Source organism: Epinephelus lanceolatus, chromosome 12 (genome assembly GCF_041903045.1).
Source record: "Epinephelus lanceolatus isolate andai-2023 chromosome 12, ASM4190304v1, whole genome shotgun sequence".
In the NCBI taxonomy this organism is placed as follows: domain Eukaryota; kingdom Metazoa; phylum Chordata; class Actinopteri; order Perciformes; family Serranidae; genus Epinephelus; species Epinephelus lanceolatus.
Window position 1 is genome coordinate 37196594 of NC_135745.1, and position 288358 is coordinate 37484951.

At 41.3% G+C, this 288358-nt stretch overlaps 11 protein-coding genes across 16 annotated transcripts; 7 read left to right on the forward strand and 4 right to left on the reverse strand.

Moving 5' to 3' along the window:
• Window positions 1-10197: 10197 nt before the first annotated feature.
• LOC117272340 (NAD-dependent protein deacylase sirtuin-5, mitochondrial-like) lies at window positions 10198-24274 on the reverse strand. Its single transcript, XM_033651210.2, has 9 exons — window positions 24129-24274; window positions 21775-21879; window positions 21260-21393; window positions 20589-20814; window positions 19231-19318; window positions 19036-19089; window positions 14926-15049; window positions 14639-14754; window positions 10198-11248 (listed from the first exon to the last, which is right to left on the reverse strand). Exons 2-9 carry the CDS (start codon window positions 21872-21874, stop codon window positions 11176-11178), a joined length of 915 nt encoding a protein of 304 aa, XP_033507101.1. The 5' UTR covers window positions 21875-21879; window positions 24129-24274; the 3' UTR covers window positions 10198-11175.
• A 2786-nt stretch (window positions 24275-27060) lies between these two features.
• Window positions 27061-99017, forward strand: LOC117271850 (phosphatase and actin regulator 1-like). 4 transcript variants are annotated; one of them, XM_078173385.1, is made up of 12 exons: window positions 27061-27241; window positions 69179-69343; window positions 78114-78194; window positions 80094-80297; window positions 81392-81734; window positions 84002-84195; window positions 86000-86156; window positions 91015-91070; window positions 92206-92267; window positions 94941-95085; window positions 97661-97733; window positions 97906-99017. In XM_078173385.1, the coding sequence occupies exons 1-12, from the start codon at window positions 27130-27132 to the stop codon at window positions 97919-97921; spliced, it is 1608 nt and encodes a 535-aa protein (XP_078029511.1). In that variant the 5' UTR covers window positions 27061-27129; the 3' UTR covers window positions 97922-99017. The 4 variants fall into 4 exon arrangements, with proteins under 4 accessions (XP_078029511.1, XP_078029509.1, XP_078029510.1 ...); XM_078173383.1 differs by lacking the exon at window positions 27061-27241 and adding an exon at window positions 64897-65033; XM_078173384.1 differs by lacking the exon at window positions 27061-27241 and adding an exon at window positions 65005-65105.
• On the reverse strand, window positions 41301-51407 carry LOC117271849 (uncharacterized). Its single transcript, XM_033650331.2, has 7 exons — window positions 50903-51407; window positions 46651-46850; window positions 46260-46361; window positions 46081-46176; window positions 45792-45902; window positions 43667-43790; window positions 41301-43563 (listed from the first exon to the last, which is right to left on the reverse strand). The coding sequence occupies exons 1-7, from the start codon at window positions 51333-51335 to the stop codon at window positions 41447-41449; spliced, it is 3183 nt and encodes a 1060-aa protein (XP_033506222.2). The 5' UTR covers window positions 51336-51407; the 3' UTR covers window positions 41301-41446.
• A 4497-nt stretch (window positions 99018-103514) lies between the features above and the next one.
• On the forward strand, window positions 103515-159411 carry phlpp1 (PH domain and leucine rich repeat protein phosphatase 1). Its single transcript, XM_033650342.2, has 17 exons — window positions 103515-105489; window positions 138867-139063; window positions 140116-140241; window positions 141088-141236; window positions 145891-146037; window positions 147284-147511; window positions 148501-148703; window positions 149283-149343; window positions 151035-151130; window positions 151737-151892; window positions 152248-152448; window positions 154951-155113; window positions 155229-155359; window positions 155489-155602; window positions 156086-156280; window positions 156398-156626; window positions 156717-159411. The coding sequence occupies exons 1-17, from the start codon at window positions 103851-103853 to the stop codon at window positions 158025-158027; spliced, it is 5346 nt and encodes a 1781-aa protein (XP_033506233.2). The 5' UTR covers window positions 103515-103850; the 3' UTR covers window positions 158028-159411.
• mep1bb (meprin A subunit beta b) lies at window positions 156715-169685 on the reverse strand. The gene is made up of 14 exons (XM_033650343.2): window positions 169495-169685; window positions 169366-169384; window positions 169209-169259; window positions 169078-169121; window positions 168894-168972; window positions 166633-166750; window positions 166305-166483; window positions 165429-165647; window positions 165025-165177; window positions 162753-162962; window positions 162185-162652; window positions 161914-162093; window positions 161344-161548; window positions 156715-160403 (listed from the first exon to the last, which is right to left on the reverse strand). Exons 1-14 carry the CDS (start codon window positions 169567-169569, stop codon window positions 160175-160177), a joined length of 2229 nt encoding a protein of 742 aa, XP_033506234.2. The 5' UTR covers window positions 169570-169685; the 3' UTR covers window positions 156715-160174.
• Window positions 169686-184497: 14812 nt separating this feature from the next.
• Window positions 184498-196892, forward strand: opn7a (opsin 7, group member a). The gene is made up of 5 exons (XM_033651439.2): window positions 184498-184585; window positions 187643-187805; window positions 188120-188247; window positions 192558-192892; window positions 195992-196892. Exons 1-5 carry the CDS (start codon window positions 184498-184500, stop codon window positions 196628-196630), a joined length of 1353 nt encoding a protein of 450 aa, XP_033507330.1. The 3' UTR covers window positions 196631-196892.
• A 3850-nt stretch (window positions 196893-200742) lies between these two features.
• ripk1l (receptor (TNFRSF)-interacting serine-threonine kinase 1, like) lies at window positions 200743-209181 on the reverse strand. 3 transcript variants are annotated; one of them, XM_033651282.2, is made up of 11 exons: window positions 209064-209181; window positions 208566-208731; window positions 207162-207318; window positions 206861-206998; window positions 206543-206774; window positions 206261-206410; window positions 205932-206008; window positions 205713-205785; window positions 205008-205625; window positions 204748-204891; window positions 200743-204197 (listed from the first exon to the last, which is right to left on the reverse strand). In XM_033651282.2, exons 2-11 carry the CDS (start codon window positions 208724-208726, stop codon window positions 203908-203910), a joined length of 2040 nt encoding a protein of 679 aa, XP_033507173.1. In that variant the 5' UTR covers window positions 208727-208731; window positions 209064-209181; the 3' UTR covers window positions 200743-203907. The 3 variants fall into 3 exon arrangements, with proteins under 3 accessions (XP_033507173.1, XP_033507171.1, XP_033507172.1); XM_033651280.2 differs by having other exon boundaries at window positions 206861-207001; XM_033651281.2 differs by having other exon boundaries at window positions 206861-207001; window positions 208566-208728; window positions 209064-209133.
• A 5414-nt stretch (window positions 209182-214595) lies between these two features.
• dusp22b (dual specificity phosphatase 22b) lies at window positions 214596-220219 on the forward strand. The gene is made up of 7 exons (XM_033650156.2): window positions 214596-214798; window positions 215197-215230; window positions 215322-215404; window positions 216133-216182; window positions 217171-217245; window positions 219427-219598; window positions 219764-220219. Exons 1-7 carry the CDS (start codon window positions 214778-214780, stop codon window positions 219899-219901), a joined length of 573 nt encoding a protein of 190 aa, XP_033506047.1. The 5' UTR covers window positions 214596-214777; the 3' UTR covers window positions 219902-220219.
• Window positions 220220-220847: 628 nt separating this feature from the next.
• On the forward strand, window positions 220848-232149 carry irf4a (interferon regulatory factor 4a). The gene is made up of 9 exons (XM_033649788.2): window positions 220848-220986; window positions 221708-221907; window positions 222176-222362; window positions 223117-223199; window positions 223334-223508; window positions 224861-224932; window positions 225316-225714; window positions 227522-227634; window positions 229363-232149. The coding sequence occupies exons 1-9, from the start codon at window positions 220977-220979 to the stop codon at window positions 229510-229512; spliced, it is 1389 nt and encodes a 462-aa protein (XP_033505679.1). The 5' UTR covers window positions 220848-220976; the 3' UTR covers window positions 229513-232149.
• Window positions 232150-277069: 44920 nt separating this feature from the next.
• foxq1a (forkhead box Q1a) lies at window positions 277070-278368 on the forward strand. The gene has a single exon (XM_033650146.2). The coding sequence runs from the start codon at window positions 277237-277239 to the stop codon at window positions 278068-278070; it is 834 nt and encodes a 277-aa protein (XP_033506037.1). The 5' UTR covers window positions 277070-277236; the 3' UTR covers window positions 278071-278368.
• Window positions 278369-280203: 1835 nt separating this feature from the next.
• foxf2a (forkhead box F2a) lies at window positions 280204-283371 on the forward strand. Its single transcript, XM_033650142.2, has 2 exons — window positions 280204-281314; window positions 282791-283371. The coding sequence occupies exons 1-2, from the start codon at window positions 280345-280347 to the stop codon at window positions 282961-282963; spliced, it is 1143 nt and encodes a 380-aa protein (XP_033506033.1). The 5' UTR covers window positions 280204-280344; the 3' UTR covers window positions 282964-283371.
• The last annotated feature ends 4987 nt before the right edge of the window (window positions 283372-288358 follow it).

Here is a 288358-nt window from a genome sequence, read left to right on the forward strand (position 1 = left end):
TGTCTTCAACAGGTACTTCCTTGGTCAAATTTGTTGCCATATCAAACTACAAACATTGTTAAAGGAGCTATATGTAAGAAATCTAAAGCAAATAGTCATAAAATCATCCTAATATGTCACAGAGGAATAATGTTCATATAACATACTGATCTTCTCCGACAACAATAGTACAGCCAGAATATTCGCATTTAAAAACCATTTTTACAATCTGCAAATCATGTTTATGTTTTGAATTTGTGCTTTGGCCTGTTGCACCACCCACCGCCATCTGCCAGTCACGGCAGTCAGTAGAGTCTCAGCATCAGTTACACTTATGGCTGAGCTACAGCAGCACGGCAAGCAGCATTAGCAGTGTCCCGGTACATAGCATTAGCAGCCAGCTCTTCCTCAGCTGTATCCCGGCAGCAGCGTTAGCAGCAGAGAAGCTGGACTTGCTCGAACGGTCCGCTGGAAAACCGAAGATCAAGGATGTGGCGACGCAGCCCTGCCACGGCAGCCGCCCGTGGGCAAACAAATCAGTCTCCAGCGTGCCGCTGTCCAGCAACCTCGAATCTGTAGGGGAGGGGGGGCGGACACGACTCGCGGCAGTACTTTGAATTTGAGTGCAGTAACCGTTTTGGCCACATTCTTACATACGGCGCCTTTAATAATAAATGAACAAGTTTCAACCATAAAATGTGATCAGGTTTTAGACCTAGTCCGCTTTTGTGCCGGGATCGGCTGCAGACCAACACCTTTAACATGACACTAGATAGTCAAGTTTGATCATCTTCTTGGTGCTCCACCAGACCCACTAGATGGGACAAAAAAGTGTCCATGAATGAGGACAACAGGCCTAAGTTGAACAGATTGAAGTATAAGGTCAAGTAAACCCAGAATGTGATGTCCTCATATAAGGACGCAGGGTCTCAGGAGGATATAGGTATATGAGAAGGCAAATCAGTATTTAAAGTAACCTGTGTAAAAGTTAATACAGGAAGAAGGTGTCAAAGATCATCATCTGTCTTAAAGTAAAGTGACACTGACCAATTTGTATACATCGACTGAGAGGAAAATGTAAATTAAACCTGGTTTGTTAGAATTAATACATCAAGTATTACCATTAAATGTTATCCTGATGCATCACCCTCCTTCCCTGAGCAGTATACATGACATGATCCTGTTTTCTCACATGACAGCTTGCTGATTGCAACCTTTTGCTTATCAGCCTACACATCTGAGGGACTCGTTCAGCGTCTCCTCCATTACAGACAACACCACCCTTCTAATCTTCCACTCACATCAGCATTGCTAATAAGCCCAACAGCTACAGTATACAATTTGTGGACACATTTATTTCATCGGATCACATTTCAACCGCACAGTATAATGGAAATGGGATTGTTTAAAGAAAGCGATTCAAGATTTTCCTTTTCTTAGTGTATTTATTCTTCTTTTATTAGGTGTGGATTACTGTTTGGATGCTTTTTGTCCAACAAGTCAGTCTGTGCTATACAGACAGACCAGGGGCCATGCTACTCTTAAAGTAAACCTAAATTCAAAGGAGCAGGCCACAGCAGAGTAAAACCTCCGACAACACTAAACACTGAAAAATGAAGAAGCAAGGTCAGAGGCTTGTTTATAATAACAAGAAAGTAACAACTGTGTCTGTTTCAATGTGTCTGTGTGCAAGCTTAGGATGGATCAATAGCCATCAGGTGCATGAGATTCAAGTGCAGCACCCTCCCCATTGTGAAATCCTCTTAAAGCTTCTGATAGTTCGAGTAATCTGGGAGAGGCAATGTGTGAGTGTGTAGCTGTGTGTGTTTGTGTATTTGCGTTCGGTCCATGTGCCTTGTCCCCTCCCACAAAGGCTGTCTTCCAAAGTATCACGTGCCTCAGTGAATTTGAGTGCTTGAAGTGTTGGCTGTGCAGTAAGAGAGACGGACACAGACAGACAGCAGGAGAGGGAGAGAAACAAACACACAAGAGACAGCTCTCCTAAAAAAATCTATCTGCTCACTTACAGACCTGATCATGCAGGACACTGCACTAATTACAACTACATATAGGCACCTATATTAGCTCTACTACGACATTAAACCTGATTATAAAGGAAAAAAGACGAGTTAATTATGATTTATTACCACTTAAGTCTAACTTACATCATTTTGATAAAACTGTACTCACCAAATTAATCACTGACATCATGGGTGTAGGTTTTACTTCAACATTGGGTGGACATTTTGTTTGTCAAATGTTTATTTTCCTGCATTTTGGTGAATGTTTATGCACCAATTTGTGCATTTTCCTGCATCAATTTATGGTGCAATGTCTTTAATTTTAAGATAAAAGTCCTCTGCTACATTTATGTTTAATGGGAAGGACACATGCACATATTCAAGCTGTGCTTTCCAATACCCATACTACCATACTATATAGTATGCCAGAAAAAGATTTAGTATGTCCCAATACACAGTAGGTGAAATGCAGTATGCCAAATATACCACGATGTTCTATTACATCCGGTCTTATTTTGCAGTATGCAAGCCAGCATGCTTTTCTGGCTATTCTGACCCACAATCCTCTGCGTAGATGACGACTTGACAGCTGATTGACAGCTCTCAGAGGTCGCAATGATGGATGACAGCGCATTCAAGTTACTGATGACAAGTCAAACAGTATTAATCGGAATTTTAACTGTTTAAGTCAACAAAATAGCCCTAAATATTACAAGCAACTATAAAATTAACAATTACAGAGAACTGCAGATGTAATCTAACTGTTGCAATTATACTATGTTCGAATCTACAATCTGTGCAGCTCTATCTTTAATGTTGAACTACATACACTGCAAAGAAACAACAGCAGAGCTCTCTGGGTTGATCTCAGTCTTTAAAAGCAAGAGGATCAAAGTTCAGGGCATAATGAAATGAGACAGGAGTATGTCCTGATTGTGTGCATACTGCATGCAATAGTACGTACTAAGGGCAGCTGCATTACCTACAAAAAGTAAAAAGAAAAAGCATACGATTCGGAATGCACCCAAAATATTTACAGAATTGCGTCCCCTGCATCCCCCCCTGAAATCGACACTTTTGGCTGATATCTGGAAACATGGCAGCCTAGCTACAAAAAGTCCACACGCAGTCAGGCGATCACACAAGTGAGCCCTCCCTAAATATCAGTAAAGATCCCTCCAAATTTATAATGTACATTACATATGTTTGGGTAATCATTTTTACCATTCATCTTTGCTTTGTCTTCCAAAACATTTTGTGTGGACTGTTTAAAACCTCTGATTGCTCATGTTCCTGACTCCACAGTGACGACTCCCAAATATCTCAGCAATTTACTTGGTGAGTGGAAATAGCTTTGGAAATATAGCAAAGCCTATCTCAAGCTAAAGTGAAGTGAAATGAGAAAGTAAGAGTGAGGTGGAGGCAGAAATAAGAGACAGAAAAAGCTGAGGCGGCTGGAGATGCCCATCCTGCTGGTTAACAAACAGACACCTACCATGAATACTGAGTGGGTCAGATGAGGTCAGTTAAAGAGCACTGATCTAGGAAGCAAGCACAAACAGAGCAAGCTGATTGGAGACAAAACGGATGAGACTCAACAACACTTGGAAAGGCCTAATGTTGAATAGGAGCTGGATATTGAATTTCAAAGACACAAACAAGATTCGGCAGGCAGGGAGGGAAGAGCTTCCTCTCATGTGCGCCCTGTGCTGCTGTCCTCATAGGAGCCAAATACTTCTCCGGTGATCAATAACCAGGAGAAAGTGGCCGCTGGCCTTGATCCTAATTAGTGCAGGGTTAGAGCAGATTAGCTTGCACCTGAGCCCCTATCTGAGCCTTTCTCAAACAACAGCTCCCTCCCTATCAGGCAACCTAGAAGCACCAGCATCAGCATAACTCAGGGAGATGTTGTGGGTGGAGGAAAGACACCTCAGCCAGTGTATGAAACATTTTCTCAAATTATGCCTATTGTTCATCTCATCGTGGGAAAATGACGCTTTCATCGTCCAGAAGATGAAAAATAAAGCGTCAAAAAATACACAGCAGGGTGGGGACAGGTGGGTCTTTCACAGAGGGGCAGGGGGAGGTTTATTAGTGCCATCGCTACTTTTAAATAACCATGGTTCTCATGACAACAGAACGATTAGCTGTAAGCCTTTGGTATCACAGCCAAGTCTGCCGAACATAAAGAGTTCAGGGAAAGGTTAGGAAGAGGAGACCATGAGGAGATTAATAGGCTATGTGTTGCTAGCAGTGTGCGTGTGTGTGTGTGTGTGTGTGTGTGTGTGTGTGTGTGTGTGTGTGTGTGTGTGTGCACGCCCATGAGTTTGCATTCACGTGAGACAAGTGCCTGTCTCCACTCCAGTGTTGTGAATTGACAAGTGCTATAAATAGAACATACCTAAGCCTCTGTTGTTCTGTTTTCCTCCAAACAATACAGCCAAATTAAAACCATAAATATATTAAATTTATGGTTTGGTTATGATCTATTTTATAAACTTTTCAAAATACTCACAAAACAAAAATACGAAGACGAAAACCAAAGCAAAAGACACAAATTCAAACCAACGTGCAATCTGGACATGAAAAGACAAAAATTTATAGTATAAGAAATATTCATTATACTGTACAAATAGCACATTTCTTACTTCATTTCACTATCTTCTTTCCATTTCCTTTATTAAAATGTTTTACGTCTGCTATTAAAATATTTAATAGACTCCAGTTTTTCATGACATCTGATATATTCTGGTCTAGTATTCAACCTATTAGTAGGCTATAGTATGCTCAAACACTTGCTAATAGTGCCTGGCTATTTAAACATTAATACACATGACTTCCTACTAAATATTGAAGCCATTTTGCAATGTTTAATAAGTTAAATGATAATAAAACGGTTCTTTTACTGTAACCAACATGTATTTTTTCAGTCTGTAAGTGGGCCTGTTGTCGCTTAAAAAGATCGTTGTAACAGAATTTACATGTATAGTCAGTTCTTGATTGTATCATTCTGCCCTACAAAGGCTAACCACAGTAACTACAGTCTTAGTCAAAACAGTTATATTTTCTGACAAAATTTCCAGGTTCAGTCTTGTTCTGTTCTGGACAAGAGGGCAAAAACTATAGTATCTATCGGGCCAAGGAAAATTGCAGTAAATGTATTATGGTGAATTGTGTATGTGAGAATGAGGATGATGTCAGTGACAAAATGACTGATAACATGACCGTTACCATGGCAATATCAGTGATGGGGATGTCAAGTAATCTTGATTTAGGTCAAAGCTGATGAAGTAAAAATTATAACAAAATACGTGAGAGCTGCTTAAGATTTCTGTTTTTTTAAAACAAAAATCTATAAATGTAACAAATACAAAAAAAGAAAGAAAAAAGATAAGACTCAAATTATAGTTACTGCACTTTGCCTTTGCATATAGCTGTTTAAGGTAATACAAAGGCAGTAACTAAAATTTGAGTACATTTTCAGGGTCATAGTTCAAATCATGGATCATTTTTTTCAGGCATAAAAATTACTCTGTGAATAACTTTTTAATAAGTGCATGGCCCCTTTCCTACTCATTTAGCTGGACAGTCACAAACAATGTAAAGCCATTCTCCTCAGTTTAAGTGTTAGCGTAGCTACTGTGGTTAGCCTTTGTAGGACAGCATAGCTATACGTAACCTTTTTTGCTCTTCTTAAACTTGTGGACATTTTTTAAATAGATCATTTTGATTAAGTAACCCATCTAATAGGTTACTGAGCCTTTTACTGTGACTCTGTTACAGGTGACATTAGGAAATCTGGTCTGAGAAAATTTCCTGTTTGAGGAAGATAAACTGTCACTAATTTGGGTCCAAGTCTTACTCAAATGTAGTGAAAGCCATTTGTCCATTAGCCCTGTACTCCATGACATGAGGCAATGACATGTTGATGTGTGTTTGTTCCCACTAAAGAAAAAAAATGATCAGCATACAGAAAAACTAACAATTTAATACCATTTATATATTAGGAAGAACAAGGGTCCTATGATTGACACCTGTGGAACGCTACATGTTACTAATACTGTATTTATGTACTGAGTATGATTACTCAGGTATGATTTAAACTAAGTAACTATAGGTTACCACAGCCTCCAAGTGATTGTATAACTTTAACTTTTGTATTGTATTTAATTAAAATAAAATAAAAAATAAATAGATAGAGCATTAGGTAGATCTTACAAATGTCGGACTGTGATGTCATCGCTGCCTGTGGCTTGTGTTATATATCCTTTAAAATATAGCCATTTCTTTTAGACTTACTCCAGTCATTAGTTTCACACATTTTCAAATAGTCAATATCTAATCAGGGTGTCTATAGATATCAGACACTTACATTCAGTGCTGACTAAACCACAGACAGATTTCTGGACAAATTATCTTTATCTTATCGAAGGTAAGGTAAGGTAAGTGCAAGTATAAAGTAAAAAGACAGTATTAGATTCAATAATATGTTTAAAGATTTTTAAAATCAGAAGAGCTTGACTCATTTTGACAAAATATTAAAAGATGGATAAACGAAATTACATAACATTTTTGTGGCAATTAAGAACTCACCTGTTCAAATTTGAGATTATTTTACTACTTTTAAGGCCTAATATTTATAAAGTTGAATTTAAGATCTTTTAAGGCTTTTTAAGGACATGCAGACACAGCCTCCTCCATTTCAAATACAGATACTGTACTCCTCAAACAGTAGAATGAGCCATGCCTTGCCTAATGGACATCGACAAGCTCTGTGTAACAGTAAAACTACAGTATGCGTATCTGTGCAATGTTCACAGCTCCTCATCAAGCCTGACCTGGTTTAGTCTGACACTTCTGCCGGTCTGCATACAGAAAGAAAAACATACCAGTACAGATACAGCAAACACACACACACACACACACACACAATCCAGCTGGCCATCAAATACCTCTCTCAGCTTTTTGCAAACACAAAGACTCCAACAAAATAAGTCACAGTCAATCACACATACAGACACTCACATTAAAACAATATATGCCTACGCACACAGAGATGCCATCTCCCGGTCAATCTACCACCTCATTCAAAGAGACAGAGGGATATTTGTAGACCTCCCACCAATGATGATGAGTCTATTAACCCCAAGGCTTTTGGGTCAGACGAGAACCTTTCCACTCCTCCCCACTGCATTCATGAATGAGCTGCAGGACTCGGGAGCAGAGTTGTCAGCTCTCTGGCAGCCTTGTTCACATCAGCCCCAGAAATGACTGTATCAGACGGCTGAGATTTCTCTTAAGTGCCCCTCCATGTACTTTTTCCTCTGATGACAAATAGGACTTGGCCTTACCTTTCCTTGAAGGGGGAGCAGCGGTAATAGAAGAGGAAATGAGGAAATCTAATCATGGCAATGATGATGATGATGATGATGATAATATACATTAACAGGTGGTGATACTTTATGGACAGACAGAAGGATTTGATTTGGATGCTAATTGTTGAGCAAAGAAAGCAAGTGGTTAGATCGCCACAGTGGAGACAAAATAAAATTTGAGAGGAAGTAGTATGTGGCTGTTTTACCAATTTAAACCAACTGTAGTGTGTTGGTGCTGTGTGGACTAAAAATGTTGTAATGAGAGTGCTGAAACTACAGTGGGCATGAAATGAGCTAACCCTGAGTGACTCCCCTGAGATACTGGAGATGGATTATGAACCTGTGTGTGTGTGTGTGTGCTGCTCTCCTCTCGCACGCACTCTCCCTAGCTCTCTTGAGATAATTCCTTTACGACTGTCATTACATTATCATAACACTGTCTAATGAACATAACCTTCCATGGCTAATTTGAATGACTCCTAACCCTCTGTCTCTCTCATTTCCACTGAATGACTTAACCACGTTAGTCCAGTCAGTCAATGACAACGAACACGTTAAGGAGATGGATTTCTGCCTCTGAGATGTGCGAGGTAACGATTGTTTCCAAATCTGGGGGCTGGGACCTCCACATGGAACCGCAGGAAAAATCTGAGATTATTGGACAAGCACAAAAAAAAGACATTTCTGCAACTTGCCCATTCCCTTATGAATCATTGATAGTTTCTTTAGAATTCTAACAACTATGCTAATACATAAAAAAGGGTCACTCTTTGGTTACACCTGGCACAGCTGGTAGACATGTAACCAGTGACCAATAATGTTCCAACGCACAAAGAAATACTTTCTACTCTAAATGCACTTATAAATAATTAGCTTTTATTTTATTAGGACACAGTTAGCATTCAGTTGAACCAGGAACCCTGTTGTTGTTGTTGTGAGGCGACAGTGCTAACCACTACACCACCGTGCCACCCCACAATAAACATGAGATTATTTATTTTTCATTAACAGTTAACTCATATCAATGAATAAAGTGATACTTAAAAACACATTGCATTTTTATTTTGCATTGTAATCATCATCACAACTTAAAATATCCTTAATTTCTTAAGTATCTCCAAAAAAAAAGTATGTTGAAAACCTCCAGAGATGAATATTCTGTGGATTTAATTATTCGCATGTATTATAAACTGATTGTGTTATTACTAAATCAAATCCAAACAGTATTCCCCTATTTAAACAGTATTTCTTCTCTCACTGGTGCACGGTATTATGACGAGTCCAGGTACACGCTACCATGCACATATTACCTCGTCACATCATCAGAGACTTAACATTGGATAACATCATCATACATCTGTATACAACAAAAAATACCAAAGAAAACAATAAATTAAAAAATTAATTTAAAATTTTTAGTAGTTGATTTAAAGGTATAGAATATTTGATTTATAGTTATAAAATAAGAATGCAATTTTGTTAAAGATGCTATTGACTATTTTACAAAAATACAAAAAATAAACATGATAGTGATGAGTTTAGCTTTTTCAAGGGCATATATTTTTTTTAGGGCTTTTTTGCATTTAATTGATAGGACACTTAGCATGAAAGGGGGAAAGAGGAGGGTGATGACATGTGCACAAGACCGTAGGTTAGAATTGAGCTTGAGGCCGCTGCAGCAAGGACAAGGCCTTTTTGCCTGGAGCATCTGCTCTACCCGGAGAGCTAATGGGCGCCGCTGCACTGTCTTTTAATTTATTGAGAATTCTTCTTTGAACGCAGGCATATTGACAAGGTGGCAATCACTCATAAGGGCCCATTCTGCACCCAACATATTGTTGGAGGGCCCACTCTCTCTATGGGCCCTCCACTTCCAGGTCCCAGTGCAACCACACTGCCTGCACTGTCTATGTTTACACCCCTGTCTCCTCTTCATTTTCTGGTGACATTCAGATCCACTGTCCATTCCATGGGATGGATATTTTTGAAAAAATCCTGAGTAAACACAATAAATCTTTCACATGATTATCAACATGTATAAGTAATATAACATTCATGTTTACCTTTAACACGGTTTAAACACAATTAATGTACCTTAACAATAGATTTAGAGACTGAAACATGCCTTGAGCTTCCTCCTTGCTTCATGATCGGCCACGCTCGTTAACAAAGGGAGTGCAGCTCTATTGTAGTCTACTTTAGATGATGAGTAACACTTTGATTGGTTTATAGACATCCCAACATAGGATTCAGGCACACATCCTAGAAAAGTTATGTCCATTGGAAAGGACAGAGGATTTGAAGGGGATTATTTAAAGAGTAACAAGGCAAAAAGGCAGCAGTAGGACACGATTAAAAAAAATAAATAAATAATTAAGTTAGAAATTCCAGTATTGTGACAACACTACTATAAGAACATTAAACGTGTTGAGATCTCTGTGAGAGTTCAGCAGGGAGGAAAGATGCCACCTTGTGTCGTAGACTGCTTTTTCCATTTTCAGCAGCATCATGATTGAGGCAGACGCTGTTTCCTCGGCTCAGCCGTAAAGAATCTGAGTACACTGATGGCCTTAGTGTGCGTTAGTGAGAGGAAATGCTGACTTAAGCGCCCTAAGAGAAGAATCTCAGCAGATACAAAGATGTTTTCTGTGCCTTCCGAAGCAGAGTTATGTGTTACTGTAAAATCTGCGCTTGGGATGGAAAGCTACATGCTGTCATCTACTGTTCATTTTGGGCAAACACAGCACAGCACGCTCCACTCTGCCTTCAGAAAGCCACAGATGCTTTTTCAATGCAGACAATAAGACACAAAACAGCAAATGTAGATTTAGTGTTTTAATTATTACGTCCTGTTTAATTGCATTGGCAGTTTGTTTTTTTTATCATAATGAATTGTGCCCGATATTTAAGGGCAAAACAGTGGTTAAAAAATATAATCATGTTATCAAATATAAGACTGCTCTCATTATTACACATATTCCATATACAGTTATTGAACACATATAGTTTTTGAATACAGACTCTAACATGTAAAAATATATCATGACTAACTCATGACATGTGACTACAGGATACTGATATGATGATAAACACATTCAAAGAGCATGAGAAGGGAATAATGCTGATTCAGACCAGGACTGGAGAGACAACATTTTCCCTCTCTACCCTCTCTGTCCTTGGTCCAAAGCAAACTCTGTACACTTGACTACATCTCTGTAACATTGGTTGATTTGCACTTGAGGTTTCAAGCGAGCGTTTGGTCAAGGTTGTGTAAACAGTTTTGAAAGGCACAAGATTATGCTCCGCTCTGTACATCTGTTCATTCTGTGGAAAGAGAAAAGAGGAATGTTCTCCATTGGCACCAGGAGGAGTATGTTCTAATCCACAGCAATGTGACAGTCCCTCACCAGCATCTGCAAGATACCTGCTGATATCTGAGATATTATCCTATGCAAATAATTACATACATAGTGCATTCCCTTTCTTATACCAAGCCGCACCGCTCCTGCCTAACTCAAAGCGACAAATTTCCAATATCCCATTTCCAGTTTATTAAGCTATACAGTATATTCAAGTATTAAGAGACCCATTGCAAAGTCTTAAAAAGCTAATTCTAAGCTTAACTCTCCCGCTACCAAGCAATGAGAGCTAAACTGCTTTTAAGGCAAACATTTGGAATAAAATATGATATGAACCCCCCCTCCCCACCCCCCGGACTCCGCCCAGCATTGGATTGCATTAGTATGTAGAAAAAGCCACTGGTTGGTGTTTGTAAAGTTGTTCTCTTTACAAACAAGCTTTTAAACAACCTCTGACTCATGCCGCGCCAAAGCTGGAGGCAGCGTGGTTCCACATGGGCCCTGGAAATGGAACCTGAGCCACAGCACACACACAGAAAAGACAACAAAAGGTGAGGATTATAGGTTAACAGGTGAAAGCTCACTCATTCTGTGCATCCCATGTCTCTTTAATCGCCTCCATGTTTGCTGAACTTGCGTCTTTTCCTTGAGTCTAGTCCCCACCATTGTGGATGCACGGAGAAACACAAGGAAACCATGCGAGAAGAGGTGACGCAAGGAATTATGTTTTTGGAGACATTTTGTAGGGGTGTGCTATTTCATCTCATTCTGTTACTGGTATCATTTTTAATATCATATGAAAAATTCGGTAACACTTTACTTGAAGGTATCTACATAAAGGTGACATGACACTGTCATAACTATGACAGAACCTGTCATGAACATTATGTACATGTCATAAATGTTTATGACTGCTGTCATTAAGTGTCATTCGGTTTTTGTAATGACAAGTTGACATTAAGACAACAGCAGATTAAGTGCTCATGTGGGTTGCAGTATCATGGTATCCAGGAAGGTGCTCTTTGGTCAGGAAGTGTAGAACATCTTGAAAAAAACAAAATCCAAGGCAACTCTTCTCTGGTGCAAAAGTTAAAAGGCCTTTATTAAATGGCTAGTTCATGATAAACATTAAAATCACCAACATGTTTCGGCCATGCTCACTGGCCTTCATCAGGGCATATAGCTGCAGGGTTCACAGGTGGCCTAAATGAGGCCCTACTCAGACATAGGTGGAGCCAATCAGCACTCCATTTGCCAGACTGCAGGCATATAAGCAAAACTCCCTTTACACAATGCACTCATTTCGGCCAGTGAGCATGGCCGAAACATGTTGGTGATTTTAATGTTCATCATGAACTAGCCATTTAATAAAGGCCTTTTAACTTTTGCACCAGAGAAGAGTTGCCCTGGATTTTGTTTTTTTCAAGACAAGTTGACATTGTTTGGCTTGTCTTGATTATGACAACTTGACATTAATCAAAGTGACATTACCAGAAGTTGTCTTTGTCATAACAAGTTGACATTAAATATGTTTGGAAAGTCCTTACTTTGATAACTTGACATTAACCAGGATGACATATTGTCATGACAACTTCACATTAACAAGAAATGCACCTTTTTTGTGTTTATGACAAGTTGACATAATAATTATTATTGTTATGACAAAGACATCTTCTGGTAATGTCATCCTGATTAATGACAACTTGTCATCATAAGGACATCCCAAACAAATCTAATGTCAACTTGTCATGACAAAGACAACTTCTGGTAATGTCACTTTGATTAATGTCAAGTTGACATAATCAAGACAACCCAAACAATGTCAACTTGTCATTACAAAAACCGAATGACACTTAATGACAGCAGTCATAAACATTTATGACATGTACATAATGTTTATGACAAGTTCATGACAGTGTTATGTCATAGTTATGACAGTGTCATGTCACTCTTATGTAGATGGAATTAAAAAATTCTTACTGTGGTACTCATGACATATCATTATAAGTCATACTGTTACCCACGGCAATAACAAGCATGGCTGAAAACGAAATTATTACAGACTGCATTGGTTCCACAAAGAGGAGCAGCTTCAGTAGTGTGGAATAAACTGTGGCGTCCTGAATGTTTTATGAACAGCCCCGGACTTCTCAGACTCTTTTAGCTATTTTGATTCAGAGGGAACTCATTCAGCGGCTCCTCTGGCAGCAGCACAGCGTCTCTCCCTCTCCTCTCTCAAGTCGGTGTCGTCAAGTGATTTTGTCATAAACCTCTGGTAATGTGAACCTAAGTGACGCTCACAGCTCGACAGTAAACTCCATATATGTGAATGTGTGATAGTTGTGGTATCATAACAGCCTGTCACAGGTTACAGTGTGATGATTAGAGGAGAAATGGCAGAGCATAAAGGTCCAGACTGTGGGAAAAAAACTCAATCATTTAGGATTTTAATAAAAGAAGGAAATCACCTGTTGATTTATATAAATAGATCCCAGGGGACATTTTTTGTATTTGAGAGCTGTTTAAATGTGGAATTAGTGGTAGATTTTATATTGTACACAAAATCTGAATCTCACTCTGAGTTACTGTTGTTGTTTACAAACTAAAGAAATGAGAGATCATTTTAGTGTAGTTGTTACTGAATATTTGAAGGCAAACTGTAAAACTACATCACTTGTTTTATTGCAATTCCATTTTCCTAAATTAATAATATAGATATGTGTTGTTGGGTTTTTTTTTACCAATTTGTCATATTGTTAAGAACATCATTAGCACAAATATACCCTGAAATATTGTGACATTATTTTAAGGCCATATCACCCACCCCTAGAAATTAGACCTCCTTGCCTCTAAAGCATCATATGAAGCAACATCCGTTTCCTGTGACACCGCAGCTGATCACAGATGGATCAGATATCAGTCGGCGTCAACAGCAGTAGAGAGCTGGTGGTGTTTGCATGTGTAGTAATACAGGCACAAAGCGGTAGTGTCTTCTCTCTGTTTGACAAACACCTGCACATAAATAACCTACTTTCTTTATTTATACTGTGAACTGTGTCCTGCTCAATGCGTTTACATTATTTATTCATTTTTTGCCTCTGTATTTATTCATAAATGGTGGTGAATTCATAATTTTATAACCTATAATATGATTATGGTGATCACTGAACACTGGAAATGATTTATTATGCTAAATGTTTTAGGGAAAATATTATGTAACTTATCAAACCTGACACTCCAAATTATTGGCCTCACGTGTGACTGAATGGATATGACAATGAATGATGTCAAAAGCGTTTCTAGCAGACAGAAAGACTCTGACTTCAACTGCATCTATAATGAAAGTTAATGGGGGAAATAACAGCTAATAAAAAGAAAAAATCTGTCTAATAAATGCAGAAATTTAAACAGCTGATTTATTTTTATTAGATGGTAAGTTAAACTTGCGAGTGACACACTTGAGTTTAATCTGTCTTCAGTCCGGCATGAAACTCCTGTGATGTTGTGATCAGATCAGTCCGATGGGTAACTGAGATCCAAAAAGGGTTGCTGGCCGATAAAAGACATGCAAGCTGCTCTATCTCCTCGCTCATCGCTCATCAGAGCACAAATAAGAGCTCTGACACAGCCTTCAAGATGCTGCACCAGAGCGACTTCTGGTTAAAGCGAGGGGCGAGAAAATGTTAAATAAGAGACATGGGATGCACCCATTGATTCAACCTAACAAATACTGGGAATGGGCCTGAATGTTGCTCATGCTGCCAGTGGATGGCACTACATACCAACATTTGCATGCATCATTATCCACCGGTCTAGTTTGCCTTTTAATTCATGTATTTTCATGCTAACTTCATTCATTATAGAACCAGACAGGCAGCATCTTTTTCAACACTCAGTTACTTACGTGAAGTACTCCGATTTTGGAGTAGGATTTGTGTTAAATTCCGCCACCGGGATGCCCCTCGATGCAATCTGGGGGCCAAACATGGCTGCTGGGTAAACGATTGAAGACGTGCCCACCTAGAGGTTAACATCAGGGAGCGATGACACCGGTGTCAGCTTAAGATCTACAGTATGTACAGTATTGTATTTCAGCTCTAGTCCTTGATTCTGAACAAACACTGTTTTATGTAATATTACACAAGAGGAGAATATATGACATGTATGCATGTCAACATGAGGATGACTCACCACCAGACAGAGATCACATGTTTCCATCTCTTTCTCCACTTTGGTCAGGATGTGAGAGTCCAGGGTTTCTCCAAAAAACACCAAGTTGGGCCTCAGAAGACCGTGGCAGTCAGGTTCGCCGCACCTTGATACAGCAGCGATAAACAGTCGGAAGATTAATTGTGTTACTCTGCATTTATCAAAGAATAATTAGCCACGACACAAAGGTGTAAATTCACACATATGTATTTGCACTTGTTGTGTGGCCAGAGGTGCAACATGCTTGACTTTTAAAATCCATAAAGAACAAAGAATGATGATGATGATGTAGAAATTAAAAATAACTTCTTGTTATATTTGCTGAATTTTCACAGCAGGACAGATAGTCTGTGAAAAAAATCATGTTCCTCCTCCTCCTCGTACTGCTTCGAATGACACTTCCTAGAGTCCACCACAGCTTAACTAAAACAGCCAATCAGAGCTGAGATGTGTCTAACACAGCTGTCAATAATGTCAATCACGGCTCATGAACTGCGGTCAAACTGTCAAACTAGACAGCGCTAATAGAATGCTTTCAGAAACATATTTTAGTGTACTGTTTAGCTGTGAAATGAGACGTTTTGTGACCCACCTGCTACATTGGAATCAGTCAGGCCAATAACTAAGCACCGCCCACCAGCTGGAGCAAACTCTCTAATTTTCTAGCTAAACAGTACACTAAAATATCTTTCTATAAACATCTGACATTTTTTTTTCACTTAAATCTTTATTAAAATATTTTTTGTGACACTGACATGTCGGTTACAACAGGATAACAAAATTATTTAAAAATAATAAAAGCTAACAAAACAAAAACTTCTTGGGTAAACACACATTTTTACATATATTGACTATCATTCCAATCCTGTGTTGTCTTTTTGAGCCTTGTATAGAATCCATTTATCCGATTTTCTTTCTAGTTGTGCTTCTTGTAGTCTCAGTATGTGTTTACATTTCTCTATTAAAAAGATTTCTTCCACAAGTGTTAGCCATTGGCCCTTTGTTGGTGGTGTTTCTTTACCTCAGTTCCAAGTTAGCTTTCTTGCTTGCTACTAGCAATATTGTGATCAAATATCAATCATTAGCAATAATATTTTCTTCAGGGAATGTACACAGATAAAGCACCAAACAACTGTTAGGAACATCATATCCTAGTATGTGCTGGAGCTCTCTAAGACATCTGACATTTAACAGAATCCTGATACATATTTACCTGCGCCAAGGAGGTTATGTTTTCGCCAGTGTTGGTCTGTTTGTTTGTCTGCAAAATAACTCAAAAAGTTATGAACGGATTTTGATGAAATTTTCAGGAAAGGTGGATAATGGGACAAGGAATAAACGATAAAATTTTGGTGGTGATTGGTTGAAGCAAAGTGGATAAAATAATAAATAAAGTCTATCGTCTGACAGCCTCAGCAGCAATTCCAATTTCTAAAGACGGTAAAAATAGCACCGTCTGGTGGCCGGAAAGCATGTCTTGTTCTACTTGCTAAATATTGTTGTAATTCTAAAGTTGAAATTAATGTTCTGTGTTGGGAAAAAAGAAAGTGAAAAATACAAAAAAACATTATATTCTGTGTTGGTACAAAATAAAAACAAAATAAATACACCACAGTGTCTCCATGGTGAAGGCATATATACCCTAATAATCATAGTGATGCAAATAACCTAATTGTGATGCAGGCTGCAAAATCTGATGCAGAGGGGGAGGGAATATCACCTACTTGGCGGAGGTCTGCACTCTCTGAGTGCTTTTCTAGTTGATAGTGCTGCCTAGTTTGACAGTTTAACTGAAATTCACGAGCAGTGATTGACATGACTGACAACTGAATGAAAGCATCACTTTCTTGCTGTTCTTTATTGTTCAACAGTATAACCCATGTTCCTTTTTTGTATGTGCATTTGAGCTAAAACTCTGTGAGTGTGCAACACTTTGGCCATATTTAGCAACAGTTGCTAGCCTAAGGTCCCTGGGGAAAGTCAGAATTTTCATAGCAAACCACTACCCTCACATGGAAGCCCTGACTCCACCATCACTTATATGGGGATTGAGTGTAAATCCCAGGTTACCTCAGTCCATTATAAAACCAAGTCCTGTGGGGCAGAGCTCCATAGAAATATTTTCTTCATTGAATTTGCACTCACAGTGATTTACTCGAGCAGCAGCTTGTTGCTACACCAGCACAACATAAATTCTATCAGTGAAAGAGAGGGAGGGTGCAAGTTTAAAAAATGATGACACTGTTAGCCCAGAAAACCAAAGATCTATTGCTTGTATTTATCTCATTAATGGAATACTCATTAAATCAAATTCTAAGGGAATAAAAAAGAATAGGGGGAACTTAATTAGATGCACAAGGAACTGCAACAGGTGGTGAGGGAGAGCTGGGACACAGAGGGCGCTGAGCAGGAAGGAGAAGCAGGTCCAGCAGCAGCTCAAAGCAGAGCAGGTGGAGGGTGGAGATGCTGGTTAATAGAACTCATGTCTCACAAGCATACCAAATTAATTCCACTTAATCTCTCTTATCTGAAGAGCACAACTGGTATTACACTGAGATTCCACCATTAATTGAACGTTAAGTTAATGTTTAATGACCACAAACTGTCATCTCTTTGCTTTTGGTGTTATGGGATGTTCAGATATTTTGTTCCTTTGTTATATGACTTGTTTGCTGCCATAGATTTCTGTGCAACGCAGGTTCGTTAATGCTTTTCTTTCCCGACACAACCTTCCCTTTTAACATCCTTGCACCTGCTCTTTAACAGCAGGGAATTTTTCATGTAAATTAGCTCACAATTCTTCCTGATATTTGCACAATCCTCCCTCAGATGCATGTATAAATAGAGGAGAGAGACACCTCAGTGCTGCCATGAATGCACCAAAGATGACAGGTAAATTGTGTTTTCAGGCTGGTGCACCTCTTTAAAGGCAGAATGAGTAGGTTTGGATGCAGTTTGTAAACACAACATTTAAAGTTGGCCCCTCCTCCCCGGCTCAACAGCTCCTCCTTGCTTATGATCTGGCACATGGTCGCTATGTTTTTATAGAGTCCCGCCCTCACACCCTGCGAATTAGGCACCGCTGCATAAAGGTTGACGCATCAAGCACACAGCAGATTAAAAAAATGCATCCCCTCTGTTAACCTGCCATCCTATTCCATCCCCTGAGTCCAGACCCTGACATCATCCTATCCCATAACCAATAAATCATTGAGAATTATTACATTTTAATTGAATTTCTGCAGAGTTTTATGGGTTATGGGTTTATGGGTGCGTACTCCCACAGCGCTCAGGTGAGGCCTTTGCTTTATAAAAAGGTAGCGACCAGGTGCCAGACCATAAGCAGCAGGCATCCAAGAGACACAGCATCCAAAACATGCAAATACGAAAATACATGCAAATTTTACTTTCACTGGCGAGCGTTTTTACAAACAGTAACTGACAATCCTGCTCATCTATTTAAATCTGTGCATTCCCATAAGCATTGCCACAGAAGGGAGACGAGACCAAAGACAACAGTCAGAGAAGTAAGTGAATCAGAGAGAAGTAATTTCACATGACGTGTTCTAAGGAGATACGAAGAAAACAAAAAATAGAGCTTTTGATCAGGAATGAACAGACTCTGATGCTGATTCTTCCCTTGGGCAGATCAAAACCAGTAGGTCACATCATATGATCAGAGATACTGGCAATTATAAGTGGCAATGTGAGCAGCACTGTGAGACAAAGCACGGGGAATCTTTTGAGCAAACGCACCCACTATAAACCAGCTGAGGGCACAGAAAATAAAATATTGTTCAATTATTTAGTTTGTTACATGAAACCATACAAGGTACAACTCCAGTAAAGTGGCACAGAATCATTGAATCATGACGCAAGTTAGACATTAGACATGGTGGGGGTGTCCCCCCCTGTTAAAAATTAACAAAGTGCCAACTGTGCTCGACTCTATACATCACATTTAAGGAAAATCTGACCCATTCTGCCTTTAATAAGGGAAAACGCAAGGTGTGTTGTGCGTCAGAAAAGCAGTGCCAAAGGCTTAGTAAATCTGACCTCGAAGTTATTAATATGAAGTGACAGTAATCCCACCTTGGCAGTTTATCCACAGGAATCTGGGCATCAGCAACATCTGGGTGAGGTGAGCTGCACGTTAAGAGAACAAACACAGCGAGTTAAATGACACTGTACCCACGCTGGGGTCAACCTGACGAGATCAGCCTACAAATCTTGCATGTTTATCAGTGTGTGTGTGTGTGTGTATACTCCAGAGGTGCTGCCTTTTACCCTTTGTCCTTTAAGGCAGCGCATATGGGGCTTCGCTTGTTCACGGTCACATGTCCACAACTCACACAGCGCGTCTCCATCAGATTGCCTGCGGTTACACATGCAAAACACAGCTGTTTTTCATTCAGGCCTGCCGGAGTCACAGAAAACATCTCCCTCACCACAGACTTTGTTGACAGTGATAGTTTTGTTTTTCTGACTCATACACAGTTAATTAAAGCAAGATTTTAGCAAATAAAACAAGCACTTTTGCCACAATCCGCCCCAAAACGGTGTGAAAACAGAAAAGTCAGACAAAGCTGTCTTGTTAAGATTGAAATGCGAGAATCAACTCTTCAAATTATGTCATCAAACTTCTTGGAGTTGGTGTACTGACATTAAATAAGTGACTAAACTCTGTGGGCTCATGGGATGTTTGTTTGAAAGACCAACAACTACAGTATGAATCACAAAATGATTCCATATTCCAGTAAAACCAGTGGATACACAATGGTGCAATCATAGCTTCCAGTAATCACTGACTACAGAGAGGCTTCAGAATTTCAGTTAGAGTCTGCTTCATTATTTTTTTTATTAATCCTGATAGATAAATTAAAGGAACGGTGTGTAAGACTTGGGGGGATTTAGCGGCATCTTGTGGCGGGGACTGCAGATTGCAACCAGCTGAAACTTCTCCTGCTTAGCATTCCTTCAGTGTTAGGTTGTAACTGGGAGCCGAATTATCAGCAGAGGCCTCTTCCTCTCCATAACAAACGGACCAGGTGATTAAAACCAGTAAAAACACTGAATAAAATCGGTGTTTTGACGATGACATTTGGCATGTCTAAGACGGGCCGCTAGCCTAGCAACTGCTCATGTGTGCTCACCTTTTTCTCCAATAACTTAAGATCCAGACGCTCAGAAGGTTTTCACGAGGAGTAAGATTATCCGCAGAGGTCTCAAGGGACCGTAAACTATGATGGCCCTATCGAGAGCCATTGTTTGGTTTGTGCGCTCTGAGCTACTGTAGAAACATGGCGGTGCAACATGGCAATCGCCATGGTCGAGGACCTATGTAGACATAAACAACTCATTTTAAAGTAACGAAAACACAATGATTTTTGTTTTCACACACTAAAGAAAACATACTAATTATATAATATTCCATTTCTGCCAATATATACACATAAATCCTCCACACTGGACCTTAACGTCTTTTTATTTTACCCTCCCTCAGCATTTTTGTCTGCAGATGGCAACTTGTTCAATCGTAAACTTCAAAAGAAAAACACATCAGTTTATTTTTATTATTTTTCCTATACAATTAGTACTCAGTGCAACAGAAAACTTCCTGTGAAATTTCACTATTTCAGTCTCACCGTGAACCTTGAGCACATGTTTGGACCCAGCCTGTCGGTGCAGGTCGTCGATGCACTGGGTGATGACGACCACTGAGCGTCCCTGCTTCTTCAGCCGGGCCTCACACTCTGCTATAGCCAGATGGGCAGTGTTGGGTTTCTTGCCCAAAGTCATCTCCCTTCTGTAGTGGTAGAACTCCCAGACCCGTGACGGAGTGCGGGAGAAAGCCTCTGGGGTCGCCAGGTCCTGAGGATGCATCAACAGAGGCATGTTTTAGGTAGAGGGTAGCAATCATAAGGGTAAGATTTAGAGGCAGGAATTGCACAGATGCTAAAAGCAGCATAGATTAAGTTTAAACACCTAAATTAGGGAGCAGATTATGATTTTTTTTGTATGAAAGACTATTTTCAATTCGTTCCTGGAGGTAAGTCTTGCTGCAGCCCACGACAAGCATCCAGATTATGCAACATACACCACTTCTCTCTTTACTGGCTGTTGCTGCTGAGATAAATCCACTGAGCTGTGAAGATGTATTATGTAAACATTAAGTACACCCACTTCACAGCAACAACTCTGAACCACAGCTGGAAATTAAACCAAACACTAAACTTTGACCTAAATAAAATAAAGGACAATAAATAAATAATACAGCCGCGCAGAAGTGTGTGTGTTTTGCTTTTTCAGAAATTACCTGAGATTGCCACTTTCTCCACTTCTCATTTTCTCCCCTGAAGGTTGGTACTCCACTCTCTGCACTCACACCGGCCCCTGTGATGATTGCTATGTGCTTGGCTTTGGAAAAGACCTCGCGGAATTCAGACATGTCTGTCAGAAAAGCAACAGAAAATTAAGTGCTTTTTAATTGTCTTGATATGTTTTGTTACTACTGATCATTCTTAACTTCTTGTCGTGATATTTAGTAAGAGGTTTAAGTTTTTTTGAGACTACATGTAGAAATATTAAAGTGTTTTTCGGTCTCAGTCACAGACTTTGCATTAGTGGAATCAGGAACAACTGATTTGAGAAAGAGGTCTATTTATGTGTCTGTACCTTTTTGTGAGGCGTCACAAAAACATGCAATTTGAACATTTCACTGAATAATTATGTTATGCACAGTGCCTGCCAAGAAGGATGCACCAATATTAACTTGACACAGCAGCAAATCAGCATTATATGAATCTAAGAGTCTTTTTTTGCTTTTCTTACCTGAGTTGGGTCTCGCTGTATCCACCAAATGTCCTCTCGACACATGAGTGGAGCACATGCGAAGACCAAGAGCAAACACAGCTCGATTTTGGAGCAGCATTGTCACTATTGTTACAGAAGAAAGAGAACACAAAATGACAAGAAATTATCATGAAGTCCCTCTTTTAACTCATACCTTTAGTCGTCAACCTGGTGGTCTGCACGACATGCATTATGACTATTCTGTACTTAACTCTTCCTCACAAACTCATGATGTGCATCCAAACAAACCCACACAAAGGTCCCAAGGACAGCAAATACGTCACACTACATTTGAGACATATGTGGGTCTGCATGTTATGCAAAATGAAAATCATATTGCGATTATTTTGACAGATACTGTGATGGCAAAATGAGTCACAATTTTAGCGGGAATGGTCATTTTTGCATTTCATTTTCACTGAACAAAAGAAATATAAAAATGCTAATATGATTTTTTGCTGGTGTACCAAACACGCATGTTCCCTTACATTTGGAATATGATTAGAAGGCCAGACCATCTCTGCAGCACCACAATGCTTCAGTCACATTTTACCTTTATCAACAAATTCCAACTCCTGCAATTTGGATATTGCACTTGGCCATATTGCAATTTCAATCATATGCCTATATGCACATGGTGTAATAGTGTGGCCATAAAGAACATGCCGTCTTGTTTTGTTTACTCATCAGTAGTTGCAGTGATAGGTGGGAAAAGCACATACTCAACAGTGCTCTGAGATATGACACTTTGGAGTTATTTTAAATGGGGAATTCAATAGAGCTAAGCCTGTGTATGTGCAGCTGCCTCACTATAACATCACTTCAACATATGAAACTGCCCATAGCGCACCAAAGGGAATGCCAAAATCTCATGGCACACCTGTATTTATAACCATGCACAACAGCCTCTGTAATGTGTTTTATCACTCTTATCATGACATATGTTTGTATTTTTTACTCATATCAAATAACAATTGCCAACCAACTATAACTCATGAAGAATTCATTTTAAACCTTTTAAAATTACATCAAAGCACCAATAACACATCAATTTAAATGGGAAATAATGATTCCCATGTGTGAACGGTGAAAAAAAATAGGTTCCCTGTGAAGGTTTTCATTTCAATTTCTTGTTTAAAATGTCATTGTAAATAATTACAACAAAATTCAATGCACGGAATAAAACGGCAATCATTATAAAAGTAATAAATAAATAATAAAGGAGGGGATCAGATATCATTCACACACACGCATGCTCACATACACACACAAGTAGTGCCAACATATGCTGTGAACATAAAATAAGTTCAAATTATTGCACATAAAATATATAAATGTATAGAGTTATTGCACTGAATGTAAGTATAAATATTAGATATTACTGGCTGTGTGAGTTCAGCAGCATTCAGTGTTGTTTGGCTACTTTCTAGATTAAATTAAATCAAATTTAACTTAACTTAATTTCATTTTCTGGGCAGAGTTTGCTTCTTTATTAAGAAATGGGTGTACACAACATACTGCTACAGTCAATTACATATTCATTCATACATTTTTGTTTAGTCCCAGTTGAATATTGCAATAACACTGTGTGGTTATCTTAAAACCCCCCAAAGCACACCATTTGAGAGCCACTGAAAATGGATATCTGCAGGAAAGCACGTATTGAGGCTGAGCAATCAGAGCAGTGACACTCTTATCTCCTACCCTGCCATTGCAACAGAGCCGAGGAAGCCTGGTTATTGGCACTAATACTTTTATCAATGCGTTTAGAAATATGGGTTGAAAGTAAAAATGAGAGGCAGGTTTAAAACGGCCTACAAAGACAAACTAGCAAGGACAATAAGATAACTGGGTGCGCCCAGCATGCAAGCCTGAACACACAGGACTTGCCTACTGTGTCTAAACAGGTTTTGCAGGCTGCCATGTTAATGCATAAAGACTGAAATCCATCTGAGTCAAATACTTATGCACATATTCTGCATATTTCCGCGTGTTAACAGCTAAGTTGCATCACGGTTGCCGCTGTTTGCCCTTTAAACGCCTACACACCGTTTTCCTGTGAGGCAACCTGCAACTTCATGTCTTTATCTTGACAGTAAAGGTATTTAACTTTAGCTGACACGTTCACAGTCCTTTACACACTCTTAAAATGTACGTTAGCATAATGTCGCCTTTAGCATCGTGAAGCGAGTTAGCTAACATAGGGATTAAATCTTGCCCTGCTCTGTCACATTAGCATCCAAACATGTTTATTTACAGGTGATATCAGCTGAAAACAACACCCACACATGCGCATTTAAATCACCTTACCTTTGTAACTCAAATGTCCTTACCTCTCTTTATGGTATTCCCACTTTTAGGAGCGGAAAGTCACGCCGAGTTTGCTTGTTTACCTCTATCACTGCAATTATCAAGAGAGGCCGTAAACACGCCGCACTGTCGTAAATCCGCGCGCTGAAAAATGCACATTAAGCTGGAAAAAAAGTGCAGTTCAGCAGCGCCATCTGGTGGTGGAGAGGTGTAACTGTGGTTCATTCAGGATGATTCATTCATTCCCCAAGATAGAGAGAGACACAGAGAGAGAGAGAGAGAGAGAGAGAGAGAGAGAGAGAGAGCACTTCATACTCCACCATTAAAGTCATACTGTGCTTTTACTGCGTTTCTATTTGTGTGTTATGCTGCCCTGCTGCAAAATGGTGTTGCTTTTTCGGGGATAGAAAAAATCTGAAGTGATCACACATCACATAGAGCTGCAATGGTCCCCACTGAATGTCTGCCATGTTAAGCATGGGCGGACTATGAGACAATAGGGCATGATACACAGGCTTTGTGGTGGCTTTGTCTCTTTTTACATTGTTTTTTTTACACCTCTTTGCAGTCTTGATGCATCTTTTAGTCATTTTGTGCCTCTTTAAGGTATTTTTTGTCATCTTTTGGTCGCTTTGTGCCTCGGGAAGTGTTAATCTGAGCTCCTTTTTGCGAGTAAAGTCCACAGGGAGGCCGGACACCTGGAGTCCCCTGGGCCTGGTCCTCCAGCAGGCCTGTTCAGTTATTCATCCATAATATTATTGTAGCCCATATCTTCTTCTGTGGTTCTCACATTAACCATTACATTTAAGTGTTAAATTTTGTAATCTTATCATCATTATCATTATTGCTTTCCCATCTTTAATAGTTTTTTTCTTACAAATTAGGCTGTAAATTATATATAATCAGACTTAATCATATTTTTGAAGTGTGTTATCAGTCTATAACTTTGCACAACAATACTGCCAATACTTAATTTTAGTCAGGCCAGGATAAAATAAATACTTCTGTAGGCAGGGGCAGATTATTAGACAATGGGCCCCTGGGCACAGATATGCAGAAGCCACCCCATGTTTCCTAAGGGAGCAAGAGGCATACCTTATAGTTGTATAGTAGTATAGTGTAACCCTACTTTCTTGTTCTGTTGCGTTCTCCAGTCCCTCTGGCTTGTAGGTAATAAGCAAGCGACAGATTCTCTTGTTTTGTTTCTTTAATTCACACCAACATATGTCAAGACAGCATATATCAAACTTCACTCTCAACTGCAGCACATGTTAACCCAGGTCTGTTACGTCAACGGCTGTCCCCTGCAAAACAATGTTACACAGGAACTATAGCTAGTTACTCGTACTCTCACTTGAGGCAAAGGGGACTAACTAAAAATAGCAATTTAAAGGTACACATGAACATACCATAATATTTAAATTAGTAGCCTGGGCTATTATTTGCCTAAACTAGATTTGGGGCAGGCGTTTATATGAGACAGGCTTTTAATTCCTCTCACACAAAGCTGCTGCACTGCAGAGACGGGAAATACAATCAAAGTATTTATTTAAACCAGTGTGAATATTACTTGTTTATATAATGTTGGTTTTGAATGAAGTAGTAGTAGTTTTTTTGCCTCTCTCTTGTTTACCAGCCCAGTAAATCTGAATGAATTACCGTCTTCTTTGGTGCTCATGGTTTCAGTAAAATGAGCTGAATGATTGACTTGTGGAGAATCTTTGCATGCACGATCTAAGCAGCTAATTAACCTTAGCTTCAGCAGGCAGCAAACAGCCCGGTTTTATACATCCAAAAAAAAAAGTATAAAAATGAATGACATGGTAACCAGACCGGGTGTCTAATTGAGACTAGTGTTTATTTAAAGTAAAATTATAGTTGAAGTGCTTTGAATGATAAAGGAATAGTTGCTGCAAGTAATAATACAAATTAAATCTGTAAGTCCAAAATAATAATGTGGAATTATGCCTGCCAAAATATGCCACAGTATTCAGTAACACATAAATTAGTATGGTGACTTAAGTAACTATAATAACCCACAAATATAATATGCACAGTAACTATGGTTACGGTTGTTTAGCCTCATTTTGTGTTGTTGGTTTGCATCTTTTTGTAGTTGTAATGCATGCTTTGCGATTTTGTGTCTCTTTCCCAGCCAGCATTAGAATGTGGGGCCCATGTGGGTGGTAAATGAGCTGAAAAATGGGCCCTATATGGGACTGTCCACAGGCTCCATATTGGCCCCCTGACATTTACCCACATGGGTGGCTTTACTCTGGATAAGATGCCCATTTCAAACCCATACCCACTTTGTATTCTGGTAGCCCCAGCATGATCCATGTGGTGTCCACTCGGGTAAACGCACACATATGGGCAGTTGGCATGGGGCCAATATGGAACACATGGACATTCCCAAATAAGGCCCATTTTTCAGCCCATTTACTACCCACAGGGGCCCCACATACATACGTTGGATGGGTTGTGGTTGTTTTGCTTGTTTTTGTAGGTATTTTGTGTGTCTTTGCAGCTCCTTTGGATATCTTTGTGGTCATTTAGAAACTCTTCCTGGTCAGTACAAGTTAATATGAGTGACAGTTTGCAGATTAGACTCAGGAGGCCCCCTTGCACTTTGGGCCCCTGGGCCTGTCCCCCAGTAGGCACGTTTAGGAATCCTTCCATGACTGTGGGCTGTGTCTAAATCAGTAGGTAAAGCCTGTGACTGCAGTTTGTGAATGAATGTTGACCACATACAAATCAATACATTTGATCTAAATGTGAGGAGTGAGCATAACATTGCCCATATATGTCCATCCTTATATTTTTTTTCCTCACGTTGTATCCATGCCACCAACGCCTCCCTATCTCCCTCCCTCTCCCTCTCTCAGTGTGTGTGTGTGTGTGTGTGTGTGTGTGTGTGTGAACTCCCTCCTCCCCATCAATAGCTACCTCTCAGTGTGTGAGTGGCTGTGGTTCTGCGTCTGCCCAAGTCGGCCGGCAGTCATCCCTGGACACTGGTTCAAATTGATGGCGACCACTCCAGACAGCAGCACAGACCGCAGACCCATACGGAGACTCCGCTCCAAGAGCGATACCCCATATCTTGTTGAAGCCAGACTCTCCTTCAACCTGCGGACAGGTAGGCGCATATCCATCCGTCCTGTGCCCCCCAAATCTTTTTTAGATGTTTTGCCTGGTGTCTTCATGTGGGTGGACCAGGAGGGGGATCATAGCTTCAGATACGCGCCTAGTTTACGCGGATGAAAAATTACAACAGTATCCCCACAGGCTTGTATTCCCGTGGACTGGTGTTATAGTTTCCTGTGAAATGCAGCCCTCTATAATTTATTAATGGATAGCTCTGAATATTCTTGTAAGGCAGGGGGAAATGTGACTGAAATGTTATGCAACTTTGTAGACTAACGCTGGTGGTTATTCTGACGTGTCTGACGCAAAGACACCAAGGGAGTCCACATATTAAGCAGCATTTTTTTTTGTACAGCCTTTAAACGCCGCTCATGTGTGAATTTTGGTTTCGTCAGCGCTGGGTAATTTGTACCACTGTAATTCAACGCAGTTATATAATATGAAGAAGCTTCAACGTGACCTGTAGTAGCCAAAGCTTTGACTGTGGTGTACAAAATGTGATGGGATATCCGGTTTGCCCAGCGTTTTGATGTAGATTTTAATCGCCGCATTTTTAAACAGTTGAAATAGATCCCGCGATGATGCTCGTGGTGAATAGCCCTCTGTCTCCATCACCCTTTACAAAGCGTGTTGCATCCCCTGTTACCATGGTGACTTGGCATTTTATGCTGACTGAGTCAACAGGATTCAGATCTTTTGCACTACAGTGTTATTAAGACACACGCTGCATCCAGCTGCCTGGGCTACAGATCTCATGGTAGTCATGATAAGGTTTATTAAAAGGATTGGGGTGATGGTTGAAGCAGCCACAATCAGCATTTGCTTTTCTCTTATTAGTCTCATCCATCTTGACACACCAGTACTTACAGTTACATCTATGAATAGCTTGTTTTGTCTGACTCTCTCTAAAATTACAAAGACATCAGCAGAGAAATGCAGCAAATCTTCATCACACTTGAAAGACTTGATTGCAAATCAATCAGTTAGCTAATCATTTCAGCACATATGTGTTTAAATGTAGATTGACTTGTGTTATCTCAAGTGAGGACAGTAGCAATCTAGACCAGTGGTTCTCAACCTGGGGTCAGCAGAGCATCAGGGATCCTTGTGGGAGCTCCAAAGGGTCCCCAGAAAAAAACAGAAATAATAACAATGCATTTTATGTATAGGCACCTTTCAAAGCACTCAAGGACACCTTACAGCACACAGTTAAAAAAACAAGCAGCATTGTATCCATAGATTATAAAATCATACCATACCAAACCATAATTTTAATATTAGGTATAAAAGCACAAGTATCAATATGTCTGTCACCATTAAACCAGAATGAATATGCCAGCTTGAAAAGGTGTGTTTTCAGACCGGATTTAAAGGTGGAAAGGGAGTCGATATTGCGAATGTCGTGGGGGAAAGAGCTCCAGAGGCAGGTGGCAGAGCGGCTGAAGGCTCTAGAACCCATGGTGGTGGTGGTGATGTGAGTTGGATTGCAGAAGAGGATCTAAGAGTATGGTAGGGTGTGTAGATATGAAGGAGCTCAGAGAGGTAGGAAGGGGCGATTATGAAGGACTTTGGAATCGATGCAACAAATACATTATTTTCACTATTTAATTTGCTATAGATGTGGGGACAGTGTGAGTGCCCAAGGCAGAGTCATAAGCAGGGGGGCACATGCATTTGTACCCCAATACAAACATCGAAATAGTAGCAATACTTTTATTTTAACAAATTGCCAGAATGTGACTGATGCAAAAAGATGCAAAAAGTGGGTGGTGGCAGTGCGTAACCTCAAAAGCAATGGTTGCAATCTGCCATAAAATGCAAAATAAAAGATTGAAGCAAATATGCACAGTTGAAGCAGAAGGTACTGTAACATTTGAACCAGAGATGCACCGATCCCAATGCTGTGGCTTTGAGTATCAGCCGATACCCAATACCGATCCGAAACCATGGTTGACCCAAAAAGCTATATACCTTTACATGTAGAACAGAAAAGACTAGAGGCATCAGACACTGATGACGACACAGTTCTTTCCTAAGATAAAATGAAACAATGACGTAGCTGGCGTCGCAATAGATTTATAGGGAAAGGATCGCCTCAGGTATAGGTTGCATTTTCCAATACGCGATCCATCTATTTTGATGATATCAGCGCCGATATTCGATATTCCATATCAGATCAGTGCATCCCTAATTTGAACCATAAATGAATGCATGAAAAAGACCAAGTTGTTGCATAAAAATGAACCAGGATGCAGTAAAATTTCTTGATGGGACGACCCCTAGACCCTGCACTTAACATGTGTCCTTCCAAATGTTGGAAGAAAATCTACGCCCTTGGTTATAAGAGTGACTTATCACTTGCTCCACAGTTATCTCCTCAGCTATAGTCGACATCTGTAGAATTCTGCTTTTAATCATATCTGACAACCAAAATCTTTTCAGATGGAAGTCCCTGAAGTGATCAAACCTATCGTCCTATCAAACAGGGTTACATGGCCTAATGTGTTTCAATTAAAGGCTCCTTGACATGAAAAAGGTTGGAACCACTGGTTAAGACGCTCAGGGCTGAGGAGATTATGATCAAAGGGTCATCACTTTAGTCATAAAGTGGCCGCACCGTTCTCCAGTGCAGCTGCTCCGTGGTTAAAAAATGTAGCTGCCGAGCTCCCAGCTGTGCAACACTAACCAAGGCGCTGCTGGAAAAGAGCAGTTGTGTTTCCCTGGATGAATGAATGTTGAATAAAAAAAGCCCCCCAGTATGTTTATCTCAGATAAGCCTCTGTAGTTCTCGGCTACTCATGCCAATGAGCTGTTTGGCCTGTGGAGACAAGCTTGTTGTCAATGGCAGGACACTGTCATTTGTCTCTGTGCTCCTTTTTTTCCCTTTCCCTACTCTACATCGAGCTCATACAAAGCATGAGGATGGCACGGGGGCGATTTGTACAACAGCGCTGTTGACTCACTTCCACCTGAAGAAGTGGAGCAGGCTTTCGCTTGCTTATTGCCAAGGAAACCGAAAGCCTTGTGGTTGCGAGCCCAGGTGCTTAATAATGATAAATGACCAGGGCTGCCAAGGATGTGAAACAAGAACTAAGCAATTATCTCTGTGTAGTTCTGGACAAGGCGATGGCTTTGGTTTCTCTCTGAGCTTTTTTCAGGGTCATTGTAATGGTTAAGCCTTATGTTCTATTTATGACTGTGTCCATGTTTTCATCAATGAACTGCTGCTGAACAGAGAGCAGAAAACGCACTTTGGTATCTAACACAGTCCCGCTGTAATCAAGACACCGCCAGCGTCTGCCAGCTTCAACGAGACCGCGTTGTGTAATTTGTTTTTGATTCGTGGCGAGTTTGTGTGCGATTTGGAGATGAGTCGAAGGTTCGCAGCCAACTCGACTGTTCAGTGTTTAAACAGCTGATACTTTGCTTTATTCTGTGATGCTGAACCCGAGCTTAGTTAGCCCATGCGTGGCTCAGTGGTGTCTATTGGGATTCAGTCAGACTTTTTTTGCAGAGACAAGGCTGTAGCATACAAATGACATACTCTATGGGCCTCTAATGGAATCACGGTGCATGTATGAAACATTGCTTTATTGCGTTGACCTGCTTAGCGTCTGCACTAATCTAATTTGCCTCACAGTTAAATGGCCCTGCACACAGTCACAAAGACATAACAACATAATGGCATCAGTTACTGCGCAGCTATCAACGATTGTGTCACCGGTCATGAAACATACAGGGTGTAGGTGTAGAGGGCTGGTTGACCTACTTCACAGGTTTTATTTCAATCATTACAGCCTGTTAAGAAGCATCTGGACCAACAGCTGAGAGATTACAGTGTTTGTTGAACTACAATCATTATTGTTTACGTCAGGATCTCGTCTTTGAATTTATACCCAAAAGGCAAAACATGTGTATTTGCGTGTCAGTGTGCGTGCATATTGGCCCCTTGTTAGTGCGACGTGCGCGCGTTGCTTGCTGACACAGCATCCGTCTCACTAGAAGAGGTTGTCTGCTTGTTTTTATTTGCTCATCATTCAGCAGCTCAACTACAGCCCCATCTGCTTTCTGTCTGCACACTCACGATAACACACAAGAAACTCTCCCAATTACAGAAGCTAGCTCTTTTGATTTTCCACGAACATCTTTCTACCAAAGAGACCAGACATCTCGGGGTTTTCTAACATCTTTGCTCAAACAATCAACACAACCTTTTAACTTTGTGTCTCAATCCCGTCTGTCTCTGTATCTTACTCCTTTTTTTTGTAATGCTCCATGAAATTAATAGATGTCTGCACTGTTTTTGACAGAAGACGGACTCACTGACTGCCTGGTGAAGATACAGTTGTGCTGCGAGTACTTCACATTCATGCTTTTATATTGTGATTTCACTAGCGAGAACCACGCCAAAACAATATGTGTTTAAATGTTTAATTGTAATTCAGCAGGAGTTAGTTGCTGAGGACTGGTGAATGGATGTAAGTGGAGGGTGCAGGTGGAAGAGGGATGTCTTGGAGATCGGGCAGAGGGAGACTCAGTGTGGGGATTCCATCTCAGGTGTTTTTCCATCCGAGCTGATTACAGGCCCCCCAGATGGTACCTAGAACGAGGCATGGGAGAGGTATGCACCTGATTAAATAAGAAGAGATGGGGGGGAGAAAGGGAAAGAGGATGAAGGAATGTTGGTAGGGATGAGGTAGGGAGGATGATGGAGAGGAAATGGAGGGTGGGTGGAGCAATCACAAAAGTAGGTTTGGCATAGCCTCGCATCACCAGGCTCTTCACGTATGGCGAAGAGCCTGGTTTCCATTCACTCTGAATTTTGTCTGGGTTCTGGTTCCGGTCTCGAGAGCGGATCCGGAATTCACCAAATTCACCAAAGTAAAAGTGTTCACCAAAGTAAAACTTTAAATTCTGGCACACCATTGATTTACAATAAAAGAAAAAGGTTAACTTAATGGCTTGGGGCTTTTCTTGTAAATTATATTCTTTAAATTAAAAAGTTTCACTGCATTTTTATTAGCTTGGTGCTTTTATTTTGATGGAAAGGCGCATCCATCGAATTCCGGATCCTGTCTTTCTCGCCCTAGCTCCGGTTCCTTACCAAAACGGCCACTAAACGGCCCCAGACTAGGTTTGGCAGGTAGTTAGACGTGACGCTGAGGCGTGGCCCTGCGCCCGAACCTAAGTTAACAAATTAATTTTATCTAAACAGGAATAGCTGCATGGAGGAATTTTCTTCTCTTTTTTTGCTTTTTTAATTGTGCTAAAAATGAGCCAAAAAAAGGCGTAATCTTTATTTACTTTTGATAAAATCAAAGTTCTGCACATAGATCTTACTTCTAGCTATGACTATGGATGAAACGGTAAACGGTTTTGCGATTAAACGCAATAAGATTCCCAACGTTTACTATTAGCCTTCAAAAACTCACAGTAAATTTTGTCCAGCATAAACCAATGTTAGCAACAGTCTCTGGGAAGCAGGCGCGGCACGCAACATGGGTTTGTTTTGGTGTTCTTTTGTTCACAGAGAGAGCATACAGCAGGCAAACCCAGTGATGCTACTGGTCCCTTTTCCTCAGTGACACTGACACTTGAGCAAAGACAAGCTATCTTTAATGTTAATGCACATTTTATATGGTGTCATATGTTGACACAGGCATTGGCAATGTTATTAGATTAATGTTCATGCAGACAAAAAGAGCATGGTGCTGTGTTTCCAATATAAAACTTGGTGATAATTTTTCAGTGTGTGTATCAGGACTTTTAGGACAATACTATGATGATACCGTGATCACTTTGGTCGCTATACTAATGCTAATAACTTTATTTCTATAGGACAGTTCATAAAGTAAGTGCAACTCAAAGTGCTTTGCATAATAAAATGAGAAAACACACATAAAAGACAATACAAGATAGAGTGAGTAAGATTTGATCACACACTCACATACACACGCATAAAAAAATACAAATTAGGTTTGATATCAATTAATCAAATACACGCTGCAAAAATGCAAGTCTAAAAAGGTTTTAGGATTTCGTTTGAAGCTGTCGACTTAATCAGAGAGTCTGACATCCTCTGGAAGGCTGTTCCACAGACGAGGGTCTGCAACACAGAACGCAGCATCACCGTACTTTTTAGTTCTACTCTTGGGGACATTTGGTGGACCAGAGGTGGAGGATCTTCAGGAGGAAATGTATTTAAGCAACATATCAGATAAAGAGTCAGGAGCCAGTCAATTAAGAGATTTAAAAACTGAAAGCAAAATTTTAAAATGGATTCTAAAATGAACGGGAAGCCAGTGAAGAGCCTTTAAAACCGTAGTAATGTGTTACGTCTCTGGTCATGACAAAATTTAGGCACAGCTCATGAATACTAGGCTATCTTTCAGAATCATGCAGCATATTGCAATCTAGAATGGCACTTTAACTTTTGATATTGTTGCGTCTTTCAATGCACCTTGCAGCCCTGACATGGGTCGGCTTGTCCATACAGGCTCAGGGTCTTTCCAGATCCTCTCTGGCAAATGGGACATTAATCACAGGACACTTACTGTACAGATGTTAATTGTGCTGAACAGCTGGGTGCTGTGTGCACTGTGGAGGTGTGGGGACACCAATGGCTGGAGCTCCCACAATTACACCTGGCCTGAATGCAAATAGACAAAGCTGGAGCCCAAACTCGGCTGCATTGCAGGGTTCTTCCCTCGCAAGTGTGTATACTGCATTCGCACACATATGAGACATGCATACTCTGTATTAGGAATCAAACATGGGTGCAAATTTAGATGTAAGTACACACGTAAATATGCACAGACATGCACGTTTGCACACGCAGTATTTGGAGATGTACATGTACTCTTTGTCTCACAGTTCAGTGTTCAAGCCTGGCTCTGTGTTGCAGCCACGTAAAGCTAAAAAAAAAAGAGCTAAACTCAACTCATTCACCACCCACCACTCCCTGCTTCTCTCTCTGCTGCTGCTGCTGCTGCTGCTCTGTGTTGCAATCCCTGTATACTGTAAGCACTGCTGTCCAAAAGAGTACAATCAATACATACCAGATGCATGGTGGGACGGGACAAATTTCTGCTGCAGAGTTGTGTGTGTGCCTGCAGAGTTTACTCAAGGATTTACAGTATATCAGAGGCTTCATAGGCGCTGGGAGAGATTTAACTGATGCCTCTCTAACAGGACATGCGTGCAGATATATTATGTTCTGTTTCACTACTCTGATAATCATTCAGAGATGATTTGCATACATACACTCGCACGGACGAAGGTCTAGTCAGATGATCCACTTTTTGTTGGAATTCAAAAGGCAGCTAAAGGTGACTGCAAGGTCAGGAACACGTGGAATTTGCAATCACCAGTGTGAGCTGTCAGTCCTTTTTTTTTCGAAGGAGAAAGTGAATTTCAGATTAACTAGATGGGCTGGAGCCAGTGCAGACGCTGTTGAATTTGTAATGTTTTTATCTGTTTGCAGCAACACTCGAGGCTATTAGCAAAAGTGTTTAACAAAGTGGTGATAATTAGTGGCAAGAGATTTGTATCAGTTCTCTGTTTCTGTCGCTTCCAATCTATCTCTCTTCTTTCTTTTACACCCCCCTCCCCACACCCATTGCACGAATGCATGCACACACAGCACATTGCTGACATTTCAGACCATCATATGATAGACTAACAGCTCTGCATCACAAAAAAAAAACAGCCCAGCATCCATTTTCCCTACTTGGTCGCACATAGGCCTGCTTGTGCTGAAGCATCCCAGGTCTGAATAAAACATGAGTAGGAAAATCAGAGCAAAAATAGCAGTGCTATATCCAGGGCCCTTGCTGGATGCTCCTGCTGCATAAAAGTTCAATCAACCATCAGTGTCACCTGGCCAGAAAGCCTGCCAACCTCTGTAGCAAGATGCTTTAAAGAAAACGACAGGCAGGTGTCTTCTATGAAAGCCTGCAGGAAGCTTCATCCTCCCAGAACCATTCTCTCTCCCTCTCTCTCTGCTTTCTTTTCATCTCTCCCTCTCTCTTTGCCACACTTAGAAGTGTGGGAAAGGCTCCTGGCTGTGATGCGCTTTCCACACGCCAGCTGAGAAATAACGCCTATTTCAAAAGCCTCCCAAGCTGAAGAAAGCGGCATGACGACGTGCTTATGGGTCATATTTATAGTAAGTGTGGCGGCACATTGGGCAGAGAGGGGTAAAGATACCACTGCAATCTGAAAAGCAGCATTGCCAAGGACCAATTATGCTGGAGGAGAGAGCTCCGCCTGAATCAGTTACTCTCTAATGCTGGTTTTCAGTGAATTTAAAGCAACATGCCATGAATTCTGTTGAGTACGAAGAAATAAAACAAAGGAGGCAGCACACTGTATCCGGTCTGTTGCTCAGAGGATGGGTGGGTCATATCACTAATATCTACACTGACAACAAAATGTTTATTCTCAGTGAGATAATATAACGCAGGTGGGGGACAAACGATGGGCATCCATTATGTGGATATGATGAATGTCTACAGGATGGCATTTGTTGCTGGCGTCACCAATGCAGCTCCCATAGTGCACCAGCTCTTGAGGACATTTCTGCTGAGTAAGAGACTTTACAGACTCAGAATCCCTTCGACGCTGCTGCAAACCTGGGACTCAATTCAATCAAAGCTGCATTGCACCACTCAGCAGTCCTTCAAAATTGTATCCTATTTCTAATGATAAACATCAGGATGCATTTTGGCTCTTGCACTCCCAAAGCTGGTCAGTGTCTCTGTATTTTAAATGAAAAAATACCCTTAGCTGATTTGTGTTGTTCTACTATAGTCTGTCAGTATAAACCACAAATTAATTCAGTGTTGCTACAGTTAATACAGACTGAATGTGACCTTTTATGTTATAATATAAACCTTATTTTGGAGTGAAGCCCTTCAAATGACACAGAGAGGTACGGTGCCCGCTCTACACAGAACATTATGGTAAATTATGCCCGCAGTTTTCAGACAGTTATGTAAGTCTGTGTAAAAACAGGCTAATAGCCTACAGGATAAATGACTGGGATCTGAAGAGGCAGGATAATTATATGAAATTGAAACAAGGGGACATTTTGCTCCAATCCGTTATCCAGCAAATCTTACAGATCCAAAGCTGAATTGATCTTGTAGTCATATCACATCATGACCGCAGGGATAAAAATGTTTTTGAATACTTACTTAATACTTATTAAAAGGCCCTGTGTGTAGGTTTGAAAGTGTGTGGCTTTGAAGATCACTCTGATACGCAATGTTGAAAAATAGATATATGCTATTAGACTAATGAATATTCTGTACATATGCACTTTAAAACTAATTGGAACATCAAAAGGCAAAACTTGGGTTTATAGTTTTATTTTAATATATTTTTATTTATTTTAATATATTTTTATTAGAATATTGTGGTAGAGAGATGACAGGAAATGAGTGGAGAGACAAATGTGGAATGACATGCAGGTAAGGTACCTGGCTGCATGAAAACATGAGACACTGCCCGAGTTTACATGCACAAAATATTCTGGTGTCTGCCCATATTCCAGAAGACAATGTTCCTATAAGCTGTTTACATGGCTGATGAAAATTAATATTCTACTAATAATCCTGTTTACACGCAGCTATGCGGCTATGCATTATGTGGCATGGCGGTGCAGTGGTTAGTATTGTCGCCTTACAGCAAGAGGGTTCCTGGTTCAAATCCAGGGTGGGGGAGCCCTTCTGTGTGAAGTCTGCACGTTCTCCCTGTGTCAGCGTGGGTTTCCTCCAGGTGCTCCAGCTTCCTCCCACAGTCCAAAGACATGCAGGTTAACTGGTGACTCTAAATTGCCCATAGGTGTGAATGTGAGCCTGAATTGTTGTCTGTCTCTATGTGTCAGCCCTGTGATAACCAGGGTGTACCCCGCCTCCTCTCGCCCAATGTCAGCTAGGATAGACTCCAGCTCCCCAGACCCCCAGCAGGATAAGTGGTTACGGAAAATGAATGACTGATATGCATACTCAGATTAATGTGCCCTAACATGTCGTTTATGAAGTCAAAATATGGAAGAGCGGAACGACCATTGGTTGTGCCGGGATTTTTAAAAAGTTCTCCAAAGGTGGCAGATTTTTTAGACCGTGCAAACACAGCCTCCCTCTTTCATTCCTCCAACCACTTTCTTGAAAAGGTCAGCGTCACAGTATTTTCACATCTCCTAAAGCCTGTTGTTATCCAAAAGTGTTTCAGGCTTTTTCTCTCGGGCATATCTCTACTTCAGCCTTGCAAACATTTCAGTCAGGAGGGACTCACTGATGGGTGATGAATCCATAGTCGTATAGGGAACCCACGTGGGGTCTAGAAGCTGGTGGCGGTAGAGGTGGTGAGAATGAGATGAGACGAAGATGTGGAGAAGATGGCGAAGTGCTGACGATCTGGATGAGTAGAGGGATGAGCCTTCGTTGAGCTTGACCTCAACTCTGGATACGATGGAGAGTGAACACCCATAGTCAGCTGAATAGAGGAAGGATGAGCATAAAGAAAGTCTTCCTGATTGAACGACAACAATGCATTTGGGTAAAAACCCATATTCTGAATGCACCGTCTACAGTACATGTCCAAATAATGATGTTAAACCCAGTAAATATCGGCATATCCCACGTCTTCATGAGAAAATACTACATTTCGGAATAAGGCCTAATTCAGAACATCCAAACAGACTATACAGTTTACATGACACGTATCAAATTCAGAATATTGTCATATTCTGGATAATAGTGTAATATTAGTGTGCATGTAAGTGTGCCCATTGTGGTTTGTGATTATATTGTGGCTAACCCTAGATTTGCAAAAGTCTCACAAGCCACTTCTAAGTATTCTTGTCTCAAGGTTTTATGGTGTGACAGTGCTGTGGTAAAGGTCTGGGTAGGTTTAGGCACAGAAAGCACTTGGTAAGGGTTAAGAAAAGATAAAGGTTTGGGTTAAAATGATCTCTTGAAACAAGGAACAAGTGTTGCAGGAGTTTTTATGAATCTAAGGTTACCATAGACGAGACAATTATCTAGACGATAGAGATGTTTCTGTTAGTAAGGGAATGTTTTTGGTTTGGATTCATGGGGATTCATGAGGAGCCATTGCTGTATCAATGGCATAAGATTTAAAATGACTCGTATACTATATGGATAATTGTCTGCATTAGATGATTCAGAAATTACGACAGCAGTCACGGCCCATTAGTATCTGCGAAAAGTCTTTGATGTGACGTCATATAACGCTGAGCTACCTGAGCCTGAGACCCCAATTTAGTCTTAACTTCAGCACAGGCGTAAGAGGCCATAGGGGACCTAAGCTCTTCAGCTGATAGTCCACATCATACCGTGGTGTTCATCAAGAGCGAGCAGGACAGATGGAGGTTTTAGTCAGAGAAAAATCTCTGAGTGTCTCTGCAGACCAAGACAGCCAGAATGTCCCAGAGGAGTGGTGCAGTCTGGCTACCAGTAAGTGTTGCAGAGCCCACTGGAGATAGCTTTCATTTTGTGGGATTTCTTCTGTTTCAATTTTTCACTCGCTTGCTGTCAAGTAGTGTGATTCTGCGAGCATATAACCAAACCTTGTTACCTCAAAATCTGCTCTCGCACGGCACATCCTGACCACAGCACTTTCAAAAGACTGGAAATGGAAAAGTAGACAGTGTTCCCTTTTCCTTTATTGCATTTTATTTCATTAAACAGGACTAACACAATCGTCCTTGGATCCCTATCGTGCCGTTATTACAGAGATGTTCACCCCCTTCCGTCCCTCCCCCCCAAAAAATCTGCTGTCTGTCACCCTGTATCACCTTGCCTGCAACACTGTTTCTTAATTAGCAGACAAAGTGGAGAAACAGACAAAGTGGAACATCCCAAACTGAGGGTTTCTCTGTGCTCTGCAGGGACAAGCCTCAGCACAGAACAAATGAAAGGGACAAAAAAAAAAGATCTGTTTGCGACAACAGATCTAATGAAAGGTTTAGCATTAGTTGCATCTTTATCCTCTCAAACTTAAAAGAAGATTACAGTCCTACGTAACAACTTCCAAAAATCAAAATGTCCTGCAGTGCAAGAGTCACTCTTATTTTGACCGCTGGACGTGCTTTCATAAGAAGTCTGTGGCATGTCATTGGATATAGCCTGTGAAAGAACTGGTAAGAATTAACAACCTATAAACACTGTGCATAAAATCCAGTTTGACTCTGGCTGATGAAACAGAGGTGGTCCCTGGAGCACCACTGCTCTCTGGTGGAGCAATGCTTTTTCTGCATCAGCAGGCTACTGCACAAGGTGAAATGTGCATGTGTATACACAAATATAAGATATATAAGATACTGAGATACAAAAAAAAATAAATAAAAAATAATAAAATAACTAAGAATTACAATAATTGATTAATCACTGAAGTCATTTACAAAGCAAAAATCCCATTTCTGTCATTATAAATTGTAGAGGTGTGGACTCCAGTCAGACCTGAGTCACACATCTGATGACTTCGACTCATTCTGACAGAATCATAAAAGACTCGCAGCTCGACCCGGCCTTCAACACCAGTGACTCATGACTTCACTTGAAGTTGAGCTTTTTGATTTGAAAATACTTGATACCTTCCCCTGAGCCCAGAGACTAAAAAGGATGTTATTTAAAACGTCTGCCAGGAATCAATTCATTTCCCTTCATTTCCTGTATTAACCAACGTTAACGCTATTCATTGCCAGCAAGTCGACACTTCATTTCCCAGATCCATTTTGTTTGAACCGATGGGACAGCATCCAGTCAAGTTACAGGAGAGAACCATGAACTTACGTTGCGTTACTGAGCACCACTTCGAAGGGGTGAAGGTGGAAGAGGGATGTCTTCTGTTGGGTTGATCTGGACGATGTTGTGCGGATCAGGCAGAAGGAGACTCAGTGTGGCATTTTTCCACCTGACATGGGAGAGGTATGAACCAGATCGAATAAGAACAGATAAGGGGGGAGAAGGGAAGAGAGGATGAAGGAATGTTGGGAGGGATGAGGTAGAAAGGATGATGGAGGGAAGGGAAGGGGAGACAAACAGGGCAGGATGGGTTGACCAGGCATCAGTAGGCTTGGCAGGTAATCAGAGGTGTGGTTGAGGCGTGGCCCTGCACCCGAACCTAATTAAACAAATTATCTTCATCTCAGTCAACAAAAACCAAATTGCAGTTTGCAAAATGTGCAGGTCAAAAATTACAGAAACCTAAAAGCATACAAACTTGTTTAAATGCAAACTTTAAAAAGCACATTATGACCTTTTAAAGACTTGAAACTCAAGGTTAAAGACTTCGAACTTGACTTAGGACTCACCTGTCTCAATTTGGGACTTGACTTTCTTGCAAAACCATGACTTGGTCCCACTTCTGTTAAACTGACAATACAAGCAACGTAAAAACAGCTCTGGGAAATTTTGACGGTCAATTTTAGGGATTTTATATGATCAAAAATGTGAAGTAAGTAATTCTGTTTTTTTTTTTAAATCAATTTTAATTGTATATGGGGAGGGGAAATTGACAATACAATACATTCCCATAACTTCCATGTAGGCCTGCAGACTAATTATTATTTCCATTATTATTATAATAATCTGACATTTCTCACTTAATCAGTGGCCAGAGCCTGAGATGACGTCTTCTGGATACTTGTTTTGTCAAACCTAACAGCTCAAAGCCAAATATATTTAATTTATAAAACAATAAAGAGCAGCAAATTCTCTTATTCAAGAAGCTGGTCCAACAATTTTACTTTAAAAAAATGACTGAAAATAATTAATCAATTACCAAAATAGTTGCCAAACAGCTCCACTCCCATCTATGCAAAGACCTGTGCTATTTTCTTTGGATTAGCTTCCTCTCCAAACCACCCAAACTGAGAGTCTGCCTCCTCCTACAGCCTTGAGCTTCTTGTAGCCCGAGGAGAAACCGTGTAGATATCAGCATATTTTACAAAAGACTTTGATTTGACATACTCTGTGCGCAGCAAGGTCATTTTTCTCAATGAAGGTAAATCATTCACAGTATCAGACAAAATGTAGTTTATTGACACATCTGTAGCTGGTTTATAAGTCATCACACATACACACATAGCTGATGACACAACTGCATGTAGTGTCCAGTATAGTATGGCAGGTGGTGTTGTATAAACAGTTTAATACAAGTCTACAAACTAACACATACATGCCTTCTCTCTGTGCTCTCTAAGGCGAGATTTTCTCGTGAAGGATTTGTCACACCTCGGACACGTGAACGGCCGCTCCCCTGTGTGAACCATCATGTGCTTCCTCAGCTCGTTGTTTAGTCTAAACGCTTTGCTGCAAACCTCGCACACGAATGGCCGCAGCCTGATGTGTTTGGCTCTGCGGTGAGCTATCAAATGGGATTCCCTCTTGTAGCTCACGCCGCAGTCCTCGCACTTGAACGGCCTCTCCGACGTGTGTTGGATCATGTGAAGCTTGAGCTGGGCCGCGCTCGGCCAGCCTTTCCCGCATGTGTCGCAGAGGTACGGTGCTTGCCCCGTGTGTTTATACAGATGCCATTTGAGGTATGTTTTTTGATTGAATTTCTTCCCGCAGACCGGGCACGGGTAACCACCTGTGTGTCTCACCATGTGCGCTTTCAGGCAGTCTTTTGAGCTGAACTGTTTCCTGCAGTAGGAGCACACGCTGGGTTGCTGATCTCGATGCTTTCGCTGGTGCAGGATCAGATGAGCGAGATATTTGAAGCTTCGCCCGCACGTTTCGCAGACCCGGGGTGTCTCACGTGCAGTGTGGATTTTTTCATGATCGTGTAGCTGTCCCGGCTTTGGGAAACATTTCTTGCAGGTGGCGCACTGGTACAAGCTTCTGTTTCGCAGGTGCTGAACCAGCTCGCACAACCTCACGAAAGTTCTCTTACATAAAGGACATGGGTATGGGCCTCTGACTTTATGAGACTGGGAATAATGTCTGTTCATGATGGCTATTTTTGAAAAGGTCTTCTCACACATGGTGCACTTGATGCTACGAGATTTAGTCTGGGATACAGCTACATCGTCAGCAGAGACTGGAGTTTTTGGGGTTTCAGAACTGGTATTTTCAGCTGATCTGAAATTACACGCATTGATAATAAAATAGTCTGTGTTTGTCCGCCTTCTCCTTCGAGGAGCCCTTTTGGAACATTTGCTTTTGTGCTTCTCAAAACTCTTGTAGTAACTAAAATCCTGGCCACATTCCTGACACGTCATAGGTGATCTAGTGCGCACGTTTCCAGGTGTATCCATGATCCTTGGGGGCCAAGTTATACCACTTGGAACATTATTATTCTCCCAATTCCTTTTATTTGTGTTGCTGGAGGAACTGTCCTGCGAATTCTGGTTTGAAACCTTGCATTTACCTTCCTGGTGCATCTCGGAGTCTTCGTCAAAGCTGTCGAAGTCTTTCCCACAGTGAGAACAGTGGTTGGGACTCTGCTCAGTGTGGCATTTCATGTGCCTCATCAAATCAACAGAACAAGTAAATATTTTCCCACATTTGGAGCACTGTTTGGCACGACTGCTTCTTTTACCTGGTTGCTCCTGTTGCGAGTCAGACGATGCCGATTCCTGGGGTGCAACATTTGAAGGTCCACTTCCAGTTTCGCTGACGAAAGACTCTTGGGTCTCATCAGCAGGGTTTGTTTTGAAGCGATGAGGTAAGCTTGTGGAACACTGTGGGCCTGTCTCTGCTTGTAGACTGTTCAGATTTGATGGGCTATGTGTTGCGGCACTTGCCAATGATGAAAGCTCGTCCTCACTTCTAGAAGCATTATTCTCAGGCAAAGTCAGTGGTTTGGGATTTAAATTTATCTCCTCGAAAAGGCAACTCTGGCTCACAGAATTTGAGTGACTCGTCGTGTTTGTAAAGCAATCGCCGTGTGTCATCTTGTGCTTCTTTAGTTTCCTACGGGAACCAAAATCTTGGCCACAAACAAGACACTTGAAGGTTTTTGATGATGTCCGCCTGCCAGTTTTCAAATGGTGGAACCATGTTTTGTCCATGTCGTCGTCATCATCATCAGTAGACCAGCTGTCATCGAAAGGCTGGAGTATTACTTCAACAAAGGCTCCTTCGTCTTCATGTAGATCATCGACGTGCTGCTGCCCATTTCTGTCAGAATTCCTCATCAATTCTGAATTTATTTCCTCCAAGTTTTCTTCTTTTAACTTTATTGCCTCAAGGCAAAGTGCGTCTCCTTCGTCATTGTCCACATTTGGTAGGTTATAAGACAGGCTGGTAAGAATGCAGTCATCACCAGAGGAGGACAATGCTGGAATAAAATGACAAACGAAACACAAATTATTCTCAGCAACTAAAACAGAAGAAAAATGAGTAGTGCGAAAAGACAATTAGGAACGGTGTGAAAACGCTACCTTGTGAAACTTTATGGCCATGATGTTTGCGATGCTGGATGAGTGTATTCAAGGGCTCAGGTTGATTCATGAAGTCTACACACTCTTTCAAGATCGTAGGGGAGAGACTGAGCTGACGGGAGGTCTTTAAACAGAAGAGAACAGATCAGCAGCAATCAGTGTCAGATATTATAGAGGAAGTGTCCTGTTATGCTGTCCAGTGATAGCGATACACTGTGATAATAGATTTGATTCTCTAGGCACTAGAATCCCATGAGTAAAGGTATGTCCTGGGTGTTACCGTCTCACCCTTTTTCCCCTTTAAGGGCAGTGGGTCACCTGTGTGTACTTTAAAGTGTGTGTGGAGGGAAGCAGCTCTGTTGCGGTGTGTTCTCAGCTACAGTTCGGCGCTGGTATGCTGTCACCGAGAGAGGTAATGCGTGTGTGTAATTTCAGTCTCCGGGTTACGCTACATGAACATTATTGAGGAAAAAAAAAATCATGAATTTTTTTCCTTTTTTTTTTTTTTTTTTAATATATTCTGATATATACTGTTAATTTCCTCATCACTGTAACAACTAGGGCTGGGGATCACCACTGATTTCCTGAACTGATTCGATTTCGATTCCAGTATTTGCCAGTATGTGAAAGAGAGAGACCTAATACTGAAATTTTTTTTCCAAGGAATTATTTTTAAAAAAGAATAAATTCAGAACAGGATTAAAACTGAATATTTTATATCTAAATGTTTCTAATGCAGCGTCAGGAAAATTAAAACTGCTAAATCACAATATAAACTTAATACTCAATACTGAGTGAAGTTTAGAAAGAATGGAGAACACACACATCAGTCAGTATCAGTCCTCATGTCCTCTCTGCTCCTCCCTCTGCTGCCGACAGTCACTGCCTGCAGGTCACATGACCACCAGTAAGCTGACAAAGCAGATTGAAATATCACTGTTCTACATGTTTGCATGTTGCTACAAAGGTGTATTGATAAAATACTGACTTCTTCCTTGTGGAGGTTTTATTGCTCTTATAATAACATCCATCTCTACACTGTGGCATCCTACTTTGTGTGTGAAACTGCCACTACATGATAATAAATGGCACCAAAACATAAAAACAATAAGCTAACAGTTACAGAAAAAAAGAGCCAGTAACGTCGGAGCTTCAATACCCCAGGACATTTTCAGTTGTTTATTAGCAAAGATCGATGTCTGCATTCATAAATATGTCATCATTGGTGTATTATTACCTCCCCCAATAAGCTGACTTATTCTCATAAAAGGAGAATTTCGGATTTGTTTGTACATTGGGCGGGTAAGTCGTTTGGGGGGGTTCCATAACGTTCTGACATCTTGAAAATACATCCGCCAGCAAGGGTCATATAGCACTCCCCGCCTTCAGCGTTTTCGTTGAGAGCCAGGCCAGTGCTGCGTGACTGAGAAGCCGATGGAGAGGAGCAAGAGGCGCTTTGCTACTACCCCGGCAAATTTGAAAGCCTGCACTACTGCAGCATAAGTCCCACTCTTTGTTAATGGTGCAGTGATAATACTCCCTGAAGTATCGGATGACATGGTTTATCAGTGTTATCATAGCTTTTTGGTACACAGCAGCTACCGTTGTTGCAATTTGGTTTGAAACAGTGAGGCGCTAGAGTGCGCTATCCGTTTGAATGCAATATATGATTTCAACGTTAGATGGGAGAAATTCTTACACACTGTGGCTTTAATAATTTAGCGCCATGGCTTGTTTACTACCAGTGACGGTAAAAGCTTCACACATCTGTGGGAAAAGGATTTTATGGATTGATATGAAGTCACACAAATTTAGATCAATTTCAATTGGATGAATCGCTTATTAAAACCCAGCCCTAGTAACAACGTCCCTCAAATTGCCTCAGAACAGATATTGCTTTTGCACGTTCCCCAGATTAACTCTCCTAGCATCTCACAGAGAAGGGAAACTAGTGACTGTAAATTCTTCTTAAGGTGAGCACAAATATATGCACTGATGTAGATTACAAATGTCATTTTCTTGCAACTCCAGTGTGCTACTGCATTACTGAATTTTATGAATATTGGATATCTGTAGTTTTTTTTGGCTTTATTTGTCCCAGGATTACTGTTTGTCAGGTACCTACCTGTTCAAGGTTTGGAACAGGCAGCAGTTTCTGCAGATTGAAGAGGAATTTTCTCATCAGAGCCTGTAGAGCTGAGTCATATTTAGGGCCAAACACTGTTGAGAATGTTTTCTAAAGAATAAGGAGAAACATATTCATTACATCTCACAAAATACCTCAACAGATTTTGAGGGTTGCATGAAGTCATTTAACCTATCTGAATAAAATCAAGAGCTGAGAAATTGACTTTTTAAATTAGTTTTCTTTCCATAGGACATCATCTTGATCATTAAAAGATACAGTAACTCACCTGATAAAAGATATCCCTCTGACACCGATCATCCACCAGAGTGTGAACAAGCTTCAGGAAGTTTGTCATTGAAGCTTTTATCTCAGAGCTGGAAGGCTTAAAAAAACAAAATTTAAAAAAAGCCCATAAGTAAATGCGAACAACACAGCGAGTGGTGGAGATTTAACAACACCACCCACCTCTTTATCCTGGTTTGTGATGTAGGTGTTTATTCTGCTCAGATGAGGCTGGATGGCCTGTGGGCTGGCGAAATCATCGTTGCGGCACAAGTCTAGCACCACCTGTTGGCACATGAGGAGACAGAACAATTCAGTGAGGGCTTTATTTTGCAACTGAGTCACATAGGGAGGTGTGGCCCTGACTGGCATGGCCCATCATCTGAGAACTATCAGCAATGGTACTATATAAAATAACAATTGTAAGTAACAAGTACAATATTTCCCTCTAAAATGTAGTGGGGTGGAAATATAAAGTAGCATATAATGGAAATACTAAATGGCATCTACAAGTATCTCAAAATTGCAGCACTTTAGAAACTCTATTTTCATTTCCATCGCTGCTCCTTCTTACCTTTGCACGCAGGCCCATAAGTAGCTGGACTCTCTCCGTGTAAGTGAGCAGTTCAGGGACCGTTTCCAACACCGTGGTGACAAAGTCCTCCAGCAGGCCGTAGTACATCACAGCTCCCTGCTTGATGATCTCCCACAGAGCTGCAGACACAAGCTGCAGAGGGGGGACGATGAGACGGAAAGAGGACAGAGGGAGGAAACCTGGGGGAACAAAGGTTTAAAATTGTAAGGAGCCAGTGTCGAGACAACTGCTTGCATCACTGGTATAAAAAAAAAAAACACATTTATTGCAGGTTTAATATGCCGCACTGTTCAGAATCAGAAATACTTTATTGATCCCCGAGAGAAAGTTATGATTCGATACAGTCTCTCCGTTGTAAAGAATAGAGAATTATAAAAAGTAAAAATAAAGAGAGCGATAAACAAAATAAAGTCGACATGAAATGTGCATTAAAATTAAAATAAAATGTGCATTATGCTTCGTGTTTAACACTAGTACTTAAGATATAAAAAATTAAATATTAGAATGAATTATATATCGTCACTGTGCTGAGGCTGTAAGTGAGTGCAACAAAACAGACTCATAAAACATCCTCAGCACTGTTCACATCAACATTAGCCATTAAGAAGTGTTGGGAGTGGTAAACTACATATAATTAAACGGGTAGTTAAACCACATTTTGCAGAAGCTTGCTGGTGGTTCAAGTAAGTTCATATCTACATAGTGATTCAAATAGTTAAATGACTGTTTACCATCTTTTGTGTAGTTACCCACTGAATCTACAAACAATTTGGGGCCATATAAGGAAATATTGTAGCATTGAATTATTGCTATTTATTAACAAATGTTCAGAGAAGCTGGTGCATGGTATTTTAGAAGTTACCTGGCAAACTGAGTCAACCTCCCACCTGGACTCTGGTTTCTGGCAGCAGGTGTACACAAAACTAAAGCTGATATTCCTGCACTTCCCCATGAATAGTGGGGATTTAATTTTTTGGTTTATATTTGACTTATATTATATAATGTTATAATTCATATCACATTTACATTATCATTTTGATAATTTTTCCAAAGTAGTATGAACTATTTTTTCCTCATTAGCTGTAGATAAGCTACGTTTCTCTGTGGGTAGCTTTGCTGTTTTTCCACCTTATTCCCGTGTAAAGAAGCCAACATAGACTATGTAAAGATATACTAAGAACATAAAGTTCTCATAATGATATTACTGGCATTTAGAGAGTGTAAAAGTCATTGCTGATAACACACACTGGGTTTTGTGATGAAAGAGGCACATCAGAAGCGGGCAAGTTTGAATTTACTCTCCATGTTTTGTTTGGTGTGGAAGTACATTACCAAATTTCCACACTAGATGGTGCCAGTGTATCACAAGAGAAGCTCGGCAGCTATGAAACTGAAAAGCACTGCAACAATCCTTGAATTTTGTGTTTGTGTTTGGGGACTTTTAAAGCAACTAATAACATGAACACCAAGCAAAATAACTGAACAGTCAGCTAAAATGTCAGCTTTTTAACCAAAGTTATTACATACGTTATTACATACTGGGGATTTCATTATGGTTTTATTGAAACTTTGTATTTTATTAACTAAAACTAAATACTGTATGCACATTTTTTTTCCCAATGTAGCTCTGCCAATTGTCTCTTTTTTACATGCAAAAACATTAGGACTGTGCCCCACAGTTCTGCATGTTTCAAGATTTTCAGAGACAATATGAGACATAATCTATTTGACCAAAATGCTGCTGGAAAGAAAAAGTTCATAACTGAAAATATGAAACCACACTGGTAGTCAAAAGACACAAATATATGGTAGCACTTGATATGTTGTGTTATCGCCTCTACATTCAAAACTTGTCAATTTATCCAGCTGTAAGAAAACATCATGAGACAGGGCGAGACAGGAAGAGAAGAGGAAAAAACAGACAGGAGTGAATTACAACAGAAATGAGAAGTGAGCAGTCACCTGTTTACACTCCTCTGAAACTGTAGTCGTGAGCATCTCACCCCAATCGCTGACAGCCTATGACAGTACTGTATGAACATTTTTGTCAGCCTCAGTGGCTGAGCAGGATTATATTCACAGTGACTGTTAACGTCAAGAGGGAAAGTTGGCGATGTGCACAACTGTTTCTAAAAACAAGTGCATACATTTCTATCTCAGTTTGACATTTCTCTCTCCCTCCCTCCCTGTACGTGTTAGAATTTTTTTTAAATGAATACTAATTGTTTATGCTCACTATATCCTTAGACCCAAACTTTTGATTGGTATGCATTTTTAATTTCTCCTAGCTATTTGGTATCAGCAGGACCTGATAAGTATAAAACCTAAACCTTGTCAAAGATAATAAAGTCCCAATGTCCTCAAATGAGAACTTCTTAATTAACAGCACCTTAGCTTGTTACTGTTGCTTTACTTGGTGAAATTTGTCGTCATATCAAACTACACTACAGTGTATTGTGGTCTTACTACCCCTACATGGCACAAAAAAGTGTCCACAAACGAGGACAACAGGTCAAAGTCAAGCAGAATGAAGTATAAAGTGCAGGAAACCAAAAATATGATGTCCTCATATGAAGACGCAGGCTCTCAGGAGTTTGAATCATGTATATTTATATTAACAATTTGCACAACTGTACATACTGTATAGTTTTCATACTGTACTACAATTTATAGACATAGTCTGTTCATAGCATGTACATACCTGTAGAAATAAACATACTTATATATCATTCTTACCCTCCACCCTGTATATTAACCTGTACATATGTTATTTAATTACTGCTTATGCACTTCTGGTTAGATGCAATCTGCATTTCGTTCCTATTAAAAATTATGAAGTTCATCACTCTGTTTTTTTTTCAAAAACTGTAAAACTTCTTAAACCTATCTCCTCCCACAATTTTTGCTCAATTGACACCAAACTTGCTACAGAGCATCTTCAGACTGTCCTACACAAACTATGTTTCTCAGATTTTTGATTGATCAAAAATTGAGCCTACAGTGCATCAAAATGTTTGACTGTAAACAGTACTGTAAACATATACATGCAAATTCTTGCAAATAAATCTTCAATGTTCATGAAAAAAACGACAAAATTCTAGAGTCATGGTAGATGATGTGTGGCAAATTTCAGAATTTTATCTCAAAAACTGAATTTTTGACAGCATTTTGAATTTTGCTCTAATACGAACAATTGGAGTCAATGTAAAAATGGCAATTTTAAACATCAGTTTTTCACATATGGAGCAAATCAATCATTGTTTCAAACAAATTACCAACATCTCCATGCTGTCAAGATGCAATATGTGTATTTTCAGATTTCTGTCTTAATAACTGAATTTTTTACAGTGGTTTCAAATCTGCCTTTCCATGCACGGATGGCTGAGTTCCTACACAACAGTGAATGGCTTACTCAGTTTGTGAAGCCACTGTTGAGTTGCTACTTGCCAATTAGCTCAGAGAGGTAGATGACCATCTTAGGTTCCAGAGGTTGCTCAGAATTGCCTGCACAGCAGCTATAATATTCATATATTTTCCTCACCCAAAACTTAGTCAAGTCTACAGTATAATTCACTATATTAAATTTCCAGTCTTATTTCAGTGTATGCAGACACTGTTTATATTCTAAATGTACTAATATTAATATGTTTTTTATTATTTTAAGCAGGATTAATGTGTGGGAATGCACTGACCGGGTTTGGCCACCAGGTGGTGCCTGTGAGTCAGCAACAAGTTTTTTTCAAAGTAAAAGTTGTAGAAGAAGAATCATTCTTCTTTTCTTATTGTTGTTGTTGTTGCCATGGTTGTTTGTAGCAAGAAGATAAAGTTTGCCGGCGGCACAGAAAGCGTACAGGTAAACTTTAAAGTGGGATAAAAGCTGGTTTTGTTTTTGTTAAATATATAAAATAAAACCGCTTCAAGTAAAAGTCCCTCCCTGCGTCCACCTGTGTCTCTGACTGCAACATAATACATGAGAAGCAGCTGTCAATGGGTGGAAACAGAGTGCAGGACAGAGCTAAGTTTATAAACTTAATAACGTTACTTAAATAAATTTCGTAAGGGAGACATAAATTATATACATGCGTAGTTATATTTTATACGCTACTACTATATAAAATGGTACTGCACATAGCACAGGTGGTGAAGGCAACATTGGCTGCTAGCGTAAATGCTAGCTTGACAGCCACCACTGTATAACGCATTTTAATTTTAATATAATTAAATCACACACCGTCACTATCGCCGTCTTCGTCCTTGGTTTCAACAGGCGTAGTGTTGCTCAACGTGGCTGCATCTGCAATGGCGGTCATCGTAGAGTTGAAAAGCGACCCCTCGGGCTTCGAGTCCAGCACATCATCCTCGGTGCAGGATGGCGGTCGGTGTCCCAGCACCCTCTCCAGCTCGTCGTAAAAGGGACAGCTTGTCCTGTCCACCTCGGACCTCTTTAAGTCCTTTGCTTTCCTGAAAAGATGCTTGAGGTGTTTGATTTTACGCTGGCACTGCAGCCATGTTCGACTGTACCCATTCTCCTTCAGTTTCCTCGAGATGTCCTCGTAAATCAGCCGGTTGTGATATGAGTCGCCCAGTTTCTGCTGCACTGACTCCTCGGCCCAGCTGGAGATCAGACAGCGGGTTTCGCTTTTACTCCATCCACGAGAGTCCATTTTGCTGCTTGTTGTGGCTGCTGCTGCTTCGTCTTCATTTATTTATTTATTTATTTACTCCTTCTTCTTCTTCGTTTAGATTTTAAAGGCAGACTGGGCGCACTGCTGCCTCACTGTGTTTACACTGTTCATTACACCTGCTGGCCTAAATCCTGGGATACAGGCCTGATGTGTGGAGGAAGTCAATGATTTTCCTGGCTATTTCCAGCTCAGCCACTTCTTTAAACAAGATCTTCCTTTCCTCTGCGTACAGTTGGCACCGAAGCATCACAGGTTGCCCAGTCTCCATCACTCCACACATCTCTCATCCAGGTGTTTCCCTAACAACAGCAGCCCACTCTGCAGTCCAGAGCGCCCCAGCCTTAATCTAGTCACCTTGCTTTCATCTTCTATGTTTAGACTATGTTTACTGAGTCCATTAACCCTTGGCTGAATTTGAAAAAAGACACCTGCCCTTTTGCTCCCTCTCCCACACTCCCTGCCATTGCTTAATGAGTCCTTCTCTGATAAAATTACCACACTCACCCGTGCCAATAGGAACCCTGATATCTACACATTCCTGCCGTAGTGCAGCCTTGGCCATCCTATGTGCTGCTTCATTCTAACCCTACATAAGCTGGGACCCATGAGAACCCCACCCTACATCCCTGCATTTCCAGCCTGTAAATGTGAGTCTCCCCCATCAGGTCTAGTCTGGCTCTTGACCTCCACCTGCTGAGTCCTACCAAACACCAAAACGCCCATACAGGTACTATAAGCTCAGATGAAAAGACTGCAACACCATCTGACAGTCATCTGCTTTGATATAACTCAAACCAGGTATGCTCATTCCAAATCCTGCCCTGCCACTCTCAGGATCTTTAACCCATCTGAAGCCGCGCCCCATTTTTGTTTCAGGTGCTCATTAACTAACCTGGCTAAGTCTCAAGCTTCGTCAGACCTCGATCTATTTATGATACACATGTCTACTTCCATTTCTGACATTAACCAAATAGGAGCTGGTAGCAGGCAAACTGATGGAGCAATCTGTGGCCCCTCTATTCCTATCTTCCTTGCCCACTCAGTCACATAGTTAACCCAACGGACCCATTTTGAACTCCTCTTCTTACTGGGAACTCACAGTGCTCAAAAAGGTGATCACTTGCAGATAGAGCCAGAACCTTTCAACTTTACCCAGTATTTTAGACCTAACTTCTTCTTTAGTTTTACTCACAGACTACAAACCAATTTTAAAGGTACATGCTGCCACCTGCTGGGGTGTGTAACACCATGACTACTCAACAAAAACTATCAAATGAAAAATAAAACAAAATCTTTCTAAAGAACTTATTATGTCCTCGATATTTAACCCGTTTCATCTATTCATTTTTATATAGTCTTTTTCAACTGAACTTTTTTGTCCCCAATCTTTAACAGGCCCTCAATGCTCCACCCTTTCCCATATCTACCACCCTGTCCTTCCATCTCTCTCATTCTACACTGAACTTCCTGCTATCTATTATCACACCTTCAGCAGATTCCTTGTAGCCATGGGTGGATTACTGAACGGGCCTGCCAGGCAGAGGCCCACAGGACCAAAGTCACCTGCAAAATGTCTCTCAAATTAACACATATTGACCAGGAAAACACCCAAAATGACCACAGAGAGACACAAAAATATAGCTCAAAGAGACAAAATTGACCTTTAAAGATACACAAATGATGACAAATACACACAAGGGAAGTACAAAGAGACACAAAACGACTACAGAGACAAAAAATAACAAAATAAGACACATACATACCTCAAAAATACAAAATAGACCTTTTAAAGAGACATCAAATGACTAAAAAAGACACAAATATACCTCAAAGAGACAAAATTTACCTTTAAGAAACACAAGAGGACAAGAGATACATGCAAGGACATTACAAAGAGGCACAAAAGAACTACAAAGAGACACAATATGACAAAAAAGGCACATGTCACAGAGTCCGAACTGACCCATAAAGAGACACAAAAGGACAACAAATACATGCAAATGAGGTACAAAGAGACACAGAACAACTACAAAATGATCACAAAGAGATGCAAAGGAACTAAAAAGAGACACAAAATGACTAAAAAAAGATACAAATACACCTCACAGAGACAAAATTGACCTTTACAGAGGCACAAATGACAATTAATGCATGCAAAGAAAGTAGAGGCACAAAACAATTGCATAGAGACACAAAATGACCACAAGGAGGTGCAAAGGACCTACAAAGAGACAAAAAATGTCTGCAAGAGACACAAAATGACAAAAAGACACATATATACCTCAAAGAGAGACAATGCTGATCTTTAAAGAGACACAAAATGACAAAATGACACATATATACTTTAAAGAGACAATGCTGACCTTTAAAGAGACACAAAACGACAACAAATATGTGCAAAGCACTTCTCACTCGTCACAATCTCTACCCTTATTGTCATTATTCCAAAATTCCTGCCAATATGTCATAATTCTATGATGAATTATTGATTTTGTTTCTGACCTAACAAAACAAATTCCATCATCATTTGTTGTTTAATGCACTTTTGGCATGCTTATCTGCAATCTAATTACCCTCTATTTCAACATGCACCAGCCTCCAACAGAAATAAATGTCTATTCGTAGATGCTGTAGATTCAATAAGGACATGCTTTTACCTCCTCTACCCACTGAAGACTGATGATTATTGCTGTCAGTTCTGCTGTTAATCTGCTTGAATTTTCTTATTAATTCCTTTGTCAGATGCTGGAACAAATGGCCACTCCTACGTGCTCATTATTTTAATGTTTTAGTCCATCTGTAGAAATATTTAGATAATTATAGCAACTCTTCTCTGAATAATTATGAATCAAGCATCCTATATTAAATTCATTTCTGTCCACTCTCTCCTATTTTTCAGTATTTTCTTAAGTTATGGAAATGTGCTGCTACTAATAACTGTTGGACTGTGTATAATAATATGAATTTTGTACTGTTTGACTTTCTTATGAAATGTTGTTTGTTCCCAACACTACTGCAGAATAGCTGATGCTAAATTTCCATTTCCTCCTCCCTGAATTCTCAGCCAGTATGTTAGTGACAACTTAGTTCTCCTCAGATGCAACGGCAAATAACTGGATTCAGTTAACAGTGCATTAATGGGCACGGCTCTGACTGCTCCAAAACTATGTCTTAAGACTCTGTACTGTATCCTGTCAGATTCTTCTAGATGACCTGTTGTTGCTGCCTCATACTTTGCAACCGTAATCCAAAATAGCTCTCATCAAAGCCCTTATGTAATACTTCTTTATCAGCACGCACCTCATTAAATTTAACACCATTTTACATTTTGTCGCAATATTTTCAATGAATATTTTTCACCAATCCATAAACCAAGATATTAAAATACCCACCCTATCCATGTGCTTGCTGTAAAATGTTGGCCCCTGCCAATTGTCTATTTTGATTTTTAGTAAACAGCATATAGCCTGATTTGCCACTGAAACTCTGAATCACCAATCATAAAACCATCTCTCCACACTGACTATTGCTTTCTGTATACATTTCAACGTGTTGTTATTTTTGTCCCTTTTTCCAGATTGTGTCATCATCAACGTATGATGCTTCCTCTTCTTTTGATGTTTTATGGCGGTTGGCAAACAGCTTTCTGGTGCATTACTGCCACCTTCTGAATTGGAGTGTGGATCAGAACGGTTTTATGTCTATATTATATTCCTTTGTCGAGTCCTGTCATTTCCAAAAATGTAAATATTACCCTATACCCCACATGCCCTGAGGTCAATAGAAGAAACTCCTTTAGTTAAAGTTTGATGTGATCGTTTTACAGTCTGATTTGGAGAATCTGTCTTTCCTGCTTGTACCCAGGAACATAATGGAAATAAATGGCACTTGGCTTTGGGTGCTTAAAGCGCCAACACCTGTAGAAAAAGTCAACAGCAATGTCTCTCCCCAGAAATCATGACCCAGCTAGTCAAGATAATCCACAGACCTTGTTGTGAGCAGTTTCATGTAGGAACTATTTTTTGTCCTCCTTGGCTGAGCTGTAACATTTGCTTGCTCAGTGCTGCCAGGTGAGCTCGCAGATGCACGCTTCCTTCTGCACACTGATATGGTTGATGGATGTAACTTGGAAAGGAAATAGTTCCCTTTGAAACTGCTCACAACAAGGTCTGTGGATTATCTCGTGTAATCGGGTCATGATTTCTAGAAAAAGACGTTTTTCAAATTATTTTTTTTTTTTTTTTTTTGCATTTTGAGCACCACAGGCCACGTGACATTTGGTCCATTATATTTTAGAGAAGGCAGACATCTCTACAGGTGATATCTCCAGCAATCTGCAACTCACATCAAAACCATGTACATTGATAAATAGATCAGAAGGTAAAAATGAAATATGTATTTCTGAGTTTGAGAGTGATTCGGGGCTGAACTGTCCCTTTAAAACCAGATGTAAACAGTGTTGTCGTTTTTTCACTCCTGAAGCGTTGCCGTCTGTGGACTTTACATAATCATGTCACATTACTGAGAGAAGACTGAGCTTAGTGCCGAAGACGGAGCCAAAAGCTACATTAAAAAAATTGCGAGGAGTCATTCTCCTTTCAGATTATAATTGCATAACTATCATTCAAATTTCCCCACATCAAGTAAGAAATGTGGAAAAGCATGGCACTGCACTTTTACCATCTTATTAATTCTCTTTCAGATTGTGACGATGAAATGTGGTAGTGTGTGTGTGTGTGTGTGTGTGTGCAACTATGAGGGAGTACAACAGATAATAATGCAGAGAGAGAATGACAGATGGGAAGAGACAGAGAGATGCAGGGAGAACAGGAACAGCAGATTTGTAGTGACAGGCGGCTCAGTCGGAAGTTGTACGATTGTTTTGCCTAAAAACCTGCACCACATCCATGGAAACCGGTGCAAACCAGAATCCAAAATAACAACGAAACAGCACTGTTACCTCTCTTTCACATAAAACATCCCGCTTTTCACATTTCATTTTAATAAGCGTCGCAGAAGCCGTGCTCTCCCTGCCTCTTAGTGGTACTAACATTTACTGAGGCTTCATGGCAACAACACTATGAGCCAACATACCCATCAGATGTGAGTCAGAGAGGATTGGCAAACACTTCTTAGCAGCTTTGGGTGAGCTTACTGTGTCAGTTTAAGTTTGTTGTGACAGTCCGTGACACGTGACAGGTATGTTGTCAACCACAGGGAAGTATTCTTAGTTTTTTTGAAGACCAGCACTGATCCCAGGATTTTACACGGAATTAGTCAAAGTTTCACGAAATAAATTGGATGGAGGCACCTCGGGAACAAACTTAGAATCACCACACAACACAAAAATGCTCCGATGAGTCTAATTAAAGGACTTTATTTTATAGTGAGGCAGGTGATGATTTCCGTGGTTATGACCCTGGGCCTTTAATGGGAAATATCTGGCCCCCTGGGCACAGATAGGCAGAAAGCCTCACCACCTCTCATACATAGGAGCAAGACACACAGATTTTGTGGTGGTTTTGCCTCTTTTTTGTTGTCACTTTACATCTTTTTGTAGTCTTTATACTTTCTTTGTGGTTGTTTTGTGCCTCTTTGGGGTAATTTTTGTCTTTTTCTGGTCGCTGTGTGTCTCTTCGTAGTTGTTTCTTGGTCTGTGGCTGGTGAGTCTCTTCCTGGATGGTACGTGTCAATTTGTTGTTTTGTGTCTCTTAAGCCGTTAAGCATCTTTTGGTTGTTTTTTGTCTCTTTTCGTGGTCATTTTTTGTCTCCTTGTGGCTGTTCAGTGTTTCTTTGTGTTATATTGTGTGTCTTTGTGGTTCCTTTGCATCTCATTGTGGTCTTTTTGTGCCTCTTTGTGGTCATTTTCAGTCTCTTCCTGGTCAGTAAGTGTTCATTTGAGTGACATTTTGAAGGTGAAGGCCGGAAGGGGGGCCATGTACCTGGGCCCCTGTGCCTGTAGGCTGGTTCAGTAATCCGTCCACAGTTAGGATAGGGGTGAAAGCTATTTGCAAATTGTATCAGACCTGACTTTAGGTAATACTATCAGTAACAATAATAATAATAAAAAACTTTATTTAAGTAGCAGCTGTCATACAAGAAATGCAGAGTGCTTTGCAATAAGGACAGTATAAGTTCAAAGTTCAGTTCAGTTCAGACCTTTTATTGTCCCTCGAGGGGAAATTTGATTTGCAGTAGAGGGCAAAAACAGATACAACATGACATACAAGAGGACATGAGACAGTCACAACAATCACTGCTACAATGAAAACAACCAAGAGTAAGAATAAAGTGAATAAAAATAGTAACAACAAGTACTGGCCCCTAATAAAGTGCTGCAAAGCTGTGCAGTCAAATCAAGAATTACTGCAAGTTAAGCACCTTTATTGCACTAGGGACAAAGGATAATTTGAACCTGTTGCTTTTACTATAACTCTGGGACACCAAAATCTCTGCCCAGAAGGAAGAAGAACAAATTCTTCCAAGAGTGGATGGTCAGGGCTGGCTAAGATTGACCGTGCCTTCCGCAGAACTTGCCTGTTATAGAGATCTGCCAGACAGAGCTGCTGTGTGCCAATTATTCTGCTGGCTACTTTAACTATGTTAGACAGACAGTTTTTATTCTGTACTGAAAGGTTCCCATACCAAGAAATAATACAAAAAGTTAAAATGGATTTGATAAAAGATTTATAAAATAAAACCATCAGTGTCTTGTCCACATTAAAAGTATTCAGTCTGCACATAAAGTAAAGTCTCTGCAGGCCCTTTTTACAGATTGCAGATGTATTGAGGTCGTGGTTCAGATTCTCATCAATCACTGTACCTAGATACCTGTAATTCTCCACCAGCTCAACTGGTGAGCCCCTGATAACTGTTGGGGAGGTTGAGTGGGAAGTTTTTCTGAAGTCAATGGCCATATCTTTAGTTTTGTTTATATTTAGTTTCAGAAAGTGGTCGTCACACCATTCTACGAAGTCATTCACGACTTGCCCATGATCGACCTCTCCATCCTGGAATAGACTGATTAAAACCGTATCATCTGCAAATTTTAAGAAATGCCTGTCATCGCAGTAACTGCTACAGTCATTTGTGTAGAGAATATACAATAAAGGAGACAGGACACACCCTTGTGGTGAGCCTGCGGATAACAGCCGCTTCTTAGATACAATGCTATTAATCCTGACTGCCTGTGGCCTACATGTTAAAAAATCTAAGATCCATTTCACTATTCCAGCATCAAGATTAAAAGTGGACAATAATTTCCTTACAAAAATATGTGGCTGTATAGTATTAAAAGCTGAGGAGAAATCTACAAATAAAAGCCTTGCATGAGTTTTTGTACCTTCAAGATGCTTGTATAAATAATTAAATAGGGTAACAGTAGCATCATCTAAGCACTGAGTGCTTTACATGAAAATAGACGGAATGGACATAAAACAGAACTGAGTAATATTTTGAAAGAGTTGCAGCAGCGTGACACGTAAATGGAAAAATAAATCATAAAAAGAAAGTTTCAGACCTGTATCAGGAAGTCAGAGCTAGTTAAAGGCTAAAGTGAACAGATACGTTTTTTTTTAACTTTCTCTTAAAAGTATTAAGCAAGCTGGCTTCCCTCATATCTGTAAGTAGTGTGTTCCATAGCTTTGGGGCGTAATTGACAAAGGCCACATCCCTGATCTTCCCACTGTTGCAAAGTAAAGTGATTTTTGAACTTCAAAATACTCAACTATTATGTTTAAGCTAATAAACAAAGCTGAAACTTTCAGTATAAACCCAAATAATTAACAGCAACAATATCAGGACATCATTTCTGAAGGTAGTTCAAAGGAAGTTATTTTTATATTCCATAATGTCACATACTCAATTGTAAATATACAACATACATATTGAAAACCCTCCCCTCCCAACCCCACATATAAACACAAACACACACACACACACACACACACACAGAGTCAGTAGTCAATAACATGGCTGGGCACTGAGGATCAAGTGAGGAAAGAACCACCTATGGGGAGCTATCCACACTGAGAGGTGTCACAGCCTACGGCCACAGGGAATGCCGCCACAGAGACCACCCTGACCCAGACAGACTGGGGTAGACTCCACACATGGTGCAGAGCCCCCCAGTCCCCTGGGCCTGAGGGATCTCCAGGGCGACGTCCCCATGGGCAGACTGGACACGCCTCTCAGTGTGGAGGCCCCCCATGAGGAAACACTGGAGCTAAAAACTAAAAGGCTAAAAGACTAAAAGGCAATATGATAAGATAAAACAAGTATGAGATAAAATAATGATAAAATGCATAAAAATGTAAGGATTTAGAAAGAATTAAAGATTTAAAGAATAAAATAACATTAATGATAATAGATAAATAAATAAATGAAGATTTAGAAACTTAATAATAATAAAATGCATAAAGATTTAAAAATAAATCATTTAAAAGCATTCGAAAATAAAAATAACATATAATAGAAGAATTAAAAGAGTAAAAAAAAAAAAAAAAACAGTTAAAAGCCAAATTAAAAAGGTGAGTCTTGAGCCTCCTTTTAAAAACATCAACAGTCTCTGCAGTCCTGATGTTCTCTGGCAGGCTGTTCCATCAGTGTGGGCCATAATGGCTGAATCTAGCCTCCCCGTGGGTTTTTGTTCTGACTTTTGGAACAATTAAAAGGCCTGTGCTGGAAGACCTCAGGATCCACAAGGGTTGATATGATAAAAGCAGGTCAGATAAATAAGATGGCCCAAGACCGTTAAGACATTTAAAAACTAATAAAAGAACCTCATAATCAATCCTGAAGCGCACGGGGAGCCAATGCAGCGGTTTTAAAACTGGTGTAATGTGCGCCCGCCCTCTGGTCCTCGTCTAAGAACCACATTTACGGAATAGAATGCATTTTGTATAGTATGTGATCCCATTGATTAGTATATCTTAAAATAATAAAATACAAGTCATAAAAAAGAACCACATTTACAGCTCAACAAAAATACCAACACAAAAGGAAAAAGCGATCTCCCCTCTGTGGACAGCAGGGGTCACAATAGCAGCCATCCATGGGAAATAACCTCAATAAAAAGTTAAAGAATAAAACCAAAGTAATTTAATAGCTATAATTACACAGTACAGCAATAGGGGATTCTGCAAAGTGCAATATAAAGAGCTTAATTTCATAATTCTGACACCAGTTCTTCACATTAATATGAAAATGTATTGTGAGAGGGATAATGACAACCAGTGGGAACTTACAATAAATATATTTCAGAGTAAAATAATTCTATATCAAATAACCACTTTTAAGGTTATGTGTGTTCACCCTTTCTTCCCTTGTGAGTTAAGAGAACTGTTGTGCCGCAGCACTGATCAACACTGCCTGACACAGAAGTTACATAACCACATTGCCGAGTGCGACCATTCCTCCTCGCAGCCGACAAATGACCTGCCTTGTAGCTTTAATTATCTGATTCTTGTAAGAGTGATCTAATAGGAAATTGAGGCGGAAGTTGCCTGGAGCTTAACAAGATATAGGCCCGTATAAGTCAACACACTTTTGAGGCCAATACCAGCTTTAAGGCTTGAACCTTAAGTACATTTTAAGATAAGGTCCACGGGCAGAATAATGTGCACTGATGGGAGTAAATGGAGAGAGAAAGGTTATCACTGTTCTTGTTTATGAAACTAGGGGTGCAGTAAGAAAGGAACATGCATTTCTTGAGTGTTTAAAGCCTCTTAAACTCTTTCACTCACAAACACACACACACACCTGATGCCAGGCAAACACTTCCTTTATCCGTTAACCTCTTACCCTTTGTCACAAAATGTTTCTCAGACACAAAAGTAGCTCTTTCTCGCCAGTTTCCTAAAGTTTAACGCACATAAGTGTAAGAGAGCGAAACTTTGCACTGAAAAAGAGGCAACTGAGGGCAGCGGCTGCATTGCACCATGGTGGGAGTAAATCAAGTGCCTCTGTCCCTCATTTCAGAGAGGGCTTTGATGTCACTGGAATAAGCTGCAGCTCATTGAAGGAACATCAAAGATACCCCCCCTCACCCATCCACCCATCCCAAACCCACGACCATTCACTGCTCTGTAGGAAACATTACTGGAAATGCCACGGGGTCCGTTATCTTTTCCATGATTAACGCCTCATTAACTGCCCATTAATGTTATCAATTACCCCAGCATGTGCCCAGTAACTTCAGGGATCAACCGAGTTGCTGTTTGGAATATGTGATGTAAAGACAGAATATTTAATGCCATGCTGTTACTTTTAGCTGAGCGCTCTCATTTGAAGTATTGAGCTTTGTGATCACTGATTACGGTCCCTTTGCTGCATTTCTTTTCTTTGATTTTAATTCTCTCAGCTCTTGTCTGTTATTGTCTGTCATTATAAATTGGATAGCGATTCATTTTGCATTCACCTCAGTTGCCCCCTTGCACTCAAAACTGACTCTCAAAACAGCACTTAATCTTTTAGCCTTTGTAGCCAGTTTTGCGTCAGTGACAGGTGGATAAATGTGGAGGACATACACTGATGTCATCTGTGGGTGATGTTGAATCAGTTGATAGGCAACGTGTACGTGCCATGCATCTGCAACTGTTTCATATGCTCAGATAATTAGTGTGTGATTTAAAGGTCTAGTGTTTAGGATTCAGTGGCATCTAGCGGTGAGGATGCAGAACTGAAACTTCTCCCATGTGTCATGTGTGGTGGAAAACTACGGTGGCTGATGTAAAAACACAAATGTCCCTGTCTGGGGCCAGTGTCAGGTGTGTCTGTTCTGGGCTGCTGTAGAACAACATGGTGGATCCCTTGGAAGAGCACCCAGTCTGTATGTAGATAAAAACGGCTTTTCTTTTTCTTTTTCTTTTTTTAAGGAAACGGAAATACAACTATTCTTATTTTCAGGTGATTATACACTAATGAAAATCTGGTTGTGAATATTATATACTATTTTAGCCAATAGATGCCCCTTAATCTTGGGATGGGTTACTGAACAGGCCTACTGGGCACAGGCCCAAGAGCCCAAAGCAGGAGAGTAAATATAGACAGTGCAGGCAGTGCGATTGGATTGGGGCCCCTGAGGTGGAGGGACCCATAGAGAGAGCGGCCCCTTACAAGTGATTCAGATTGCCACCTTAGAAATCTACCTGTGTTCAAAGAAAAAAAAAAAGTTATAAAATAAATGTCCTCAAAAAGGCAAACCCATCTGCGTCATGGTTTTCTTTTTTCTTTTTTGAAATATTCAGTAGCTGTCTAAAACAAAATTATATGTCTTTTCTTCATAACCTATAAAATCTATAAATACAGCCTACTATAAAAAATATTGAATTAAATGATTAATTTCTTACTTTTCTTGATATTTTTGTCAAATATGCAATGATGATTGCTGGGTGATATGTATGTTGATGTTGTCCAATGTCAAGTCTCTATTTGTGTCAACTGTCAAACCATGCACGATAATGTGCACTAGGGCCTGTCACAATGGTGAGCACTGGGGCCCATCGTAACTTTCGCCACTGTCCCACAGTGTCAATGCCAAAGTGTCGCTCAAATTAACATGTAGCAACCATGAAGAGACTCAAAATGACCACAAAGAGACACAGACTAACCTGAAAGAGACACATAACGACTACAAAGAAACACAAAAGCACAAAAATACGTATAACAACTCTAAAGGCCTGCAAAACAAAAAAAAAAAAGAGGCAAAACCACCACTCAGAGAGGTGGTGGGGCCTTTGGCATATCTGTGGCCCATGGTCCGTCGCTTCATAATTCCCCCCTGCTAAATCCCACACATTGGAGATGCAGATACAACGGTTAACTGCTAAATTCTAACAGTAGTCGATGTCAGTGTGGCTTTTATGACAGTAGACCATATCATTTTAATCAGGTGTGTTGAGCACCTGGCTGGTATCACTGACATGATAACTTGGTAACAAGGTCTCAGACAGAATGTCCACTGTTATTGTCAGCAACTCAAAATCAACATAAAAGCTTTGAGCTACCACAGCGCTTCTTTTTTGGTCCAGTCCCCTTCATTGTATAGTACTTGATGACAATGACTTGCCAAAGGAAATCACTTCACCTAAATTACTTCTCATCTTTTGCTGGATTTGCCAAATTGTCTAATGTGTGGCGTTAATCCCTTTTGGAGTTTATGTCTTTTGTTAAGATAGACTCAGTTCACAAGTACAGTCTTTCAGACAAGAGCATCAGGTTAGTTTTAACATATAAAACTGAAGGGACAGAGGGTCCTCTGCCAGAAAATGTGAGCATCAAACACTTCAATTCACTGCATTCTGGTGAATTTGTATGCACCAATTTGTGCCTATCCTGCATTCATTTATGCTGTAATAAAACCATTTCATATACCAAGTAGCATGTATTTTGGATCATGTCTTAAAATAATTTCCTGTCCTATAACATCCCAAAAACTTCTGCATCTTCCAGCAAGACCAGACAGGGTGAGACTACCTGTCTATTTTGCACTTAAAGCATAGAGGGGAGAAGTCTGCAATCAATTTATGGCGTTGGAAAGGGGATATATGCGCTCTGTGTAAAATCTTCAGTTGAATAGCTTTTATTCTATTACAAATAACTTGAGGGTTTTGCACTTTCCTAGGCATCATCCCATTTATCATCTGTAACATTTATATTGAGCTCCTTTTCCCACATTTCCTTCAAGTGACAGGTGTCTGTGTAGGTGCTTGTAGTAAAAAAAAAAGCTGCTCTGTGCATGAAGGACTTGAGATTTAAGGGTAGTGTAGTGTCCTTCCTAACAAAATCCCTTATCTGCAAGTAATGGAAAAAGTCCTGTTTTTGACTATTGTATATTTGTGGATCCATCAAAAAAATCACCAAGGTTAGAGATGCCTTCAGTTGCCCAAATCTGGCAGCCAGGGTGTGTTGTATAAGTCCGGTTTGTGCATGTGTGTGTTCGGACCTGTGTGTAATTGACAACAGAGTGAAAAATTGAATTTCCCCTCGGGGATTAATAAAGTATATAAAATTAAAAATTAAAATTAAATTAAATTACACCTGGTAAGAAATCAGGATTATCACATATTGGCGTGAAGACAGACGTGATTTGACATTAATTTATGCTGCAAATTTCTTTAAATTTGTCAAAACAGAAGTCATCTGCTACTTTTATGTTTATCAGGGAGATAAATGCACATGGTGTAAGCACTGTGGCCTCTGAAATCCACACCTATGCTTTCAGATTACACTGGATCAATCAAAATAAATATGTTGGACAGACCAGAAACACATCATAACTCATTCACTCACTCTTTTTGCTTTTACCTCTGTTATAAAGTGCATTAAGGGGGTGGCATATATTTTAACTTGCTGAAAAACAATAGTTATTGCAATCCTGTTATCAGACAGCAACTTTTCCTCTGTCCACACTGGCCTATTAGAGGAGCGCACCGTGCAGCCAATCACAGGCGCTCACTGCTCAGCTCCACTAATCGTGGATTAGCTACAACCCGACTGCAGTCTACAGCTCTGGCAGGGAGAGGTAGTCACTGCCATTCACTACTCACCCTCTATTTTATTATTAGCTCACTTGGATCTGGCAGCAGGGCTTTTTTTCTCAGCAGCAGCAGCAGCGGGAGCAGCGGGAGCGACTTTTGCGTTGCGCAACCAAGTAGCTGCACATTATTGGGATCTCAGGTAAAGGTGTGGGGATACAGCAGAGAGAAGCGAGCGGCTGATTTTTTTGTTGGGCTCGATGGAAGCTGCTAGGTAGGACTCAATTGACGGCCCTTTAATTTTAACCCCCTCCCCCCCCCCCCCACACACACACACACCGTCGTTAACACAGCGCACCGCTCCGTTTTCTCGTCTCCAAATGTTCAAGACGGCCAATTACCCGACGGTGGATCCAGCGCCCACCATCATGCACGGCACTTGGCTTTCCACGGGGTGCCGAGAAACGCCCGTAGCGGTGGAGAAACCTAAGAAAAAGGCGTTCAGCCTGGTCAAAATAATGTCTCTCAGCAACAAGAAAGGGCACGGCCAGCATCCGCACCACAACAACAACATGCCCTTTACGATCCACTGTCACATCGGGAAAGAGATAAAGCACATTTGCAGCAATTGCAGCCGCGGGAACGACACGCAGGACGGTGAGTATGTAGGCTCGAGGCTTGTGCTTGTGTGGTTTTCGCCCATAGTAGCCCCTGCGGTACTGCCATCCAGGATCTGCTCCCATTATCAGGCGATGGCCATGCCTCTTGGCTCCTTTACGCGCTCCATCATCATCATCCAGTGTGCTTTGCGTCTCCTTGATGTGTCTGCCTGTGTGATGATGCTCTGTGAAAGTGGGTCAGTGTATACCTTTAAACACAAAGAGGCTGTTGCTGTTGTGGAGATTGCCTCTGACTGGATCAGAACTTCTGCTAGGGTTGGGCTCTCACTTGAAATGCTACTTGTTGGTTTGCATCATGAAAAAAATATGTCTCATTATATGGGAAGCTCTTCAGTGTGCCTATTGATCCTATAGGTGTCATTGAAATGGCATGAAACTATCCAGGCTGTGTACACAAAGCCATTTCCAGTTCAGTGTCATTACATCATCACTCAGCCATCTTGGTATGCAAACAAGTGTTTTTAATTAAAAGCAGCAGCAGCCACATCAGTGTGTTGTGCTACAGTAGTTGGGAATGTAGGTTACATGCAACATGGTGAAGATGGAGTAGTGTGCTGCCTGATAAAATGGTCACCTGCCTTTTTTGTAAAAACACCACCACATTTTTAATCAGCCTGGATACTTGGGAGAGGATTTTCTCCTTTTTCCCCCTTATTTAATTTGCAGATTGTGCTTGTCTCTCCTCTGCCAGGATTTTGTCAAGACTGTGATTAATTGCATCGGCATGCACTTCATTTGTAGACATTCTGGTTGTGTGTTTTCTGCCTGTAAAAGACAGACTGGGTAGTATTAAACACAGCACAGACAGATGCAGATGGTTCATCTTCACAGAATGCACCAAAACTCAAAAGCTTGCCTCTTTTGTCAATATGATATGTATTTCAGCAACGTCTAGACTGGAAGGTTTGAAGCCTACAAAGAAGTGTTTGATGTTGTGATGTGTTCTTCAGTTTGTCTGTGTTTTATTGAAGTTAAAGAATAAAATATGTCATCATTCTGTCCATCATACATAGAAGTAGTTGCTACTTGGCTGTTAGATGTTACTTAGGTTAGATTTAGTTCTTTGCCATCCTGTCTTTATCGAGCTCTCGGACTTCTAATGAAGTCATTTGAATCTCTACTGGATTCAATTAGTATCGACTGTGGAGCTATTTATAGAGTAGTATGGTGGCAGGATTGCTAAGATGGTTGGCTGTGAGGCGCCACAGCATTTAATTGATGGTCCGTGGGACTGATTTCCGCCGCATTACTGTCACATTATTTATCCTGCTGTCCCATTGCCCTGGGGAGGTGACTGGCCCCGGCAAAGTGATACGTCCATGTTGGCAAACATCATGAATGTGAATGTGCTGTAATCATCCAAAAGGGAGCCGGCAGCACATTCGCTGACAGCATGTCATGGGTGATGATCTGACGCAATGTGGTGACACTGACAACTGATAGGACACGCTGTGCTAGAGGTCACCTCTTACATCCAGACTCCAGTCTGTTCTCCAGACCCAGTCGTGATAACTTGGCCTTTTGTGTGTTTGGGTTTCTGAATATTTTTCCTACCTTTTCAGCCATTGGTGCTCATTCACTCTGTGCAGACTTGAAGCTGTCTGAGTGAAGTGATATGTCTGTGTTTATTGTTGTTCCGGTCGGATTATTGTTTCTCCCACAAGGCCAAAAATCTTAACATCTCATGCATATCGTTGCACATGGTGATGTAAGTTATACAAAGCTCATCTCAAGCAAGTATTAAAGCTACAGTCGATGAATTTTATAAAAAAAAACATTGTAATATTTGCTGATACTGTAGCTACATCCTGACAGTAGTACATGAGATAAATCATATGAAAAAAAAACAGTCTCCTCCTAGTGCTCCTAATGGCATTTGCAGGGATCCACTGCACCTGAGTGAAAACAACCAATCAGAGCCAGGAGGAGTCTCTAACGCAGTGTCAATCTCGGCTCGCTGTGCTGCCGACAACAGTGAACACTGCAAAGTCAAGTAAACAGAAGACCTGTTAAAGTGAAAGCAAGTTTTTCGTCGATGATCTCCTACTGTTTATTTGTCTGTGCTGTAAATGCTGTTGTTGGCACCACAGCGGGCAGTGCGTCTGCTCCATTTCAGTGCACAGGTGCACAGCTTAACATGTAACGGCGAGGGCTTGGAAGGTTGTTTTAATGGAATGTCACGTGCCAGCTAGCTGTAGCAACCACGTGATTTTCAGCTGACAAAACAAACGACAATGACAGGGTAAAAGCCACGTTAGCTTTCGTGGTTGACAAATAATTTCCTGCATGCACAGTGACGTTCACAATTTGATTTCAGTAAGCTGGAATGACATTAATCAGTTCTCTGTCTTATCAGTCTCCCTCGATTTGTTTGTGTTTGTGTGAGCCATGTGGTCATGGTGACATAAACGCCGCTCTCGCCACTCAAATGTAGCGGATCCCGCTGTTCTGCTAGCTACGATACCCATCAAATGGTGTGCAGACTCCACCTACTGTGTACACCAGCGTGGTGGTGCATGTGTGATTGTCACTGCGTTAGAGACTCCTCCTGGCTCTGATTGGTTGTTTCATTCAGGTGCTGTGGATTCTTGCTAGAAAGAGCCAGGGGAGCCAGATTCTTTCACTGATCATCTGCCTCATGCGCTACTGTGACAGAGTGAGAAAATGTGACAAAAGATATTTCTTTATAAAAGCTACCTACTGAACCATAAAGTCCCTTTAAGTTGATTTTTATACTGTAAGGAACTTAATGGCTACCCAGAAGACACAGATGGTAAATTACTGTCAGAAATATGAAACATTTGTATGATCTGTGAGCGCTGTTACAATTACATTCAGCTGGTGGGTTGTCAGAGTAAAGGCATGTTCCTACCTTTAATACTGCTGTTGAAAGAGTACTTAAATGTCTGTTTCCTCAGTTTGTACGGAGACAGAAGAGCACAGTAGAAAAACAGCTCCATATCCAAAGGCACATTATAGTTTATTTGTTGCTAGCATTTTTCATTTTTTAGATCTGTTCACAAGCTGTTTGTGTCAGAGATTTGAGTGTGAACACCTCTTATGATCTTCCTTCTGCAGCTGCAAACCTTAGATTTTGTTTTCTAAGCACATGGCAACTTTTGCCACAGTTTGTGTGCCCTGGTGTCTGGTGGTTTGTAAGTGGGGTTGTTTGTAGTCCTGGATCGCAGCGTCTTTCAAACATAACACGGATCCACTTTTTCATTTAATAGTTCGTGTTAGAGAGAAATGTTTAACATTCTCGGCTCTTGATATCCAACGGTATGTGAAAGTCTAATGGGCCGGGTCTTGTGAATATTTGATGAGGAGTAGAAAGATTTCCCTTTAATGAGGTGCTTATCAGTCTGTTTAGTGTGTTTTGGCAAGCTAACGCCAACCTCTCAGCGTGATGCAGCCTCAAACTGTTTAGACTCGGAGCGTATCCTGCGTAATGCTATCTGATATGCAGGTTTGTTTATCCTCTCCCAACCTCATCCAGTTACTAGGGAATTCGGAAGGCCACTTGGCACAGATTCTTACCGCTTGGATCTTTGTAAGCAAAAGTGTCTGCTGCATTCACTGTGAGCTCTCCTGCATGATTACCAGAATATCACCTCCTCTGCATCCTAACCTAAACCAGACCCTGTTTTTCTTTTTTATTCCCTTACAGCTGAGGAAGTAGAGAGGCTGGCCGCCATGCGTTCTGAGTCCTTGGTCTCCGGCACCCACACTCCACCCATCCGTCGTCGGAGCAAGTTTGCCACTCTGGGGCGCCTCCTCAAGCCCTGGAAGTGGAGGAAGAAAAAGAGTGAGAAGTTCAAGCAGACCTCTGCTGGTAAATGACCTGTTTTCTTAATTCTACAGCAGCAGAACAAAACACGCAAGTGTCACATGTATATAAACAACCATGTTAGTTTATACCCTGTCTGGTTGCGGGAGGAAATTCAGCGTGTATCCTTTGGCCAAAAGAAAATGGTATTAAGTTTCAGTCTCCAGGGTCATTGAAAATGCAGCAAATTGATTCAGCAAAAGTGCAGCGTTGGATTTTGGTGTTTTGAGGTCTCTCTAGAGTTCCTTTGATCTCGCAGGCCAGTGTTGTCAGGGACGAGTGAAGGACATGCTCTCCTCAGATGTGGCTGTATTTATTTTCCTCGGCTGACACATCCTGGATTCTAGCGTCAGCCCGGTGAACAGGAGGAGACACTTTGTCAGACTGCATCTTGCGGTGTGGAAGCAGAAGTCTTGCTTGCCGTGTATAGGATGAGCAATTGCACTGAGGCCTGTATCCGGTCTGAACACGACAGGATGTTCTAATTTAGTTCTGTTAAATTAGCATCTTTCAGGTGTGAATGTCCTGAATGAATCAGTCCTCGGTGCTGTGGCTGCCTCATTGCACTCTTACCTGTCATCTCCATCACTTTCAACAGGCATAAACATGTGTTTGACTTTTAGTTGATATTACCTTTCAGCAAGGATTTGACTGTTGCTGTTCCCAAAGTGCTGTTTGGCTGTAGTTTGTGTTTCTGCCCTAACACGGTCCCCCCGGCTCTTCAGCAGTCTCTCTGGACTACGAGGTCTTTTTAGCAAGACACAAAAGTGCTGATGAAATCTTTTTTTTTTTTTTAGCTTTCAACGCTTGACTTTTTGATGTTTTACTGTATTTTAATAGCGAGTGTGCACTTGATGAAACAATCATGTCGATGTTTTCTGTTTATTGGTGCAATCGTGTATGCTCTATGATAACAGCATCTCCCCTGTTGTGGTGAAGAACAACAATGAAGAGCTGGGCAACAAAAGGGTTTTTTCTGCTACAATAGTGTTAATGCACAGTGGGGTTGAGTGATAAAGCTCTCTTCATCGCTTTTGTTATCCACTTGTTTTGTATGCATAACGCCACTGTCTCCAAATAATTCTTTTGCTACTATTGTTCTATTCAATCCTTTTTGATGGCAGCATGATGGTGGATTATAACCCACCAGCATATCTCACTGGAGCGGCCTCTAAGTGGAATTTCGGCATCGTTTGGAGCTGTAGGCTTGTGTGCAGCCTTCCAAGTAGCTCCAATGCACGGGCAGGTTCCTCAGCCGCAGTGACGCCGCTACACTGTCACATCAATTTCAGCGAGGAGCGTGAACCTGACTTTTAAAGCCCCAAACAAGAGAAATGTGGCCTGCACTTGTGCAGCCGGCAGTGGAAGAGTACAAGTCGCACAAGCGTTAGCCAGCGCAGTAAATTCAAATGACAGGAAGTGGCTCAGGGATTTTTAACCGGAGCGGTCAACTCATGGACTGTTGCACTTAAAGGGGGATTTAGAGCTGCACAAATAAATACTTTTATATAAACAATGGCTCAAATGGCCACAAATGTGTAACGTGAAAGGGGTCATGAGTGGGGATGAATCAACAGAGCTGCTTTAAAGGTGCTGTATGGGACATTCGGAGCATTAATATAGCAGCAAGCAACTATGTAAAGATAAAGTGGAATGTTGGCGTCCTGAGCAGAGAATGAAGTCATGCTCCCTCTGTGTGTGTACTCCAAGCTTCTCTGTCCAATGTTGTGGCTAGTCTGGCTACGCGTGCTTGTCAGTGCATGTGAGAGGGTTCCACTGGCTAGCGAGCTGGCCCCACTCTGCACTGCAAATAGCAGTTATCGCTGATAATGCCATTGAATATTTTCATTTTTGCACTATTCACAAAAAGAGAGTAACGTGTGTTGGTCCACGTGCCCGAATGTCCAATGCACCCTGTTGTTATCTGGGTGAGTATCACATAATATATTCCATTCAGTGGTTTCAGCAGCATTGAATCCAGTGGTTTGCATGAATAGCCAACAACAGAGTGAAGCATGGAGTGGATTTTAAGCAGGCATGTTATCTAACAACACCTTCAATTGGAGCAGAAATGAACAAAAAAAAAAATCATCTGGAGAAAGCAGTTTCATAATGCTTTGCTTATTATCAGACCTGTTCCAAGAAAGATGTCTCTGTGTAATTATTTACACACTTTTAGTCCTCTTGTAACGAGCACTTTGTTGTGATGACAGCTGTGTTTAGGGACACAGGATTTAGCTTACTTCATCTCGGAAACAGTATCGACTTGTGTTGACTCGTAACCCCAGCTATTGATCTGTGTTTCTAAAACTGGAACATTGGACATACTGCTGTGTATTTGCCCTCATTTAATTTGTCACCGCTAAGATGGCAGCCTATTTATCCACTAGCCTTAAAGCCTTGGATGGGATGACCTCGTTTTAACAGATCTAAGAAAACTGCTGCCACATGATTATGATGAAAATCTGACTTCATTTATCATGCGAATACTTTCAACCTGTTGCTCTAACAAACTTGGGAAATGTGCTGTACGGTAGCACATGACGTTCACTCATTAGAGACAAAGTGGCGCGCTTCCTGCTGCACTGCTCCGATACACGACCCTGCGTACTGTCTTCTCGTCTCTGCAGTTGGCTGTGAAGCCTTACTGTTGATTATGCTTCCTGTGTCAGCGGGGAGCAGACCAGCCACTGGGCATGCAGATGTTGTCGTAGATAATTGGACACTGAGCACAGTAGAGGATTATAAATATGTTGTGATATTAAGCAGATGAAGGCCAGCTCTGGGGGACTGTACTCTTCACCTCAGGAAGGGAAGGAGGGAGGGCCTGACAGTTGGTTGTCTTATCACGCTGTCTTATCGTGCACAGTACATTCTCACAGCGAGCTCGTATCACAAGGCGGAGATTCATCAAAAGAACACGCATGTGCTAGTCTGATGTTATCTTCATTTTTTGTTTCTAATCCAATTAGTTACCATCTTCTTATGAACAGCAGTCGTCTATCTAAAGGCACTATTTGTAACCTTTAATAGCATAATCTGTTCATTGATTATATCCTGTATGAAGAGGAAAAACCACCGTGACATTACAAACGTGCTGCATCCTTTTTAAGTATCAAGGTCACGTTTAGCCGCATCGGAGCTTCTGACGTGTGAGCCTTAACGCTTGAGCTTCTCATTGATAAAAGACTCCATGAAAGTTTTAATACAGTTTTTGTCAGGCTCCGGCTGAGAGAATTGCCTCAGTAAAAGCCTCCACTTTGAGCTACTGTGCCTCAGGGTGGGTAGGATGTGTTCTGACTATCTGGGTCACTTCGCAGTGGAATATATTTTCTCTTAAAAAAAACTAAGTGTAGTGTTCTCAGATCAATACTGGCTGCACTCAGATATGCCAGTTTCATTTAATATGCTCTCAGCTGAGTCTCCCCGATGAGCGTCTAATCTTCTCATCTTGGTGCAGATTGAGTGGCTGCAGTGTTGGACACCACTTGGGTCATGGTGGACTGTTCAAAATAGAACTTGGTTGATATTCAAGGTGATTTAAAGGATGTTTTTTTTTGCTTTTCTGGCTCTGATATGAAAGATTGCATTGTTTTCCTGGTATAGATTTATAATACAGTTTTGTGCATGTTCCAGATAGTGTTCCCAGTGATGTAGTGGAGGGTATATGCAGGTATATGGGGTTACAGCCATTGGAATATACAGGAGAATGTACCTACTTCCTCCTCAGTAACCTTCCCATGTACCTAGTAGTACACCCACCTCATCGACGACCACTACACCTGTCGGATGAACACTGTATGTTTACAAGTAACTGACCTTATTGCATATCCACAGCTGATGATTTGCCATTCTGGTGAGTCAATCACATTCAGGATCAAAGTTTTTATCCACAGTCAATGTGCTTTTTTAGTACAGCCCTCACAGGACCTTCCTGATGAAATGAACATGAAATTCCAGTTCTTGCACACTGTTAATGTGTTCATTAAATATTAAACAAAATGTTGTTGCAAGACCAGCCAGTGTTTTAACTCCCGACTCGATGCTCTGCTGGTTCGGCAACAGCTGCGTCCATTTTATTTTCTTCTTTTTTTTTTTTTCTTGTTTTGTTTTTATGAGGAAACAATATCTGTTAATCTGAAGACGTATCCTCGCACGAGCGTTTTGAGTTAATGGTGTTACGTAACCGTGCACAGCTCGTGGCATTGCAGTTATGTCATAAAGCTTTGAGTAATTACTTTTCATTTTGGATGAAACAGCGGTATAATCCCTGAACATACTACAGCACCGCCAGCCAAGTGTCGACCTTTTAGCCCTGGGTTTCCCCACTCTGGCAAAGAGTCGGTGCTGGTGTTTTTAAAGAGATTTGTCATTTTGATTAACATTGTGTCTGTCACCTAAAAGACTGGCTGTTCCCCTCGAAATAACCCGTAACAGGGATGTGAAAGCCTCAAATAGAAGCTGAATTCATGCAGGATTTGTTGCCGGATTGAAGGACTTGTATTTCATGAAAAGAGATGGTATAGAGGCTGAATATTTAAACCTGATTGTCACATGTTGTGTTTTTGTGGTGTGCATCCCAAAAAAGCTATTGACATTAGTAGCAAAGGCAAAGTCGTTGCTTCTCATTTAAAGAGGGTTGTGGGAGTTTCATGAAAATCGACTGCCAAGGTGCAGAGATCCCTGGTTTTGATTAAATTTTCAGAGTACTACAAGGTTTACTTTCCTCATTATCCAGGCACTGCTCAACTGGCAGACATTATTAATAGAAACCTCTCAGTTTTTTTTTTTAACTGTTGTAAATTTTAATGAAGTTTGAGAATGCACAGGTACAAAGAAGTGAAATATGTGGTGCCTGTGGTGCTTTGTGGAAAACAATCCCATCTGCATTCGCTTTGTTAGAAAAATCCCTCTATGTTGATTCTGGGTCAACTGTTTGATAACTCTATTATCCCCTTGACTTGACCTAATGTTAAATTTGCTGCATCTTGGTGAAAAAAAAAATCACTTTTTGATGGAACTGCCAGCATTAGCATCCCAAGTAGCATCTACAAATGGCGCAATTTCCTTTCATTTCACACCCTTCAATTTGCCACTTCCTAGGGCTCCGGTGGAGACGATTCTTTGTGTGACATATTGGTGATATTTTGGTCACGTATTTTTTTTCTCCCCAAAAATGTTTCGCTGCTTAACTAATTCCTGGCTTGGAGCTGATGTCAAACAGGCTTCTCTTGGAAAACTTTTGAAGTATTGAGTGATATTGAACATCTGGTATCCTGGAGGAGCTCATAATGGAGCGTACTGTTTGGTGATACTTGCTCTGCTGCGGTATTTTTGAACACTGGAGGACAGAGGATCCAATTTTCTGCCCTGGAGGCCTGTCTGTCTGACATTTGTATGGCTCTCATTGGTGTTTTTTTAATTTTGGACTCTGAGCAGTTGGTTTTAAGTCCACTGTGTTCTGACTAAGGGCAAGGAAAAGAGAGGTCAAGCTGGCAGTGTTTTCATGAATCCACACTGAGGATGTATTAGCATTGAACGTGGCGCCCGCTGACTGAGCTGGGACTGGACTCCTGGGTCATATGTAAAGCACACATGGCACAATCTGTGATCTCCCTCTTAAGCAGGAGCTGCAAAGGCCTGCAGGGACATTCCTGCGCCGTGTGCTCAAGTGTTGTTGCTGATCCTCATTTCACATCCTTAATTGGCTTCTATGCAGGGGCAGATTTCAAAATTACCAACGTGATTTTTTTTAACTGCTTTTGCTCAGTGTACCAATAGAAGATGTTAAGTGCCTCGACTTCTAAAGCCTAAAAATAGAGGCAGTAGCTATGGGACATGCTATCTTGTGCATAATGCATTACAATGAGAAGTGTTGTTGGAATAACTCTGCCGTGTTTTATCTCCTTTGTTAATCAAGGTTATGATTTTTTTAGCGTAAGGTGCTCGGATTAGAAGTTACACTTTCATCGATTATCTTTACAACAAAGGATTTTAATGGGGCTGCTTGGAATTCTTAATTTTATCTAATCCGAAGATCAGAAAAGTAAAATTACACAAACATATAACAGCAAGACCAATAACATACTGCAGATACAGTCATATTCGGATAAATCAGTAGAAAATTAAGTATGAAAAATTTGAATTTACTTAAATGACAAGTTTGCTGATAGTCTTTATTTTGTCATTTTCTTATTGTTGAATTCCATAAAAAGACAAAACTATGAGTTGATCCTACTAACAAGTATCACCTGTGCAGCCAGAGCCTTTTATATCTTATTAGTGCCATATCTCCATTGTCAACACATTCTCACTCCCAGTTTGTCAAATACATCAGCTTAGTCAAACTATGATGCTCTAGGTGCCCCTGTAGCCTCATTTTTAGACATATAGGGATGGCTTTTCAGTTTCCACCCGTGTTCACAAGAAATGTAAATTTTGCCACAAACTATTTTAGGTTTGGGCAACAACACTACTTGATGAGGTTTAGAAAACAAATATGGTTAAAATAAGAACATTTGCTATGTTAATAGTAAGTTAAAAAGTATGACATGAGATGTATGTGCCGTAATTGACAGGTATGTCACGTGAGGCAACAAGAACAAGTTGTGCTGTACGATCACTGGTGTTACTTTTAATAACCTACAGCATCTGTATGATGAGAGGGTCACCTCTAAAGCTCGGCCTATTGTCTCAGACTCTCAACATGCCCTTCATGTTGAGTTTCAGATGCTTACATCAGAGCGGACATTTTGCCTCGTTAAATGTAGCACTAAGGGTTACAGATCGTCCTTTGTCCCGTCTGCTATTGCTTATCTTAACCAGCAGTGACCACTCAAGCCCAGTTCGCATTACATGATTTTCACCTCGATTTTGCATTGTGGAGACTATTGTAATCTTTTGAGTGTTCATACCTGGCGATGTGTGTTTCTGTCATCGGGAGTCTCGCCAACTGCGTTACAACCTGTGTGTGCACACCACAAGATTTCTCCACCGAGCCCTCGCCAACAGAGCCCCAGATAACGCGGTGACGTCACCAAACTACGTTTTTTGACTTGGAGACGACACATTGTAAAGGCTGGATATTCTTCCCACTGTTGAATCAGGCCTGGGTCCAAACACAACATGCTCCCTGTGATCATGTGGATGCCGCCATTGTTGTTGTTACTTGCCAGCTCGCTTATCAGTGTTGCCAGATCTTGGGAGAGAAACAAGCAACCAGGGCTATGGAAACAAGCCCAAAAGAAGCGACTGGACCTGGCAACCCTGCGGTTTGTCCTCCTCACATTTCTTCCGTCCTCCTGCGTGCTGACGTGGGACGTATCCCGCCTCTCATTGGCTGATGCTCTTTGTCAGTCATGTCACACTTCTCCAGTTTTCTAGCATGCCAGATATCCAGTCCCAGTTACAGATGAGGGGGCGACTTGCTCGTAGGCTTGTTCACATGAGGACTCGTCATGGCAGACTATCTGCCGACTCACCTCCGACCCAAGGTGGCTCTCCAGATCCTCTGCGACGCCAAAATCGCGGTAAAAATCGTGTAATGTGAGCTAGGCTTAACTGTCTATGATTTACCTCTGTCACTGTGTGATACTGGATTCTGTGTTTTATGTATTGTCCTGTCTGTTTTGTTGTACCAATGACTACTGTCTGTATCCCAAATTGCCCCTCTGGGACATTAAAGTTTTACCTTACCTTATCTTATCTTACCTTAGGGTAAATATTTTATGTAGTTTAAAAAACTCAATTCTGACTTTCGGTTTCACACAGGACACGAGTTCCAGTCTCCTGAGTGAAAGTCCTGTGCCCATTTGACCCATTCGCCTATGCAGACTTTCTTTGTTTTCACCCTAGGTTGTTAGCACCGGTACCGGTTGTTAGGATTTCCGGTTGATTGCCAGTTGTTAGGATTGCCGATTTACATGGGAGTTAGTTAAAAACCTGGTCAATCTCATACAGACACTAAAGGGTGGCTTTTGTGTTGGAATCAGACGCCAATGGCCACACCAAACTGTCATACCTGACACCGTGGGAATGACAAAGGGCTGCCATTGCTCTTCAAAAACTATTTAAAACTCAAAGCGCCACATTGTTACAATCGGTGACATGTTCATTCATTAAGATAAACATGGCCACTGTAGTTTAATTTGTGTCTGTTCCTCATACACCATCCTGCTGGTATAATTCCTCAGTAGCCCATCAAACGTATTGACCCGCAGCCGAAAATAGTACCCAACAAACAACTACTTACTTATGGTTGAATAATTTATGTTAGAAGCCACAGTGCCCAGTTGTTTTAAGAAGGTATCAGGCCCTTGAAAATAAAGACTATGTATTTTGGACCTGTTTTCGGTCTTCAGTTGGAACAAATGGGTTTGGGGCTGAATGCCACAGACAGAAGACTAATGAATGCATGGTTAGTTTGGGTCTTTTCATGGGGTTTGTTCAGAGTAAGAAAAATATAAAATAATGCCTGTGTTATCTTTTCATCAGCTCTTGTGTTCTCAACAATACTCTCTTAAAGGTCCTACAAAAGTAACCAGAAAAAGTAGGAAAAAAATCTTGCAGTGGATATGGAGATTTTGTCAACAGTCACGCTCTGCTATCTTTAAACCCCTCACAGATTTCTAGGTATTGCCTGTATCACTTATAAAAATCTACTAAAAACCATGGCTTGTGATAGCAAACTGTGTTTCCTGGGGATCTGGAGATCTTCTTTTAGGTCTGTTATTGAAAGGTTTGACTAATGTAAAATCTTTTTCCTTTACCCCTTCAGCTTTGGAGAGGAAGATGTCAATGCGACAGAGCAGAGATGAGCTGATCAAGAGAGGAGTGCTGAAAGAGATCTTTGAAAAAGGTAAGCTGATGTTATACAGTTACAGTCTAATTTAACACACTTAGAAACTGTCTTGGTTTTAAGTAGAAGCTGCAAAAAGGGTGGACGTGGTGCGCTTAAATTGGAAGGTCTTCAGTTATTCATCTCCTCATTAATCAGTAGTCTCTGAAGTGCACTCTTCAAGATTTGGCACGGGGCATCTAGAGATATAATCTTTCATTATAGAAATTTTGTGGGGTTTTATAAACTCTTTGATCTCGATTTGATGTGCCTTAGACGCCCCGTATTCAAAGCCAGTGAATATACGAGTCTGACAGCGAGTGGTCTGTGCCTCAGGACATCAAAAACAAAGTTGGTGAAGCTGAGAAAGTCTATTGACTCTTGCCAAGATGTGAGCAGAGCAAATGAGGAAATGTGTGGCCTTCCTCTCGTTTTTTTTTTCTTTGTCAAATTGAGCTTTTTGGACAATGTCCAAAAATAAGAAGAAAGCCAAAACAAATGTCTTACAAACAGACCCAAAATAGTAGAAAGATAAAAAGATAAGTGTGTTCATTCAAAGCTCACCACCTCTCCTTGGAAGTTTTGTATCACTGTCTGTACGTGCAGTGTCTTTTATACATGATGTTGTGTTTTTATATTACACTGTGGGTCTAAAAAAGCACTTCACAAATAAAATGTATTGCTTTTATTATTATTAAAGTACAATCTGCACCACGCAGTCCAGCTCACCACATTGGTCAAAACTGATTAACTGTAATAGCTACCTTCCTCTATTTTTGCACAGTAGCTGCTGCACTCCTTAGAATGCATTTTAATCAGGCCAGGTGTGCTCATTTCTCCTGCCCAGTGACAGCCTAGTTTCCATAATGAAAATAAAGCTTGTGCGCATAGTCTGATAGATCAGCAGTGGTTATTTTTATGCATGCAAATCAAACAGTTAATATATCTATGAAAGCTGTATTGTCACATTAGCATTGACATCTCTTTTATGTATAGATGCACCACACAATTCATTTTGTTGTCAACATTCTGTTCTGGTGTGCTCAAAATAGAAATAGATCCATAGGAGCAAAAATAGAACTATATTAAAAGGAGAAGAAATCCTATGTTGGCAAAAATGTGTCAACGTTTCATCTGATCGGCTGCTGGTTTGTAATCGGCTTTAACTGGTCGTCGTCTTTGACTGGCGCTCTGTGCTCCTGGATTTATGCGGCACACGCCAGCCAAACCATATCGCTCGTCTAATTTAGAGTTAAATGTTACAGAGTCCTCCATCTCAATGCTGAATTTAAAGATTCAGTCAGATTTTTCCTCATGAGGATGCTTCAAAATGAGTTTCTTTCAAAGTCTGTCTCTATGACAGCCAGTTACAATAACAACTTATGACTTAAATATGAGATAATGGTAGAAGAGAATAGCAAAAACTCCCTTTGAAGACTTTCTGAATTTAAAAAAGTCTAGAGGCTAACCTTTCTCCCCACATCATACAGGGGTAAGCATTCCTGTGGTGTTCTGTTTTAAAAGGCTGTTCAGTCAAATGTGGGAATGGGGGAGAACTCCCAATAGAAATGCATTGTTTGTCAGAATTTGTGAGCAGCATTGTGAATTGCACTGTCAGCCTTAAAATGTGATCATGCAAAAACCATCAAATGTCTGAGCGCAGTAAAAGAATTAAAAAGCAAAAGTTCTGTCAAACTGCTCGGCTGACACTGTTCCTTGGTCTGCTTTGTGCTGATAAAAGGCTCTCGGGTCTTTAAACAGTCTTAGCTTTTTGAATCCACTCCCCATTGTCTCAAAACTCAGCACCCCGGGTTCATTTTCAACTTTGTTTGAGCAGTCTTCTCGGCAAGTGTCATTCTTGTGCAGCCAAACACATTTTCGATGCTTGTCAGGCTCATTCTTTTTTCTTTTTGTGTTTAGCAACCGTTGAGTTCCGATCTTCGATGGACGGCGGGGGCTGCACTCAGGAGCAGTCTATTAAGTCATCTATGGTCCTGCCCACCAAGAAATCTGTCACCTACTCTAGTGACCTTCAGGATACCCCCGCCAAGCCACCGCTGTATCACAAACAGCCTCCTGCTCTCCCTCCAAAGCCTTTCTCTAGGATCCCAAACCATAGCACAGGTCAGTGGTTCTAGCTCCTGCTCAGTTTCCCTCTTTCCAAACCAACATACAGTATTTGTTCCACCCTACTCATTATGCATGCTTTTTTCTCTGTCTGACATAAGCCAGGAGGGGATCATGTGTTGGGTCGTGTGAGTGTGCAGCTAATCTCCCAAACTACTGGACCGATTAGCCTAATTGTTTATGTGCACATTGCAGGGCACATCTTGGCCTCTGTCATCTGCAGATTCATTCCATACCCGACATGTTATGATCCATTTATGTTAGGCAATTTCTGAGATAAATTAGTCCCTGTTTTTGTTATCTTCATCCCCATCTTGACTGTAAGGGAGCCTGAAGGGACAATTCCACTGGGTGCACCTCAAGCCTGGTTTTGTTTTGTCCTCCGCATGCTGACATACCACACCGGTTTTGCGGCGTGTTTTGCCTGCCCTATTTTGTAGACTTTCATTTTCAACTTTGCAGTGCTGTAGCAAAGTTAGTACTGTTCAAATTCCGGTTCAAAATGACTTAGATCAAAGGTTTGTGGCTGTGTTTTTGATTATTAAAAATAAATTCATCCTCACACAGTGCCTGTTAGCAGGAAAACTCGATCTGTTCTGTGCAACGTGCCGCGGCCCCGTCAAATAAACGGGTAGCTTCTGTGACACTTCTGCGACACGTGCTGGAATTACGAGAATTGCTCAGATTGGCTGCAATGAATTCGAGCTGCTGCTTGGCAGAAATCTATTGAGTTTTCTAGTTGGTTTTGAATTCACTACCCCACTGTAAAAAAATGAGCCATGACTGCTGTTGCTTTAAACCCTACCTGCGTTGCCACACATGTGCACAGGATTATAGTAGTCTCATTAAAGTCCCCTGTGGTTAGGTCAGCCAAGCTCTCTCTGTCATTGTCAATCTGTCAGTCAGAGGAAAGTGGCGTTACCCTGGCCTAATTCCCACCGCTCTGTGCTGACGTCTGAGCCGTGTCTGATCGTCCATGAGCTCTGTTTATCTGTCTGCACCAACAAATTATTGTGGATGAGATGCATAACACCAGTTAACCCAGTTAAAATGTTCAGCAATCCTTCTTTCTGTCCTGATGTACTTTCTAGATTCTTGCCAGCCAATGAAGTTGCCCTGTATGCCCGGGGGAAAGCACTCTCCACCTCTGCCTCCCAAGAAAGTGATGATATGTGTGCCTCCAGGGGGTCTGGACTCAAACTCCCCGTCTCCGTCCCCCAATCCCCTCTGCAGTCTCCCCCAAAAGTGTGCCCCTCCCCAGGGCATGCCCGTCCACCACGGCACTCTGCTGCCCTCTCAGCTCGCCGCTCTATCCAGTCTTCACCAGAGCCACGGTCACCCGCTCCAGCTTCAGTATGGCAGCTTGCATGCGCCCAGCCGCATCATCGAGGAGCTCAATAAAACCCTGGCGCTCTCCATGCAGAGGTTTGAAAGGTTAGTAGCCATTAGTGCTCAAGTCGTTAAATCTGATTGTCCTCTAGTGAAGGCAGGGAGGGACTATGGATTGGCCTCTGTTTGTGGATCTGTCTGTACATCACGTAATACCTTGGTTGGATTTTCGGGACTGAGTCATTGCAAGTCTCAAGTCAAGCCCCGTCCAAAAGTCCTGAACAAGTCATAATGCCCTTCTCAACAAATGTAATGCAGATCTTTAATTTACAAAAGCCATGAATGCTTTTAAAATTTATATTTATTTGTTAAAACAAGTTTGTTAAAAATGTTCTTAGCTAACGTAAGCTCAGCATTAGCTTGCTTAATGTTTGACTTGCAACTTTTTTGTTGATCACTGCATAGTTTATTATCTTTGGGCGGCAGTAGCTCAGTCCATAGGGACCTGAGTTGGGAACTGGAGCGTCGCCTGTTCAAGTACCCGTCTGGACCAAAATATGGAGCGTGGACTGGTAGCTGGAGAGGTGCCAGCTCACCTCCTGGGCACTGCCGAGGTGCCCTTGAGCAAGGCACCGAATCCCCCAACCGCTCGGAGCGCCTGTCATGGGCAGCCCACTCTGACATCTCTCCACTTAGTGCATGTATAGGTCCAGTTTGTGCATGTGTGTGTTCGGACCTGTGTGTAATTGACAACAGAGTGAAAAAATTGAATTTCCCCTCAGGGAATAATAAAGTATATAAAATCAAAATTAAAAATTTAAATTTAAATATCTATTATTTTTGGTACCATTTTTCCAACTGGGGCATCGTAATGTAAAGGAAGTTCTTCATGATTCTCCCCTGCAGCTTTACTGGATGCTGTGAGTTTGGTGGATCGGGGGAATTAAGTATGGACTTGCTGGGAATAAATAACATTAATCTTAGTTAATTAAGGAAATAAACAATTTTTAAATAACATACTTTTATGTCTTTGGGGTTTGGGAAAGATATCAAGTATATTCAAGTCAAAAGGCTCAAGTCCAAGTGAAGTAATGAGTCATTGGTGTTGTAGAACAAGCCGAGTTGCAATTCTTTTGTCAAATTGAGTCAAAAGTCGAATTTATAACTCAAGTGCAAGTCACGTGACTTGCGACCACACCTCAGGAATTTAAAATATTTCACTGATGGAAGTTATAACTTGGTACTGATTGGTCCAGAGGGATGCTGGTGACAACATGTTTCATTTTTATGAGATTATTTTCTTTCATTTTCATCTCTTGTTGGTACAAGTGTTGCCAAAAAAGCATTATAATTAGCATAGTGCGTCCTGTTTATTCGGTTTTATTTTTGCGGTGACTTGTCCGCCCCTCTCAAATATATCCCGGTGTTATTGAGGTCACGTCCTGCCATGTAGTGCTGGTGTACAGGTCTAAATCAGCACACTGCCTCACAGGGCAGCATGGCCTAATTTTGAAGTAAATGTGTGTATGTGTGGGCACAGGCTCGTGGAGTAGGCGTCCCTCCAGCAGTTGGCCTGACATAACATGACCAGCTGCTCTTTACAAGAGCTGCGTTTCCTTCGTGTTTGGAGAAAAGGGACAGGGTAGCGGATTGGACATTATGTAACCTTGTACATTAGGATCTCTTTTTCACCAAAGCCATTTGGGCAGGGATAAGGAAGTAATGGTCCTGACATTGCTCACAATTAGTCTGAGAGCTGGAAAATGGTTATGCAACAGTGGCTCATCGCAAGAAGCTCCAACGAGACTGTGATTAATCAATCTGTCAGATATGTGGCTGGGTTGCACTCGCATGTAAATGATGCATCCTTAAAGTTTATTTCTGTTACCTTGTTTTGAATTATACAAGTTGTATAATCAGTTAGTCTGCTCCTCTGTGTAGTTCAGGGGATTGCATGGCATTGCGTAGGACTGCACAGAATTGTATTTGGTCTGTATTCAGACTCTTTGTAGTCCAGTTTCATTCAGCTGCAGTTATACATCTCCTCTCCCTCTATACTTGGATTAAAAACCCACTAAGCTATCATTAGACTATGCACCTCTTTTATTGTTTTAAATCACTTCCTTTTCTGGATTGAGAAGGCTTGTGAGGGTTATTGTTTCACTAATGCTCCATGTCATAAACAATATTTGCTGACTGCAAAAAGACGATACAGAGCTAAGCTTGAAATATGTGGTTTCCCGTGTAAACTGGATTTCAGTTTTCAGTTTCTGTGGGGTGGACATCTGCTTAGCAAGGCCAAATGCTAGGGCCATAAGCATGACCCATTATATTAATTGCACCGGAAACGCATCTCCCTTTCTCTCCTCTAGCTCCGCATTGCACAGCGCCAGTCAGTGTGCTCCCCTGGACAGGAGAGAAGTGCCGTCTGTGATCATCGACTATGAGGACGACAAGGAGAACATGCCCAATGAGTCCGATTACGAAGATCTCCCCAGCATGTATAAGGACGAGGACGACGATGTGGATGATGACGATGACGACGACGATGATGACATATTTACAAGTGAGTTGCAGAAGTTACGGTGACCTTGAGGAGTCTTTAATACTGTATTTGTTTTGTATCAACAGAGCTCCATAATCTATTTAGGATTTTTCTTGTCTTTGTTTTCAAAGGCAAAAGCATGAAATAACATTAAAACAAACCATATTGTGCCTTGGCAGGAGAACAGTCTTTGTCTGTTTTGTGGAAAAAGACAGCTCATGTTTACAGACGCGATGACACATTTGCTTGACTCATCCTAATCGACAGTGCTGCAAGCTTCACCTGAAGGCTCCGAGAACGCAGATGTAGTTTGACCTTCAAAGCAGGGCCAAACTGAGCTTCGCAGGAGTGTATCCAGAATCATGTGCTCACGCATGGAAACACTTATAACTCACAACCTCTGTGCGAAACTGTCCGTGTCTTTGACACTGTGTCCTTACTCTCTCTTGGGAGCATGTTGGAGTTTTTAAAGGTTTTGATCGGCCATGTGTGATGGAATCGTTCAGTAGGCCACATCATGACTTTAAAGAGACAGTTTACCCCCAAATCAAGAATATATATTTTTACTCTCTTACTTGTAGTGCTACTTATCAGTCTGGATTGTTTGCTGTAAGTTGTTGAGTGTTGGAGATACTGACCGTAGAGATGTCTGCCCTCTCTTGAATATAATTGATCTAGATGGCACTTGGCTTGTGGTGCTCAGTGCCAAAAAGTTGAGTTTTTCAAATGTATTTTTTGCCATCTAGTTGTGTTATATTAAAGAGAAGGCAGACATCTGTATGGCCGATACCTCCAACACTCAGCAACTCATACCAAAACAATCTAGACTGATAAGTAGTAGACTCACAAGTCAGTCTTTAGATGCTTTGCTTAACTAAAGACTGATGTCTTTCTCCCTGATTTTGTGTTTAGATGAGCGGATACAATTTCAGAGTTTAAAAAAACTCACTACGGTGCAGAACCAATAGTAAATCCGCAGGGCGGTCCTTCAGTGGCTCGCTGAACTCTTGTGCTCGTAAACATAGTCCGACTGCGTTAAAAGTTTTAAACGAAGTCGCTGTAAGTCCTTCATTTCCACAATCTTGTGGACTGAGCACACGTTTGATAAAACGGAGTTCAATCTCTCAGCGTCCATTTTCAAGCTCTCTGTGTGTTTATTTCCTTGTCGACGAGAAAAGTGGGAGCGCACATTTCCGGGAGGGCGTGTCCTTTTTAAAAATGCAAGAGGCGTTGCTTTGTTCCCGGCCGTTTTCTCCGGTGTGTTAAACACACTTTAGAAAGGAGTGTCCCCAGACTATCAGAAGGCGGAGATCTCTGATTGTCTGGTGGCGAGACTAGATAAGTAGCACTACAGCTAAGTGGAAGAATATGTATTTTTGACTGTGGGGTGAACTGACCCTTAAAAGGGCATTGGAATTATGAACTATATTTTAAGGTACAGGAAACTTTCAAGTCTATGTTTAAGTAAGCATTTCCTTTATTGTACAAGGCATTAAAACTTCAAATGATAGTCAAAGGTTTAGACTATAGTCAGGCTAGAGCAGTATTCCATATCTGGACCTTCTGCAAACACTGTGCAACTATTTAGATCCTGGTATCAGTACAAACATGGCAGGCAAATGGCAGCGTTTTACACCTATTTATTTACAAGTTAAGTATACAGTCGCCTGTCTTTAATTTTTGCCCAAATCCAAAGTATAATCTGTTTGAAACAATTGAGAAATGCAGTAGAATGAAGATGAAGAGTGTTTGGGTAAATGAGGCCTCAGATCTGCGCTTCACGCCTGCAGCTTCTCATATGTTTGACCCTGGTCTTTGTGTTTAGGTACCCTGGCTCAGAAGGTGCTGAGGAAAGACTCTCTGGCCATCAAGCTGAGTAACCGTCCATCCAAAAGAGAGCTGGAGGAGAAAAACATCCTGCCCATGCAGACAGATGAGGAGAGACTGGAGTCTAGGCAGCAGATAGGCACCAAACTCACAAGGCGAGTATGAGGTGTACACACATGCATTTTTTAAACTTGAATACATTTACACACATGCACAATTTATGGGCCAAATATTCTCAGTAAACCTGGCTGATGTTGCTGCAGCCAACTCAACATTTGTTGCTTGAAAACAGCATCGACCCTTCTCAGCCAAACCGAGCATTATGTCTTACTTTGGGCTGACGATGGCCCAATATCCTGGCTGATAGAACCGTGACTCAGTCCAAAGCCGTTGCAAATGTGAGCCTTTTTTCTGTTGAAACACTTTTATATCCTTTCATTTTTTTCCTTTTCAACATCCGATAAGGATAAAAGCTTTATCTTGTTAAAATGAAGCTCTGAAAATGGAGCTGACCTAATTTCAGCAATGCATCACTCCCCCCCCCCCCCCCCCCCCCCTTTTTCTTCTCTTGTCTTCTCTCTAGCGCGCTCTCCCTCTCTCTCCTCTTTCTTCCTCCTGCCTGACTTCCTCCCTCGCTGACTGAATCACCACGGTGATGCATGTGCCAAACTATCTCCACCCGACTCCTCCACACAGCAGCACCACGCAAGCCACTTTATACCAGCAGTTTACACACACATCTCCACACTGGTGCAGTGCGTACAAATCACAGGAATTTGTATACATATGTTGAGATCATAAATGTGAATTCTAGTAATTGAAGAGATCAAACAACATAATGTTTTTCCCCAACGGATCACACGCCTCATTTGATTTCACTCCTCTCTTTGAACATGACTTGCCTTTCTGAATGTAGGGATGTAGTGATGCGTTCAGGGAGGAAAAGGCCGCCAAGTGTTTGGGTAAAAATGAAAGCCTGGATAGTATAATAAAATATGAGATGCGGGAAATATGGTTGCAAGGGATGGAGTATCATCTAGAGACACTGGCATGAAACTCACTATTCCCCACTGTGATTGGAACACAGCGCCTGTTCCCAGAAGGCCTGCCTGCTTAGTTGTCATGTTCCCAAAACGCTCGGTCACAGTGTCCTTTGCACGGTGTCATCCGATATACAGTTCCTAATTTCATGCTTTTTGCCAACAGCATTGTGTCCGGTAATGTTGTAATGTTGTCGCTTGTGCCAGGCCAATCAGAATTGATTATGATAATGCTGCTCTAGGACTCGTTGACCTCAACTTCTATTGACCTGATTCACTGGGAACACCCTGGAGACCCTTTATCTCGAGGGAGAAAACTGAACGGAAAAGTTTCTGGTTTTATCCTTGAGAAAGTTGAGAAACACTGCTGTGTCTTTGGCTAACTGTTTGTGATTCTTGCTGGCTTTCATATGTCTTTATGTTTTTTATAAATGATACAGTGCATGTCTTGTAAATAGATAGTCAGTTTTGGAAATAGGCTTGTTTGCATTCTTGCTGAGGGTTACATGAGAAGATCAATACCACTGTCATGTCTGTCAGGTCAATGTAAAGCTATAGCCAGGAGGGGGTTAGCTCAGCTTAAACTTAAAGAAGGGGAAGGTGGCTAGTAGAAACATTCATCTCCCAGCACCTGTAAATCTTACAAATAAATGTTATATTTTGTTCGTTTTAAAAGAACAGATGACAAGCTGTGGTTTTACTGGGGCGTTATGTGCAAGGCTACTTTTTGACCAGTCGTATTGAGCTTATATATACCTGGTATCATCACATGACAGCATTAAATACAAGTGTAAACGACCAAGAAGATGCATTGTGAACCGATCACTCAAACCGCTTGTCGATGTGGTCTGGGATGCTTTTGAATATATATCTTTTGTAGTGTAAGTGCAATTGCATCTGATTCATCCCTGACAAGGACTACATCATCATGACGTGGCTGTTCTTTTATTGAATTTTGTGTACAAAATAAACACAGAAAATTGTGAAGTGCATGACAAATATGTCAGTTTAGCAGAACACATCCATAGTACAGGAACACAGGAAGTAATACAGGAAATTTCTGGAAGTTGGATTTTATATTTTAGAAAAGAAAGCAGAGGAAAATAAATGAATATATAAATAAATAAGAGAAGAGGGTTTAGAAATTGATAACCTTATACGGATTGTATTATTGCCATGGATTCACAGTAAGGATTCACACCTTCTTTGGCCTTCTTCCCTGCACTGGCTTCCAGTCTCTTGTAGAATCCATTTTAAAGGCTCTCAATGATCTGGCACCGGAGTATATAACCAAGCTTTTTACTTCGTACTGTCCAAACACGCCTCTCAGGTCTGCTGGTCTGGGTCTTCTAACTGTTCCAGAGTCCAGGTTAAAAACAAAGCGTTATCAAGTCTTTCCATTCTTGCTCCTCGGCTTTGAAACAGCCTCCCACTGAGCATGAGCTCAACTAACTCTATTCACATCTTAAAATCTTGCATGAAAACATACTTTTACAGAATGGCCTTTCCTTATTGTGAGAAAATGTGTATATGTACGCATGCACACATGTATATATGTGTTTAAATGTACATGTTGGTGTAGGCACATGTATATGCTTATGTTTATTAGTATCACTTTTGTTTTGTATTTTCTTCACCTTGGAAAGCAGTTTGTGCTTTCAGCTCGAAAAGTGCTCTACAAATAAAGTTATTATTATTGTAATTATTAAGGTGGACAAAGCTGCATTGACACAACCACTAACATGACTAGCTAGCATGCTAGCAAACAGTAGCGCAAGAGTGTGGGCGTAGTAATCATGTGCAGGGTCCTTTGACCCTACAGTGTAAGTGACATAAGCAGTAACGAATTCCAAACACAGATGCTCAGCTGGAGACACACAGAAGATGAAGGTGTGAGCGACGATGTGTCTCAGCTGTCTACTTGTGTTCGGATCACTGAAACATGTTAATATCATGTATAAACAGACTCAGTGACTTTCTGGAATCTTATCTCCCAGGAAACCAGCAGAAATTCAAATAAAGCGATTATTTTCAAAAGTGTTGAACTATTCCTTTAAAGAGGTGGCACGGTGGTGCAGTGGTTAGCATTGTCGCCTCACCGCAAGAGGGTGGGGGGTTCGAACCCAGAGTTGGGGAGCCCTTTTGTGCGGATTTGCATGTTCCCCCGTGTCAGCGTGGGTTTTATCCAGGTACTCCGGCTTCCTCCCACCATCCAGAGACGTGCAGGCTAGGTTAATAGGTGACTCTAAATTGCACATAGGTGAGAATATGAGCATGAATGGCTGTCTGTCTCTAAGTATTAGCCCAGCAATGGTCTTACCCTGCCTTGTACCCTGCCTGCATAAGCAGTTATGGAAAATGAGCTTTTGGGAGCTGCAGAGTTTGATGCTAATCCTTTGTGAATTTGTCATTATGAGTTACACCTTTCACATTACACATAGTCATTTCATGCATTATTAATATAAAATATTTATTAGTGCAGCTTTAAATAAATTGTTCTCCCTATTAGCCACTTGATAGAACCTTGTGTAACTCCTTATATAATCTCATTATGCTCATGTCTCTGCTCTCCATATTGCACAGAACCGGCAGACAGGCCGCCTAAAAATAAACCTGGTTGTGATAGAAATTATTTGGGAAGGAGCATCCATATGGATGTTTGTTGGCCAGTCTGTGCATGTTTATTTACAGTACCTGCATCTTCGCTGGCGGGAGGCTGATATAATGCTCAGATCGGACTGAGAGGCGGAGAGCTCTAGTCTGAGATTCAGTGTTTTGATTTTTTTTTTTCCTGAACAATAACCTCCAAGTGGGAGAAGAGATGACACGAGATGAGATGAGACAAGCCGGTCTGAGCACAGACCTAACCCTGCGTACAGTAGCTTACGGGGCCGAGCTGTTCCAGATGGCTGTCAGATCTGAACGAGATGGAGACAATCATTGATCCAGTGCCTACGGTTCGGTCTCCTCCCGCAGGGTCCTGACACAGTGCTATAATAAGAGTCCCCGGTTGAAAGCACTTAGAGTGACCTTTCAGAGATTGCCTTTGGGTATCTTAGTCATTTCAGACACTCACAAATTGAGGAAATTAGAGATAATCTGTGCAAAATGTATCTCTTCAGATATAGCTGAAAACAAGAAAATGTGATGGCAACAGTGTCCGACTGTCTTGTTCCATGTGTCTTTTGTCTGTGTGACTCTGTGTGTGTGTGTGTGTGTGTGTGTGTGTGTGTGTGTGTGTGTGTGTGTGTTAGGTATATCTAAGCTGTCTTGAGTGTTGAAACCTTCCAGTTGGCATGTGACTGTGTCATAATGCCTTATTCAGCATCAGATGAGAGCTGAGTCTTCAGGAATATCTTGCTTTTACTAGCCTTCTTCCCTGCATTGCACCAACGTATAATCATGCAGTCCTTGCATTGGAAGAGAAGGATTGGTGATCATGGCAGACTAAATTTGTAGGAAGTGCACCTGTCAAGCTGTTGTGAGGGAGAAGCTTAAAAAAGATGCAAATCTTTCAACTACGAGAAAACAGCATTGAACTCAGATGCTTATAAATAAGTTGTACTGGGAGTGAGGAAATGTTGAGTTTAATGTTTATTTAATACAGTTTGGGACCAACGCATTGCATTTTACTCTAAAGCCCAGGGTTGTCAGTTGTAAAAGCACTCACGCTGCAAAGCAAAAATGTGAATAACCTTACTGGAACTTGCTGTCAAAGCAGGGAAGTAAAACTGGGCAAAATGGAAGGAAGAAAAAACTGAACTGAGCAGCTGCCTCTGAACTATTTATATCACAGAAGACGAACCAATGAAATGTTTGCACAGAGTTTCTTTTCAACGATGACAGCTGATGATTATGTGATATTACATGCAAATTATGTTGATTTGCATCAGGAACTTTTGCTGTTTTTGGCTGACTTGCTGACCTCTTGCCTGTGATTATGTGCTGACTGTGGATGTATGTTTCTAACCAGGCGCTTGAGTCAGAGACCCACTGCGGAGGAGCTGGAACAGAGGAACATCCTCAAACGTGAGTGTCTCAATGTATTTAACATTATCGCTAAGCTGCTAAAGTCAGCTCACAAATAAGAACAATTTAACAGAAACGTCAAAGTAACAAAATTGCCAAAATTGCCCTCTCTAACTGTGCGACGCTTTGTTAAAGGAATCGCAGCAAAGCATGAGTCTTGTTTGTCGCAGACTGTGCATGCAGGCTTCATATGGTGCAGCCTGGTTATTTTAGAGGCCTAGTTGTATGCAAGCTAGTGGCATACTTCTTCCCCTTTATTCCTCCTTGGTCTGCCGTTTCATCTGAGGCAGGCAGGCAGGCAGCAAGGCTCCCCGAGGAGGCATGTCCAGAGAGGCTGTTTTCTTTGCTCAGACACATGCAGTATCAGAGAGAAACAGTTCTGTTGCCTGGGACTCTGCGTCTCTCACTTCAAAGGCTGATTTACCAGCAGTTCCTGCTTTCCTAGAGGCTCCTGCGTGATTGGCAGAGAGCGGGAGGAAAATACAAAGTCTCAGAATTCATGAGTGACAAGTCGTGTCCTCAGCATTACTCACACGCATACAATACCAAGGTTAAACAAACAGGGGGGTTCATTTTCAGGAGTACTACAGATACAGTGTGTGTTCAGCACAAGCACAAATGCAGTTTGACTGTTGAAGCTTTCGCAAACAGGAGCTGCGTCCCAGAATGCCTCTTGTTTACTCCCGTCTCTCCTTTTTACTTGAGCCTCTGAGTTGGAGGTTTTTGTCTCCGTAATTGACTCTGAATATAAATGCAACACACGGGTGAATTTTCGTGAGATGTAAGAACTTAATGTGATCAGAATTTTTTTCCCTCGCAAAAGAAAGAAATGTTTATTTCTAAATAGGTTAATCACTTGATCGAGAAACATGGACCAAAAAGCCCTGGGACAACTTGAAAGGAACAAAGCAATCATTCTCCCCTGGTGCCCATTCCTAATAGCATTAAACAGCCAGTGATGGAAACTATTTCAGGATTTAAGAAACTTACCCAGTTTAGTGTGAATCTAATTAGCCACATTATGCAAACAGTGTGTTTGTCCCCACCCCCCACCCCCCCAGTGGTTTCTAAACATTTCATAGACAGTCCACTGTTGGCACTCGCAGCGTAACTCTCATCCTCTTATTCTCTGCAGCTCGCAATGAGCAAGAGGAAATGGAGGAGAAGAGGGAGATCAAGCGAAGGCTAACACGAAAGGTGAGTCCAAAATAGCTCCAAAGGTGCAAACCCACACTTGATCTCAAAGCATTCGGAGGGGGTAAATTGTTGGCCAGGAAAAACAAACACTGTGACAGTGACTCATCTGTGGCGAGAAGTGAGGCTGCAGTCTGTTACAGGCGTGATATTGTAGTTCTCAGGTCTCCCCCAGGAGACGCTGGCTGATGTCCTTGTTGTCCTTGGCCCTTCAGCACACTGGCTGCCAAATCCTTCGACCCCATAGGGAGGTGTTGAGCATGTTCCCATCACTTTCAATTAGATTATAGCACTTTCTGCTCACCTGCAGACATGCTGCTCAAAACAACAATCTCACAGCTGTTGGAGGAGTTTATTGCATGCATCACACGCCTTTAGTCCCTTGTGCTTTATTAGACAAAATGTTTTAAATGTCCCATATTATGCTCATTTTTAGGTTCATACTTGTACTTTGGGTTTTTACTAGAAAATGTTTACATGATTTAATGTTCACAAAAGCACATTATTGTTCTCATACTGCCTCTGAATATACCTGTATTCACCCTCTGCCTGAAATGCTCCGTTTTAAAATCTCTTTTAAGCCACAGTTGTTATCTTTGAGAAAATAACTGTGTCATACTTGCTGAAACTGTCACTATTTTCCTAGAGAAATACATGAAACAGACCCTCCCTCCCTCCCTCCTACTGCCTCTCATGGTATTTGCTAGAATCAGACGCTAGCGCAGTCAGCAACAACCAATCAGACCCGAGGAGCCTCTAACACAGCTGTCAGTGATTTCAATCGCTGTGTGAACTGCTGTCAAACTGTCAAACAAAGCAGCGCTAATCAAATATGAATCAAGATCCTGTAACTGCTCTGACTATTTCTCCCCTCAGATGTTTCCAGAAACATATTTTAGTGTACTGTTTGGCTGTTATATGAGAACGTTGGTCTGGCTGGTGTGTGCGGTGCTTTCTACTCCTATTTAACTGTGTCCAACATGGCGGCCGGGTCACAAACACTCTCATTTTACAGCTAAACTGTACACTAAAATATGTTCCTGAAAACATTTGTATCATATTTGATTAGTGCTCCCTAGTTTAACAATCTGACCGCAGTTCACTAGCAGTGATTGACAGCTGCCTTAGAGACTCCTCTGCTCCGACTAGTTGTGTTCGTTCATATGCAACAAGCCATTAGAAGCAGTGGAAGCAGGCCCGCCGTCGAGGGGTCAAAGGGTACAGATGACCCCAGCCCAAGGCCAAGGCGGGGCCCATGAAAAGGTCTATGGTTGATTCTTAAATGGGATCAAGTACAACAATTTACTTACCGGCTTAAATCACTGACAATACAAGCTATATATATATATATATATATATATATATATATATATATATATATATATATATATATATATATATATATTTTTACATGATAGATAAATAAATGTAATTTTACATTTAAAACACATTTCAGCATGCCATCTGATATGCCCACCCCCTACAGGTGTTGTGAAATGGTGCAGTCCATCTGACATGGGTCAGGTTTGTGATGCGCAAAACTCACAAGAGCCCCTAATGTAAACATGTGAGGCGGACTGGAGCCTGATTAGCTAAGTCAGAGCGCCTCACTGAACACCAGGGACTCCATGAGGAAAAGCCAGGGTACAGAGAGAACATGAAAATGAAAGGGGCAAAGACATGATGGACAAACGTCTGGGGGAAAAAAAAATGCGAAGAAGCAGCATGTATGACAGGCAGAGCTGAAGGTGAGGGGGTGAGGCAGAGTCATTTCTAGCAAATAAAACCTGCTACAGCGGGCTCAGTTTTAAAGCTACAGTGAAGACACTGATACATTAAAGGCATCCATTGGTACCATGTTATGCTATCTTGTCGGAAAGGGGGCCAAATAATGCTCCAAAATTATGCTAAATTTTGCATAAATTGAGTTTACCATATACAACCATACACTATTTCAATTCTGCACATGTTTTTAGCAATATTTAATTAAAGTAGCCCTCATGTTTGAATGAATATACGAGGAAAAAACTGTGTTCACTGCTGTTTTGATGTTATGATTTAATACTATGCTGTAATTTCCTCAAGTAGTGTTTGATTTTACTTTTCTCTAATCATTCACTGGAGGTCCAGTACACACACGTGACTGCTTGTGCTTTTCAAAATAAGAAAACAAGGACACTTAAGTACAAGTAGATACAAAATACATGTATAAATATGATTAATTTGATTATATTCACAGGAAATATTAAAATATATAGGAATGTTGTCATGCTGCAGTGTTACTTAATTACCTCTTGCATTTATGTACTGCACTGTTATTTATCGACCGTCATTAAAGGTGTTACAGATAACTGTGAAAAGCTAATATTGGTCGGCATAGCGACCTGGCTGATTTGGACACTGATCAACTGATGCATTGCTGTTTGTGATGCAGATTCTTTTAGGGTAGATTCATTAGTCCACTGATTCAATAAATGTCCAGAATGTCAGAGCAGTGTGGTGTTGAACTCCTCTCTGAGGCACCTGCACAAGAAATACTGGATGTGCTAGTCTTTTTTTTTCTATAAGGAATGGAAAATATGCAAATTCTAAGAAGCTTCTAACCATGACAGCGACGAGGAATTCTCCACCTAGTTTCCTGTACTCTAAGTCCCTTTTCTCCTGCTTTATTTGCAGCTGAGCCAGAGGCCCACTGTAGAGGAGCTGAGACAGGCCAAAATCCTCATCCGATTCAGTGACTACGTGGAGGTGTCAGATGCCCAGGACTACGACAGGCGGGCAGATAAGCCCTGGACCCGGCTCACAGCAGCTGACAAGGCCAGTATCACTTACACTTAGATTTTAGATTGTTTTGATAATCTTAAGATGCCTCCTCGCCTGCTTTCAGATTCATTCAAACACCATCGTGCTTCTCTCCCCCCACCCCCCATCTGTTCCTCATGTGACGCAACCCGTAACGCAGGAGAGTAATGGTAGTAGGATGCGTTCCTCCTCTCTTGTTACAGCTAGTTCCACCTCAGCTGTTTGGTTCCCCTTCGTGAGTAAACACCCCGGAGCAGTCCTGCTGCTCGCTGCCCAAGCGACTTTTAATGAGTTCTCACAGTGATGCTGCTTCTGTTGTTTTGATTCCTTTGCTTTGATGATGTGCAGTTTTTGAGCACGGCAGGTCACACCTGAGGAGCACTCGTGAAAATCACGGGGATCCAGCGTTTTGATTATGCAACAGCTCCCCTTACATAATCGGACGAGCAGTGCCTCAGGACCCCTCAGCCGCAGCTCTGCTCTGCTGACGTCTTTTTTTTCTTTCCTCCCTCTTTCTACCATGTAGTACAGATTTGAATATTGTTTGTTCTCCTGTCACAGAAGCATCCTCTCCAAGGCTGGAGACATTCTTTTGAGTCATGCTGAATGGCAAACACAATGACATCACCCTGCTGGGTTGCTGTCACAGAGAACATTGTAGAGGGGATGTAAGGTTATTAGAAAAGGTACAGCACACCATTTTATTTCCTGAAACTTTGACTCATGGGCACTTTAACAATCTGTTTTAGTCGTCCTGCCCCCGGCAAGGCACTCAGCCCTCGACTACTCCTGTGGTGCTACTTTGAGGCTATGATTCACACGTTATTGTCCCAGACATGAATGTCTATAACTACATGAATGGATAACAGCTTCGATTTGTGCTCATAAACAAACCCAGAAAAGGGATGTTTTGTTTATTTGCTTGTTGCTGTTGTTTTTTTTTAAGTGTTATTAACCCTTAAATGCAAGCCTCAGGTCTTTTGCAACCCTGGATTATATTTGAACTTTTGAACCACCTAGAAACACTGTTCACATGGGCGGATTATGAGACAATGGGCCCCTGGGCACAAACGTGTAAAGGCCCCACCACCTCTCCTACATAGGACTAGAAACACAGCTACAGACTTTGAGGAGATTTTGCCGGTTTTCTTTGTTGTTCTAATTTTGTGACTTTTTGTGGTCATTTTCTATGTCCTTGTAGTCATTTTGTGTGTGTTTTGTTATTTTACCCCTTTTTTGTAATTATTTTGTCTCTCTACAAGTTATTGTTTTAGGTAATTTCATGTATTTTAATCATTTTGTGTCTTTTTTTGTCATTTTGGTCATTCCTTCTGGTTATTTTGCCCTTTTTATAGTTATTTTGTGTCTCTTTGTAGTCATTTTGAATCTTTTTGGTAAATGGTTGGTAATGGTAATTGGTCATTTTACCCGCTTTTTGTAATTATTTAGTGTCTTTTCTGGTTAATTTAGGTAACTTTGTGTTTTTGTTAGTCATTTTGTCTCTTGATAGTCATTTTGTGTCTTTTTTGGTTACTTTGTGTCTGTGGAAATTTTTCCCTGCTTTTGTAGTTTTGTATCTCTATAGTGGTTTTGTGTCTCTCGAGGTAATTTTATGACTTTTTTAAGGTAATTTTGGTCGTTTTGTGTCTCTAGAGGTTTTCTTTAGGTGATTTTTGTCTTTTTCAGTTGTTTTATGTCTCTTTATAGTCATTTTGTGTCTTTTTATTGTTAGTTTGCCCCTTTTTGTAGTGATTTTGTGTCGCTTTTTGATGATTTTGTGTCGATAATTGGTTATTTTACCCCTTTTTGTAATTATTTTATGTCCCTTCAAGTTCAATTTTTGTCTCTCAAGGTAATTTTTTGACTGTTTTTAAGGGAATTTTGTGTATTTTTAGGTGTTTGTGTCTCTTTATAGTCATTTTTGTGACTCTAGAGGTAATTTTGTGGGATTTGTGTGTGAGCGTGTGTGAGCGTGTATGTTCGGAGGCGAATTTTTTTTCTTTTTTGGACCCTTTATCTCTCTTTGTAGTTATTTTGTGCCTCTGCAGTTCCTTTGCATCTCTTTATGGTGCTTATGCGTCTCCTCCTTGTTAGTGTTAATTTGAATGGCATTTTGTAGGTGGGGGCCAAGTCAGGTCAGGATGGGGGTGACTCTGGCACTTAAGGCCCCTGGGCCTGTGCCCGATAGCCCCATTCAGTAATACATCCACGACCATACATCTTGACAAATAAACCTGTATTGGTCGGAACTAAAAATGGTATTTCAACGTTTTTCTCTGTGTGCTTTCATTTATGTGAATCCCTGCTATCACCACTTCATTGGAGTCTAAAAACACAAGCTGACAACCCAAGTAGACCAGCAACAGATTGTATATTATTGTTCATGCTCTTGGATGTCTCGAGAGGAGGAAATTGAGGGCTCTTGTGATGTGAGAAGAGAATTCAGCAGAATCATTCATGGCCTCAAGATAAGCGTAAATGATGCATGAAGCATTCTAAAAGGAGGTAGAGTCAGGGCTTAGAGGCTGCAGTATATGTACTAAGCCTCTGCAGCTTTTCTCAAATGTTCCTTCTTGTTTGTCCTCTGCAGGCAGCTATACGGAAGGAACTCAACGATTTCAAGAGCAACGAGATGGAAGTGCATGAGTCAAGTCGCCATTTAACCAGGTAACATGCAGAATCCATTAATCTGCATGCGACTACACGCGCCTTGTTATCAGTTGATATACAGCTGGAGTTAGTCTCAGCTGGCTGTGCAGCGCAGTGAGATCTAGCTGAGGTGATGAAATGTGCTGAAATGTTTGAAACAACACTTTCTTTTATTCTGTTCTTCCTTTAGGTTTCACAGACCATAGTAGACCACCACTGTCTCGAGCAGTGCCGGACCGGCGCTCTCCTCCACTGAGAACCTTAAGTGCTGGACAGTAAAATGGTGCCCGTTTCTACAATAAGGCCATGTCTTCTGAAATGCCTTTTCAAGACCCACACAACTGAGTCGGTACTACGCTCCAAGATGTAGACACTCACTACTCCATCCACTGTAGTAGCACATAATGACTCCAGTTGATTCACATCGCCCCTCTATGGAATTTGCTCGACTGTCTCTTTAACCTCTCCGCTGAGCTCTCAGGCAGGCGCTCAGTTCTGTGGCGATTGGACAGCGGGAGAGTTTTTGTTTGCAATTGAACAACACTTTCGACAACTACCGAGGGCGACCGTACCTTGGTTCATCAATAACACCAGTGGACTTGTCTCAGTGGACATGTTTTTATCCCTCTTCTTTATTCTGTTCTCACTCTGGACTCCTCTAGTTGCGGACAGCTCTGTGCGAGGACGCAGGGTTGTTAGTTCTGAGCTCTCGACATCAGCAGGAGATCCATCTTTACTGCACCTGCTGGGACTTTGGAAACGGCTTAGAAAGACACAGACGGGGAGGGAGGGGTCCAGCATTAGAATTATGTGCAATATTTCTTTTCTTCTGCTTTTCCAAGGCTATAGCACCCCCTAGAGTCCCCTCTGTGTCATTACTATGTAGTCCTGACTTCTGTTCTTCCCTCATATGTGCAATTCTCACTGTACCGACAATGTTGACATCTAATTGCTAACTGTGAATTTGAGAGTTTGGGAAATGCCCGCGCTCTCTCCAAATGTACATTTTGTTTATACTGAAGAAGGAAAGTTACATTTAAAGAAGACTCTTGCTTGACCAAGTTTCATTCATGTCACAATCTTATAAATTTAATGTAAAAATTGCAGCTGGCAGATATACTCTGGTTCCAGTGTGTGCAACAATTATCTGTTTTCTATTATTTTTGTTAGATTTTAATTGTTTTAATTGTTTTTCATAGAGGCACTTGGATCATAAATGATTAATTCACATGTTCTTACGTGTCCAAGCTCTTTGGATTCGACACAGAACGCCAAGAGCCGGCCCACCACGTCGTTATCCCTTACATTTTTTTCTTTTTGCAGCAGTGTGTTTAATGATCTTTGCTCATAATGTGCATTGTATTATACACTTTACTTTTCTACTCGTGACATTATAAGCTTTTGACCAAGCAATATCTGTTGTTTGTAGACAAAAGGTTAAACTACAGGTGTAATCCCCACCATTTTTTTACTGTGCTTATACACTACGCCTCACTTCAGGGTTTTATTTTTTCTTTTATACTTTTACTTTAGAAAGGCTTTATTCAGGAGGACTTTGTTCCTGTTTTTTTTTCCTCAACTGAGCCACCAAAAACATCTGCCTCTTCAACAGCTCACAACACATTCGGACAAGATTTGAATCAGTCTCAAATCTACAATTGAAGTGCAGGTATTAGTGAATTCATTAGAGTAAGGATTTTTAAATTTTTATTGCAGAAATTCTTTGCACTGTTAAGAGTTTGGCTTTACAACGGTCACTGTTTTAAGGTCAGGGCCCAAGTGTGTAAAATATTGTTGGATATCTGATCTGTGACCATTTTTGTCTCTTCACTTTAACGGTCTTGTTACCTGATCACTGATCCTACACCAGTATTCCGATGCTCATAAGCTTTATGTACACAGAATATTTTTATTCTTTTTTACTGTATTACTTTTAAAGTTGCAATATGAAATTCTTGTCAAATGAAGAGACGTAGTGGAGGTGACAGGCTGTTGGCCGCCTACTATAATGCATCTGTCTGCAAAGGAAAAGTGTGTTCTCACCTTATTTTGCAAGGCCTCCATCGGTGAGGGATAGATGACCCAATAAAACCTGGGAACTGGGAACATAGAGAATTGTTTTGCACTTTATGGTTTTTTGTTAAATATCAACAGGGGTTTGGTTAGAGTTTGGAGCAGTTTCTCCTCAGAATCAGGACACCGGTCACAATGCTCCTTTTTTAAAATCCAAATTTCACTGGGTCATCTAATCTCCGAGGCTTTGAAAGATGAGATACTTTCTGTGTTAGAACCAGCTTCTGTATGATTCCAGCATCATGCCATTATTTGAAATTTCCCATCCATAGGTTCAGTACAGTAGAGCATAAGTAGGAATGAATCACTCAAATTACGCTCCAGTTCTCATTTCAGCTCTAAGAAACAAACCTGAGCCACCGGGCTGAGCATGAGGTTTTCCATTTTGCTGTAATCAAGGAACATGAATTCAGCAATAATCTGTTTCCTTTCACATGTCGGTGGAGCAACTGAACGAATTTGAAAGTGTTCCTTTTTTTTCATTTTTGAAATACAGAATACCATGTAAAGGATACATCATGCCAATTAAAATCCATTTCTGAATGCATTTGCTTTGTTTGAGTTTATTGTTTTTCAGATCTGCCTATGTTAAGTTTTCATAGAGGTACTCATGCAGTATTTATGGCACTTTAACACATCGCTGCATCCAAGCTTATTGCCAAAATGAGGTATTTGCAGTCAGGCTTGCTTCACAAATTTCTTGCCTTGTAGATTCAGTACTTGACTCTGCTGTTAGGCCTGTATTACTCTTATATTATACTGTACTTCACAACAGATTTGACAGGTGTTCAGGTGAAACACATTCAGGCTAAGGCCGTGACAAAACTCATCATGAATGCAATGGTACTGTGGCACCAAATGTCCTATTTTCGACCGAGGGAGGAGATCTGACACTACCTGCAAATAAGTGATACATTAAAAATCTGCTCAGTCATTTACATATTAAAAATACATGACTCAAAAGTGTAACACTAAGAAATAGACCTAGCGTGGTTAAATGTAACCAGCTGGGCAGGACGTCAGCTCTAAATAGAGGTCAATGCTTGACAAACAGTGCCCACAATTTGTCAAGTCTGCTGTAATGCAACAGTCGGTAGTTCATATGTACAGTGAAACTATTTCTGAGTTCTTTAATTGGAAGTGCATCAGAAAATATTTATTTTGATGAACAGTAGGAATGACTGCATCAGTGTTCATACAGGCATGCGAGTATTGCAATAAGGCAGGCTTGAATAACCGTGAATCTATCCTTTATCTAGAATCACTATAGGTTATCTAAATTTGAAACCTTATCACTCTTGAAGAAGCACTTTCCATAATGTGAGCTATGAAGTAGAGTTATGACATAATAGTTCCACTTATTTTCAGCAGACCTTTTTATGAAGTAAAATGTCCCCTTGTCATTTTAAATGTATGCTGAATTCACTCACAAAAATTGGAACATAAAACTAATTTAGTTGGAGAACAAGTGCAGACTGAGAATGATAGCCTACTCAACGGTCTGTATGCTTCAAAAGAGTTGACAAGCATGGGCAGATTATGTGACAATGAGCCCTTGAGCACTGATGAGCAAAAGGCCCCACCATTTCTGTTACATAGAAGCGAAGATGCACAAACTTTGTGTTGGTTTTGGCTCGTTTTTTTGTTGTTGTTTAGCATCTCTTTGTAGTCGTTTGATGTTTAATTGAGGTAATTTTGCCATTTTTTTGATCATTTTGTGCCTCCTTGTGGTTGTTTTGCCTCTTTTTGTAGTTATTTTGTGTCTCTTTGCAGTTCCTCTGCATCTCTTCGTGGTCTTTTTGTGTCTCTTTGCAGTTCCTTAGCATATCTTTGTGATCTTTTTGTGTCTCTTTGCAGTTCCTTTGCATATCTTTGTGGTCTTTTTGTGTGTTTATGGTCTTTTTGTGTCTCTTTGCAGGTCCTTTGCATCTCTTGGTGGTCTTTTTGTCTCTCTTTGCAGTTCATCTGCATCTCTTGGTGGTCTTTTTGTGACTCTTTGCATTTCCTCTGCATCTCTTCGTGGTCTTTTTGTAACTCTTTGCAGTTCCTTTGCATCTCTTCGTGGTCTTTTTGTTTGTGTTTGTGGTCTTTTTGTGTCTCTTTGCAGTTCCTTTGCATCTCTTCGTGGTCTTTTTGTTTGTGTTTGTGGTCTTTTTGTGTCTCTTTGCAGTTCATCTGCATCTCTTCATGGTCCTTTTGTGTCTCTTTGCAGTTCCTCTGCATCTCTTTGTGGTCTTTTTGTGTCTCTCTGCAGTTCTTCTGCATCTCTTTGTGGTCTTTTTGTGTCTCTTTGCAGTTCCTCTGCATCTCTTTATGGTCTTTTTGTTTGTGTTTGTGGTCTTTTTCTGTCTCTTTGCAGTTCGTCTGCATCTCTTCGTGGTCCTTTTGTGTCTCTTTGCAGTTCCTTTTCATCTCTTTGTGGTCTTTTTGTGTGTTTGTGGTTGTTTGGTGTCTCTATGTGTTCTTTTCGAGTGTCTTTCTGATTGGTGTGTGTTTATTTGAGTGATGATTTGCAGGTAAAGTCCAAAGGCACCCCCTGACACTTTGGGCCCCTGGGACTGTTCACTAGTAGGCCCATGTAATAATTAATTCATGATGGTGAGGGATCCTCAGACCTTTTTTAAAATATAGACGTGATTGTATTTGATATCCGGTTAAGTTTTATGCTATAAAAGTAGCCTATAATCTCCATAATTTGTGTTTCTCAACCAGCTGGAGATTCAAGACTGTTTTATTGATGTTTAAAAGCAATAGAAGTGGGAAATATTTTGAAATCAGTTTGGAATCAGTTTGATAGACAGAGCTTTTCTCATTCTCATTCTTACATCTTATAACTTTAAAAACAATGTCAGATATCTGCATAAGTTGCACCATTTTCACAAAAGTCATAGTGCAAATGCTCTGGAGTATAACATTGCATGCAAACCTTTTATGCATGTGACAGTAAATTGTGTCTATATTTGGATCTGGACGTGTAAAAATAGTACAACCCCTTTGGTTAAAAACAAAATTAGACAAAGGTGACCTAAAAAACTGAACCTATGGGCCTTCCTCCTGCTCAGGGTCGCTGCGTCCTCAACAGGAAAGAAAAAAGATTAGGTCAAGCTTTGCGGTTGGCTCCACTAGATGGCGAGAAACACAATAGAATAACAGCATGTACACTCTGTATGGCCTTGTGAAATGGCGTCCTGATGAGATGGTGCTGAAGTTATTTGCCTCGTCACCACTAGTCCAAAATAAATAGAGCTACGGCGAAGCTTCACACTGGCATGCAACGGAATTTTAATAAAGGGGAGTGTGCACATTGCGCAACAGAACCCTAATAAATGACAGTTCAAAGTTTACTCTCCTATTCAACAGTTGACAGCTGATAGGCTTTGGCTGCGTCTGCAGGAACTCAACCACACTGAGTGATATATGTTGGTTTTCTGCGCAGTTTGCATGCACATCTAACACCGCAGCAGATAAGAGGACGCACTTCAGTAGCCGCACACCAAACATTTTATACGAGCTATGTTTACGCCTCTCATCTGTTCACCGCCTCACTTTACTGGAGCGGAAGAAAAGCTTCATGGGAAATGTATTCATGACATCATTGCTTTCCCCGCAGCGGCGAACAGCGGGGGCGCGCTCTGGCACAATACACTTCCCACAATCCACTGCGTTGTTGTTAGCGACCCCATCTTGTGTCCTCCTCATGAATATATATCAGGCAGTATTTGCGTAGGAGGTCGGCCGACGTTCATTTCATATTCTAGCACTGTATTTTGGTCCAAATGGGACGCACAGTCACGTCTCCGCCCTGATCTGTCCCCGCGCGCCCAGCCTCTTCCCAGCGAATATCATCGGTAAAATGTTTTTTTCGGAGCAGCGGAGGAGACTCCGACAGGGAAAGGAAGGCAAGAAGTGAATGACTACCAGTGGAATAAGTCAGCAACACCGCCCAGTCGGCGGACATTTACCACGGTGGGCACGCAGTCAGGCTTTTAAATGTAGAGGTTGTAGGTGTAACCAAGTGCGCACCGTTATTTATTTAGAGTGGGGGACTTTTCATTGGCAGAGATGGAAAGTGTGCAGGCTGTCGCTGAGGATGGCGCGTCGGATGGAGGCGCGACCAAGTTAATGAAGAAGCCCAGCGGACTGTCTGTCGCCCGGGGGACTCCAGCGGATGATGGCGGTGGACATTTGGCACCCTCCCGCGTAGAGGCAAAGAACGGGAATAGTCTCTCTCATTCCGCATCTTCAGCGGGATCTAGTGCGTCAAACCGAACTGTGGCGTCTAATGGCCGGGGCTCATCCAGCAACTCCAGCTCCCTCCTGTTGAGACGGAGGCGCTTGAAGAGAAACCTCTCCGCCGCAGCTGCAGCCACCGCCACCGCCACCTCAGCTGTCACCGCCGCCTGCGGCGCCAAGATGAACTCGGCCCTGTCCTCTGCGTCTCTACACACTCGGAGTCTGGATAGGAAGGCTCTGCTGAAGCACCGACAGAACATGCAGCTGCAGCCCGCTGATCGAGAGTGGGTGAGAGCAGATCTCCACCGGGGCTCCATACATGTCCACGACAGACTGACGCCCTCATATCCCAGGCCGGTTCTTTGCACTATGGACACCACAGCCGGCGAGGTGGCGCTCCGTCTGAGCAAACTCTGCAGTAAGTCGAGCTCTGTTATGCGCATTTTTTTTAAAGAAAACCCCAAGACTATCCAAAATGGCAACTGCAATGTGAAGTATGAATATAATGATAACCCATGCAAGGTGAATGAAGACTCGAGTATAAAATGCAGCCACCTGACTCCCCTGGAATCCACAGAATTAAGGGGCCATCCAAGTGACAGGTTGAGGCTGCTGCTCATGGAGAATGCAGATGAGAGGCAAAAGCAACAGGACGTTGATGGAAAACTTTTCACCCCAGAATCAGAGTCACAAGACAACATAGCCTGTTCACTGTCAGATTTAAACTCTAACTCCAACATGGATACCCCCAATGACGACGACTCGGAGCACAGGAACGGTTTGGACAGCTATGGATTAAATTCTGGCTCAGATGTGGAGAGCAGTGCATTTGATGACCTGAGCTCCGGGGCCCGGCTCAGCGAGCACAGGGACTCCCTCAGCGATGACATGGTCCTGGGCACAGAAGCATCCATCCTCAGCCCCTCCTTTGACAGTGCCACAGAGGGCCACGACATGTATGGCAGCTCCTCGGACGAACTGGACCTTGACTGTCCTGCGTCGAGCACAAGCATGGACCCCATCTCGCAGCATCACACCAACGGAATCAGTGCTGTCACTGCCAACTACAAACAGTGCAATATAGGACATTTAAACGACATGACAAACAATATGGGACCAGATAGCAGACTCAACCCTCATAGTCTGGGCAGCCTGCCACCCAGCAGTAGTGCCGGCTCATTGTCAAGAGCCTGTTCTACAGGTAATACACCTGATATCCAAGATCCGGACTGTGGCCAAGGTGCTGTACAATCAGGCCTGACAGCAGACCACAATGGAGATTCCAGTGATTCCAGCCCCACACTGTATGTTCAGCTGCACGGTGAGGCTGTCAGGAGGCTTAGCCCAGATGAGAGGCCTCTGCAGATCCAGAATGACTTTCTCTTTAAGCTTGGATTTAAGGACCCTTGGAGAGTTCAAGAGGAAGGGCTTAACACGGAAATTGGCTCCTTGTTACGTTTCTATGCAGGTAGGTGAAATGATGCATTCACATAGAATCACATTCTCTCATGAACGGGCTTCTGCTCATCCTAGGACTTGTTGAGGCCTTCTCTTTTGCACACTACGTAGCTCGGACTGCAGCTCCTTGGTGTTGTAGTGTTTGTAACAGGTTGTCAACCTGTATCACAAAACATGGCAGGTGCATTCATGCAGGTGTGCAACCTTGTGCTGTCAGAGCAAAGCAACAGTTTTTGAACACTGACCAAGTGGTGGGTGCACACATTTAGTGGTATGAGCTCAGAGTCTTAATGCTTTAAAATCTTGTAGGACTGAAAGGAACATGCCCACATGTCCCTGATATTGTGAAATGCTGTCAGGTAAGGTGAGTGCAGCACAAGACCTTTGCTAATAACTGCGGCAGCAATTTAGAGGGTTATTATTAAAAGCCTAAGTGTGCTTCCTAATGACGGTTTGCCATGTTCAGATTTAACTGTGTGGTGGCATGAATGGGTCAGATTGAGGTCATGGTCCAAAGGTTATTGGTTTTGGCAGGTCGACCTTGCCTCAGGGACTTCCTTTAAATTTTCAGGTCTGTTTTTTTTTTTTTTTTTTTCCCTCTCTCTCCTGTCCTGGACTGTCTTTGTCAGACTGTAGCGGCACACTGTGCTCCCATGGACACGCATGACATTGCCACAAAGCCATCACCACAACTTATGGTGCTCAGACATGGGGCCCTTTCCGGCTTTTGCCCCATTATCATCCTAATGAAAAGGCTGAATGCCTTTGTGGTTGGATGGAGAGTAGGGGTGGGAGCGGTATGGCTGGGAGGACCATAAACCCTCTCTGTGTACCCAGTGAATTCTGGTCATTGAGATGCTGCACAGTGCCTGTCCTATTGGCATCCAGCGCGGCTACTGTCACACTAACTAACTGCCTGCCAAGCTGGGTTAACGTGCTCCTCCAAAGCTCAGGAGGCCCTTTTCTTCACCACGCCACTGCCTCCACCACTGCTGCTATTGCTGTCCCCGCTGGGGGAAGAGAAATGGGGGTGGGAGGGGTGGAAACTGAGTGTCCATCGAGGACAGTTGAGGAGAAACTGTTTGTTGGGTCTGAAGTATGGAAAAGAGAGGCATTACCACTCTCTAGCTTCCTGTCCCGAGAGGCTGTTGAACCAGAGGTCACTCAATACGCAGCCGAAAATGGCCACATGTGCTTCTGCTCGCAGTCACATGCACTGCATGACCTATTGTGCTCTTGAGTACTGGATTGCTTGAGGTAGAATGATTTCATTTAGATAGCATCATATGGCAGGCTGTATGAGCATGCACACTGGGGCTCATGTGGATGGATGTGCAATCAGGGAAGGTGTGCAGTCAGCTGAGCTGAGCAGTAGCAACAGCCGTTAAAGGCGGGCAAAAGTAGCCCTGATGCCCCTCTGAGGGCCACGCCTCCACATCCCATGTGAGACAGCTTAACAGAGGTCACCTGAGCTCTCCCTCCAGCCCCCCCCAGCATATAACACAACTCAACAGTCAGGCCGCAGTCTGCACAAAAGGCCTAATTCTCACTCAGTCACATAGAGAAGGACACAAGAGAGCACTTTCATGCACGCACACACAGAAACATGCACTGTAAAGAGACGGCAGTGCCGATGCCCTTGTGACATGTCTGGCCTGCTCTTCCGCCCTTCCCTTACACGATGGAAGCATGGGAGGAATGTACGCTGGCTTGTCTAGAATTTCAGGCACGTCTGCCGAGGAGGAAGTGGAGCGAGGGGGTCGGGGGATGTACGAGGGGATACCGCGCTGACACATGTTGCGCTGACTTTGAATGGTTGTCCTGCCTAGATAGTGAAGACAGGGCGAGTCTCAGCTGACTTGCTGGCTGACTCTGAGGCGCAGCTGCCACAACTGTAGACCTCAGTCACACTAAGGGCCTTTTTGTCTGCATGCCTGTGCATGCAAAGCGGCCTTTGATACAGGAACTCCAGCATCTAAACTCTGTTTTATGGCTCAGTGGCTCAATAAGAGAAGTGCGCAATCTGAATGCTATATATAACCTAGATATTAAGTACACGGGCGGCCGGCAAATTGTGCTGTATCTTTAATAAGATTGACAGAAGAGGTACTCAGCACTCAGCGTGATTGGGGAAGAGGGAGAATGATGGGAAGAGACTGTTAAGTCAAAGAGTTGCCATGGTGCATTTTGCTAGATCCTGTGGACAATGCAGAGGCCAGTTTGACTTTGAAGGGTTCAGGTCATGGTTTGAGTGCATAGACTTTGCAGTGGCCAGATGAGAGAGCTCACACACACACACACACACACACACACACACACCCACACACACACACACACACACACATACACATGTACAGAAGGCTGCCTAGATCAAAGGGCCGCTGTCCTCTTTGGCAGCCTGACGAGTGATCCTTTCAGAGCTGCCCACACAGGAGCCTCTTGTAATGCCTAGCCAGCTTTATTAGAGTTTGAGTACAAGGGAAAACTCATATAATCAATACATTCACATTCTGTTGCTGAGAGGCCCCAAAATTCCATGAGTATAAATAAAACTACACTTCCTCAAGAGAGCTGGGTTAAACAGATTTTTTTCTAACTGAACACTTGAGTCATAGCCTTGATTTAATTGCCCATTCAGGTAAAAGTGTTCAGGGCACAGGTTAGTGTCGGCCAGTAATGGGGCGTCTGCTCTGTGGACAGGAGATCCTCAGCCCTCAATTAATGAAGCTGCCCCCTGCTTGGATGGCTCTGTTCCCTTTCCCAGAGGTTGTAGTGGCGTGTGTGTGTGTGTGTGTGTGTGTGTGTGCAAGGAAAGGAAATGGCATACCGAACCCTAACACTCAGTGGCACAGGGGTTCCCTAGAGGCAGAGGACCCAAAGTTCTTAACCAAACCAAAGCAGCACACTGAATTATTTAGATTCATTAACCTACTTGGCTTTGCAAACACTCACTTCAGCGTACCCACTGCTTTATGGGAGCCTTCTACTCACCTTATTAAAGTTGAAATGTATGCTTTTTAAAAGCAGCTTCATGTAAATCTAAAGCGGTGTCTTTATGAGCTAATATTAATGACCACTGGCATTTACTGGCCTGGAAACTGTCAAGGTATTAATTCCTTTTCAGCTCCACTGAGGTTTATAGCTCAAGCTTCTGTGGAACAAAGTCAGGGTCGATAACAGTTTCAACATGGTTCACCCAATTTTCAGGTAATTCCCATGTTGTTTTCGGTGTCTGCCAGCAAGGTGAACTTGGCAGAAGGAGTTTTTCATGCAGAACTAATAAAAAGCAGAGACATCTAATGGAATGCTGCAGATAATGGCTCTGCTTTAACAAAACAAAAGTGTCAAATGTACCGGCTTAGACATTTTTACAGCTTTGCACATTTATGGTAACAATTTGTCAAAAGGTAGTACTGGGAAAGATTTTTTAGGTTCTTAAAAACACGTATAGTGCACCTTTTTATTACCTGTTGTAATATAAAGTTTTCTCTGCAATGATTCTCAAAACAAATTGTGATTTCACGCTCATTGCCTCACTGTTATTGAGTTACTTATTTACAAAATTCATATAATAACTTACTCTTTTATTGCTTTGGGGCCTCGGTGCTACTCTAAGGCTAACATTGCACAGATTGTGCATTTCTGTCCTCACCTGGCTGCTCAGCTCTACAGCATCCTAAATAACAGATTGGCATATTTTTGAGAGCCAAAACAGTGTGTTCGTACTTGGGGACTTGGAGGAAATAATACACTTTAAATGTGAGCTGAATGTATTAACTCTTAACTTTGCACTTCTTGCTTAGTTTGTTTTGTATCTTCTATGGATTATCTTGTTTCTCACAAGAGCTGCCGGTATCTCCAACCTAATCTTTGGTCACATTTATCAGACATCCTTTAGCAACACATTCTCACGCTGACCTCGTCACATATTGACATCTAGTCATGGACCTTCCATGTCCAGATACGGTGTGAGAGGTACCCTGGGTGCGTTGGATGTTGATGTTCTGGGACGCCATGGTTGGGTTTAGGCAGCTAAAGCACAAGGTTAGGTTTAGGAAAAAAGAACAGGGCTTTAGTCCACCACCAGTCCCGCCCACCCACTCAGACTTTCGCCGCCTTCACTTATGTTCTTGTCCTGCCTTGTTTACCAATCGAGTTCCATTAAATATATCATGCCGATGTTAAAGGATGTCTTTTTTCGTCAGTGTCTGACGCCGCAAGTCACTGCCCAAGTGCCAAATTTCGATGACTTCGGAGTGAGGCCAGGTTGCCTTTAGGGCCCTGACACACCAAGCCAACAGTTGGCTGTTGGTCATTGTCAGGCCATTGGTCAGCATCTGTTGCCCTAATTTTTGTGGTGTGTCCTGCACCTTTGGCACTAGCTGCCCCTTGTTTTCCCTTGCCAGCTGCTTTGTGGCTGATTCAACATGTTGAATTGGCGTCAGAGATGGTGGAGCCCATCGGTGAGAGAAGTCACTCTGATTGGCAGTTTAGCTCAGTGCATGTGAGGAGAAAAGGAAGTGAGACAAGTAAACAAATGGTTTAAGTCAAGAGAGATTGAAACGTAGTTGTAATATTAGGTATGATTCACTTTTTAGCCATGGGGATCTTTAGCAGAAACGGGAAATACAGTATCATTTGTTAACATTGGGTTGTTTTGTTAATGTGCTAACTGGCTAACTAGCATCTTGAATCAGTCCTGTTGGTCTTCTGGTTCCCCTTTTTTAATGACGAATACAGACTGCCGCCACCTTCTCGTGTGGAGTTACTCTTATGCTAGTTGGCCGTTGCTTCAGTCTTTGGGATGTGTTGAAGCTCAACTTTTCGGCCAAGACACAGGCAACGTGAAGCGACGTAACAGTCAGCCTTCATTGTCGCTACTTCTTTGGTGTCGCTTTGGTGTGTAGGTCGGTGGAATTAAAAATAAACTCCACGTCAGTATTGTTGAATGAAATCATAGAAGTGTACAACAGCAATATAAACGTGTCTTTGGATTAGTGTCTTTAAATTGGTACTTAAATAAAAGTTTGAAGCAATGCTAGAAGTAATATAATAAAAACGCTCAATTTATAAGCAGAGTAAAATCTCATCTGAGGCAAGCGTAATGGAAGCAGTGTCAGTCCCTCTGATATGATATCTGTGTAGACCCAAGATGTTAACATTTTAAGAAAACAACGAACAGTTCAATTACTCTAAAAGCTTCTAGGAATATCAATTCAGGACTGTATCTTTCTGCTCTTATCTCTGGCCCTCTCCGAGGAGGCAGCGGCTGGTGACGTGATGACTTAAAGGACTCGGCAGGGTTTAAAGGCTTAATGAAGCTCCCAACTTTCTCCAGCAGGCTGTGGCAGCTATTAAGCAGAGAACCACTCACTCTGTCTTGTCTGTGCCACGTTGCTTCCTTCGTACAGTCAGCAGCACGCCAGATTGCTCCCACACTCGCACTCACATCAACATTTTTAAAGGCAGAAGGAGAACAGTCTGCGCACATTTTGTCATTGTTTTGTTTTTTGTTTTTAATGATTGGTCACTGGTTATCCTGATAGCAATATGGGGATCCCTCCGGCTTAGTTTGAATGAATTTTGCTATTCAAATGGACGTGCGAGTGGCCTCCAGGGATTTACGAATTGCAATACTCAAGTATCAGTGTCACCTGAACCTATATAACGTTTACGTTTACCTAAACTACAGCATCTCCATGTATGCAAACACTCCTGGGAGGACTTTGCAGAAGTGAGGCACTAGGCTGCCCCATCCTTTCTCACATCCATGTCCTCGCCTGACAGCTAATGGTCTATCTAAATGGCCTATTGCTGAGTCATTATGTAATTGTGTAATCAGATTTCACACGTTCCAGAGCTCAAATCCAATACGCATGTGTCTGTGTGCACTGAGATTTTTTTCCCCTTTAGCATTCACTACTGTATGTGCACGGCCAAGATAAAAACCAAGCAATCAAAGAAGAGATTTATGCATTTCATGTCTCTTCACGTGCGAGCCTCACGTGTAGACGTGGTCTTAAATGAAATGTGGTCATACAGCCCCAGCGTGGAGCTGGATGTGCACGTCTCTGAGGATTCACACGTGTGTCTACTGAGGCAGACATGTAGAGGATGGTGGTGTCAGCTTGTAGCAGTTAAAGCCAGGGGAGCTGTTTTCTGTCTAATATAGATTGCCTTCTTGGCTGACATCCTCCCACCCTCCTCTCGCGCCGAATCTTCCTCCCTCTCTCAATTTCTCTCATGATCGATCCCCCTCCTCTCCTCTCGCTATCTTTCCTCGCATCTCCTCCTCCCTCACACCATCTGACAGTTTCCATTTATCCTCCCATATCTCTTTATCTCTCCCTAGCTTATTGCTTTTCACTCCAAGAATTACTGGTCACCCTCATAATTGTCTCTAAAAAATATTAATAAAAGGCGAAAACTAACAGCTCAGGTCATTATTTCTGCAGGTGTAGCGCTCTTCTCGTTGTCCTCTCTGTGTGTGTGAATGTGCACGCGTTGGTGTACTGTTGTGTTTAGTTCATGCCCCCTGTGGAAGTAAGTGAAAAAGAAAAAGAGGGGTATGCAGTTGAAATTCTCATTGGTTTGTGGTAAGCAGCTAAACCTAGGGCTGAACAATGTCGTGCTGATATGTCACTCCTGTCTGCCTGCTGGCATATTCCGAGAATTGGGAAAGGGGGTAAGGAAAAGCAGCAGCCTGCCTTATGGGAGCAGCCCGGCCTCTCGGCTGTCTGTCAAACCGGCCTTGCTTGATGTTCCCCAGAAACCTCGGGGGTAACAGTAGGTGTTGTTCAGGAGTAAAGGCAGTGAAAAGGTTCCCCCTTCAGCAGGGTCATGGAGTGGACCGACTGTCCCCAAGTTGAGCACCAGTCCCTGACCACATGCATGAGGGGGGATTAGAGGCAGGCCAGCAGGGGCTCACTCTCCACAGCTTTGATCAGCAGCAGTACAGCCTAATACCAGACAACATCTGCAACCCTCAGCATTAAAGAGGCCCAAAAATTCCGATTAGGGAACACACTGCCTGCTTGCCTGCTAGTGTACAGGACAGAACTGTGTCAATTCCTGGATGGGAGGTTTTTAAATACCACCACTCCAGTGGTGCTTACACTGATTTGTTTTACAAAGCCATAGTCTCCAGAGAGGTTATTTTGCATTGTGTTTAACATTCCAATTTGTTAGAATTTCATTTTCTTCTGCACAAATTTGTAATTACAAAAGGATCAGGTTTGGGGCAGCTGTTTTATTGGAGATTTTGTTTATGCAGAGGCATCTTCCTGAACTGCAGAAACAAAAGGCCAAGTCGATAGAGTGTTTAGCAAATAGTATTGTGTGTAAGGAGTTCAGAGCGTTACCAAACTGTCCCCAAATCTTTGTTTTTGTCATCTGGACACAACTAGATAAGGTGTGTTTGGGTGGAGTGGAGTTTGTTTTCTATGGACTCTGCTCCAATAGAAAGGGGCATAGCCGTTGATATGAATTGACCTAGTTGAAAGTTCATCTCTCTCCAAAAATGCTGAAGCACAGCATTGATACTTCCTCATTGGCAAGGGTGACATTTAAGAGAGAAGAGAGAAGCAAACAGGACACTGCCACATCCCTGTAGATACAGATGCTTTGCACAAATAAATGCTGCACAACATCGTGGTTAATGCTCAGGTACTTAAATCCTGGAGGTATCCACGGCACATCGTCCTCATAGATGCCTCAGTTCTAAATTTGGACTACCTATAAATCCTGTCTTTGTGTAGCCTGACTTTGGGTAATAAATTAGTTTGTGGTTCGTGGTGGTGCCACAGTGGCAGCATTGGAAGTACTAACACTGTTTACTAAAGTAAAGGTAGCAAAACCAGAATGTAAAAATACTCAATCACAAAAAACCTCCCACATGTGAGTGAAAATTCCAAAGTTCACTGACTTATCACCTGACTCTGCAGTTCCCCACAGTTCTCTTGCTCTGTAACATCTTATAGATTGTTGTTTTTGTTGCCTTGCCCAAAGGTTTGCCGTTTGGATTCACTCTCACTGCAGCGGGCGTTCTCTTCAAACCTACTGTGCGGTACCTTCTTAGCACCAAGCTTGTGAACATAGTGTAGCAGTTAGCAGCTAACACGACAGATATTTCCCTCAGGAGACAAAAACAGAGCTAAAATGAGAGCGAATATTGGACTTGCATTTATCAGAGGTCTCATTTATAAAGCAATGCATAGGATCCATACTAAAAATGTGCATACGGACAAAAGCCAACAATGGCGTGTGCCAAAAAATATTAGGCAGTTTCTACAATCAGGCTTCCAACTCACCATCTGCATCGTCAATTTCCTGTCATAAGCATGGGTCAAAGTTTCTCCCATCAAGTCTGTTTTTATACATCGCAACTTTTCGGTGGGAAGTGGCGTGCATCTCTTTCAGGCCTCGTTTTGTGCGTATGCAGTGTTTATAAATGAGACTCCAGGTATAATGTTGTTGCTCTGTATTTGCTGGATGTGCAAGTAGGAAAAAAAGGGTCCAGAAAATTATTATTATTGCACATTTAAAGTATTAACCATTAAAATACAAAAAGACAGCCTCTTATACAATTAGGCTAATTATTTTTATTACAATATTAAAGATGTATTTACTTGTAGCAGCTTTTTTCGCTGTTGGCCAAACTGGAGCTGTTGGTTTAGCCCAGGGGTAGGCAACCTGCAGCTCTGGAGCTGAATGCGGCTCTGCAGACCCTCTCCAGTGGCTATTATCTGGAAATGAGTAACGTTATTTAGTAACATTCAGATTTTCATTGTTATTGTTGTAGGCCTAAAGTGATTATTGCATTCTACATTTGTAAAGATGTTTAGCCCATACATCGATCCAAACCCACTGAGTGCACAGTTGCCCACGTACAGTTTCACATGGTGTGTGTTTGGGATACAGGTCATAGGAAATTGCAAATTAAATAGTCAACTGAACCCATTAAGAAGAGCAATGTATTCAGACAGTTTTTGTGAATTTGATAGTACGATTGCTTTATTGAAAGTAGAGTAGTACCATTGCCAATAGTGGGATAGTTAGTGGGCTAAAACTGTACATTAGTAGTTGAGGTAGCACGTTGAAAGGCAGATAGTTAAAGTCATTGCCTTATAGAAGCTCAGTTTTAGTACGTTTTCCAGCTTTTGCCAAGAGGGAACTTTAGATATTGGTCCCTAGATTATGTTCACCCAGTTTCATGCAGATCACTCAAACTTCCTAGGAAGAGATCGATTTGAAGTGTTTTTCAAAAAATTCAAAATGGCGGAAAATCTATATAACCGGAAGTTATGGGTTCTTGAGGCAAATTTGTTCCTCGTGAGGAGAGGCATCTCTGTGCAAAGTTTCATGTCTCTACGACATACGGGGCATGAGATGCCCAATCAAAGTTTGCAATTTCAATCGGTTGCTATAGCGCCCCCCTTTGGCCAGTTGATGTAATATTGCTTCATTCGCATCCTCCCATGACCCTCTAAATTTCACATGGATTGACCAAGTCAGTGAGGAGAAAAACGTGGAACAGACACACAGACAGAGTTTTCGTCATTATATAGTAAGATATAGTAAGATGTTTTAATGTTTCATCAACTGATGCAGAATAGCTACCACTCCACCCAGCTCAGTCTTGGCAAGGTGCTGGAAACATCAATAAGTCCAGATTGGTAGAAAAAGATTTCCGCACACTTATATCTATGCAGTATTTCACTTTATTGTTGAGCTATCTCTTAGACTTTCTTTAGAGCATACATCAATGTTTCATCAACTTAAATATGCCTCATACATCCACGACCTTATGCCTGTTACTTGCAAGGCTAGCTATGGAGTCCAAATCCAAAAAAGGAGAAGTCTTGGGGGAAAAGGAGGATTTAATAATGTATGGACAGTTTCATTTGCTTTTACCACCAAAAGTACTAAAAAATTATAAGTAGCCCATTGCAGAGTCGCCACCTTGTAGTAAATCACATTAATGAATGCGCATTCAGACGTATTTGTAATGTTGATAGGCTAATTAAGACTTAATAGGCTGTTCCCTTTATTCAAATATGTTTTGCAGCTCCAGACGGATTTTTTTTTCTTCATTTTTTTGGCCAACTCTTAGTAAAGGTCACCAACCCCTGGTTTAGCCTAATCATTAACTGCGTATCATATTTTATGAAGTGATCATATGTTTTTTTTATGTAATCTCTCAGTCTTCTGTGTATCAAGTGTTTACAGCTGTCAGATAATTATAGTGAAGTCAAAAGTACAGTATTTCTCTGCAATATGCGAGTGCAGCACTTGAGTAAATACACATTCCACCGCTGTGCGATGGATTGCATTTTACAGAGAGATATTTCTGATATTCTCTAAAACTGAACAGCTATCCCCAAAACGAAACATAAGCCAACTGGAAGGTCAGTGAGGGCTGAGATTTGTGAAACTAAGTGTGGTTCTCAGTCCAGAAAGACCTGTGGAGACATCACTGCATGTGCAGCCAGTCTCAGTCATTAACATGGCAATTTGCTCGTCTCTTGCTGTTAGCTGTGCGGTGTGATAATCAGCCAGGCCCTGGAAAAAAAGTAGAGCTGTCACCTGCTGCACCGGGAAGCTACAGTACTTGGCACATTCTCTGCCCATGTCCATCCTTGTATTTTTATTCTGTTTTCTGGCACGTGCTTGTTCTGTTGGTCAGTCTTTACCCAGTTTCTAGTTCCTGTTTCGTTTGTGGCGTGTCTCTCATAAATACAGTCGTTTTATTAACTCTCACTCGGCTAACACCCAGTTCTTTTCTCGCTCTCGCTGCCTCCCAGTCCCTCTGGTTAAAGACTTCCCCTCTTTAGTTCTTTTTTTTTTTTCCTCACTATCCCTCTCTGCCCTCCCGCCCCAGCCCCCCCTCTCAGTGCCACTGTGTTCACATGGCCCCTGCATGTGACATGAAGCTGAGCCAAAACACCCCGGATGCCCGCTTCAGCCCTGCACTGTTCCAGACCTTGTTAAATTTTAAACAAAACAAAAGGAAAGGAGAGGAGGGAGGGAGGGAGGGAGGGGAGAAGGAGAAGAAAGAGAAAAGTGAGCACGTGGGGCCTGGGGAATGTGCAACAACATCACAATCTCATTCATTCATTCGTCCCGTCCCTGTGCATCATCTGGAGAGACCGGCCCTTTAATTCTCTCTCTCCCTCTCTCTTTCCCGTCACTGTGCCTGTGTGAAAGCCGTCCTCTCTGTCTCTCCCTCCTTTCTCTCTGCTCTGAACCGGACTGATTGTAGCTTTAACCACAGATCTGGGGTCTGATTACTTTGTGGCCTGTCCTACTGTGGAATTAAAGAACAACTGACTCTGTAGCTGCTGTCTTCGTGGACAACTTCCTTCTCAGTTACCCTCAAGGCAACTGCTGCCCATCAGATGCATTTTTAATACTTTGTGGAATGGGAGAATAGCTGGACTACAAATAATAACACTCACTGTTTATCTTTTATTATTGCCTGTGCTTGTACCTTGTATGAATCTCCTTATTACTCTCCTTCTTTGGAATGCCACAACATGGCAAACTTTTAATATAAAGTCTCTCAGAACTACTGCAACATCCCAAAGGCTTGTTGCCAAATTTAGCTAAGCTATGAGAGTCCTTCATAGCTGCTGATAATGAATGGCATTAGAGGTTAAGTACAAACAGCAATAACAATGTGCTTATCTGTGTGTCTGTGGTCTACCCTCAGGGAAAATTTGGAAACTGGAAGTGGTTTGACGGCCTTTCGTTTTGGATTAGCAGCTAATAATTCCAATCAGCGATACAAATGATGCCATTGTCACCACACAGTACTCATATTAAGACAGTTTTCTGGCATCATGCATGATATATTATGATGACTGATGAATCAGCTGGGCCAAATTTGTTGGCAAACTGCAGCCAACTGTGCACTGTTGCGAAGTGTAGTTATTTACAGAGATTAAGTTAAAATGGGCCAACTGATTAAACTCAGTGCATATTTCTCCAGCAGTTAAAAAAGTGTGTCAGCTCTGGCACATTGTGATATCAAATGGCACAAATACTTCACTTTCAGATCCTTGTTTATGAGCAAAACAAGTCCCGACAGGAGCCTCAAGCGGCCTGCAGTTTTGCGGTCCTCCCAGCAGAGTAGTCATCCCACCAATCACACACACGCTCCTGATGATATTATAGTACAGTACACTGCTCTGATATTCGCCCTGTCTCTTGCTCACTCCACTGCTATTCTTGTACCGCATCTATGAAAACGTTGCTGCCGCCTACTTGAATCTGCTTTTCTCTACTCAGGAATCTGTCTCCTCGTTGATTGGGAGCACATGCTCAGTGCGTACACGGTACATAAAGTCACATCTGTTTACGGGGGAAAACAAAAGTTGACCTGCCATCTTCTCTAGACACAGGCTGGTAAATCTGTTAGGACACATAAATGTATACTTGCATATTTGTGATTCAAATCTTTACTTATACCTTGACACAATATGAATCCTTTCAGAACTGATGCTTGAATCCCTCTGGGTTTTCAGTGTTACACAAAAGGAGCGTGGCCTTTAGAGCTGTGTAACGCACACTTAACACAGTTCATGAATTAGGAGGTATTTATGATATGCTAAAAATGGGCAAATGTCATATTCATAGTATCACGTCTCAGCCAACACTGCGACACAAACAAACCGCCTGATTATCTTTTGCAGTTTTGCTCTTTTGTGACCTTCTCCTTCTAATGCACATCCGTGCTGGCATTCAGGCCGGGACAGTGGAGTTGTTGCAAAGTCTCAATTAATGCCTCAGTTTTTGGGTGTCAAAAATAGGATTAAACTCTTTAATTAAATTAGTTACTTACTGAAATTAAGAAAGATAAGTATTTCTGGGGGGGCTTGCTGAAATTAATTCAGTTGATGATTTTTACTTTCCATTTAAACTTTAAAAGAATATTTGATTCTGGTGACATTGAAATAAAGTTTTAAGCAACTCTAACTGTTCACACTGTGCTGATGACATATTCAACTGTGGATATTTGGATTTTGTAAAGGTGAAGTTCATTGTCTTCAGCAGTGTTGGGCAGTAACACATCACTAGTAACTTGTTACAGTGACAATAAAACTTTTCCCAGTTATGAGTAGTGTAACAGATTACTAATAAGATTTAAGTAATAATATTGCAGTCACCCCAGGAACAATTAACTCGTTACATCCTCACTTTTGTTGTCACACCCTTATTGGTTTGAAATCCAATCACGTCCCCAGGATTCTCTTTTGTTATTGTTGCGCAAGCTAGCTTGGAAGCTGGTAACGTTTACCTTCAGTGGCTGGACATATTTATATTACTTTTATTTTGTCAGGAGGACTGATGACGGAACATTTTCGTTCAAGTTAGTGGTACTAAGACTCTTTCCACCGTGAAAAATACAACCTCAGAACTCCCTAAGAACCTGCTACGGCCGACAGCACAATAACGTGAAGCTCGTGGGCATAAATCCCACCAGCAGTGAGCTCTCCTCGGTCATGTAGCTTGGCTGAAGCCCTACACTGGCTAAACAACCAAAATTGGATTTTGATTTTGACAGCTGCACACTACAAATGACAAAATATAATGAAGCTTGTGGCTGGATATGTGGCGGATAAAGTGTTGCCTATCTCTGAGGTTGACTTTCCATCTTTCAGACACATCCTTGGAAAAATACAGGTCACAGGCAACAAAAGACCCCCAACATTCAAACAGAAGAGCACATTTTTAGGAAGGAATTTTTAAGGACAAAGGACACAATTACTAATTTTGTGGGGTGTATCGGGAAAGTTATATCCTCCTGAGACCCCAACTTTTATTTGGTATGCTTTTTAAATTCCTCCTAGCTATTTGGGATCAGTAGGACCCGATAAAGTATAAAAAAACTAAACACTGTCAATGATAATTAAGTCCCAATGTCCTCAAACAAGATGATAGTAAAGTCATAATTTCTTCAAACGAGCACTTCCTAATTAACAGTGTCTTAGCTGGTTACTGTTGCTAAAATTCGTTAAATTTGTTGCCATGTCAAACTACGAACATTTATTAATCATAAATAAATAAGTTTCAACCTTTAGATGTGATCAGGTTTTGGACCTTGTGTACTTTTGTGTCGGTATCGGCTGCAGACTGACTTGGCAGAGATGGCTGCCATCTTGTTTGTACATGGATTAGCGTATTGTCCACGAACAAGGACAACTGGTCTAAGTTAAGTAGAATAAAGTTTAGGGTTAACTAAACCCAAAATGTGATTTCCTGATATGAGGACACAGGGTCTTAGGAGGATATAATGAGTAGGGTATTTGTATCGTATTGTATTTGTATTGTATTGATATTGAGCCCAACACTGGTCCCCAGTATATTATTTACATTATCAGCTTGTTCCTACCTGTGTGAAGGGACTGATTTTGGACTTTACAGCTTCAGTGTTCTGTCAGTGATACTAAAAGATATTTTACAATGCTGGTATTGAAAAGAAGACACTTGTGAAACACTCTTGGATAAAGGCAGTGATGACCATGACTGTGGTCTTGTTAAAAGGACCATGACAATGACAAGGACAGAAAGAGTGAGGGATGGTGAGTGGCAAGTTCTGAATGTAAAATATCCCTGCTTCGTTTCTGTCAGCGACAGGCATTATTAATGCAGTGGTACAAATGAACAGGGAAACCCAGGGCGACAAACAGGCGGGAGTCCCTGCAAGCTAATTAATCACTGACATACACATAAACACACACACATAAACACACACACACAGCCTCATGAACTCGTGTACGTGCCTATGCATGCGCACTTCACCACATTCAGCTCTAACCTCTTTGCACGACATCAAACCTTCACTGGCTTACCAATTACTGTTCTCATCTCACCTCTTTAGCCTCGCTATCAGAGGGAGGTGTTGTCAGCCTCCTCCTTTATCGTTACTCTCCCTTCATCCCTGGCTCTCACATTTCACCCTCCCCTGATGCACTTCCCAGGGGGGTTGAATGCTAGGTGGGTAAGCCTAAACCTCTGTGTCTGGAAGGGGGTTATTGTACTGGTGCTTAAGATGACAATACCTCGCTCCTTTCTCTTTCTCGCTCTCTTTAAGCCCCCCATACGGTATAAGGCGCCGCACTTTATCAAGGCTGTATAGAGTGCTGCAGAGACAGCCTGCTGCTGTATACAGGCCATTAGCAACTGCTGAGTGACAGAATGCGGAGGCTGAAGTGACACAGTGACGCCGCTGATGAGCAACCAGTGTCCTGAATTATGAGATAATGTAAGTGTGTTTGAGAAACTTTTCACACCATTTCGGTCCATTAAACGACAGAAAATACAGGAAAAATGCCGATCATCATTTTCCAGACCCTAGGTGATGTCTTCAATGTGCTTATTTTGTCTGACCACTTAAAAAAAAGGCATATGGGGGTGGATCCTCCATTTTGAGAGGCTGGAACTACCCAATACTTGGTACTCCTGCTTATAAGGGCCCTCCACAAATTTTTCAAACCAAGGTTAGTTTACTTGTTAGGAAAAGTAGTAGTCTCTTTGAAAGCTGTTGTTGAAGGTCTGTTGTAGTTCTGAAGAGAGCTTTCCATCATCTGATAAATTAAAACTTGTGATGTCACCAGGGTTATGTTGGCTTTGAGTCTACAATTTTATAAAATAAAATTTTAGCACAGCCTCAAGGATATACCACCCTGCATTCAGCTGCACATGTGACAAATAAAACCTTTGAATCTTCACAGACTGGGTGTATGCAGTTTGATAAATATGGGCATTTACCAGCAGAGAATGTCCATCCCTGTCATGCTGCATTATTGGTAATGTAGAGTGCATCAGATTGGAACTGGATCCATAGAAGGAACCATAAGAACATCTTGGTTTGTGCTGCATTGATTTATATGATTATCTTTCTACTTCCTCTTGCAGGGTCCCAAATTTTATGGAAGTCCAATACAGAATCACTGCAGTATGGCTTTAGTAAATAAGTTAATGCTCTATTCAGTTCATCTACAGATTGATCAATTGGCTAATTTTTGTAGCACTCATTCGGAGTTTATATGAATCACGAAAAGAAATATAAATCAAAAGGACTGGGCGATATGTAGAGAATCAAATATCATAATATTTTCGTCCAAATACCTCTATATCAGTACTGCGACAATGTTTAAGGGTTGACTGTTGGTGCTTTCACAAACTATTTAGATAATGATATTTCAGTCAGGACCGCTTTTGTCCAAGAAAACTTTGTTTCCATTTGCAGTATTACATTTGGTGGTATGGCTCTGTTCTGGGGCCTCTCTGCCTTTCCTAGGCCTGTGCAGAAAGCCTCTTCCATGCCGCTACGTGGAAAGCCTTAAGGCAAAGAGAGCGTACCTCTCTGCCCTTCCACGTGCAAACTAGAAAAGCCTGAAGCAGAGAGAGCACACCTCCCTGCCCTTCCATGTGCCTACATGGAAAGCCTAAGGCAGGGAGAGCAGCAGCAACTAGACCTCCCAGGAATAGAACAGAGCAGCATCAATGACAAACAGAAATGACAATGATAAGTCAGACACATGAAAAGGATTGGGTTGCAAAGCAGCTTGCAGAAGAAGTAGGCAGGCCAAAGCAGTTTAAATAAGGCACCCTGAATTAGATTTGCCAACTGGTTGCAGAGAAGGGAATCGTGTGTTCTATCAGCTGACTCTCTTCCATCTATCAGCTGCTCCATCAGCTGATTGGGCTGTTTGAGATCAGCTAACGTAATGGTCAGTTTTTGAATAATTATCAGTAATGTGGATATAATGACTAAGTGGGTAAAGGTAAATAATAGAATAGCTACAACGGTCTGGTAAATTGAGGAGATTACATCACTTTACCATAATGCAGCCTTTTAAACAGGAAAAGACGACACTTCCTGTATTACGATAATCAAAATGTAAGATAATATCTACTCTCATATCACCATATTGCTATAATACCGATGTATTGCACAGTCCCATGAGTGAGACTCAGTATAATTGATGTTATACTGGTGATGTGTGCCCCAGTTCAAAGCTTGTTTTAAAGCTCCTCCAGGCAGAGACTCTATCACAATGTTGTCTTACATTGTTTATTGGCTTCTGGGATTTGCTTTAATTGCATCTTCACTACACGCCACTGCCTGCCTTTATGTCATTGTGCATGCATTGCCCGCGATCAGGCCTGATTATGTGTCCTCATGTGTTAGTGAGAGAGCTGTAGGACTGACGGCGAGTGCTGCATCATTCATGAGTGTGTGCCACCCTGTGCCTGGACTGCAGTGACCCGTAGCTGTCAACAGCGTATCCTTGAGCATGATGGCACAGGCTGTGCCGAGGACACACTGCAGCGACTGCTGGCATGTGGAGGGCTGTGGGTGGGGCCAGAGGATGGGTGTGCCAGTCCAAGGGTTAGAGAGGAAGCAGTGAACGCAGAGACGGGCTGAATAGGACACTGATATTAATGTACTGTATTATCTGTCCCTTTTTGGAAGTTCTCTTTTCACTTCTCTTCCTCTTTGGGGAGGTCAGAGAAAATTATCAGCTGTGGCGCAGCCACCTACCTAAGGACACTTAAGCTGGATGGGCCCCGTGCTGACATATTTGAAAGGAGGGCCAGGGCTTTGTAAGAATGCGAGGAAAGAGAGGTCAGGTCGTGAGTAAGCTGGGCTAGACATGGTGATTCTCTGCGAGGACCACGGCACATAAAACCACTCAAACTTTAAATCTGAGCCGAAGAAAGTAGGGAGAGAGGATCTGGAGTGTGGATGACAGCTAAGAATACTGAAGCCTGACGTTATATACTTTAGGGAATAGGTAATGGAGGAAGATAAGTAGGAAAAATGAGAAATTTCAGTTCAGCTGAAAGCCTCCTTGCCCTCTGAAACATTAAAATATGCACACGCACACAGTTGAAACCTTTCCGGTCATAACCTGTGTGTGCGAGTGTGTGTGCACAAGCAAGACAGAAATACATTACATAACTAGGCACCCTGGCTCTCCTGCCAGTTTACTATCACACAACAGTAACTCAGTTCACACGTGTGCAGGCTTGCTTTATTTTGTGTGTGAAAAGCGCAGCCTCCCATTTGTTTCTCACGCATTCATGACCTGCTGGTAATTCATTAATGCCCAACATGGAATAGCCATCCTCTTCCACCCTGGTGAACAAGTTTATCATGCATTTTAACTCAATCTACACGGAACAGCATTACATAAACACTTGGAGGGTTTGACGGAGAATACATCTGACCTTTTGCTGGCAAGATATGAGATGCTCACTGGAAGTGAGAGAGACATCAAAGTCTTTTCTGAGTTGTTAACCTTAAAAAAAAGATAAGCATTATCATCATTTAAATTAGCCCTGGCGCTGTGTGATGCAAGGTATTGTCAGACAGCTTGCTCGTTTTCTTTGTCCTCGGTAAATAGGCCGTACAGCTTCTCTTGTAGCATCTCTGCTGATAAAGAAATGTTTTTGCTTTTGTTTAAAGGAATATGCCTGTATATTACTGTCTGCTTGGCTTTGCTCTTTAAAGGATTATTCAAGGGTATCACAATTTCAGTCTTATCTCGGTAGTTCTGGCCATGATTTCTATCAGTTGCGATGTTATGTTCACATACATGTAGCTGTTTTCTGAGATTTGGGAATGAGGCAACATGACAAAAAGCAGTAAGCAATACATTCTGAAGTTTTAATCCTTTCAGTTCCATTTCGGGATTTCAGTTCTGGTTGTTTTGGCAACACCTGTGGTCACTGGTGGTAATGCTGAAATGCGGAAATCTGTACATACAAGTCTCAGAGGTGTGTTTGAAATGACATATTTATTGAGGATCTTGTGCAACATGTGTTGTTTATGAATCACTGAAGCTATACCTCTACTAAAGCAAATATATTTTCTGTTCTGCTCGTCCTGGTTACATGATGGCTGTACGTGACATATGAGCATGTGCAAAAATTATGGAAACTGTGCATGTCTTTCTTGTCTTCTGAATTTTGTCCAGTGTGTGCAAAAGTTGCTTCCTGTGAATCCCTTGTGCATGTGCACATCATCAGGAATGGCGGACTCCGCCACTGACACTGCAGTCTAATATATATTGGGGTAACTCATGAATACAGTTTGCTGGCTATAACAGAATAGATGGTATCTACACTTGGATTTGATATGAGGAAAATCTTATGGATGAAAAATTCAAACACAACCACAGGTTACCCATATTTATTTGGAAGATAAATAAGGGCTAACTGTAAATTTGATATTTGATATGATCATGAATACTACGAGGATACTATTTTTGAGGCTTTGAAGCCTCAGTGTTACCTGCAGATATTCAAAGCTTTGATATGGGGGGGGGGGGGGGGGGGGGGGGGGGGTAGTAGTCAATCATAGTCATAAACACTAATCAACCACCTGAATGCAACCAGACTTTGGTAGGACTTAACTTCTCTTTGTGTGTGAGAGCTGTGTGTCGGGGAAGAGAAGGTGGAAGGTGGACTATTGCATGCAGTGTTTCTCTAAGTTATTAATAACTCAAACACTGTGGGTGCAAAGCAAGGTCTTTACTATAGTTTACGGCTGCGGATAACGTTCCACGATCCATCTTAGCTGTCCCTTTCCCCCGTCATGCCCCATCTTAAGTCCTTGAAGGAGGAGGGGTTAATGACTGTGGTGAGGACACTGACCTTATCTGTATCTGACACTTGCCATCTCTTTCAGTTTCCTCCACCAGTTTATTGGTGAGAAAACTTTGAATACTGACATAGACATAAGACATTGATTACCATGACAACAATTGGAGCTTTAAAGCATTCAGGTCAGCCCTAGTTATCATTCATTGTAGTTCACAGAATGTGTTCTTGGTTGATCTTTGACTTATTGTACTTGCTGTTGCTGTGTACACACAAACCGGTAGATTACGCATGTCACCATAATTGATCAAAATAATGTCCAAAGCTACAAAAACCTCAGTATTAATAAACTGTATCCTGTAATATCTGTTCAGGCATGATTATACAATCACACGATTTTTGCTTTAGAGTATTTTGTGGCAGTCTTAATACCAAAATTTACAGCTGACTGAGATTAGCTCACCTCGTCTTACAGCTCTTTCCTCTCACGAGTCTCTCTGCCTGAGGTGACAGGATATGCCTGGAGCCAATTCCTTTTCTGTCTGTTTATCCGTGTATTTATCTATCTGTGCATCTTTTTATTCCTCCATCTTAGCCTTAGCTTTCTGCTTTGCCTTATCTTGGTTGTCTTTTCTTTCTATTCTATGCATCTATGCATTTATGTCCATCCCCCTCTCTCTTGCCATAGTTCTCTCTACACCAGCATAGCTCCCAATATTCATGTACTGCAGCACACAACTATGAACCCTCATTATTTTTTTCTGTACTTTTATTTATGTATTTTATACACACACACTCGCCCACAAACATACTAAATAATTTATTTAAGTGCTCTGCGCACTTCCACAGCCTCACAATCAGACTCAGGTTTACACCCATGTATTCAATTAATTGTAGTATGCACACACACACACCTACACACACATATTGTATGCATGAGCAAACACAGGGACACTTTTGTCCATTACAGTTGCATTCCCACAAACAATGGGGTGAAACCACCAAAGCTCTTGTGTGTGTGATTGTGAATGTGTGCTCTGATCAGTGGGCTCGTGTTTTCCAATGTAAGGTTTCGTAACAAACACTCATTACATAACAGCAGCAGCAGGAGTGGAGCCGGGAAGAGGGGGGGGGGGGGGCACACATCTATGTACGTCAGCGTCCAACCCTTCCACTGACAGAGGGAATCACTGGGGAAAGTCTTCGTTTTTCAAGCCTTGATGCCGACACCTGTGATTCGAAGCATCGCCGAGGCAATCCTCCTCACTGTCCGCTGCATCTGGGTCTATTTTTAGTGAATATTGATTGAATTACATGATGAAGCATGTTCACAGTGCAGCGGGTGGTGTGAAGGACGGTGCGGCTGATGGAAAGCGCGGCTATTTCTTTCACTTAGGTGCACATAAGTAATTTATTTGAAAATGCACAGCTGCACATATGATTTATCGACCTCTTATGGGTCCTTTCTCATCGTAGTTCCTCATTCCTGCTGTCAGGCACATGAGTTATGATTGCATATTTACACACCGTTTGCATCCGTTTCTGCCTCTGCCCATAAACACAGATTTGCATCAGGTTAACAGGACCTGAGATGTGAAGATATGAAGTGTCCTCTGCTTTGCTTGAAATCATGATAGAAATTAAAACATGCAGAAGAGCATCTGAGTGTGTAACTGGGTCAAATTCTAGTAAAAAAAAAAAAGAGAAGGGATAATTCAGCATTACAGAACTCACTATAAATCCTCCTTCAGGTCATTCCCCTGTCATAATGCATTCCCACACTGCCCCCACAGGTGGTGAATGGTAATGCACTGACCTCATAACTGGCGTTGTACAATGCCTTTAATAGCAGAAGGCTGTTTAGTTCCCTTCTCCCCAGGGGCAAAGGGTAATAATGGTTTGATGGGGAAGATATTGCAGGCTGTGACCTCATTTGGATTCAGGATGTGTTTCACTGGACTGAGAGAGGAGGTTTTGTATGGTGTGTGTGTGTGTGTGTTTCTGTCTGATCTTGTCCTTCCTGGTGACATGCTTAAGAGAGATGAGGTATCAGAATTTGAGGGCATCCATCAAACTATTAATTATCCACTCCGCCTTCTGTCTGGGGATGCAGGGATGTCTCATGGTCACCAGGGCCACAGCAACATATTTTCCCTGAGCCCTCTTCCTGTGTCTCCCTGGCCCTGATCCTTAATGCTACATCACCAGCTAAGAGTAGCGCAGACAACAGGGTGAAAGAGAAGAAGGAGAAACATCACCTCGACTGAGCTGTTTAAGCTGAAGGATGTTGGGTGTCTGACAATAGACGGGAGCACAAAGCAGTGCCACTCGGCTTTTCCCTGGAGGGATTGGAGGCACTCCTCGGCACTCTGGTGAACACAAAAAAAAACCAAATACACGCACAGCCTTGTCACCTTATCTTGAATTATTGATAGATATTGTTTTAGTACATTTCAGATTATTAAAATTCTGTACATTGCACCCTTTTTTTCAAAACTCCACACATTCAAAAATGTGCCCATGTGAGATGCATAACAATTTAATCATGTGTAATTGTTTTATTAATTAAAGAGATAATGAAATCAAAGTTGCAACATGGATGATTGAATAAATACTCATCTAGTTAATCAGCTGCTTGTGGCGCTGTCCAAACACTGCAGTTTACAGTTTTGTTTATAATGATTTCACTGTTGACTGCACTTATGAGTTGACTTTGTGTTAATATACTGCAGATATTATAGACTCAACAACAGGAAGTTCAAGGTTCTTCTTAATAAAAACAACGTAGCAAAAGACCTAGACACATTAAACATAAGTAATCCAAAGGTAAAGAAGATAGATAGCTTCTTGCTTCCAAATGGTGACACTGAACAAAACTAAAACAATAATTGCCACTATAACGAGACACGGGGAGAACATGCAAACTCTGCACAGAACGGCTCCCCTACCCTGTGTTCAAACCAGGAACCCTGTTGCTGTGAGGCAACAATGCTAACCACTGCGTCACCGTGCCACCCCAAAATGCTAACAGCATCATGCTAACATGCTCAATGTGACAGTGATGTTATGTTTAGCCAGTTTAATTTTCATCATGTTGAAATTTGCAAATTAGCACTAAACACAAAGTACAAGTGAGGCTGATAGGATGTCAGTTTAGCAGGTATGCAGAGGACAAATATTGTGACGCTAAAGCAAAAAAGTCAGTTGGATTTATCTGCTGTGGATCCTAAATGTACAGCATTTTATGGCAGTCCATATAATAGTTGTTAAGATAATTCACTCTGAACGAAAGTGGTGGGCCAACTGACCAAACTGACAGAGCAACATTGCCATTCTTAAAGGAGCTGTATATGATATTCAGAGCATATCTATGATTTAGAGTCTGACTCAGGTTGTCTGCACATGAAGGTGGCTGAGCTGACCGACAGTAAACGGTGCTAACTCCATAAAAGACACCAACATCGGCAACAGTACTGACAGAGCTAATAGTTTTAGCCAGGGGGGAACTGGAGGGTTGGTGGTACACTTCCACGATGACACAGTGAGTTAGGACAGCTTTTACAGCAGGTGGGTTGGGGTCCAAAAGTGGGTCGTGGGTCCACTCTGAATGGACCGCAAGTGACTCACAAAAAATGTCAAGTTTGTCAAAAACGCTCTTTATTTGTAAGGACAATGAATTTCCGGCGAAGAGTTCTTGTTTTGAAGTGCCATTTCCTCCTGTGGAGTGAGTGAATAAAAGACAGCTACTTGACAGAGACAGTGAACCATCTCAACGACATGGCCAAATGCAAGTATGACACTAAATGTATTGAACTGTGTGGATCTTGAACTAATGACTAAGGAGAAATCTGGACCCTGTGGCTGGACCAGTTGGGAACCACTGGCCTAAATGTCATATTCAACGTCTTTATAGCCCCATTGCTAGCAGGCTAAAAAAAAAACTACCTGAAACGAACAAATCAAAAACATCCAAGTACTCTCTGGCTCGTCCTTGTTAAATGTTTTGACTGCTTAACATTTCAGTCAAAATATATAAAAAAGAAACACTCAATAAAATGCACCTGGGCTTTTTAAAAAGTGAAGACTACACGGCAAACCAATGCTGAACACGATTCAAAGTAAGGACACACAGACACATGTAGTTTATGCAGTTTCACACAGCGATAATGCATGAACACCTCATCTATTTTCCCCATGCATACACGCACCTCATCGTCTTATCACTTTTACACAAAGGACAGCTTGACACATTTCACACATCAACACCTCCTGGGTCCCAGAGGGGGAGGCAGCCCCTTCTATCTCTATGGACCCGTTTGTGCGAGAACATCTGGGAACTTTTCAAGAGGACGTTTGTAGGATTTAGAAGCGACTAATTAAGGATCACTCATTCCGTAAACTGTGACACTGTGGGGCCTTCGTCAAAGCCTCCACTGAATGTTGTGTTTCTCGTCAGCACGTTCACAGTTTAACATTGTTGTGAAAAGACGAGAGAGGCAAAGTGTAATGTGAGGAAAGATGTGGAGCGCTTAGGTGAGTGCGGTGAGCAGCCTATCACCCGCGACGGCCTTTGCCACCTTCCAGCAAGGCTCGTCAACTGCTGCCCGGGCAGACTGTCGGCTTAACACGGCCTGTCACTTTGGATCTGAGTAATCACCACAAGTCATCCACGGAAAATGAGAAAGAGAGGGAGGAGGGATGGAGGAAAGAATAAAGGAGTGCAGCGATTTGGGTACAGAGGCCTCGCTGATCAGATGTGGAAAGCACATCCTTCCCTTGCCTGAAAACACACACCTTTAGTTCGATGCATTTTGACATTGTGTGTGTGCATGTGTGTGTTTTGCAACAGAAGGACAGTGCAGCTCTTTGTGTTGCAGAGTAACAGCTGGCACAGTTTTGTCTTACATCCTTTCTCCACCAACTTTCCTCAACAGTAGTTTGCTCTTTAAGAGTTAATATCTCCAGCACAGCACAGATTAGGATGATGTTTGTTTGATAGAGTGTCTCCTGTCAAGTTTTTATAGATGCTTCCTAATAGATATTTAATGAGATGCTGAGGTTGAGATACATTTCAAAAGAAGCCGAAAAAGCCGATGCTGCAGTTATATGAGCTTAATGTAAGCTTACAAGCATTCATAAGTCCTACAGTCTTGCCATCCGGTCCATCACATCTGTCGCCGCCTATAGAATAAGCAAGTGTGTGTCTACGCATGCTCGCACTCTGCTGTGACTTATGTGGGTCATCGATGCCCTACGGTACGGCATGCCCGGTCCTGTAGTGGAGGTGTGCTGATGTCAGGTTGCATTTAGCAGGGCAGGATGATTAACCAGGGATGTGTCCTTGTTATTACGGAGAAGAGCCAGAAGAAAGAAGCGTTGATCTGTTAAATTAGGAGATGGATGGAGAGAGGTCGGTCTCGGGTACTCATCACTAACAATGATGGATAGCGGGGGGCAGCAGGGCATCTTGGAGGCAGCTTTGTAGCCTGATAGTGGAAACATTAACTGGGAATACTAATGTTAAGCAACCAAGAGTTGTTCCCTCTGTGTCGATATGGTTGACTTTGCAAATACGCCTTGTATACTATATAAATACACGCTATCAATATTCAGAGACATCTTGTTTAAGCTGCACACTGCTAGCAGCAGCTGTTACACATCTGCTTTCTGGATCTATAATTTGTGTTTCACAGCTATAGAGTCCTGCATTGAACTTAACATGCCTGGTGTGCCTGATGTGCTACCATGCAAGATCATAGCAGTAGGATGTATCATTTTATCATAAAAAGTTTCCCACCTTCTCAATGCAAATGATCATCATGTATCAGTAGGAAGCAAAGCTCATGGTAGCATAAATTCAAATTATTTGCCTTTGCAGGCTAACGCTTGCACTGCTGTTACTAGATAGAAAGTTTAAAGGCCACACAGTCTTCTGAGAGGTGGAATCCACAACAACTGGACTTGCCTGCAGTCAGACATGCTGTGTTTAAGGGCATCTTTCTGTGTTGTAGTACCAATAACTGGAAACAGTTAGACAAGTCTACACCATAGCCACTTGCTCTACACAGCAACAAAATAGACTTTCAAATATAAACATAATTCTGGACACAACCCTCACCTATGGTCATGGGTAGTGACCGAAAGAATGTGATCGCGGATACAAGCGGTGGAAATGAGTTTCCTCCGTGGAGTGGCTGGGCTCAGCCTTAAGGCCCTGACACACCAAGCCGACAGTAGGCCGTCGACCAAAGTCGGGCCGTCGGTGAGCGCCTGTTGGCCTAGTTTTTGTGGTGTGTCCCGCACCGTTGGCACTTCGGCGTTGGCGGCTTTTCGGCCGATTGAGCATGTTGAATCGGCGGCAGAGCTTGTCGGTGAGAGAGACCACTCTGATTGGCTGTTCAGGTTTTATTTCCTCGCCCCTGTAGCGAGTGAATCTGCCTGTAGTGAAACTGGGGCTTTGGAGATAAGGTGAGGAGCTCGGACATCCGGAGGGAGCTCGGAGTAGAGCCACTGCTCCTTCGCGTCGCAAGGGATCAGTTGAGGTGATTCAGGCATTTGACTAGGATGCCTCCTGGGTGCCTCCCTCTGAAGGTGTCCCGGGCATGTCCCACTGGTAGGAGGCCCCGGGGCAGACCCAGAACACACTGGAGGGATTACATATCTTGTCTGGCTTGGGAACGCCTTGGGGTCCCCCAGGAGGAGCTGGAAAGCGTTGCTGGGGAGAGGGATGTCTGGGGTGCTTTGCTCGGCCTGCTGCCCCCATGACCCGGCCCCGGATAAGTGGATGAAAATGGATGGATGGATGGAGCAACCAACTATGTTTTAACTGCCTTATTGATGTGTTGTTGTTTTTTGTAGCATATGTATCAAGGACACCCTGGAAAGCTGTATTGACACAAAGTGGGTAAGGGTTAGGCAAGTAAAGTAAACTGATTCACATACACACTAGGGTTGCAGCGATATACCGGTTTGAAGGTATACCATGATATAAAAGTTGACAGTTATCATACAATGTTCATTTGCATATCTACGATATTGAAAAAAATACAACTGGACTGTGAATCTCCTTTCTAATTTAGTTATTTTCTAAGGGGAAACTTTTTACACATACTTCCATCAACAAAATGGTTTCAGGTTTAAATTGTAGTAATAAAACGTGTGTTCAACCAACAAAAACCCGTCCGTTTTCATTCCTGTACAGAACATCCTGACTGTAATAGTAATAATTCTTTAATACCATGAACCTGCAATATTTTCTGGTATGGTACCGTGAAAATCTACACACAAGAAAACTGAAGTATTAGTGCATCTCCCAGCCAATCATGTTTCACAATATTTTTAACTGATATGAACAAACCTTTTATAGCTTTGGAAATCTTCAATAACTTTGATTTAGTTGTTGATTCTGTATGAGAGTGACAGCAGCTTGTGTATATTTCTGTGTGTGTGTGTGTGTGTGTGTGTGTGTGTGTGTGTTTGAGCAGCAGGGGTGCGCTCACATGGGTATTGCAGCCTAGTGTGGGGAGGAAAACTCTTTTCCTGAGCTTGGGAAAAAGGAAGGAAGCCATCTCCAGTAACCAACACACACAGTAGTACTCCTGCTGCTACATACAGTAGGTCTAGGAATAGACTCTGACTTCTGCACATGAACACCCCCACCTTGCACGGCCTGTCTATTATTTTTAAATTCACATTTTATGCATCACCCATAGATTATGGGGTGACCACCATGACTAACATCATCGCTGCTCAAAATATTTCCAGTGTAGGTGGCCCATGGTTCATGCATTTGGAATAAAGCAACTGTCTCTTATAATTTCCTTCCCCTACTGGAGGGTTACCAAGATATCCTGCTTTTCTCTGGTCCACCCCTGTAAACAGGATGCTCACGTGGGTGTCCCACCCATCTCCCTGCTTCCTTCACTGTGCATTCCCATGGCCAGACTGAAGCGTTTGCCTCCATCCAGTCATCCCACGTCCATGTGAGATGGTTGTAAACGGCAGCATCCGCACGGGAGAAGCTTTCAAACTTCTCTTATCACAAAAGCAGCCCACTCAAGCTGTCTGTATTGTCCTCCCTCCGCAATATCTCTTGCTGTTTTTGGTCCATCCACATTCGGGATGGGGGGGCAATTAGATGGATGCACATATGGAGATGGTTAATCACTGTCACTGTGTCAGTGTGTGCATGTCAGCAAGGGGAAGAGTAGGAGGAGGAGTAGAGTGTGTGTCTGTGCATATGCTCGTGTGGGAGAGAGCACGTTCCAACAAAAGGCCTAAAAATAGTAGGAATATACCCATGTGACATATTGAGGCTAAAAGCTTGTGAATAATTTGTCTAATGCAACACATACCCCCTCCCAAGCTCAGTCATGAAAATATGCGCCTGCTGGTTACCTCTGCCAGCATGCGAAGTTGGAAGGGGGTAACACGTCTGCTCAGTCACACCAGTCAGTTTTTATGACTGTTAGCAAGATGGATTTGGAGGCAATTTGGCAGACGACCTAAAAAACACTTGATTAGATTTTGGTGGTAATGTGGAGGTTACGATTCAGGTGTGCCTGTTATGCTTTTTAATGTCTTACCTCCTTTTATGTAGGTTTAGAGCAGATACATTAAAGCCCCTTTCTCACTGGACAAAGATCCACTGACAACCACAAACATCTAACTTTAGTGTGAAAGGTTACAGTAAGCATTGATTCCCAGGACAAATGACTGCAGTAGTCATGGATATTTATCAGCTCTGATCGGCAGTGATGGAAACATGAAACCCAGGTGGACATACTAATTGTTGCCCCTTTTCTGGTGCGTAACGTCTGAGACAAATTCTGTCCAACTTCATCCAAGCAGAGCTCCGACATCACTCTAAATTAGTCAGAACCGAGTTTGAAAGCGAGATTGAATAAGTAACAGGTATAAAGACAAGAGGTAACCATTATAACATATTTTCTGGCCTTCATGCTGCTTTCTGTTTACTAAATGAGTTTTCCATTGCGATTATGACGTTGAACATGACAATGGAAATGGAGTTTGTTGATTTTAGGCTCGTGCTGATCAGTATTTCCCTTTAAAAATCATATCTTCAGTTTGCTTCCCTATCTCCTCTTCCTTATCTTACTGTCCTCATGTTTCCTCTTAAAGAGAGTTCAGTCCCCAGTTTAACTTGCTTATCTAAACCACCTATTTGGAAGTGGAAATGAAAGTTGACACCTGTTTTATTTGTCCGTTGCCTTGTAAAAGTATTTGTGTGTCAGACGAGGTACGCTGGTTCAAATTTAAAGGAATTACAGACATTTTTAACTTCAAATACTTTAATTATCTAATTGCTGTGACTCTGTAGTTGTCATGTGCTCTTTGTTTTAAAGCTTTGACATGAGAAATGGACGTTGGTGCAAGAAATGTTACTGTACTCAATAGAAATCACAGTCAGAACTGTGAAAATAAGACTCACACTTCCTCCTTTCCCAAAACAGTACCCCACAAAACATTTGGCATGTTGCTCCCAGCCAGCAACTATACCATACGGGTGCACACATACGCACAGTGACACAAATACCCGGTCATTAACAAGCATTTAATGTGGAGTGGATGGTAATGATGACCCTTTAAAGAGAGATAAAAACCTTCACTCCTGTTTACTCCCTGCACTCTCCACTTGTTCCCCAAGTGCAATTAAATAAGTGGAGATCAACAGTGGAGGAGTGGGGGACAGACATACACAGACATACTGCTGAAACCTGACAACTGAATAGATTGGTGTTCTTTTAATGACTCAAATAAAACCAAGATACCATTTCTGAAAACACTGTGCACAGTGTAATGGCCTTTTAAGTGTATCCATTGATTAATTTTGTGAGTTACTTGATTTGGACGTCAGTAGCTCAGTCCATAGGGACTTGGGTTGGGAACCAGAAGGCTGCCAGTTCGAGTCCCCGTCCGGACCAAATATGGAGTACGGACCGGCAGCTGGAGAAGTGCCAGCTCGCCTCCTGGGCAGTGCCAAGGTGCCCTCGAGCAACCTCCAATTGCTTGGGGCGCCTGTCCATCGGCAGTCTCCTCACTTTGACATCTCTCCATTTAATGCATGTATAGGGCGTGTTTGTACATGTGTGTGTATTTCAGCCCTGTGTGTGTATGACAACAGAGTAAAAGAATGTCCCCTCTGAGATTAATAAAATATATCTTCTTCTTTCTACATTTGGAGATGCTACAGTTTGCGTTAAATATCTTTCTTTTGGGATTTTGTTCACAGATGTAAAATTGGCTAACTAATATTCCTCTGTCCGAGGATTGGGAAAGTGAAAACTTGTATGTAACTATAGTTAAAAACGCCCTTAAATATTTAAAAATGGCAAGTATATCATAAATCCAAGTCTTGTAATTAGACATGTAGGCACTTTTCTAGTAATATAATGCCAAATGCAATTTTGGCAGACTTTAATACACCAACCTGTAACTACAGTAAAAGAAAAATGAATTCGGGATATTACTAACGTCTTTAATTTCCTCATAGCTCATTAAAACATATTTATCCATACTTATCTCTAGATTATGATTGCCAGCAGCTTTTGATTACTGCTGCGAAGTGACGGCAGACTGCCAGAGCACAGAGAGAAATTATGAGAAACAGGTTATGCTGCTTAAATTGTCATATACAGTATAAAAGATAGCTTCACAGCTTTGTGCAAAGTGTGAACAGTATTTGCTATAATGAGACCGTATTTAAGTTGGCATTGTCTGTAGACAGGTTTATAAATAGCCCTTCACATAAAGGAGTAAGACATATATCTTATTCCCTTGGGCCACCCACTTGTGTTCAAGCAGTTTAAAGACAAATGGATTTTACTTTTGCGTCATTGTTATTTCAAAAGTGTTCACTGGCCACTTCATATGGAGTAAATATTAATGCTACATGGCGGTATTATGTTATACATGCTGTTGGGATGATGTGACGTGTGTGACTTGATGATGGACTGCCAAACATTGTTGCATTCTCACAGTAGTAAGTTGTGAGACTGCTGCAGCTTTACATTTTGTACAGTAGTTCAGAGGCTTGCACTCTTCTGCATGCCCTCCAGTTATGTATTATAGTCTCTGCTGTTTCAGCATACCAAGACATCTCGCTCTTGTAGTCAAACACGAGTCCTGATCAACGTTTAACAATGGTGTTATGTGACACACTCAGCATTTAGTCAAAGCAGATATCCTTTTGCAAACCAGGCTATTGATTCTGTTGTGAACACAAGATTAGCTTGTAGCCCAGAGGAAAGGTCAGGGCTCGGTGGCTGTGCTGGTTTCAAAATTGAATTCAGCTGTGTTTATGTTAGTGAAAATCATTAGAATAAAGTATTGTCGTGACCTCAGGTTTAGCCACATCAGCTCAAACAAGCAGACCTCTGGTCAGAATGTTATTACACTGTGCTGAGCGTGTTGGATGTGAGGAGCGTGCAGCACAGTACTACAGTACTGCGCAGGCCTTACAGTTGGCATGTGAAAGACCTGAATTATTTAAAGCCATGCAAGCGTGTGCAAGTTCGCACTTGCTTTAACCTACTGACTCTTTCTTCCTCTCTTTAACTCACCTCCGCAGCCCCTCTGCTTCAGTCTGTGTGTTTGCAGTGAAGTGAAATATGTGTGAAAGAGACAGTGCAAGATGGATGCAGTTAGTTTACAGTAGGCCACGGGATGTGAGATATTTTCTAAGGCCATCTGTCGCTTGGAAAAGAAAAACTTCGTACACCACTCCATGAATCTCTTGGCCGAATGGGAAACCAGTGAGGTTAAACATGCTGCGAGCAAAAACACACAAAGCCATAGATAGAATGGAGAAACCGAAAGCCAGGCGAGCCGGACAGATAGAAGAGGAACGACAGGGGGGGGAGGACAGTGCATGCCAGCCCGGGGAGGTTTTTTGCGGAGGTGGAGGTAGACAGAAAGCAGGTGGATGTTTAGACAGAACGATAAGACAGCCTGGCTGACAGAACGCCTGATAAGCAGCCTGACTGTCAGGTTTGGCAGGCTGGCGGTGAAGCGAGAGAACAGGGCATGGAGGAGAGGCAGACAGATGGGTAAAACTGAATAAAGGCAGCTCAGAAATTGTAAAAGAATAATTTAAAAGAGGTGCACCTGGTATTGAATTTGAGACTCTATTAATGTTGAGCTGCACTGAATGCAAATCCAGACTATTCAATTCCATGTGCGAAGTAGGACATCCAAGGCAGTGGTGCTGAATGTATTTGGATCTTATGCTAGCCTAGCATTGTGCTCTCACCACAGCTATTGTGGTGAGAGCTCTCCTGCTAACCATTGTTGGTATATTTCTCATTTTGTGGCATTATTTAGCGGCTAACTGCACAGATTAGTTTTAAGCAGCTGTCCAGACTCAAATAGCTCAACAACTATTTGATGTATTGTCATGAAAATGTGCACAGCTCCAAATTATGATATGTCCAATACTTTGGTTTGTGACCAAATACAAGGGAAACAAATGGCATTCCTGTAGTTTGTGTTTGGTACCTATTAGCAAATGTTGCTAACATGCTACATTATATCTGCTAAACATCACCATAAAGCATTGTCATTGTTAGAATGTTTGCATGCTAATGTTAGCATTTAGCTCAAGGCACAACTGTGTACAGTGGTCTTACAGAGCCAGTAGCATTTAGGAACAGTATTGCTCTTTATATGTTACTTGATACAACCAGATTTCATTTACCTACCAGGGTTTCCTATTATAGAAGGATTGGCAAGATATTCTTGAGCTGCACAACATTTCCTGCATTCCGTCGGCCATCTTGGTTTGGAGAGATTTGTGTTGCGCTGACAACACCTGGCCAGTGGGGGGGCAGTGTATGGCACGACACACTAGGGTCCACTATAGTGACTTAAATGCAACTACAGCATCAAAACCCATGCATATAAAAGAAAATGGCGTCACATAGCTGTCTACTGCAGTGACCACTGTTTATACCTTTGAGTAATCTTTGCAGGATTTGTCGATTACTTTTTATAAACACAACATTCAAACTTGGCCCCTCCTCCCGAAAAACTACACTCTGCAAGATACTGTTGGAACGTAGCAATAGCTGTAATGGAAAAGCCCATACTTCAGCAAGCTAACTAAGCTAACAGCTGGTCCCTACCTATCCAACACAAAACAGGCCAACTCTATATCAGTCTTCATCACATCCTCTCCTTTAGTGCTCGGCAGTGAAAATGAAAGTGAAAGTCAACCTCAGATTCACTCTGTCGGCTTGGAGTTTCTCTTCGCAATATTTGCACTTTACAGGGGCTTGGTCTGCAATTTTTGTCACAGCTTTATGGATGCACACTGCTTACAGTCTGGCTGGCACCTGGTCGCTACCTTTTTTATTAAGTCCTGACCTTTACACTGGGATACACCCACAGAAATGTCCTGACCAGAGCAAAATAAGAAGGGAATAAGAACATACATGCAGAGGGCAGGGTTTCTGCAGATACATATACCATCACACACGTCTAGGGCATCATAAGTGATGATTGAGAGAGATTACTTTTGCATCTGTACATTGTTTTTAAAGGAAAATCCTGCAGAATATACCTTTAATATATGTATAAGTGGTATCGTGTACCTGCCATGAAACTACTATTCAAAGAAAATCACTTTCAAATTCATTTTATTCGCTGTTGGGATGCTCATTATTTTCCTGTAACAGAAACAAATAATTTGACAGGCCCACTCTGAGGTCAGGTCTACAGTGCTAACCACACAAAATCTCTTTTTCTTCGTTCCAGGGAAGCCCCAAAGCATCGAGAGCTCAGAGCGGGTCCAGCTGTCAGGGACATACAACGTTCGGAAAGGGAAGCTCCAGCTACCGGTCAACCGCTGGACCAGACGGCAGGTCATCCTGTGCGGCACCTGCCTCATCGTCTCCTCCGTCAAGGAGAGCCAGACGGGGAAGATGCACATCCTGCCGCTCATTGGAGGAAAAGTAAGTCACACCATGACAGGGCATGACTGGCATCACATCATTTTATTTTTCTCTCTCTCTCTCATCCCGGTCTTTTATGGTGACATGTCATTTATGCTTTGGATCATGAACTCATAATGTCATATCACCAGACAGAGAGTGACCTGATAAGTCGCTCTTATTACCCTCTGCGAGTGTCTCCCTGTGCAGTGAAGATTGCTCACCTTTAACAACTGTTTGTAACCCAGTAATACTTCCTGCTTTGTTCATTTTAGCTCAAGGTCAAACAGAAATGATGCAAGCCAGGTTTTTTTTTTTTTTTTTTTTGTTCTACAAAGTCAAAATGTTTGCAGTATTCTGCAAAAACGTTTTGGTCGATTTCTAATCTGGAGTCATAATGCTCTAATGTGAGTGTGTTTATTTCTCTCTACTTTTTTAAACTGCCTTCCAAAAAAGTGACCTTTATCCGATTATTGCTTTATGGATCTGTTTATCTGCAGGACTACTACATAAGCTCTACGGGCTCTTCGGAAAAGCACTATCTGCCCGACTGTGTGACACAAAGGACACTTATACTCCACCACACCCAGTTTTTAAACATTTCACACACAGCACATGACCTCTAGTCAACCATTCATCAATCCACTGGCCTCTGCATGTGTGTATTTTAAGTTTGTTTGTATATGCACCAGTATTCTATTTAAACACTGTAACTAGTCAGCCACTCATTCACAGAATCCACGTGATTGAGTGTGACTCTGCGTGTCTAAAAAGCAGTTCCACGCTTTTGTCACGCACATGTGTTCATTGTATGATCATGCGTGCCTTATATATTGTCATGTGTGCTTCCAGTTGACTGCATTTGTCAACCTTGCAGTCATTAAGCAGCTTATTTTCTTCAGCAGAAGCTGTTTTAAATAACTAATGTATTAGGACATCCATGTGTCAGCTTTTCCTCTCCACCTCCCTTTATTGCACAACTCCTGACTCCATAGGCAGGGGGGTTGTTGTTTATATTCAGAGGGGTTCAGAGATGTCAGACTGTAATGTCACTCCTGTGTGTCGTGCTGCAGGTGGAGGAGGTGAAGAAGCACAATCACTGTTTGGCCTTCAGCTCGGCGGGGCCTCAGAGTCAAACCTACTACGTCAGCTTTGACAGCTTCACGGAGCACCTGCGCTGGCACAGACACGCTGCTAAGGTACTGTATATGCATGTGCACGAGGGTTAGAGGAAGTGAAGGATACCATCAGCATATGCTCCCCGGTACTATTTACGGGTCAGCTGCATTGTATATCAGAACATGCATGACTGCAAGTATGAATATATAGCACTGTACCCATAAGGATTCTGCTGCCTGTACGAGGAGAGTGTGATTGAAAACCACATATTTCACTGCCGTCCAATCAGTAGTATAAGTAAGTGTCTCTGGGTGCACTCACGCACGTAAACACCACTCGTGGCTCTCTCTCCTTTCTCTCATTTGAACTCAAGTAGGCCACAGCCAGAAAACCTCTTTTCTAAATATTAACAGGGACATGCATGTCACCAGCACCCAGAGGGCCACTCAGAATAGAAGCCTGGATAGAAGCAGCACGTGCCGCAGCGACGACTGCTGAGCCTCTAGCTAACTCCGCTCTGAAAAGCTCAAGTTCAGCGGGGGTAGATTATCTCCTTCTAAGGTGGACGTTATTGCTGTCATTTCATTTTACTTGGCAGCTTGCGCATTTATATAAATTTGACTAACAAATGATCACAGTTTAACTGCTCTACTACGCACCTGCACTTAACTAGATTACACCATGATGTAACTTGTGATGTCAGGTCACTGACCTGTGGGACTTTCCCTCGACTTCTCCTGACTCCCTAATCCTAAGAAGATTGGCCATCGAGTGACATTTGACCACCTAGCTGCAGGCTACACACACACACACAGAGTAAACCAGGAAAGTCTTGTGTGGTAGTGATAATCCCATTTAACTCCACGTTTCTCTTTCTCTCTGTCACCTCTCCACTCTTCTCACTTTCCTCCCCCACCTCCATCTAGATGGTGTCCCAGAGGATCAACTCGGTAGATCTGTCCTGCTGCAGCCTGGAGCAACTTCCTTCCAACCTCTTCTACAGCCACGACCTCACCCACCTCAATCTCAAACACAACTTCCTGCCCGCAGACCAGCGGCTGCAGCAGCTGCAGAGGTACAATGCCATCATGCTGTACAGTAAACACACCTGAGGCTAAATTAATAAGAGGGGAATGGAAAATAAGAAAGGAGAGGATGGGCATGAGGAGGCGTTCCAGGTCGAGGACACAGTTCAGGGTGGTTTGGATGGGCTAGTTTGGGCAAGATGTGACTTGAGAAGGTTTAGCAAAGCTTAGCATAATTTGTCCACACCATGAGCTGTGCTGGCCTGTTGCATGAGGAGGGGAGGAGACGAGACACTGACACAGTGAGGTTTCACTGGACGCAGCAGGTCATGGCTGGCTGGTTTGGGCAGCTTTAGCTTTCGCCTGCAATTATCGAGCCATCGACCTGAGCAGTCTAGGACTGGGGCCATTGGCACGCGGGGACCAAGGAGGCTAGCCAGGGCCGGGCTGTACCAGGCTAGGCCAAACGAGCCCAGAGCCCAGAAGGGTAGATGAGTCTGCAGGGAAGCTTTTAATGTGCCTGGCCTCCCTCACTCTCTCTCTCTGTGGGCACCATCTGCTGCATGCTTATCATGGTCCCAGATTAAAGCCCACAGCCAAGACGTGTGTGTGTGTGTGTGTGTGTGTGTGTGTTTGCACGCACATATTTGCATTCATGTACATGTGCACGGCTGTCACAGCCTTTCTTTCTGAAGATTATTGCCAGAAGATTTTTATCATTCAAAGTGAGTGAATTGTGTGAATCTCATGCTGGAGTATGTGTTAGCAATGTTTGCAGAATGGAGTGTGTGCGTGTGTGAGAGGAAGAGAGAGTTGCCTGCTTGTATGCAATAGAAAAAGTGGCTGCAGGCTACAGATTTGGGGTCAGTGCATACAAAGTCTTGATACAGTATGGCATTTGCCTTTTTCCTTCTTTTTTTTAAATGACTGCACTGACAAGAATGTGTGTGTACTTGTGTTTTCCTGAGAGAAAGTTGTGAATGAGAAGGAGGTCATGATTTATCCTTGTCTGAGTTATCTTGTTTTTAAATCCTCACTATATACTTCTGTTAAAAAGATGACAATGTGAAGGGAAGTATCTGGTTTTAAAATCTGGGTGAGTGATGCACAGCTCCCCTGCTGGTCAAGCGAGATATCATCTATTTATCTTTGCCAAACCCAACTAGGCTCATCCGCATTTGACCCAGCATGACAGAAAAAGAGGTCAGTAATGAGAAAGAGATGAATAGTTAGCTGAAAATAGAGCCGTTTGGACAGAAACATGTAGCAGAGTTACTTGAGTACTCACTTTGCCCCTGAGAGACTGAAGTCAGGAACAATAACACTCGGTGTGCAGCCTCCATGACTGTGGGTATATGTGTTATGGTGTGGACAGTTGTGTGAGCGTCTGTTTTTGTTTCAGTATAAACACTGGCTTTCTCTGACATCTAACAAGGGGTCATAGTACTTTGTGTTTTTCCAAGAGGATTGGAATGTGTGAACCTGCCACATGCCTCTCTCTCTTTACTCTGTGGCCAAATACTAACTGGTGGGTAATTTGCCAATCAGATATGCATAATCAGTTGTCTGGGATACTAGCTCTCTCCTCTGGCATGGGACTGCCTTCCCAGCATGCATCCCTCCGTGAGACAGAGGTCACCACTCACCGAGGGGAAATATCTGACGTTCCATGCATACAATTGAACCTTTGGCCTGTTTATTTACATATGTATGACAGTTTGGCAAGTTATGAAGGACATAAGAGTCACGCAAATGCAGAGAGAATGAAAGGGAGAGGGAGGAAAGGAGGACAGACCAGTGGCAGAAAGACAAAATTCAAAATGAATCATGGTATTTAAGGCCAAGTAAAGTTATTAAAGTTGCATTCATTGATTTTTTTTGGCCAGCTGGGGGCAGCAGAATAAGATAAGAGCACAGTATTGACATATTTTAACCCAATAAAGTTGATACGGTGAGAATGTTCACAAGCTTATTTACATTCAGCTGACAGAGAGCAACATTAGGATTCATTTAGAGTGTGTTTCTGCTCGCCTAATGAATCTATGTCCAATATCCACTCTCCCTTTACCCCTTGTTAGCTTTTCACCAACTCTTGAGAAATGAGGGGTGATGAGTTGTAGCCCGTCTTAATTCCTGCCCTTTTCGATCGGTGCTCCAGTAGCAATTAATCAAGCTTGGGACACGGCAGAACCTCGGTCAACTTTCCCCCTTCCTGTTATGTTAGTTACCGCTATGCTATGTGCTAATCTCATCTATGTTGCAAAGAAAACCAAGCTGTGAAGATGGTTAAAAGATTTGGCTGGGGGTCAGTTACAATCTTCAAGGTCACATTTCATTATATAAAGTCACATCTTAGTTAGCTAAATGCCCAGCTGACGTACAGCTACATCAAGAGCAGTAATCTTAATGTCAGGTCACCAATGTCAGCAAGCTTCCTCCATTCATTTTCCATAACTGCTTATTCTATTGGGTGTAGTGGGGGTGCTGGAGTCTATCCCAGCTGACATTGGTCGAGAGGTGACAACCATTCACGCTCACACTTACGGCCAATTTAGAGTCACCAATTAACCTGCATGTCTTTGGACTGTGGGAGGAAGCCGGAGTACCCAGAGAAAACCCACGCTGACATGGAGAAAACATGCAGACTCCACACAGAGGAGCTGCAATGCAGTGAGGGTGAACCAGAATCTCTCTTGCTGTGAGGTGACAATGCTAACCACTGCAGCACCGTGCTACCTCCTTACTTCTGTGGTAAGGTTAAGATAGATTTGTAAAAGGACAGATAGCTTAGTTGCTGACATATTTTTAAGATGACACGATCAAGGTTAACGTTCCTTTGTTTGCATTATCTCTGTAAAGCTTTGTGCCGCCCCAAAGTAACTTACATATCTCTCTTTAGTAAGGAGAGACTTACGTTAGGTCAGCACCATGGCCTGTGTTCGGTAGTAAATACATAGAGTACTTTACTGATCTCCAGAAAGGGAAAAGGGGACACATACCTAACCGTCTTGGAGCAATGTTGACTCATAGTCTTGTCATCCTTTGTCTCTACTTTTTTCCTTTTTCGCTGAAACCACCTTCTTATTAAAAGATAACATCATGAATATACCCTTCCATTGCAGACTGTATCCCTTGCTGTTAGCTTCTTGAAACTATATAGTCTGATGCCCAGGAACTCTCAAATAAAAACTGCGGCACAGCGGAACTGGCGTGTTTCTTTTTGTCAAGCTTGTCCGACTTAGCAACAGTAACGAAGAGAGGGGCGCGGCTCAGGTTCGGTCAACTAGCTAAAAGAGGCTGAAAGGCTCTGCAGACCTGAGGGGAACTGATTTGGATGATATTTTCACAAAAATATTGTTCGGTGCAGTTTTTAACCTGCATTGACTGATGTTTTGACATATTATCTCGTTATAAAGCTGTTATAGTGATCAGCAGAACACTTGCTAAATTACACCGAGTGGCATTAGCCTTTATTTGTTGCTCTGCTTTGGTCTCCACCAACTTCAACAAAAAATATCTGTGTCTTGAGCTTGCTAGAAGCTCTATTATGTTCAGCTAGTTGCTTACTTTGTCTTTCGGCCATTTTGGTGCTAGGTAGGTGCTGACAGAAAAAAACGCATCTGAAGTTTAGTTAATAAAAGTGGAATTTACGGGGTGAAAAACCAAAACAATCAGCTAAAAGGCCTCACAGAGCTGAGGGGAACTTGCATATTTGTGGGATAATTCTCTGACTACGAGCAAACCTCATCGTTACTTAATCCATTGACCGTATAAAAAATAATGAGCGCCGCTTTAAACACACCAGGAAAAGAGTAAGGTGGAAAGAGAATAGCATGACAGGACAGAATGACAGAGCATGACACAGACAAGTCGAGAGTCTGAGGAGAGAGTATGAGCATTACTCAGCACATTGCAGGGGTTGATTTAATGGTGGAATGACATTTTCCCACACACACCCCCCGCCCACTCCCCTGCAGGAGTCACCCTCAGCTGGAATTACTCGGCCAACTTAATCAATAGCCCTGATGTCTCGGTTGCCTTTTTCCTCCATCACCATGATGTATAGTGTGTGCATGTGTGTGTGTAACCTGTGTGTGTACAAAGGGAGAAAAAAATCAAGTAGTGCCAGTTTCAACAGCTGCTCCAGCCCGCAGTGCTAATATGGTACACTGCCCATCTCCGGCTTGCTGCTGTCGCCGTGCACATAATAGGTGATAACGCGTCCCATGTGTGCGTCTGAATGTGTGTAGATGGATAAATAAAGACAGAGAGAGTCACGTCCCCTGCTTCCCCCTTGTTCCCTCGGCTCCCTCCCCCCCGAGGGGCTTACCCCTCTGAAGGTCACCGCTCTGCCATAGGACACCACGCCAAATGCCACTGGTCACTGGTGTTTGAATGAACAACACAGACGTCAATGCTGCGCTTGTTTTCTCAACAATCAGACACGAAGGTTTAGGATGGCTTGAATCTAACTGTGTGTTTTTCACTTAAACAAATTCTGCGTAAGATATACTTTGCTACATTGCCCATGAATATATCTGTTAATATATTTATGAATATCTTCCACTCTTGCAATATTCATGGTGACAAGATACTACATCCCCCATCACTCGCTCATACTCTTCTCTTCTCTTCTCTTCTCTTCTCTTCTCTTCTCTTCTCTTCTCCTAATTTGTTGCTAATACTCGGATCCTCTATTTCCAGATTTTCTCGTCTGCGGAGCCTCAACCTGTCCAACAACCACCTCGGTCAGTTCCCCCCAGCCATCTGTGACATCCCCACGCTGACGGAGGTCAACCTCAGCTGTAATTACTTGGCCAGTGTTCCCAGCTCTGTGGGAGCCATGACCAAGTAAGTAACAGCAAGAAGCTACTGAGGCTGCACACCTGCTGTTAACCATGATGAGAACAAACCAATAGTATTCGTTACAAGACTGAAACCTTTGCTAAACTCAGAAGCTGAATATGCCCATAATCTAAAGTTGTTCTTCCTTTGTTGGATAATCTGATCTCACTCTTTCACTTAGTGGCCCTTTGCTGCTGAATTGGGGCCAGTGCTTGCTTGCATTGATGCCATCTCAGGGCTGGGTGGGAAACCAATGAACCTTTCCACAAACAAACCACATAGCCAAATGTGGGAGTTACCTAGCAACAAGTACATGGTATAATAACTATCGTGGTGTGCTTTGCTAGTTTCGACATGTGAGCAAACAGCACAACAACTTGCACAGCTCATCTGTGGTGCTCGCCCGTGACATTTTGCCTTAATTGTTGGCATATGCAAGTCAGTGGTTGTTGAGGCAGTCTATTGTAGAGAATCCAGTTTTGCATGTTGGTGCAAAGCTTTACTTTGTTTTTATTGTTTCGCATTTCGGCTGAGGACTCCTGTATTAGGTTTATTTGGTACTCTGTCCCTCTAAAAGTTCACAGGTTATTTTATTTCTCAGCCAACGTTTTCAAGAGGATGGAACAAATCAGATTTTGCTGGCTGAAAACCAGTTTGTTTTCTCATGGGAATGCTCAGGACATTTGAAATTTTGGTCGAGCTCCAGTATCCCCCCTCCCTGCCTGTGGAAAAAAAACATTTCACCCACTCTTTAAGGGAGTGTCAGCAAATATGCAAAAATATTTAAAATGCATTAAACAACAGGTCTTAAACTTGATCAGTCATGAATTATTCGGTCCAATCTCCCCCGCTGTGACAGAGGGGAGTGCATGGATTAATGGAGTCATTTAGTGGCTGAGTCAGTCCTAACTCATGGGCAGTACATGAGCTTTAAACTCAAACCTCATCTGAGACTTAACATACAGGTATGCGGTTGAGCCATGGGTAGATGAGAAGTTAATCTGCAGGAATGATCTGGTATGCCTGCAAATTCCTGAAGTGGCCGGTAGGGCATTTATGCTGCTACTGCCATCTGCTGGACGTCATGTACACTGATTATGAAGCTGAAATTCTTGTAGTCCCAGTTGGCACATCATTGATCCTGAGCTGCTCTATCAGAGCAAGTAAAGAAAGTTCGTTGTTAATTTGTCATCCTGCCTATTATTTCTTTCATTAAGGAGGACAGTCGGCTAATCATGTGTTCCTCTCTCAGTTTGCAGACATTCCTATTGGACGGCAACAGTCTCGATGAGCTTCCCAACGAGCTGGGTTCCCTCCAGAGGCTAAGTTACTTGGGCCTTTCCTTCAACCAGTTCAGCCACGTGCCACAGGTGCTGGAGCAGTTAACCTCCATGGAGAAGCTGTGCATGGCTGGAAACAACCTGGAAATACTCACCCTGCAGAATTTCCGACTGCTCCGTGTCAAACACATCGATCTGAGGTACAGCCGCTTAGGAAGATGATTGCTTTTTTATTTATTTATTTTTAAACAGAAATGATGATTTGGAGATTATTTAATTAACTCTGACAACTTTGTCCCCAGTCAAGCTTGTCCAAAGCAATGTACTCAATGACACGTTATGCCACTAATGATAGAAACAAAAACACCAAGAGGAAGCCAAATCACAAGCAGAACTCCAGACAGCACGGAATCAGGAAATCATTTGCCTGTAGTGGCTCCATCAGGTGTCTTCCCATTGTTTGCAAAAGCACAGAGCGGGAGTGACTTGCACTATTTTCCAGTTAATACTTCACCCCTTCTGTCTTTGCTCAAACGAGGTCAGTCAATACATTTTCCAGCATTCCTGTTTGGGCAAAGATCACTTTGTATCTCTGATGAGGAAGATGAGTAGCAGCAGCTGTTTGTTTCTGTTGATTTGTATCCAGAAAATGTGTCCAGTCAAGCTGAAACGATTAGTCAATTAAAATTACAAACAAAACACAGAACCGTGAAATTATCAGAAGAATTTTAAAAGCTCAGCTCTGTGTTATGAAATGTTATTTCAATTGAACAGAGTTTACGGCAAAACTTTCATTTCATTCCAGTAGTTTTTATCATAAAATGTCCCTTTTCTACATTATTTGCCGACTGCATTTTTTTTTTTTAAATTACAGGTTTGCTTCACAATGCTTTCATCACAAAGTCAATCAAGACAAATTGGGAAATTATGTGGTTGGCTGTTGCTTTAGCCTGAATATAGTAAATCAAATTCTGGTGTTTTTTATGGGATAGATTGTTTTTTGCCGTAGATGCTTTCTAATAACTTAAAGCTTAAACATTGTAACCGAGCACTGAACAAAACTCAAGTACAATATATCAGGCATTACCCGAGGCATGTTCCCTGCCTGGTAAGAAAGGCCACAGCCTGTGCAGTTCAACCTGAGCCAATGGGAGCTGAACCTTTGTCTCTCCCCTGCCCCCTCTGCCAGGTTGAATAAGATCTCCAGCATGGTGCCAGATGAGCCTGACCTACTAAGGCATGTCACCCAGCTGGACGTGAGGGATAACAGGCTGACCGACCTGGACGCCTCGGTCTTCCCCAGGCTGGAGGTGCTTCATTGCGAGAGGAACCGCATCGGCAGCCTCAAGGCCAAGGGCTGCTTGCTCAAAGGCATCTACGCCTCCAACAACGGTGGGTTTGGCACACGGGATTTTCTGTTCTCTGTGAGGTCAATGGTGTTTTTTAGAGAAGACAGAGCCCTTCTCACATAACCAGTGGTGAAAAATACATTACCTTAAGTACTGTACTTAAGTATAACTTTGATTTACTTCCACTTCCTGCTACTTTATACCTCTACTCCACTACATCTCAGAGACAAATATTGTACTTTTTACTCCACTACATTTATTTGAAAGCCCAAAAATATCGTCTGAATAATATCTACATTGTAGTATTGCTATCTTCACTTGAGCAAAAGATCTGAGTCCATCTTTCAACCCTGCACACCACCACCTCTAAATTGAAATCAGAATAACATATCTCACCTCACAGATGTCACCCCGTTCTCCTCCCGTCTAACATTATTTCACCCCGCGCTCCTCTCCCTACATGCATTCATTTTTATCATCAGTGCTGCAGTCTCATTGTCTCTCTCCGTCACCCCTCCCCAAACACCCCCCACCCCCTCCCTCCATTTTCCATCTACCTGCTTTTGTAATAGACCGCATCTGTCCTTGCTGTAGGTTAATGTGTTTGGATTTCTCCCTACAGAGCTGCGACAACTGGATGTCAGTCCTGTGCCGTCCAATCTAACTTACATGGACATCTCGAGGTGAGAACAATCCCACAAGTACACACAAACAAACAAACAAAAAGCAGCTTTAATTAGAGAGGTATTTTAGAAATGCAGCTCATTTACAGTAAATCCGCTCTGCCCTGCAAACATAGAGAAGCACTAACTGTTTAATGTAAGTGAGGAAATTAGCTTTTAAGATGTAACTGCATGAACTGATCTTTTAAAGTGTGGTGAAACGTATTGTCGATTAATCTGTAGATTATTTTTGGTCTTAGTGTTTCCACAAAGCCCAAGATGACGGTCACAAATGTCTTGTTTTGTCATCAACCCAAAGATATTCAGTTAACTGCTACAGAGGAGTAAAGATATTCTTAGGTAACACTTTACTTGAAGGTATCTACATAAGAGTGACATGACACTGTCATAACGATGACATGACACTGTCATGAACTTGTCATAAACATTATGTACATGTCATAAACATCTATGACTGCTGTCATTAAGTGTCATTCGGTTTTTGTAATGACAAGTTGACATTGTTTGGGTTGTCTTGATTATGACAACTTGACATTAATCAAAGTGACATTACCAGAAGTTGTCTATGTCATGGCAAGTTGACATTAAATTTGTTTGGGATGTCCTTATAATGACAACTTGACATTAACCAGGATGACATTACCAGAAGATGTCTTTGTCATAACAATAATAATCATTATGTCAACTTGTCATAAACACAAAAAGAGGTGCATTTCTTGTTAATGTCAACTTGTCATGACAAAGACATCTTCTGGTAATGTCACTTTGATTAATGTCAAGTTGTCATAATCAAGACATCATATACATGTCATCAACGTTTATGACTGCTGTCATTACGTGTTATTCAGTTTTTGTAATGACAAGTTGACATTGTTTGGGTTGTCTTGATTATGACAACTTGACATTAATCAAAGTGACATTACCAGAAGATGTCTTTGTCATAACAATAATAATCATTTTGTCAACTTGTCATAAACACAAAAAGAGGTGCATTTCTTGTTATTGTCAAGTTGTCGTGACAAAGACATCTTCTGGTAATGTCATCCTGGTTAAGTTGTCATTATAGGGACATCCAAAACAAATGTAATGTCAACTTGTCGTGACAAAGACAACTTCTGGTAATGTCACTTTGATTAATGTAAACTTGTCATAATCAAGACAACCCAAAGAATGTCAGCTTGTCATTACAAAAACCGAATGACACTTAATGACAGCAGTCATAAATGTTTATGACATGTACATAATGTTTATGACAGGTTCATGACCGTGTCATGTCACTCTTATGTCGATACCTTCAAGTCAAGTGTGAACTATTCTTATTTAAGAAGCTGGAATCAGAGAATTTTTAATTTTTTCTCCTTAAAAAATTAGTCAAACTGATAAATTGATTATGAAATGGGTTGGAGATTGATTTAATAGTCGACAACTAATCGATTAGTTGTTGCAGCTGTACACTACTTTGTGGAAAAATGTTTTTATTTGTCTGACACATAACATCGCTGAAACTCATGTGATGAAGTGAATCTAGAACTAGAGCTGAAGTGAGCAGCACTGTTAGGACTGAATTCAACACATGCAGCAACTTGTACATTATATTCCACGTTAGGTATATCGCTTAACAAACTGCAGGTAATTTATCTTCTTCATCTTCATCATCATCATCATCATCATCATCCCCTGTCCTCCTGTAGGAACCATATGGAGTCCCTGCCAGACTGGCTGTGTGAAGCAAAGAAACTGGAAGTTCTGGACATGAGCCACAACCTCATCACTGAGCTCCCGGCGCGGTGAGTCTCTCTCTCCCTCAGCAAATGTGTCCGTTAGCCTGTAAATGGAGTACAGTGCTGCATTATTCTCCCTTGCCCTTTTGCTGGCCAGTCATCTATCCCCCCGTAGAGCCTCATAAATCACACAGATAGCCTGTAACCTCCGCAGCCGCCGTCCATTCTCTTTCGCTTTATATAGCCCTTTAGAAGGTCAGATGCACCTCACTTCCTCCTCTCCTCTCTGTCTCGCGTCGGCTCGTGTCAGCCTCCCTGCCTCCGCTTCTCTCTTTTCATTTTTTCTCTCTGTCTCTTCCTCTGGTCCCCTCATTGTCTACAGATGTATTTTGTACCCAGTAAGTGTCAGAATGATGTATTTCAGCTGCAGGCTCCACTAGAGGCGCTGCTATTTTCTGTTTTCACATCCTCATTCTCGCCTCCATCCTCCCCCTGCACTATCCTCATTTCCATGACTGATCCAGCCTACTTCAGTTAGAGTCCACTTGTACACAAGCCAATCTATCTATCTATCTATCTATCTACACTGTCTGTACACCACTATAGTTTCTCTATGTTTATGCGTAGTGTTCTCATACTGACCCAACCATCTGTATGTTCCTCATGCTGCAGGTTGTTATGCAGCAACAGTCTGAGGAAGCTGAGTGCAGGACATAACCAGTTGCAGAAGCTGCCTGAAAGGGTGGAGCGCCCTCTGCTGGAGGTACTGGACATACAGCACAATCAACTGGTGGAGCTGCCCTGCAACCTGTTCCTCAAATCTGACAGGTAGCATTAATCATCAGCCCAAAGTGATTTGTTTTCTTATCGGATAATGAACTCGACATCTTACGAGAAGATTAAGCGCAGGGAGGGGGGGATGCAGACATATGAAGATGAAGGACAGAAATTATGAATGGGATTTTAATCGAGGACAGGATATCCAAGGTCAAGGATGACGGCCAAATGAAAAACAACCAACCAGGACAAGGATAGGAGATGGGAAGATTTTAATGAGGGTGGTGGGGTCATGGAAGTAGATGTCCATGTTAGAAGATTGTAATTAAAGTGACTCTTTGCTGTGTCTCATGTCCTTGTGTGAAGAAGCACAAAACTTAGTCAGAACTTTCATTTTTACTTTCAGCTTACGGTGTGTGAACGCGTCAGCCAATAAGCTGGAGCACCTGCCGCCATCCAGCCTATCAGAGGAGAGCCACAGCATCCTGCAGGAACTCTACCTGACCAATAATCGCCTGACAGACAAGTGTGTGCCCCTGCTGACGGGCCATGCTCACCTACGTGTTCTGCACATGGCTTACAACCATCTCCAGACCTTCCCAGCCAGGTAATGGACCTACATTTACACTGTCACTCATTCCTCTCTCTACTTAACTCACCTCTTAGGGCTGGAACTAAGTCATTTTCATCATTGATTCATCTGCTCATTGCACACTGTCACAGATTACACTTTCCTTACAGTAAATAAATTCTAGCCAGAGGGCCCTTAGCAACGGTATTTTGGAAAGACACACCAATGTAGCATGCTGTTGCTTGCTAGCTAACTAAACATTAGCTCTCCGGCTAAAAGTTGCAGATTGATTGATGGATGGGTGTCATGATGTTATTGGTTTAAGCACGTTGCATTTTCTTTTACAGGAAGAAAACATGATTGGATTTGGATATAAGAATACAAAGACATTGATTTTTTTGTATTTCTATTGACATATATTGTTAAATAGGTGCACAATATGACCAGGGATGTGATCTAAAAGAAACATTTTTCATTAAATTTGGTTTTACAGAACTATGACTAAGATCTGTCCTGAGTGGGATATTCTAAACAGTTGAAATCTAGTAGTGACATTGTTTTTAAATGACCTTCAACATATTCTATATTTTGCATTTTTTAACTTATTGGCCAAAGTAAAGACATAGAGTAATTAATCAGCTTTGAAATAGTTGTTAAAGATGTTAAACACAATTTCTAAGAGTCTAAAACTGCATTTTATTTAACATAAAATCTAACAGTCCAGAACCGGAAAAGATTTAATTTAATTTTAATTTGGCTTGATTTCTTTCAAAACATGGGAAGGCGGCAATGAGCAAGGAAAGAAGAAATGACCCCAAACAACTGCAAGAAATTAGTAAAAAAAAAAAAAAAAATAGAAAGTTAAATACAAACAAACAAACAAGGAAATGGCCCCAAAAAAGTGCTTAAAATTTATAATAATTATGTACCATAATTTTAAATATGTAATAATAATTATTATAAATACATTTTTCCTGAGGTTTTTTTTTTGTTTGTTTGTTTTTTTTGGTAATTTACTGAATCTTTTTTTTTTTTTTTTCTTGCAATTTCTGGGACATTTGATATCAAGTTGCTCACTGCCCTTTTCCCATGTTTTTAAAAGAAATTGCATCAATTTGCTCAAAGTGACAATGTGTAATTTACGTGGTTGTTTATTAGCAAATATCAACTATTGCTTTCATAAATATATATTTACTAAAGTGTAATGCAATTCACATACAAAGGGAAGCTTTCTCATAGGCTTAGAATGATTTCTCTATATATACACAGGCAGGGCGCGGTCTGCTGGAGGCTGCCATCTTGCGTCGCCATATTTGAATACAGTGGCCGAAAGGGATATACGCGCTTCGCCTTTAGCGTTTACCTAGAACTTGCCATCACTGGAGACGGTTAAGGTGAAGATCAATCCGGGGCGCTTCTGCGTGAACCTGCTTTGTACTTTTATGATTTTGTCGCACTTTAAATGGAGGACCACGCACATATTTTGCCCCGTAAGAGGGAAACCACGCCACCAAATAAAAGAAAAAGATCAGATAAGTGAGGACGGGACAAAACGCGAGTGAATATCGGTGTTGCTTTTTCCAGGTGGAAAGAACTCCTGTGGAAGAACACTCTGGAAACGCATATATTATAATCGTACCAACCTATATTTGCCGCACTGTGCCGTGACTATCACATAAAACGTGTTATTTTAGCATTACTGTGCTAATGTTTGCTCGAGTTACCAAAACAATTAGAGATAAAACACTCCTAACATAACGTTATATCTCACAGATAACCTATATCTCGCTGGTAAGCTATAAGATATTGTAGGATGATGCAGTTATTCGGCAAACCACCGTTTATTATTGAACAGTACAGGTTACTGTTGGCCGTAACCACACCAAAACAACCAACAAACAAGAACTTAGCTCTAATTCCAACTGTGCACTCCTGCTCTCCCCTCCAGCTCGCTCATACATACACCAGCAAACGCACTCACACAGCCCTCATCCCCATCACACTCGCACCCCGCCCCCCTACCTATACTCATTCAATCCCAAACATGCCATTAACTCACAGAACATTGACATTATAACAGAACATTTACTGCAGGGTCGCTACAATATCGTAACATGGTTTAGATTCCTAAATAAATATTCACCTCATTGCTAGATAGGCCTACTCCTGAAAAACTTGAAAAACTCGTGGATGATGCCATCTCTGTCTGCGCAAGGCTTTTTGTCCTACGAGGCCACCATCACTTACCCGACGGGAGGGATGAGCGAGTGAGCCCTGCAATCTAGAATTTGACCGCTGATGTCACTGTTACTCACCATTTTTACACACTGAGGCTTCAAGGTTAATAGGTTCAAATACTTGCGAAAGGTATCTGAAGCAGGACAAGAAAAGTGATGTTGTTCCAGGGTTCAGAGGGTTAAAGAATGAACTAGGCAGCAAATCTGCACACATGGGGTGCTGGAACCGTAGAATGATAGTGTTGTTGAAATGATCACTGTGCAGACTGCACTCACCCGACGCCTTCCTCTTTTTCCTCAGTAAAATGGCCAAGCTGGAGGAGCTGGAGGAGGTGGACCTGAGCGGAAACATGCTGAAGACTGTGCCCACCACCATCATGAATTGCCGGCGAATGCACACGCTCATCGCCCACTCCAACGCCATCGAGGTCTTCCCTGAGGTCATGCAGCTGATGGAGATGAAAGTAAGACAGTAGTAATGCATAATATCTCTGTGCATGCTAATGTACAGTATGCGTATGAGCCCCTGAAGCTACTACTGTATGTGTGCGAGTGTTCACATCCTTTCCTCTCCAACAGTGTGTGGATCTGAGCTGTAATGAGCTGAGTGAGATCACGCTGCCAGAGAATCTGCCTCCCAAACTACAGGAGCTGGATCTGACTGGAAACCCTCGTCTCAACCTGGACCACAAGACGCTCGAGCAGCTCAAGTATGTCCTTGTTTTTACTTTTATTTAATCAAAGCTTCCATGATAGAAACCCCTCCAAATAGAGTAGAGTCAGTAGTTTGTGTATCTTTAGAGTGAATGTCATTTATTTCATGTTTTGTTGTTTTTCAGTAATATCCGCTGCTTTCGTATCGATCCGCCTCCGACCTTTTCATCGAACGAGGCATCTGGTGGGCCTGCTGTGTGGAGTCATGGTTACACGGAGGCCTCGGGCGTCAAGAACAAGTGAGTTCAATTCAGTTGGTGATGAAAAAACGCGCACCATCACAGTCATCCGGTGAAGCATCACTAATGCAAACCTCTTGGGAATGCGCATTGTTAAAGCTAGATGACTCAAACCAAGCAAATATTGAAGCAGTGCTTATTGAAAATATGAATCATGTATACTCACATGCCAAAACATCTCTGTTCAGGCTAAACTGCCAATTCAACACTTTAAATGTGCATGCGAAAAAAGAGAGATTCAAGCAATTGCACATATTGTTTCCACATTTCTATATAAGTGATGTTCATCAGGCACGTCTGCTGTGATGACGCTGGCGCTGCTGAACAGTCAAATGAATCACAGAAGGCATTGTTTCCATGGTTATTAGTGAGCAGAGCAGTGCGATCAATATGTGGAGAACAGAGGAGTTTTGAAGCACCCATTATTTCCTCACTGAGCGCATGCCTCAATGATGTTATGGCCTTCTTTTGTTTTCCTTTCAGGCTGTGTGTTGCGGCTCTTTCAGTAAACAGTTTCTGCGGGAGTCGTGAAGCTCTGTACGGCGTGTTTGACGGCGACAGGAATGTGGAGGTGCCCTACTTGTTGCAGTGCACGATGAATGACGTGTTGGCGGAAGAACTGCACAAGACCAAGAGCGAGGAGGACTACATGACCAACACCTTCCTTGTCATGCAAAGGTACGCGACCACAGGCATTTTTAGTTTGAATTATTTTTTTTGTCTCTCGCCCAATAAATTGACCGAGGTGAGACATTTTAAATCTTCACTCTGTCGCCTCTTTCTTTGCCACCATAGAAAACTGGGAACTGCAGGACAGAAACTGGGTGGCTCGGCAGCTCTGTGTCACATTCGCCATGACCCCACCGACCCTGGTGGCTGCTTCACCCTCACAGCAGCTAATGTTGGCAAGTGCCAGGCCATCCTGTGCCGAGACGGAAAGCCATTGTCGCTGTCACTGCTCCAAAATGTGGGGCTGGAGGAGGAATACCGCCGAATCAGGCAGCACAGGGCCATCATCACTGAGGTAGAGATCCTTGAAAGCATCTCAATGTAAATGTAATTTCAGATGTGCACTGCATAAACAAAGTATTGATGTGTATGTTTTATCCCATAGGACAACAAGGTGAATGGCGTGACCGATTCTACACGAATCATGGGCTACTCCTTCCTCTATCCATCCGTCATCCCTTGTCCCTACGTTCAGACTGTCACTCTATCCCCCCAGGATGAGTTCTTCATTCTGGGTAGCCGGGGCCTGTGGGATGCTGTGTCTCCCATCGAAGCCGTGGAGGCTGTTCGAAACGTCCCTGACGGCCTGGCCGCTGCTAAGAAGTTGTGCACGCTGGCACAAGGCTACGGCTGCACTGACAGCCTCAGTGCTGTTGTGGTCCAGCTCAGTGTAAGTGAAGACTGCTGCTCCTGCTGCTGTTCTGAGCCTCCACAGCCACCTCCTAGCCCCGGCTTGGGCCCCTATCCCCCATCGTCCTCTGCCATCAAGGAGAGGCCCTCAGATGGCTCCCTCCCTGTGCCGCCCTCCTCCTGCAGTGAAATCAGCAGTGAGATCAGTACCAGCGAGATGAGCAGCGAGGTGGGCTCCACAGCCTCATCTGATGAGCCTCCACAGAGCTCCTTGGTGCTGCTGCATGAGCAGCCTCACCATCCACACCTCCACCTGCACCACCAGGCCCACCCGCTGTCCCTACAGCACCAGCAGGCCCACACAACCTCCCAGCCCTGCCAGTATCTGTTCCCAGGTTCAGAGCTGCCCTCTGCCCGCAGCTGCTGTGCCGTCCATCCTGCCTGCTTAGCGGGCTCCTTCCAGAGGCAGCTGTCTAGTGCCACCTTCTCCAGCGCCCTGTCTGACAACGGGTTGGACAGTGAGGACGAGGAGCCCATCGCTGGTGTTTTCTCTAACGGGAGCCGCGTAGAAGTAGAGGCGGATGTCCACTGCCTCAAAGCAGAGTCCTCCCCGTCACCCCAAACATTACCCTCATCCTCCAGCCAGGAGCGAACCCTGCTGACTCTTCCTCCACCCCCTCCCCCGCCATGCACCCCAGAGCCCTTGGAGGAAGGGGTCGACATGAGCCTCGGTGAGGCGGAGAACGGGCTGGATAGAGATGAGTCTTGGCAGGGAGTCGGAGCAGGAGGCGGGGATGGAGGGAAGTTGGCAGGCAAGAGGAGGGTTAATGGGTCAGTGGCGCGCCAGGAAAAGAGTCACAACCTTATTGAGGTGGCTGCTGACGCTCCCTCTAAAAAGTCTGGGGGTTACTTCACAGCTCCAGCCCAGCCTGACCCAGATGACCAGTTCATCATCCCGCCTGAGCTGGAGGAGGAGGTGAAGGAAATCATGAAGCAGCATCAGCAGAAACAGCAGAAGCCGCCTGGGACCGATCAGCCCACAGACTACTACGACACCCCTCTCTGAACAACCAACACCACCGACTACAGCCTCATCTCCCTCCCAGCTGCAGCATGCACAGAAGCCTACTGTACCGCTGACCTAACCAGTCTGATTCTCCGTACACGGACACAAACAAGTTTCCTCAAGAGGCTGTAAAATGCACATGAAAAAGTTGGATCATACTTTTTCTAAACGGCCTTCATTGCTCTAAACAGCCTCGTCATTGAAGAACCATGCACTGTACCGTGATCCACTCATTTTTACCCAAGCAACTCATGAAACAAGCAAGCAAATGAGCCCTTTAATGATACTCAACCCTCTTGAATAGGCTGTGGACACAGCTCCTGGTGTCCATGGTCGTGCCCTTCTCACAGACTGTGGAACGTTGTTTTTACATTAGACAACCAGCCAAGTATGTATTCAACACTAGTCTCTTTGCAATAGCATTAGCTCGCCACAACACTTGTTAATATGGATAACAATTCCATGGTTTGTTTGTTTGTTTTGTAAGAACTTACCATATCTTTTAATGTGAACGCAGTGAAGTTGCTGAAAGAACTTTTTAAAACAGAGACACATAATCTTTTTATTATCAGTGAACTATGTCGAATGGTACACCAGTAATACCACACTTAACTGTTGTAGATAGGGCACTTAAAATACTGTATTTCTTCAGTAAATCATGGCTCTTGGCCTGTAAAATGGCATAGAAATTTTTTGTAGAAATTTTAAATACTAACTCCTAGGAGTTGCATACTCTTTATGGTGACTCAGTCACTTTTACTAATCTTCTCTGAGAGAAATGGTGATTTTTTTTTTCCAATGATTGTAAATAAGAGAAATGTTGTATACTGATGCTTTTAAAGGAACTACGTACCTGTATGTCGGTGAAGGATTTGGTGGTGGGGAGGACATGAGGTTCACCAAAAGTTTGCTGTCATGGAGGTGTCACCCCCCCCCCCCCCCCCCCTTTCCCCCTTTATCTTCCAACGTAGACCTACACACACACACACACACACACACACACACACACTCACACATACAAATGTATATGTGAAATGGCAGGTCAGAAACCCCAACATTCCATGCAGTATAACTACACAAAGTTGCCATGGTTTGCTCCACTTTGTGTGATTGTGATGTCCTGTAGTCATCACTGTATCTAACGAACACTAATGGACAGATCTTTGCATGCACACTTGCATGCACGTACATACATACACACACACACACACACACACACACTCACGGACACGTACACGTAATATTAGTCCCACCTCCCTCCTACAGTAACTGTTATCACCGGCATGACTGTGTCAAGTTCAGTAATACAAACAAATATATCCACATGGAAAAGAGACAACACAGATGTTCCTGTCTTTGGTATAATAAATTTTAAATTTGTGAATATATGTCATGCTGTCTTGGATTGTTTTTTAATAATTAATATGCATTTAATGTATTTACAATATTATTTTAGTTTATTCCAGTGTTTTACACCAAATGACCAGAAGGGGGCAGTGTCATATAATGGTATGCTCTCCACCAAGGATATTCAACTTGCTTTGCTCAGGGGCCACGTTTGCAAAATGACAGAAGACCAGGGGGCAGTTAATAAACAAACATCAATAATATTTATCAGCATATATAATAAATTAATTGCCTGCTTTCAACCTTTCTACATTTGATGTCCTCATCTTTGTCAAGACGCAGATCCAGTTGCAGCAGCTTCAGGGCTTTGCTTTGGCCTCCATTGGTGGTCTGGGAGATCCTCCATCGGTCTTTTTTTTAAATTTATTTTTAAATAAAAAAACACTATTTCAATGTGTTTTAATGCACTTTAGCATCTTATTTACATTCAAAGAACAAAAAAAAAATCAAGTGTTAATTCATTTTCATTGTAAATTAGAAAATGGTCGTTAGGCCACCTTGCACCCTATCGCGGGCCAGATTTTGCCCATGGGCTGTAAGTTGGGTATCACTTCTCTACAGTATGTGATTGCTTTGCTCACTGGAATCACTAGCCTTACATCTATAAGTCCAAAGCTTGCTCAAAAGAATATTTATTATAAAAATTGAACAAAACAAATACCAATTTATTTTACTTAAAGTCTGTTTTTGCATTATGCTTCTGTTCATGAAGCTATCATTACAAAGGTTATGGTCTCCCACTATGGTCTTTGACCAGCATTCATGTTTTCCATGACAACACTGTTACTGTTGGCGCTGCTGCGTTTCTTATACTTCTTCTTCACACAGACGACACTGACCGCCGTAATCACCAGCATCACTCCCAGTACAGACAGAGAGGAGGCAAGTGCAAGGGTGGTTTTATCCTGTGTGGAGCCCTTGTACTGACAACTGTCCCCGTAGTACCACCAGTCGTCGCCCACCACACACCTGGACAGCAGAGACAAAGAGGATGAGAGAGAAAAATCAGATGTGAGGGTATTCCCAGCACTTTTATGGAGCATGTAGAGAGGGTGATGGAACATTGGTGGGAGGTAAATAGAGGAAGATGAGACAGAAATTTTTTTTCACTATAGCTTTTATGGGGCTTCATCTACATGAAGTTAAACCATACTTTCCCCTCAAATATTTAATTCAAGAATGCTCTTAAATGAACAAAAAAAAGATGTTTTGGGAAATACGTTGCTTTTTTGAGAGTTTGATTAGAAGATTGACACCACTCTTGTGTCTATACGATATATTTGAAGTGTGTTTTGTGTCATCTGGATCATTTGTTCCTGGGAGCACTTATTGGTCTGCTGCAGTGCAGTGCATTCTGGTAGCTGTAGGTTTCCTGTCTCTTGAACAAAAGTGAATGCCACAGCCCCTTCTCTCTGTTCTCTCTGATCATGAGGCACCAATTTCAAAGATATTTACATCTTTTTTCTGCACAGACAACCCCAATTTATAAAGAGGCTATCTTTCCAGCAGTGAAATACTTGTTAAAACACAAATTGAGAGATTAAATAGAAATAAAAATAAAAGCATTAAATAAGTGGTATTACAACAGATCCCCTCCTGCACTGCCTGCCATGAATTTCCTGCTAGGAGTCCTTCCTTTAACCCTTCATAAAACCACAATGTGACAATCTGATTTGTAGATTTTCTTGGTCCAGAGATGCTGGAAGGTGCACTTTGTCACCTTAGGACAAAGCCAGGCTAGCTGTATTCCCATTTCCAGTGTTTCTGCTAAGCTAAGCTAACAGGTTGCTGGCTGTGGCTTCATATTGCACAGACACATGAGGGTGGCGTTGATCCTCTCATCTAACTATCTGCAAGAAAGTGAATGTGTAGTTCCCAAAATGTCGAACTATTCCTTTAAAGCGCTCACCTGCAAGCAGGCTTGCCCTCATCCACGACACAGACGCCCTCGTTCTGACACTCCACATTGAGGCAAACATCAGGGGGCGTAGTGGTGGCCGGTCGCTGGGTTGTAGAAGGCGGCGGCTGGGTCGTGGGGGTCAAAGGCTGGGTTGTGGGGGTCAAAGGCTGGGTTGTTGGGGGCAAAGGCTGGCTCACTGTCAGATGAGCCACGTCTGAAGAGGGGCAGCACATAAGAGAGCGGTTAATTGGATCCAAGTGGAGGAGCAACAATGAACATGTAATGAACAGACTGGATGTATGATTGGCTCTAATGTTTTTCTGACAAGTGGGTATCTGAATCATGGATGTAATCATGCATCAGTGGTATATGTAATCCCACAAATCTGCTGTTTTGCACGTGTGCCTGGGATGAGTATGTAGCATACTTGAAAAAATAATTGAGGTGTTGTATGACAGGATGGATGTGGTTTCATCAATAAGCTAATACATTTCTTCGCTTTTATCTTTAATATCTTGGACGCACAATGTTTTTTGTGTTGAAATCTGTTGAGTTTATACTGTAATCTGGTGCTTTTACCCTCCATGGTGAGGAGAAAGATGGCATCTCCTCCCTTTATAAAATCCCTGCTCTTGGCTCTGAGGTGGGTGAGATAAACTGGGGTGCCAGCGCCTGGCCCTCGGAAGTACTTGGACCCATCTGTATGTGTGACCTCAACGCCCACCTTGCGAGGGTCGTCCCAGAAAAACATGTCAGAGCCTGTTAAAAAGGAAGTTGGAAGGTTGTATGAATATAATATTTTTAGGATTTATTTTTACCCAAAGAATAATTTATTTTAATATTGCTGCACCTGTTGCCTTCATGTTGGGGTCAGTGGTGACACTACGCTGGTTGGACATGCGCTTTTGGATGTGTGAGTGCTGGTCCATCAGCATCATGGTCATCTGTTTCCAGGGGCATGGCCATTTTTGCCCTGTGTCCCCTTCACGAGCCACCAGATGAGCGTAGGCTGACAACTCACCGGCGTAGTCTGCCTTACCGTTGGGGTACAGCTCCATTTGAAAGGTGTAACCCTCATTAGAGGTGAAAGTGGGGCTGAAGATAGACGTGTTTGTTGGAGTGTTATCCATAACGTGGCTGAAGTTTTTCACTCGCCATATAAACTCTGGGCAGGTTGTCTCAGAAAGGTTGATGTCATCCAGTGACAGCCCCCCTGTCACGGGCCCAGAAGTCTCCTTGGTCCCTTCAAAGACAACGCGGAATTTCGTCTTGACGTCTAGACTCACGTGGTGCAGTTGCCACAGCTCCTGAGGGGATCCTGTTGAGGTAAAAACATTGAATTTATTGAACAGTAAGTTCACGATTGCCAAATTTCACAAACATTTTTCCAAGCACAAGTAGAATTTAGTAATACTCACCCTTTATAGTGGTTATAAAGCGCAGTGTTCTGTTGGGGTTAGCTTTGTCATATTCTCTGACATGGATCTTCAGTGTGTCCCCAGCGCTGTTGTAGTAGAAGAACTGCAGACACTGGTATCCTCTTTTGGGGTAAAGGAGCCGGCTCTCCAGCAGAGCTGTATCCCCAGTGTTGGCTGAGCTAGAGTTGAAGTACATAAAATACCCCGAGCCTAAAGATCGGAATTTTATTTGATTATTCATGTCAGTACCGAAGCATTATTTCAATGCACTTTGCACAGTGGATGATAAGAGGGAAGATTATACAGGCCAATCTATAATATAGCAATGATTAAAAGACAGATTCTCATTTATACAAGTCTATTTTAAAACAACCTCTCACATGTCTGCATGTGATGTCAGAGATGGGGGACAAAATTCACAGTCCTTGTTTTGAAGTGCATCTTAAAGTGCTGTGGTAAAGTTCAGCAAGGCCTCATCTGTCTAGACAAATCAAGTGGGTATACATGGCGCGAGTGCATTTAGGGCAGTGGTTCCCAACTTGTCCAGATTTCTCCTTAGTCATTAGTTAAAGGTCCACACAGTTTAATACATTCAGCATCATACTTGCGTTTGGACATGTCATCAAGCTAGTTTGCTGTCTCTGTCAAATAGCTGTGGGTTAGCCACTCACTCTATAGCAGGAAACAGCACTTCAGAATAAAAGCCCTGTGCCAGAAATTCACTGTACTTAAAAATAAAGTGTGTTTTTTGCAAACTTAACATGTTTGCTGGTCAGTTGCGGTCCATTCAGAATGGACCCGTGACCCACTTTCGGACCACGACCCACCAGTTGGGAACCACTAATTTTGGGCGTGTCCAACCACTTTTGCTAGGTCAAAGGCCGAAAGGGTTGTATTTAGTCCCTTAATCAATCATAGGTGTGTTTTGGGTGTAACATTATTTAACCAATCAGGATGTATCTCCCATTCCCAATAAAAGCCAGGTGTGCCTGCACTTGACAAACCGCTATTTACATGGCAGATTCGGCAAATTGGAGAAGCGAGCAGTTTTCTAATGCAGTAAGAGCAGAAATGTCACTGCAGCAAATATCGTGGGATATTTAAACAGCAAAACTAAAAAATGTAAAATCTAAACTTGACATAGGAGGTGCATCTTACTATCACAATATTGTGCCTTTTAAATATCAGGAAAATACTTTGCCATCCTGATGTTAGACCAGGTTTTTGTTGGTCAGTGGCATCATCACTTTCTGCTGCCTCAAAATAGCAATACACCAACAATGCGTCCTCACCACACCTCACTTAAAGACCTACAGGCCATGGGTGCACAAACGGGTACAAGTAGTAGTGTCAACACATTCTCACTCTGACCTCGTCATATATTGACGTTTTGGTCATGGACTTTCCATGTCCACATAAGATGTGCAGGGTACCCTTGGTGCATTGGTTGTTGACGTTCTGGGACAACATGTCAAGTTCTGCCTATTACATGCATTGTCTTCTTTCAGGATACACTTCCGTTTTCACAGGAAATTTAACTTTTACGTGTAGTGTCTGTCAAAATAAACGCACTACGTTTATTTTCCTCCAACACCAAACACACAGGGTTGGGTTTAGACAACAAAAACACATGGACGGGACTGGGAAAAAAGAACAGTGTTTGGCTTTAGAATCTTACAGGATGCGAACACCGCTCTCTTGGATGAAAGTCGACCTCTCCTCCTGCCCGCCCCACTCGGGCTTTAGCCACCTTAACTTTTGTCCTTGTCCCGCTGTGTTTCCCCTGACGCGGCCAGCTGCCATTAAACTAAACTGCAACTGGCCGCGTGTCATGCTGACAAGGTCACCTTTTTTTGTTGGTTTCTGGTGCTGCAAGTCACTGATTTCAATGACTTTGGATGGTGGCTGTAAAAATGACAACTGCATCAGTCTGAACTAGCAATGATGTGCTGGATATAAGATGAGGTCCCTCATCTTAAGATACCCACTTGTTTTGTGTAACCTCATAGCCTCATATTAGCGTTGGTTGAACTTAAGGAAACATTTAATACAAAACATGGACTGCTTTTTTGTCCACCTTCACTGGAAGGTATTTTTTCCAGGGCCAGTATGGAGAGGAAAAACAATTGCAGTGACCCAAAACTTTTTCAGTGTACATATGGACGCTTGATTGTTGTTCTAAGACAGACTTGAAAAAAGGTGAACTAATTCTCTAATGCCGAACTATGCATCTGCACCAAGTGGCATATATATTTCTGCACATAATTCTCACCAGTGCATTTGCCCATGTTGGAGTAGTCAGTGCTGGGCCCTCCTTCAGCTGTGGCAACCCTTTCCCAGTCTGCCTTATCCCCTTCTCCCTGGATCATACCACAGATGTTCTCACGTTCAAAGTCACATGAGTCCAGGAATGTGGAGCCCTGGGCTACAAGACATTTCAAAATGCACACAAGTGTAGGACTTTGAACAACTATAAACTGATGATCAAGGGCAATGTTTAGCTTATCACATATTTCCATGTAGCATAAATTCAGGAGATAAATCATCTTATTGACAGCTGTTATCAACAACATTATTAATAAGAATTAGCTGTAATAATGGCGGCACAAGCTGACACAGCACTTCTTTTACAGACAATGAAACTGAACTAAAGTGTGTAAGGTTGTTGACTCTTACTGCAGTTATAGAGGCGGTGCAGCTTGAGCAGGTCACTGTCACTGAACTCCATACGCTGGCCAATGACATCACTGAAAGCAGGGATCTTGGTGACGATGGTGGGCTCGGTGCCGTTGCGAAAGGCGTTTTTACTGTAGTGCATCATGGAGCCATAGTCGTAGGGCACACCCAGAGAGCTGGAGGTGGTGTCATTGTAGGTGTTAAAGTTGTGTTCTCTACCTGCAGATCAGACACAAATAAAGGTGTCAGTGCTGTTGAAATCATTATCACGGTGTCTTCATCCATTCTCCAAACGTGGCAGCGGATTTCAGCAATGTTTATGAGGAGGATCACTAATAAATGTTGCTTATCAGTGGCTGGTGTGTGTTTAAAGACTTGACAAATGATTACTGACATCTCAAAGTACAATGTACACTTTAACTGCAGACTTTCAAAATAGATTTATTAACCATTTGAAGAGCATAGGCCAATGCACCTGATACAAAATGTTTTATTCCTTGATGGGCTGATAATGTGTTTTGCTTATCTTGTTGAGATTATGCAGCCAGGACACTAACGCATGCACATGCTTATCACACAAGCAATAAATCACCTGCTGCATAAAGTCCTGCACAACAAACCTCTTGCAAACATTGCATGACTGAAGTGACTCTTCAGATTAATTAGGATTTACATTTTTGTGAAAAGCTTGTTTAAGTGCAATGCATGAGAGCTACTTTACATGCCCTCTCAGTTAATTTATAAGCATACATGAAATAGAAGCCATGAAGTAGGCATGTCATAGAGGGATTAATGATATGTGGGAGCATGAATGATCAGTGTTTAAATTAACTATAATTTGGGTATCGTAGTAGTAGTATCGTAGTGATTTATTACCCTCTGAGATGTGGTCCCACATGATCCTGACATAGTCATCGCGGTCTGATCTGGACTGTTCATGCCAGAAACCCAGAGCATGAAGGAACTCGTGTTCAATGGTGGCGATGCGGTCACAGTTTCTCCCTATTGACAACCTCTGCTTCCCAACTCGTCGGTTTCCCACAGAGGAGAAACAGCTTTAAGATAAAAACAAACAAACAAGGCTTTTATGAACATGATATTGAGGACTTTTGTTGTAATTATAAATAGATTACAAGGCTATAAAGCACAGCTTGTCTTGCCATCTGAACAGATCATTAAACAATAAGAGTTCTTTTCGCCTCACCCGCCCCCTTTAAAGATGGAAATGTAGTTTGCTTCTCCACTCCAAGGCTTGAAGTCGATGCAGGTCTTGAGCCGGTACTGCTCAAAGGCCTTCAGAATCACACCTTTTGCATTGATCTCTGCAGAGAAGATAATGAATCAATTCTGTTAAAGATGATAAAATGCATCTCCCAATTCCCCTTTTAAGACTGACCATAAATTCATAAAAGGCCTCTTTTTAATCTTTCAGCTTTACTCAGTTACTCCCTGCTGTATGTGTAAAAATATATATTTAAAAAAATAAATCAGCCTTTTTTTTCTTTATATGTTCCTTTATTTTCTTCTGACATCATTAAAACCCAGTATGTAGAAAGGCTCTGACTTGTTAAGCCTTCCCCTCTCTACAAACTGAGTTGCATGTTTGATTTAAGTGACAAAAATATGAACATGCCCAGAAAGCATTGTTAATATGCCAAATAAGGAAATATGTAATGTTTGATATGTTATGTGATATGTTGGCTGCATTAAAGGTCTAGTGTGTATGATTTAGGAGAGATATATTGGCAGAAATGGAAGATGATATTCATAACTGTGTTTTAATTTTTGAGTATCGACCTTAAATTAGGATAGCTGTCTTTTTGTTACCTACGGCATAGGGTCTGCAAGTATAAATTCTGCTTAACAGAATTTATACTTGCAGACCCTATGCCGTAGCCTACGCACATGGCCTACGCTGTTGTGAGCATTTGTACTGTCTTTGTCACTCTGTAGTTACACCTCCACAACACTAGTGGGCAGTGGGGTTTCTGTGAAGTGCTCTAAAGTTTAGTTGATTTAAAACACACCCAAAACACACATTAAACATGGCTCAATAGAGACACTTTCAAACACAAGTACACAAATCGGCTTCACATTAACTTGCAGCATTCACAGACACATTTTCCCCACAAATACAACATGCTAATGTTTTTAGCACAAGCCTATGGCATTTTACATTGCATAAATTAGCCTAGCGGCTAGCTGACATTTCCGCAAATTAAACAAAGCCAGGAACAACAGCAACATTTAACAAACGCAAAGTTACAAAATCCAGTTTCATTACAACTCACAAGGTTCACCGACAAAACAACTGTCTTAAGGTGCTTGCACATGACTGCTGATTTGCCGACGCTGCAGCGCTTGCCGTCGGCTTGACCCAACGCTGATCATCTCCATCTTGCAGTCGGATCTTTAAATTTTTCCGTGCCCCGTCTCCGCCCCCGCCCCCCGCCTGTGTTCTACTGTAAAATCATTGGCTCTACATGGAAAGGTCAGTGTCAAACGGGGTCGAAGTTCAACAAAATTGAACTTTCGGCGTCACGTCAAAACGCCGGTGAAGCCCACAACGCGACGCCAAAGTCGAAAAGTACCCCAACATCAGCGTTAACGCCAGCTTCCATAGGAAAACAATGGCACAGCGGGCATCAAGAAATTTTTAACGCTGGTCATGTGCACGCGCCTTTATACTAAACATGTTTTCCAAACAAATATAACATGCTAACATTATTAGCACAAGCCTATGGCACTCAACATTGTGTAAATTAGCCTAGCTCATATGAAGCCAGGATAATCACACACAAGACTTAAAATGCTATTTTTGTGGAGGCTTTATTCTCTTCACAATTTATTGTTTCTTATCTGTGAAATTAAAGTAAATAAAAGCTTCATGGTTTCAGCTTACAAAAATAGATGGGGGGGGGGTCTACATCGGTGTGACGTGTAGTTACATTTCTGGGGAGGTTCACGTCAGGCGTAGGGTATGGCATAGTCTCTACGTGGACGCAGAGCCTAAATCTACACACGGAGCAGGTTCTCTTCCATGGAGCTCGCCATGTTGTTTCTACAGTAGCCCAAAACGGATAAACCAAACACTGGCTCTAGATTGGGCCCACTGCATTTTTGCATCAGCTATTGTCATTCACCACCACGCTTGGTACACAGAAGCAGTTTTATTGGGCTGCAATCTGCAAAGTCACTGCCAGATGCCACTAAATCCTACACATTAGACCTTTAACATATATTTACTGTAAAAACATATGCATACAGTATGTTATTCTACATAGTGACTAATCCTTGAATTCACTTGTAACTGTGTAATTTAAATACTCAATTTCAAGTCCTGCAATCACAATTTTACTTAAGTAGAAGTACAAAGGTATTAGCTGTTTGCCAAAAGACTAATTTACAACACTGATGTTCATGTAGAAACATTTTCTAAATGCAGGCCCTGACAGGCACTCTTACCTAAGTCATCTTCCATGTAGTACGGGATCGTCTTTGGCCACCTGTACTGATCCCCAATTATGGAATTTCGAGTTTGCCTCTGTGGTGGTCAGGTAAAGCAACCATTAAGACAGTAACAACATAAGCTTTATTCCAGAATATTCAACTGTGCATGTGAAAATGAAAAGCAGTTAAATTAACATACCTCATCAAGCACAATGTCCCCCTCTACAAGATTCAACCCTGCCTCTGTGGAGACCAAGCACGAGGAAAACTGGTTTACAATAGTTACTGAGAAATAATCTGGAGATATGAGAATGAAAAATGCCCACATACCTTCATTGATGTCAAAAATGTCAAGGTCCCGTCCACCGTCCACATCATAGTCTGTGTAAATGGATATGTAATAGGTGAAGACACTTCAAATGAAAGTGACAGATTTGTGATAACAGAAAGGTAATCTGTGTCTTGCTTAAAAAAATAAATCATTTACCTGATATTTTTGCTGTGGGCTAAACAGAAGAGAATTCAAACATACATGTTATTGATAGACAAATGCATTAAAATCAGGTTTCTAGTTATCATACAACAGCATGTTAAAGAAAAAGAAGCAACTTCTCACCAAGCAGAGGGTCGCACAACATAAGAGGCATGCAATGTGAAGAACAAGTACACCTGTAGGTTTTGTCCCTGCCATGTCCTCAAGTGTCCCTCTACATGGGACAGTGCAGGTGACAGGTACTCAGCTGTTACAAGTCACTCAGAGTGCAGAAATAAGAGGGGTGCACGCAGGGAATAAAGTGAAACGTGGTCAAGGGTGGATAATTGACAGAGCTGTAAAGGGTCTGAGTTACACAGCAACTTCAATCATCGCTGTTATCTTCGAACAAATCTTTACACATTTGCAGATTAGCCACAGTGAAACAATAAGCCAGGGGGCGGCAAAACAGTCATGCTTACTTACCTTTCAGAATAAGACAGAGGAAGAACAACATCTGGAGGAAGTGATGTGCTGGATCTTTCTCATATTATAATGCTTTGTTTGCATTAACCTTGTTTTACTTATACAGTCATAAATTGTAGCTGTCAGTGAAATCCAGTTGCCACCAACAACAATAATGCATTGCATTTTATTTCTGCTTGTAACAAACTACTAATTATATTGATCCAGAATAAACCAATACATTCTTTAAGACTATTTTTTCACTGTAATTTTACATCTAATAAAGGAAAATGCATCCTGCTGATATACTTGGGCAGATCTGTCAGATGTGTGGGTCACATGACTTGGACTCGAGTACAGATTTGATAACTTTAGACAGAACTTGCAACTTGACTTGGACTTTACATCCAGTGACTCCTGACTTAACTTGCACTTGAGCTTTTTGACTTAAAAAAACTTGATACCTCCCCCCAAGCCAAGTTGGGAAGAGAAACGTAAAGACATTTGTCCAATATGAGATGAGTTTAATACAACAAAAGACAGGGCAGACACATACACAATTCATTCTGTTGTGGTAGTGGTTAACAGTGCTGTATGAAAGTACAATGTCAGCACTACTTATTTATGATTACATTACTTGCTTGTTTTGAATGAATGAATGACTTTATTTCGAACCAAAGTTTAAAACAATATTGTGATAACAAAAAAACAGAAATGTTCGAAAAGGAGTAGGTAGAAGTAAAACTTATATGTTCCTACCCCTCTCTCACTTTTCTTCTATTAACTTAAATGCTTTGCACAGTTTCTTACATGTTTAGTTACATACAACAATTAACCCATTTTTACAACACAGTCTTACTATCTTATCTAATGACGAAAACTCTGTCTGTGTGTGTGTCTGTTCCATGTTTTTCTCCTCACTGACTTGGTCAATCCATGTGAAATTTGGCACAGTGGTAGAGGGTCATGGGAGGATGGGAATGAAGCAATATTACATCAATTGGCCAAAGGGGGGCGCTATAGCAAGTGATTGAAATTGCAAACTTTGAATCTGCCTCAAGAACCCATAACTTCCGCTTATATAGATTTTCCGCCATTTTGAATTTTTTTGAAAAACACTTCTCTTCCTAGGAAGTTTGAGCGATCTGCATGAAACTGGGTGAACATAATCTAGGGACCAATATCTAAAGTTCCCTCTTGGCAAAAGTTGGAAAACTTACTAAAACTGAGCTTCTATAAGGCAATGAATATTGCGGAGGGCGTGGCTCATCACATAAAGGTGTATATCTTATCTAGGCCTAACCGGCGTATTGATTTTGACTAAACTTGGTAGATATGTAGAACAGGATGCCTCAAGGTGACTGGAGAAATTTAACTCTAATTGGCAACTGGGTGGCGCTATAACAACAGAAAAATGCTTAAAAATGGCTAAAATGCGACCGATCGCTGTGGCTCCCCCTGTGGACCAGTGTTGGGGTTTTTTTTCTAATTTTTGGTATGACTAAGTCATGGTATGGTATGCTGTACATAATCATGGAAACTGTCAGTGTGTCATTCTGTCAGTCAGTCATTCTAGCAGTCCCACTTCTAAGTCAATACAACATATAAACACTTTAACTATCTGCCTTTCAACGTGCTCCCTCAACTACTAATGTACAGTTTTAGCCCACTAACTATCCCACTATTGGCAATGGTACTACTGTACTTTCAATAAAGCAATCATACTATCAAATTCACAAAGACTCTGTCTGAATACATTGCTCTTCTTAATGGGTTCAGTAGACTATTTAATTTGCAATTTCCTATGACCTGTATCCCAAACACACACCATGTGAAACTGTACGTGGGCAACTGTGCACTCAGTGGGTTTGGACTAGTTTTATAATTATATTACATTCCTAAATTATTTACAATACACCGGGTGATACTAAATAAATACAAATTTCCCTAAAACAGCTTTTCCTCTTCCAAGTAACTGTCAAGGGTTTGTTTTTTGTACAGTTCTTTAAAATGGTTTACATTTGTACTTTCTTTAAGCTCATCTGACAACCCGTCCCACAAATGCACCCCACACACTGAAATACAGACTTTTTTTTAGTTGTATGAACACTTTGTTTTTTAAAGTTAAAAGTTATAACCCCTCCCTGTTTTAATAAACTTGTTAAAACGCTTTCATGATTTCAGTAAATTTAATATATTATTACTCTGTTGTTTAAATGCCATTGCATTCGGTGAAGAGTGCATTATGACTTGTTTAGGACTCGAAACTTAAAGCTTAGGACTCGGTACTTGCCTGTCTTGTGACTTGCAAAACAATGACTGAGCTCTGTGTTATTCTCAAGGCTCTAACAAGCAGCTCACTACAAGCCAATGTTTGGTTTATCCTTGTCACAGATGACCTTTACCTTGAACTCCCCGGCCCGTAGCAATGCTTCATGGGCACTTCAGTAATAGCAGCTTTGACATGTTGGTCTATAAATTCCTGCACCTTGTGCTCTGCCCTCCAACAGCTCCAGCAGCATTATTATATAGTAAATGTTTTCTTTTCAGTTACTTTCTGACACTACACTAGATGCAGCGTATGCACACAATATTTACGGCCTTTTGTTTGCACTGCTTTGTGCTGTGTTGATTGTTGACTGGCAGGGACAAACAGGATGCTCTGATCCTCATAATGAACCTTTTGAGAAACACAAAAGGATCACATCAAAACAGGCATTCTGGTATCTCACCTTGAAAACCGCTGTTGTTATTTTCTATATGTTGTGACATACTTTAGTGGATCCACTTCCTTTTCTGCAGGAATGTGCGCAAGTGTTGGAGAGGTGCTGACCCAATGAAAGAGCAAGTGCGTAAACAAGCATGACATACAGCAAGAATACAATACACTAAAGTATGTCACAACGTTTTCTTTGTCACTATGGACAACTGTCAATGTGCTTCTTTGCTTTAATTAGTCAATACAGTGATGGGGGACAGCTCTGACTTAATCCTATAGCCTCTGAGTGTAAAATAGCCTATAGCCTCTGAGTGTATAGCCTCTGAGTGTAAAAGTAAACATATCAACTTGTTCCTTTAGCTCTCTAGCGCCCCCGTTTTGTTTGATGGGGTCAATAATGCGCAGTCCCCTCAGATTATGTGTGGTCATATGCCTACAAAGTTGCGTGGTGATGGGTGAAACCCTTGAGATGTTATACACCTTTATGTGATGAGCCACGCCCTCCGCAATATTCATTGCCTTATAAAAGCTCAGTTTTAGTAAGTTTTCCAACTTTTGCCAAGAGGGAACTTTAGATATTGGTCCCTAGATTATGTTCACCCAGTTTCATGCAGATCGCTCAAACTTCCTAGGAAGAGAAGTGTTTTTCAAAAAAATTCAAAATGGCGGAAAATCTATATAAGCGGAAGTTATGGGTTCTTGAGGCAGATTCAAAGTTTGCAATTTCAATCACTTGCTATAGCGCCCCCCTTTGGCCAATTGATGTAATATTGCTTCATTCCCATCCTCCCATGACCCTCTACCACTGTGCCAAATTTCACATGGATTGACCAAGTCAGTGAGGAGAAAAACGTGGAACAGACACACACACAGACACACAGAGTTTTCATCATTATATAGTGAGATTAATCCTTACCTAATTTATTTATTTATGTTCCTTTCTGCCATTTTTTTTCTGTTGAGGCAATTGGCATTGTTCAAAATTTGAAACTTAATAAACTTAAGTCATAAAAAAAAACCCTCAAAACACTTCTACATATGACAATTATAAACGCAAATGCCGTGTTGCAACCTACGGGCAAAACATACACATGTCACCTGCTGTCAATCACTGCTACTTTTTAAATAGCTGCTGTTCAACTTTTGTGTTTGTTTCTTTTTAGTTTTATATTTGAAACCTGCAACACCTATTACAGTGCAATTTCTAATAGAAAAAAAAGAGAACATCATTGTGTCACACTAAAGTCCAGTTGTTACTTTAATAGAAATACAATACGTTTACAGCACTTGGTCATCAGATAAATGAGCACAAATTCTAATTGTGTGGTGTGCAAGTACAAAAATGCTATTCCCAATGCTGTTCCTTATATATGGCTTTCCTTACCTCCAGATGACGCACATTTTCATACCTACATCTGCAAGTCTAACTTGAGGGTGCTGTAATTTTTCTTGCCAGTGAGAGGCACAGCTTGGACTGGGAGAAGGGCAGCACCAATATAGTTGAATAATGTAGGCAGAGTTGGTTTTGGTTGCCTCCATCAGCAACACAGTATCATCACTGTCTGCACAGCTTTAAAGGGGAACACCACTTAAATTAAAAATCCCACTCTGTTATTTCCACGGCCAAGGAAAGTTCAATCAGTATCTTTGAACATGAGCTAAACACTACAAAAGCCGGAAACCAGAGAGGCAAGTCTCAAGCTTTTGTGGACCCAGAAAACTTTTGTTTTATTTTTTTAATACCCAAATGAGCTTTAATCTATTGTAGTGTTCTCAGTTTCTAAACAGAAAATGTACCCATTTACTCAGATCAGTGTCATTAGCCCCTTTTACACGAATGTGTCTGCGAATGTTGGGCCATTTTGCCGGCCAGCTGCGAGCCTTTATACACACAGAGGTGGATTGGCGAGTTGATCCGAGGCGCCCAATTTTCCGTCTCGTAGGGTAGTCATATTGGCAGAACCTTTTTGGTTTAAACAGACCGAGGCGCCCTTCCGCAACGGGAGGGGCTGTTGAAGACTTGTGGGAGGAGCTGTTTATGACACCACATGTGCGACCCACAGGTGGTGGATAAACAGGAAACAGCGACTTACAAGAGAATAACCAAAAGACTGACCAGCCGCGGCTTCCCTCTCACGTCACTGTTTATGTCACACACTGAGCTACACGTTTTGTTACTTGCTCACGCCCCCCATTGCCCTGAAAAAGGCACAGTCTGTATAAACAAAAGTAGGTAGGCAGCATTTTGCCGCACTCCCCGATTTTGTTTTTATACTGCCAATGCTGAAAAAAGACTGATTGGGCTTTCCTGCAGATTTGCACAATTCCTGTTTAAAAAGGGCTACTGAGACCATCTTTCTCCATTCATTGTGCCAACCTCTAGAGTTTTAACACGCAATTCTTTTTTTGGGATATGGTAGAGAATTGTTCATGTGTGCTAGTATTTTCGGATCGTCTTAGACCATAAAAATAACACGTATGAATTTTGAAAATGGGTGCAGTTCCCCCTTTAATTATGTGTTATATTTGTACGGTCCTGCAGGTGGTAGTAGAGATAGAAGTGGGCCTATTGTCCTGATCATGGTGGCTTTCTCTACCTAAAAATGAACAATAAATTCCCAAATTAAAGGTTTTCACAAACCATTTTGAGCCAAGGAACAACAAATCTCTGACCCATGCATGTGTTGATTTATACCACAAGATGATGTCAATTAATGCCAATCAAAAATAGGAGCTACATAAAATCCTGCACCAAATAAGTTTGGTGATATTTGGTAGAAAATTCTAGTTTTGCTTTTAAATAAATCAGACGGAGTGTCTTTAAAGCTTTTGTCTATAAAGCTGCAGTTCACTGTGCCCTTGCTTATAGAGGAACTAGGACAAAGCAGGAGGACACAATCAAACACAGCTGTCACATTCATGCAAACTTTGGGTGGTAAGGTGGCGTCACATTTTAGGCTTTGGTGATTACTTATTGATATTTCCTGGCCTCTGCTTTATATAACTCAAAAGATGGATTCATGGAATAGCTGGAGGAACTAATGGAGCAGAACTGATGCAGTTCAGGCTCTAGCTATTTTTTCTGTGACTGACCACAAGGAGATTTTACAAATATGTGGAGCACCTGAAAAATAAAGGGAAGAATAAAAACCTGGTACACAGTGCAAGGATGGTGCACGTTACCCCCCAAAACATTCTCAGGCAATGCAAGAGGGTAAGAGCTCTTCCCCCAGCAACTGATTAGCAATGCAAAGGTCCATATGAAATGGCTACTTTAGCAGGCAGTCTTAATACTAGCCTCACCTCTTGCCTCAAGTGGTGGAACGTTTGAGTGTGATGACTTTTAACTGGGTTGTGCCTTCTGGCATGCATAACATGCATGGTCCATATAACTGGAGGGTTCAGTAGAAAGTGATTTACTTTTTAGCTATAGGTGCCTCTTTCTGTTTATATCAACAGGGATTTATTCCTGTTTCTTTAATGAAAGCCCCAGAATATGGATCACGCTTTTTGTATGCTATTTGATAGACTCTTGGATGTTGCAGGTGCCTCCCAGCTGGATCACAAGGATTGCATACCACAGTGCTTGCAAAGATGTAAATATTTTAGTGCAAGCACACTTTGGGCTGCATTGCTTCAGCTACATTACTGCTCTACCAAAGCTTTTTAAAGGTGATGCACAGAATCACACGTACAGTACACTGCAAATGACAATTAAAAGAACTGCTTTAAATAAATGAACATATCTAATTCCAGGAGACTAAACTTAACCCCAGTAGAGTAGCTGTTACTTTTAAAGATAGTTTAATTCACTTAAAAACATTTTCTTGAAGTTTGTGTGTGAATGTGAGCAACATATCCTTATACAACAGTTTGCATGATATCTTACAAATGAGCATCCCTGCTGATTAGGTTAGGTTTAGGAAAAGAACCATTGGTTGTCGTCACATTATGCAGTTAACATGACGACATGATGTGACAAGGTGATGTCATAAACCTATGTGACTTAAAATAACTCTCTTCATAGGTGTATTTTATTGATCCCAAGGGGAAATTATGATTTGTTACAGCTGCTCCAATGTAAGGAATAGAGAATTCTAAGAAGAATATGTGTATGAAATTAAGCGCGTAAATATAAAGCAATAAATAAGATAAAGTAGAAATGAAATGTGCATTAAAAATAAAATAAAATGTACATTATGCTACCGTGTTTAACACTAGTAATTAAGATATAAAATATCAATATTAATATAAAAATATTAAAATAAAATATATAGTCACTGTGCTGAGACTGTAAGTGTGAATATCTTAACTACAACATATGCATCAGTGGAATAAAACAACAATAGAATAATTTATTATGTAACAATTAAAAGGATTTCTTAGGTGTGATAGAAATGATCTGATTATGGTAGATGAAAAAAATCTCTATCCCATGCTTCCACATATTTGTCATTTGCATCTAAACACAAAGTGAGAAAGATTAGCAGACATAGGTCTACACACACGCTCGCACACATAGAGACAGAGCTCTATGTGGGATCAGAAAAGAGCAGAGGAGCAGAATCGCTTGCTGACCAGTGCAGAGAAATGCTCCTCTGGTGCGAACAGCCAGGCGACTGCTGATGGGCAGCTGCACAACAACTGACATATCGGGGCGCTTCTGCGTCCAGTGTAAACATGGCCTAAGTATGAACCATGAACGAAGACAGCCCAGTGTGTGTGCGCATGTGTTACCTGTGTTGTCATGCATGTGTTGGAGGTTGTGTGGAAATTTAATGTTTTCCGTGCCAATCTTCTGCCACGGTGAATTACGTAGGGTACCTTTCTATATCGATGATACACATGTATGTATCTGAATTTCTAGGAAAAAACACAAATGTTCTTTCCACTGCTGAATCCAACAAACAGCAGGATGTGAGGACTGCTGTTATTATACTGCTCATATTATACATTGGTATCATCACTCGCAGCTCGTAGGTTATCCAGTTCCACCATTTTACACTTCCTCACACTTTGAGAAGAGACTTGCAAATTAGTTATTTGATGCGTACATGAATATCCCCAGTGTTTACAGACAGTGAGTTTATGTTCAGTAACAGCAGCTGATGTCTGGCAGATCAGTCCTGCTGTGAGCCGTTCCAGCACAGCAAGACTTCAACCTTCCTGCCTGGCATGAATAACAGCCTCCTTCTTTTCATTGATCTCATGATCAGAGGATGCATGTAGCTGTACATTTCTTTCACATTTTCTAGTTAACATATAGATTAAAACCCACATAGCATGGAGTACTGGGGATAAGGCGTTTGAGTACAGCATCTCATTATGTCATCACATTAAAGTCCCTCATTCAGTAGAGGTTCCAGAAACGATACAGAACTGTATAATTTAACTTTAAAATAAACAACAGTGCATAGATCTATTTTCTTATGTACCTGTCTGTTGATATTGTTCCACCGTCCTCCTCACCATCACCACCAGCGTCCAAGCAATGCAAGAAACAACAGATACAAAGTCAGACACCAACAGTCAAAGATTCCATAATAAAGCTTTCTAATCTTGTGTCATAGTGTCACATAAAACCTTTTAGGCAAAACAGCATTTTCAGGTTTTTGTGATCTGGGACTCTTGCTTGCATTAGGCTCCCTATAGCTGAATGAAAAGTCACACCTCGTGCGGCTGACAAAGCTGAAAATCAATGGTGCTGGGAAGAAAAGTGAAAACAGCATTAAGGAGAGTCTTTTTAAAACACTGTGTGTGAAGTAGGGCACTGCTCTCCAGAGATGTAAGTGTTTTTCATACCTACAATACCATGAGGTAATGCAAACAAATTTCACAAATAATCATGGTAAACTACAGCAAGACTGTGAGGGAGGAAAGCAATAAGTCATAAATTCAATCAGGTCTTAGTTTATGTGTAATCTCAGATGCTGGCAGTTATCTTAAAGGGAGATGGTGCAATGCAAAGACATAATCTTTAGGCATTCATTTTTTAATGGAATAAGATGAGACAGCTCAGAAGCAATCCATGCAACCCATGTTACGAGAAGGACAAGCCAATCTAGTAAATTCCAGTTGGCTGTAACTGCTGCGAACTGGGATACAAATTGTCAGTGAGCTTCTGAAGTAACAACTGCAGACAGTTTAAGGATGAACAGGTACTGAGCAGCAGCCTAGCATGATGCATATAAACCAAGGGGCAGCCTCCGGAGCTGAAAAGTGAAGCCAATGGGGAAGTGCCAAAAACTGCAGTTCCTTGCTTGGCCTCTTGAAGCTGTTACCAAATGCCAGTAAATCCCAATAGACTCCCATGTTAAAATGCACATCATTACAGCAAAAATAGCATGCTTACAGTCTTTATGGGGTGGTCGGATTTTTATACAACTCACTGGTTTAGATTTTATTAAGGTTAAAAGTTAAATATATGTAAGGGCGGGGCTGCTTGGGCTCTGGGCATCGCTACAATCTATGAGTTGCTACGTCCATTATTTTATAGTCCAGGGATAGACAACCTGTGGCTCTTTAGCCCTTCTCCAGTGGCTCCCTGTGGCTTTGACAAAAAATTATATGGAAATGAGTAACAGTTATTTTTTTAACATTTAAATTTGCATTTATCATTGTTGTAGCCCTAAAGTGATTCTTACATTTTCCAGTTTCATAAATGTGTAGCCTGTACACTGCCTGGTGCCTTTTCCTAATCTCAATAGTGATGGCTAAGCTTGAGTCTCCTTCGTGAGGCTAGCCATTGATTCCAAATCCAAAACAAAATGTCTCGGAGGAAAAAAGAGAATTTCAAAGTGAGTAGAAAAATTTGTTTGCTTTCACTAATGACACCGCAAAGTTGAGTAGCCCATTGCAGAGTAGCTATACTTAGTTGTTAAACATATTAATGAATGCTCATTTAGACCTGTTAGGAAAGTTTATAGGCTAACGTAGATTAAATAGGCTTTGTTGCAGTCATTATAAATCATTCTTATATTTGCTACAAACATCTAAATCCAGCCGAGTCGTAGAAGAAAATGTTAGCATTGTACTTTTCTGAAAACCACAAATACGTTACAATTGCATGTTTTGTATGTATCGTATTAGCGGCTCGATAGTGACATAATAGGCTATATAAGCTAACTTTGCAAACGGGAGGTGGAGGGGAACATGGATGGCGTGTCACCTAGGTAAGATGCTTGCCAAGCTGTAAACCCATGCTGACGTCTGTTTGAGATCAACCGAGCAGCAGCAACATCAGGGGCTGAAAGATGAAGCCAATGCGGAAGTGCCAAAAACTGCAGTTCCTTGAATGGCCTCTTGAGGCTGGCTCCAGAAGCGAGTCAATCCCCATAGACCCCCGTGTTAAAATGCCCAACTCTACAGCATAAATAAACATGATTACAGCCAAGTACAAAAACGATTTTGGTCTCTACTGCTAATTTTCACCTTTATGACAACTGTACAGGGGGTGAATTATTTTAGAAGTCACCTGTTTACATTTTATTGCTGAGTGACAGGCGGTCTGCCAATAAGTGTCCTCGGCTTCTCAGTCAGATCCGGTCTCTCGCCCAAATATGGTCACTTATAGCTCCAAAAGACCAAGATGGCCAGGTTGAAATGCCACTTTCAAAACAGCAGTCCACAAACCAGTTGGTGACGCCACGGTAGCTACATCCATTATTTCTACAGCCTATGAGACCAACAAACAACAATACAGGTTGTGATTTAACAAATCATTGCTGTGTTTCCAAACATGGTTGTTTTGTAGCACCCTGATGCTGTTTTTTCAGTAGGGTTAGTGCCAACAAAAGCAGCTGTGCAAATGTAGTTCATTCCTATAAAATCTTCTATTCAACTGTAATGATTAATAACTAAAACCCACTGTATGTGCATCAGCACTGTTACCACTGAATTGTGCTATGATTTAGAAAAACCATGATTAATATTCTGCCCAGTCCTCTGTAGTCCTGACTATCTACAGGAAGCTGCAGCTTTTCATCGCCAGGCAAAGTTTATGTTAAATGCTTGTTCTGTATTCCCACCCGACCACTTTGATGTTCATGCTGTGTTTTATCTTATCGTGGACATTCATTTCTTTCTACCCTCTGTGACCATCACAATTAATTTTTTGACAACACCATTACACCTTGAACACTGCTTTCATCTCAAGCTCAGGCTCAATCTGTTCCAGCCTTTATCCGTGTGTTGGTTTGTGTGTGTGTGTGTGTGTGTGAATTCACACATAGGAGAAAGAAGGAGACTAAGTGGCATGCGAGGCAATATTTTCACAGTGTGTAACTCTTTTGAAGATAATTCCTCCCCGCTTTCAGAGTGTGACAAACTGGATTGTTTCTCTTTTTGCATTTTCTGAGACAAATTCAAAATTAATTTTCAATTGCCACTATATGTGCCCTTTGACTCGCTGTGATTGGTTTCCTATGTGGTTTTAGTGGGAACTATGCAATATCAAGTTGTAATTAAAAAGAAGCACAGCATTGCTGACACAATGGGAAACTCAAATCAAAAGGGATGTTTACAGGGCTCAAATTGGCCCTCACTTCATAAAGCAACACACTGCTGAAACAATAAAGATTCACATTTAACCATGTCAACCTCTGGGACCCTCTGGCAAGTCCATTATTACAAACACGTGTGTGTGTGTGTGTGTGTGTGTGTAATAATAATTTGTATTCAAACTCCAGTAAAGGGGCTGCAACGGTTAAATGTTGCAGTCCTTCATACTAAATTATAGAGTAATGTGCAGAAAATGACATAAGAGACATAAGAGCCACAAGAATTGAGTCTCACACCGCTACACTCAATGTGAACAATACAGATGTGATCATCCTCCAACATCCTTCCTGCTGAAATCCTGCACTTTAACCTTGAATTATGTTTGACCTTAAATCCAATGTGTCACTGTGCTCTGTAGTGTGAAAAGAAAAGATGTGCTGCAATGAGCAGATCATGTACAGGATATATACTTTATGTAATATTGTCAAACAGAGTGAAAACATTTCTACTTTCTAAACTACTTAAGGCTTTGAACTGAAGATCCCGCACACTGCTCTTGCTCAGCTTCACAATTTATTAGTAACACTACCGTTTCAGTCCTCCTGGGCCTTCATCAAGAGTGTTCAACACCATTATTTCTCACAATGAGCTTAAATTGTATGTCAGTATGTCACATATCCCACAAACGAAAGAGCAAGGGAACAAGAAAGCTCCTTACGCAATAAAGGCTATTTACAAGATTATTTACAAAAAATGTTGATCTTATGAATGAACACATCGGCCTTGCAGCAAAATCTGCAAACACTGTCATGCTATAATGGATTTGGGGACCTCAAAAGACCAATTTATGATAAATGGCACAAGAGTAAACAACGCTAAACATTTTGAATAATCTATGTAAGCTGCAAGGCTGATGTGTTCATTCATAAGATTACTGAGAAACACACCCATGGCTGATTAATTCCCACACACCTGTGCACACCTGTAAAATGGGTGGGGCAGTTTCTATTTGAGTACAATGGTGTTGAATTTCCAGGAGGACCGAAACATTAGTGATAAATTGTGAAGCTGAGCAAGAGCAGTGTGAGGGATTTTTTGTTCACAGACTCAAGTGATGTTTTCCAAGCACCTGTATCTGAGACAGTTGGGTGTGCAAATACCTTTCTTTAAACTACTTAAGGGAAATTCTAAGGGAAACAACCGTGACATTAGGTCAAAACACTGAATTGTGCATTAAGTGAAACCCCATGGTTGCAGTCAAAGTGGAAACTGAAATGTCACTGATGCTGGCAAACTGTCAGCCATGGTCCACTTTGATAATTTCAATTAAATTCACTTTTTATTTTATTTTATCTTACTATATTTTGTTTTGTTTATTTATTTATTTTTTCAGAAATATATAATTATGCTTTAACCACAATCATAAACATGGACAGTAGTTCCATGTGGACTGTAATTACTAGGGAGTTTGCATTTTGAAAAGCATCTGCAGCATTTATGAATGGGGCGGAGGTCATGGGTGTGTACTCATTGAAATCAGTTTCTAACACTCTGGCAGTCTTTTTAATTGGCACTGGCCTTTCAGTTATTGAGGTCACTACTGCTACTGTACGTTCAAAGCAAGATCCCCACGATAAACCCATATGCGAGCGTGCATTTACGGGTTCAGTTGTAATTGACGTCATTAATTGATTAGAGCTGTTTGCAGTTTGGGGGGATCTGCAGCTCCAGCTCCTTACAGTGAAGCCTTCTGCTTCTGCACAGACGTACAGTATAGTAACCAGTCAGAGGGTGATACACGCTCTGACTGCTACCAAGAGGAGAGAGGGGATCTCTGGGACTTCATTTAGCGCAGCAACAGCCAGTGGTGGAAAGGTTAAAAAGTCATTCCGGAAATTTACTGGGACCCTGATTGGATTAAGCGCAACATAAGAGGACGCGGAATTAGGTGATTCGGCTTATATTACTTAATCAAAGAGGTGGGCATATTTTATTTGTGATTTTTAAACCTGTTAGTAAAAGTACTCTTGTTTTAAGCAATTGAATCTGTTGTATAGGCTACCAAACACTGCTGCAAATGTGTTTTTCGTCCAGATAATCTGCGCAAATATAGAAAACTTTATGCATTATTAGTGATCTTTCTTGTGGTGATTCTTTTTTTTGTAATTTGGGAATATGTGCCTTCCCTTTCTCTTTGTACATTAAGTGCCATTAACGCTGCAACATCATAAGATGCCGGTTTGGATAGCACTCAAAGGGTGTCCAAGGGTGATTTTGAACCACAGACTTTTTTTTTAAACAATCACTTAAAATCCACTTGTTCCTCACTACTTCCTCTATCTTAATTTATCAGTTAATTGCGCTTAAGCCATTTCATTAAAGCTCTGAAAACCGTGCGTAACAGTGCGTCTGGATAAGATTTGCGCCTTTGCGCACGGAGCGAGTTTGTAATAATTGTTTGTAAAAACTGATTCAAACCATGACTAAGTACACCGCTGAAAAACAAACAAAAATGCTATTGCTTAATTTTCGTTGAATCCCCGCTGCTCTTGGCTGCACTTGTACTTTCACATGCAACCAAGTTTCCCCTCTGACTAAACATGTTAATGCAAACAGCATGCGCGGTTTTGGAGCCTATAGCTAACCACAGTGACAGAGACAGATCATGTAGAGGCAATAGAGCTGTCTACATACACTCACTCTGTTTCACTTAATGCTTTTAATTTGTTCCATCTGGTCGCTGCTGGCTGCCCCTGCTTTGAAGGACAAAAGTGTGGATGGGGAAAACAGCAAGAGGTGAACAGAGGTTCAGGAAGTAGAAGAGAGAGACAGTATGCCTTCATAAAGACATAGGTGTAGATTTCAGGGGACATGTACCCCTCAATATACAGAACGTGCATTTGCCCCCCTCAATAAAAGTAGCAGAGGACTTTGACAAAATTAAACTGATGCAGAAAAGGCACAATTTGGTGCATAGAAATTCCCCAGAATGCAGAAAATAAAGTTTTGATGCTAAACAATTTTCTCATGGACGACTCCCAAACCCCACGTTTCATATGTGCCCATGTGTGAGGTGCATTTCCCTGTTACCTATTATACAATCACCTGTTTATTGACCCTCCTCTCATCCATTGATCCATATCTGTCAGTCACTATCTGTGTTTTCATGCTACTGAAGCAGCATGAAAACACAGCGATGGAGAGATTTGATGTTGTGATCACATGGGGAGCTTCAAGACATGTCAATGTAGCCTTTGCTTTTGGATTTTAGACACATGTAAATCACATGCAGTTAAGGATATTAAAAAAACTACTCTGTTTTTAATTCACCCACAGGCAGAAGCCAGACCTTGACATTTTAAAATCATGCTTGTAACAACTTAAAATAAACAGACTGAAGCTAATATATTATGATTGAGACCAACCCTTAACGTTGCTCCTGAAAAACTCTGATCAGTTTCCAGATGGGGCTGTTAGATGAAGACATTGCCTTCCACTCCAACATACCTGTGCCACTGGATATTACCGTGGCTGTGGTCTACTCTGTTTTTGGTGAGTAAATTCTACAAAAATTCAAAACCAGTTTGACAGATGAAAAGATTTACTATCACGATAAAAGCTATCAATGAGTTTTCTAATTGTTCTGCTCAGGCTGAAATGAGTAACAGCATTAAGTTTTTTTTTTTTTTTGTATTTTTGACTGTGTTATTAAATGAGATGCATTCAGCTTCCACCTTTGCATATGCATGACTTTACTGCATTTACTTACCCTATTTATGTATAAATCCCATGTCTCCTTTCTCAGACATGCACACATGAACACAGTCCCAGAGACGCAGCCATTGTTGCAGCTTTTCATGTTTCATCTGTGCTTCTAACACGTCAGTGTAAGCAGCCCTTCATAATGAATTCTATGACTGGGCTGTGTAATGAAAAAAAAAATCATGATCTTGGCAGCATTCCTAACATTTATTCATAGTCTGCACACTGTTAGGAGGAAAAGGCATTGTTAACTGATACTTATCTGACATTACTAATTTAAAGATTGTCATTTTACAGCTATTCCCGAATTGCTGTGTTTTTCCTATGTGTGTCTTTGCAGCCTTTTTTGTCTGTCTTGTGCCCCTGTGTTGGTCAGTGAAGACATGTAACTTGTGAAGCTGTCACTGTTATGCTCATAGAAATAAAATGAGTAGAAAGGACACCAAACTGTTTGCCGGGGTCATGGCGATTGTCGTTAGTTGTTATGGTGACGACATACATCAGTAGGTGAGTGTGTCACAGTCACTGGTTTAAAGGAGCTATATGTAAGAAATCCAAAGCAAATAGTCGTAAAATCATCCTAATATGTCACAGAGACTAAGGAATAATGTTAATGTAACATACCGATCTCACCGACAACAATAGTACAGCCAGAATATTCGCATTTAAAAAAATTTTTTACGGTACGCAAATCATGTTTATCTTTTGAATTTGTGTTTTGGCCTGTTGCGCCACCCACCGCCATCTACCAGTCACGCAGTCAGTAGAGTCTCCTCATCAGTTACAGTTACGACTGAGCTACAATGGCTGACGGTGCGACTAAACCCAAATGACCTTGTTATGATTCCCAAAAACGGCAAGACAAAACTGGAGGCAAAGCGAGGGTCTATATAGGAGATGCTTTTGAACGGTGGAGACGGTTGAAAGCGGAGAAGAATTTGAAATCGGAAGTCGAAGTGGCTACTCTTCTCCTCGACAGGTAAGCTTTAGCCAAAGTTGGCTAACTAACATCATAGCTAGACGGGGATGGACATTTTGAATACTTTCAACTGTTATTCATTTTCGATCATACATTGTAGCCCATGTGCAGGTGGGTCATCAACCCGATTTTTTTGAAAAACAAACGTTAGCAACACGGCAAGCAGCATTAGCAGTGTCCCGGTACATAGCATTAGCAGCCAGCTCCTCCTCAGCTGTATCCCGGCAGCAGCCCTAGCAGCAGAGAAGCCGGACTTGCTCGAACGGTCCGCTGGAAAACCGAAGATCAAGGACGCAGCGATGCAGCCCTGCCACGGCAGCCACCCATGGGCAAAAAAATCAGTCTCCAGCGTGCCGCTGTCCAGCAACCTCGAATCTGTAGGGGAGGGGGGGCGGACACGACTCGCGGCAGTATTTTGAATTTGAGTGCAGTAACCGTTTTGGCCACATTCTTACATACAGCGCCTTTAATATTGGCTACTCTTAGCTTTATTTTTCTTATTAAACAGGAAAATACAACCTTAAACAAGTTTGGTCCACAAGTCTTTCACCAAACTGAGACTAACATTAGCTTAACTGCCTTGTTAACTCATTATAAAACACACTTCATTTAAACTCTACAGAAACAGTACATACAGTACATCATGTTTCAAAGAACATGAATAGCAGCAAAAGAAGCTGGGAAATAACAGTAACACTGATCATTTAAAAGTAACGGATTGGTTATTTGAAAACGCAACATCACTACTCCACTGCTCATTTGGTTGTTACATGGAAGTTAGCTTGCTACAATGGTTGCACTGGCAATTATACACATAAAAATGGCCGCAGCTCTGACTGTCACGCTATGTTGATTTGAATTAGAATGTCCGTCCTACTCTGATTTTAATTCTATGGCTATGCTTTAATTGTCACCTGAATTTAAGGATGACCTGTGATTGTATTTCGCTCATGCCAAGCATTGCTGGTTAAATATGGAAATTTATGGTTGTTCAATAGTAATAATCTTTTTTAAGAAAGCGCTTTTCAAAACAGGTTTACAAAGTGCTTTACATGTCAATAATGAAAACAGACAAGACATAAAAACAACCGATAAAAACACCTTGGTATATAAAAACTGAGGAAATACTACATTTTAAAAGAACTGAAAACTCAAGTATAATCATGAAATGCTCTCTGATAAAAGTATGTGGGATTTAAAAGAAATCACTGACTCGGCCGACCTGATTCCCTCAGGCAGATTGTTCCAGAGCCTCGGTGCCCTGACAGCAAACACTCTGTCCCCTTTAGTTTTCAGCCAAGCCTCTGGAACATACAAAGACCTCTGTCTGAGGACCTAAAAGTACACCCTGGCGTATGGTATTAGGAGATCAGGGATAAAGCTGGGAGAGAGACCATGAAGAGCCTTAAAAGTAATCAGTAAAATCTATTCTAAAACATACTGGGAGCCAGAGTAATGAGGCTAAAACTGGAGTGATGTGATCACGTCTTCTGGTCTGGAGATGATTAATAGTAGTGGTGGCAGATAATATCTACGACTGTACCACCTGTTTAGAACTTTCAGATACATATAGTATATGAAAAGTTACACAACCATTAACATCTCTCTTCAGTCATTATGTCATTCCATGCATGACAGAGCTTATAAATAAACCGTAAAACATTATAAAACAGCCTATTAGTTTGACAGAATAAAATATTTGAAAACTCTACGCCCAAACTAACAAAAGGGACTCATTTTAAAAAATAGTTTTTGTTTTAATTTAAGTGGGAAACCCCAAAAGGTTTGGGTTAAAATCCAGTTCCGACACCAGCACTTCAATATGTTGGCACACAACCAGCACTCACGCCATCTGATCTGTTCTGCAGGAGTATGCTCACTGTTTGGCAACAGCACGTTGCTGTATGTCTCCTACAAGAAAAAGCATCTTCTGAAACCAGCCGAGTGCTTCATCATCAACCTAGCGGTTAGTGACTTGGGCCTGACTCTGTCCCTCTACCCCATGGCGATAACTTCAAGCTTCTACCACAGGTATTAGCTCATACCTACTGTAGCATTAACAGCTATCAAAGCTAAGTACCAAGATGAAGTGGCTGTTCTCACCACCAGAGAATGGTATACACTCACACTATAGGGAAGATTGTTTATATTGTAGGTGCTGCTTTTAAATCAGACTCCCTTTTACATTTCACGGTTCATTTAACTATATGGTTGGTTAGTGATATGACTGCCTGTGAGTTCACAGATATAGAGTGTCGAGCTCATGCTATTCTCCTCTTTTCCCTTTCTTCCCTTTCTGTGCTTTGTTCTGTCTCTCGCTCTTTCTCACATAACCTCCTACGCAGGTGGCTGTATGGGAAAACAGTGTGCTCCATGTACGCTTTTTGCGGCATGTTGTTTGGCATCTGCAGCCTGACCACTCTGACCCTGCTAAGCATGGTGTGCTTTGTGAAAGTATGTTATCCGCTCTATGGTAAGTCTTCAAAGAAGCTATTTTTGCCCGACGAAATGACACAGGATTAACCATCACATCCCTAAGTGGCTGATTGTTGATTTATCTGTGGAAGGAAACGAAATGATAATCCCCTCCACAGAGCACTGCGCATTAGCCTTTCTTTGATGACTGACAAGTCCCTCGGCTGTGTTCAATACGTATTACTTGTGATGTTCGTCAATGCAACGCAATGGGGTTTTCAGTTTGACCTCAAGAAATTGTTCTCCCAGGCAACGTCACAATGGGGTTTCTGTCCAGAATTCTAAATGAAAAGCTGAATAATTTTCTTAATCACTGATATTCCTTTGAAAGACCAACAAAAATACATCTTAATTACATTTATTTTAAAGTCTCATTGTGGCATCTCACCCCTGATATTTACAGAGGCACTTATTTTATTATAACTTGCAGACAGTCATGATGTCCTCATATGTCAGGCTGATGTAACTCAATGGTCATCACCTCTTCTTGCTTCAGAGGCCTTACCTTTCAGCTGTTGCTGCACTAGAGGCCTGCAGCCTGCTTGACACATATCAATCCAGATAATTACCCTATGTTCCCGTAGCACTCCAGCCAAATGGATACAACTGCCAAGCTGCCTGTCACCAAGGAGAGTCTGGCACCTGTCTGTGAAACGGCACTAAAAAATTCTCTGACCAAAAATACACTTGGTCTGCCATGCTTGCCTCTGGCTGGAATATGCCCAGGCTGCAGTTAAAAAGCCCAGTGACCATGAAAGAGCCTACTTTGTTAACCTGACACACCAGATGGTTGGTTACTTAGAACCATCTGAGAAAGCTGTCTTTGGAAACCGTTTGGAAAAGGGCCGGCACTTTCAAAAAATACTTGGGGCATGGGGTTGTATCAACCATCTGTCCATCAGTGTCTATCACGGGCCAGTCTGGAGGAGAGCAAAAACATCTTTTCCATCAGTGCTATTTTTGCTCTTCTTCAATGAAGAAATACTCTCCAGTTCTGATATAACTGATGCTATTGCAGCACCTACGCTAATGTCTTTAAGAGCTGCCCTCTTCGTTTTGAACGTACAGTCATCTCTCCATATCTCGTCAAACGCTGAAACCACACCGTTAGCTGCCAGAAGCTCCTCATTGCACACCAACTGGTCTGAACCACTGGTGGTGTGGACACAAATGACTTACTGTAAAGCCTGACAAGATGGCTTTACATGTTATCTTGTAATCCTGCAATTCTTGCATGATCTTGTGATATCACGAGAATCCAGTTGGATCCCGGTAACTACTTTGTGGGCTGATGAGTCAAACAGCTCTCTTGGTGAGAGATACTTATGCTTCCCATGAAGCCATTGGAGGCAACCCACTTCCATTTATAGTTGTCAAGGTGTCATAGTATGACACACTCCCCCATCTGAATTTCATAACAAGTTGATTGAGAAAGCTCAATTGGTTGCAGCCTTGGAAGTGAAAGCTCTTAATGTTTGTGTGTTCTAGGACAGAATGATGAATGGGGTCTCAAACACACCAACGCTAAAACACTTTCATTTTTTTTTTTTTCTTGTGTCGTGTCATGCTCTGGTCACGATGGATAGCATGGACACTGTGCACTATGTGAACCATCAAGGACAGTTAATCGTTAATCTCTTACACAAGCTTACATTCTCCTTTAGGGAGTATGGGAAACTGCATCCAGCTTCAGTGTGTCAGATTTGTGATGGAAGATTTCTTTGTACCTCAGTAGGGATGTCACAAAAACTGATACTTTGGTACGAAGTTGTTGCCAAAATTCTAAAAAGGATGCAATTCTTCTGGACCTGCCAGGGCAGCATATATGCCTACAAGTGTACTAGTCTGCCGTTAAATGCCAAAGGAAAGGAAGAAGAAGAACATCTACCAGAACGGAAGCAGAAGCAGAAGCAGAACAACACATGGAAGATTGCCCAGTGGCCTAATGGATAACGCCCTCCTAAGCCAGGGATTGTGGGTCCAAGTCCCATCTGGGGTGATTTACAGCAGAGTGGGTGCAGCGGAAGCCTGCTGGGCCCCATAACCCAGAGGTCGATGGATCGAAACCATCCTCTGCTAAAAAAAAACATTCAACAATTCCCCCCCGGGGATCAATAAAGTCAAAAGAAAAGTGTCTTCTCACAAGGCCTGGGTATTCTGTCAATTCTTTGCCATGGAAGTGCAGTGTATTTACGCTATGCCAAACGGCAGCAGCGTGACAAGTCGCTGAGTGTCTTTTGCGTGCTGAGTGGTGAACGTTTGGCTTTTTTTCCCAGTTGCTGAGAGTTGAAAAATGTTAAATTTTTGGTAAAACACTGCATTTGTCACTGTCACTTTTTACCAAGTCATCCAATCACAGTAGAGGAGGGGTGGGACAAATAGTCTATAATAGAATATATAGAACAGAATATATGTTTCCTTGAAAATAGACTCACAAGTCGGTCTTTAGACGCTTTGCTTAACTAAAGACTGATGACTTTCTCCCTGATTTTGTGTTTAGATGGGCGGATACAATTTCAGAGTTTAAAAAAACTCCCTACGTTGCAGAACCAATAGTAAATCTGCAGGGCGATCCTTCGGTGGCTCGCTGAACTCTTGTTTGTGCTTGTAAACATAGTCCCACTAGAAACACGTGTAGCGGTACAAAATGGCTCAGCCACGCTCACAGAAAACGCAGTCAAAGTTAGTGGATGTTTGTCGCGTTTGCGGCGACACATTCTCGCCAACTAAAAGAAACAAACATAATCTTTTACAAGGCCACATATATATATAGTACAGGCCAAAAGTTTGGACACACCTTCTCATTCAATGCGTTTTCTTTATTTTCATGACTATTTACATTGTAGATTCTCACTGAAGGCATCAAAACTATGAATGAACACATGTGGAGTTATGTACTTAACAAAAAAGGTGAAATAACTGAAAACATGTTTTATATTCTAGTTTCTTCAAAATAGCCACCCTTTGCTCTGATTACTGCTTTGCACACTCTTGGCATTCTCTCGATGAGCTTCAAGAGGTAGTCACCTGAAATGGTTTTCCAACAGTCTTGAAGGAGTTCCCAGAGGTGTTTAGCACTTGTTGGCCCCTTTGCCTTCACTCTGCGGTCCAGCTCACCCCAAACCATCTCGATTGTTGTAACATTGTATAATTGTATAACATCACATTTTTCGCATCACTGTATCGCCAACTAATCCGATGTTTGTAAAGTCTATAAACACAATGATTGAACAAACATTACTATTTCTTAGCCGTTAGCGGTGTCTGTAAAAAAATATTTTTTCCTAACATCAGGATGTCATCCGTTAAAAGCCTCCCGTTGTCAGATACGACATGAAACTACTCCAGTTAGCTCAATCATGTTGTAACTAAGACATCCGCTGGAAAAAATATTTTCTTCACAGATAAGCACATGTTTGATAAAACGGAGTTTAATCTCTCGGCATCCATTTTCAAGCTCTCTGTGCGTTTGTTTCCTTGCGGACGAGAAAAGGGAGAGCGCACATTTCCGGGAGGGCGTGTCCTTTTCAAAAATGCAAGAGGCGTTGCTTTGTTGCCGGCTGTTTTCGCCGGTGTGTTAAACACACTTTAGAAAGAAGTGTCCCCAGACTATCAGAAGACGGAGATCTCTGATTGTCTGGTGGCGAGATTACCTTGAAAACAAAATCTCATGGGCTTACATGGACTAGTACTTTGCAATCAACCAGGAGGAGTGTATGTTTAAAACATGGGATTTATTTTGTTTTACCGTAGTATCAAATTGGCTATTGAGAGTTGTGAAATTTCACTAGCATTTGTAACTACTACTAAATTCTGACAGCCTGACATGCTTATACCACAGGAGAGCACACTACTACTACTGTATTTTCCCCATCACAATCTGGATGCACCCAGACCGGATGGAGCTCCCAACCTGCCCAGCATGCCAACTTCATGCAGCAATGTGAGAAAATGTGCAGGATTTGAACCTTTTCCATAAGCTCCCTTTTTTCAATTCTTCACGCAAGAACTTCCACGAGTGTAACACAATGAATGCCTTCCAGGAAAACTGTCTAAAATGAAGCAGCATTATTCCCATTTGAACGATTAGTTCAACTCCCACACTATGGTGGTAGCTTTTGCCTTCAGATGGAGTCAGATGACACTGAACTAGATTGTTTCGAGCACATCCTGCGCATAAATGGAGTAAGTTCTTCTGAGAAGATGCTGATATATTATAGCGTAATTTGGGGGGGGGCGAATCAGTGAGTAATAGGTGTGCCAGAACATTTCAACTGCACGAATAATAATCTTATTGTGTTTCTACAGGGAACAGGTTTAACTGCGTTCACGGCCGTCTGCTCATCGCCTGTGCGTGGATCTATGCCTTGCTGTTTGCCTGCTCCCCGCTGGCCCACTGGGGGAAATATGGGCCAGAGCCTTATGGCACTGCCTGTTGCATTGACTGGCGCCTGTCCAATCAGCACTCTACAGCACGCTCCTACACTGTGGCACTGTTCATCTTCTGCTACATCCTTCCATGCTGTGTTATTACAGCATCCTACATGGGCATTCTGGTCACCGTGCAAGCATCCCGCAAGAATATGGAGCAGCATGCATCGAGGCAGACACACATGAGCAGCATCCAAAGAATTATTGTTAAGGTAACGGGAGAGTTTGATAAACACAAATTATTACCTCAATCATTTGGCTCATACACTTTTAAGTGTGTTTACACTTTCTGCTCAAGTCTAAATACTGGCTTAGAAATTACATGTTCTAAGAGTAATCCTCCAAAGCACCATTGAGAATGACTATTACGAAAGAAGTTTATGAGCTTCTGCGGTTTTTATGCCATCACGCCAGCAAGCAAGCGTTATGTTTTCAGGGAGTCCATCCTATTCTCTGCCTTCAGGGAACTTCTTCAAATTTGGCACAAATGTCTACTTGGACTCAAGTCAAGGTCACTGTGACCTCGTCTGTCTCAACATTGTGAACGCAATAACTCATTTACACGTTGAGGGAATTTGTCCAAACTTAGCACATACGTCCACTTGGACTCAAGGATGAACTGATCAGACTTTGCTGAGCAAAGATCAAAGGTCAAAAGTCAAAGTTACCGCATTCTCGGAACCCATCGGCTGTATTCGGCGTCTGACTTCCAGCAGATGGCGATACAGCCTCTGGGGGTAGGCCCCCAATTTTTTGGCATTCCGGTTTGATTTGGGCGGAGGAGGCGAATTTCCGTTTCCGACTTCCGTTCATATATAAGTAAATATGCTGAACCATTGCGAAGGATTCAGAGTTTGCAGTGATGCCAATTATGTTCCGCCTCGTTAGTTCACCGCACGGACCGTTTAACCTGGCAACAACTGCAGCTGGCTCAAACGTAATTGGTCAATATCACGCAGACTACAAACAACCTACAACCGGATATCAGGGCTCTTCCGCTCTTCTTCCAGAGGCAAGATCTCCGGGGTTTGCCTACAGACTCTACATTCACTGAATGTAGAGTCTGTATATAGAGACTAAGGTTACCATGACTTTGCATCCATCACATTCTCGTGAACACAGCATCTCAAGAACACTTTGAGGGAATATCTTCAAATTTGGCACAAACATCCACTTTAACTTGTTGGATTTTGTGGTCAGAGGTCACAGGTCAAGATCACTGTGACCTCACAAAACACGTTTTTGGCCATAACCCAAGAAGTCATACACTAGTTATGTCAAAGTTTCACACAAATGTCTAAATAGAAAAATGATGAAGTGATGACATTTTATATTCAAAAGGTCAAAGGTCAACTTCACTGTGACAAACTGTTATGCAAAAACACTTTTCTGGCCATCACTCAATTATAAATCTCAGGAACAGAAGGAGAGAGACAGACACTGAATTGTTGACACTAATCTTGGGTGCCCACCGTGAAACTGTGCTGCTGGGGGGGAAGATGTGTGTGAAGCGGGAACTGCCCATTGGTTCGACAGCCCATTGGTTCGACATCCCATTGTTCCGACCATATTAAACTCATTGCTCCAAAGTCATCATGATGCCCTGTGGTTAAGGTCTGGTTAGGTTTAGGCACAAAAACCACTTGGTTAGGGTCAGGAAAAGATCATGGTGTGGGTTAAAATGAAAAAGAAAGTGACAAACACATAAGTCGTGAGCCTGCTCCGCCTCAAGCCGGTCGCAGCGCACCATACGCCCGCCACGAGCCGTTCAGCACCGCGGTTAGTTGGACTAATGGGATGTCGAACCAATGGGCTGTCGAACCAATGACATGGACCCTGTGAAGCATCCATGTTTTCCAGACATGCATGTAAACTGCGCAAATTGTCTGGTGCTCAGAGGCATATAACCGCAAGGCAGTAATTCTAGTTTTCATCATTACCGTGTCTCTGTATAATCACACCCCAGAAGAGTATTATTAATCCACTTGCATACTTCAGTTGCATGCAGGATAAACACGCCGACAGCAGTGCTAAGCCCAAAACTGAACTCTTTCGCCCATCAAATCTGTGGCCTACAGTAATTCTAATACAAGTAAAAGAAAGAATTGCCGATCACTGAAAACAACATGGTAGTGCGGATAATGTGGTGGTGGTGGGAGGGGGATCAGAAGTAAAATATCAAAGCTCCTCCTCAGAGACAAGAGTCCTCTGGAGAATTCTGTGTTGAAGAAACTGGTTGTGACCTGAATAGAGCCTGCATTGATGGAGCTTCTAATTAGCAGTTACAGGCTCTGACTGTACTGTTGTGGATGAGAAGCTACTGCTGCCTTTGTAGATAAATGGTCATCATCATCATCATCATCATCATATAACCTTCTCCATAAGCATTACTCTGATTCATGCATGAAAAGATCACAAAAAATCAATTCAGCACATGTAAATGCTCACATTCAGACAGCCACTCACTGTTTAGATTATATCTTGTGCTTTTAAAAGATAAGTCTGGGGAAGTTCGTTTTTTTCCCTTATTGTCATCACATACTATGAAAAGACAAAAGCCAACAATTAACTGATCCTACTAACAAGTATCAAGGAATGGATACAGCTTATATCTTTGTGCCCTGAGCCTCCACTGTTGTCCAAGAACTATAACATCAGCACTGTGTTTTATTCTCAGTCAGTTTCATTTATACCATCATGCTCGTTTGACAAATACTTACTGAAAACTACAGCGCCCAGATATTCTAAGCTTCATAGCCTTTTTAAACATGACAGTATGTATTCATCATGCGTTTTTAGAACCACAAACCACAGATATGTTACATTTGTTCCTTTTATACGTATCATTGTTTCTAAAGTGACATTGTATATGAGCTCAATTTGTCATTGGGAGGTGGAGACCACTGTTTGAGACCAACTAACAACAAAAAAAGATTGTTTTTTTTAGCCGCCTGTCGCTGTGTTTCTGGCGGAAATTGTGCCACAAAACAGCAGGTGTTTTTTACTGAGACACTGCTGAGTTTCCAGCCAGGATTGTGTCCCCAAAATTGGGTATTTAACGACAAAATATAGTCTTTTCCTAACCATAACCAAGTGGGTTCTGTGCCTAAACCTAACCATGTTAACCATGGCGTTACAGTAAAATGTTTCAATGAATTTGCTAAATAATAACATACAAATGCAAAGTATCCATGTGTTGCAGAAATGTACAATACCAACACTTATTCTGGCAGTTGTGTTGTTTCGAAAGTAAGTCGCCTTTGAAATGATATCAATTGTACTTTTTTCTTCTGTGATCTTTTTCCTGCAAGCTAAGTGTTGCCGTCTGCATCGGTTTCTTCGCGGCATGGAGTCCATATGCTGTGGTGTCCATGTGGGCTGCCTTTGGACACATTGAGAACATCCCTCCTCTGGCATTTGCCTTGCCAGCCATGTTTGCCAAGTCTTCCACCATCTACAACCCAATCATCTACTTAATGCTGAGGCCGAACATCCGCAGGATGATGCGCAGGGACCTTGGCGCTCTATGCCACACCTGTCTGAGGGGTTGCCTCTGGTCCCAGGGGCCAGCTAAGTGCTGCTCCAAGCCAGAGATCAGGGTCAGACTTCACTCAGTCCACAGACACAACAACCAGTTCCCTTCATCCAACTCCTCTGCTCAACCTCCGGTGGCAGCATCAAAGGACCACAGCTGTGAGAAGTGCAAGGATGCTTTTGACTGCTTCAGACACTACCCTCAGATGTGCAGCATCATTAACCCTGCTATCAATGGAGACTCATCCAAGGATCAAGGCACTCCAGTTCCCCAAACATATAAGCAGAAGCCTCAGAGCGTGTGCCACAAGAAGTCTCTACTGGCTATCATGTGTGCAAAAAGGACATCAGAAATAGACAATTTCCATATTAATTTGGAAATGGTTCCAGGGCATGCAAAAGTGGCTTGGCCCTGATATTTCTCCAAATTCACAATGTTTACACAATATCTCTGGACATATTTTGCAGATTATGTTCTTTCACACGTGGAATTACTTAATTTGTATTTTCAGGAAATCTGTTTCAGCAATGTACCACGAAGCTCCTTTGGTATCTGCGCTGAGGCCATGTACCTTATTTATCCTTTGTTGCCTACTGTGCTTTTAGTTGGCACAACTGACACAAATGACAGAATAAATTTTAGGTTTAATGCAGACACAGTTTGCAGCCCTTAAACAATATAATTATGATGCTCTGGTGATATTTACAGTTGAGAGTTAGCAGTTAACTAGCTTCTAAATTATTGTGTCAGGGCTACGTGGCTGAGGATGGATAGGTTTAGGAGTTTTCCACCTATTTATCTCCTGATCAAGTTTGTCAAAAAGTGCAACTCTTTGAGCTCTTGTTCACATTCAGATACCTGCTCTGAGTAGGGCTGCAACTAACGATTATTTTCATTGTCGACTAATCTGTCAATTATTCCTTCGATTAGTCGACTAATCATTTTATCGAAAAATGTGTTAAAATGTTGAAAAATGTCCGTCTGTCTCTCCCAAACCCCAAAAATATGTCATCTAATGTCTTGTTTCGTACTCACGCCAAAGGGTTTTAGTTCACCATCATGGGAGAGTGTGTAAAGCTGCCAATATCTGAACGCAAGAAGCTGCAGTAAGAGTATTTTGGGATACTTTTATAGTACTTCTCTATGAAAAATGACTCAAACCGATTAGTCGACTATTAAAACAGTCACCGATTATTTTAATAGTCGATAAGTCATCGATTAGTCGACTAATCGTTGCAGCCCTAGCTGAGAGTATTCAATCCCCTAGGCGGGGTTATAAGCATTGCAGCTACTTAATTTTCTATTCAAATCAATATCAAACTGCCAGAAAGTGGCCTATTCCTCGAAGCACTACTGGCAGCATCACCTGTCTGGAATTACTTGTTGCGCGTATAGAGTGTGCCGGTAAACCCGAAACTCCGTTAGCGATTTTAGCACTTCCGGTTCTCTCGTCTAAAAGTCAATACATTTTTTGAATGGGATTTTGATAAAATGCCTCAAATAAGGTCTGTGGTTAACAAAAGCTTAAGCGAGTTTCAGGTTTTGTTCTACGACATAAAACACGTCAGTAAATACCCTTCTTGTGAATTTTGAAGCTTTTACGTGTCGTAAAAAAGGCGGTTGCTAACAAGTTGCTCAATACGACTGCAAACCCTGACGGGGACATTAAACGTCATCACCCCCGAACAGGCGAGAGTGCTGGCAGTCCGCCATTACAGCTTCTTATTTAGCTTAAACAGTCTGATTTCCCCATTATACAATGTTTTTAAAATAAAGCGGCCGAAATCAGTTGAAAGCTTAGTGGCGGTGACATCAAGAGTCATGCGACCGTGGAGTAGTCATGTAGTCCATTAAAGCCTAACGTTAGCTTTTTACTTCTGGCGATTGCATTTAAGCTTCAAATGCGGTATGAAAGGTGTTCATATGTGAAGATTACCTCTCTGAACAAAACCTCTAAGTATCATAAACTTGTGTTAGCCACAGAGCTTATTTTCTGACATAATCCAAAACGCAATGCAAAAAATCACATTCACTTTCTCTTCTGGGAACCAGCGCGATGCTAAACTTCCGGGTTTTGACGTCAGCCCTGGCACACTTTATTTCCTAAACACGGCTGGATTTAATGAAGTGCTCCTCTTTTACATTCAAGTTTGCAAAAGCTTGGACAAGTTGGGTGGAGAGCAACTTTCAATATGTATAATAATTTGGATGCATCTTGTTTTAACCATGAGTGGCACTTTAAGGCCCCAGGAAGCTTGATTTCAAAAGCATTACTCTAGGTAATGATTGGTGCAATTATGCAGCATCACCTTTTTTCCAAATTAGCCCCACCTATTTCAAAATTAGTCAGGGGAGCACAACTATTCTAACTGTTGGCAGAAATGTAGGAGTGAGTTCATGTAGGATCTAATCACTCATGGTAAGCTGTTAACATTATAAATGTATATAGTATTTTAACTAAAGATCCTACTCTTAAATTAAAGCCGACATTCTGCACTTTTCAACACATGTTTTAGACAAGTGCTGTGTTTCATTAAATGCTTGAAATTAGTTTTAAGTCACTGACTTATTTGCTGCTAGCGTTATCGAAGTAAAACCTGGGTTAAGCCTCAGGGAATCAGGGAATTAGCTGAGTACAGTGGGAGTAACGGCCACCGATGATTACCAATTATTGACTAATATTTATATAGTTAAAGTATTTGTGTAGTTACTACATTGTGGTATCTTGAGTATCACCTTTATACATGTTTATCCTTGCTTGTGGCTTTGTTGTGAAAGGGGTCATAACAAGCATTTTGTGACTTCCGTGGTCAGGACTTAACAGACTCCTCTGGTTAATCATTACAGCCACATACCAGTATGTCTACATGGGAACTGAGAAGCCATCTCATCTCAAAAAGCTGTCAACACTTCCTTTACTATGCCAGTATTGTTTACACTTGACAACTGCAGGTATATAGTTTATGGTGCTTTATCAATTATCTATATACACACTGTGTGGAGCACAATGCTGCTACATAATACCATGGTTACGGCACTGCACAATATTGTCTATCTGTATTGTGGGAACTTAGACTGAAACAATTCTTTATGTGTGCTGTGAAAATTAAATATTTCTACTTATTTCTGTATATGTATGTCACTTCAATAGATGGAATGGGAAGACAGACACATGAAAGAAACCAAAACAATCCAAATATGCAGCTGTACATACATTCATCAGTGGAGAAAGAGGTGTTGTCTGTAACTGTTGTTGTGTGTAAATCCACTGTGTAAACTAAACATGATTGGAATGGGATTTAGGTAATCACTCAGGACCAAATCTTTGACAGCTCAAACTGTTGTTTCGGTTTCTCGGCCGCTCACAGAATTGCTACCATCATATCAGCGTACATCACGGGCCTGCCGCTCTTTCATCTATTCTAATTACAGTTTTGTGGTTTTACCAGTTTCTTAATTACTTCTCATGTTGTCGTTGGTTGCAAGGCGTACTGCTTTTGATAAACAGAAGTACTTAATTAGATTTTATCTATCGGTCAACAGGGTGCCATTTTAACAGCATCCCTAGATCTGATAGAAAACGGATGTAATAACTGTTACAAAACTGGAAAGCCTGTTCACGTTTGTATCCCAGGACCTTATCAATAATCATCAGTGGCATGGACGGATTAATTTTCTTGTGTGTAGTGAAGAGATTATTCAACTCACCAGGTGAAAAATAGCAGCAGTGCACACTATCAGCACATCTGTAACGTATTAAAAGGTCCATAGCAATATGATCTCAAACAGTAAAAGGGAAATTAGTCTTCCTGTCAGGTTTATTCCGGGGAGTTAAAGCGGATGATCTGGACAAACACACTGCTGTTGAAACTCTGATGCTCAGGAAGAACCATCCACAATATACACTGTCATGAAAAGCAAATTCAGACTTAGTTATTATATGCAGAGCTTTACAGAGTCTAATTTGGGGTTTTAGTGTATTATAGTCTAGTTTAGATCAGAAAAATACTCATTATATTCGGTCCTACTGCGAGGCAGATTCAGATCTGGTGTTTTTATTGGGTCGTCAATGATGGATGTGGTTGCTTGTTCCAGTTGCTCTGCAGGGTAATGTGATTTTGCGGGATGTGACAGTCAGTGTAACCCCATACTGCTATCTAATTGTATACTGTATTGTCGTAGTATGTCGTCTTAAAATTATGAACATACTTAACTGTTTTATACTAACAATAAATTATACATTCAATCACAACGCAACTTTTGAATGTCTCCGCCAAAATTACAAATTCATTAGGTCATTAAAATGATTTTCCAAGTTCAGTTGTTATATTTTCTGTTTTCTTGGTTATTCACAATTTCTTTGAATTTTTTTTTTAAAATGTAGGATGGAATTGGGATATATTCCGATATAGTTAATGTTGAATCTTAGACGTTTGAAAGTGACGACAATGTAGATGTTTTATATTGATATCCATTGACTAGTTGCAGAAGATATGAAATACACGAAAAAAAACATTTACATTGGAATTTTAGAAACATATGTACACAGTTTATTCAAAATATGAAAATGGCTTTAAAATACATCCAGGTTTGAGAAAGGCTTGTAGAAATGTAGAGTGAAAACAGGGCGGTGACATTTTTTTTGTGCTACACGTCAGTCTACTATTGTGTAGTGAGAGGAACATCGCAGCCGTCGAGTCCAAGTAGAAAAGGTACAGTAAATTTTGTAATGAAACAGAATATGACATCAGAACATCCCCGAGACAATCTAATCTTAAAATGCTGAGAAAAGTATTTTGTAATCATCATAATGCTTGGTACAGTTGTGATATAGTGCAGCACAGTAGTTCGTCAGTTTACAGATAATCTGATATCATTGCATTATTATCATTACAGTAAATCCACACACTGACCACTCAAACAAGCAGCCAAGTAGTAATTCATGCACCTACACTGAATTGACAGCACATAATCTACAGCAGATCTGAGAATAAAAAAGGGAACTTACTTAATAGTATATTGTCTACTGCTCCCTACTGGACACATGGGTAACAGAAATTATACACATGGATTAGTGGAATACTGCACTAAGTTTTCTGTCCTTCTGTTGACATTTTTCCACTTTATCTGTCCTGTGATTAAAGTCATGATGTTTGTGTTGGGCTGGCATAAATGTTTACTACACACACAATCTGATTGTCCCTGAATATGAGCTCATTATTCAGTTAAAGCTACAGTAACCGTCTACAAACATATTGGCTATCACATTGAGAAACATTTCTGAAAACAAACAAAAAAAACTTGACTTTATAGTAAAACTATTACTTTTGTAATAAATCTTTAAAAAACTCTCGCTTTGACTTGCTACATGCCAAGAGGCACCAGAGGTGGGACCAAGTCACTGGGCCTCATGCAACAACCGACTAACACATTTTCTCCTATTTTGTTTGTATAAGTCTGGTTTTCATCGTCCACATACTTTTGTCCAAAGCCAGGAAAAATAAGTTTTAAATTTGAGAACATCAACAAATATATAAATATATTGTAATTAAACTGAGATTATGTTTTAGAGTAATTTTAAATGACTGAATTATTAAATGTGTGGGCTAAAGAAATACTACTACACTTGGTCCATTGATCCCAATACTGTAATTTAAGTTACTGTGTGTCCCTCTGCTGACCAGTAGTTTAATGTAATGTAAGTAAATTTACTCAAATACTGTACTTAAGTACAAATGTGAGGCCGCAGATGAGTAATTTATTCTAATGTAACTTCCTATTTTCTACTACTGAATAATTGTAATTTTTTCCACTGTAATTATTTAATAACTTCAGTAACTAGTTACTTTACAAAGTAAGATTTTTACACACAAACCAAAAATATGAAAATAAAGTGCAGCTGAAATGACTAGGAAATTGATTAGAAAATTAATTGGATAACTGTTTAAATTATATTTTATGCAAAAACATTTCAGGCTTTCAGCTTCTCAAATAGGATGACTTGCTGCTTTTCCTTTTAATTAATTTAAATGTTTTGATGAATACTTTTTTTTCTCCGCATTAAATACTTCTACTTAACTTAAATACATTTTCCTGATTGTACTTTACATATTTTTACTGAAGTAACATCTTCAATGCAGGACCTTTACTAGTAACAGAGTATTTTTATGATGTGTTATTAGTACTTTAGGATCTAAATAATTACTCCACCACTGTTGCAGACGCTGCATTTACAGCATCATGAATGCTTAGCCATAGCTGTTACACTTTGAAAACACTACTACACTAAAACACTTTAAGTTTATTCAACAGAACGTGAATTCTCTGGTTCATGTGCCAGAGTATTTGCACACTGCAAACAGTGCTGAGGGGTTGTTAGCTATGCAAACAAGTTACTTATTATCAACTGGGATTCATGATGCAGCTCACATGGGTAAGAGCAGATTTGGATGGTTAAGAACATTTGGTGTATTTGGAGTTGATTTCTCTTTTCTTTTTTTTTCTTAACAGAAAATTAAGAGAAAATATAAGACAAATTTTGGAGGCTGTTGCTGCATGAGGCCCATTGTTTTGCAAGTCACAAGTCAAGTGCCAAGTCAACAACAGAGCAATAATATATTAAACTTTAGAGAGCCATGAATGCCTTCTGATTTTTGTATTTATTTCTTAAAACAAGTTTGTTGGAAGTCTGCATGTGCAATTATTGACCCGCATGTTTTCCAAAAGGCCATCTGGTTTTTGTTGACCACCGTGTAGTTTTTGTACGCAAACAAAAACATCTTTGGTATTACTTTTTCTGACTGACACTCAGTGACATAATGTTAGTTCTTCATGGTTCTCTTCTGCAACTTGAATTGATGCTGTCAGACTGGTTCAAACAAGGTGGATCTGTGGAATTAAGTGGTGACATGCTGGGAAGGAATCGCATTAACATTAGCCGGTTCTGGAAATGAAGGGATGATTATTGATTCATGGCACACTTTTTGAATAACATACTTGTTAATCTTTGGTCTTTGGAGGAGGTATCAAATATTTTCAAGTTAGAAGTCACGAGTCATTGGCTTTAAAATCCAAGTCAAGATGCAAGTCGAGTCTTAAGTCATAACATTTGTGACTCCAGTCCAAGTCCTGTGACTCTGGTCCACACCTCTGCCAACTACAACCTATCATCTGGCACATGAATAAGAAAGACAATTATTTAGGCCATCATTACTTTACAGTAAATTACAAAATAAACAATGATTTCAAAATTCCATTGGGAGAACCTGAACTCCTAATTTTCTCGTAAAGATAGAAAAAGTCATTTAAAAATACACCTAGAGCTTTAACACTGTCACAATAAAAGTCAAGTCCTGGTGATCATTTTAGGGAAATGACTGAATTACAGGTTGTGTCCAGTAAGACACCACAGACACTTTCTCTATGACAACGGTTGGCGGAGAGCTATTTGGTTATTATGAATAACAAAGATCTTTTTCTTGAGCTGAGTTTCCTGTATGCCATTTTCAATGCTCTGAGCAACACAAACAACATTCTGCTCACTTGTACTATAATCAGGGAAGACAGAGATGATATTTCAAACCAGTGGCACATGAACCAGCGTTAATATGTTAGAGTTGAACGGGAGCCTCTAACCTGACCATCACGGGCAGAAAGTCATTTAGAGGGAATGAGGTAGAAAGTTGATCAGATCTAGGAAGAAGAACCGCAGGCGTTCAGTATTTTCTGGATGACATCTACCTTTATGGTACCATCCAGAGCACGACAAAGCTTCCCGATTGTGCAGCCGATGCTTCCCTCCTTCATTTTCCAACGATCCAGCATCTGGTGAACCATCTCCGGCAGGCCGTCGCGGAAACAGTCGTGCTCAATGGTCTCTATTTCCACAGTGGTCAGACCCAGTCGCCGCGCGCAGCGCTTCCATTTGGCTCCGATGTTGTCCCTCAGCAGATCCAGGTGCTCCTCGGTCACAGTGTGGTCCTCTAAACCACACAGAAGACACGTGTATTAGAGCAACTATTTATTCAACTTCAATGAGGAATTGTTTCAAGTTTAACAAATAGCTGAACTACAAAATACTGTTGCCATGACTATTATCGCATACTGCATTATCTACTTTATCTTACAATGTGTTATCACTTAAAAATAACATCCAGAGTGGTAACAATTTGTTGATTAACTGATAAGCTGATGGACAAAAAATTATTTGCAACTATCTTGGAAATTCTTTATTTATTTTTTGTCATTTTTCCTTACTCTGATTTCAGCTTCTCTAACTTGAGGATTTGATTTTTTTCTTTGCCGCAAATAATTGCAAACTGGATTCCTTTATGTTTTGGACTGTCAACACATATAAAAAGAATCATTTTAGCTATTTTCTGACGTTTTGTGACAAAAATTTGCAGAAATGATTTGCGGATTAATCGAGGGTGAAAATAATTGTAAGCTGGCAATCATGTTTACAAACTGAGGAGCAAAAAGTATCCAGAGATCAACTATCTGTTCCATGACAGAAATGTTGTTGTACTTTACCGTATTTCAGTATGCCTTCTTTGATGGGAGAGTTAACTGGGCAAAAAGGTACAGACGATAAACTACTGGAATCGCAACCTCTGATACTCATCGCGTTGTGGTTCCCAATCTGGATCCCGCTGGCGTTGTAAATGTAAAGAGATGCTAGACAAGCACAAAGCAAACACACATAAACACAGTCTCTCCCATACCTGTTGGTCAAAAGTGACAGAAGCAGCTGCGAACACCTCTGGCATCTAGATCTACATGTTTGTGTGTACCTGGATCTTGTGATGAGCAGCATTTGGAGGGAGTCAGGAGACGCCCAGGACTGATGTCAGGAGCAGATGTATCAGACGCTTGAAAAGCTGGCCAGGACTGCTGACGGTCATAGTGGGAATGTGGATGTTGCTGGTTAAATTGAGATAGAGAAGGGGAGCTGGTAGACATTGGAAGGTGGGATGGATAAGGTATAGAGGTGTTCATGGAATCATAGAGACCAGCAGTAGGGCGATACCAAGCCTCTTCCTGGCTGGAAGGCTGCACCGGCTCAGCTTTTGTCCAGGAATGGACAGAGGAGCCATGAGAGGGTCTGTCTTGTTCTGGTTGTCTGATAGCGTGATCTGATGAGCTGAAGTGGTTTTGCAGGAATGGATTTGAGTTGCTGCGATGGTAACCGTTGGCAGCTTCAGCCTGGTTCTCACTGTTATAGCTACCATATTTGTGGTACTGAAGCTCCCGACCTAGTTTCTCCTCCAAAGCTGAAGGGACCGCCTTTGCGTCTGACTGAATAGACTCCACTGGCTCTGGCTCAAAGTGGATGTCATGCAGGTCCTCAATACTGGCTTCAACTGGCACAGGTACACTTCTGTCTGAGCTCACCAAAGGAGCTGGGGAATCTGCAAGGTAAGGAGAGAAGTACAAGCAATAAAGCCACTCTTACAGTACAGTATATGCAGGCCATCAAGAATACCAACAGTGCTCACCTGCCAAAAAACAATCCTGGGTCACTGATAAAGATTTCATCTTCTCAACAAGTTCCTCTGGGCCTTCATATTTCTGCGTAAAAATCGCACAAAGAATCATTATATAAAATATCCACAATTCATTTTTGATCTGGCTTTATTTTAACTTCATTTCTAGAGTCTTCACTGTGCATACAAGACGAGGTTACACATCATCAGACCCCAACGAAAATATATTACCCTCAGCTCAAGTAAATCTTCCTCTACATGTGGCTCAAGCTTTTCTGTGTAGAAAGGGAGGAAGAAGTCGTAGCCCTCTGCAAGGAAAGAAAAAGGTCGGGGGAGGGGATGAGGAGAATATCATAATATTCATCTTAAAGGTGCATGTTAGCTGCTGAGTAACAAACAGGTATTAAATAAAATAGTACAATCCATTTATTTGTTTGTTACTTATAAAGTTAAGGCTTGAATTCTATTAAAAAAAAGACATATTCCACTGATCCACATTAGAGCGTTTGCTTTAATATTTTAAATACACACACACACACACACACACACACAAAGCACACCTTTAAATGTTGGCCGTTGTACTGGATTTTGATCCCAGCACCTCTTCATCAGCTGAATTATCTCCGCTGGCGTGTTGTCTGGAATAAGGTCCTCTGCTGGCCGCTGACCACTTCGGACACACTGGCTGATTTGTTCTTCACTCCTTGCATCTAGACATAGAAAAGACAATTTAGTGATCTGCATCAGGATTAAATTATGCAGTTAGGAGTTAAAGCCTGTTAAAATGGTAAACTAAAATGTGCCTTATTATAAGGACTTAAATATGTTTAATCCCAACTCACTTGCATATGGCTCTTCCCCTGTGAGGATGACCCAAACCACAATTGCAAAGCTGTAGACGTCAGACTTCTCAGTAGAGACTGTATGTATACTCTCCAGGTGCTCGGGGGCCATGTAGCTCAGAGTGCCTGCACATCTCGCCCCTGCCGATCGCCCCATACGACTCCTCCTGCGAGACTCCTCCTTTGTGAGTTTGCTCCATGTCTGACAGGTGGCCAGGCCAAGGTCTGCAATCTAGAAAACACCGAGGTAAAAAGAAATCACTGAGATTACCATGACTGCACAGTCAAATCTGTCATGGGCCTTAGTGTGTAATATACCTTGATGTGAAAATCCTTGTCCACTAAAATGTTTTCTGGCTTGATATCCTTGTGTATGACACGTCTCTCTGTGAGGTACACCATCCCTTCCAAAATCTCTACGATGATTCTGCCCTTGATGGATACTGGCACAGAAACCTGCTAAGAATTTAGACTATTAATCTTTCCATTCATACAAAAATACCACAACATATTTAAGGCTGCAAACTGTGGATGGAATCTAGTGGAGCTACTAAAGTTACAGACATTAAATCTGCACATTTCCCTTTTCAATGTGACAACAGATATTAAACCTGCTGACCGTCTCCAGCATGACCGACAGATTGCCTCTGGGGAGGAGCTCCATGACCAGTGAGCAGTCTCTATCCTCCATGATCACACCCAGCAACTTGACCACCCGCTCATGGTTCAGGCTCGCCATGATGTTCCCCTCCTCCAGCAGAGACCTTTTATTCTCCCTGGAACGTAAAGTAAAAAAGTAAGAAGCGGGTATTTGCCAGACAGGTGGTGTCGACTCTCATAGTGGGCTTAGGGGCAGGACATAGAGGTGTACCAATGTGATACTACTTTTTTTAGGTGGAACAGTTATCAGACACCAGTGGTTCCCAAATAGTGGGTCACAGTCTAAAAGTGGGCCACAGGTGCATTCTGAGTGGACCGCAATAGACTTGCAAATGTGTCAACTTTGAAAAAACACACTTTATTCTGAAGTATGATAAATGCCTGGCACAGAGTCTTTATTCTGAAGTGTCGTTTCCTGCTGTAGAGTGAGTAAATAATGGACAATTACTTAACAGAGACAGCAGACTAGCTCATTATGTCCAAACACAAGTATGACACTTAATATACTGAGCTGTGTGGACCTTGAACTAATGGCTAAGGAGGAATCTGGACCCCATGGCTGGACTGGTTGGGAACCACTGCAACACACAGTATGTCCTGAGTGTGTGCATACTGCATGCAACAGTATGTATTTTATAAGAGCAGCTGCAGTACCTACTAAAAATAAGCAGAAAAAATATGCAAGTCAGAATGCAGCTACAGTGTCTTCGTCATCATAAAATTTGGCGTTTCTGTTATGAGTTACAAGCTGTGTCATAGAAATCCAAGCACAAATGTTATTTTACATGAAAAGCGATTCAGATGAGTTCCACACAGTGAAGCAAAGATTTTAAATTTGAGCAAAAGAGCACTTGTATTAGATCAATACTTGATACTGGGCAACTAGACACACCTGAGTTTCAGTATTATGAGATGGAGGTGAAACGGTGCATCCCTTGCAGGGCATATCGGAAATTAATCACTTATAAAAATCCCATAAAGTGGCAATAAAAATATGAATTAAGTTTTAAGGGGAAGTGGTTTACATGTATGAAAGCGCATGGACAGAGAAACGGATGTTGGACCTACATCCGCATTTTAGATAACCTCACAACTTATGTCGAAAGGAAGCTATAGAAATCAGAGCTTTTGCACACTGGATGGATGGACACACATTCCTATATTGTCAGACTATGCTTACAGATTATTTTACACATGTAACATTCATTAAGCAATATAATATAATGAAATATGATATAATAATGTAACATAAACACAGCTCAGCCTCACTGGGCTGTGCAGAGTCTGTCTGAACACATGATTCAAGTTACAGCAAAGGGGGAATACCCAGCAGCCCCCGCACACAGATGAACACAGAACTCACTCGTTGCGAATATGGCCTGTGTACATGGTCTTCAACACCACCTGGCCGAGGGTGGCATGGTAGCACAGGTACACTTCCCCAAAGCCTCCGTAGTCCAGGGCCTCCTTTTTGATGAGATCAGCCGATCTCATGTGAAGTGAAGGCTGTGGCGCGGTGGCCATCCCTGCTTTGGTTAGAAGTCACAATGAAGCAGCTGGACAAGACACACGACAGCTCGAAAAACTCATGCCAAAGTGGCTAAAAGTTCTATACCGCAAATGTTAAAATGCGGACGAGACGGATAGAAACACCGGAGCGGCGACTCGACCACCCGTGACGTTCAAAACACTGACAGGCTGAAGATGCAACAGTTAAGCTAACTCCTGACGTAGCCCAAAGTTTCGGCAACTTGACAAACTTAGCCGTCATGACGTAGACCAAACTCTTCACCCGACGAACAACATTAAACACCTAATAAGCTACTAATATAAGCAAACTGCAGTGAAATGTTTCGCTTACCTGTAAAAGTGCTGAACAATCCAAGTAACGCTGCGGCTCTTTGATTGTAGTTCCGGGATTTCCTCGACTTTCTCGTTCAAAGCGAAAGCTAACAGGCGACATGAAAACTACAAACAGCCTCACGAGTCGATAACAGATCAGGACAGCTCGCGAGCTCAGATTTTAGTGGCTTAAAATGTCTGAAAACACATTCAGTAGTTAATACAAATAAATGATATAATATCAGGCTGTTTTCTGTTTAATATTGTGACGTTTGAATGGGTTTTTTGAGATATAGAATTACTATGAGAAAGTAAATTTTGCCGTGTGGCATTGTCGCCACCTACTGGTGAAATCAATTATCGCAGCCTGAAGAACTTGCATTACCTGATAGGGCTGTTGCCTTTTAATTTGATGTTTAATGGTGATACTGGTTAACTATTCTGCTTGTCTGCACCTTCAGACAGTTATCAGGTATAATTAGACAGCATATACGCCCTAAGACAGAGGTACAACCCTTTTCCTTAAGGGATCCCTTTGCTATCATTGAGGAAAATGGAGCTAAATGACGACCCCTGACTCACTGAAGTGACATATTGTCATGGATATTTCATTATTTCAGTGGGCTATATTCAACGCATGGCAAAAACAGTACAGAACAGTTAATAAACTTTGCAATTAACCCAAAAGAAAGTGCAATAACTGCAGGAAGTTAACATAAAAAGAGTGATTTGGATGGATTTTTAGCAGATTATTGTCTGTGAATATCAGGCCTACATCAGAGATGAGTTTTCCTGATATTTTTAGTAAGTTTTCATATGGTTATTATAACTATTATTTTCTTTTTAACCAATGATACATACAGTACAGATAGGTTTTTTGGTTGTTTGTTTTCTTTTCCCTGACACGTGGCCATTGTTCTAGCTCTAGCAGGAAGTGATTTCACTTAACCTTAACCTTTATTTAACCAGGAAGTCCCATTGAGATTAAAAATCGCTTTTACAAGAGAGACCTGGCTGAGGTAGCAGCTAGTCAAAACACATTTAAAATGCAGCAAATACAACATATAATATAAAAATCCACAACTATTCAAACATAGCGGCCAGTTTTTTTATGATCCCCTTAAATTCATCAATGGATATAAATGTTTCTACTTTTAGATCTATCTGAAGATTGATCTAGAGAATGCAGTTCTCCCCAGATCTGTTAAAACCCTGGGTACTTTAAAAAGCAACCACTTGGAGGAGCATAGCCGGTAACTAGCAGAGCTGACACTCAGAAGGGTGCAGAGGTAGGCCGGAAGTTTGTCCCATATTGCCTTATAGATAAAAATATACCAGTGCTGTAGTCTGCGAGTGGTCAATGATGTCCAGCTCACCAAATCATAAAGAATGCAGTGATGAGTAAGTGACTTTGCATTTGTATGCACATACAGTATTTCACTGCAATCAGCCACAGACAGAAAAGTAGCTTCCACAAGTTTTCTTTAACACTGAAAGTAAAATAAGTCTTATTTCAAAAATAAAAGATTAAGTTTGTATTCAGGTCTCCACCGTGCCCATATCCTGTGAAATTTAATTTAAGTTTATATCTTGAATAATAATCTGAACTTCAAAAATAACATTCATTTAGTATTCTTCACAGAAATCTATGTAATTCTGAGATGTTAGCCCACTGTTTATTTATTGAAGTTTTCTTACACCCCTTGCAATCAAGAAGGCCTCACACCCCCATGAAGCTTTGCTTCAGCGACCCCTAGTGGGAGGGTCAGGACCCTTCAGGTTGGGCACCAGTAATCTAAGATTTTACAGAATGGAAAACACTGAGGAAGCAAACTAATATTTTTCATGTCATTATCGATTAAAGCAGCACAGCTGGAATCATGCTTAGCCTAATTTAAAAAAACAAACAAGTCCATTGATAAAAATAAGCGTTTATGTGAAACTAGAGCGGGAAACCACCTGAATTGTAGCCTCTGACAGCGTGGGCGGTGTATGACATGTAGGCCTACATTCTGGGCAGCCTATCTGTGAACACCCACACTATAATTCCTCCTTTTGCACACATAAGCCACAACAAAGTAGTATCATATTTACCTGTCATGTATTGTCTTGGTTTCTGGTTAACATTTTTTTTCCTTTTTGTATTTTTCGCGTTTATTGCTGGTAATCCACAGGGTATCTGTAAAACTTTCCAGCTGTTACAGTTTGAGTATGTCTTAGCAGTGTGAAAGACTTTTAAACAGACAAATAGGTGAATAAAACTACTTTCATCCACGATTAAATTTGTTTGACGGATGGTGGTTAGGAGTCAGCAATGATTGTTCACAAATATTTTAGCACATTAGGGGTCTTTCAGCCACAAATGAAATCTCCATGCAGTCAACCAACGTTATTACTATCAACACAAGTTATTTTAGGTATCCAGCTATAAGACAAAGGCTGTTTTATACTAATTGAGGTCAGAATAACAGGAGTATTGTCATGGAGACACAGAGTATCACCATGGAGTGGACTGATAACCAGCTCACTCTATGTTCTTCAGGAACAAGAAGCCATTTTACCATGTCAAAAAACTCTCTTCTCCTATTCACGTCTAGTGGTCACACACTGCCCTACATAGAACAATAACAGATAACCAGGAAGTTTAACCAGCTGGCGCCTGCGGTGTAAATGTGCAGCCAATATGGGGCAATGGGTAGCAGTACTTCCTGTTGATGTGTTTAACATGATGATAATCAGAACAGAAGTGTCAGGTTTTCGTTGTACTGTCACTGAAGCTTCCCGTGCTGTCAGTTGGCATTTCAATGCCTGACCCAGTCATCTTACTGGTTTTCTGTTCTGCTCTTGACTGGAAGAGATGTTGGCGATGGACGAATAGAACCGTCCCAGAGTTGATGGCGTGCTGCAGTAGGCCGCAGGACCACAGGTCTTGGATTACCTCAGGGGAGGTTGATGATCCGATGTGTTTATTTTCCCAGGAGAGGGTCATGTTACAGTGGTGCTCTCCTGTATAGCTACCCTGTCTTGTCTTGTTTTGAAAGACTGCTCAGGGGAGAGTTGTGTCCAGATTGCCACTTTCACTGGCGGCCCCATTGTCTATATTCTTTCCCTGAGGTTTGAGAAGCTTCTCAGTGGAGCTAGCCGTCCTGACGTATCTCTCTGGAAATCGGTTCTGACAAATGGCTCCTCTGGTGTTTGGAATGTCCTCGTAGGTGAGGTTGCCGTCTGAAAAATGATTTCCAGTGGCGTCAAGTCACAAATGATGCTCTGATGGTGGAAAGGGTGGCCATCTGTGACTAATCCTCACCATTCTGTGTTAAATGGGCGGTTCTTGGTGCTTACACATCCTTTCCTTGTTCCTTGTTCCTTCCATGTACCAGCACACGATTTCGGAGCAAAGAAGAAAAGTTACTTTCAAATATGGTTTGGGGCTTAAAAGTCCAGTATGTAGGTTTTAGTGGTATCTAGCAGTGAGGTTGCAGAATCGAAACTTCTCCCATGTGCCTCGTGTGTAGGAGAACTATGGGGGCTGATGCAAAAACGCGTAATGCAAAAACACAAATGGCCCTGTGTAGAGCCAGTGTTCGGTATATCTGATCTATTCTACTGTAGAAGAACAAGACGGCCTCTGAGGGAGAGGACCTGCTCCATAAATAGATTTGAACGCCTCATTCTGAGGTAATGAAAACACACTATTAGTTTCAGGTGTTTAAACACTAATAAAAACATAAACCATTTCTGCCAGTATATGCCCCTAGATCCTACACACTGGACCTTTAAATAAATCGCTTCATTTGACTGAAGGAGGAACTGCACAACTTCATGTAAAGCCTGCAGTCTCTTCCCCTCTGGCCGATTTCATAATTCACCAACAGTGTGCATGAAAGTGATTTACCATTCAACAATGACTCATTAGCATGGGCGGATTATGAGACAATGGGCCCCCGGACACAGACATGTGAGAGGCACTACCACTTCTCCTACAGAGGAGTGGAAACACACAGACACAACAGATGCTGTGGTGATTTAGCTTTTTGTTGTAGTCATTTAGTGTCTTTTCTGGTCGTCTTGTGTCTCCCTGTAGTCATTTAGTGTCTCTTGTTGGTTGTTTTGCACCTTTTTGTAGCTATTACGTCTCTTTTTAGTTGAATTGTGTGTCTTTGAGGTTGTTTAGCGCTTTTTTGGGGGGTAATTTAATGTCTTTTTGAGGCTTTGTGTGTCCTTGTAGTCATTAAGTGTGTCTTGTTGGTTGTTTTCCCCCTGTCTGTTGTCTCTGTGGTCTTTTTTGTCAATTCCTGGTCGGTGCATGTTAATTTGAGTGACATTTTCAAGGTGAAGGCCAGGGGGCCGTGACACTCCAGACCTGTCCCCAGTTGGCCCTTTCAGTAATCCATCCACAGTCAGCAGCAATGACGTAAGGTAGTTAAGATGGACCACAGTGCACGCTATTATGACGGGACCTAGTGCGTCCTAGGCGTATATTTATTTTACTAATAGTGTTTCTGTCTGCTGCTTTTATCTTTTATCCACTTACAGATGTGCCCAGATTTTGCACCTTAACTAGCTGCTGTAAATCGTATTGTCTTTGAAAATTATTTTGCTTCTCAATCTGTGTATTTAATGTTCAAGGAAGTAGGGATCGACCATTATGTTTTTTTCAGAGCCGATGACGATACGGATTATTATGAAACAGAGATACCGATAGCCGATATTTACAACCGATATATGTCTGCTGTAAAAATCATAGTTGACACAGAATTAAAAAATAAACACTGACAAAGCCCTACAGTCAAATGCAATTAAGCATGTATTTATTCTGAGAACCTTTCCAATGAAACAGTATAGGAAGCTGCCATTAAAAGGAGATTAATAAAAAAATAAATACACAATAATCATGAATACAGAATTTAAAAAATAAAATGTAAAACAATAAAATAAAATAAAAGGAGGCTAAAAAGGTAGGTCTTGAGTTTGCTTTTAAGAGCCTGGAGTGGTACGTGCAGGCAGTGAGAAGCACGCCAGGAGCAAACCAGCGCAGCTAAGGAAAACAAAACTGTATATCGGCATATTGGTGGAAAAAATCACCATTACCGATAACCCTAAAAATTCATAATATCTGTCGACCCCTTACAAGGGAGTGGTGTCCATGACCTTTAAATGTGTTATTGGTATATTTATTGAAAACATGCCCAACTTTAGCATGGTGAAGTTAATATATAACCATGGAGATATGTAATTTCTTCAAAATCTCAAACGTTTTTAAGTGAAAACTCACTTTTTTTTTCATAATAAGTTTATATTCCATCTCACTTCATGGCAGTCTATAATATTCCTATAGGATAACATCACCACAAGGGGTTTGGCTAATTTAGCTCTGGTATGAGGACAGCCTGCTGTATTTTTAAAGAGTATTTAAAGGATTAAGTACGAGCTGTCATCGCTCCTGGGGCGGGCTATTAATATTCTCATCATAACTCATAACTAAAAATCCAGCGTTGGGTTAGACCGCACCTGTGTGCTCCTTGAACGCCGCTCTCCTTATATCAGCGAACTACAACTCCCAGCATTCAACGCGGGGAGCTTGGGAAGCAGAGCTCGGCTCGCTCAAACGCGGAGCTGCTGCAGTTTGCACCCCTACAGCGGCTTTGGGAAGGCGTCAAGCCGCTGGATAAGCGTTTTTTGAACAACGAGGGAACCCAGCGTGGCGTTTCTTTTCACAGCGGTCATTTCAACATGGGGAATGGCATCAATAAGGTAGGGTCTCATCTGTTGCACGCGACTAGCGTTGAGTTCGCGCACACATACATACCAGTGGTCCTCTGGGTGTTGGAGTGCAATTAATCCTCTTCAGCAGAGTATTTGAGGTGTTTATTTAAAAAGTTGTGCCTGCTCATTAGTTAGACGTGTCTTTAATGAATTTAATATAACCGCATTAACTTAAGTGGTCAAACTATGAATCCTTAGGTTATTTTTCTTGTCACATGACCTCAAGTTTAGATTTTAGCCTATCCTTTCTAATTATCACTTCATATTTCAGGGTCTCACTTGTGTCAGCTGTTTGCAGCTCCCTCAGCTGCCTCACTATCTCACTGTATCAATGATGCTGTGACCATGTGTGCTTCACGTGTCCATATATATCTCTGTCCTTATAGGTCCTGCCTGACCTGTATTTGGGGAATTTCAAAGGTGTGTGTACTTAAAAAAAATCATTTTGGTTTGCTTCTTGCATATGACAGCGCATACTCATTTTGTTTGTGGTGTTATTTGTTCATGTCAGATGCAAGAGACCGAGAGCAGTTAGCCAGGAACAACATCACACACATCCTGTCCATTCATGACAGCGCAGCTCCCATCCTCCAGGTGAGAAACTCAACATCTTTGCCCCCAGCGTGCATCTTAAATTTCTCATTAATCTTTCAAGCAGAGTGATCAAGCAAATGAGGCTGAGCAGATCTGACAGGCTGAGACCTGTGTGTGTGTGTGTGTGTGTGTGTGTGTGTGTGTGTGTGTGTGTGAGCACAGTGCATATGATTTTCAAGCTCTCACAGCACAGTCCATTAACCGGTCTGTCAGGTTGTTCGGGAAGAGGTGCCATGCTGCTTCCTTGAGCAAACAGCTGTCAGTCTTGAGTGAGGGAGTGAGTAAACAGCAAACAGGAGAGTTTCATACTCATGTGATAGCTGGAGTTTCATGCAAAATGCAAGTCAACAACAGTTGGTTCGGTCGGTCAGTGTGCTGAGTTGTGTGCCTGCGTGGGCTTTCGAGTAGGCGGCTCGCTTCAGCCAGTGGGGACTGTTCAGTGTCGCTTCATTATTATTTTTTCGAGGTGATTGAGTCATATGTAAAGTCTCTCTAATAGCTGCAAGTCATTTTAAAAAAGGGGGCATGCACAAGTGTGACTAAATTGCCTTTATTCTTCCACGTTCAATAGGACAGCATGTGTTCACAATCTGCAGCACGCACACTGAGACCTTGAGAGCGTTGATGTGCATCGGTTTTCCTCACCTGCTGTTTTATTGATTTGTGTTAAATGCATCAGAGCAAGTGACTGCATGCTGACAGGTAACTGGTAATGCTTCATCCCTCAGGAGATGACCTATCTCTGCATTCCAGCAGCTGACCTGCCCACACAAAACCTGTGAGTACTAAAATGTGCAGCACAGCAACATGGCACAGAACAATGAACGGCTGAGGCAGAGAGAGAGAGAGAGAGAGAGAGAGAGAGAGAGAGAGAGAGAGAGAGAGAGAGAGAGAGAACCACATCCATTTGAGGCTGCACTGTGTGGGCGTCTGAGGTTCATTTTCTTAGAGCTAACGTGTAAATGATATGCTCTCACAAGCTCAACATTAAACTGTAAACTTATTCTCCGACTGGCTCACAGTAACACGGCTGGGTGCAGCTCTCTGACATGAAGACATGACATGCACAAACACATGCTTTTGTTTTTATGTGACGTGGGAAACTGGGGAAGCAAAATCAAGAGTGGTGCATGCATCACTAAGACACACACACACACACACACATACACACACACACACACACACACACAAATAAATCCACTATGGCCAAATTCACATATCAGGCAGTCTTTGAGCAGGAAGGAAGTCTCAGTTCTGCAGCTTTAGCGCTATGGTTGGTGCTGTGCCTCTATTAATACACAACCCCTCACCCTTCACACACTTGCACACACGTATATATGTATATATATATATACACACACAGACACGTACTGTATAAATGCACACTAATGCCCTTGTCACCCTGACTGCCCCTGGTTACCCCATACCTGCTAGGTTCACTGTGCGAGGTGTTCGCAACCTGTTATGCGAAACATGACACCATCTCTCTCAAACCTGACATGAACACACCCCCATCCTGATTCATCCAGGATAAGAAATAAAAAAGGTTTGACAAGTCAGGTGCAAAAACATACACACAGCATGCACAAAAACCTCACGAGCATACAACCAAACCACCACTAGATGCATGCAGGAGCTCTAAAGAGTCAGGGAGGACAAAAAAAAAACAACAACCCAGCACCACAGAGCTGTTACAGCAGTTTTTGCAGTGTTCTCATTACGGTTTAATGTGGCTTGTTATAACAAACACTTTTTATGCTCCACAGGACTCAGCACTTTAAACAAAGTATAATGTTCATGCACGAGTCTCGCCTGAAAGGGGAAGGCTGCCTCGTTCACTGGTGAGAGCAAGACTGCTTGTTCTGTCTTTACTTCAAAGCTAGAATCAAGGTTCCCGCACACAAATTAGAGATGCTGCTCAAGTAGCCGAGCTAGATAGATTTCCTCCATCTATCTTATAATGCAGTCATAGACGTGTTGATTATATGTGTTCAGTTCATCTAAAGCTGGGGAAGAAAAAAGAGATCAACCAAGTGCACAAGTGCACTCATGCGTTACTGCTGCACAGAGGGGATTCAGTGATAAGCAAATGCCTATTCTTGAACTTCCCAAAAAAGAGTACAGTAACAAGTTTGACCACATTGCTGACCATGTGTTCACAGGGGAAAGTTATATCTGGTTAGACAGAGGGTCTTCTCAGAAATACAGGGGAACAACAGGCTATTTATACGACCTGCATTGCCACAAGTTTTTCTACTACGCTTAGTGAGCAAAGAGTGTCGATTTCATTCACACGTGTAGTTTGTAAGGTGTGTATTTAATCAGTTTCTACACCTCAGTCTACACAGTTCTTGTATTTCATTCTCTGTCTATCTGTCACTGTGTAGTCTGGATGGCGTGTCACCTACTGATACTATTACTGGGAACCTTTAGGCTGGTTTATGTCATCTTCATTTAGAAGGTTTCAACCTCTTATTCTCATACAGTGTTTTTTCACATGCACATTAGTATCTTGGTTTTGAATTTGTTTTTATACATTGAGGAAATGCTTAAGTGTCACAGTATCCTGGATTTTGACATAGAATATTGAGGTTTCTCAAAGCCCAGGATAAGAGCGTCAGTGGCAGTCCAAGTGGGGCTGGGTGGCCGCCTCCGTACCAGCGATAGCCGTGACCAGAGGCATTATGATTTCTGTCCGTCTCATTCTTGTGAATGCAATATCTCTTTTCAAATTTGGTACAACTGTCCACTTGGACTCAAGGATGACATGATTAGAATTTGGTGGTCAAAGGTCAAGGTCACTGTGACCTCACAAAACATGGTTTTTTTTTTGCCAAACTGCAGGAATTCATACACTAATTCTAAAAAGAAAAATTGCATAGAAATCCAACAGGTCAAAGGTCAGCTTCACTGTGACATCATAACGCTCTGCAAAAACACTTTACTGGCGATTATTCCATGTCACAACTCAGGAACAGAAGGGGAGACATTTGGGAAGATACTGAATTTGTGACTCTAATCTTGGGTACCCACCTTGAAACTGTGATCGTAAAGATCTTCTGTGCTGTCGGGGGGAAGATGTGTGTGAAGCATCCATGTTTTTACAGACATGGATGTAAACTGTAACTGCAACTTAACAGGTGCATGGATGCGTAAAACCGCGAGGCCATAATTCTGGTTTAAGCTAGTGCAAAGGTAGTGGTATCTTGGGAAACTAGACAACCTAAGGCCGTCCACGTTGTTGGTAGAGGGGCTAAATAATGCTCCATAGTTAGGCCAGAATTTGGCAAAGGAACAACTGGCATGACCATTTTCGAAGTGGTCCCTTGAACTCTCACCTCAAGATAAAAGAATGAAAATGGGTTCTATGGGTACCCACGAGTCTGCCTAAAGTTTAGGAGGCTTCTCCCGTACAGTGTTTTGTTTCTTACAATTAATTTAGTCCTTCAAATTGAAGCTGCATTTTTGTCTTTTTAGGGAAAAGCACCACAAGCCTATGTAAAGAACAATGAATCACCTGACATTTATAGATGCAAAACACATTAAAACAGGATGTGTGTGAAACTGAAAATGTTAGCTGTGCCAATATTAATCTTTGCACATCAGATTATTAGTAATATGAACTGTAAAATAAGAAACCAACATTTTTCTTTGCATTTTGACTAAGTTTTCAACAAGCCTATTGCTTCAACAGCATAATCTAATTCCTGAAATTCAGTTATGGATTTTGGTTTTGGTGTGTCACCCTAAAATTTTCTGTGGCCCCATCTGGCCCCCCCTATGGTAAAATTCTGTGTGTGCCACTGAAGTACTTATTTGCATTTGTGAAACCAGGATATACGTTACTTGTGCAAAACACGATCATAAGCAGGATGCTAATGTGCATGTTGACACACTCTTTGATAACTATATTTATCCATTCAAATGGAAAGCACTTTTCGCCTAGTGTTGAAAAATAATACCAATCATGTAACAGTTTATTTCATGCATCATACTGTCTGTCCACTCCTTTTGTCTTACAGTTTGGCAGGTGTGTCCCGCAGTGTCACCCTGGTAGTGGCTTATATCATGACGGTGACAGGACTGGGCTGGCAGGAGGCGCTGGCTGCAGTGAGGGTGGTTCGGCCCTGTGCTGGACCTAACCTGGGCTTTCAGCGCCAGCTCCAGGAGTTTGAGGCTACTCAAGCTGAGCAGGTCAGTCTTGTGAAGTGAGGGAGGGTGCGATAGAGGACAAGAGAGTGTGGGATATATCAGTGCATTACTGAATAGATGTACAGAGATAGAATGCTAGATGTACTATTACCATTTTGCATTTTGTAAAGTCGTTGTCAAAAGACAAGTTGTTTTTCTCCCCTGTAGTTCAGAGAATGGCTACAGAAGGAATATAAGGACAACCCCTTCAATGATGAGGCCGAGCTCCGTGATTTGCTCGCCAGGACGTCTAAAGTCAATGGCGTGGAGGTGGAAAAACAGACTACCCCACCTGAAGCTATCTGATCGGATCTTTGATGAGATATTTTGCAACTCAGCTTGGAGGATCACACCACCACTGTGCTACAGTACTCTGGACCTTATCTGAAAGTCTATTGTGCTTTGGAGCAGACTACTGTCAGGATGTTTATCACTGCTGGAGCGATCCTCCAAAAATCATGGACATGAACATTGAAAGAGACAATCAACATGTACAGGGCATTTTCATTTTTAGTTTGAGCTGATGTTTCTGGTGCTGTTGTATTTTCTAATTTATGAATGTTGTGTTTTTTTTGTACTGTGTCACGACGATTTCAAATTGTGAAATAAAAGGAGACAAGTCGAGTGTTCTGTGAGGCTGTCAGTCGGTGGGCTGTCGTATTTGAAGGTGATAAGAACACAGTGCTGTGTTTACATCTCTGTTTCCTGGTTGTCTTCCTGTTTGTCTAATGTGCAAGGGAGGTCATGCATGGTGACATCAAAAACACCAAGATCACGCTGTTTTATCACTCTGTCTGCTCATTTGTCTTTAGAAACTATAAAGCATTGAAAAAACATTAATTTCAGAATGAAGAGATAAAACTTACAGTAGTCTTTTTTTAATCTTAAAATAGCTGGGCGTGCTCTTGGTTAGCCACTGGAGGGCAGTAATACTAAAGTAGCATTATATGTTGGATTCAGCCATGTGTCTTCTGATATTAGTTGCTCATGCTTCAATTCAGTCTTTCCCCTGTAATACAATTTAGACTACAGAAATTTGTAGTCAACAGCTGTCACTGGAAATTAGTTTGCACTCACAGGCTTCAAGAGAAAAACAAAAATATGTATGGGAAATATTTTTTTGGGGGGGGGGGTTGATAATGTGCACAGGTAAGTGTTCCATTCCATCCTGGTGTCTGCTCAGGGTGTCACAAGAGGGATTCCCCACCGAAAGCCCTGCGTGGGTGCTGAGTTTCACAGAAATGAGCGCCTGCTTGCTGCGCATCTCCTCTTGAACTTCTCAGAGCCCGACAGGCTCCTCCCTGTAGCAAATCAAGATGCGCTAACGTTTAAGAAAAGGACAACAAGGGCTTCAAAACAGATTTCAGCGGGGAGAGCTCACATGATCAACGGTAAGCAGCAGCAGCAGCAGCAGCTCCTTTTAAATGAATGACTTATGTTTTTAACATTGTAAGTTAATTAGTAACAGTATCAGTTAACAGCAGCAGTTTGAGTCAGGGGAAGATGCCTGATCTCAATCACTCATCTGTACAAGTTTGGCAGGTGAAATGTAAAGATAACAGGCTTGTCTTTCAACTTAGACTTTCTGGCAATTAAAGTAATCTTAAATATTACTAAAGTTGAATTAATGACCTACTTAATTGGTGACATTAACAAACATGTGATATCTTATTAGCATGCATTCCACATTGCATTGTAGTTGTGTCAAAACTCTTAAAATTAAGATATAGCTGTGCGTGTTACTCAAGTGAGTCACATTAGTTTTCTCTGCCAGAGATGAAAACTGTGCTAAACCTGATAAAATCAATGACACACTTGGGCCTCTACTATCTTACCCTTCCTTTATAAGTCAGCAACTTGAAATCAGCATGGCCAAACGTGTCAAAACCATGCTCAGATGACTACAGTGCGTATTTAGTGGCTCCTGATATTACAAAGGAGAAGCATGGAGCAATTTTACCTAGCAACTGTAATAATGATAACTTGACCTTAATATCTTATTCTTGTCAGACTCAAGTTAATTTAAAATAAAAAATCTTACAGCCAAAAAAATAAAATTTATCTGCTTCAACTAAGTGTGCCTTCTGTTACCTGTTTTATTTTCTGTTGCAGAGATGAACATGGATGAGGACAGTGGCCTGGCAGTCGGCTGCGGCAACGGCAAACTGAGACAGTGGCTGATCGATCAGATTGACAGCCAGAGGTATCCTGGACTGGTTTGGGAAAATGAGGAAAAAAGCATCTTCAGGATTCCTTGGAAACATGCAGGGAAACAAGACTATAACAGAGAGGAGGATGCTGCGCTCTTCAAGGTCAGACTGCCCCGCTTAACTTCTCACACTGCACCTGAAGCCTCTCACATTTTAAACCCTCCATTGCATATGTATAACTTCTAAATATGTAATAATGCAGTGACTCTAAGAAGGTGATTTAGGTTTTGTTATACTTGTATTAGTGTCTTCAAATGGTTTTCTAGCTAAAAATGAACAGATGCGTTCATGTATTAATTAATCAGAGCCCTAACTTTTAAATTTCTTGGTGCAAAAACAGAAGTGTAAATCTATTCAATGATTGTTTCAGGCCTGGGCATTGTTTAAGGGGAAATATAAGGAAGGGGTCGACAAGCCAGATCCCCCCACATGGAAAACCAGACTACGCTGTGCTCTCAATAAAAGCAATGACTTTGATGAGTTAGTGGAAAGAAGCCAACTGGACATCTCTGACCCCTATAAAGTCTACAGAATAATTCCAGAGGGAGCCAAAAGAGGTAAGTGTGTGTGACTATCATCCATCAAGAATGCAGTGCACTTTGTGAGAATTACATTCAGCCACCCATGTACGTGGTGACAGATGAAACAAGGTGAGTGAAATAGTTTATGGTTCACATTTGAGCAGTAAAATCTAAAGCCATGCTGTTGCAATAGTTCACTTGCATATACACCACACTGCTGCGTCTCACAAAGCATCTCACATTGTTTACAGACTATTGGCAATTTTTCACATACATATGCACCACTGCAGTTGTTTCTGATGAGGCAGGAAGCACAAAGGAAGCCAAAGCATGTACCAAAAAGGCCGTAGTGCTTTTTTTAGAGGGCTTCGGTTACTAAGCGCAGGGTGCACATAACACAGCCAGGCGACCTCCAGCCTTGCATAACTAAGTCTCTGCCATCATTCGACTGTTTTTGTCACACCAGAGTAGTTTTTGCTATCTGAGCGAACAAATTGAAATCAACAGGATTCAGATTGGCATTTGCCTCGGTGAAAATAGCAGGAGCTCACAAGGGCACAAAACATATTTGCAGTTTGAAGCTGCTAAAATGGATCAGGTTAGAAAGGTTCACGGAACTTTGTGTCTCACATGTTCTCAGTTTATTGCAAATCTGCACAATGAAATTCTGTTATGAGCCTGGTTTATTTTCAAAGATGTAAAATCATTTTGCATTGCAATGTCTTCATAGCAAAGCATGGCTAATATTGTGCACAAATTATCTGACAAGTCTGGTTTTGTACATTTACAGGGATGAAGATGAATGTGGAGGAGACACCATCACATGTAAATGCCCTCGGCTATGTTCCTCCATATACGTCTCTGCACAACCAGGTCAGCAGATGTTGGAGCTGCTGCATGCTTTAGCCTGGTCCAAGCAAATAAATGAACGTGCACTATTACTGGTTGCAGATGTGCCGGTTTACTGACATCTTATCTTACTGACCATCCCTATGGTTCTTCCTCAGGTATCTGGCTTTATGGTTTCTCAGGAGAGAAGGGACTGGAGGGATTACTCACCCCCAGAGCAACAACCTCTGCCACCTCCACATCACCACGGGCCACATGCAGAGCTGCAGTACGGTCAGTGCCACTACCCACCGCCGTTCAGCCGAGCTTGGCCGGGGTCACATACAGAAAATGGTAAGAGATAGAGAGAATAGATAGATTTCATGTATGCAAGTGTGACTGTGATGCTCAGCAGATACAAAGCATGATGCAATTTTTTATCTTAAATTGAATCTAGGTTAGAATATTAGCATTTTTCACACATATACGAGCCAAATAATGGCATCAATTTTCAGCCACAGGCACCTATAGCAGTGACATCCTGTTATTCTTCTTATCAAACGAGAAGTCTGAGATGGAATGAAGTTGTAGCCTCACTCATGAACATGTAAAGAGAGTTTGTAATCACGCTTGTTTCATTGTTTAATGCTCCGATCCATCCATGAACAGAGGCCTTGGCAGGTCATAACGTAGTGTCAGCGACTTGTAGATTGCCAAGTTTAAAGGTTATCACAACCTTTCATATAAAGGTTACAATAGAATTCAAGTTTGATCTTTAAGGTGGAAAGAAAACGTCACAACCAAAAGTTTAAAGACTGTTTAGTCGCTCACATTTTTATGTAGAAACAAGAAAAAAAGGTTAGGTTTGGGTCATAGGTAAACCCCATAAAAGCCTGTGGTTGTAAACAAGTAAGGCACCAAACAGTTGAAGGAGCCTTAATGTCACTTCACTAAAGCGTTAGGTCTATTCATAGAAGCAATATCAAGGTTGAAATTACTATAGAAAGCATTAATCAGTGAATTATACGCTGAATTTTAATGTAAACTAACAGGCCAGTGTTTAAAAACAATACTGAGCAGCAACTGCAAATTACTGTGTCCTTATATATTAATTTAATCTTCTGATGTGCAAATAATAAAGCTAGCTAAACGTAGCTGTAAAGTCATTTTGCATGGTACAATGCACATGATTAAACAAAGAACACTGCACTACATGTACACTATTTAAAGGAAATAAACGCATATTTGCCAGCTATTTTGGTCAGGACAGTCTTGACAAGAACAACATGCATTTGAGTTCGGTGATGTTGCTTGTGATGCCCAAGAACCTGAGGCAAATTCTGGGACACAAATGATATCGTTATGATAAGACAAACATGTGCAGTCCCCATGATGCTGATACAAGTGCAGGCCGAAGAGCAAGCAGGAGCGAAGTGACTGGGAAACAGGCGGCGGTTGGTTTAGCAGCTATGCACTACTGATCAGTGGTACATGCAGCAAAGTGCCTAATTTGTTTATGTGGACGGGCTGGTTGTTTTTTTGTATGACTTGTGTGAAGATGTGTGAAGCATGACTTCTGTGCCTGCTCAATCCATCGCAAGCTTTCAATACATTTATTTAATGGGATTTTTCATATATTCACATATTGGCATCCAATATGTCTAATCTAATCATGACCAAACATTTTGTTAATTTATTCTGTGCAGGTTTTCAGCTCTCCTTCCACACCTACCTTTCAGAATCCCAACCACCTGTGTATACAATGGACAATAATGCAGGTAACAACACACACAGGTAAAGAATAATCCTGGGCTCGTCTAAGGACACATGCACACAGGCCTTTGCTGTCATGCTTGTTTACTATTTTAAAAAAAAATTTGCATTCGCAGATAAGAAATAACAAACACTTTGTTCAACACCTACTTACTTCCCTATTCTGAGCTCAGAGCAGCAGACCGTGATATTGTATTGAGAGGTTTTTTTTTAATCTATCACATGATGATAGATTAAAAAGAGAGAGGGTTAGAAAGATACTTGGAATGATAAGGTTACTGAGAAGTTTTATATATGCTTAACATTTCAAGGCCTCCATCTAATCAGGCTGTGAGGCTGGGTTTCCTACCCAGGATATATCTGCTTAATGCTTGAATCTTTCTTCTAGATTTCAGCCTGCATGTGTCCCTATACTACAGAGAGTCTTTGGTGAAGGAGGTTATCACCACCAGCCCAGATGGTTGTCGGATCACCGCTCCTTCCTCCTCCTCTCCATCCTCTTCCTCCTCTTCTTCCCCATGCCCAGACGACAAGCTTCACAGCGGGGCAGAAATGATCTATTTTCCCTTCCCGTACCCAGAGTCTCAGAGGCAGGGCGCTGAGATGCTTCCTAACATACTTGAGAAAGGGGTGCTTCTGTGGATGACGCCCGATGGGTTGTATGCAAAGCGCCTCTGCCAGGGACGAGTGTACTGGGAAGGACCTCTGGCTCCATATATGGACAAACCCAACAAGTTGGAGAAGGAGCAGCCGTGCAAACTGTTCGACACCCAGCAATTCCTTATTGGTAAGCACTAATATCTTGTGAAGTGTCACACCTGCAGTTTGGACACGAGGCAGGAAGACGTTAGGTTTTTGTTAGGACTGCACAGTTAATCGGAATAGTATCGAAATTGTAAGTTGGCCAAGTGCAATATTCAAATTGGAAGCACTGACATTTTTTTGATAAAGGTAAAATGTGTCACAACACACCATTAGAGATGAAACACTGTGGTGCTGCAAAGATGCCCTCGTCTTTTATTATTATCATATTCCAGACAGAAGGGAACATGCGTGTTTGGTTCAGACCCCTGGCAAAATCACCTTATCGTCTTTTTTATATATTGTTTTCAGTTAAAATTAAATGCAAAAATTACCATTCTCACTAAAATCGCGACGCATACCCCAGTCAAAATTATTGCAATATCATTTTTTGCATATCAGACAGCCCTAGTTTTTGTTCAGATTGTATCACAGAGACTTTTACCTTCTCAAAATCACCTCTAGGGGCACAACGTGACACCCTCTATTCTTAGAAAAGTAGCAATATCATAAAATTAAAGTCCTGAATTTACTGAATTAATGTAAAGTATTTGCCAACAATTATAACCTCTTAAAGCAGTGGTTCCCAACTGGTGGGTTGGGGTCCAAAGTGGGTCATATTGCCACTCTGAATGGACCACAAGTGACTTGCAAACATGTCAAACAAGTTTGTAAAAAGTACAGCGAATTTCCAGCACACAGCTGCATTTTTAAAGCGTCGTTTCCTGCTGTAGAGTGAGTGAGTAAGGGATAGCTGCTTGACAGAGACAGCAAACTAGCTCGGCAACAAACGCAAGTGTGACGCTGAATGTATTTAACCGTGTAGACCTTGAACTAATGACTGAGCAGAAATCTGGAACCCGTGGCTGGACCAGTTGGGAGCCACTGTCTTAATGTAAAGTGTTACCATGTGAACTGCAATTTAAAGCACTTTATATACAGTTTGATCGACAGCGAAACATCATATTGTGTAGGATAATAATATGTTTTGTATGAAAAATTTGAACCTGTACAGTAATTAATGAACTTAGTTATTTTCCAGCTCAGGTTACAGGAGTCAACTTAATGGTAATTAAATGGTTTTAGCCCAAAGTTGAAAGTGTCGGTATATTATATTCGAAAACATTGAAAGTGTTTACAGTATTTTGTCCAGTAGTGTTTGCACAAGGCGTTGGGAGTCCCACACATTTTACAGGAGGTATTCAATATTCAGAATATTTTGTGGAAGATGTTTTCAGAACTCATTTTTGTCACAGATTGTAGGTCAAACGACATAACAGTAGTGGTGGCCATGGTGTTGTGGCCCTTTGGCCTTTACTGCGCATTAAACTCTTCAAGTGATAAGAATAACTATGCAATAATGACTATGCTGCTTCAGCTATTTACAGTCTGACAATGGCTGTGGTCATGTTGATAATGGCTGTGATGATAACGATTACAACGAAGGCGAGTCCGCAGGTGTTTCAGCTGGGCAAGTCCCTCACAGTGTTGAAGCAGCACTGAAAAGCCAGTCACATTCTCTGCAGGGGGCCAAAGTGTGTGGAGTCCCCACCCACCTCCTGTGGTCCACCACACTGTATGACAAGATGGTGTTTTCTGTGCCATTTCACACTGAAATTTCCGTCATCCACATCAATGGTTTCCAGAAAAGTCACAACGATTAGGGAAAGTGTCGTGTGAGCAATTTGGGGTTTTGATTGTTTCTTGACTCAATATTTTAAGCGTGACATGCTGATAAGTTTGTTGTGGGTAGTACGCCTCTTCATTTCTTATCGTTGCTTTTCTTTTCTCAGAGCTTCAGGATTTTGCCCATAATGGCCGACATTTACCGAGATACCAGGTGGTGCTATGTTTTGGAGACGAGTACCCAGACCCACAGCGCCCGAGGAAGATGATCACAGCACAGGTACCCATTCACTAATTATTACAGTCTCAGTGGGTGAAAGTATGTTGTAATTTATCACTCTAACCACCATAAAATCAAATTTATTTTTAGTAATTAGACCTAAATATGACCCTACAAATGCAAAAGGCACCAGCCTACATATTTGGCGCTTAAAATGAAACAGAGCTAAAATACCTTAAGTCAAACCACATTAACGCAGCTAAAGCAAGTGTGCTATTTCATGTTAGCTGCTGAGATAGTTATGGCTAGTTTTAAGTAGCTTAAATTACTGATTATTGTTCCCTGGCTGCTATCTGAAAATATAAATTTTATGTGAAGTGATTATTATGGCACCCCTAAAGTCCTGAAAGGTGATTTTTTTTTTTAAAAAAAGCTTGTGTCACACAAGATACTTGTGACTATCTTATAGGAACAAGTTATTATCTTTTCTTATCACAAGATGATAAAAAATATTGTACATTAAGAAGATAAAAGACAAAAAAGTAGTCTGATTAGCTTATCTAGTTGAATTCATGCAATTCAGGGAGGTTGACACGGTCCTTAAATAATATCTTAAATACACATTTACGAAATAAAAGGCCTTAAAGGGTGTTAAATTGTCTGCAGCTCACATTGGATGGGTCTCAGGTGTTTTTTTAAGTCATACCACCAGGATCATTTCTAGCGCTGGCGCTACAGGAATCATTATTTTCACAGAAGGGAAACACTGGTCATTGCGGTAACAGACTTTGTCTCAACGTCTTATGTGCATAGTGCTTCTATTTTTACCCCCTTTACACACTTTGATCATGCAATGAGTCTGCATCATTAAAATAAGACGTTGCTAGCCAGCCTGCTCATAAGGTTATTTTTTCTGTGCAGTAAGAACAGAGTATCATCACTGTCATTTCACCTTACTGCTTACGTTGTATCGACATCAATGTGTTAAATTGGAAAGAGGATACTTTCTCTTTTGGTGTGTATTTCCATCGCAAGTTTTGTCTTAAATTTAATTTAAAGTAGTATTAAAAAGGTCTTAAATTGAGCTTTTTTATACTTGTAGACACCCTGCATTTAACTACCATCAAATGTATTAAAATGTAAATTAATGTATTATATTGAATTAAATAAACATATTAATAGTCATTGAGTCTGACAGGTAAATGCCTAGCAAATTTATGGACTATAGATAATAAAAAATATAGTAAATAAATAAATTAAATGCATACTTTACGTATTATTTAAAAAAATGAAAGTGAAAGTGAAAATCGATTTAGAGTAGTATCGCGATATTTTTGTGTGGCAATATTGTATCGTCACACAGTGCTAAGTATTGATTTTTTTAATAGAAATTATTAAGTACAAATTCAACTTTAGGTCGCCCACTAGAATAATATAATCAGTTGTAGATGTTGACAAAGTTTTCCTTTTGGACATAATTTACAGTTTTAAAAAAAGTAATAAATTGCGATATATCACAATATATTTTATCGCAATACTCAGCATATTGCAGCATATTTAAAATCGCAATAATGTTGTATTGTGATTGAAGTATCGTGATAATATTGGTGATAATATTGGCTATTCCATTGTAATTCTTTATTGGCAGGGAAAATAAACCTGAAAACACATTAAGTTTCATTTATTTTAAGTTTACTGGTTCTTTAGACACTGCTCTCTTCCTTTGTATGGATAACATAATGCAGCAGTAACAGACGCATTTCATACACAGACCTAATTTCATTTTAGGTGGAGCCAGCGTTTGCCAGAAAACTGGTGTACTATTACCAGCAGAACAATGGCCACTACCTGCGGGCTTTTGATCACATCCAGGAACAGAACACATCTCCAACAATCGACTATCCTTCCCAGAGACCTGTGCAGCATATTCAGGAGTGACAAGCATACACACGCACACACGCACACACACTAGTGCAAGGGCATGAAAGCGAATGCAAACCGCTGACCGTTTCTCATGCCTTGTGACTGCTGTGTACTGTAAATGGTAGAAGCTGTCATGGTGCTGAGGGGTAGAGATGGGGAAGACCCTGTCATTTTCACTTGCACACCTATGTGCTGTCGTCTTTGTGTCTGTGACTGCGGAGTAATGTTTTTTTTTTCTCTCTCTCTCTTGCACTCTCTACAAGTATTATTGTGACAGTGTGAAGGATGCGGTTTGAGGGTGGGGGGATGAGGAGAGCGGAGGGCGACTGAGACAGGAAGTACTAGCACAGGTGCACAGGAAGAATGGCCCCTAAGACAAACACTTGTACGTCAAAGGGACAAAACAGAGCATGAATGAATACTTATTGCATTTTCACAGGTAGCTGTTGACAATGTGATTGTGGCACTCACACAGTGAAGTGGCACAGTCAAACGCACTCTGCCTTCTCAGCTCAGCTGACACAGCGTCTCGTGTGATTCAAAACCTTTATTGATACAGTACTTGATGCAACAAAATTCCAGTAGATGAGCAAGTGAACAGTCAGCAACATCAGTGCTTGGTCCATTGTAGACCTCAATTCTGGGTTTCAATCCAAAAAAAAGAAAGAAAACTACTACTACAACTGGAGTTTGAGAGAAATTGATGTTATCAGTGGTCTGGTGGTGTAGTAGAGGAAGCTGTTATCATAAATTGTTTATCTCTTGGCAGCTGCACATGTTGCAGGACGCATTTATGAAAATCTATTTCTACTGAATCTGGTCAGCTTTTAAAAATATCTGATTCCTTTAAACTGTGTCAAACTAACTAAAACACCTACAAGGATCACGAGAATAGTCACCAGATGATTACAGAGATAGTAAATATATATTAAAATTAGATTTGCTGCGTAAAGCATGTCATTTGTTTTCTCTGGTCATTTTATTTTCTTGCTTTGTCTTTTAAAACATCGAATAGTTTTACGTCTTCATGTCTCTGAAACAATCTGATTTGAAAACTGAACTAAATTGACTGATCTGCTAACAACTTATAGACATGAAACTTCACAAGAAAACATGGCTTCATGTCATAGGTGTAGATTTTGTGGGGGGATGCAGGGGACATGTCCCCTTCGATGTCTAGAACATGCATTTGCCTCCCCCAAATAAAAACATGAAAGTAGCATGGGACATTTATTGTGATGAAAGACATTTCCCTCATAAATTAACGCAGAAAATCAACAAAGTGGTGAATAGAAATTCACTAGAATGCAAGGAAGTTAAGTTTGACGCTCAAAATTTCCTCCATTTTTTATGTACCACTCCCAGTGTTTAAACCAAACCTATGCAAGTGCTTTGTATTTAATTCTCACATGCAAAAACCATTTGGGGACCGCTGGCTTGCATCATGTTATCAGACAGCTACATAAGCCTGAAGTTCAGTGTCACCACAAAGAGTAGGCGGCCTTGACCTGACTGGACTGACAGAGACTGAGTGGAAAAATCACACTCATCCCATAACTTGCAAGAAACCTGTACCTGTTCCTCTTGACCTGAAACTTTAGGCCTCACAAATGGGAAGAAAAACTACCTTTGTGGTCTGGGTGTAAGTTCAGCCAGGGAGGAGCTCCCTGGTTCCCATGCCAGAGATACCCTGAGTTCCCTTCTGTTGGGGTTTACACATTGGATGTAACGTGCACGCAAAAACTACCCCAACAAGATCCCAACGACCTAGTTAGGAATCTATCAGAAGACGTGAATATCTAATAGTGAAAGTGTTGCAGTTCCCTGTGCTGCTGAAGTCCTTAAGGCTGATGCTGCAGCAGAATGGATAAAGGTTTTGTTATGTTTTTCGTCTGTGGTCCAGAGTTTCGATCTCTGCATTTACTTCCTTCACACTTAAACCACATCACTTTCACAATGGCTTCAAATGTCTGACCAAAATCACAGGAGGGAATGTTTTTCTTTGTGTGTGTGTGTGTGTGTGTGTGTGTGTGTGTGTGTGTGTAAGTGTAATTGTAAGTGTGTGAGTGTGTCTGAATCAATTTTCCCCCTCCAACATCTCAGTCTGATTCTGCACTGAGTGAAATTTTGTTTCACATTACTTCACTATCAGACATTTGACTCATTCAAAACCAAATCCTAACAGTGAAAATGTTACCAGCAGCACGTACAGTGGGCTGTTGTGGTAAACACTCTGTGTGTGTGTGTGTGTGTGTGTGTGTGTGTGTGTGTGTGGGTGTGTGTGTGTGTGTGTGTGTGTGTGTGTGTAGTAAAGACGGGTAGGCGGGTACATGTGTGTGTCACAGTATTACTGTTATCAGGAATTGACATTTATGGACTCAGGATAAAACATGTGACTCCCCCACCTACAGCACCAGTGACTCAAACACAGACACGCACACCGATTTCACGTCACACTTTACAGTTACAGTAAAACATTCAGAGAGAGCTTCACAGGAAATCACAAAACAAGTGCATACCGCAGAAAATTGTTCCACATTTTGTACAAAAGATCTGAATAATGACAAGGGATACAGATTATCAGAGGATTGATTAATATAAAACTGCCATATGATCTATTTTGAAATAAACACGTTGATCTTCTACTACTCACGTCTGCTGTGCTGTTTCGTCTTTGGGCTCTTTTTATTTTCAAACAAAGGGAAGCAGAATGAGAGAGTCACATTTTGGTAAGAAAAAGACACACACACGCAAAAAAAAAGAAAAGCACATTCACACATTTGCCATGGTGTTTCCCCCTCTGCAGGAAGCCACATCATTTGTAGTCAGGCTTCAGTTTTTCCGCCCGCATGAGCCGTTACTCCAAGTGACATCGCCTTCGCCCTTCAGTCGAAGCTTTGGAGCGGACAGTTTCATTAACTGATGCCCCGAACATCCCCAAAAAAGACTTTACAGAGAAATGAAACTACCACTAGCATATCAAATGCAACACTTTCACTATAAAAGAAAGTTCCATCTTGACTCAGTGACCTTGCGCACATAGTGATACTGTATACAGTATCAGTCTTTATGCTTCATCTTTCCACCTCAAAAACAAGGCAATAAAATGTGTCACAAAAACATCTAACATCATATTTGTTGTATAAATATCTCTGTCTTAATCTGTTATTATTACTGCCCTTCACACACAGATCACACTATGAGGGTTTCACTGCAATCACAGTGGCTTTAACACCGCTCACACTTAATGTAGAGGTTGTTTATGCTTTTGCACCGAGATTATCTGATATTTATTTTATAATAATTCAGATTTTGAGCCACACATTCAGAAAGCATTGCTGATTTGTTCATCTATTAATGAGGTCATAATACATCCAGGCTCTGCGGCAGGACCGAAATGAGGGAGTATGACAGTAAAGCTCAGCAATGTTTTGCTGACATCTGCTGGTAAGTGTAGCTGCAGCCTGCAACTTAGAATCTGATGTGTGACAAGATGATCCTCTTCTTATCTTCTTAAGTTAGGAAAGAAGAACAAAATCATATATCTGCTTCATAAAACACTATTGATGATTTTACCTATTTGAGCCTCGGAAAAAAAAATTAAATCTCTGATGAGGAATCGTGATTTCACTTTGTATTGCTTTCAAGGATCACAAGCCAAAACTGTTGGGAACCACTGGGATAGCATGCAAAGAGCTCTATGCTTAGCCCTCCCTGCAGCTGAAGTTGAGGCTATTTCACCCCTAGATCAAACATATATGTTTTCCTCTTGCCTTATATTTTTCAATCTAAATTGTTTCAGTGTAAGTTGTCAAGTGTTTAAGATATCAGCCGTAGAGACAGAGGAAGAGGACGAAGCATGCATCTTCTTATTGACAAGAGGCTCATCCTCATGACAGCACAAGATTTAAACATTAATGGCGTCCTCCTCGGCTGAGCCATGAGGTTAGCTAACAGTACTGAACTAAGATGTACACTTTCTTCTGAGGTAATGATATGATTGGCAGGTATAGTTTAGTAGAAAGAAAATAGTTTATACATGAAATTGCTCATAGCAAGATCTGTGGATTATCTTGAGACATCACCATTGAGTTTTTCAAATGTATTATTTATTTATTTATTTATTTGAGTGCCACAAGCTGAGTGCAGTGTAGCTCACTTATATTCAAAAGAGGGCAGACATCTTTATGGCCTATATCTCCAACTCTGAGCAACTCACTCCAAAACCATCTGTCCCTTTAATATGATTGACAAGTCTACTTTACACCAAAGTTTAAAGTAATAAAATACTGCTGAATGTTCTGGGTTGTCATACATTGTTGTAGGTGTTGTACGTACAGTATTACTGTATTAGTATTACAATATTATTTACAGTGGTGGGGGCACAAGGTGTCAGAGAAAGAAAGGAGTCCAGGGGGTCAACATTAAAAAAAAAAAGTTCGACTCCACTACATCTCAGAGGCGAATATTGTACTTTTTACTTCATCACAATTGTCTGACAGCTTTAGTTATTAGTTAGCCTATTTTATAGGACTCTGCTCGAAAATTGCATACCCGTAATGAAATGAATATATCTCTGCAACCACAAGGTCTATTTGAATACTTTTGATGTCAGGGTAAAGGGAACACTTGTGAGATTTGTTAAGATGTGTAAATATCAGTAAATGTGTTATATGTGAAGAGTAAATGAAGATCATGGCACACAGCACAAATGAAACATTTTGAGGTTCGCCTAAAAAAAAAAGCATTTTCAGGATGAGTATCCCTTTGGAATGATGCAGCAGCAGCTCTAAACCTCTTTCGAATCATAGTACAATATGTGAACATTAACTCTGCAAAGGTTGATTCTGATAAAGTGAAGCAGAACAATATTAGAGAGGTTTTAGTACAGAAAATTCAGGCGAGCTCTCCAAAATTGCACCATGATTGCATGTGATTTTTGTCATGTACAATCCTATATCTTTCATTTTTTGTTTGTTTGTTTCTGTAAATCCCTACTGATGTTTAGGATATACACATACAACATTTTTTTCCTCTATTTCCCACTCCAAACTGACCAATATGCACCTACTACATTTGAACCTGAGTTTCTATTCTGAGCTTTGGAGGCCTGTATCTCCACGACGGCTTGGCCAATTTAGCCTCGCGTCACCAGGCTCGTTTCTATTCACTCTGAATTTTGTCTGGATTCTGGTTCTGATCTAGAGAGCAGATGCGGAATTCACCAAATTCACCAAAGTAAAAATGTTCACCAAAGTAAAACGATTAAGTCAATGGCTTGGGGCTTTTCTTGTAAATTATATTCTTTAAATTAAAAAGTTTCACCGCATTTTTATTAGCTTGGTGCTTTTATTTTGACGGAAAGGCGCATCCATCGAATTCCGGATCCTGTCTCACTCGCCCTGGTTCCGGTTCCTTACCAAAACAGCCACTAACGGCCCCAGACTGTGGCCGATTTAAAAATAATGTATATTCTCAAGGAATTTGAAGTGGAAAAGATTAAGAAAATAAGAAAAAAATATATTTCATTTCCACTCCCACCTAAAGTAAAAGAGGTCAACTTCAAAATTTTAAATGAAATTTACCCAACGAACGAATTTTTAAGATTAAGGTTTAACTTTGAGTTGAACAATTGTGTTTTTTGTGAAAGAGAAATTGAAAGTTTGGAACATCTTTTCTTTCATTGTGATTCAGTGCAGTCTTTCTGGAGCGAGATGCAGAGCTGGCTACAGTCCAAGGAAACTGAGTTACCTTTAACAGTGAAGACAATTATATTTGGTGTTTTTGGTGAAAATAAGAATGTGGACTTTGTCCTCAACACTTTGGTGTTACTGGAAAAGTTCTTCATTCACAAATGCAGATATTTTAAGTCCAAACCGTGTTTGACTCATTGGAGGAATGAGCTAAAACTCTTGAGTAAGTCCCTGAGTCTTGTTAAAGAAAAGAAAGCCCTTAAATTTTTTTCTTTACTAGAAACATTTACGTTAATATGAGATGGCCCCTGCGATTTATTTTTTATGTTGTTGTTTTTGTTTGTTTGTTTTTTTTATTTTATTTTGTATTATGTTTGTATTATAATTAGGTTCATGATGTAGGCTATGTTTTGCATTTCATATTGAACTTGCTCAACCCAAGGCAAAAAATATGTTTTTTTGTATGTCTGTTCTGTGCCTTGTTTGTTTGTATCTATCTTTCAATTAAAAAAACAAACAAAAAAGACTGTGGTCGATTTGAGTGATTGACACCTCGTTTCGTGAACCAAAACGAGACTGACAGCACTGTAAGCCAATCAGAGTCAGCAGAACAATGTCGGCTGCTGTGAGTGGTCACTGTTATGCTTCCCCCGGAACCTCCTGCCATCAAGTTTTTCGCCCGGATTCATTTGAATGACGGACAACATGTCGGAAAACGGGAATGGAATGTGATTTAACGGCAGAATGAGCTCACAGCAAAAACAACAAGGTAAGAGAGATATTACAAATATATTTTGGCGAAAAGATTTCTGTTGTTGTTGTTCTTTGGCCTGTAGCTCTCTGATGGTTTGTGGTAGAGTGCTTTGGCGCATATGTGTGGAAACAGCCGAGTTTCAACTTTCATTTGAGATGAACAGCGTGTGTTTTGAATAACGTGTGGTCGAGTTAGAGCCCGAAATATACCGAGTGGGTCAGGATATCAGTGCTGTATGGAGTTGCATTTGTTGTTGTTTATTTAGTTGTTGTTTGAGCTGTGTTTGGGGCATGTAAAAAGGGTGTTTACAGCCTTGTAGCCCAGGTTCTGCTGTTTAATTTGATGTGCAACATCTTTGTGATCAGTGTATTGTTTCACACTGTGCTTGCAAAGTCGCTCTCAAAGTCCCCCAGTTGGGGGACTTCCGGGCTTATGGTCTGAGAAAATTATTCTAAGTTTCAAGATGAATAAACTGTTTAAAAACCCTCTTGTAACATCTTGAGCTCATGAAAAGTTGACTTTTTAGAGATGCGTGGTTGTGACAGGACAATGATGCAATGATGATCTTATAGAATATAATGCAATGTTGTAAATTAAACGATTCAACATTATATAAAGCAGTTAAAATTAGCACAGTGTTAAAGATAACCTGTAAAATGCCACATACACATTGATGCAGCAGTAATAGTAATCCAGTAACATATATAATAATAGCAAAACAATAACAGGAAACATTTTACGGCACAATGACTATGTTGACTTTTCATACTTTAAAGCTACAGTTACTTTTATGAAAATAACTTTTTGTCATGTTTGCTGAAACTGTCATTATATTCTGAAAGAAGCACATGAGACCGATAGTCTGTGAAAAATATTATGTCGCCTTCCTATGGCATTTGCTAGAGTCTCCTGTGGTGCAGTGAAAACAACCAGTTTGAGCTGAGGAGTCTCTAATGCAGTTGTCAACCATGTCAGTCACTGCTCATAAATGGTCAGACTGTCAAACTAGACAGCGCTGATCAAATATGAATCAAGATTCTGTTTCTGCGTTGCCTATTTAACGCCTCAAATGTTTTCAGAAATATGTTTTAGTGTGCTGTAAAATGAGCAGTGATTGACATGATTGACAGCTGTGTGAGAGACTCCTCTGCTCTGATTGGTTGTTTACTTCACTCATAAATCTGATAACGTCTCCCACCACTGCTGAGAACATACCTGTGGTAATTCTACACTCGACTCAGACTCCATGACCCCAGTTTGTTTAGGGTCAGACCTCTGCCCTGGATTTGATGATGGTCCTGTTTAACCCTCGCTGACTCTCCCTGATCCTGCTTGTTGACCCTGTAGTTAGGAAGGTGTTGACCTCATTCTCCTTTCTACGAACTTTGACCCCCGGAAATGACACAGCAAATCCACCAATCGTCACGTACAGGCTGACTGCTGGTGTGTTCTTGTGAAGCAGTGACTGATGGGGACAAATACTGAGATAAACTGTTGACAGATAAACATATTAGGACTTTTAAAGGCAGGACAGAGGACAATAAACCCGACCTTTATGGGTGTGACTACATACATGTACAATTACTCTCTTTTATGTTATTAGAATGTAAGTCATCATCATTATATTATTATTATAATAACTTAATAGTATTGCCTCTGTGGATATGACCCACACAAGGCATGAGAATTGCTCCCCATCACCAGTAAATAAAATCTTTATCGCCACAATTAATCCGCTTGAATTGTTTTCAGATGTCTGTGTTTATCTGAGGCTCTTCAGACAACAATGTGCTTGACCCAATACATAATGATGGCAGGAAAGCAATAACAGTTGTCGGATAAGGAACAGCAAAGTAATGGAAAACAATCGGATGACTCGGGACACGAGTGTAAACAGATAAGGGGTGATAAGCAGAACAATATGTGGCTCTACCTGGCACTGATGCGAGGGGTGGCCGGGTTGTTTAGTTTGGCTGGCAGCTCGCAGACGTTTTGGAGATAAAGGATGTTACACTAAAACATCACAAGACAAAGTAGGAAATACTGGATTTTTTCATCATGATCGAGATTTCCTCCAGAGACACACAACAGAGATGCAAAGTAAATAGTTACCAAGCAAGAAAAAGGAGCTGAGAATGGATCTACGTGCAGTAATTTAAATGGCCAGCAGGGAGTGATATGTCATTGGTTGTTTGCTGCTGTTGAGCTGAAGTGAGTGAAAATGTGAATTCTCTGCATGCAGAACAAAACATGATGTTCACACATTTGGGTGATTGGACTGCTGCAATCAGTGCATTCACAAGGCCTTTGATCAGTCTTAATAGCCCATGGATGTGACTTTTTGTAACACCACTGCCTCAACATGTGCATGCAGGGGTGCACACACACACACACACACACACACACACACACACACACACACACACACAACTTCATGATAAAGACCCTCAAGTGATTAGATTTCATGAACATTATCAAATCATCATCTTTGGATTTGAATCTTTAATTTCCTATCAAAACAAAGAGTTTGTGATTCCTCTTCTTTCATATTCAGTCTCTATAAACACAGATACTTTGTGTGTCAAGTGACACACACAGATCCAGTGCTGACGGAGAGACGGAGGTGGTCAGAGTGACAGCTCGTGGGCCGTGTTGCGTGAGAGTGACTCGGGCTGTTCTCAGACTCTGTGTGGTCTGGGTGTGTGGTCTCCAGCTGACGGGCAGGGAGGAGGACGGGAGAGCCCTGCGAGTGTATGTGTGTGTGCATGAACGTGTGTGTGTGTGTGTGTGTGTGTGCTCATGTGTTTACTTTATCCAGAGTCAGGTCCAGGCTCTCTGTAGCCATGGCTTGACTAGAAAGCTCTGCCTTCCGCCACTCAGCAGCCCCGGTCTGCAAGATAAACACACACTGCCACCACTCTGACATGGCTCATCTAAGGATAATTTTTATCCATGTATACATATGGGACCTGAGAGACCTTTAGGTGAGAGGCTCTTAGGCTGGTGTGTAATTTCTGAAACTATAGCCTTGTGTGGAGTAATTGCTCAGCTGCTTTTCCTCACATTATGGGATCAGAAATTGACACAATTCCTTAATCTCGCCTCCAGAGTGTATTCATGGACGTTTTGCATATTTGGAATTATAAAGTATGTGCATTTTACACATTATAATAAAGGTACAATTCAGATACTTGATTTTATAATATCACACATTAATGCAGGATGTATCATGAGTTCCTGTTGCTCATCATTGATTAAGTCACTATGATTTTATGTGATTATTTTACACTTAAAAGAATATCAGATGAGAAATGTTAATCCACAGTTACTTCAAATCCTTTAACTGATATGCAACCAAATTAGCTGGATTCCACTTATACAAACATTTATTTCAGGACTCATTAAATCATTATTAGTAATACATTAGTTAAATGTTACGTAAGCATTTTGATTTGTTCCGCCATTATAAAGTTTTACCATCATGTCTTATCATCTTTCATCACTACTCCTTGTATCCTTTATATTTCTATTTTTCTAGACCTTAGTCTTTTAGCACAAACTGAGGTGCATTTCACTACACATATTATTTGTATATGAGACATATAAACCTTTGAATCCTTGAATCCTAGTTGATTACAAGATTCTTACTTTCATTTATGCTCTGAAATTAGACATGCATAAACGTTGATTTTTTTTAAATCAGCCCTACAAATAGTGTAATTAAATGTTTATTATTTTTATAGGGTTTCTGATGCACCAAAGCTCAGTTTATTTTTTCAGTGCATCTTAAATATCTGTTCCATGTTGGATGAATCTGGGCTGCATGTCTTGGTTTTCATCTTTTCTTTTCTTTGCTTGTTTGTGAATATTTTGACAAGTGTGTTATGTGTTTTTTCAGTACAAAATCAAATTTGCCATTCTAGTTTTTTTCTTTTCGATCTACTCTGCAGGCAGACCCAATTGAAAATAACAAAAGCGATACAGATCATTTAAAGGGTTATTCAGTAAACCATTATTTAATCAGGGAAAATTGACTGATTAAGCTCTTTTACAGCAGTGCCCTGAGTCCACATTAAATGGGCTAGAAGGATACAAATATATAATAGCAACTGAAATAAAGTGATGAACAAAAGTCTATAATAACAAATAAGTAGCAGCAATGCTTATCAAAATTATAAACAGCAATAAAAAAAATAGTAAAAAGAAGAAAACATTAAATAGTAAGAATAGAGTCTCTTCTACGCCAGGCTCACCAGTCCGTCCCCGACCTCCTCCAGATTCTGTTACACCAGTGAAATGCCCTCATCAGCTCGCAGTGTCATTGTGCCTTCTGTACAATCTCTGACTTTGTCGGAGGTCATGATCATGGACTTATCATTTGTCTGGTAAACTTTGCATTGTGTGCGATTTCTGAGTGAAATCAATTTATTATGATTTTCTATGAATGTTAACATGTATAAAGGTCTGATTATACAATGGCTAAATTTGTTCTGCTTTAGCTTCAAAGCACCTGTCTATGCACAGGTAATGTTGAGAGTTATGATATGGTTTGCTAGAGGTTTTGGGCTGCAACTGCATAATGCCAAAGGGATATTTACTCTGAAAGAGTAAAGTTTTGTTAGGCAAGAATAACTGTATTCTGTCCAATTTCTTCACTTAATCTGACCAAGTAAAATCTTTACTGATGCTCAAAATTTTGCACTAAATCTCACAAGTGCTACCTTTATTTTGATACCATGATTATTCATATAGACCTTGTACTTGCAGAGAAATACTATATTAATTTTGGGCATATCATTTTTGAACAGGGGCCTGAGCCAGAGGCCAAGTGAAGAAGAGGTCTTACCTTCAAGATCATTAAGTGCAGATTCACATTGAGGGAAATTAGATTCCATACAGCCTTCATCACTCTTCCCTCCTACACACACACACACACACACACACATGCGCGAATTCAACCATTGCCCTTCTCTGCGCTCTTCTCCCTCTCACACAGCGATCTCAGGGGAAGGCTATGTAATGCTGCACTGCTGAGAACGCGCCATGAAAATATAAATACAACCTCGCCGCATTTCAACCATGTAAATAAACAGGGCCACCCAAATTTCCAATTAGAGCTGGTGTGGAAGGCAGGAAATGGGGTAGACAAGAAGAGACCACACCCCCTTCACTCACTTCTCAAAGATTCCAGGTCCAGGTCCGGGTCCAGGTTCGGGTCAGGAACATGGGACGGAGGCAGCAGAGAGGGGAATACAGCATTCAGCGCCCCTCTTAAGGCTGTTTTTGCACATCCCCCTTCAGCTCCACTGTGCTCCTCCTCATTAAGGATGGGACTCACACACACTTCAGATATGGGCATGGAACGAATGCGTGGGATTTGATACTTAAACCTATGAAATCACTATAATCTTGGTAATACATAAGATTTTTTTGGTTGGCCTGCCTTCAACTCGCAAACATTTCATTTACTTCATTTTGAGAAACCAGGCCTTACACCAGCTTGCCTTATCAGTCTCATCAAGGTTATCAGGCGATTCCTATCTGGCTGAAATGAAGCATTCTCACTGTATTCCACATCATCTTGGAACAGCTAGGCACCGTTATTACGCAGCTAAGCCCCGGGACCACCCAGGAGCTGCGTCCAGTTGTGTGAGGCAGAGGCAGGGTCCTTGTTGTGATAAGAAAGACAAGCCTCCACTAAGGAGGGATGGTGCTTTGATAGTCCAGCGAGGTTTGCCTGATAGCTGCCTGGATCAAAGTCTGATAGACTCGTCTGGCGTTCAGTCGAACTCCTGTGCCTGTTGGTCAATCTCTGCTTCAGCTGTGGTCGGTTGGCGATTATCATGGGGCCTATTAGTTAACATAAACATACAACTTAGTGTAATTACCCCAGAGAGTCAAAGAGCTGTGTCATGAAAGTCACTTTCACTCCAGATATGGCTGTAAGGGGTATCACCACATTTCCTAATGACTTTAATCACCCGGAAACGGCAGAGCTCATTTAGATAAAGTCTTGCGTAAGAATCTGAGCTAATGATTTCTCCTCACCGTGCATGTGTGCAGCACAGTTTGACAACTCTGACATTACGTTCCGTCGACTTGTCCTTGGATGGCACTAACACAGATACCCCAAAACTGTGTCTTTGGAGCAAAGTCCTTCCCCGTCCATCATCCATTGTTCAGTGTTTATGTTTGATTGGTCTCTGACTGCAGTGTCTCTTCCCTCAGAGGCTCCCAAACAGCCATACAGGAAACAGACAGTATAAACACAGGGCTCAGGAGATCCTCTCTTGCCTTGACTCCGAGCTGCAGAACCTCAATGTAAACACGCGGAGACACTGGCTACTCATTTTGAGAAAGTTTTTAAAACCATGAGCCGTCACTCAAGTAGAATTTCGACCAGCTTCTCGTGAGACTAACGGATTCATGGATAGTTGCTGGAGACCATGTTGTTCTGTTTTACGATGCATTTAACTGACAGATCATGCTATATGGCTTTGACAGATTTGTCTGTAAAGTGAAAACTAGACTAACCCTGCATTCATGTGGTGTCAGAATAATCAGAAAAATGAATTTCTGACTGGTAAAATTCCTGTGAAAGCCCCTTCAGTTTGAAAAGTCCGCAAAAATGTTGACACACGTTGCAGAGTTGACGTCACATGCAGAAACATGTCAGATGAAAGTAAATGTTCAGTTGATGGTAATAAACTTTTTGTTTACTCACATATTGCATGTCAAATTTTCGTTCACATGTAATTTGTGATCTAATTGCAACAGTTGTAACAGTTGTTTGCTGTCTATAGAGTGACCTAGATTAGTTAGAAAGTTATTTATAAGCATTAGTCAGATAAAACAGTATTTTAGGGGATGTGCTGGTGCACCAGCAAGTCAGGGATGAAATCCCTTTGGAATACAATAATTTAAACGTTTATCAATGTGTTGTTAAAATGTTCTGAGCAGTAAAAAAACAACACATTTTTTTTAGCCTCCATGTTGTTCCCACATTACAACTTAAAGCTCATGAACACACCAAAGTCAGAGGAATGCAGCATTTGGGTCCACAACAGTAACACTCAATGGTCCAAATCTTATGCCTGATAGGATGCTAGGTAGCACTTTTTGTTCTTTTAATAAACACAGTGCCAGTGTGCATAAAAAAAGGTTCAAGATAGAACTTGTTTATCAAAAAAAGTGCCAGGAGAGGATCCCTGGAGCCCCAGTGGAGGTCCGGTCTATGCCCCAAATATCATCAATTCCTAGGGCTGTTGTGTCAGACCCTGGCCTCCTGTCATTTTGCAAAAGTAGCCATACTGGCAAAGCAAGTTCAGTACCCCTGATTTACAGCCACACCAGTGGTTCTGCTACACTGTACTTAGCTAGGGCGAAATGCTAAGAGTGCATTTTATATTGTATTTTGTACCGTGCAGTGTGTACTGTTTTTATGAGGCACCTGGTCTGGTAATGTGGTCACTTTACTAGGTACCTACTGTGCTTTTTTATATTGTATTTTGTACTATGCAGCATGTACATACTGTTCCTATTATGTTAAGCACGTGGATTTATTGTAGTCAGCATTGCACCTTGAATTTTATTTTTATTCATTGCGTCTACTTGTTATGTGTAGGACTGCAGATGGAAATTGGCATTTGGCTAAATCTGGTGCAACCATGTTTTGTAAATAATTAATGTCATTGCACACATTACTTTTATAAATCAAATAAACTAAACTAAGCTAACTATGCTCACAGTTACAGTGCATGCAAATATTAAGATCTTTAACAGGTAATGTCACCATGTTTACCATCTCAGTTTAATATGTTAGCAATGCTATCATTTGCTAATTAGTGCTAGAAACAAGTACAGCTGATGCTGATTGGAATGTCAGCAGTTTTGCAGGTATTTGGTCATAAACCAAAGTGTTAGAGATATATAAATATCACTTCCAAATTTCAGGGCAATCCAATGAATATTTGAAGATATTTTAATCAAATCTACAAATGTCAACTTCATGGTGATGCTACAAGGAAAAGTTGGGTGATCACTGAAGTAATCAGGATTCATCGCCTGGGCACCATGACTGTCTGTACAGCAATTTGGTTGTCCATCTTTTAGGTGTTGCGATAGCTTACTGGATAATGAACAACACTGACCTTCGAGGAAAAGTTTAGAAAAAGTCAGGGGATCCCCAACGTTCCTTAGGATTCATCCTCTGGGGACCATGAACATCCATATATAACATGATAATCCATCATGAGATATTTTAATTTTGACCAAAGTGTAACTGACTGACACTGCTATCCCTGAAGCTACACAGCTAGCATGGCTACTAAGCTAAAATGAAAGTGGAAGTTCACATTAGCATGTAGCCACTGAGATAATTAGGAGTTAGAAAGCTCTGTATGATTTCTCAATGCACAAAGTAAACCACAGGTCAAAGCTTTTATGAGTCATGGAACAGTCAAAGCCTAGAGATATACAGTCCATCAGGCCTCTTGGTTGCTACGAGATTTTCCCCGGTTGAGGATTCAGACCGCCAGACTGGATTGAGAATATAAGAAAACACAGTAATGCAGCATTAATTCTTAAGTGCACCGCTGCAATTACATTCTTCGAGGTGTAAAAATGAAAAGGACACACTGCGAACTTTACACTAATATTGACCTTCCATTAAATGAGACTTAAAGCTTTCTGTCCTGCTTAAATGTTAAGACCTCTGCAAGCCCCCGGGGGAATGTATTTTTAACAGCAGCATGGTGGTTTTAACAACCTCGGTTAGAACAATATGCTACAGACTGGTACAGCAGGGAAACACCCCGGTGCGGGATTAAATGGCCTGCTGAACATCAGTGGGAACAACATCAAGATGTATTTGCCTAGAGAATATTCATTTGCTGTGTGATAATAAAGATTAGCGACAAGCTGGTCTGTCAGTAGAACATGAATGGAGCTCTTGTATGTTGGGCTGTAGTTTTAGTGTTGTTTGAGTTGGTGTAGTCTAAATCGTGACTTAGAACAGGTTGCACTGGTGCATGCAAAAAGCTGTTTGGTTCTTAAAGTAGAATCTTTGGGATGTTAAAAATCTGCAGTGTGGGCTGACTTGTGTTGTGACCGTAGAAGGCAGTGTTTTTCTCCAATAGAATTCAACCCACTGTAAATCGTAACATCCACTGCTATTTTTTTGTTGTGATAATGTCAAAGATATTCCATCAACTTTACAAGTTTTATACATAGTCTTTAGGCTTGAATAAATAATGAACTGTGTGTTTTTAAAATAGAAAAAAACAACAACATCTGAACTTGTGACAGGCCAGTGCTCATTTTTTATTCAGATTTGTTCACAAAGATAACACATACAGTCAAATAGTTTCCCATTCTTTATCGTATTGTTTGGCAAATAGAGGAAAATTAAAATTTCCATCAGTCATCATCATCAAAGAAAATATTTCATAAAGCAAAAACATTTCAAAGCAATTAAAACAAAGTAGTGTTTTTTAATTTTTGATTTTTGTGATGCCATGAATATACATGATTTTTTTATTTTTTATTTTCCCATAACGAAAATGCACAAAACTTTGCAGAATGTTCCCAATTAACTCAAAATAACACATGTATTTTAAAATGGGACTAAATTTGACTTTAATTATTTTAGGCCTATAGTGCTGCAAATTAAATTACCTCGGACGCCTTGATATTTATTTATTTATTCTATTTTTTTGTAAGTGAAAAGATAAGTCCACTCCACAGCAGCTTCTGCAAACACTTCCATTAACTTTCATTATACCACTCAAACATTTCCCAGTATTTCCAAATATATTTATTTGTGTAAGATTATGCTTTCTTTTCTCCCTCTGACTAAATGGACACTCTGGATCACTGTGCTGTTTGCAATATAAATTATATTTGTACATTATCTGTAATATTTGGGAGAGAATTATTTTTGTTTGTTTGTTTTTTGTAGATGCACATGGATGTTTTTTTTTTTTTTTCTGTCATTAAACCGGCTATTGTTGGTATGTTGTTGCTTTAAAACCAGTGCTCACTGATCACCTACTGTAATACACTACATGTAAATCTCACAACAACTGAGCAGCTGAACAACTCATTTTTTCAGTGTGTATGAAACTGTAAAAATGACATAATCTGTTTAACGATGTGTGTATGGGCTTAATGTACATCTTCTCGAGTTCGTCTTGAAACAACATACACACAAAATACAGTCTTTTACGGTTCTTATTTCAGGAACTGTAAGTAAGCAGGATACTTTTTTAAGAAAAGCTAAAGGAAAATTGATTTTCAGTTGATTCTCTCCTTTGCTCAGAGGTTTGTTATTACAAAAATACCCCCACTAATTCAAATAGAATATATATTTGTATAACTGCATTATTTGCACTTTGCCAAATACAGATTACCCAGCTGTCATTTGCATAATATTTTCCTTATACAGACCATTCATTATGCTTACTTTGACACTTAACATGCCCTACTCTTATAATGTTTCATCACTAGATACTTTCACAACTTTTGATAAGCAGTTTTGAAGGCTGACAACAAATGTGTTTTTTGTTTTTGCTTTATTTTATAGTCAGTCTACACATAACGTATATTCAACAAGTCAGCTGAGACACATGGGACCATCCGTCGCCTCTGCCCAGCAGGGGGCATGGTTGAACACACCTCTGTGACCATTATAAAATGACATTTGACATACTGCTCACAACAATAGTTCACCGAGAAGGTGCAAGACTTTTCTATGTACTGTGCTCTAATGACTTTCAGAGAATTGCTTGAATATCAAGCCTACAAGGACGGAGGTCAGAGAAGGAGATTATTTGATACATGTACACAGTAAATAGTAAAGTAATTTTTCACAGAACATGGGATGTTTATCCTGCCAGTACAAATTAATGGAACCAACAGAACACATGAATATTCAAGCAGCTGATTCGAATGAGCTGCCCTCTGTACACCTTACCCACCCACGTAATGTTCCACACTGGTAGTGCGTATGTTTGTATGTGTGCGTGTGGTATGGCATGTCAGATCAGACAGCATCAGACCTTTGATCCTCCCACTGTGTGTCTGCCATGCACTCACACAAACAAAGCTTATCTGCTCGCCACTAGTGCCACATTACCTCTCCTTCCTCTGACTCATTTACATAGACTGGACTCTCAGGCGTGACCTTGCGAACTCATTTGCAACATTTCTCTATTTTCCAAATACTTGCTCCAACACTACCTCATAACTGAGATGCTTTACACAGCAGTCAAGTGACTGATAATGACGCTGTGTTTAAGCAACCCCAAACACGATACAGATGAAATAATAAAAGGGGAAATTACATCTGGACTGGCAGATTTTGACAAGAACCTAAACAAAAGTCAAGCAAATGTGCACGGAGACAGCTGTTTGAAAACCTGGTCACATAAAGCCAAAACTACACGCAAAACTAGACACAGTTAGCAGGTGCTGATTTAAAATTTCGATGAAACCTGACCTCTAACGCCTCCAGAAAACTCTACTCTAAATGGGTTTAGAAAGATAAACACCTTGAAACATAGCCAAATTATGCAGTGAGTGCAAGATGGACTCAACCTGTTTACAAGTAATTTCAACTCTCTGCGATACTGTAAACACTGTGTCATAAAAGGAAGCAGTCCTGAAAAAGTATATTTTTAAAGCTATTGAGCTATTCCTGTAAGTGGCCCAGTAGCTCATGACAAAATAATTACAGTGCAAACATAATAGTAAAAATAAATACCCTGACTAAACTACTATTACAAATTACCTCTGTACTTTGTCTAATGTCTAATCATCATCTAAAACTATGTCCATAAATAGTAATATTGCCTTTAGTTAAATATAAATGCACGTAAAAGCTGCACCCTCGAGAGTAATTACGTCACTAATTGGTCATTAAATGGTCTTTGTCACCTAAGAGATCAGATCATTATCTATGTTAGAAGTACTGTAAATGTGTAAATAGCCCACACCCTCTTTCTAAATAGGAACAGTGGTATTCAAATTTAATTGCAGTCCAGCACCAATATGACATTTGCTTGCGCAGTAGCTCTTGTGAGGTCCTCAGTGTAACTGTGTTGCCCTCGTCTCTGTCACCTGTTGATTTCAAACTATCAAGTTGAATTATGTGATCGATAACCGCAGCTGACTGTGTGTCACTGGTAGTTCTGGCTCTTGTCTTTTTGGCTGGAGCGATATACCAGACATTTTTGAATCATTAGTCTGCCAAGTTCCGAATGTAACTCAGAAAGGCTGTCAGCTATAAGCCACGTTGATTTGAAGTTCAGTGCATCAACACAACAATCTTAACAAGACTATGAAGTTCACACTCCTCCAGTCAGACATATTTCTCTTTCAAAGGAGAGTGTGGTGTCATGCATACACATTCAGCCTTGAGTTTTGAGTTAAAAAAATCAGGTTAATAAGACTGTAATCTGGTTTAATATATTATGCTTTTGTATGCAGGTTTGCAGTCTTCTCTCTCTGCCTCTCTTTATTCCCTCTCTGACTGCTGCTGCTAACTTGATAAAATAAACAACAGCTTGCTCAACAGAGAGATTAATAGCTCATTGTTAGCAATTTATCATGTAAGTATTGCAGCCATGTGAGGACAATGCAGCCTGAGGTCAAACCGGGAAACACAGCTCATATTAATCACATTATCAAATGCACTGTGTAGAAAGTAGGAGCGTCACTTTTGCATTGAATGCCCTAATGCGATTAATACGGTTGCCCATTACGATGTCATTGTAATGTGGACATTATAAATCATTTAGTTCTGCCTCGGGTTGCTTGATGTCAGGGTGTTATTTAGAAATTAAAGGAGAGGAAAGGCTTGATATTTATGTGCTCCTAAATACTGTGTTATCTGCAAGAATACTGTCAGACTTGGTGTCACTTTTCAGGTGGTGAAACCCACGTTTGAGACTCTTTATTTGTTACTCCGACTCTAGAGGGCCCTGCAGTCAGAGGTGGAGACCACTGCTGTGCTTCTATAGCGTGACTGGGCAGAACACAGCTGTCAAGAGGTGTGGAAAGGCCTCTCTGCTGCTCTCAGCTGTGAAAACAGTTAACAAAAAGCCCTTCACATACCCACTCACACACTCACTGACACCCACACAAACAAACACAAAAAGATTTATTGCAATTTTAAACCTCGTGTCGTTTTGTCTGTTGATGAATAAAGTCCTGATTATGTCGAAGATTACTGTACTCTGTAAAGTTCTCTGGAATTGTAAAAGAGAGACATTACCGCCGTGTCTGGAGCTGATTATTTTTATTAGTGGGCCACAACACAGCACTTAAACAATGCCTCTCGTAAATATAAAAACAGCTCCACGGTAGCTAATCTAACGCAGCATAAAGCGTGATAAAAGTGGGTATTAGCCACAATCAAAGAGCGTATCACACTGCGTCTGATAAACTGTATTGCATTTTATTATCTGAATATAAATCACACAGCAGATCACAGGTAAACAACACACAACTAGTGCTGTACTGCAGCTAAAATGTTGTCTTTAAATATACAAATAAAACACAGAATACATTTGCTATGTGCTTCCTAATCCTAAGGTAAACAATGTCTTTGCTGATACAGGGTCATCTGCGGTCCATTAGTGAGTAGGTGACGTATTTTCCATGACGACAAAAGCCTAACCAGGACATATCACTTGTTAGATTCCGTCATAGGGACTATAAAGGAGATAATGTTTCACCGTTCATTGTTCCAAAGAGTAAAATGACTTCTCAGTTACTTGACTATAATTATAGTTAAAGTATAACCAAGGCACGGTCCATGAATCAAATCATTTGAACGGCTTTGTAAGGCTGCCTGACATTATGATAAAGGGAGAGTGGAAGGAAGACGGAGAGGAAAAAAAACAGTCGTATCATTATTCTCATCTTATCTCTGGTGTTCATGGGTGAACTTACAGGAAAGTGTGGTATACTGGGACATACAGGCTATTGGCTTGAGATACTATCTAGCATATTCACCCTCTTGATGCACAATAAAAAATATGTGAACAGACTCTTCTTATAGACCTTAAAGAACTGGCTTTCTTTCCATTTTGAGTGAGTTTTTAGCAGGGCCAGCAGAGTCCAGTAAACCCATTTTACCTTCAGAGATGAACTGTACATTTTCCTTTCAGTTTCAAAGAAGTAGTTTGGATTTCTATAAGTGGGGCTGTATTGTCAGTGCAGTACATTCTGATGGTTTACGGTTTATAGAAGTGGTAGGAATGCCAACATGGAAGCTAAGCAGCACTGCAGCGGAGGGGGCAGCAACAAAACAGTTTAGCCACCTAAAAACATCTGTATCAGTTTAAAGCCGCTACAAGGAACTTTTAACTGGATATGCAAAAGTCTCTTGTTTCTGCTGATGTCTGTGTGTGACCTACAACAGCAAAGAGACCATCGGTGTGAAGATAAGCTATTTCTATATAGTGTAAATCCATACCTTTAGGAAACTGTCTCTGGGTCCGCCCCAGGTCGCTTCCAGGACGAAACGATTTACGGCACTCAGACGGCACACGTCATCTTACCTAGCTGCTTACATTTATAGTGACTCTTATAAATAGTTGCTATTCCTTCTCCTCGACCCGACGTCCGCGGGGAGTTAAAATAGCAGCAATCATCGGGTAAAAGTTCTGTGAAAGCACTGGACTCACCAACAGTCAGCCACGTCTCAGTCACACAGAGAAAATCCAATCCTCGGGAAGTCAGGAAATCCTTCAGGATAAACGTTTTGTTCGCTAGCGATCTAGCATTTACCAGCCCAATCCTGGCAGGAGCCGGCGGGTCCACAGCGTTAGCTGTCCGAGGAGCCACGCACAGAGGCCGCAGGTTGCGCAGATTCACCCTGCGCCATTGGGGACGAGGAGAGCAGGGGCCGCGGGGCTGGAACACCTCATCCGGGCCGACGACAGGTACCAGCCAGGCATCGACAGGGTCCAGCGAGTGCCGAGAAGCTGTGGAAGTGCTCGCCAAACAGGCCTTCAGCCTTACCAGCCGACTGCTGCGTTTACCCTGGCGGCGGTGGCGCTTACGCCAGAGAGGTGGAGCTGGGGCACGGCAGAGGTGAGCTGGGATCCCTGATAGGAGTGGGGGCAAAGTTTTCCCGTCTTGTTGTTTCATTCATGCGCGAGTCAGGTAAGCGTCAATACGCGCTAGAGCTCATGGGAAATGTAGGCTTCATTCCGGCAAAACACTACTGCTTTTGTCCACAGGGTCGCCAAAATCAACTCAAAATGAAAGTTCCTTGTAGGGGCTTTAAGTGGATGCTATATTTAGGACATTGTCACTTCCTCACCTTTCCGTTAGACATCCTGTTCTGGCGGAAAAGGTGGAAACAGCTTCAGTTCCCTGTCTCTGCTGTCCCATTGGCAAAAACAGCAATTTTTGCTCGCTGCACATGGGAGCTGCTGGTCTACCACTGCATGGCACCGTTGGTTAGTTAGTCTCATTGTGTGTCTTTGTTGAATCCAATCTAACCCTTTTAAATGCCAAACCACATAATAGCACAAACTGACTAACTGATAGAGGCAGCAGTAGACCGGCGGCTCCTGTGTTCAGCAATGTTAAATCATTGTTTTTCTCAATGGAGTCTGGCTTTGAAGAGAGCAACGTAACAGCTTCATTTCCTCATCAGAAATAGCTGTCTGAGTGAGTCTAAATATAGACTACACTCAAATGGATGCTGATTTTTTTTCATGTGGCTAAAATACATTTTGTTGCTGACCCCTCCACGGCGTGTACATGGCTTAGCTTCAATGGTGGTACTCTCGTGTGCTTCTCCAAACTGGGGGCATGCCGACTGACCTCTACTGTGTGTTATACATTGATTATGGACAAGTACCTCATACAGCCCTACTTTAGCAGATCCAAACTATCTCAGACTCTTAATAGGTCTCACAGAATCTCTACGATGTATATTTAGGGTCAGAGGTTTGAGGTCCCAGATGGCTCATACACTGGACCACTCTCTATCTGGCCCTAGTGGGACGTTCCTGTATTGGGAAAGTGGAGCACGTGAGCCCCGGGCGGAGCCAGACAGCAGGTTTGTTTATGTCCTTAAGCCCACATCGCGTGCCAGACAGGAGTCACCCATGTCAACACCGATCCCAAAGCATAGAATTCCCTTCCATAGAGACATTAGTCATTACTGTTTACTATACTTTGTGTCTTACTCATCAGTTAGCTTATTAAGTAAGCTTTAAAAATCCCCAGAAGAATAACACTGAGGAATTTCAGGGCTGTTTCTAAATGTGTGCCTCGCTGCTTCTCCTTAGATTGTTTAGATATGGGCCTCACCCCAACTGACAGCTTCCATTCAAGTAATGCTGCTTTTATTGTGGGACCATTTCACTGTCATCAGTGAATGCATGTGCTCAAGTGCTATGCAGGTTTAATTTTCTGAACTGGTATGCAAACTTCATGTGAGATATTTAAATTCCTACAAAATGTGCACACATAAAAGTACATAAAGATAAAACTGGGAACAATGGCACACAAAAAGGAGCTTTGCATGCTACAAGGGTGCATTCAGTGCTGTCAACCTTTGCCAAAGTCATAATGTAGGAGAAGGTGTTCATGACTACCGTTAACGTAACATCTTTTCAGTTCAACTAAGAGCGGTTGCTTAGCAGCATGTGTTTAACTGTGTATGTTTTCAACCCTGGTTAAGAAACAGTAATAAAACATAATTCAGTGCTCATGCACAGTAGTAATTAAAGTTTCCAGAGAGCGGTTATTACATTGACAGCGATGCTGTACAATTACAAGCTACATATTTATGGGAAGAAAAAAATCCAACCTGTTTTAAACTGTGAACGTTTTGCCTACTGTTCAAAGTCTAAGCATCACCTTGTGCAAATCCCTATGGTATAACTGAAAACTTATTTTTACTGTATCAGTGAACCACAATGTTTCTGGTGTTTTTAAAAGGATTATTCTGGTTTAATACAGCATATGTCTCACAGTTTTAGCCATCATTTCCATCAGTTATAGTTACACTACACTCATCAAAGTACTTGCTGAGATCCATGAACATGATGCCATCCAAAGGGACAACAAACATGATCAGTGAGACTATTAAAACCACTTCATTTGGGAGTAAAACCAAAAGTGAGACACCCAAAATGTCAGTAAAATTCCTCTTTGCACATGAAATCTGTGTGCATGTGCAGCTACCATATTACAGTAGGTCAAAGCTGAATAAAGAAGTTAATCTGTAAACTCTCAGAGACACTTTGGGTTATGATTATTTTGTTTATTGCCTTCATTTCTTTTATTCTCTTCCGGCCAACCTGAAGGTTTGTTTGTCGTATCGTCTCACTGCTAGTGTTTCTTGCATTGTTGACATGTTCTACTTGTTGTCTTTATGAAGCAGAGTCATAAAGTCTCGGGATAAATGCAAATCTTTTCGTCATGCTGAAGCATCTTCATCATTCATCATCAGATTTTGTGCCCACTCATGTCTTTCAAGTGAGGTATGGAACAGTGGCATAAGGAAGTAACGACAGGCCCACGTGCACTCTAGGGCCTTAGTGCACGCTATTGTGCATCTGTTGTCTTGACACTGGACAACATCAACATATTGCCCAGAAATCCTCATTGCATATATGACAAAAATATCAAAGAAAGTAAGAAATTATTCATTTAATTGAATAGTTTTTATAGTTTATTTACAGATTTTATAGCTTATATAGAAAAAGCATATAATTTTGATTTAGATAGCGACTGACTATTTAAAAAAAAAAAGAAAACCATGATGCAGATGGGTTTGCCTTTTTGAGGACGTATTTAGCAAATGGCACCGTTTTTAAATTGATAAAATCCTTTTTTTTTTATCATTCCTTTTCGAAGACAGGTATATTTCTATGGTGGCAATCTGAATCAGTTGCAAGGGCCCCTCCACCCCAGGGGCCCAAGTGCAATCGCACTGCCTGCACTGTCTATATTTATGCCCCTGGTATGAAATCACGCCTCAAATTCTGTCTCTTCAGATGGTTTGAACCCAGATCATCACTTTGACTGGTGGTATTTTGGAAGGGATCCCTTAATGGCTGGTATGAACAGGAGGAATCATTACAGCAAGCAAAACCAGTTTCAATTTTCATATAGGCACCTGACTATTCTTTTAAGACAGACTTTAATTCCTCTTACCTTTTATCAGTCTGTGTTGCTTTGGTTTGAATTGCCAAGTGTTGGAAACATTGGCCGCAGAGATGTCTGCCTTCTGTTTAATACAATAGAACTAGATGGCGCTCAGCTTGTGGTGCTCAAAGCGGCAAAAAAATACATTTAAAAAACTCAACAGCAATGTCTCATTCCAGAAATCATGACCCAGTTACTCAAGATAATCCTCAGACCTTGTTGTGAGTTTCATAGAAACTATTTTCTTGTGTACAACAAAGAAAAAAAAGAAAGAAAGTGTACACCTAGCTCCACTGAGCTTGCTAATCCCACAGCTCAGCTGAGGAGGACGCAATTAGTGTTTACATCTCATACTACCACAAGCCTCTCGTCCATTAGTAAATGCACGCTTCCTTTTGGGCCGTTCCTTCTATGGTCTTGAGTAACTGGGTCATGATTTCTGGAAAGAGACACTGCTGTTGATTTTTTTCAAATGTACTTTTCGGGGGCTTTGAACACTACAAGCCAAGTGCACTCTAGTTCCACCATATCTGAGAGAAGGCAGACATCACCATGGCGAGTATCTCCAAACTTTTGCGAACTGACAGCAAAACAATCTAGAATGATAAATAGCACTACAGGTAAGAGGATAAACCAAACAGTGTAGTGTATGTTTCAGAAGCTACTGTACTAAAGAAAGATGGCACCACCCTGGGTTGTTTGTTGTTGTGTACAAGATGATAATCTGTAAAGATATTTGATGCTTATTTTTCTAGAGATACTGGCACTGTGTTGTATTGTAATGGTTACAGTACCACAACAGAAGCAACAATGTGCTGGCAGACAATGCTACCTGTTGTTATGTGATAGCAGCTAAAAACAACGTCAATTCATCACCATTCATTTTCAGTGCTCTTATTATCCCGCCCGCATTGTTCCGTTCTTCTCTCTTTATGCCGCGAAACAACACCCGTACCCATTATATCTGAGCGGCTTGCTTACTAAGGGAAGCCACTGAGGATTACAAAAATGTTTTTCTAAAGTCAACCTTCTGTGTCATGCTGAGTCACACAGTGTTTACGGCTTTCTGAATGGACATCAAGCCCTCCTACACACAGGGAGTGCTTGTTGGTTTTTTTCCTATTGTAATCATTCACCAGGAGAAAATGTCTTCTCCTTTATTCTGTGCGATGAATTCTACTTTATGTTCATAGTCGTTGCATGAAATGGGCTATAAATCAGCAAACATACCTGACATACTTATAATTCTACTCACATTAACTGTGAGATGTTTTGCAGGATGATTTTAGAACGAGGTCCTTCAGAGCCTGAGGTTTTTCACTCACCATAACTTTGGTTATACAGTTTGCACCTGTGCTGTGAGGCATTCGAGCTATTCCAAAAGTCTACTCTGTGGCTCTCTTGAAACTTGATAGACTGTGTTAATTGTTGGCTTTCCCAAGTGTTTGAAAGATCGACATTTTTTGTGCTGCTGAGGACATTTGATACTTTTATTACTATTTGTTGTCTAGCCATCTTGCGTTATAGTAACTTTCCATTTCATTTTGAGTTTAATGTTTTTCAAGTTGATCAAACCTGTGTAGAGGTAAGGAATTTACTGAATGAAAAAAAGAAAGGCGCGTCCACCTTAAAAAGCAGACAAAATGCCAGTCTTTCCAGTCTTTTCTGTAGCCACAATGGCATTGTGTTATGGCCCTTTCCCCGACTATTTTTGTGCCCTTTTACCTCATCGTTTGTTGTTTTGTTGGTAGTGGTTGTTTGATGCTGAACATGGATCAGATTACAAAGGCTTTGTTTTGATCTCGCTCCATAGCACGGCGGGCTTGGAATGACAAGAGGTCAATGGACGGGAAATGCTTTCATCGTGCCTGACTCTTTGACTCCGGCCTTCCATTGTGTTTATCGCCAAGTTCACGCTTCTTTATGGGGTTCCCAGATCATCATTAGGTCCCAAGCACTGCATCATTTTCATTGAAGTACAGGTGTACTGAAGAATGTGGTGAGACATGTGGTGAATGTCATCCTTTCCTCTCCCTCTGGTTTGTTTGCTCTTCCTCTCCCATGTCAGTCTGGGTCAAAGGTAAGAGACAGAACACAGACTCACAAAGGATGGATGCCCCCGTCCTTCAAAGTGACTGAAATAGAAATTACAATTCGCTCAGGCTTCTCCTCCGACCTTATCATAACCCGCCTCCCCTCCTCAGACCTGAAGACCACTGGGTGTAGTAAAGAAAACATCCTTTCACGAGTTGTCCCACTGCCAGCTTCCTGAGAAAGGTGTACCCAGTCTCTTGCAGAGTGTCTCAGAATCTGAACTTCCCTGTTTAGCAACAACAGCTGGTGAGTCATTGCAGTGGGCTGTGAGATTTTCACTGAAGATTACACACTGAGAATAACTTTGGTCTGTAAAACACAGGTTAACAAACAATAGTGTTTATCAGCTTTTTATAGCAGCATTATGTCTCACAGATTTGCTTTTTCGAGACTCTATTATTATGCAGACACAGAGTTAAGTTTTCCATGAAGTTACTGTGTACGATTGAAAATATTTTCAGTCATCATCTTTCAAGACAATCCAGTTGTTAGAAACTTGGTGACGTACGGTAGCGATTACTCACAGGGATGGCTGATAGGCTAATGTAGCTGGGAATCTAACTGCTGACCATCGAGCCAGCCGGGAACATGTCATGGATGTATAAAATGAATTGGAAACAGCAATGCCTCATTCATTCCTATGAAAGCTGTTCTGTGGTGCAAGAAGCCAAACAAGCTCACTGTTAGTTAGCAAGCTAACAATTTGCTTCATAGCTGTCCACCATTCCTCTTTTGTGGAGCACTTTGCACTCTGACACTAACCTGGAAATCCAGATGCCCCGCCCCTAGCAAATTAGTATTTGCAATGCTCGGGAATCTGGCCCCGACGTGCAGAGCCCGCTGAATCGCCTATCGGACCAATCAGATCAGTCTATCTGACAGAGGGGGGCTCTGGGCGGGCGTAACATGATGACGAAAGAGTTGAAAAGTAAACACCCAAGATGGCAGCTGCTGAAGGACTGTGTCCAAGGAAGAAACGCTAAGCCAACTACACTAATCTTTTTCCTTGAGAGAGGAACAGAAGACTGCCCTAGAAGCCTTCGTTTCCAGGAAGGACGTTTTTGCTGTTTTGCCGACGGGATGCGGCAAAAGCATAATATATCAGTTAGCCCCACTGTTCGACAAACAAATGGGACTTAGTGTAATGAATACATCACATTGTTTTTTGCTCTGATTGGCCATCGTGCTATCCAATTGTGTGCGGCGGCATTTGAAATGCCTCAGTTAGTGCCACCCCTTGGGAAGGAAGGGTGTATCGGTGAGGGCCAGACTCAAACTCTTTCTAGATTTGAGTCTGGATTTCCAGGAGGTTTAAAGAAAAAACTGATGGTTCAATGCAACTAATAGGCCTAAGCTATGATAGCTTTCTCTGTTTTGGACTCTTTGGCTCTCCGCTCCCTCAAAGTTCAACAAGATCCAGACACTTTGCTAATTTGCATTTTAAAGCTGTCTGAAATTGAACTTGACAGGAAGGATCTGTTCATAGTTATCCATGATCATGGTGATTCCACTGAAATGATTGCTGCAAAACTTCAGCATCTTAAATGCTGCGTGACCAGGCCAGGGCTTTAAAAGGGCCGAATCTGACAGGTGTTTCATGGCAGATAACAATGAACTATCTCTAAGGGGAAAACGAACGTTTCAGTAGTATCATGCAAATTAAACACTTAAACGGGGACTAGTGCAGGCCTTTGTTGAGAAACCTTGATTCTCCATGTCCACCGCAACACCGAGGGGATCTGCCAAGGTCAGAAGAGACTTGACATTTCTATTTACACTGGTTGGATTCCAGCTCACCAGATTCTGAGTGCAATTCAAGTCATTCTCTCATCTGGTTTGAGCCGTACCCACATGAATCATGCATGTACTTGGCTCCTTTTCAATCACTCATGTTCACCAGTCATAATCAGGAATGTTTATATAGACAACTTGATTTATGCCTCTTTATCTGATGTTACTGATCGGGTAGATGAGGAATGATTCATGAAACGGGGTGGAGCAGACTCTCTCACGCACCTTTACTGGCATGAACCGATTGTCCTTGCAAGATTCTTTGAAAGCCATGCCCAGACGGCCTAACGGCTTGACCTTAGCCTTTAGATGCAACCGCTAGTCAACTACAGGAAACAAAAACACGCGCCGTTGCCATGGCCTCAGGTGTAACTCATGAAATTAAGATGATTATTAATTAGCAGTCATAAGTATATGTTGAAACCAGCTTTTGAAAGGGCAGCAATCACTGCTGATGACTTCAAACAGTGTGCATGCAGCTTTAATCTCTCTTAGATCTGTGAACCTGGGGAGATTACAACAGAAGAGATCAGATTTCAAGCACAGTTTACATTCTCCTCATTGTAGACATACCACACACCAAGACACATAACTGGCTTTGCTGGAGAGTGAAAGAATTCATTTCTTGGTAAGCAGAGACATGTGGTTCTTACAAGTGAATCATGTCCTGCTCTAAAAAAGTCACTGGCTTTATGGGTTACTTCTCAGTTCTTTAAAGGAGCTATATGTAAGAAATCTAAAGCAAATAGTCGTAAAATCCTCCTAATATGTCACAGAGACTAAGGAATAATGTTAATATAACATACTGATCTCACAGACAACAATAGTACAGCCAGAATATTCGTATTTAAAAAATTCTTTTACAGTCTGCAAATCATGTTTATGTTTTGAATTTGTGTTTTGGCCTGTTGCGCCACCCACCGCCGTCTGCCAGTCACACAGTCAATAGAGTCTCAGCATCAGTTACAGTTACGACTGAGCTACAATGGCCGACGGTGCGACTAAACCCAAACGACATCGTTATGATTCCCAAAAACGGCAAGACAAAACTCGAGGCAAAGCAAGGGTCTGTAGGAGATGCTTTTGAACGGTGGAGATGGTTGAAAGCGGAGAAGAATTTGAAATTGGATGTCGAAGTGGCTACTCTTCTCCTCGACAGGTAAGCTTTAGCCAAAGTTGGCTAACTAGCATCATAGCTAGACGGGGATGGACATTTTGAATACTTTCAACTGCTATTCATTTTCGATCATACATTGTAGCCCATGTGCAGGTGGGTCATCAACACGATTTTTTTGAGAAACAAACGTTAGCAGCACGGCAAGCAGCATTAGCAGTGTCCCGGTACATAGCATTAGCGGCCGGCTCCTCCTCCGCTGTATCCCGGCAGCAGCGTTAGCAGCAGAGAAGCTGGACTTGCTCGAACGGTCCGCTGGAAAACCGAAGATCAAGGATGAGGTGACGCGGCCCTGCCACGGCAGCCGCCCGTGGGCAAAAAAATCACCCCCAATTTCCACCAGATGCGTGTTGGTTGCGTCTGTGCTCCGGCATGGCAGCGGAGCCGATAGGATTCAATTCTAGTCAGTGTGTGTGGGTTTCCACCGGCTGCGGCTGTGCTGCGTCCCGGCTCCGTCTCAACTGTGGCACTCCGGAGCCCTCCGCAACACATACGCGGGACATCTATTTTTGCCGGACACCAGAGCACAACGCAGCAATTCAGCACAGAGCAGCAACCTCGAATCTGTCGGGGAGGGGGGACGGACACAACTCGTGGCAGTATTTTGAATTTGAGTGCAGTAACCATTTTGGCCACATTCTTACATACAGCGCCTTTAAAATTGTTGTTGTGATGAATATGTTTAAAATTTCACATTTATATTTTCAAAATGGCCTCTTTTTTTTCTTTTACCAGACCAAAATGATTTCTTTAATGGCAGCAATACATGTATTATATATTTATTTTGATGAAGCTCAAAAGCTGGTTAATAATGTAATAGATTCTCAAGTCTAAACTATGCTAAAAGACTGCTCAGGTGGCACATATGGGAAATCACTTCTCTCCTTTCCCCTATATGTCTCTTTCTGTTTCTTTGTCATACACTGTGAATGATAACTCTCTTGCAAATATTTGTTGTGAGACCTATATATTGGCTTTTTAGCAAATGTCAGTGTACGCAAACAACTCAGGGCAACTATGAGAGGGAAACCTTCTTTCTTTAAGTCCATAAGGCCCAGACACAGCAAACTGACATCATGAAGACCGACTGTTGCGTCCCCTGTACGGACTATAAAGTAATGGACGTAGCTACTGTGACATCACCCATAGGTTTGTGGACTCCTGTTTTGCACCCTGGAGTTTGGTGTTTCAGCCACCACCATCTTTTTTTGGAGCCAGAAGTGACTGCATTTGGATGAGAGGAATGAGCTGCGGAGGAACGAGAGACTCACCAACTGTAGTGAGGCCTCGCAGACAGCCTGTCACTCAAAACACTCCTGCCCTTAGTCATGCGTAACTTTTAAGCCTTAAAAATATAAACAGGTTGTATAAAAATTCACCCTCTGTGCAGCTGTCATAAAGGAGGAAATGAGCTCTACAAAGCAAAACTGTTCTTGTACAGGGCTGTAAACATGTTTATTTCTGCTGTAAAGTGGGGCATTTTAAAGGAATACGCCAGCGATTTGGGAGTTAAGCCCTTTCTCTATCATTTTCATATTGTGACAACATGATCGATATCTTTTTTGTGTCTGTATGTCCAATGGCTGGGTCTCTGCGGTTAGCATAGCGGCTTAGCTTAGCGAATACAATTAAAGTCTATAGGGGCTCAGTAGCCTACGGTAAAAGTGAAAAAATGAATAAACGTTACAGAAACCCTGAAGCTGGCATTTCTGCACGTGCATTTAAAATAAACATGTTTAAACATTCATTCGAAAAACAAGAGTCCTTTTTAGTCGTTTTAGAAGAAGTTTGATACACGGAACTATAGTGTGTTTATGTCCTGTGCTGTGATCCGCGGAGGGATACACCGGTGAGCAACAGCTGAAGCTGGTTCTGGGACAGTTACGCTAGGTCACTCGGTAAAAGCAAACAAAGAGACGACACGGACGATCATACAAGGATATTACTCACTCGACTGAAAGCTATCCATCAGCTCCTGCAGGCCTGGCAGGCCCTTTTCCAGTTTATCTTAGGAACATGAATGTTTCAATCTCGCCAGGATTAGTGATTGCTGCAAAGTTTTCACTCCTTGTGATGCACTCTCTGCGGCGGTTTTCCTCCTGATGATCTCTAGCCTACCCAACGATAGTAGCACCGAATCCCATTCTGTGCAGCAAAATTATTCCACCTCCGTAGGCATAGGTTGGCAAGCCCCGCAGCTACACCACCAATCCTCCCCTGACCTCCGTCTCCTCTCGGCCCCTTGCTGTTCCGCTGCCTTGGAGGATTCAGCCTCTCTTCTTGCCCGCTCAGCATCCAACACCTGGAGTTCCTCATCTGTATACTCCGGCTCAAACAGGTATGGCTCTGGATCTGTGTCCGCTACAAGAAACTCCTCAAAATCGCGTTCAAAGTCGTCCATTGTAGCTACTATAGTCCGGAGATATCGTTAGGCTAAATAAACAACTGAGTTTTGTTTACAGTCTACGTCTGTGCCTGTGCCTGCTCACCGGTGTATCCCTCTGCGGATCACAGCACAGGACGTAAACACACTATAGCTCTGTGTATCAAACTTCTTCTAAAACGACTAAAAAGGACTCTCATTTTTCGAATTAATGTTCAAACATGTTTATTTTAAATGCACGTGCAGAAATGCCAGCTTCAGGGTTTCTGTAATGTTTATTTGTTCACTTTTACCGAGCAGGCTACTGACCCCCTATAGACTTCAATTGTATTCGCTAAGCTAAGCCGCAATGCTAACCGCTGAGACCCAGCCACTGGACGTACAGACACAAAAAAGATATTGATCATGTTGTCTCAATATGAAAATGACAGAGAAAGGGCATAACTCCCAAATTGTCGATGTATTCCTTTAACAAGGGGATTGACTAACTTCTGAATCCAGCCTCAAGTGGCCATCCGATGGACTGCAGTTTTCGGCGTTCATGCAGAGTTTTCCTCTTGGTTACCTCACTTTGCTTGTGCATGTTTGTACTTGAACACGCCATAAGGACTACAGCCAACGGCCAACTAGCACCTACACTCTGTGCCTGTGTGAGAGGAAGTAACTTTCCATAGCAGCAGGTGGCGTTTTTTTTGTCATTCAGAAAGGAAAACCGGAACACCAACAGGACACATTCAAGATGCTAGCTAGCCAGTGAGTACATAAACAATGTAACCCAATGCGGAAAACACAAGTATAGTTAGTATAAGTATATTTGCCATGCACTAGTGAAACATAACACCAATCGCTTCTGCTTGTATAATAAGTTTGTTTAGACGTCACACCCTCTTGACTTTAGCTGTTTGTTTGTTTTCCTCACTTCCATTTCTCTTGTGCACTGAGCTGAACTGCCAATCAGAGTGACTTCTCTCACTGCTGGCTCTGATGCCAATTTAACATGCTGACTTGGCCAAAAAACAGGTGACAATGGCTGACTAGTGCCAAAAAACAGGGTGAAGATGCTAAACAGTGGCCTGACATTGACCAACATCTTAAAGCTATAGTGCGTAACTTCTACAGGTCCGTAAATGTCCGTTTCACCCAAGCCCCAGTCAACCCCAGTGTTACTCTGTGCACACGGTGTGTGGCGACTGGCGAGTGTTACTCTGTGTACATGGAAGTGCCGCCGGCTTATTAATTGTAATAACGCATTATCCGCTGGGAGGCGACAGAAGTTACGCACTATAGCTTTAAAGGATAACTTCAGTATTTTTCAACCTGGGCCCTATTTCCCCACGTGTATGCGTGTGTATGATTCATAGGTACAACTCGTTCTAAAATTGGTTCAGTATTGAGGGAGGCGGATGCAGCCGGGAGCCACAAAACGAGCTAAAATGGTAACGGGGGCAAATGCGTCCCGTATAAGTTTGCGCATTAAAAGTGCTTTTTTACACCACTGACTGGTTCAGATCGCCAGTTCTATCTCTGTAAATAGCATACTAAGCGTTTCGAACATTGTTCATATAACATTACCTCCACTGTGTCTGTAGCTCTCTCTACTCGTGGGACAACTGTTTTCTTGAGGAAGAGGTGTTCCGGGATTGGATGTCTTCTCTTCTTCGGCTGGCAGTAGTCATCTTGGGAGAAGTGAGCACTGCAGACCCGATGGTCTGCAAGGCGCAGTGTCTGGACAGGAGTGTTAGCATCCATTTGTAGCACAACTAGCCACAACTTCAGCATCTCACCGTCCGACAAAGGCAGCCTATGAAAGCTGTACAGGGTGTTGCGCGACATCCTGTTCTTGCAACTCGGATAAGCACAAACACGAACCATTGTTTTCAATCGATGCAGTAAAACTCTCAACTGTACTCCGGGACAACCAGCGCCACTCTGAGCGGCGCTCAGCATGTCTCCTCTGTTTTCTTCCGGCAACAAGCAAAGCTCTCGCGAGATGACGTCACAGCCGGGAGGAGGTGAAGGGTCAGGGAAACGTTTAGTATGCTATTTACAGAGATAGCACTGGCGATCTGAACTGGTCAGTGGCGAAAAAAGCACTTTTAATGCGCAAACTTATATGGGACGCATTTGCCCCCGTTACCGTTTTAGCTCGTTTCGCGGCTCCCGGCTGCATCCGCCTCCCTCAATACTGAACCAATTTTAGAACGAATGGTACCTATGAATCATACGCACACATACACATGGGGAAATAGGGCCCAGGTTGAAAAATACCGAAGTTATCCTTTAACAGCGGCTTAGTGTGTCAGGGCTCTTACATGAATCACAGCTGGTTATCGACGAGCAGTACACTGTAGGCCTTTTTCACAGAGGACATTTTAAAACATCAAAGTAGGCAAAACAGAGGTATAAATAAACTAGTACCTTCCTAGCACAACCCAACCAAAGGAGCCCTGTATTCTGGCTGATTGTCACACTGTCATGGCAGTATTAATGTTATTGATGATACCTGTGCTTTCTATACAACTAGTCAAAATGTCTGCTCTATAAAAGGCCTATTTTAGTAATTTGGTGTGTAAAGAATATGTAATGCAAAAGTAGAAATCACACAAATAGTTGAAATGACTGACAGCCAATTCATCACACTGGCAGTAGTGCTAGCTATAGCATTTCTCAAAATGAAGACATAAACCCATTTACCTCCCAAGATATCTAAGAGGTGAAAGCTGCTGTTAGACATCATCCTCTTATCATACTGTAGGAAACCCAATTACACCGTATTCCTGGTTTGTGCAGTAAAATAATCTCCCTTGTGCCATAAAAACATCCTGCAGACTACCAGTAAAATTAATGTGACCCACAATGTTAAAAAGAATGTGGAGATTTTGCTAAATGTCAAAGAAGTAACAAGGTCACAGATTTAGGTGTTGGAGAATTAATCATATAGCACTTGTTTCTGACATAACTGTTTGTCCAATTGTGGATCTGACTTGTAAAATATTAAGGTTTGCTAGAAACAGTGAACTTTATGAATGAATAACCTTGGTCAACATTGCAAAACCCTGAAATGCACTTTACACCAACACAACATTGCATCAAAACACGTACGCACACCATCTTTATTGTTTTATGTGTAATGACACGAGCTATGATTACCTTTGTCTATACTTAAGAGTTTATATTTGAACTTGTGCTTACAAATCTAGACCATAAAGTGCTATAAGACGAGGTGATGGTGCTGTTACGTATCATTTCCCAGTTTACTGTGACTGATTCATCTTTGCAAAGTCCGCTAGTGACACTTTTGTACACAGTTCAAATCTCAACAAAAAAAAGCTGTGATGGCACAGTTGTTTCAGTTGTTTAATCATAAAAGATGGAAAAGTTTGAATGATCACTGATGGTATGACTAAACAAGGAACAACTCAATCACTGATTCACTTATATAAAAATGGAAACACACAGTGTTTTTGTGCAGTAGTTTCCACTGACAATCACTTTTGGACTTTGTCAGATTTGAAGTATCAGAGAAATACTCTCTTCAACCCAAAGTAAGTCATTCATTTTGGAACAAGATGAGTCATCAGCCCTTCAGTGGCTTTGCGAGGCTGTAGGTGCTTAGAGGTTAATGCTAAAATTAGCTTGTTAACATACTTACATTGACAGTGGGAGATATTATGTCTACCATGTCAACGTATCCCTCCTCCACTGGAGGGATTATATATCTTGTCTGGCCTAGGAATGTCTCGCGGTCCCCCAGGAGGAGTTGGGAAGTGCTGCTAGGGAGAAGGGTGTCTGGAATACTTTGCTCAGCCTGCTGCCCCCGCAACCAAGCTTCAGATAAGTGGTTGAAGATGGATGGATGGATGGATGGATGGATGGATGGATGGTAATGTATCCTTAGACAATGGTTTATACGATATTTTACCAAAATGCACATACTGTACAATGGTTTGTATGATATCTAACCAATTAGCCCCCCATAACTGATGTTACATACTTAACCTAAAGTTAAGTAGGTTAGATTTAGGCAAGTAAAGTTACGAAAGTTAGATTTAGGAAAAGAAACATGGTAACAATGCACCTTAAAATGACTCAAAGGTTCGGATAAGTGGTTGAAAACAGATAGATGGATGGATATCAATGTATCCTTAGACAATGGTTCCGATATCTCACAAAAATGCACATACAATGGTTTGTATGTGCATGTTTGTTGTTGTTAACAGAAAGTTAAATAGATTCGATTTTTGCAAGTAAAGTTACGAAGGTTAGGTTTAGGAAAAGACACAGGGTGACAATGCATTTTAAAATGACTCGAGGTTACTTGGTTTCACACGGCTCTGAACATCAGTCTCGTGGGGCTAAGTGCTGTATATTGGGACCCATCAACCATCCCAACCTGCCTCCTGACCTGGACTGCTTCCTACCTTCCTTACTCCTGTCCGTGTATTGGTCCCGTGATCTCACCCTTAATGATTCTGCAAGTTATGTATTAATTACTGGCTCATGATTACATGGGATACGTATGAATTGTGGTGCAGTACTTTTCATAAGTACATATACAAACAGTGCGTGAGAACAGCCTAGCCATGTTCACCATGTTTAGCATTTTATTATGCTAACATTTGCTAATTAGCCCAAAAAAGTTAGTTTGGAGCTATATGAAAAGTCATGGGTTATTTCAGTTCATCCAATGGAGGGCATGAGTGTCGGCACCAAATTTATCCAATCCTTCAGCTGCTTGAACATATCACCCACAAGCACAAATGTCAACCCCATGGTGGCGCTGGATGGAAAGTCAGGAAATCATTAAATTAGGATTCATGTTCTGTGCATCAAATTTTGTGTCAATCTTTCTGATACATGCTGAGATATGTCAATAAATAAGGAAAACTTTGAACTGTTGGTGGTGCAGATTCATCCTCAAGCCACTATGAATATCTGTACAGAAATGTTTGGCAAACCATCTAATAGCATAGCTGTCACAAAATTTCACTGAAAAACGAAATGTTAACCTTAAGGTGGCGCTAAATTAAAAGTTAGTGGATAACCAAAGTCAGCAGGATTCATCCTCTGGGGACCATAAATTAAATATTCATAGCAACCCACTCAACAGATATTTCAATCTGAACCAAAGTGGTGAACCGACTGACACTGCCAAACCTAGAGCCACGTGGCTAGCAAGAAAATGGTGGCTTGTGTTACAGCTTGATTCTGTAGAGACTTGGCCTGGTCTAACACTGAACTGAGAGACCTGACGCAGCTCTGCGGTTGGGCTGAAGGAACAGAGATGTGTCGACTGCAGCCGAGATTGTTAACCATCTTGGGATGGCAGGTAGGAGCAGGCTAATTCACCTTCAGGAGAGTTTGTGTGTAACCAAACTGTCATAAAAGATCCATTACTGCTGTCAGCGTGTGTGCAATCACCCTCTTATAGAGAGGAGTCAGCAACGGCAACGCACGCCCACACACTGCTTCACACACACACTCATCAAACGTGCTGTAAACATTTCCCCATTCACAGACATTACGGGTAAACTCACACCAGGCTGCAGGCATTGTGCTGAGCCGAGGTCCAGCTGAGAGAACAGATCCAGAACAGGTCTGGAAGCGTGTGGCTTGGAAATAAATATCATTAAACTCAACTGTCAGATTGCATTTGGCTCTGCTGAGTGTGCCGCCATCCATAAGAGCTTGGCTGTCCTCCACGGGAATGCTGGTTTTCTCTCTTTCTTCCTTCTCAAACACACATACATGCTTAAACCACTACTCACAAAGAAACAGACACACACACACACACACACACACACACATAGACCACCTGGGAGATCTGTTTATGGAATCTGGCTGAGACCACACGAGAAACAGACGTTGCTTTTATTTCGCTTAAAGCACAAACGATTTAAATAAGCCTCATTCATTTACATCCAAAATGTAGTTTTGTCATTGTGGAACATGGCTTACAGAATCATGCTGTGATCACAGACAAAGACCTGCTGTTGTAAACAAACACAAACACATACTGGAGTGGAGTTACTGGTCTGCAGCTTAATGCGTGATAGTAAATATTTTTAACGTCTCCCTTGCCTTGTGGTGTTTTATAGAGACGAGGCAATAAAATTAGGAAAGACAACCCTGGTAACAAAAGCAACAAATATATAATGTGGCAACCGAACGCTAAAAATAAACGAGAAGATAAAGATTATGATTACCCTGGATCCACAGAACATTAAATCTTCTTGACAAGGTGGCATTTGCCCTCTGATTGACTCCTATCTGAGTAGGTGTAAATAAGGCGTGTGCTGGTAATACTGCGTCGGTTTCGTGCAAAGCCAACATTTTACAGGCACTCACCTAAAGGGAGTTCCTTCTTCCATTTGCACGCAGGGCCTTTGTTGTCTACGCAGGGAGCATTTTTTTCCCCTCTGTCTTCTTTTCACTCATTTGAAAAAAACCCGAACAGGTCCCGCAGACGTAGTAACGGTGATATTATCTAAGCATATTTCACCTGAAGGGGATCCCATCACACAGATTTTTTTTCCCCTGCCTGCACGGATGAAGCCTGGAGGCCTGAAGGCAGGCAAAACAAGTTGAGCACAGTCGGGGCAGGCTAAGCCCTGCTAAAAGCTTTTAGATTCTTTTTTTATCAGGTTGCTGTAAATAGTCATCTAATACACGCAAAGTGTCAGCATCTTTTGGTTTGTCCTCATTAAATGCAGGTAAATGATGTTGCAGGACTTGTAGGAATGCAGACATTTCTCTTCTGTAACATGATTTTAAAAGATCAAAATCCAACTTTTGTGCCACTTCAAGTTCGAGTTGTTGTTGTTCCAAGATTGCTTAAGTTGTCAGTGTGTAAAACTTGAAAAGCAGAGACTTCAAATACAGTATGATTAAAATGCTGATGTTATCAGAGCTCCCATCAAGATCCCACATGTCGATTTACGAAAGCAGCCTTAAATGTTTAGGCACAGGGCAGCAGAGCATGGACTCACGCAACTGGTGTCGTGGTAGATCAAGGCTGATTTCTGGTCAGTTGTCATGCTAGCATGCAGACTTGTTTGTAACAAGGTAAAAAGAAAAAAAAACAGTGAAAAACAGCCTTAAAGCAACTGTGACACATACAGGTCACATTTAAAACATTTTGCTACAATTCAGAGATCATGGACTTTAAAAATATGTCATAGTTCTTGCAGTTTACCAATTGTTTGCCCCCAACTGGCTCCTCCTTGCAAAAATAATTAGAGGCCAACATTACTGTCTTTAAGAGGCTGTGGCATGCTTGTTTTGAGCTAGTGTGAAGGTAGTATCTTATCAAACTAGACAACCCACTGGTGTTTGCTTGTCAGAAAGGGGGCTAAATAATGCTCCAAAGTTAGCAAAATTTTGGTGAAGGAACAACTAGCAAGGCCATTTTCCAAGAGGTCCCCTCACTCACCTCAAATAATCTGAATGAAGACACGTTCTGTTGGTATCACAAGTCTCCCCTAAATTTAAAAAAGTGTGGACACACATTGCAAAATTGTCAAAACTAATTGAGGACAAATGTTCAGATTATGTAAAATGACATACACTGAAGTACTGAGGTCCCAGATTAGTGAAATGAAACTCTGCAGGTCTTTTAGCCTCCAATCATTATGAGGAATGCCATAATGTTTACACTGTCTGCTTTACATTTGTTCCTCGGGGTAGCTGGGGCGTCAGTTTGAATATAACCAGCTTGTCACCGTGATCAGAGAGGGAAGTAAGGGCAAATTGTTCAGTTGTTTCAGAAGTTTAACAGCATGCTGGTTCCCAGGAACTGCTGACATGGCAACATCAACATCTGACCAGTAACATGCAAACAAGGGAGAACAAAGAGATGAGCAATTGGGACCGTTGATGTCTTTATTAACACAGGGTGTGGAGCAAACTAATGTCAAAGAAATCCAGTTTAATTTGGATAAACATATTCATAAATGTTTAATATCCTCTTTCAGTTTACACAAGGCGCTGACTCAGCGTCAAGATCCGCCCTGATGTTTTAATTCCAAACTTAAGCTCGTCTCGCAGTGGTGCTTTGATCGCTGCGGTCGCATATGGCTTCAGCTTCCTTTTTGAACCTCTTTATTTCATGTGATTGAATTTGACGGAATTTACCCGTTGCCATGGTGACGTAAGCGGTGTGCACAGGAAGAAAAGAGAGAGAGAGCATGGCTTTGCTTGTTTACAGCTTTGAATTGTTTCTATTTTAGTTAGTTAGTGCTGCCATGTTCTGAAGCTCTGGGCACGCAAAGAGATGGCAGCATAAATGTATGAAGGCTGGAGACAGACTGAGGTTATCTGCAGGTGATGATGAACCTGATGTGCCTCCTACGACACACAAATGACTCGTGATAGCAGACCTTTGAAATAAAACACAAAGGTTAATCATTGACCACCTATTAAATGATGCACTGTAATCAAAACATAACACAGATTTCATTTTATGTTCCTCTCTGGGTCACAGTCTCAAACTGGGACATCAGGAGAGATAAAAAAAGGTTCAACGGCTTCCAAATTAACCCGTAGATAACATTAACAATATATTTTATTCTATATTTCACGAGTTTAAGACTAGAAAATGTAGCACTGTCACTATCACCAAGCTAAAATATAGGTTTGGTGCATTTTAAAGTAAAATAAATGAATTCTACGGAACCATTTCTGTCAAAGTTGTAGCAACTCATAGCACATTTGATCCTAAACTCTAAGAAAAGTTCCTAAAAATAGAAAAGTTGAGCCACTTTTTAGTTGAGATATCAATCTGGCCTTTCTCTCCTCTATAGTGTGATGATGTTGACAGTTTCATAGCCCTGCTGCTTGTCAGTAACAGCTTATGAGACCCTGTCCGCTTACACGCTAGGCCTCAACACAGACCTCAGTACCCCAAAGAGAATAAATAGAGAAAGGATGGAGCCCTCTTTCTTAATGCTTTCACTGTCATCACTCACACTGTTATGACGTTGTGCCCCCATTCAGTGTGGAAACTGTTTCCCCATTTTTTAGGTCGACCACATCCCTATCTCAACCCCACCCTCGGCCCTGTGTCTGTGGCAGTGTTTAACCCTGTTCCCCCTTTTTTGTCTAAACATGAGAGAGGAGTTAAGTGGTGTATTCACGCAGATGGCTTGCATGAAACACACAGAGCCAGTCTGCAGTAGCTCGCTGTACCTGGCCTCTCAAACCTTATCCCAGGCTGCCTGTTACTGTTTTAACTAAAATGGCCCCTAATGCAAATTTATAAACAAAACAGGAACTGTATCAACAAGTTTTTCTTCACAATTTCCCCCCTGCTCATGCTTTTTTTTTCCTTGTTGGCCTGCTTTTACTATCAGCATCAATTCGTCCCTGCTCTTTTCTCCCCAAATATATAGATACAATACAGATATAGATATAAATATAAATATGGAGAGCTTTTTTTTTGCTTTGCTATTAAAGGCAACCATGTTCCGCCATCCAAAAGAAGCGTTAGCAGATGTTATCAAAATCACAACTGAGCTCAACAACTTGCCATAATTATTACTACTGGTTCTGGTATGAGTCTAAGTTCTGCATGTGGTTTGTCCAAGCTGTGTTGCCATAGGTACAGTCAGTGTCAAACACTGCACTGTCTCTATTTCATGACTTTCAAATGTATTAAAAAGTGGAAAATTAAAGTGTAATATGAGTAATATGTAGAGTAAATCACTGCTGACTGTTATAGTTTTTGTAATGTGTTAGTATTTCCTAAAAAATATTAGAATTTTTTTTAAAAAAGTCATAGTGTAGTATGTCATAAAAAGGCCATTAAATGCCATAATATAGTATGTAAATAAATAAATAAATAGATAAATAAATAAAATGAAAATAAAATGAAAAAAATAAAACAAAATTTAAATATTAAAACAAACAAACAAAAAAAACAAGGCACAGAGTGTGCACTTTTCCTGTACGGTCCTCATTCATCAAAACTTCGAGAACCCCTGTTTGAAGGCGCTGGATTGCAGACATTGTTAATTAAAAACAGTCCCCCGCCCTGTCAATGTTTGATAGGCGATTACGGCCCTGAGATGCAATATGCAAAAAAGAACCACTGACTGAATAAGACACTTTGAAGAGTTTTGTAGAGCAGGAAAATATATGCTGCATGAAACTGAATGAAAAAAAGACTTTGTTAAGAGTTAATTGCACATCTAAAGAAAGTTACTGACAGAAAATATGATTGTGTTTGTTTCTTATTATGAGTATTTGACAGTAATTCTGGTTCCTGTTGTGATCCCCATGCTAAGAACACAAGTGCAACAGGAAAATACACTTACGTTTCTGCCCCTCTGCACCCGTACATAACCTCTCTTGCTTGAAATGTTTGCTGCTTTTTTCAGTACATTTTTTTCTTCCAATTTGTTTGGCAGCTCATTCGCTCTACCTCCAAAGTGACAAGACCAAAATAGAAACTTCCCAAACCAGCAACAAGCAGGGGCCTGCTTTCATTCCTTCTTTCATTGCTGCCTCTATCAAGAGACACGACAGAACATGAACTTTGTTTACTGTCAGCTTTAAATCTGGGTCTCACACTTCACCTATATTTAAGCTTATTAAAGGGCAAAGACAAAACTTGCAGAAAAGTCACATAACGCACTTACTGCACAGGTGAATGCGTGCATTTAGAGGTTGGGACCAGATACGCATGAAGAAACATGTGAAACCAAATGTACATGAAGAAACAGACTGATGATGACATGTTTGTGCAAAACCATAATGCGCCAGTTAAGAACTGAGACACTGGTGACACGGTTTCAGAACAGAGCTGTCAAAATACTATAATTAGTGGCTGATGAAATATTTTGAGGTGGGATGTATTGTACAACGACAATAAACACGCAGCTTCCATAAATAGCATGAAGGAATGCCTGGAATCAACACGAAATTCTGTTTCTATTTTGACCCTTTGAATGCATCCCCGACTCTGAAGCCACTCAGTGATCTTTACGCTCTTAGCAATGTAATCCGTTGCAAAACATCTGAACAGCTCAAATTATCTGCTGCCTCGCACGCAAAAGCTTTGTTTGCATAAAGAGCGACACACTAGCCTGGAGCGAGAGTTATGCAAACTAAATCCTAGCCAGGTTGACATCTTCACAGGGTTATTTTTAGACATCCCCTGGAATCTGTTGCAACAGTTTACATTACTGAAATGCTAAGCAGGGTTTAAATATTTTTCGAAGATATTTAAGAAAAACGTGTCATAATCTGACCCGCTATGTAAGCCAGTAACCTACTTATAAATGTTATGTCAAAAAAGGTTAAAATAAACAGTATTGTAGTGGACTAACTTAAATGTAAATGCACTACATATGCATAAGTGGAGAAAGTATATCAATTAAGCTATGGCTCCCCTGCACAGTATCAATACATGGCTACATAAATCATGTTTAATAGGATTTTATATGTGTCCCTTTTTATAATTTGACATACTGTAAATGCACACTGTTTCCTTCATGTACTGAAAGAAGAGAAAAGCACACGTCATAATGAAAGATGTGTTTGAACTCAACTGTATTTCCACAAAACAAAGACATACTGTATGTCAAGAGTTTCAATGGCTTTGTCTTCATCTTATCTCTTATTTCCATATATGTGGTGCTTCCTAATTTCACCACAGACTCTTGAACTAATCAGCCTGCAGCGGCATTAGCAACATTCAAGATAAGGACACACAATTCAGTAAAATTTAAAGGAGCAGTGTATAGGACTTAGTGGTGTCTAGCAATGAGGATTGCGGATTGCAACTGGTTGAAACTTCTTCCGTGTGCCAAGCATCGTTCAGGAGGTTTCTACCAGGAGCCGAATTATCCACAGAGGTGTCTTCCTCTAAAAAACAAACAGACCAGGGGATTAAAACAGGTAAAAACACTGAATAAAGCAGCTTTGTGTTCAAATCAGTGTTTCTCTGATGCTGTTTGGCTTGTCACAGACGGGCCGCTAGCCCAACACCTGCTAATGTGTTCTCATCTTTTATCTCTGATAACTTAAGAGCCAGATGTTCAGGAGGTTTTGATCTGGAGCCAAATTATCCACAGAGGTCTCTACCTCTATAAAAACAAACTGACTAAGGAATTAAAACCAGTGAAATCATTGAAAAAAGCAGTGTCATGTTAAAGATAAGTGTTTTTCTGATGCTGCTCAACTCGGAAGGGCTGCTAACTGAGGTGGTGGACGCAAAAATGTGAAAACGTAAAAACATGAATGGCCCCGTCTCGAGCCGGTGTTTGGTTTGTCCATTGCAGGCTACTGTAGAAAATGTTGGCAAATGCAATGGCGATCTCCGCAGATGAGGACTTGCTCCCTGCATAGATATAAACAGCTCATTCTCAGGTTACAAAAACACATCAATTCTTATTTTCAGGTGTTCATACGTAAAAGAAAACATACATCCCACACACTGGACCTTTACCAATCACATCGTCATTTGGTGTTATCCTTCCTGTACGGTATTTAGCCACGACTCTGTTCTTTACACGTGCAGTCAACTGAAATGATTTATTTCTTCCTCGTGCCCTCCAACAAATGACTGGAAAACTATTTTCCTTCACAAACAACAACAGGCAGAGGGAATGTATTAGAAAGCATTGGCCTGTGACTGTGTTTGTCCCATGAGTTACCACTGGGTCCAAGTCACCTTCTAGACGGGGGGGACTATTTAACTGAAGATTAAAGCTACAAAATTGTGGGAGAAAGTGACAGATATACACTGAGCTGTAGGCAACTACTGTAAATGTGTGAACAGGCATAACTGTAGTGCATTGCATTCATGAATCTGTGCATGCAGTTTTTTATGTTGGCATCAGTTTGTGATTCTTGAATGTGCTTCACAGTGTTCGTTATTCCTACATATCAACAAGTGAGACCTCAAGTCAACAATCAGAGCTCCAGTGATACCCAAATACATTTGTATCTGAAATGTCGAAATCAATTTCAGTGTGACAAGAAATGTAGCTTTTATGCACAGCGTGCTGCTCAAAGATTCATTACAGCATAATGCATACTTGAAGGTTTTCCATTTTCATGGCTTACAGGTGTGTGCTTTAAAACTGAATTAATGAAAACTGAAAGGTCTTATCTGATCTGGTGTCTGCAGAAAGGCGACATGGTGTAATCTAATGTGCTCGTAAATCTCACAACACTGATCCTGACAGAGAGTCAGAGAGAGGGCGAGACAATAAAAGCCTGTTAAAATAATTTATGGCAGTGAGTCACTGACTGAGGAACACCTAACTAGACACACATATGAAGGCCACATGTTTTTTTTAATCTATTGTCCAAGATAAATTTGCCTGCCAAGCTCATAGGCTTCCATAAACATACCTATTATTACATAAAAAGGATCTAAAATCATTAAACAAAAACATAATGAATTAATTCATGATCAATGAATGATTTGCTTTGCTTTATAGTTTTCTAAAAACGCATCCATGCAGTTACTAATGTTGGTGATACAATAATACAAGTCATGGGTTTCTCACTTTTTAATAAGTCTGCAAATATTAATGTTCATAGGCCATTAACAGAGTTAGTTTAAGCATCAAGCCTGCAGTTGTAAGCAGTACTAAAATGTTAATAAATGGAAAAAAGTTTTAACTCCTTTGTTTGTGCCTTTTTCCATCATTCATCCATATGACAAGCACATATTCCTCTCTGGTTCCACCTGCAGAGCTGTTATTAAGTGGATCCAAATGTATACACCAACACATGCAGGCACACGATGGCCTCACAAGCTGCTACATGCAGTGACCAGAATGAATATGTGGTATTTGAGCTCTTGTCATTGTGCGGTTAGCTTACAGGAATCCATCTTTCACATGCTACCTTTCAAAATAGTGACTTCGCCCTGGATTGGGTGTCACGGACAACAAAAACAGATTAGTACCTGAAAATCAAAACATTCACACCAGCAAAAACACGTTCAACACACACACACACACACACACACACACACACACACACACAGACATCTTGAAAAGCACACTTTGCATAAACAAAAGTTAAACCGCTTGTCAAAGTAACAACACACCAGCGGCTGGTCTGATGTCAACATTGGTTTCCAGGTGATGTATGAGGTTATTATTTTTTCCGTTTCGTCTATTCGATGACACCGTTGCAGCACAACCAATGAAACCGGTGATTTGGCCTGATAATTGGCAGGAAGTGAGCCCACCAATTATACAAAGATGGGTTGTTGAGTTCACCGTGACTGCCAGATGAACCTGAGGGAGTGTGTGGGAGGAGAATGTATCCGGGCTGTGGAGCAGTACTAAATGATAATGAAACACTGACATTAAAGGCACTTTAAATAAAGTATCTTCAATGGCTCTGTTCACCTGTTGTCCTTGTTGTCATAATCACACCGTTCCCTTGGAATCACATCACAGGTGACACCCCCTGTTCCGTCCAAAACCCTGGGGCGGTTCACTTGGAAAGAAATTAAATCACAATAATTAATTTATTAGGTGAATCTTGGCACTGAGCTACAGGAAGGACCACTACTTGTTTTAAGAAAGAGAAACACAATAACAGTGGTTTCTATGTGGGCTGTTCAGTTGGCATGAACATCTGAAGTGCACTCCTAAGTGAAGCGCTTTGATGTGAGACATCTTGAGAGCATGTGAGTGTCTATACTCTCCTGGCACAGGGAGCATCTTTTCTCACAGGGAACTCTTTACACATTAAAAACCACCTTGGAAATGTAGTTTAGAACACTGTAGTGGGATGTTAAGCATGCCATATATGCATGAGTGGATTACTGAAAGGGCCGTAGGACACAGGCCAAGTCAAGGGGGTTAATGTGTCAGGGCCCCCCCTGGCCTTCATTTGCAAAATTTCAGAGGTACCAAAAAGGAAAGAGACTCAAAAAGACCACAAAGAGATGCAAAGGTGCAATGTGAACTACAAAGAGACACAAAATGACCAAAAAAGGACACAAAAAAGACAAAACTACAAATAGATGCAAAGTGACAAAATGGCAAAACCACCACAAAGTCTGTGTCGTGGCCCTAGGTAGTAGAGATGGTGGGGATTTTGCATATATGTGTTGGGGGTTGGGGGGTCTATTGTCTCATAATCTACCCATGCATATATGGAAGGGTAGCTCTGGTGCTGCCTGCAATGGGCAAATGATACTGCACTACCTGCAGGCACCACACCTTTGAATACAAAGGAAACATACGCCACCTGGTTGTCTCAGGTGAAATAGTCCCAAGGTGTCTGCCAGGTCACATTTCACAGGTGAGCAGGTAATAAAGCCACACTGAAATGGGGTTTTCACTTAACATCATCTTTGCTAAATACTGTATTATATGTTCATGATGAAACTTTTATTATGATCACAGTTTTATTGCAGACCATCCTGCACGCAATGTGAAGATGTGTTTGCGATGCTCCAAATCTTTTTTTAATCGTGTAGCTCCGCCCTCCTGGGTTGGTCCTGAGGTGAGCCGGCTATAAACAGCTGCTCACACACATTTGTAGGTGAGACCGGCTTCAGCACTCTGCCAGGTATGATAGCAAAGAAGGACTTCACTGGATTTGATTCAAAGCAGTCTGCGTCTTGACGCACGCAAGGTCCGGACTTTACGCGGAGAGCACATCGGGTCTTATACAGAGAAAGGAGTCATCAGAGAGCATGAAGTTGGAGGTGTTGTGTGGGAGCCACTATGACATGAAGCATTTTGAGATGTCCAGTGATGCAGAGGGGAGTGTGCGCTCTCCTCTTTCTACTGAGGAGGAGCTGGGGTCGGATGGGGACAGCGTGGCGCACAGCCCTCCACCTGTTACGCCATGCACCAGCGCCACCAAGTCCAAGCCATACACACGGAGACCCAAACCCCCGTTCTCTTACATCGCTCTCATCGCCATGGCTATCCGGGACTCCCCCTCTGGACGTCTGACTTTGGCGGAAATTAACGAGTATCTGATGAAGAGGTTTCCGTTCTTCAGAGGCAGCTACACCGGCTGGAGGAACTCGGTCCGACACAACTTGTCTCTGAATGACTGCTTTCTCAAAGTGCTCCGGGACCCGTCCAGACCTTGGGGGAAGGACAATTACTGGATGCTCAATCCTCACAGCGAGTACACCTTCGCTGATGGGGTGTTCCGGCGCAGACGAAAGCGCATTGATAAAAAGTTCAGCAGGGCGCCAGAGGTGTCCGAGAGCGCAGAGGAGCCGCAGAGCATCCAGCAGGCTGCACCAAAGACTGATTCATGTGTCAAGTTTACCAGTTCATTTGCGATAGACAGCATCCTCAGCAAGCCGTTCAAGAGGGACTCAAACAGGGAGCATGTACCACTCCACCCTGCCTTCACCTGGCCGCGCTACACTGAACTGACGATGCCTCATTCAAATGCACCTGCCTCATTTTCATACGTCAAGTCAGCCTGCTATGTGGACTCCTGTGCTGCGCATGTGTCAGACGCCTTTGGGCCGCTCTCACACACAGTCTTGCAATATCAGAAATAAATAAATCTTATTATTTGATGATTAAAAATCATCACTGTGCACTGACGATGGACCCAGAGGAGGATTTAAACAGGACTGGACTTTATTGCGGTGCCAAGGTGTTACACTTGTTTTCGTACCTCTGAAAGCATTATGAGATTTGATATTTTATACACAATTGTTTGTTGTAAATGTTACTGAACTGACCATTAAAGTCGCTGTCAGAAAAATCGTGTTAAAACCTATGCACTTTCACTGTTTTTGTCTCTCTTTCTTTCAAAAATACGCTCTTTGCAACGAAATAAAAAATCTAACAAAAGTTGGTCTCCGTTTTCTGTTGTTGTGACATTGTTTAATGTTGAATTAAAAACCAGTCATTGGTTCCAGGGAAGACAAATTGGGGCTGACACCTCTATGACACATGCACCTTTTAAGGTGCCAGGGCAATGACTGTTATCGGGGCGTGTGTGTGTGTTCATGTGACTCCACCTTGCACATTTTTTTTAGAGAACTCTGCCAGGGATTGGTTGCATGTGTGCCATATGGACCTGATATAACCTCTTTCTTTATAAGCATTATACTGGCCCTTACAGCTTATGTTGCATATCTGAGATATTTCTCCTTAATTTAAAACTAAATAGATAAATAAAAAAATAAAAAAATAAATAAATAAATAAATATATATATATATATATATATATATATATATGTAAATAAATAAATAAAAACACCATAACAGAAAATATAATATTTTTTATAATTCAATTTCTAGAAAAAAATATAAATAAAAATAAAATTAAGATTAAAAAAATAAAATAAATTCAAAATTGCTAAATTAAAATAAAATAAAAAATCAAAAATGATACAGAATTCAATAATAATAATAATAATAATAATAATAATAATAATAATGGTGATTATTATTATTATTATTATTATTATTGTTATTATTATTATTATTTTAAATACAGCTTATTACTATTCTCAATTTTTCCTGTATAATATATGAAGCAAAAAGAAATTGCCTTATAAGTATCTACTGTTCAGTGTTGATGAAGCTCGCTGCTGCCGGATAGGGGCATCCAATATTTATGTTTTCTGTCTCGCGCTGCAAATAGCTGTCGCCTCAGTCACTACACATGCGCAGGAAAGGGTTTGTACAAATGGTGCATCCTGAGCGAACCCAACTCGAATCCACAATAGGAAGAAATGTCTTCCAAGTAGGGCCTATTCTTCTGAGGCTAGAAAGTAAATTTCCTTTAAACCAGCTGTGCATCCTGGACGCAGCGGGGTTACGGGTTTGATGTTGCTGATATTCTATTCTGATTGTGTTTTAACTTTAGTGGTGTGGGAAATTATTTCGCGTCCTCATTATAACGGCGATCCTGCTCTGTAGTGACGCCAGACGTGCGTAAAGCTCTCCCAAGACAGAAAAGGGGGCATTTACAATCAGCCCTGCAGAAAGTGTACTCGAATATTTCATTATCTGACTTTATTTAGAGTTTCTAATCACTCCATTTCTCCAGGGATATAATCCAGGCCCGAGAGGTAAACTGACACTTGTGCGCCGTGTGTGGCACGCTGGCACGCTCTGATGGAAAAAGCATGCTTCCTCTCATGTCAGAGTCCTAACCCTGAACAGATCCCAAACAAATGAGCACTGCAAAGCTTTTTCCTCTCCTACACCTATACAAAATAAAACCACCAGCAGCAGCAGCAGCAGCAGCACGCATTGTCACTGTCTGCAGGTACACAAGAGGATAAAGGGAATCATTTTAATGTGTCCTATGTGTTTTGTCCATCGTGGTCTGTCGAGATATCGTGCCAAATATCAGCCTGACAAATGCATTGAGAGGTGTTTTGGAAAGAGAGTCGTGGGAGGAGATTTGTCTTACTCCACTGCGCTGTGTCCGGCTTCTAGTCTGGATCCTGGCCAGATGGGGAGGGAGTAGTTCCTGGCGATTTAGTGGAGGAATTTGGGGGGATACAGGGGCAGAGAGAGATTTAAGAATTGATAGGTGGTCGAGTTGTGTTTGGCCGGGTGGATATGCGCAAGCAAAGTCGAGGAGCTTTATCCCCCCTCTCTTGTGGGATTATTGCCAGCGATGGACAGAGAGAGGAAGGAGGAACAGCGGCTGGTGTTTCTTGATTTTCCCAGTTATAAACGCGCTGAGCATCGCAAAGAGACACTGACCTTATAATTAGCGCATTAGGGAGCCTTTAATAGTGTTTGGTAAATAGGAAAAGTTCGGTGTGTTACAGAGCCCCCACAGTGAACGGATCCAAAAAGAAACCATGACGACCGAGAGCTCCAAGCAACATTTGGATCCATCTAATCCTCGCTCTAGCCCAGCAGCCGATGCTCTGAATGTAGCTCTGCTGAGCGCACAGCCAGTGATGGAGAGCGCGCACAACGCATCACCCAAATGGAAAAAGGGAAACTCTGGCTTGAGGCGCCCTGAAAAGCCTCCCTACTCATACATCGCCCTCATTGTGATGGCTATCCAAAGTTCACCGACCAAAAGGCTCACTTTGAGTGAAATCTATCAGTTCCTGCAGGCCCGCTTCCCTTTCTTCAGGGGATCATACCAGGGATGGAAAAACTCCGTCAGACACAACCTGTCTCTGAACGAGTGTTTTATAAAGCTTCCCAAGGGTCTCGGTAGACCTGGCAAGGGGCACTACTGGACCATCGACCCGAGTAGTGAGTTCATGTTCGAGGAGGGCTCCTTTCGTCGCAGACCTCGAGGGTTCCGTAGGAAATGCCAAGCTTTGAAACCCATGTACAGAATGATGAATGGTATCGGCTTTGGTGCGTCCATGCTGCCGCAAAACTTTGATTTCCAACCACCTTCAGGCTCGTTAGCATGTCACAACAGCTACAACATAGACCTGATGGGTAACACGGTGCCAGGTGGCTTCGAAGGACTCGGAGGAGGAGGACATCACGTCCCACACATGTCATCAGGCTCCGGGTCATCGTACATGGCTGCATGTCAGGTTGCCTCTAATGCGGACTATTGCCCGGACAGCAGCAGCAGCCCCCTGCAGTCCTCCCCGGCGATGGTAGGCACTTTGGACTGTCAGTCTCCATATGCAAATGCAGCCTCACACTGGAGTTCACCTGGCGTGTCTTCATACATCAAACAGCAGTCGCTTGCATCAAGCAGTCCCACTTCTTCTGCTCTGCACACGGGGATGTCGTCTTACTCTATGGATCAAGGCTACCTGCACCATAACGCACGAGATTCGTCTGATATATCAGGTAAAGCCACACTGTATGGCTTTATGCATCATAATTTGTATTGTCTGATTCATATATGCACCAGTATGACTCACAAAAATAGGTCAACATTAAACTGCAGTGATGAGTTATCAACCAAAACAAGTGCGCAATTTTTCTTACAAGCTTTCAGACAGTATATATTCAAAGAAATTAGATTTCCACAATCCTTTTTTTGCATTTAATTGTTACACTGGATTAGTTATATAGAGAAATATCAACCACCTGTGTGGCCTGAGTGAACCTTCATGGAAATGCAATAAGTAAAACACAGAAGCGTGCCTCTGACAAGCTCCAACTGATCTACATTCATTGATCAGATTGCGTAATTTTTCAGTTTCAGCGTGCACAATTTTATTTGCACAATACAGCCTCTGTATTTAATTTTAAATTCCTATCATTGGACTGCACTTTTATTCAAGCTTTCACTGGAGGCCTCTGCGCTACAGAATGTAAAAAAAAGGCACAATAACACCATAAAAATGACTGTTTATGGTTAAAATCTGCGTGAAGAAGAAACAACAAGCATTAAACACGTTGTCACAAACATACTCTCAACCGTGAAAAAGAAATTCATGTCAGTGCAGGTTCATTACGGCCTTTGACACGAGCCACAGCAGAATAATAGTCAGGATATTTAAGCTATTGTTGACTTATTGTTTCATTTTTGCACGTTCTTAATAATGTATTTAATGCACACAACAAAACAAATTGGTACAAGCTTCTAATAAAGCACCCTTATAAATGTTTTACAACTTGCAGCTGATGGATTTTATTAGTTGTTAATAAATGATTCACCCTTGTTAAATAGATCCATTATAAGGAGAATGCATTTTGGGTTGCCAAGTTGTGGGAAAAACATACATGTGGCTGGAGACACCAAGTTACAGGCTTTATCTTTTTTATATTTATAGTTCTTTAGGAAGATCTAGCCTCTGAAAAAAAAGGGCTGCACAAAGTTTGCACCAAAATGCATTTTCAACCGTAGTGTTCCCACAATTTATTGGCATTTACAACTGAATACTTGATGGATTACAACAAAAAACAAACATTTATTGTTGTTTTATTAATGCAGACTAGATTGTTAATTAGAAAGTAGGAAATCTATGATCGTCTTTTAGTTAATTATGTATAAATATTATAATTTGTTGCTGCATATTTTACCAAATACAAAGATTAACAGCAGCAAAATAATTTGTTGCTGCTTGGCAACCCTAACTTTGCTCTCATAAATGGCTAATTTATATAGATTTATACAATGGTTTTTAATGTTTAATAAAGCCATTAGACACAACTAAGAGCACTTTATTAAAATTGGTAGCAACAAATTTTTACCTATTGCACAAATTTTGTTATCAAGCAGTTTGGATAGAAATTGTACATTAAACACAAAAACATTTAGATACAGTCGTAATTAAAGGAGTGTTTGACCTCCTGTGTCTCCCTGTGTGTTCTCAGTGGGCCTGTCTCGATACTCCAGCCACTCAGCTCCTGTGTGTGACAGGAAGGACTTCGTTTTGAACCTAAACGGAATCTCTTCCCTCCACCCCAGCACCGGCGGATCTTACTATCACCAGCTCCATCACCATCACCAAAGTGTCTATCAGGACGTAAAGCCATGCGTCATGTGACAAAACACCAAAGACAGAACTGTCAGGAACATTCCTCCTCGGATGGAGTTACTTTAACGCAATCTTTGGTGACCTTTGGTTCAGAAAGGGAGATTTAATTCCCTCTGAGTCACTGTCAGTGAACTTTGACCTCTTCTATAACCGTTAGTAATGGTTATGATGTGAGGACTTGTTGCCACCATACACACTCATTACATGGCTGACTTTACACATATGAATAAGCAATATCAGCATTTTTACTGAAGAAAACATACGTACACGTACCTGAATTAATCTTTATTCATGCACTTAAGTTTGTGTTCGCGAAGTTGCTAAAATTGTTGCTGATTTCCTGCAGCAGGCCACGACAGAGATTTATTTTTAAAGGGTGATATGGAAGTGTTTTTAGCAATAAAAGTTTTTTATACACAGAGTTTTTGCTTTTATTAGCACTCTTCTCTTCTTCTTCTTACGTTTTTCTTTCTGTCTGCTTCAGATGTATTATTATTATTATTATTATATCTAAAACTACTATATTATACAAAACCCGATTAATTATGACAAACACTTTTAAACAGTGCAGTTTGTGGGCGATATTGATCATCAATTCACCACCCTTCTGAGGGCTGGGTTTAAATCATATCTTTGATTTACGAAAAATAAAAAAATAAGAAAATCCTGAACGGTATGAAATTCAACTTTAAATACATAAAGCTGATTTACCCTCGCTAGAGACACTATAATCTTGTTGAGCTCCACCACGGTGTTCAAATTACTTTATCAGTGCTTTGTTTAATCAGGCTACTACCATGTCTTATTTCACACCATCATCATTTTAACACATGAGCAACGGTGTGTTTTTAATAACTAATTATGTGTCAAAAAGACATTTAAAATAATTTACAAGAAAGTAATCCGTCTTTAATCCGGTCCATACACTGAGGATACTTTATTAAGTGTAGTTGTGTCTTAATTATCGCAGGATGCCAGCCTATATTGTTATTACACAGGCCTAATTATTGTTAATAAATGAATTATTAAAGAGAAAGACACAAGGCACTTTCAATACACAACTCTCAAATCTGACAGAAACTCATCCGTCTTGTTTTGTCCTGTTGGTTAACTTTCACGTGACTGTAGCACCACCTAGTGGTGATTTAAGGTTAGGGCCCAAAGTGACATATGTAAAGCGTTTATGTGCATAACTTCATTTTGCTCAAGAGATTAAAATGTTATGCACAACAGTGAGTTGGTAATTCAGTCATCTTAATACAGATACATTTGATATTTTACTTATTTTTTTATGTTAGTTACCCACATATACATGAATTGAATTGAAAAATGTCTCGCTGATATGGGCCCCAACAGTGAGGTTGTTTGTAGTCCAGAGAGCCTCACTGTGAACACTGAGAACCTGACTTACCTGAGATACAGTATAACAAAACGTTTGAACTTATCAGTCCAGTTCTGACAGATGTTGACATGTCTTTGTCAAAGAATTTTAAACACCAATATACTCATAAATTCTGGAAAATTGATATCAAAAAGGTGACTGATGAAACGAGATTAATTACAAAAAGTTTCAACATAGATGGAAGCTTTCATTGCATGAATTAGTATCCATTTCGACTAGATATAATGTAGCTCACAAAATAAATAAATACATCCATATATATTTTAAATTAAGTTTCAATAAATAGTATTTAGTCCAACACACACGGGCAAGACCATTACACTCACACACAGTTTGTTCAGAATAAATCATTTATTGGTAATGCTGAGAGAGAGAGCAGATGCACAGGAGGTCAGGTTATATTCTGAGCTCCAAATATTGTCATTTTATAAGTCTAATAATGAGTTCAGGTCTGAGAGACATTGATAAATACGTCATTTCCCAAAACCAGCTTCTCGGGATGAATGCAGGTACGGTTAGTTTATTAATGTCTCTGCTGCCCATGGTGCTGAAGAGAATTATGAATATCCTTGATATATATGTGTGATCCATATTACATATATTGAAAAATATATACCCCAACTGAGCAAATCAAAATGAATAAAATGAAATGGAAGAAACTGTATGTTTGATTCTTTCAGAGAGATTTTAGTTTTTGCATTGTTTTGTGATACATATTACTGAGCAACTGAGTATCACGTCAGGGTTACACTGAGGAAGTAACATTGCAGATGTTCCAAATATTAAGGACTGAAAAAAAAAAAAAAATCAAATTAACATTTCTGTGTTAGACCTCTGTTAGCAACTGGAGCGAGACACAGCCATCAACAGCTCACACCTGTAGGTCGATAGGTGCTTCTGTGGGGAGATAGTAGACATGCCTTATGTTGTCTTACTTGGTGCAATTATCAGATTAATGTCCATCTATGAAACAGCTTGTTTATGACCCAATTCAAATTAAAAGATATTCAACCATTAGTCATGATTTAGTCACACATCTAATCTGTGATATGTTGCAATAATTCTGATTGTTTGAAAATGAAAACATAGGCTGCACAAGTGTTCACAAATCCAAACCATTTGTGGATTTTATAGTTTTTATTATGTTGTGTTTCTCTCTTAGATGTTTTATGTTTTTTATTAATATGTTGTCTTAAAATTCTTTGTACGTCTTTTGTCCTGCTGGGATTTCATCCCTCACTTCCTTTTTGATTCATAATTTTCATGTTCTTGACAAGTATTCTTATCTATTGTATATTTTCAACGCTGATGACCATGGGCAAACATACAGAAGCAAAGATCGGGCTAAAGAAGGAATCTATAGAAACTGTATACAAGGGGAAAAAAATTATTCTCAAAATGTCAAACACTGGCAATATGACAAAATGATTTTAACTTTGAAATGGTATCATGCAGACTGACGTAATGCAGTCATAAATAGAAAGAAACAGACTTTATTGCCAGTATTATCTGAAGAGAGCAGCTGACAACTCCCTGACAGAACTGCACCTGTTTTTGCACACACACAAAAAAAGTTTTTTATGTTGCTTTAAACCCAGAAACAAACGACAATATTTGTGTGTGACACCAGGGGGCAGTGTTTCTACCTGCTGCCATATGTTTAGTGCCAAAGATCAGAGCAGGCCTATTTCACACATGGTACCCAGAGAACCTTTTCACAACAGGCATTTTGACTTGTGGTAGTAGGAGAAGCTCAAGTGTAACTGTTGACATTATAACAATGTGTGCTGGTATTGTGTGTGCTGGACCATTGTCATCACTTACTGAGACACATATTAATGACACTGACACATCGTTTACAAAATTAGTGTCCCCTGTGTTTTTGCTACTGTGATAAGTCAGTGTCTGCTGTGAAGAAGGTCTATTAAAAAAACACTGTTCGCATTAAGACTATTTTTAGTGACTTCTAAAAAAAAGAGTATGTTAATCCAAATTAGATTAATATGATATTTCCAGTATGTCGCGCTTAAATAAGTGAAGATAACATTTAAGAATGCTAAAGTTGCCAAACAACAGCAACATTTTTCATTGGTGTTTTGTACATCTGATCACTGTTGCAAATCATCATCATCATTACTGTCTTGATGCCCCACATGAGAAGGATGCAGAGGATGGAAAGAAGTTTGCAGGGGAAGTGCAAAACATGTACCAGTTCATTTTAAGATGTCACTGCAAAGACAGACATGGGGATCAGGAGCTGGCAGGTCAGGGACCTCACATGGTGTTCAGCCATTTTCACTATGCATATATGTCAAGGGTGCACAGTCAGGAGGGGCAAACCAGCTAAATGATGAGGGAAATGGGCCCCTATAGCCACTCATATTGGCACATCACACAGTGACAACTATAAACCTCTTAAACGTCCCATGAAAGCACTATGGTGCACTGTCACTAGCTCTTCCCAAATGCAGACCCTAAACAGGGCACTTAGCTATCATGTAATGGCTGGTTGGAACAGTCATACATGCGACTTTAGGTGTAACTGTCAACACAATGAAGTGGAGCCTCGATGGGCTTCATGTTCGGGGCCCCTCAGAGTTTAGGGTCACCACTGATAGATGAGACTTTACAACGAGACCATGTGATTTTGTATGTAAAACATGTAAAAGTCTTCCTTTAAAATGTAGTGCACATACATAGTCTTATAAAAATTCTACACACCATGACCTGGGTAAAATTCTTTTAAGTGCAAAACATTAAAATAATCAGCATGTGTGCCTGTAGAGGAAAAAGTGGAATTACAAAAGGGCTCATAAGGCTAAAGTTATAACATAAAAGCAACAAAACATTCCTCATAACAATGCTTATACAGCGTAACTCTATCAGCCTCAGGGAAGCTCTCTGACCTTGTCACCACTCACATCACAGATGCCTGCTTGTAGGGTTCACTGCGCATCATCTTATCTGGTTATGTTTATCTATCTACTGACCTCGTGTGGTGCGTTCAAGGTCATGGTTTCCCCTTACTGTATGTGATAACTGGTGCCAGCAGGCTGACTGGACCCGATGGATTGTGGTACTGATTTCACGCTGTAGTACTGAAATTGACCGTGAGGTGGCAGTAGTGTCTTAATAATGTAGCCTACATAAACCTCTGTGCCTGCAAGAGGCTCCTATGGCACTACACACACACATAGAGACCATACTAAGTAATAGATACTGACTATAAATGAATTTCAGCATTCCTCATTTACACAATTTATCTCCTAAAATGTTGGTATGTAGGTTTGTCAATACACTTATAAAATATTTGCTGGTCATTATGGATATAGATAAATAAGAAAACTGAATAACTCCAAATTAGTTGGTTGGAGAAAGCGATACGAAAACAGCGTATAACTTGCAGAACGTTGCCATTTCTGAACACTAGAGGGAGCCAAAATCATAGTTATGATGAACCTCTAAGAGTGTTATAGTCTTTAATATGTCTCTTTGTGTGTCTTCATACCCAACCATCTTCTTTCTTTCTATTTAATTCTAAAATGTCAGTATTATGAGCTTGATCTTATTTTGAATCACGTTATTTGACTTTTATATTAACATTAGCAGCTATACAATTAATTTATTAAATAGCATGCTGCAGTGTTTTATTTTAACTTTTCCAATGATACATTTTTGATTCACTCTATTATCTGTTACGATCTCTGCTTTTTTTTTGGGAATATGAATACTTTGGATTGAGGGAAGAAAAGTGGTGGAGAAGCACACAAAATATAAAACGAGACTCAATTAAATTGTCAATTGAATAATATTAGAACAAGTGTCTCCTTTACTATAAAACTACAGCGTTTATTGTGATATAATAGTGTCCTTATTATATTTTTTATAGAAAAACAACAGCCTTCGAATGATTCGCCTGTTGTTTTGTTTATTATTTTATTATACATCCATTCATTTTTGTTCCACTGCGCTTCAGCCGTGGATACCTTAGAGAATAAAGAG

What these genes read in the sequence shown, in the direction of transcription:
- phlpp1 (XM_033650342.2), top strand. Translation starts at nt 103,851, where the DNA reads ATGGAAAGTGTGCAGGCTGTCGCTGAGGATGGCGCGTCGGATGGAGGC. An exon ending in CATCTACGCCTCCAACAACG is followed by an intron (nt 148,704 to 149,282) that starts GTGGGTTTGGCA and finishes TTCTCCCTACAG; the next exon opens with AGCTGCGACAACTGGATGTC. An exon ending in ACCTTCCTTGTCATGCAAAG is followed by an intron (nt 156,281 to 156,397) that starts GTACGCGACCAC and finishes TTGCCACCATAG; the next exon opens with AAAACTGGGAACTGCAGGAC.
- ripk1l (XM_033651280.2), bottom strand. Translation starts at nt 208,726, where the DNA reads ATGGCCACCGCGCCACAGCCTTCACTTCACATGAGATCGGCTGATCTC. An exon ending in ACAAGGATTTTCACATCAAG is followed by an intron (nt 206,775 to 206,860) that starts GTATATTACACA and finishes GGTGTTTTCTAG; the next exon opens with ATTGCAGACCTTGGCCTGGC. An exon ending in ACAACGGCCAACATTTAAAG is followed by an intron (nt 206,009 to 206,260) that starts GTGTGCTTTGTG and finishes CTTTCCTTGCAG; the next exon opens with AGGGCTACGACTTCTTCCTC.
- mep1bb (XM_033650343.2), bottom strand. Translation starts at nt 169,569, where the DNA reads ATGGCAGGGACAAAACCTACAGGTGTACTTGTTCTTCACATTGCATGC. An exon ending in CATTTTTGACATCAATGAAG is followed by an intron (nt 169,122 to 169,208) that starts GTATGTGGGCAT and finishes TGGTCTCCACAG; the next exon opens with AGGCAGGGTTGAATCTTGTA. An exon ending in CTACATGGAAGATGACTTAG is followed by an intron (nt 166,751 to 168,893) that starts GTAAGAGTGCCT and finishes TCTTCTCTGCAG; the next exon opens with AGATCAATGCAAAAGGTGTG.
- foxf2a (XM_033650142.2), top strand. Translation starts at nt 280,345, where the DNA reads ATGACGACCGAGAGCTCCAAGCAACATTTGGATCCATCTAATCCTCGC. An exon ending in AGATTCGTCTGATATATCAG is followed by an intron (nt 281,315 to 282,790) that starts GTAAAGCCACAC and finishes GTGTGTTCTCAG; the next exon opens with TGGGCCTGTCTCGATACTCC.
- LOC117271849 (XM_033650331.2), bottom strand. Translation starts at nt 51,335, where the DNA reads ATGGACTCTCGTGGATGGAGTAAAAGCGAAACCCGCTGTCTGATCTCC. An exon ending in CTGTTCCAAACCTTGAACAG is followed by an intron (nt 43,791 to 45,791) that starts GTAGGTACCTGA and finishes TTCTGTTTAAAG; the next exon opens with ACCTCCCGTCAGCTCAGTCT. An exon ending in TGGCCATAAAGTTTCACAAG is followed by an intron (nt 43,564 to 43,666) that starts GTAGCGTTTTCA and finishes ATTTTATTCCAG; the next exon opens with CATTGTCCTCCTCTGGTGAT.
- irf4a (XM_033649788.2), top strand. An exon ending in GGGGTCACATACAGAAAATG is followed by an intron (nt 223,509 to 224,860) that starts GTAAGAGATAGA and finishes TATTCTGTGCAG; the next exon opens with GTTTTCAGCTCTCCTTCCAC. An exon ending in TACAATGGACAATAATGCAG is followed by an intron (nt 224,933 to 225,315) that starts GTAACAACACAC and finishes TCTTTCTTCTAG; the next exon opens with ATTTCAGCCTGCATGTGTCC.
- dusp22b (XM_033650156.2), top strand. Translation starts at nt 214,778, where the DNA reads ATGGGGAATGGCATCAATAAG. An exon ending in GACCTGCCCACACAAAACCT is followed by an intron (nt 216,183 to 217,170) that starts GTGAGTACTAAA and finishes TATGCTCCACAG; the next exon opens with GACTCAGCACTTTAAACAAA. An exon ending in GAAGGCTGCCTCGTTCACTG is followed by an intron (nt 217,246 to 219,426) that starts GTGAGAGCAAGA and finishes TTTGTCTTACAG; the next exon opens with TTTGGCAGGTGTGTCCCGCA.
- opn7a (XM_033651439.2), top strand. Translation starts at nt 184,498, where the DNA reads ATGGGGCTGTTAGATGAAGACATTGCCTTCCACTCCAACATACCTGTG. An exon ending in TGTGGTCTACTCTGTTTTTG is followed by an intron (nt 184,586 to 187,642) that starts GTGAGTAAATTC and finishes TCTGTTCTGCAG; the next exon opens with GAGTATGCTCACTGTTTGGC. An exon ending in ACTTCAAGCTTCTACCACAG is followed by an intron (nt 187,806 to 188,119) that starts GTATTAGCTCAT and finishes CCTCCTACGCAG; the next exon opens with GTGGCTGTATGGGAAAACAG.
- LOC117272340 (XM_033651210.2), bottom strand. Translation starts at nt 21,874, where the DNA reads ATGCTGCTCCAAAATCGAGCTGTGTTTGCTCTTGGTCTTCGCATGTGC. An exon ending in ACATGTGCTCAAGGTTCACG is followed by an intron (nt 19,319 to 20,588) that starts GTGAGACTGAAA and finishes GTGTAACCGCAG; the next exon opens with GCAATCTGATGGAGACGCGC. An exon ending in CCAAAATCGGAGTACTTCAC is followed by an intron (nt 11,249 to 14,638) that starts GTAAGTAACTGA and finishes GCTGTGGCTCAG; the next exon opens with GTTCCATTTCCAGGGCCCAT.
- foxq1a (XM_033650146.2), top strand. Translation starts at nt 277,237, where the DNA reads ATGAAGTTGGAGGTGTTGTGTGGGAGCCACTATGACATGAAGCATTTT.
- LOC117271850 (XM_078173382.1), top strand. Translation starts at nt 65,212, where the DNA reads ATGTTCAAGACGGCCAATTACCCGACGGTGGATCCAGCGCCCACCATC. An exon ending in CGATGATGACATATTTACAA is followed by an intron (nt 84,196 to 85,999) that starts GTGAGTTGCAGA and finishes CTTTGTGTTTAG; the next exon opens with GTACCCTGGCTCAGAAGGTG. An exon ending in ACAGAGGAACATCCTCAAAC is followed by an intron (nt 91,071 to 92,205) that starts GTGAGTGTCTCA and finishes TATTCTCTGCAG; the next exon opens with CTCGCAATGAGCAAGAGGAA.